This window comes from Lissotriton vulgaris, chromosome 3_2 (assembly GCF_964263255.1).
Source record: "Lissotriton vulgaris chromosome 3_2, aLisVul1.2, whole genome shotgun sequence".
Lineage (NCBI taxonomy): Eukaryota > Metazoa > Chordata > Amphibia > Caudata > Salamandridae > Lissotriton > Lissotriton vulgaris.
The window spans coordinates 198,396,854-198,685,211 of NC_141690.1; the positions used below are offsets into that span (position 1 = coordinate 198,396,854).

Consider the following 288,358-nt stretch of genomic DNA (forward strand, 5'->3'; position numbering starts at 1 on the left):
AAAATAAAAGACCACAGGGAAACATCCCCGTGAAAGGCTTGACAAGCAGCTGAATTTGAAAAAAACAGAAGGCCTAATTTCAGGGCCAAGTCTGTGTAACAATTCCAGCAAATACAAACTCACAGTGAACAAAGGGCCGTCCAGTAGCCAAAAATCCCAAGTCCCAGCTAGGAGGACTCAATGGCCAAAAAACACAGTCTACAGTAAGAGCACCCGTCTCAAGAAGGTCCAGAACCAGCTCAACTCAGCAGTCACTGAGGAGTCGAAGGAGGAGGAGGAGGATAAGGCGGAGGAGGAGGACGGAGCCCTGCCAAGAACCTTTGGATGGCGCAGTCAGCCGGGGCATGGAACAACAGGCTGCCATCAAACGGAAGATCAATGAGTCGCTCCCGAATATTCTCGGGAAATACCCCATCCCGAAGCCAAGCATGGCGACGGAGAGCTACTGAGGAAGCCATGGCCCAGCCCAGCACCTCTGAGATGTCTTGAGCGGAGCGGAGAATAAAAGCCGCTAGCTCCCGGCCATCCAACGCATGATGCCGTAAGTCCACCTGAACAGTCTCCTGGGAGGCTGTGGAACCCAGAGACTCCCACAAACAGGAGGAGGCCCTAGCCAGAACACACAAGGTGTTAAGGGCCCGCAGAGCAGCGCTGGTCAAGGCAAACATGTTGCGCCCCCAAGAGTCCAGCCAGCGGGCCTCCCAGGACTGCAGAGTCAACAGTGGCGGCAGGGAGGAAAAAGCAGTCCGCAAAAGTGGACTGGCAGCAGAGGGGTGGAGGGAAAGACACGCCGGGTCACGCTGCGCCAGAAGGTGCCGGTACAGAAGATGTTGAGGCACCAGATCCCCTGAGGCAGGACACCTCCAAGCCCTTTGAAAAGTTTTCCTGCCTCCTATCTTTGTACTTGACTGATTCTACTTATCTTTACCAGTACCAGTCCTCAATCCTGCATGCCTGTCAGAAACAATGTTCCATCTACAAGCTTGTTTATTTTACTAATTGCATAACTTAAACAATCCTCTTCCTCAACAGGGGAATGAAGGGTGCTGAAACACCACCAAAATAAACATGCTGGAGTCCAGAGGTGAATGAGCTATAAACAGGCCTTTATATTTTGTATCTGATAGAGACTACTAGCCGCAGATTCCTTCACATAGAATTATCCTCAGGCCTGAGACTGGATCCGGAAACTTTTTGCCAAAGCATCCCTACCCGCCGGTGACGGGTTGGCACCACGCGACTCCGCCCAGGCGTCATCCGCGTATGTGACATCAGCGAGGTCACATAAGCCCCGCCCCGGCGTGCCCACGTTAGTTTTTTCCTTTTCCTCGTGCAATGGCTGTAATTTCCTGGTCTCCTATTGGTTCTAGGTTTTAGGGCTAGTGTTGTGATTGGATAGGGTTAGGGCTAGAGTTCCCATTGGCTGAAGGGGTCACCTGAATACTTGGGCAATAAAAGGCCAGGGTTAGGGCGTCTCAGCCCGGGCGTTGATGCCAAGGGCAGAGAGGACAAGGGCAGTTGCCTGTTTGAGCCTGATAAGGGAGGAGAGGACAAGGGCAGTTGCCTGTTTGAGCCTGTTCAAGACTGGCCAGGGCCAGAAATGCTGCCCATTAACCCATTTAGCAATACCAAGCCCACACCATCAACATCCACAAACCTATCAAGTCAAGTCAAGTCAACATTTGTATAGCGCACTACTCACCCAGAGGGTCTCAAGGCGCTTGAGGGAGGGGGATCGCTACTTATCAAATAGCCAAGTTTTGAGTTGTTTTCTGAAGGAAAGGTGGTTCTGTGTAAGGCGGAGGTAGGTGGGGAGAGAATTCCAGGTTTTGGCCGCTAAGTAGGAGAATGATCTTCCTCCCATGGTGGTTCTTCGGATGCGTGGAATAGCGGTGAGGGCTTGATTGGATGAACGTAGTTGGCGGGTGGGGGTGTAAAAGGTCAGGCGCGTGTTGAGGTATCTGGGTCCTAGGTCGTAGAGGGCCTTGTGTGCGTGGGTGAGAAGGCGGAACGTTATTCTCTTATTGACGGGGAGCCAGTGAAGGTCTCCCAGGTGACCGGATATGTGATAGTGGCGGGGTATGTCTAGGATGAGTCGGGCGGGCTGATAAAGTCAGTGATGTCTTCGCAGAATTGTGTGCGGGGTCCTGGTGGTCTGTAGATGAGGGTGCCTCTAAGTGTGGTCTTGGGGTCGGTGTGTATCTGGAAGTGAAGGTGTTCGGCGGCTGTGAGGGGGTCGTCGGAGCTGGTCGTGATGCGGATGGTGTTCTTGTGGACGATGGCGATGCCTCCTCCTGTTTGGTTGATGCGGATCTATATATTTATCACTTTCTTCTAATTTAGAATTTCCAATGCACTACCATATTTCTCAGCCTATACTTCTCTCAATATACCTTCTAGCCCAACTTTCTGACTCATCTCAAAATTATTTCTACTACTCTTTCCAATGCACTACCCTATATCTCACCTTTTACATCTATCATTATATCCTCTACAGTCTACACCCACTCTATCATTTATCCCAAACCCCATACCCCTACTATGTTCCCCAAAATAACCCTTTCTAGACTCTCTCCAATTCTACCCCTCCTTGCATCATCTGACACCTCTTTTACTATACCGATCCCTTAAAACAAACCTTTCTAAACTCCTCCCTCTGACTCCTCTCCTCCAAAACTCCTTTTTACTCATTCAAATGCTTCCTCCTACTGTGAAAAACGAAAAAATAAAAATAAACAAAACAAAAACATCTTTCACTCTTTATCTCTCCACTATCCTTTTAAATCAAAATTAACAGACTAACATGTTCACTTCTAAAATTCCATATTAAACTATTCTAATTCACCACTCATCCTTTATGGGTTCCGGAGTGGCGTGCTACTCGCCAGAAAAGCGCTTCAACACCCATCAGGGGTAACAAGTGCTATATGAATGCAAACCTTTCTTCCCCTTTTATCCCTCCACTATCCTTCTCACTCCAAATAACTGACTAATATCCACCACTGAAATTACTTCATATTTCACCATATTAATTCACCACTAATCATTTATGGGCTTCCTGAAAAGCGTGCGTCAACACCCTATCGGGGTAACAAGCGCTATATAAATACAAACCTTTTTCTACCTCTATCCTTCTGCTATCATTCCAAATCCAAATAACTGACTAACCTATACACCAATTAAAATGTACTTGCATGTTTCACTATACTAATTCAACACTAATCCTCTATGGGTCCCGGAGTAGCGTGCTACTCGCCGAAAAAGCGCTTTGACGCCTCATCAGGGGTAGTAAGTGCTATATAAATGCAATTACAATACAATACAATCTCCTGCAACACTCCTTTGTTCTTTTCTGAAGCCTCAAAGTGTTACTCTGCTCACCGTGATAACTAGACTGCTAACCCTCTATATGAAGGGTAACTCAATCTTGGTACTATCACGTTGGCCATGTTGGATGTATAAATGGTACTTCTCTATTTTTTCCTTTAATTTCATACGTGGTAATTATTTTGTCTGATAATCAGACTTCCCCCCGCCACCAACTTTGCTACTTATACTGGTGATACTACATGTGATACTTTCTCACCTGCAGTTCTTCATGCACTTAAATGATCTCTATCCTTCTCACCCACTTAAACTTACATGTAAACCTCCTCAATCACGACTTACTGCTCGGTGCTCAGCATTCCGTTAAGGTGAGTGTTATTAACAAAAATCTCTGTCATTTTCTTCCATGGCCACAAAGTGATGGCATTTTCTTTCTCTTATTAGTAACACAACTTCTCTAGTCGACCTTTCTTTGCTCCTAACCTCCTATTGGCTCAAAAGGTTAGGACTGTATCAGTGCACTCAATTGTCTCAATTGTTTATTAAAATAGGTTTTTTATGTGTTCACAAAGTGCACATGTTAATTTAAAACAAGTGTCCTAGTTGCCGTGTTTCGCGATGTTAATTTCTTTCTCAAGGCTTCAGTACTACTGGATCAATTTTCAGAGCGTGGGTGCTGGCTATCAACAACACATTACTAAAGTCATAAAGGCTTTACTATAAAGAGGTGCTTCTTAAAACTGCCAGTGATCCAAATGACTCAAAACCATTCAGTGAGAAGGTGAAGTAGTCTAGTGGGGGTTTCTGTGACGGATTTCGGAGTACATATTACAAATATATGGGTATAATGTGGTAGGGTGATTGCCTTTTATAGGAAGCTATGGAGGCAATTCAAATGGCCTCTTTGTGCACATAAATCATCAAAAACAACTTTTGAAACACAAACTCGTTTTGATTGGGGAAGAGCAAGGTTTTAATTGCTTTACACAACTTACCTGTGTCTTTTTAAGGAAGAACATAGGACCTGTTGTGTTGACACAAATTGACACTATTCTATGACCTTTCTGTGCAAATTAACAGGCAGCTGCGGCTCCTCCCTTGGGGCACATGAGCGTCGCCCCTCTTAACCCCAAAACCCCATCCCCACCGGCAGTAAGGCACCAGTGAAGGATAAAAAATATACTGAGCCGCCTGTCTCCGTTTCCTTACTCATGTGGCCTGTGTGGGAGCTGTGTTAATATTAAGGCAGCCCATTGGCAATTCTATTTCAGGACCGGAGGCTCCAATTATTGCTTCTCTTTATTTTACTGCAAAAACACAGCAACCAATGAAAAACGTTTTAAAATAAAAAACTACATTTCCCATCGTACCCTGCTCACAACTACCAATCATGGTCCAGCAGTCCATATCGCCATTTTATGAGCCTCTTTCTTACTGCTCGCTGCCTTTCAAACATACTAGGAGAGACTGTGCAAGTAAATTGAATTTGATTGCTGACCTGCTGATGTCTGAACGTTTTTAACTTTTGAGCTACCTTTCATGTTGTTAGAGTTTTTAGATTGCAGCTTTGCACTCGTGACGGTACCGGTATGTCAGAGCTGGTCCGCCATTTCTGTTAGCATAATAGCTGTTTTGAAGGGGGGCTACAAATGAGCAGCCTGCACGACCGCATAGCTGGTGCGTGGCTGGCAAGGCACCCCTAAGGCAAGCCCGTTAGCGCCTGTATCACACCGAGGGCCAGAACCCCTGCCCATTTTTCCGGCTAACAAATTAATTCTCAAATTCGCTAATTCAAAAAAATAGAGTATAGGGAAAGATTGATACCGTAGATCTTGCCCTAACTTTACAAAACACTTTACCAGAAACACCTATCGATCTTATACAAGACTTAGACCCAACCACGCAGATGTATATAACTTGGATACAAAAAGACAATGGACATTCTAGCACCTGAAAAAGCTTTTGTTAATCATCGAGGAACCCCCCTCTGAACCAGGTTTCTCTTACTGCCTGAGAACTCAGAAACAATTGTGTAGAAAACTGGAGCGAGTTTGGAGGTCCAAATATGACCCTCATGACAGAGAGGTCTATAAAAAGTAAATTGCAGAATACAAAAAGCTCATACAAAAGTAAAAAACATTTTAATACAGTAAAAAAATTATCAAAAATGGTCGCAAACAAGTAGTAGTAACTATAACCGTACCTTATGTGACGTTCTTGCGAATTTCTTTCACAAAAAAGTAATAGATGTCTTTGATTCCTTTACATTAAATAATCAAGGAGCACAAAACCCCAGAGGATTAAATTACTACGGCCAAAAATAATTCTGAACAGGTTTCTACTTCTAAATGAAGAACAAGTTTCAAAACTGATTGACTCAATTAAATCAGGATCCCCACTTGATTCATGCCCTCCAAAAATTGTTCATTTAGCCCCTAGGATTTGTGGAACACAATTGGCCAAGATCCTAAATAAAGTTATCATCACTGGTCACATTCCTTCTGAATGGAAGTTGGCATTAATCCTACCTCTGTTAAAAAAGAATGATGTTGACCCTCAGGAGCCTAGCAGCTAAAGGCCTATATACAGACTACCCTTTCCGGATAAGCTGTTAGAAAAGGCTTTGAATATGGAACTTATGACATGCATTAATAGTAAAAATGTCTTGGATTACACTCAATATGGATTTAGGAAGGCACATAGCACAGAAACCGCTTTGCTTGCCGCATCAGAAGAACTGAGATTTATCTTGGACGGTGGAGGTCAAGCCTTACTGATACTGCTGGATTTCTCTGCAGCTTTTGATATGGTCAACCATACCATCTTAATTGACCGATTAACTGAACTAGGAATAAGAGGAGGAGCATTGAAGTTATGAACAGCTTTTTTACCCGATAGAACAAATCATGTAGCAATGAGTGAGTTTACCTTTAAGCAATTTCGTTTGCCTTGCGGGATACCTCATGGCTCCTTGTTAAGCCACACCCTTTTTAATATCTATGCTGCCCCTCTGGCTAAATTCATCAAAGCAATGGGTTTCTCAGTGGTGTCCTATGCTGATGACACCCAGATTGTGGTGTCAATATTTAAAGACCACAATGAAGTTGGACATAGGTTTGACTCCTGTATGTCCCAGATAGAACAATGGATGAGAGCAAATTGCCTAAAGCTTAATGCAGGAAAAACAGAGGTTCTTCTTTTTGGAAAAGATAAATCCTTTTGGTCTCCAAGTTGGTGGCCACAAGACATGTGGCCTTTACCTACACCAGTACGGAAGGAAAGGAATTTAGGAATCGTCTTTGATGACAAATGTAACTTTAAAGATCAAGTTAATGCCCTTGCTTCGTCTGTTTTTTACTTTGAAAATAATCAGAAAAATCTGCCTCAATATTCCTCAAGACCTTCAAAGACCAGTGGTTTCCACTTTAGTTCTAGCTAAAATAGACTATGGTATTGCCCTTTTCATTGGCATCCGGGAAAAAAATCCTTCAAAAACTTCAACTGCTGCAGAATGCTTCTGCTCGACTTTTAACAGGAACTCCAAAACATCAATCAGCGTCACATGCCTTGAATAAACTAGATTGGCTGCTAATAGCAAGACGTCTGGATTTTAAGGCTCTTTGTATTGCATTTAAAGCACTACACAATATTGGAGCTTATTATTTTCGTTCAAAATGTGTCTGGTAAAGCCCCATAGGACGCTTAGATCTTCAGTCGCAATGCTTCTAACTACCAAGGATTAAGCGAGCAACAAGGGGAGGCAGGAGTTTCATTTTTAGGACTGCTAGTTGTAGAATGTCCTTCCAGCCAACATAAGAAAATACTCAGATCTTGTTGCATTTCCGAAATTAATAAAGACTTGGCTCTTTAATCGATAGGAAGTCATCACTTAACCTCCTCTGTAATACTTCTACTTTTGAGTAGCAGGGTAGCAGCGCCAAGACGCCTCAGGGGAATTGAGCGCTATATAAAATTACAAATCAAATCATTATACTTATATAACGTTGTTTATATGTAATGCTGAAATTTTTACTCATTAATGTTTAGAGCATGTCCAGGTTACTTGTCCATGCCTCACACGCTGGAGGACAATGATCCTTCATAACTTATATCCCATGCTTTGTGCTGTGACATCCCGTGTTTGGGATTCTGTTTTGCTCCCCAGTTGCGCAATTGAAGCAGACCATATCGCGGCTCATGCCGCGTCTTTGTGCCTGTGCCTTCCCTAATCGGGCCCACCTGCAATTGAGTCTAGGGGCTATGTTTTTTTTTTGGGACTAAGCACTATCCCCTTTCTATTTTTAGCCTCCTTGCTTAGCGTTCTTTTGTAATGCAATGTTATCTGCCCCTCTGAGATGGGTGATCTAGTTTATCCAGCCTTTATAAGATGTCTTACTCATGTCCTTCCAGTTGGCAAGAACCATTTTCACAGCAGATGTTAGAAAAAGGTCAAGTAGCGCTTTATCAGAGTCAGTTCTTAAATTTGCGCTCAAAAAGGCCATAGGTAGGTTGGAGAATTATTTGACCAAAGTACAATTAAACAAACCAGTTAAAAAGGCAAAAAAGTTCCCAAAACGACTTTACTAGTGAACACTGAAAAATAAGATAGGCCAAATCCCCCGTTTCTCGGTTACTGTTCCAACATGTTGCGTCCTTACGGAGACCTAATGAGAATAATCGGGCAAGAGTCCAAAATGCTTTTTGTAGTAGCCAGTATTTGGTTTGGGAGAGGACCGGGGAGATCTTATTACGTGAGACAGAGCTCCATAGTGTGGGCCATATCTGTACATTTGGTGGAACCGAAGATTGTTGCCCCCAAAAGGCTATAGACTTATCTTTAGGTTTTGAGGTTTTCGGACGGAGGAGTTTATAAATCCGGGAGACCTGGTGGCCCAGTTTGTTAATGTTTGTCACAAACATTGAGATTGATGGTTGGACAATGGATAATTTGGATTTTGAAAGGGCCGTTCTGATTTTCAAGAAGTTGTAGAATTCAGTGTCAGCTAGGCTATATCTCGATTGGAGGTCTGAGAATGTAATTGGGTATGAAACGTTTTCTAGTTGATAAGGGAAAAGGATACCTTTTTTACTCCATGTGTCAAGGGATTGGTTTTTGCCTTTATACAATATTTTGCTATTGGACCAGAGTGATTCAATTTTAGAGCCTTTAATACTATTCTCCAGATTCTTATCAACGCTAAGGAGTGCAATTTTTGTATTTTTAAAAATGGACTTGGAGGTACGTGGGTAAAGCCTATTTGTTGTAAAGAGTACAAGAGGGCTTAGGTTATTGAGGATAGCACTCTCCACCTCTAGCCGGACCGGGGTGTAGCCGGTAGGTGGTGAGATCCAATATGAACCTTGTTTTGCAAGGAAAGCCAACTGGTATATTCTGAAATCCGCTAGATTTACACCGCCTAGAATTGTATCCAGTCTTAATTTTTTGATACTGATCTTTGTTTTCTTCCCATGCCAGAGGAATTTAGTGATAAGGATATCTAGTTTGTGGTGGAAGTCATCTGTAAGGAGGTGCGGGAGCATACTGATGAGATGATTAACCATCGAGGTGATCATCCTTTTAATAGTTTTGATTCTGCCCCCCCGACCAAGAGTTCAAAAGCTTCTTTCTTTTTTCTAATATTGTTTTCTCATTCTGGTGTAGAGTATCTATTAAATTACTACCACATTCAATACATAAGTATTTGATATAGCCTGTTTGCCATGGTAGCCCCGACTCTCCCAAGAGATCCCTTGTACAGTGGATATTTAATGGTTTGAGTTCCGATTTCTCTCCGTTAAGTTTATAACCTGAGTAGCCGGAATATTCCGTGATTGTATCGATCAAGGCTGCAATTGATGTTTTCGGTTGTTCTGTAACTATTAGTATATCGTCTGCATATGCGGCTAATTTTATTTGGACGCCATTGATATCCACCCCCTTAATGTTCAAATTTAATTTGATGTCCTGGATCAGGGGTTCTAATGCCAGTAAGAATAAGGATGGAGATAGAGGGCAACCCTGTCTAGTACCCTGTTGCAATGGGAAGGGTTCAGAGAGTGAACCATTAATGACAATAAGGGCTGATGGTTTCCCGTAAACGGCCATAACCAAACGGATATAATCCTCACCTAAATTGAAAGAATGCATACATCGTTCCAAAAAAGCCCAGGACACCCTATCAAAGGTCTTCTCGGCGTCTAACGTGATAGTTACTTCTGGCTCCGGTTTAATGGCAGCATACTCTAAAATGTGGCACAACAGACGGGTGTTATCGTTAACATACGTGTACGTAGGAAACCAACCTGGGAGGTACTTATTTGCTTTGGAAGGGCAGAGTTGAGTCTGACAGTTAAGATCTTAGCATATATTTTGCAGTCTACGTTAATAAAGGATATAGGTCTATAGTTTTTGGTGATAGGTGATCCTTCCCCTCCTTCAGAATGACTTTTAGGTTAGCTCCCGCATAGTGTTTGACGTGGTCCCTTTAAGTGTGGTTAAAAACTTGTTTCATGGTTGGTTTTAGCTGGTTTAGGAAGGTCTTGTAAAAAGAAGCTGTAAAACCATCCGGCCCAGGGGCTTTGTTGTCTTTTAATGATTTAACTGCCTTTTCAATTTCTGTGAGATTAATTTCCTGTCCTAACCTAATTGTATCTTCTCTAGTTAGTTGTGGTAAATTGAGTATGTTGAGATATTTGGTACATTCCTCTAAGTTGAGGGTCTGATCATTTTAGTAGAGTTCCTGATAGAAGTCTTTAAAAGTCCTAAGGATGTTTTTGTGTTTGGTATGGGTTTGTTTGTTAAGAGTCTTTAATGGATGAAATGACAAACTGGTTCAGTTTGTGCTTGAGATAGGAGGCAAGAAGTTTCCCTGCTTTATTAGCTTTACATAGGTTAAGGGCTTTATATCTATTAATCCACAACCCTACCCTCTCACTTAAGATTTTATTGTATTCATATTTCTTTTGTGTTAGTATTGCAAGGATCTTACTATTGTATAAAGATGTAGCATGAGACAGTTCTAAGTTTTTGATCTCCTTTTCAAACTGAGTTATTCTCAGATTTGAACTCTTGTTGATTTTTGTCTTGATTTCAATTATTGTGCCCCTAATGGTAGCTTTCAGCGCATCCCAGAGTGTATCAGTGCTGGTCTCAGGATTGTTATTGTATTTAAGGTAGTCTATAATAGCATCCTCGATCTTCTTTTTATCTACAGGACCCGAATGTACATCGTTGTTAAAGCGCCATCTCTTAGGAACGGAATCATTGTGGCACCCAGCCAATTTTAGGCTAATAGACGAGTGGTCAGACATTAGCCTTGGGGCTATGTCTGAGTGCTCAATTAGTCGTATGTGAGAGCTGGAGATGAGAATATAATCTATCCTGGTGTATGAGTTTTGAGGATTAGAGTAGAAGGTGAAGTCTCTAGTGTCTGGATGTTGGAGGCGCCACGCATCCTTAAGGTTAAATTTGGAGCAGATATTTTGGAGTACAGCATGTGAGTTCATAGAGTGGTAATGACAGGTGGATTGCCTATCTGTTATAGGGTCTAATGGGATGTTAAAATCCCCTGCTAACACAATGAGGTAATCTTGGGGGAAACCTTCCAGTGTGTTGGATCAAAAAATTGGATCATCAGCGTTGGGGCCGTATATGTTTGCTACGTTAATTAGATCCTCCAACTTTCTTAGATGTGTGACCAAAAGTCTGCCCTCGTTATCGTGATACTGGGAATCTAGCGAGATATTGAAATTTTTTTTATATCAGTGTAATTACCCCCTGTTTCTTTTTATCAGCAGGAGAGCAGGCCATTTGTTAGATCCAGTTACCTCTAATGAGTTTGGCATCGTCCAAAGACAGCTTTGTCTCTTGTAATAGAATGACATCACCTTTAGTTTTGACCAGATAATCCAGAATTTTCCGGTGTTTAATTGGGTGGTTAAGACCTTTGACATTTAGTGTTCTTTTATTGTCGAGTTCCACACTGCTGATTAGCATTGCAGCGTGGAGTTGGCACTGGCTCTGGCTGAAATAATTACAGCTGCCCGTTGAGCTGTGTGCAGGTTCTTAAAATTATATGGCTCTGGGTGCCCTATCTCCTCTGGGGCATAATAATATTCTGACTACAGCTTGTCTAAGGAGCCAGTGAATTCCTCCATGGTGTGCTTGGGGTTGGCCCCCCCTCGTTGGTCCCCATGGGATAGACATGGCACAGTGTTAAATATTAGTGATATTCATTTGCAATGGAAGCTTGGGACCACTTTGAGGAGGAGGAGTATGATTATTATTGAGAGCAACCACAGGGACCCTACCTGTAAGATAATTTAGTTGGCGTCTGGATGCCTGAGTCCAGCAGTTGGTCAATAGGGCAATTAAGACTGCTGTTCCCATTACGGCAAACCAGGCTCTAACTGCTGCCCTCAAACCTATTACAGCTAAATTGGAGAGTTTTGCTAAGCGTCATGGTTTTCAAAACTCTGCAACATTGAGCCCTATGCCCAGTTCTTTGGATGAATTCAGTAAAGCAAAAGCCAGGTCATCTGAATGGCCTCATGCTAACGCTCTGGCTAACGTCCCTCAGGGCCCGTTGGGTGATCATGGGTACTCAGCCCAAAAGGATGTTAGCAGTACTGATACCACAAATACTGACTCCACTCAAACTGATCATGGTATTCCCCATAAAAATAAAAAGGATAAGAAGTCTCCTGCAGTCAGGCCACTAGTTTCTGCTCTTACTCCCTCGAATCCCTTTACCTTTACAGCACCCCGCCCCCCCAAGTTATTCTCCACCCATGTTCATCCGATTGGGCACCTGCTGCTGAAGTGTCCGAGTATCTCCACGAGAATCTATGTAGAGAACTTGATAAGGAGGCCAGCCCCATGCTTAATATCCGTGACAAGGCTGCTGAGACCCCAGAAATCAACCCAAGCATGTTGACTTTCTTAAAGAAATTTGCAAAAAATCCAAAGAAGGGCAGCGACCGCGCCTGGTACGGACGTCGGCAAGCTGCTAGATTGAGCTAGGCCCCTAGTGTAGATTTTGGAGATGGCCTTTGTGGCCAGAGAAACTAGCTCCATGTTGACCCCGTTATATTGGCGGCCTGACCTCAACGGGCTATATGCTTATTGGGGAAAGCCAATTATGCAGGCTTGAAGGAAAGGCGCAATTCCCACCTTATGCGCATGGACTCTAACTTAACTGAACTCTCTTCAGCTGAAGCTAGCCCCTTGGCTGAGGGTCACCAATTTGGAGATACGTTTGTCAAGGATGTTTCCAAATATGTAGGTACATTTACTGCCTTGGATAAGGCTCAATACAAAGCTGGCCTTTTCAATAGGGCCCAGGCATGGCAGGGGCCACAAGCCAGTCTGTTACTATTAGCAAGGTAATTCCAGAGGTGAATAAGGTCGTAGAGGAGAGGGTCAAGACTCTACCAAGGGTGGCACTTTCTACCTCATCAGGCAACGCTTCTCCAGGCGACGCTTCAACAGAGGCGGTCACAGAGCAGGATTCCAATCCCAAAATTCCACAGGTATGACTTCTCGATACCTCAGTCTTTCATTGGGGAGTCATGTTCAATTCTTTCTCCACAATTAGAGGGATCTTACACAAGATGCATGGGTACCGCAGGGTTTTCATCTGGAGTTGTATCAGACTCATCAGCAAGTGTCACTGCTTTAGCAGTTACATTTTTCCCTACAAGAATGCGCTTTTATAGATGCAGCAATAGGAGGCCTGCTGCAGAACCGGGTGGTGCCATATTGCGACAACAGCTCCGGCTGTTTCTGCAGCCACGTCTACCTAGTTTAGAATAGGGGAGGTGGACACAGGTTGGTTCTGAATTTGAGAGACTTCAATCATTTCATCATGTACAAGCATTTCAAGATGGAGGGTATCCATCATTTAGCAGATCTGTTGCAGAAGGGGGATTGGATGGTCTGGCTGGACCTCAAGGATGCATATCTGACCATTCCCATCTTCCCTCCTCACCGGCGATTTCTTCAATTCCGGTGCAGAGGCAGGTGGTTTGAATATTTCGGGCTTTTTTCAAGCTTTCTTTGGCGCTGTGGCGTTTCACCAAGGTGTTGAAGCCAGTGATAGCCCATCCCAGAAAATAGGGAATCCGCATGATAGATTACTTGAACTACATTGTCATTATTTCAGTTCCAAACTTTGGCCACCCTTCTCTTACAGATGACAAAGTCTCTTTTACAGGATTTGGGGTTCATCATAAATGGAACCAAGTTGGTTCTCTGCCCTTCTCAGATGGTACAATTTCTGGGGTTTGTGATCGATTCTCAGTCGACACAGATGAAGCTTCCCAAAACCAAATTGCGAGACATGAAGAAGGAACTGAAATCGGTCCTGTGCCACCAGGTAGTTTCCCTGCAATCAATCACTTGCCTGGTCGGTCTGCTGGCGTCTTCAATCCAAGCCATTTTCCCAGTACACTTCATTACCCGGCTCCCAAAGGTAAAGAATTTTACATCTTCAGAAAGGTCTGTCTTACACAGATCAGATTCCCTTGACAGAGGAAGTGAGGGAAGAACTCTGCTGGTTGTTGGGACACGTGGATGTCTGCAACGGCAAGGCCATCTTCGGATCCCAACCGGAGGTGATAATAAAGTCAGATGCCAGCAAGGAAGAGCGATGCGGAGATATCTTTACCAGCGGAAGGTGGTTTCTCCAAGAGATGTTCCTTCATATCAACTGTGCAGAGCTGTTGACAAGGTAATTTACAATCCGGACCCTCTTCCCCAAGATGATATCTTGTTGCATTCTTTTCAGGATGGACAACATATCTGCAGTGAGATACATCAACAAACTGGGGGGGCACGAGATCGTCCCTCTTAGTGGAGATAGCCAAGGATGTTTGGCACTATTGCCTGAGTCATCATACTAGATAGCGGAGTAATTGAGAAATGTGCTGCAAAGTGTCCCTAGGCATTCTTTTCAAATGTTTGCAACTATGTACATCCAATGACCAGGCGCGGTCACAGGCTACACATAAAAGGGCCTTAGACCGCACGTGGTCTATGCCCACACTGCAGTAACTTGTGTGGTTTACTCTGGCTCAGTGCGAGTTTTGCAACGCAGTCTGCTCAAGCAGGTGGTTGGGACCCATGTGGCACAAGAGCCCATCTGCTGCGGTCAGAGCAGCTGCTGTGCTCTGCTGTGATCGGCCAGCTGTGAGAACAGTGGCTGCTGGTCCCGCGTGCTTGCCTGCTATCGAGGTGCAGAAGTCACTCTGTATAGAGAGCGCACTGAAGCCCGGCCTGGGAGACGATGGCGTCTGTCAGTGCCATGCTGTTGACATAGGATGTTGCACTAAAGTGAGTTCTCACCGTGGCCTGTTACGCTTCTCTGCAGCGGTAACGCCACAAGTGAAGGAATTGGCCCAGCACTGGGGAATGGTGCCCAACGGCCTGCGTTAGTGACGGTCGCACCCTATTTTTCCAGCAAAGAAGTCATTGAGGCCACTGGACGCTGGCTTGTGGAAAGGCTGATGTCACTGACGTAAAATGCGCTACTAACGCGAGATGTGTCACACTTGGCAGGGCTTGAAGTGCAATTGCCGGATCTGTCAAGGGATAGTCAATTACCAGAGGCAGTCTCCAACTTGCCAGGACTGTTTTGGCAAAAACGGGACAGTTGGCAGCTATGTCCTTTTTGAATGTGGAATGTGGGCACAACTAACTGTATGGCTGGGGTATACATAATCAATGTCTACTGACCCTAGTATGCTCCCCTCTGGCCCCCCATACTCCAGAGAGATACTCTTACAATTCGGTAAGCTACATGCTGACAGAGGTACTTTTACTTTGCTAAATACGGCTCTGCCTCGAGCTGACTTCCTGGCCAACAATCTGTTGAAATGTGGGCTTTTGAATGTAAGGTCCCTGCCCAGGCACAGTATCGAGATTCAACTACTTATTGAATCTCACGAACTTGACGTCCTTTTTATGACAGAAACTTGGACGCGTCCTGACTGCATGGTCGACCCGGGCTTTACCTGTCCTCCTGGGTTCAAATTCCTACATACCCCTAGAGCTAATGGTAGAGGAGGGGGGGTTGGTGTGATTTTTACTGCAGCCTGCAATATTAAGACATGTGCTTTAGACCCGATCAAAGGAACAGAACTTCTAGGACTATCTATACAGACTCAGTCCGGGAATATTGTTACCGGGATAGTCTGTTACTGTCCACCGGGTGCGTTCAGCCTTCAGCATCAACAGGCGCTCTTGACCATCTTAACCAATATCGCACTTTCGCATCACAAACTGTTCATCTTGGGTGACTTCAATCTTTGGCAGAACGGCGTCCTCGACTCCGGTCTCCGCAACCTACTCAACTCCTGCGAAAGCCTTGGACTTTCCCAGTTGATCACAGGAGCAGCCCACAGGGGCGGACACCTTTTAGATCTATTGTTCGCAGGCCCCCAGTTAGTAGCAATAGGAGAAACTCTACCCATGGATTGGACAGAACATTCACTCATTAAGTTCTTTTTAGACCTTAAAAGTGACTATTCCAAAGCTCTTGGGTTGACCATAAAAAAAAACAAGTGCAGAGATTGAAAAGCCCTTACTCGTCTGCATTCTTTAGGGGAAGTGTTTCAATTAGATCAATTCTTTGACGAGAAAAAACAGGTTGATGACAATTACTCCTCTCTTTGTTCAAGGATGACTACTATCCTGGATGTTCATGCCCCTCTAAAAATCGGCAACTGCAAGGGCTCCAATTCTGCGCCCTGGTTTAATGATAGCCTAAACAGAGCTGAGCAGAGCTAAACAGAGCAGAGCAGAGCTGTAAACAGGCTGAGAGAAGGTGGAGACGAAATTACACTGAAACCACCAAAGAACTCTGGAAGAATAAAGTGCGGGAATATAAGAACTTGATTAAAAAATCTAAAGCCGACTACTACTCCTCCATGATCTGCAACTCCCCTAACAGCTCTAGAAACATCTTTAATATATTGAACAGTGTCACCAACCCGGAATGTGTCAAAAACACCATTGTCCCGTCTCAAGATCTCTGTGACAATCTTGCTGCGTTTTTTAAAGATAAAATTGAACTTATCATTAAGGACCTAGATGCCTCTCCTGTCTCTATCCCTCCCCCTGATCTTAGTCCCAGACCCCCTGCGAACCAGCCAGTAGTGACTCCACTGGCCTTAAATGACCTTCTACTTGAGTTTCCATCTATCTTGTACGAGGCCTTCGTTAAACTAGCCAGTAAGATCTCCTCTGGATCTCCTTTAGACCCTGTCCCTCACAAAGTATGGAAGGAATTTGAGCTGGAACTTCTTCCTTCCCTGCACGTAATTTGCAACCAATCACTTGCAACCGGAATTGTTCCTGCTCAGTGGAAGCGGGCATTAGTATCCCCTCTGTTAAAAAAGCCCTCTCTTGATCCAGACTGCTCTATGAACTTCCGTCCCATATCTCTGTTACCCTTCCCAGCCAAAATTGTCGAAAGTTGGGTTAGTAACACCCTCTCTACCCATCTGGAATGTCACCATCTTCTTGACGCGGATCAATTTGGTTTCAGGCCCACCCACGGAACCGAGACCGCCTTAATCACCGCTACAGACGAGCTTCAGAGGCGTGCAGACAGAAGGCAGGCAGCGTTCCTTATCCTGCTTGACATGTCTGCCGCCTTTGACACTGTGAACCATGAGATTCTGTTGAAGCGGCTGTCTGAGGCAGGAATAAGAGGTTCGGCAGTACAGTGGCTCCACTCGTTCCTGCAGGATAGACAGCAAGCGGTGTCCATTCCCCCTTTTCAGTCGGCGTTCACTTTGGTCTCACATGGGGTCCCCCAGGGCTCCGCAATTAGTCCAATTCTTTTTAATCTGTACCTAAGACCGCTGATCTAGTTAATTAAAAGCTACAATATCAAAACTATCAACTACGCCGACGACATGCAGTTGATCCTCTCCCTGGAGGGAGAAGATTCTATCTCTATTGAGACTTTTCACAACTGTCTGCGTGATACCTCTTGCTGGCTAAAAAACAACTCCCTCCAATTCAACGCAGGGAAAACGGGGGTACTTTTTAGCACTGGTACTAAGATTCCTCTGCCTTTTCCAGACAACTTTTGGCCACCTGAATCCGGGACCCCAGTTCGTCCAGTAGCTACAATTCGCAACCTTGGGGTTGTGCTGAATCAGGAACTCAGTATGGAGACGCACATTCAAAAGACTACTGCTTGTTGCTTCGCTATCCTCCGCTCCCTAAGGAAGGTATTGCCTCTCCTCCCCATTCATGCACGTGCCCAAGTGGTACGCTGTACCATTCTTAGTCGTCTAGACTATTGTAACGCCCTGTTGCTGGAATCCCCTGGGTTCCTGTTAGACAGACTCCAAAGAGTCCAATCAGCAGCTGCAAAACTGGCACTGGGGCTTCCTAGAAGAGCAAGTGGAGCTTCCTCACTGAGCAAACTCCATTGGCTACCGGTGAGGCAAAGGGTACAATTTAAAGCCCTTTGTATAGTGTTTAGGGCGCTACATGCAATAGGCCCTGCCTCCCTCCAATCTAAATTTGCTTGGTACACTCCAGCTAGGCAGCTTCGCTCTTCTGAAGCCAAACTGGCAGTGGTTCCAAGATTCAAAAAGATCAGATCCGGAGGCAGATCCTTCGACGTGGCAGCTGCCAAGCTTTGGAACATGCTTCCAGCGGAAATTAGACACATCTCTGAATTTCTGCCTTTCAGGAAAAGAATTAAAACCTGGCTTTTTCCCACGTCAACTGTCCACTAATCTGTCGTCCCCGTTGCTTCTGACTTCCCCGCCCCATCAGTTTCAGTCAGCGCCAGGATGCCTGCCATGGTGACAGTTGCGCTTAACAAATGCTTAAAATAATAAATAAATAAATAAATAAATAAATAAATAAATAAATGAAACATAGGTCTTCTAAAAAGTAGATTAAGAGGTCGACAGTGGGTTAGGGAATATATATGAAAGCTCAGTGGTTCAATTACTATAGAAGGGAAACAAACATAGTTAAGTGTTTTGTTATATACGCAATACTACCCTATCCTTGTGAATCTGCGGATCGGGTTAATCTATTGCAAGGGCCGGTGACCCACTGACCAACCTGTAAAGGAATTCCTTGAGAACCCAGTAATGTTTTGGTTCAAAATATGGCCCCACGTTTTGTAAAACAAATGCCATTTAAATTCTGCAGGGGTCAAAGACTGACTGTGGTGGGATGAAGTATTTAAGTCCCAACTGAAGCTGCAAATATGAATAAAGGTACAACATCCTAAAGTTATGCTATTTTAGCTGGCAAATGAACAGAGATTATGTACAGGCTACACAGAAGGTTCAAGTATTTGTAAATACTTAATCTCTTGCCCAGTGCACATTCAGCAAAACACAGTAGATTGCATGGTGTTCCTATTTAGCCGCATCGCGTGCCTTGTGTACAGTGATGTGCTTCTACCAAGATTGTTTTACACTCTGAATAGGTTATTTAACCAAACTAAGAATTTTGGTGCCATGTGGCTAAATTGAGCGAGGGGGATTGGTGTGCAAAACCCATCTTGATGGTCAAGTAAGTTGAAATGTGGAGCCTGTTCCTTGTACCAATATTTCAATGAGATAGCCATGGTTGAGGTACTCAAACTGGTGCAATTAGAATCATTCTTGTGAGCACCTGAATCACTTCTCTAACGTATGATAGAATGAGCAATGGAGAAAAAGTGTACACAAATATCCCTGACGAATCCATTGATAGTGAATTGCTCAGGAATGGGACTGGAGATACCTGTAGTGCACATTTTGAAAATTTGCATAGAATTACGTTTTGGTGACCTTGTGTAAAACCATGTGCAATGAATTAGTCAAACAAACCTGACTCAACTGAGGATCTTTTCTCTGAGTGAACTGTCTCTGGCTCAACTGAAAAACTTCTCTTTGAGGGAACTGTCTCTTTATCTCAAACAGATGAGAGGGGCTCTTTTTCAACTAAAAGGGAATAGAGCACCAGGTTACTATATGTAAAAAAACATTTTCCCTTAGGGTTGTTCGTATACTCTAAAACACCATCAGTCATTCAAATTATTCACCCTTTCAATCATTCAACTTCAATCAGTAGTGAAACACATTGCAAAGGAAAATTATGTACCACATTACTTATATTTAAAACAGACTGTTTATTACAATGATTTAAAAAACATTCAACTGAATGTACAATAAATATACATATATTAAAAAAGGGGGGGAAGAGACCCTTTTGTAAGCAAAACAACAATATTAAATTCATACAATTGCATAGGAGAAAAGAGCAACAAACGACAATCAAATCTGTCTTCTAATAGTTAACCTAGGGTTCCTTGGTACAACATTGGGTTTGATCAAATTCCCAATGCCCTCACTGATGTTGACCGCTCCAGATTTAACTTATTTCGGGGCGTCAACGCGTTTCGGCAGTATTAAATGATTGTAACCACCTTCTTCAGGACAATACATATAAACATCTCCTTATTGACAGCATCACTTAATAAAAATAAAAACGTCTGTTATCCACTCTAAAAAACACAGCTTCTCACTGTACATATATTGGACTTTCATGAGGCTTTCATTTAAATTCTTACAAGGTTCCAGTTCTCATTGTTAACAAAAATTCCTTTCTAACAGTATTTACCCTTCTTAAATGTCATTAATCCATCTCTTCTACACAAGAAAACTCATTGATCTATCGGGTATTAATAAACATGATTATAATTCTTCATTCCTTTACAGTCCTTTTTCCAAATGGTGCACCCATCCCTTAATTACCCTTCTTTTTTAAAAAAAAAATGTATTTGCAAGTGTTTCACAGTGTTTCGCTGCTATCATACCCCCAGTCACACCACTCATGTTACTCAGTCATTCCTTTTCTATGTTTAAAAAGACGGACACTCACCTGTGCACATGCACATAGGTAAGGATCCCTTTCTTTTGGGTATTTACTCGTTGTACTATTCCGGAGTGACTGTTATACTGTAAATATTAATAATAGGCTTCTCTAAGTACATTTAGCCATTCTATTGTGTTACAGTGCACAGATGAGTGTCCGTCTGGTATATAATTTTCCTTTGCAATGTGTTTCACTACTGATTGAAGTTGAATGATTGAAAGGGTGAATAATTTGAATGACTGGTGGTGTTTTAGAGTATACGAATAACCCTAAGGGAAAATCTTTTTTTACATATAGTAAACTGTCTCTTTAGCCATATCAATGTGTATCAATGACCAATAAGTAGGACGATTTTCTACAATGGTTAGAATTGGGGTGAACAAAAAACAGATGAGCTTGTCTTAAAGGAAATATTTTACTCAAATGACTCATAGCCTTACCAAGAGTTTTTGTGGTGAACATTCTTTTAAAGGCAAGTTCAAAGGAAAGATTACCTCTACAGAGACTAGAACGGGGATTTCTGAGTCACTGACGGAGTTAAAATGGACATTCAGAAGAAAGCTAAGTCTAGAGAAAATGTGTTTTGTTTACTACAAAACGTGCTTTCTGTTGGCTAAAACTCCAAGTGTTCGGTTGCGATTAAGGAGTGGATTAAAGGAAACGCTTGATTGGCATTTATGAAGCCTTCCCCTTGTACCAGCCAATCAACCAGAAATGTAATCTGTATGACTTAATGGCGTAAGTCTGGTCACTAAAACAATTTGTGAAGGCCCTTCTGTCATCTATCTTATCTATTTTGTCCCAAAGAGATGTTCCTTGTTGAAAGGTACATTGATAACAGGCATTGGCATAGCCAAAAGATCTCGCATTTGGGACCTTATGAGTATTTAATCATGCAGCACAAAAAATATCCTCTGGTCAACATCAACTGTTGCATGGCTAAGCACTTATAATGTCCCAAAGGCGAGACCTAATGGCTATGCCAATGCTTGTTTGCATATAGGCTTAAAGAGGAATAAAAGCACTATGACTCAGTCAACAATGACTAAATCATAGCGCTTTTTAGGCCGAGCATGGGCTGCACACATGTGCTGCTCTGCAAGGCATGTAGTATAGAGTTAGGAATATGAAGCTCTGACCACTCTCCGCTATATTTTTTAATTGGCTTGTGTTGTTGTATTTCGTAAATGCTGCCTTCTGATTCCTTCATTGCCTTGTTAAGTCCCTCCCTAGTATCACCTTGTCTTCTTTGGAATCCTCCCATGGTGACTGTCAATTTGCAGCCACTATATTTAGCTTTATTGAGTTATTTTCCCATATTTAGAACCGTTTTTTTAAATGTATTTACCCCTTCCGTCCTGAGGCTGCAATTTAGAACAAAAATGGCAGAGAAAGATGGCATTTTAACATGTGTTTCTTTCTCTTTTGAATCCATTTCACAGCGGGACAATAAAGGGGAGGAAAGAGTAGGTAAGAAATGCTAGTTGAAGTCACATATTTCCTTCAGCAAGCATGAACGAGGGAGGACATTTTTTTATTTAAGAAGTTTTCTATAGCGCTGTCCAGACCCAAGGGTATCGGAGCGCCTTACAGTAGGAGCATAGCATATAATCATCGGATACATGACATAGGAGAGATGTAACAACCAACGAGTGTCAGAGTAAAGAGCAGCGTATTGTAGTGCAGAGCCTTATGTTAATGTTAATGTTAATCAGCATTTATTGAGCGCTCGTACGCCCAGAGGCTTCATGGCGCTATAGAAAGGAACAAGGCGCGTCAGTCAATTAGTAGAGAAGAAGCAGCTCAGTGATGTACCTGAGAGAAGAGCCAGGTCTTCAGGGAATGTCTGAAACTGAGGATATTGTCACTCAGTTTTAGGTGAAGGGGGAGGGAATTCCAGAAGGCAGCTGCAAGGTGGTCAAAGCAGCTGCCTCCGAGACGCTTCCTCTTATACGGAGGGACAATCAGGAGGGATTTATGAATGGACCGGAGGTTGCGGGAAGGGCTGTATCTTTTGAATAAGTCTCTAATGAATAGGGGGCCAATGTCATGTAGAGACTTGAATAGGATGCACCCGGCTTTGAAGGCCACGCGTTGCTCAACCGGCAACCAGTGTAGCTGTTTCAGGCCAAGTCTGACTGATTGCCTCCTAGGGATGTTCAAAAGAAGTCTGGCTGCTTGGTTCTGAACCAGCTGGAGGCGTCTAAGCTCTCCCGTTTGGAGCCCAAGGTAGAGACTGTTAGAGAAGTCCAATCTGGACAGGACCAGGGAAATGACGATCTGTGTGAGGGCAGTAGAGGAGAAGAAACAGGCAATCTTTTTAATTTTCTTCAACTGGAAAAAACTGGAGGACACAACTGCTCCAACCTGTTTTTTTAAGGAAAGATCCTCGCTGATGAAGATACCTAGGCTCTTGACCGAGGATGACTTGGATGGGGGGGCACCCATGCAGGAAGGCCAGAAGCTGGGATTCCAACTATGTATACTCTGTCCAGGCAAGACCAGTTCGGTCTTGCCTGGGTTGAGTTTCAAATGATTGCAGCTCATCCAACTCAAAATGTGGGACATGGTGTTTTGGAATTCTACCACAGAGTCCTTGGTGTTCAAAGGAAAGATGAGCTGCAAATCATCAGCATAGTTGAAGATGGTCACCTTTGCATTTCTGAGGGAGTGCAAAAGGGGGCGTAGGTACAAATTAAAAAGCAGGGGAGATAACGAGGAGCCTTGAGGTACTCCGCAGATGGTGGACATAGTAGGAGCCGTGAAGGAGCCCAGGCTGACCGATTGAGTTCAGTCAGTGATGAATGAACGGATCCAGCTCAGCGCAGGCTTCAAGATTCTTCTGAGTCTTAGGATTGGAGCAGAGCTCAATGATCACAAGTTATCCACTTCCTAGGGAGCGGCTGAGGAACAGGGATTTGAGTTGTCTTTTGAATTCCACAAAGGAAGGCAAGATTCTGATGTGTGGGGAGATGGAATTCCAAATTTTGGGGTCGCTCCAGTGAAAGAACATTCTGCTATTCTTTTCCTTCTGGTTTTAGGTGGGATGAGTAGGAGGGAGTTAGAGCTTCTCAGATTCCTGGATAGGCCTGCTTTTCTGAGTTTTTTCGCCAGGTACTCGGGTTTGCCGGTGTGAAGGGCTAGGCTTCTCTTAATCTTCGACCCAAGGCTATTTACATTCCATGTTAACACAGTGACCCCTGCGTCACCTATGTGTGGAGTACCTAGTGTATCTGCCATTGTCTGTCACACTCTCCTTCCCATGTAGGTCCCTGGCTTAGGGGTGGCTCAAGGTGTGGCTTGGCGTGTCACTGCTGCTTCTCAACTGACCCGCCCCTCCCCCCGCAACCCTCTTGAACCCCAACTTGAGGGAATGTAGAAACCAACCCCCCCCCCCCCCCGCACCCCCCTCCCCACCTCCCTCCCCTTCCAGTCGCGTCCCAACCTGGGACCAAACTATCCACGGGAGAAGGCCTGTCGCCCTCCCACATATCCCTCCCATCACACTCCAATTAACTGTATAAACAACTCAAACAACATTGAAGGGCGTGTCAACTTGCGTGCTCCCGGTGGCCGGGCTGCAATCTCACTGGTCCCTGAGCATCTACAGTTATGAGTGTGAGTCCTGCGTGTCCGCTGTGGGCCCCTGCCCGATGAGTCCTGCTCCAAGTGCTGTATTTCTTTGACTAACGGGTGGACCGAATCTCCAAGTCCTTCCTCCTCATCCCCGCCTGAGCCATGACCCTCTGAGTCCTCCTCCTCGTCTCCCTCAGAACGGATGCCATTCCGCAGGCAAATAAACCTGGAGCCCGCTACTGAGTCATTACCCGGGGACGTTGATCTGCCCTCCCTTCTTTCACTGGCACCACGGGTCTGATAGGGCGTTGCCAGCTTACGTTTCCTCGTCTTGCCTGATCGTCTACGCTGCGGTTTCGGTAGCTCCCAGCGTGTCCTTTCCCTCATTGACCTGTCCATGGCTTCCCGTCCGGCCGCCTCTCTACTGTTCAGGATGGGGCGTTCTTCAAGCCATTGCCAGGCGTCCTCCGGGCATGTGAAGAAAATTGATTTATCTTTATAGATCACTTTGAGTTTCGCAGGAAAAAGGAGCATGTAAGCAATGTTCAAGGATCTTAATTTCGTCTTAACTGAGTCAAAGGAGCGGCGCTGCTTCGACACCTCCTGGCTATAGTCCGGGAATATCATTATGATTGCATTCTCGAAACGGATTTCTCCCAGCTTCCTGGCTTCTCTTAGAATCAGATCCCTATCTTCATAGTTCAGGAATCTCGCAATGACTGGTCTCGGTCTTGCGCCTTCCGGTGGCTTGGCCAGGAGCGCCCTGTGTGCTCTCTCAATGACGAAGCACGCCGAGAACTGCGCCGCCGGGAAGGTGGTCTTCAGCCAGGCCTGGAGGAAGGAGGCCATATCGCTCCCTTCAATTTCCTCTCTAAAGCCTACAAAGCGGAGGTTGTTGCGCCTCGATCTGTTTTCTGCATCGTCCACCTTCCATTGCAGGTGACGGTGGGAGGCCTGGAGCTCCGCCATGTCTTTTTTCAGGGCTGTGATAGATGCCTCATTATCAGTGACTCTAGTTTCGGCCACAGCCACCCTTTCCTTTAGATTCCGGAAGTCCTGCCTCAGCAACGTTATCTCGGAGCCCACTTCTCCAATCTTCACCTCCAGGGCCGCCCGGGATTCCTGGATGTCACTCCTAGAGGCCTGGAAAGCCGCCAGCAGCATCGTCGTTTCGGATTGTGCGCCGGAGGACTCCGGTCGGTGCTCCAAGGCTGGTCGTGACGTTGCATAATTGTCCATGGGGCCCTGTTTAGTTGACTTAGGGACCGGGTCTCTCTTCCCCATGGTGATCTTCGTCTCAGGCGGATTGGCGCTATTTGCGGCCTGTCCGCACTGTGTGGAACGTACGAGCTTTGAGAGAATGCCACCCCGGAGGTCGTAGTTTCCCAGTGTGTTCTAACTCCAGCTTTCGCCGCCTGTGCAGGAATACCTCCAAGGGGGGGGGGGGTACCCTCACTGCCAAGTCCCCTCAGGCGCCCCTCCTCGGTGTTGTGGGCTCTTACCCGAATCTGGGCTCTGCACGGTCTGTCCTGGTTGTCTCCTCCCGCGCCACCAATACTTAGTCACCCAGTGCCGGTCATCCAGGTGTGCCAAGATCCGGCCCTCGCTCCACGTCCAGGAGCGCCCCCAGTCCCGGAGAGTCACCGTCCTCAACGCTCAGCGGGGACTGCCGGTGCACGGGCGGGTGTAGAAGGCGTCCCTGTTTCGATGGTTTCTACCAGTTGCTGAGTGCCGTTCCGGCCTTCTCCCGGATACCGCCGCCTCTTTCACTTCGTCCACTCCGCTCGACCGCCGCCGAGGGGACACTGCCTCCCCGCCCGTGTCCTTTCTCCCCACAGTGTCTTCGGGCTTCTTTGCCCTACGTGGGTGGGTGCACAGCTTGCTCCTCCGCAGTTCCGTGGGTGGCGGCCTGGTCCCCGCTTCACCTCGGATTCCCAGAACACTCAGATCCTGTCACTCCGGGCCGCCCAGCGGGGGGGGGCCACCCCCGGTGATGACTCCGCTAGACGCTGTCCCTCCGTCCCCCGCTATTGCCGGTTCCAGTGCACCTTGCTCGCACCCGTGTGGTGCTCCGTTTCGTGTCGGGGTGGGTGGGGGGGCGGGGGATGCGGCCCGCAGGTGGGGTTCCGAAGGATGACGCGGGGGGGCAGTGGGCAACCTGTACTGCCACGACGAGGTTCCTCCCCAGGGTGGCCCCCGCCGCCGGTGCGTGTCCCCGTGGGCTCACCTCCTCCGTTTTCGTCGTATCAGCCCCTCCTCCACAGGCACACGTCGGCGATTCCGACCCCTGCGCTCCTCCGCTTCTTTCCCTCTACAGGGACCGCCCCTCTAGCGAACCGCTCTCGTCCGCCGCCGCTTCCCTCCGCCGTGCAGCGAGGGGTACGGCTTCTCTTCTCCGCTGTTCCCCGGGAACCGGGTCAGTCACCAGTCGGCCGCCATCTTGGTAAAGGCGGCCGAACCTCAAAAGGGCGTCTCCTTCTCCGGATCAGGCACCACTGCCGCTGTCTCACCGAGGCTCAGGCTAGGGCCGGGTGAAGTTGTGCCTCCGACCCTGTCTCGTTGTTCAGGTAGGGACACAAGATCGTTCTGCTCCGTCTCTGTCGCCACCTAGACCACTGCCGCCATTTTGAACTCCGCGATCGTTCCCGGCCCAGCCTCCGGTCGTCCAGGTTTCAGGCAGCCCCGTTCGGGTGTCGATCCCTCGGTATGTTCGCTAGATGCCTGCAGCGGTCACACACCTGTATATGAAAGGATGTGCTCTCCGGGGTGTCTGTTTTCGTCGGATTATGGCGCAGCCCGGAAGGAGCGCCGGCGAGGCACGTCCTAGCCGGCCATGCTGCTGGCCACGCCGAGTGCAGGGGAGATATGATCAGATTTTTTGATGCCGGTGATCATTCTGGCTGCCGCATGTAATGTTGTTTTGATGGGGGCCAAGTGCGATTTAGGGATTCCTGTTAGGACTGCAGTCCCATAGTCCAGTCTTGACAGTACCAGAGATTGGGTGGCCAGTTTAAGATTCTTAGTTGGAATGTAGGGGTTGATTTTGTTCAGTAGTCTGAGGTTAAGGAAAGTAGTTTTGGTTGAGTTCTTATTGTGTCTCATCATGTTCAGTTTTGGGTCTAAGGTGATGCCTAGAGATTTGACAGAATCTGCTAGAGTGAGATTCCCCTTGAATGCATAGATAGCCTTTAACCATTCGGTGATTTGGGGGTTATCATCCTTGTTTGAGATGAGAAGCGTCTCTGTCTTGTCAGGATTTAGTTTCAGGTGGTTGCTTGTCAACCAGTCTTGTACATCTTTCAGGACATCATTTAGTCTTTGAATGTGTTTGAGAGGCAGTTTCCAGATGGATCTGCGTATCATCCGCATATAGGTGGAAGCGGATGTTGGCTTTCGGAGTAGTTTGGAAAGAGGTTCCATGTAGATGTTAAAGAGTTGTGGAGAGAGCACCGATCCTTGGGGGACGCCCTTGTTGACTTGCTCGATATTGGAGGTGACGTTTTTGATTTTTTTTTTTTTTTTGCGTGCGGTTGTGGATAAAGGAGGCGAACCATTTGAGAACTACCTCACCAAGACCAGCTCTTTCTTGGAGAGCCCTTATGAGGAGTTTGTGGTCAACAGTATCAAATGCTGCCGAGAGGTCAAGGAGAATGAGGAGGCAGCATTTGTCAGAGTCTGGTGATCCATGGATATAGTCCATGATGTTGAGAATCGCGGTTTCTGTGCTGCGCATCATTTGCGCGCTTTTTGGATATGTTCCTCCTTGGTTATTTACACATTTGTTTTAATTTGAGTTGCGATTCTTTTCCCTTGAGATTGTACGTCCAGGTGTGCATATGCAGTGTCATATATTTTACACATTTATGGAATTTTTAATTTTCTTCCTCTCATTTTGTCTCTTGACATGGGGATTGTGGTGGACCTATTTCCCCTTCCCTATGTACACAATTCTTTATATGGGGTTTGCACTTTGTTCTTTTATGACTTGCTCCACCCTTTCCTTGTTTGGTTTTCTGGCATCATGGGGTATGTATTTTCCCCCGTTGAGTTGCTTGAATATCATCGTGGCACCTCTTTATTCTAGTATTTCTTCCGCCCTCCGATTTGCCTTTTTTATTTTCTGCTCCCTCCACCCGTCCTAGTCTATTTTTAGTCTCTCGGCTCTTTCGTGAACGGGAGTCCTTTCTCTAACTTTGTGGACCCGTCACGTGAAAAACGGCACGCGTGATGTCATCGCGCACATAGAGTAAGTAAAGCGACGGCGTTCTCCCGCACGCACGCTATTGCGGCTTCCATGAATACCGTGTGAGGAGAAGACCCAGAGACACCCTGGATTACCCTTTTTCGAGGTTTGTAGATAGAATTGCCATATTGAGGGAGCGAGGGTGTGTATAGTCATTTTGCCTAAGGAAGAATATCTTGACCTGTTAGATACAGGTAGTGTGTTGAGGACATCCCCGTTGGCTTTGGAAAGCGGAGCGTGATCTGATATATAATTAGTCTGTGGCTTCTTTAACACACTTTCGCGCTGAGCTAGATAGGCAATCCTTCTAGGTCATATATACGTTTCATGATAACGCAGTATGTGCAGGGCGGGTGCGCCTTAGACGGAGGTTGACAGCGCACTCAGCTGACTCAAGATAGCCACTTCTGTATCTCTTCCTTTTCAGAAAGAGAAGAGTGACACGAGATCCATTTCCAGCTAGGAGCGACCATTTCTCATTACAAAGAAATTACGTAGTGGGCGCAAAAGGGATTTGTTCCGTGAGGTAGGAGCTGTGCGGTTGTTGTGTACGATTCTGGCCATTCCCTGCACTCCCCTTGAACCTGGTGTTGAGTGTAGATTTTCTTGTCACATGGGTACTAAGAACTTTGTTTGTTTTTATCTGCATAGGTACCCCTGGATTGAGTACCCAGTTTATTTGGTCCCTGTACTACTAGGGACCTGTGAGTGCGTCCGCACTTTTGGTTTAAGGTATTTAGCTATTAGTTTCCCACTGTAGTGGTGGGTGTTAGTTTGGTCTTTTTTCACATTTTTTCATTTTCCATTTTTTTGTCACACGTTGGTGCATGTTTGGTTGTGGAGTACACTTTCTCATTTTGTTTTATTTTCAGTTTGATGGGGCATTTTCCTTTGCTTTCATTTTCACGGCCATTTGTCTGGTTTCTTTATCTTGCTTCCCCTCTGGTGTTTTTCATTCCGGATTCACAATTTATATTTTTGGCACTGCATAGTCACGCTCGGGATAGCTTGTTTTTTGGCAGACCTAATTGTTGTGTTGTAAATACATACTATCATTATTGTTTTAGTGTATGCCCTTGTCCTGATGAAGCCCATAGAAACGAGTGGCTGAAACGCGACTGCGTCGACATTCTATCAAGGAGTCCGTCCTAAAGATTAAATTGGTTTATATTCCAATATAAGCGCCTTAGAAATAATTTGTTTGGAGTGATATACTTTTGGCGCTGTGTAGGACTTCCTAGAAGTGTAGCACTTTGATGTAAAAGTGCACACAGTGATAGTGTCTTATATTTGTCTTGGGGTATATATGTTTTATGTATGTTTTGTAGATATTGTAGATGTGATGTATATATATATATATATATATATATATATATATATTTTTTTTTTTTTTGGTGTTGATAAAACAAGGCATACACATAAAACGTCCACTTAGCCTATACAGGGCTATATATAATGTGTCAATCTAACAACCACGTGAAAATTAGAATAGTTTAGATCTTCTGGAAAATTGCCAAAATTAATTCAGGCTAAATAAGGTGGACACAAAGATAGAGTAAAATATTTTTTGTATATGTGTGAATGGATGCTCATTGATAACTTGCCTTAACAATCAACTAAATGTTTTTAATATTTTTAACATTATATGCACTTTTGCACGGGCACTTTTTCCAAATGTCATTATATACCCCTGTTAACATGCTAATACAATGCTACAATCGAATTGTAAAATTGCACGTTCGAATATGGCCGCCAAAAACCACCAAGGCGAGCAACAGTCCACTTTCCATGTTTGGGGAGGTGGTAGGGGATTTAATGACAGTGTACACAAAGAATGGCTGACACTGAAGAAGCCAAATCGGTGAAACGCGTATGTCAGGGGGGTCTGCCAATAAACCACTGTTGGTGAAAATAACAACTTGGTGTGCCGTCCTTTTTTGACCTTCGCAAGGATTACGGAGGTGTGTGCAAACATTGAAACGCGTCCCACCAACGCGGGATTGAGCACCCGGGTAATGAGGAGGAGCGACGGCGGTGAAGGGAGCTGTTCGAGAAATTAATTTGCCCGTCGACCCGAGATACGGGGATCATCCGAGGATTACCGGAGGCAGGACGAAGGGTGTGCTGCCGTCTCAACTGGAAGCGAGGGAAACCTGCACACGCTGAACCAACACCGAGACAGACGCGGCGGCTGCTTGGGATACGAGCGGCGGCTGGGAAGGTCCGGCGGAGGGTAAGCGGTGCACAAGTACCGACGTTTCTTGTTTATTTGCAACAGTTATTGGCAAACACGTATCTCTGACCCGCAAATAGCAAGTTACCTGTGGCGGACCCCCCGCTAACTGCCTTACTGCCCCCATAGACTGTGTACTTTAAACACGGGAACACGCGGGATTAACAGTGCTTTAAAAGTACCAGTGAATTGCAGCAACATGTCATCTACAGCAGAGAGAGAACGGGAGGCAGAAAGCATATTTAAAAGCGCAAATGCAATTACTATCACTGCCGCAGGGGCCATGAACCCCACAACATCTGCAACAAATCTACAGACACTGTTCCTACAATTGGAGAGAATGACCGAAAGGGAAGTCCGGAAATGGTGGGAGGCAACTTCACTCCAAAGCTATGTCGACTGCAATCGGGTCCCAAGAGGTCTGAGAATTTTCACCATTCCCTCTTATGAAAATCCAGACCCACAGTTACTGAAAGATTGGGCATTGTACACGGCCGAAAGTAGTAAGGGAATGCTACTAATGCTAATAAAATATGCCTGGAGTGATAGGGAGAAAGCCCTCGCCGAAATCCAGAAACTGGAGGATCTGATCAGCAAGGACAAGGATATCAAGTCAGCTGAGGATTTGCGCAACGCCATGCAGAAAAGACTCAAAGACTATGAAAATGGCATCAAAAAGAGAAAACAAACCAAATTCTTAAGAGACGAGCAGGATTATCTAACTGGCAGAATCCTAACCTTTGCAAAAAAATTTGATGCGACAAGGAAAAGACTTGCCCAGGGGGGACCAACACGCTCAGGGGCAATAACATCAGAATCTGAGGCATCCCAATCAGAGGATGAATCTGCCAAAGGGAACAAACAGAAGAAGAAGACCAATGTGAATGAGGATACAGTCCCCGAACCTTTTTTAGACGAATATCAAGTGATGCAGGAGACAAGGTATCGAGCACCATCACAAGCATCACAAAAAACAACATCCAAAAAAGGAAAAGGAAAAGGAAAACAAGGCGCGGCAGGAGAGGACGCTCAAGCCGCACCACCAATGGTGACTCGGAGCAGGGGAAGGAGAGGAAGATGGCAATAGAAGAAGAACACACGATCATCAACCTCTCAGAGAGGACACTAACAGCACACGAAGAGAGTGTCCTCAAAAAAGGACTCACATTTTGTCCCACTGCCAAATTCGATCCAGTTGAAACCAGGATTGATATCTTCAAGTTTGTTCGGAAACTTAAATTACAGAAAATCTTTGCAAATAAGAACCTCTCAGTTAACACAGAGAATATGGCGGCAACTCCAACATCAGAATCATGCCTAGCAATTAATGATCTCCCAGTCCTCAGAGTGGCCCATGAACTCGCGGACTCAGAAGACATCCCAAGTTCGCTGGAGGTTCTAAGAAGGGAGGAAGTCACACAAATTAGAGACCCAAGTCATTGCAAACGCAAATCCAGATTTTTACCCCATGCAACACATGATGCCATAGATGTGTTCAATGACGCTATCCTACAGGACATGGGGAAAAAATGACAAAGAAAATCCCGGAGCTAACCAAGAAAACTTCCAATATCTCAAGATCAGAATGGGAAGCAATTAAATCCCTCAAGGAAGATACGACCATCGAAATAAAGTCCTCAGACAAAGGGGGCAATATTGTCATCTTCACCAAGGAACAGTACAAAAGAGAGGCGTTAAGACAACTGAATGACTCTGACTGTTACAGAATCATGGATAAAAGGGACTTTGGAAATTGTGTCACAGAATACCACAAATTACTTGGGGGTTGGAAGGAGGAGGGAATGCTCAATAAACAAGAATATGACTATTTACTTTGTGAGCACCCAATCATTCCAACATTTTATCATCTTCCCAAGGTGCACAAGGACATTCACAACCCCCCAGGCAGACCAATTGTCTCTTCCATAGGAAGTTTACTCGAAAACACGTCGAGATTTATAGATGGATATTTATCTCCATTTGTAAAAGACCTCCCTTCCTATGTTAGAGACACCCAGGACTTCATAAGGCAGATTGATGGGATTGGGTGGGAGGATGATATGCTTCTCATCACCCTAGATGTCACAAGCCTATATACCTGTATCGAACACCAGAATGGGATCTCTGCCGTGAAATGGTTCCTGGGCAAGAAGAGTATGCAATACCATCAACATAACAAAATGATAGTAAAAATGACTGAATTCTGCCTCTGCAATAACATGTTCTTATTTGCAGGTAACATGTACCACCAACTGAGAGGGACCGCGATGGGCATGTGCTTTGCCCCCAGCTACGCGAACCTTTTCGTGGGCTGGTGGGAGAAGCACGTGGCCTGGGGGGGGTCCAACGAAAAATGGCTGGATAACATCATGATCTGGTCGAGATATATAGACGACTTGTTTGTCGTTTGGCGGGGTGACGTCTCCTCGGCTGAGGAGTACGTGGCAAGGCTAAACGACAACGAGTTAAATCTCAGATTCACCAGCACAATGAGCAAGACATCAATATATTATCTCGACCTAGAGGTCTTTGTCAAAGAGAAAACCCTGTGTACCAAGCTTTACCGCAAGCCTACGGCTGGCAACACCGTGCTACACGCGGCCAGCCACCACCCGAAGAGTATGGTGAGAAACATCCCCTTCGGAGAACTATTGCGCATCAAAAGGAATTGCTCAGATTCCAATGATTTTAGACAGGCGCAGGAAGGGGCGGTAATTAGATTCAGAGAAAGAGGGTACTCTAGATCACTACTCGATGAAGCAACCAAGCGAGTAGGTATTATTGACAGGAAAGACCTCTTACAAGTTACCACCAGAAAGAAAATAGATGATGGCACTACTAGGATGATCACCAGTTACAACATGAGATCGAATGAACTGGTGCAAATATTCAACAAGAACTGGCACATCCTAGGCACAGATCCAACACTTAAGGGACTGATACCAGACAGACCTCCAATAACTTACAGACGCTGCCAATCCTTAAGTGACCATTTTGTGAGAAGCCACTACACTGACCCCCCCAAGAGTATGAGAAACAAGCCCATCAATGGTTTCTTTCCTTGCATGCATTGCAAGGCTTGCAAATTTAGCAAGAAAAGAACCAAATATGAAGGGAGGATGAATGACCCAAGGCCAATGAGAGAAATCAAGAAATTTCTGAACTGCAATTCAGAATTTGTAGTTTATTGCCTGGTATGCCCATGTACTAAAAGATATATTGGCAGCACCATCAACCAAGCCAAAAAACGCATCCTGGAACATATGCGTGCCATCGCTAACAAGGATAAGAACTACCCGGTGGCACGACATTTCGAGACCCACCATGATAGCAACAGGGATCTATTATCCTTCTACCTCATAGACCAACTTGATAGAAAGGAACGTGGTGGGGACAGGATAAGACTCCTTAGGGCAATGGAGTCCAAGTACATCATTGACCTCCAAAGTATGCAGCCGAAAGGGCTCAACAATGATGAAGAACTGTGGGTGCACTTAGAATAGTTAATATCTACTCCCAAACTGGTTCAGGCAGAGTAAATCTGCATTGCAATAAGAACAAGTAACACCTGTAATTTAAAACATGTATTTTTCGAGTTAGCAGCACAGAGAAACTGGTACTATGAATTGATAAATATGGATTCTGGCCCATACAGGGCTCCATAATAGGTGTTGATAAAACAAGGCATACACATAAAACGTCCACTTAGCCCATACAGGGCTATATATAATGTGTCAATCTAACAACCACGTGAAAATTAGAATAGTTTAGATCTGGAAAATTGCCAAAATTAATTCAGGCTAAATAAGGTGGACACAAAGATAGAGTAAAATATTTTTTGTATATGTGTGAATGGATGCTCATTGATAACTTGCCTTAACAATCAACTAAATGTTTTTAATATTTTTAACATTACATGCACTTTTGCACGGGCACTTTTTCCAAATGTCATTATATACCCCTGTTAACATGCTAATACAATGCTACAATCGAATTGTAAAATTGCAAGTTCGAATATGGCCGCCAAAAACCACCAAGGCGAGCAACAGTCCACTTTCCATGTTTGGGGAGGTGGTAGGGGATTTAATGACAGTGTACACAAAGAATGGCTGACACTGAAGAAGCCAAATCGGTGAAACGCGTATGTCAGGGGGGCAGGGGGGTCTGCCAATAAACCACTGTTGGTGAAAATAACAACTTGGTGTGCCGTCCTTTTTTGACCTTCGCAAGGATTACGGAGGTGTGTGCAAACACATATATATATATATATATATTTTGAAGGGCGTTGGCCTGAAACGCGTCAGGTAGCTGCAGACGCCGGTTTGGCCTGACACCTTTCCTGACCCTATATACGCAGACTGGGAGTGCGCCTCGCCTCTGTGGGCAAACTCTGAACTTGAATATTTTGTATAATGTATGTATATAGGATGAATTCAAACTTCACTTTTTCCTAGACAAAATCAGCAAAATTAAAATTAAAATTCCTCCTCCATCCCCGACCTTCACCGACCCCCGACGTCCTCCAGCCACTGCACATCTGGATTCAATTCCCCCCCCTATCGACCGACTCATTTCTCTCCATTCTTCCGTTGGTCAAGTCCGGCTCCCCGCTGGACCCCTGCCCTGCCTACATCCTAAAGCAGATCTACACCTTCTGCCCCTCACCACCTTTAGTGCTCCTCAATAGCTCACTGGCTCAGGGCATCGTTACCCCTGCACTCAAATCGGCAGTGATCGTACCGATCCTAAAAAAACCTGGAGCGGATCCCTCCGACCCAGCCAACTTCCGCCCAATCTCCCTCTTGCCTTTCCTGGCAAAGGTATTGGAACGACACGTGGTAAAAACCCTGAGTGAGTTCGTGGAAAGTCATGGTGTTTTGGCCTCAAGACAGGCCGGCTTCCGCCCAGCCCACTCAACTGAGTCCGTTATAACATCGGTTCTGGATAACCTCCGACAAGGAATGGACACCAATCAACATCAGGCCCTGATCCTCTTAGATCTTTCCGCCGCATTCGACACAGTGGACCATACCATCTTACTCTCACGTGTCGAGGCGGCGGGAATCCGAGGAACAGCCCTACTATGGCTATCCTCCTTCTTGAGCGGCCGGACTCAGGCGGTTCGTCTGGGAGAGTTCTCTGCGGAATTTTTACCCATCCAGTGTGGTGTCCCCCAGGGTTCCTCTTTATCCCCCCTTTTATTTAATCTTTACATCGCCCCCCTTATTTTTGCTTTACAGCAACTGGAGGTCTCTGTGTACAACTATGCAGATGATCTCCAGCTCATTTTCCACCTTTCCTCTGCCCCTGAGTCTATGTCTAAGGTTCAGTCCATCATGACCTTCATCCAGGACTGGATGAATTTCAACCACCTGAAACTCAACCCCGATAAAACGGAGTTGGTGTTGACAGGTGGTTGCTCCAGTCCCTGGTCCCCCTCCTTCTGGCCCCCTCATTAGGTCCCCCACCCACTCCTGTATCCTCTGTCAAAACCCTTGGTTTCAAAATCAATAACCAACTTTCCCTACATTCCCAAGTCTCTGCTGTGGTTTCCTCAGCCTTTCTCTCACTCAGGACTATCCGCAGAGTCTCACGATTTTTCGCCCCAGACGCGCTCAAACTAATTCTTCTGGCCATGGTGACATCTCGCCTAGATTATGGCAATGTCCTCTACCATGGCATGCCCGACTACCTTATGAGGCGTCTCCAGCTGGTTCAAAATCAGGCCGCTCGGCTGGTTTTTAACCTTTCTAAATCACACCATGTAACTCCTCTCCTCTTTTCCCTGCACTGGCTCCCCGTCCGGCAGCGCGTCTTATTCAAGCTCGGCTGCACCATTTTCAAAGCCCGGACAGGTTCTGCCCCTTCCTTCATCAACTCGGCTATTCAAACCTACACTCCCTCACGAGACCTCCGATCCTCCTCCCACCACCTTCTCTTGGTTCCCCGCTTCAAACGGAAGAAGTGGGGTGGTTCCAAGTTTGCAACCACGGGCCCAGCTTTTTGGAACTCTCTCCCATTGTCCCTCAGAACCTGCACCCAGTACCCCCTCTTTCGCAGAGACCTTAAGACCTTCCTCTTCACCCAAGCCTTCCCATCCTGAATGTTCACCTTTCCCCCTTTTCCGACCCGCCGAGTAGCTGTTGCCAGTTAGCGCCAAGAAAGCGCCAGGTGTACGAGCGCTATACAAATCCCTTCAAATTCAAATTCAAATTCAAATTCAGGGTTGTTCATTGTTGTTAAGTCTTTTTTTGACATTTTTCTTTTTGTGCCCCACGCTGTCTTTGGATACATATATATGTAATTGTGATTGATGTATATAATTGTTCAAAACATTTGAAACATCAGGGTTATTAGTCTATCCCTGTATAAGAATAAATATTGAATCGATTCCTCTGTACTACTTGTTATTTTTCCCACATCCTTTGATGTATTTTGCTCATGTATAGGAGGGTAATTTGGGCATAACCCCTATTTTTTCCTAGCAGCCTTTTCTGAAGCCAGACTGGTGGGGATCCAATAGGTTGATGTTGTCCAGGTACTGTGTTAGTTGATGTAGTACACATCTTTCGAGTGTTTTTGAGAGCAAGGGGAGGTTTAACACAGGTCTGAAATTGTTCAGATCTGTCGGATCTAGGCCGGGGTTTTTCAGCAGGGGGGGTGACTTGCCCCATTTTAAGGCAATCAGGAACCACTCCGTTTTTTAGGGAGCTCTTTATGATTTTGCTCCAGAGCGGTGCAAAGGCGTGCTTAATTTTTTTGATCAGTAGGGGAGGAATGGGGTCTAGGACATGTGCTGAGGGTTTGGAGGTGGAGATCAACGTGATTATGTCCATTTCTTGAACGGGACAGAAGCTGAGCCAGGAGTTGGGAGATGAGCCAGGAGAGAGAACATGTGGCACAACTGTGATGCTCTTCGTGAGGTGTGAGTTGTTGATGTCTAATGATAGTTCGATTTTTGAGATCTTGTTGTTGAAGAATTGGGGGAAGTTGTCACAGAGTTCTTTGGACGCCTGTACAGATGCGGACACTGGCTTGGAGGTTTGTTGTCTAACGATGCTATAGAGCTCCTTAGGTCTGTTTTTGGCACTGTCTAGTGCCTCACGGAAGAAGATGGATTTCTTGTTTTTCATGTGGTTGTTGTACTTCCTACGGGCTGATTTAAGTTGATCACGGAGGATGGAGGTCGGGTTGTTTCTCCACTTTCTTTCTTTGGCTCTTAAGTTCCTCCTTTCGGAGTTGAGGTCAGATTTGAACCATGATCTGGATGGGATGGCTCTGCTCTTTTTGAACTTTAAAGGAGCTATTTTATCAAGTAATGACGCTAGCTCAGTGTTGTACCGGTCGGTGAGGTCATTGGTGGAGAGGTGGTCTTTGTTGTCGGGGAGAAGTGAGCTTATCTGATCTTCCAGGATTCCCAAGGGAACTTGGGAGACATTTCTCAGCCATTTGGGGGGATCTTGTGGGGGTGATTGGGAGAGAGTGGGGTGATTGATATGAAATAGGATCATGTGGTGGTCTGACCAGTCAACGGGGAGTATGTGGTTGACAGTGATTGTGTTTTTTTGCGCAATGATGGCATCTAGTGCGGCTCCTTTGTAGTGTGTCTCCTCTGTGCAGTATTTGATTAGATTGTTATCAAAGAGGAAACTGGACAGCGATTGGATTAGAGGGTTGTTGGTCTCTTTCCACCGTAGGTTCAGGTCACCGAGAATTAGATTATTGTTATCACCAAGTGCACCTTGAGCTATCAGGTCGGAAAGTTGTTCTCCAAATGCGGCGTTTTTACCTGGGGGGTGATAGAGCAGGTGACACAGAAAATAACCACTATCCTTGGTCTTGATGTTGGAGGAGAGACATTCAAATGAATCGTAATCGAAAGAGTTAGTTTCCGTGATGACCAAATTGTCCTTGTGGATAATGGCAACCCCTCCTCCTCGCTGGTCTATCCTGTCTTTGTTGATGAGGGAGAAGCCTGGGGGTACCAGCATGTCTAGGCATGGAGGGGATATCTTATTGAGCCAGGTCTCCGTGAGGAACGCAATGTCAATGTAATGCGAGAGGATAGCCTCAGCTAGTTCAGTTGTGTGTAGTGAGGCCGACCTGCAGTTGATCAGTAGGCAGTTGGCGAAAAGCTCTTTGTTACTGGCAGTCCTTTCTTTGGGCGCCCTAGGTATGGCGGTGAGGACGGGCCGTCTCAGGGATTTTGTGCACGGAAGGCCTTTCCGGAGGCCTGTGATCACTGGGATTTTGGAATTAGGGGAGTTTAAGGGGGGGTGTCGTAAGAGGAGGCTAGAATGGCTGCTTCGATGTCTGACATGGCTGCTTCTGTCCTAGTGGGCCTTGAGGTCAGGTGTTTTATATCGGACATTGCACGGTTCAGAACCCTAGGGGGAGGGACTGTGGTTTTTGAGGCTTTTTGTGGCCAGGGTTCCATGACCCGGATAGGGTGACTTTGACGCTGGGCTCCAAAGGTTTCTGTGGGGGCTTTTTACGTTGACGGTGGGGGGAGTCCAGGGAGGGGATTTAAGGGGTCTGCCAGCTTTACCTAGGTTGGAGAGGATTTCAGTTAGGCCCCGGGAGATTACGACTATCTGGTTTTCAAGTGACGCGAGGCGCTGCGCCAAGGAGTCATGGGAGGAGTTGAGGGCATCTAGGGCTTCGTCTTGCGTGGTGAGGATCGGGTTGAGGGAGTGTAGTCTCTTAGTAGTTGTGAATGGTGGGTTGTCCTTTTTTGAAATTAAGGGAGAGGTCAAAGGAGGAGGGTGGGTAGGGACAGGAGCAGGCTTTGAGTGTCAGAGGGCTGTGATGGAACTAGTGAGGAAAGGGGTCACTGTCGACGGGTCACGTCCGTGAGGTTGCGATGGGTGGATCCAGTAAGGAGACGAGGTAGTGCTTTCCGTAAGGAGCTGTGGGATATGCTTGGTAGGGGTAGTGGGATGGGTGGTGACCCTGGGGGGGTGTGTGGTGGGGGCATGTGATGGTGTGGTTGGAGTTTCCTGTTGTGGCTAGTTGGCAGTAGGCGGGAGTTGGGTTGCGGCGGGGCAAAGCGTGTGAGGGGGAGCGTAACGGGTCGGAGCGGATCAGAGTGGGTGGAAGAGAGAGTCGTAGGCTTCAAGGTTAGCTGTATCTGTAGGTGAGTTTGGGGTTGAGGCGGGGTGAGGCAGGGGCGGGAGAGCGGATCGTAGTGAGGGAAATAGGGAGTCAAAAGCTTCGAGGTTCTCGTTGTTTGCCTGAATGAGGACAGTGCCATTTGTGTAGATGGTCACGGATGTGATCCCTCTTCTAGCCGAACAGTTGCGGAGTATGGAAGTTAGTTTGAAACTGTGAGGAGTGGATGTGGTTTTGGCGATATAAAGTTGCGTTCTGATCGAGAAGATCCAGTCTTCAGGTCTCTCCGTGTGGAAAATTAGGTCCATCTTAATCGGACCGTTAGAAGCTGAGTGCTAGATGTCTGTGAATAGGGTTTCTTTGTGTTGTCGGATTAGTTTCTGTTTGAAGATGCGTCTCATTTTTGTAGAGAGTAGGGGGGGGGAGATGATGGTGAAGGAGTTCCGGCTATGGGGTTTCAGGTGGGTAGGTAGGAATTGTGTGAGGGGATGGCGAGTCAAGAGCCATCATGAAGGTACTGTGCGCAGAGAGGAGCAGGTCGTATAAGGGGGGTGACTATGAGGGGGAAGGGGGTGATTCGGACAAGTCGGGAGTGGGCTGGGTGATTGTGTTGATATTTCCCGTTGGGGACTGGTCGGGCCTGTTGTTAGATGTAGCCAGGACTCAGGCCGGATAGGGACCTAGGAGGGGTCGTAGTTCCTGGTAGGTTTAGTGATCTACTTCCCGGGATCTTCTTAGAGCAGGGCGTGGGATCTGTTCAGATGGAAATACTTGTCAGCTGGTAGGCTGTGGCTCATGGAGATCTAGGGTGTAGGCATCCTAAGGCCAGACAGCCTTGGCCGGGGGCGAGGAGCTTCTTGCTGGGCTGGGGGCTCTATGGAAGAGGATTCATCTTAATTACAGGGCAGAGGGAAACTTGTGCCTGAGGTGGAGGCAATGGATCTGTGGCTCCTAGAGCTCTAGAGGGTAGCCGTCCTATGGTGAGGTAGCCTTGGCGGAGGACGAGGGGTTTCTTGCTGGACAGGAGGCTCTATGGAGGAGGGTCCAACTTTCTAAGGGGGCAGAGGTCTATGCCTGGTCTAGGCTATCTGTGAAACTGAGTCTGTGTCCAAGTCCCAAATACCTAACTAGATTCCTGTGAAAAGGCAACTAAGTTGTGGGAGTACTATAGCAGCTGTGAGAGCTAAGTTAATTGCGGCAGTAGTTTAGCAATTCTATAAAACAGAAGCATTTCGGTTTTGGAGGCAGTGATTTTATGTCTCACAAGAGCATAAGGCAAAGTCCCTTGATTAAAGCATTAAGTAGTGGATGTCCAGTCTGATCGGATGTAGCGCATCGGATCAGCATATGATTTGTGAAGGGGCTCAGATGGATTAGTACGGAGGTCTTAGGTGTCGGCCATTTTGGGACCAGTCACCCCATATACAATATTGTAGCGGCCGGGTTCTTAATAAAGCCAGCGCGTTCAATGTAATAGCGCTAGTCTTGTTGTTGAGGCAGGGTGAGTGGCCTCTGTTGAGCTGGTGGGCGCACTATTGGGCGACGGGACCTATTCTTTGAGGCCAAGGTCGCACTTGGCGGCCATTTTAGAGTCAGCTACTCAAACTACCACAGTTGCTGCTGGGTCTTAATTAGGCCAGCGCGTTCAATGCAGTTGCGCTAGTCTTGTTGTTGGGACGGGAGCCCAGCCTCTGTTGGTCTGGTGGGCGCACTATTAGACGGTGGGAGCTATTTGAAGAAAAGGTCTCGCGTGGCGGCCATTTTAAAGTCAGTTGCACTTTGTGCGTCCAGACTTGCTGACGGGTCGATGGCAAGAGCGATTCGTTTTTTACAAGGTTCCCCTTTATGCTCCCAGGGATGTCTGTGCTCCGCTTAGTCAAATTGGGGGCATTGGGAGTCAGCAAGCTTCATTTGTTGTTGGGGAGGTCGCGCATGGCGGCCATTTTAGGGTCAGGCGTCCTACTTCAGGCGCTGCTCCGGGGCAGAGTCGGACGTGAATCCTTCCATAAATAAGATCAACAGTCTGTGCTCATGGTTGAGTGTTCGGTCGGACTGGGGTCTCACTTGGTGGTTTCTCGTGGGGCTCCTGAGGAGGTTCCAGGCGCTGCATGGGGGCCTGATCGGGCTGTTTTTTTTTCTGAGGAGTGGCGTAGGATGCATCCATTCGTTTTCAGCAGGCATGGTCGTTTTCCTGGGTCTCGTCTCGGCGGAGAGCGTTGCGTGGAGATTGTGGTAAGTTGCGGGACGAGTTGGGATTTTCTGGAGGTGGGCAAACACTGTTGAAGTGAGCCCGATCCCGGGAGCCAGGTTTCAGTGCTCCCTCCACCCTCCTTTTTCCCCGCTCCCTTTCACCCGAGCTGGCAGGACAGGACGTAGTGGCGAGCGCCGTGCGGACACAGCCATATTGCACACCAGCCCTTGCAGCTTTGCAACATGCCTTAAAAAATATTAAGAAAGCAATAGCTCACGCATATGCAAAACCTATTTGCTTTGACAGTGCATGTTATCTATAGTATGTTCAGTGCATTCCATGGTACATTTGGCAGCAGAGGTGGGTTTACGAAAGTGTCCATGTTGTTAGTCTTTTGATAAGACAGTATATCCTTATCGTACATAGTGAAAAAGTGCATTCTGATAAGAGGAGGTCCTATATCAAATTAAGAGAAATAAAAGAAATCCTTTTAAAGCAGCTTTCTAACACCAAGATGGAAACGTAGCAGGATATTGCTGACTTAATTTCGTTTTTACTGCACATTACTTAGCATATGCAGAATCGCTTTCATTCCGCAGGAAGGTTACTGCGCCCATACCACTTCGGCCAATTTTCTTTTGCATCAGCTCTCAGGAACAAAGTTAGAGAACACACTCTGCAGGGTCACCCATATCTGCAGCAGATCAGTACCAAGAGGGTGCTGAGGGAACCGTGAACACATTTACAAATCTAGCTTTGTTTAAACAGTTAAGTGTAAACCTTCTGAACAGTACTTGTTCCATTTCCCAACAAAACTCTAAAGGGGACACTGTCGTTGTGCCTAACCAGGGTTTTATTTATTTATAAAGGGATGTAATCATGATTCTATAGGACAAAAAACATGGAAACGACTTTGGCGACCTTCACATAAGGACAATTATACATAGCATGCCCACATTGCCTTCAGGATTCACTGCTCGCTGCCACACACTCCTTAGGAGAAAACTATCTTTTCAACTGCAACTTGCGGATTTTTTGAGTCCCAGTCAAAACAACAGTTTGCCATTTGGGTGCTCTTGCAGAATGGCTATTTTAGCGGACATTTATTGTAGTTTAACTGATTTTCGTGAATATGATGGTACCATAATGCTGCTGCCTACAAAGCTCTTGATGTACTACCGGCTTTGTATATGCGTTTATTTCAGGCAAAGCAAAGACTAGTGGTAACTGTCACAGTAACAAGCATCGGCAAGCCAATAATTTTGAAGACTACTCAATCGCTAGAGTGGTGCGAGTGCGCGGCGGCAAAAGTGAAAGCAGCTGCAGCGTCCCGCGAATGGTGCGGGTGAGAGCGAGCATCAGGCCATACATTTTGAATTATCGCACCCGTGTCTGGGCACGATAATTTGAAATATATGGCGTCCGTGCGGGTAACCGCAAGCAATAGGCTAACACACGCAGGAGCGCGTGGTGAGCTTTTTGAAGCCCCCTTACAATAAGTCTCGCAGCTCATGCGTGCTGCACAGGCGAGACCTAAAAATGTGCTTGTACCTCTGTGAGAAACTCCGACACTCTCACAGACATGTCAGCACAACAGATGGCTAATATTCAGCACTGACCTCAGTGTCTGCTACATTCAATAAGGTATGATTTCTAGCTTTCGCAATAGCTTTGCAGTTTTGCACAATATCATCTTCCTTTTACTATTAAGCTCCTCAAAGATATTAAAGTCCTACCCTTTACCCCAAATCTAGTGTTTTCACTGAGGATCCCTCCGAGTTACCTAACCTTCACAATGGCTGAACTTGTGACTACTGTGCACACCATAGTGTAAATAAATACAAATTAAAATATAAAGTGTAGGCTGTGTGTGCTACCATGAATCAGGGTTCATGTGGCCACTAATGTAAGGTTGGTCTTCGAAGGGCAGTTTTCAATATTAACAGACACTCTTCAATACTATTCTGTTAAAGAGTTTCAATTAGAAAGCTGTCATCCTCCTGCAACTGCATAGTTGATCCTGGTTGGTGAAGGATACGTGGATACTGCACGATATCCAGAAATGTCATCAGTTCCATTTATTATCCTCCTCCCCCTCACTAGATACTCCTGGACCATATGTTATTCAGCCGATATTCTTTTTCTGTGTTGATGGATATTTGTTTAGCATGCAGTGGCCAAATAACAGAGTAGAAATGTATCTCTTGATTCTCTCAGAGAAGGAGGTAAGTAGTTTTATGAACATTATTTCTCTTTTTGTGATCCAGAAATATGTGCATTTCTTCAGAAACAGCTTTATTAAATGTTATATATTTGGACATTTGGAGTAGTTTCTGTTAACCAGCATTAAATTGATGAGGTAATTGGGCTGGCATGATAGGACTAATATTTATGTAAATATATATAATTCCTCTGTGGATCTCTGTTCGAGATGGGCTAGCTTTCACTTATGCTGCTGGATTAGCTTTGAGAGTAGTATCTCAAAAAAAGGTCTCTTTCACGTTGATGACCATGCTCCTTTCTACGGTGATCCTCTTTAGGAGGTGGGTTCTCATTTTGATATTAATTTGATTCAGAGTCAACTGTTGGGTCAAGTGTGGGTATCCTTAAATTTGTGATTCTGCTTTTCAATGCTGATGGTGCCGACATAAGTAGCTGCTGAAAAATCTATATGAATGATACAGATATTGGTGTCAGTAATGTTTGAGTCCCTTTTAAGGTAAAGTCTGGTTTATAGATTTTGATGTGTGTATTCCATCGAATGGACCAGGTAACAGAAAGAGATTTCATGTTGAAAGACTCCAGTACCCTTCTTCCAGATCAATAATCCTGATTAGCTCTGCGTAAATATTTTCTTCAACCACTTCTGCATCTTCTTCAAACTCTTCTTCTAAGGTTTCTTAGGACAATTTGGTCCAGTCAATTGTATTTTAGCTTTCCCCCAAAACAATTCTTACACCAAAATGATTGGCAAAGCTGATAATTTGTCCCTTATTTTAGGCTGGACAATACAACGATCAGTAAAATCGCCAGGAGAAATAAACTTAAATGTAAGTTACCCCAGGACGATTTCACAGGACAATTTTGAGATCTGCATAATGATATGGAAGGATAATATGAGGTCTCACTCTTACTGACTGAGAAAACTGTTTTTCCTCTTTTCCAATATGTTTCGTAAACAACAAAATTCTGCAGGTTAAACCTAGAGGAAATTATATGGGAAAAACACTGTCCCAATGCACACTTTGTGCCCGATTTGACATTTAAAGATGAGTACAAACACAGTTTGCACCGGATTTGACAGGGAATTCCAGCTACAGATCACATGCAAATAATACCAGGTATTGGTCTTACAAGGCGGTCAAAATATAAAAAGCAAATTCTATCCAAATAATCACCGTCTGTGGATTAATTCTATGATCTCATTCTGTTCTATCGACGTCTGTCCTCACAAACACAAGGTTGGAATGCTGCTTTCATATTGTCTGTGCTGAAATGAACAGTTGCATGCCATATACCACTGGAGCAGACACAATGTTGGAGAAAAACCCCCCACAAATTGGAGTCAGAGTCCAGGTCCAGTTGCCACTCATTGGAGTATGTATGAATTCGAACCGGGAATCTGAAAACAACCCTTTGTGCGATTCTGTACCCAACAGCAGGTGACATGTGTGTGACTCTCCAATAGACACATCATACAAAGTGCAACCTCAAACCTTTTAGAATCCAGTAAGCATTCAATCTTAGAGAAGTGCCACACATGGACATTTAAAACAACCCTTAAAGGTCAAGGCCATACCAATGTTAAAAGGGCAGTCTACAAGGACAATTACCACTAAAAAATAACGTACAAGACTGCACAAAAAATATAAATAGAAAGAACAAACCTACACAAAATGAATTTGGTGTTTTGCCCTTAAGCACAAGTAACACCACAGTTGGTCATGAAATAAAAAAGTAGTACAATCCCACAACTCAACTGTTGATTTTATTGTTTGGTAATAGTAAGTTTGCCACGTTATCAAAATCAAAACAGATTTGCTTCAATGTCCATTTCACACTTGTTCAAAAAAACAAAAAAGGCATCATATTAAACTGAATAATTTTCTCAACAAATTCACGCCTATTGGATGCAAATCTGGAATGCAACATCCATGGTGGAAAGTGTAACAAAGTCAGAGGTTTATTTCCTTTGAAGATAACAGTTCAGGCTACAAAACTATATCTGCATGAAATAAGAAATGTTAAGTTGACAAGTCTACAACAGGTACATTGTGTAAAAACTCAATAAATTATATATATAGATTTATAATATCTAATAACATTTGAAATCATGCGCAAATTTTTACAATTTTTTCTGCATTGAAAAAAATAATGCCTTAGGTACTTGGAATGTACACAATTAGCAGATGCTTGTAAGAAAATAATCTTTTTTAGTTTCAAAAAAAGAACACTAGAAATCTACAGTCTAAAATCTTTCACTGTAATAACCTTAAACTATAAATTACTTCTTTTATTTTAGAATAAGAGCTTTGTGGTAGTGTTAGGACATAAAAGACATAAACCGTAAATAAGTCACTGTAGAGTACATTTGAACCAGTACAATAGATTATTTTTACACACACACATATAGGAGCACCATGATCATTCTAGTGATAAGGCTGTGGGGCTAACACGTTTTTGCACACTGGTCTGGATCTCCAGGTGCTGTAATCTAAAGTGAAACCCAAATTTCTCACAAACAATTCTCACATGTGCCCTGCTACAGAACTTCCTAGAATGGATGACGTGGATGCAAACATTTCATGTCCGATTTGTTGGGCTAATGAAAGCGATATACAGACATTCTGTGTGACCATCCTGCAACTGACCCGCTCCTGCTAGTAAACTTTGACTGTGCTAACAACTCCCTCTATGCACGTTTAAGGCGTGCCTTCCAATATATTTTTTTGGTGCAAAGACACATTTAAGGCAATTTTATGGATTATGTACTATCTCCATTCTTTAGAACAACAAACCTGTCTTCAGTGCGCCCACTGCAGTGTTATTCTTTTTTGTTATCCCGTCTGCAAATTACAGTTCAAGTGGCTATTGGTATTTCATAATAAAAGCTATCACTGTACCCCTCTCAGCAAACCATGTTTAGCTTGGTTGTGCACTTGACATACTGACCAAAGAAAGTACATTCATTACAAAACGGGAAATAGATTATACTAATGCAGTGAGGTTTCATTGGTTTTCATGCACCCTATGTGCAACTTAAAACTGTAAATCAATCTGTTATTTTAACGACTGTTTATTTATTGAAAAAAAACAAAAGATTCCACACTGCAATCCAATGTAAATGTTCTCAGAAAAAGTGTAACAGAACTGAATGAAAGCTGTAGTATAAGTGAAATTGCAATGAGATAGGACACAAACAAACTGCTGTTTCAGGACAGTTGGGAGCTGTGCTGAAGGACATCATACATTCATGTGCGGTGCAGTCACACTGAAAACATTCACTAAGCTTCCAGACACCTCTCTGTATCAAAAGATCAAGATATTGTTGTTCTTGGATAAGGAAGCTGCATACACTCATTAGTTAACCCACTTTTTATGTCTATTTGCCTAAAATCACACTTTTCAGAAAGAAATTTTTCTCGAATAAGAATTCTTCCAATTTTCTTTAAAGTGAAAATAAGTTGTTTTTCTGCATTGCTATATTTGTAGTGCAAAGTGGAGGCTTGCGTAAATATATCCCTTGTTCTGAATGGCAAACGACTAGTCAAAGATCCTCAGTAAAACATTTTATCTCCTAATCAAGGATTCTGTTGCAGGTTGGCGGAAAAGATGAGTGTGGGGAAAGAACACATATGTCATTCGAAGTATTTTGTTAATTTACCATATTTGGAGGTTGAATAAAGTGGCCTAGACCAGTTAAAGAGAGGAAGTATTACACATACATACATCCCTCTGCATAACCAATATCAATGCGCATAACCTTTGAAAAACCACGTTTTGCAACGGAAACATTTATTTAAGGTCCAGGTGTGAAAGGGACCAACTCCGAACATGCTCTCAATACTTCTGTAAACACAAGCGGATTAATATAGATTAACTCTCAAATGTTAATAACTTAAAACTTTAGTCTGTAACATTAATATGCTGTGTAGCCTAATGCAACAAACATAAATGTAGAAGTCTATAAATAACTTTACAAATATACAATAGTACCAAAATACAATTTTTAAAACAAAACTGTGAATATAAAAAACATTTCTTTTAAATGTTCTTGATCTGTATTATCCTAGACTGCAATGCTAGACTTGTAAGACTGCCCTCTTTCGGAGAACTGCTTTTAAGACATCCTAGTAATATTTTACAGATTTTATTTACATACATTATGTACATGCTTATTCTGGGATAAACCTTTCTTTAAAATAAATTAAAGACTTTTTGCCTGCAGGTACCCGTACTTTCGGTCTTCAATTCACTGCCACTTCTTTTGGAAAGGTTAATCTTATTTTGCACCACTTTTGCTGCATATCAATTAAGGACATAAGGGACTAGACATAGCTCCAAACCAAGGGCGTTCCTTTCATTTGAAAAGTGGAGCAAATTTGTTGTTTCTTTCTTTCACAGTAAGCAGCAAGAGCGACTAAAACAAATTTGTTGTACTTTTCTTCAGTACTAAACGTTAAGGAATATGTCAAGTTTCTCCTACTGAACCAAATTGTAATAGATTTTTACATAAGAAGACAAAGTATGTATCATGGGTACATACTGATGATGCGGTCATTGTGCTGGTAAAGGTCGAGATGGGACCTGGGTCAGAAGAGAATTTTTTACTTTTACTGGCCAATACTTTAACAGGGTCTTTTGGGAGAATTGTATGCCTAAATCTATAAAAATAGACATTTTGCAATGGAATGTGGTTGCTTGTATTTTCCAATAGCTTCAATAATAGTCTGACGATGCACACACACATACACACCATTTAATATACACACATACATACACATAAATAAACATAAACAAAGACACTCTACATGAGCCCTCTTTTGTAAAACACCTAGTGAAAGGTTTCAGGGGCACATATAGACACCTTACGTAAGTGAGGCGACAGGAGGTGCATGGTGGCAGGGATTATATTTGTTCCTAGATCCAGCCATTTACAAAAAATAAGGATAATGGGGCAGTCAGTTCTCAAAACCAGAAGAGCACCGATTCAGTAATCCTTGACTTGCTCCCATTATGCTAACATTCACATTGTTTATTAGGAAGTTGCACTATGTTATTTTGCCAGATGGGTAATTTCTGTTATTATATTCTGTTATTATATGGTCTCTGCTAACGTTTATTCCCCCAAACTGACGCAAACCTGCCATAAAAGGTTAGAGAAGATGGATAGCTGGGATTAGAAAATGATTCCTATGTACTGAACAATTGTAGGACTAAGCAGGTGTGGCCAGTGTTTCTATTTTCCTGCATAATACTGTTGGGTACCCAAACACGTTGCTGTATCTTTCATAGACAAGCGAATCATATTGAAGTTACAGGCCTTTTAGCAGCACACTCTTCAGCTCAGCCTACCTGCTTTTACTGTTAACGGTGTGACATGTAGGTAAGTCATCGACACAGTATAGTATCTTTTAAGAATTTGATTTGGAGAGCACTGTTGCGGTAGCAACAGGTTAACCACTAACTTGTAAAATAGGAGGTCTTGGGTTTACAGAGGCTACTGAGAAAACATACAAATATCCGAAAGGAGGCCTTGTTATTCCTTATGTGTCTGCTACCTCCATCAGCCTTGAAAATCTTGACTTTAACATGCCTATTAATCCACTGCAATCTTTCTCTCACAAAAGACCAAATGATAGAGGCCTCAGAAATTTTCAAGGCCATGTTTTCCATAGAAAAAGGTAACAGTTCAAGGCAACAAAAGAACGAAAATGTACCAAACTACCTCAACTGGAAAAAGCATTATAACATCCGTAGGCCACTCCCCTCTTGGCTTCTCCAAAGAGGTTAATGTACAGATTGCATAAAGTTAACAGGTTTACATTCTTCACTATAGTTTTTTTCCTTTATAGTTTCTTCTTCTTTAAACTTTGCTTCTCTTGGCGTTCTCAGGCACAGATTGGCAACTCTGGCAAACTATATTACATCACTAGAGGTCAAGCAGTCCATACCTCTAGATGGAACATTCTGCTTTCAAAAATATATATATATATATTTATATCTTGGCAAGAGATTAGGTCCTTCAGGCCAAACAGTGCTTCACGACTTCTTGTACAGCATGTAAAAAAACTATGGCTCAAAGAAAGAAAAAAAAGGTTTCTTTCACTCATGGGCTCCGTCCAGCGAAACCGCCCTTCGCGATGGTCTGTCCATGCGCCTCGAAGCCTACATGCTTGGATTGGTTTGGATCTTGATCCCTGAACACTCATGTTCGGATGCCTCCATTGTATTGCTGGTGCTTGGGAAGGCAGGGCTCCTCGGGCAGGTCGTGTGCAAAGACTGAATCGTCCCCAGAAGAGCAGCTGCTGTGGCTGTCTGGGCAGGCTGGCGAATACTGCTCAAAGGGCACCGAGAGGTCGAGGTACTCCTGCAAGAAGCATCAAAACAAGAGAAGTTTTAGTAACAGAGTTTATCAAGAAAGCACAGCAGAAAGTGGCAAGGGGAGACTGCCATTTAAGTGGTTATTCCACCATTGCGGTTCTTGAATTTACCTGCAAACCACAGACCAAATGAACATCTGAAGCTCGAACAGGGAGAGGGCAATGGGTAAAAGTCTACTCTCCTGCGACAGTTTTCCTGCGCAGGTAAGTATATTAACGGTAATGACGTGCAATTCCAATCCCCATCAGAGCAGCCGAATTCGGGTGGGATAAGCCTGCTCTTTAAGCCAAGGGTATTTTCCACTGGTGCAACTCTATAGAGTACCGATGGGTAAGAGTGGTGAAACTGTAGCCATGTAGGTGTACAGCTCTGCCCATAATGCTGAATCGTATTTCAGACATATATGCCCAGACTTTCACCACCCACTTACCCAACGAGACTTTTTCGACCTGCACCAATGGAAAAATGAAGAGTTCACAGAACAAGTTCCCCCAAGTTCCTTGGGCAACCCACTGTTGAGAGCAGAAAGCAACAGCACATGAACAAATTAGAGACCCTGGTCAGATTCACTTAATGATTACGGGGTACTCGTTCTACCGTTGGCGGCACCAAAGGTCCTTCAAACCCATGAAAATACCCCGCGAATGATACGTACATCAGTGGACGTCACCGTAAGGACCCGGTCCAAGTCTTCTACTAGTTGTTTAAAGGTTGGCCGCTGGGATGGCACTGCATGCCAACACTCTCGCATGATCATATACCTGAAACAAGGACATGCCGTTAAGAATCTGGGCAGTTGGTGTTAAAGGTCAGATCACGTGATCAAACAGTTTTCAACAGAGTACCTGAAAATGTTACATTACCAAATAAAATTCCTATTTAAAAACAGGTGTAAAATTCCGGTTAATCTAGATGATGGCTAGTCTTAGAATCTCTTCCCTTTATACAACAGGTTTAACGGGTCTCTAGGCACTGGACAGATCCAAGTCAATAACATGGCAATGGTAACATTGTTGCATGGTAAATATTTATTGTATATGCCACATTGCCAGCTAGACGACTTGCCAAGTTAAGCACTCTCTGATGGTCGATAAACAGAGCATCAATAACTTTAGTAATTGAACATCTGTTATTTATAGAACTTAAAAATAAATGTCAAAGCAGAGAAATTAGAGTTATTATACTGAACTGTGATTTTGGCAGTGGTGTAGGTTAATTCAGGCTGGTATATTTATTCTTCACCCCGGATGACCTGCTAATACAGGTGCACTGGGCTTCACTGTTGAAAGCATATTTATAATGAGCTTAAAGTTAAATAAAGGTGCATTTTACATGGAAATGTCTGAGAAATTAAAGCGAACGAGGAAGCATACTACAACTGAACCGGTTTGCGGAGGTTGAAAACTTCTACTTAGCCCTATAAGGACAAAAGTTTTAAAACTTGCCATTTTATTCGCCTTACCTACAGTCTTAAGGATGAAATTGCTTAAATCGTGTGGCATAGTTTAAAATGGTGCACATAAGTCTAGACCATGAATACCTCTACTGAGCTTTCTTCCCTTTTTTACAGCTAGAAGGAGTATACTTAAGGACAGACAGCACCGTATTCATTTGATAGCATGTCACTTCAATTAAATATAGACCCTCTCCTTAGTGTCTGATGCCAGACTACTTAATCAAAGATGAGAAGCAAAAGCTAGGTGAGATGTGGGGGTGCTCGCCAAGACAGCCACTAACCAGTTTTAACCGGTGCATCATCTATCTACGTCTAGTTTGAAAGTGCTTTGTGTCAGTACGTGGGAGGGAGCACTGTGAATGACGAGGGGAGGTGGCAGAGAATAAAGATGCTACCAGCAGATTTCACCTTCAAGAAATGTACAGATTTTCAGAATTGTCATCGGTTCCTATCAGCGTTCAGCAGACAGCGACCTTTTCTAGTTATACAGAGCAGAGATGGGTGTTAGTAGATTAATAAGGGAAGCAGTTAAAGGAATACCATCTTGTCTATTCTTGCCTACTGGTAGCAATCAGCACAGTGATTTCACTCTTCCTCTGAGATGGTGGACTCTAAGTCACAGCCACAAAAAAACACCATTAGCTAAGAAACAATGAACATCATAGCACTAAAGAGGTGAACAACCAGGTAATACGCTCCCTAGAGCGGTTTATCATGCAATTTATCAATCAATGCAGGTGGTCTTGCATTATTATATGTGGAATATTCCACAAATAACGTCTTATGGGTTATTGCACAGAACTGAGGAACACTTGTTTATGGGACGCAAGTACTGTTACACCATTTAATTACAGCACGTCATTTAATGCACTCCTAAACAGCACAACTGCGATTAAAAATATATATATATCATTAAAGAAAAAAGGGTATTATGGTGCTTCTACCTAGTAATCCAAAATCTGTCAGCAGCATTCATCAGTAAAAGTACTTGAATCTTGAAAAAAAAGAGCACATTTTATTGCTGCCTGCAATGCAGCAATAGGGTATGTTTCACATAAATAAATGTTTTTAATACTGCTATGGGTTGCATTTTACCAGGATTCCCAGTCAGATGGCGTGGGGTAAGCTGAAGCATGTAAATCTACGAAAGATCCAGTTCTGCAGAAAAAAAGAACACATTGGGGCCTATTCACAAACTGCATTTTTATATGCGGGGATCTCCACCCCAAATGGGGAGTCTCCTCACATGTAGGCATATGTTTTAGTAGTAAATCTAAGAAAAGAACAGGGGTGTGGCTCGAAAATGGGGGTTCCTTACAAATAAAGGGGAGGGTTACGTAAGGAGTAAGAAGGAGCTAAGGAGAGTCAGAGAGGGCTTTAGGGAGGAACACCAACCACCCACAAAAAGAGTAAGCCCATTGCTATTGACAAACTGTACTTCTATAGTTACTACAGCCAAAAAAGGGCACAAAATATTAGTAAAGTACCCCAGCTCACAGATGAATTCTAGCATCACAATTGGTCGCCCATTGGTATTGCAACCCCCGTCCATTGAAAATAATGGTATTAGGGATTTAAAATAAAACACCATTAGAAATAATGTTAAATTAAAGTAAATTAAATTATTTAAAATAGTTACAAATATAAATAAATACAATTTAATGGTAACAAATTGTAAAAATAGTGCATATGTTTAATTTAATTAGACAGTATTTTAATAACCTTTTTTCCATTTAAAAATGTAATGCAACCATACATTTTATTAAAATATAATTACTTGAAAGTTTATTCAACTTGAAGAAATATTTAAAATATTTTTATGGTAAATATTAATGTAATATTGTTAATTTAAATATAGAACTAAATAAAAACACTAGAGCTCTATTAACTTAATTTGAATTAAATATGTAAGCACCTTAAACATAATAAATTAAAATTCTTCTCCCACATTTAATTTTAAAAATACGTTTCCATCTAGAATAAAAATAAGTAATGAACTAGTAATTAATAAGTAATGTATATGAGCAATTTAATATAATGTAATGTTACATTAATTTTTAAATGAAAAAAAGTTCGATTTATTTTATAATTGAATAAACTATGTACTATTTTTTATAAATTACCTTTAACATTAAATGATATTTGCCTATATATTTTTGAAATTTTTGTTTATTTTAAAACAATTTCCCATTGAGTTTAATTTTGAATTCCTACCTTCATTATTTTCTGTGAGCGGATGTTGCATTACCAGGGTTTGCCCATGTGTGGTGCTAGATTTGCTCGTGATTTTTTTTGTAACTTACACTTGTAAGTAAGGCTCTAGCCCTTTTTCAAGGAATGGAGACAGGTAAGTCTACACTTCTGAGTAACGACACTGGAATTTTGGGAATAGTCAAAAGTAGTAAAGTTACGAGTAAATTTACATGTGTAAATTACTCACAAGTGTAACTTACCTTTATGAATAGTTCCAACTGTATTTCAATGAATGCACTTTATTCCCTGTATTGTACAGAATCTTTTTCTAGAGAGTCAAAGCACTTCTCACCAGGCTAAATCGAGTCATTTTCTAGCCTCCTGCAGCTCTCCCTCCCTATCTGAATTTTGTATGGTTCAACAGACAGGAGACATAACGGATTAGGGTGGTTTGCTTCGTGTAATCCAACACATTCCAAAATTAGAAGGGACAGTGAACCAAAAACGCACTCCTTTGAAGTTTCTATGCTCTCTGTTACATGACGAAGAGACAGACATTTAAGAGAAAGGTGAATGGGGAGATGTATAAATGACTCCGCGCTGTTCAAAGAAGATGGCATATTTTGAGGACCAACAGCAATGTGATTTTGAGTCTTGTGACAGAAATCAAAGCCCTCACGGTGTGGGTTCATGGGATACCGAGGATTCTTAATTCCTACAACACTGCAGGCCGATGTGTATAGTGAAAACCAAGGGTACATCGGATACTGCATTGTGCGGTCACGCGTCTTAGCAGATTCTGCAGCACTAAGGAACTCTGGTTCATATGCTTTATTAGATCCCTCTTGACATGCATTTATGTCGGTTCCTGGCATCAGCAGATTCTGGAATCCTGGAGGAGGTGCATGTGTGAGGTCAGTTTCTTGGCTCTCGCAGCACAGCAGGATGAATGTACGCTGCAAACCCAAGGTTGAAAACAATCTGAGGTGATACGGCACTGACGGTTCAGGTGATCACATTTTTTTAAAACCAGCTAGCTTATGTAACAGCATCTTCAGTAGCCCTGCACTACTGCAGGTTCTGTTAATGGCGGATTCTTAAGACGTGCACTACAGTAGGCCCACATGAAGACAGATTCTAAAGCTCTGCAGTAGAGCAGCTTCAGGTGAAAGCAGTTTGTGCAGCCATGCAGCCTAACAGGTACATGTAATAGCAGATTCTGCAGCCTGTGAAGGCAGTATCTGAGCGGCATCTTTGCAGGTTTAAGTAATGGTACATACTGAAGCCCTACAACACTGCGGGTTCATGCGACTGCAGATTCTGAAGGCCTGCAGGTTCACCAAATGGCGGATTCTAATGCACCTGGCTTCTTATAAGAAAAGAACGGGAATTCCTGTGGCACTGCGGGTTCATGTAAAAACCGATCGTGAAGCCCAGCCGGGCTGCTGCAGCTCCAACGACAGCTGATCCTGAAGCCCTGTACTGCTTCAGGTTCAGGAGTCAGCAGATCCTGAAAGGACTCTACAGCAGACAAGCAAGGTCTGCACCCTCCCATCGGATCCATGTAAGAAGCAAACACCTGAAGGATGGGGTCATTTGTTTTTTTCTTGCAAGGAGCAAAACGAAAAAAAAGCTGTAGTACATCTGTAAAAGAAAGGCAGAATCGCACTCACAGCTCATGCGTGCAGTTTGCTGGTTTGTCCATTCGGTGGCCTTCTTTCAGCAGCTTGAAGAGTTCCTCCACCGGGATTCCAGGGTATGGGGAGCCTCCCAGCGTGAAGATCTCCCAGAGAAGCACTCCGAACGACCAGCTGCAAAACCACACAAAGACTGTTAGGACTCCTGATGCTTCCTTGCCAGGCAGAACTAACACAACCATCACTAGCATGACTAATTGCCCAGGCAGGTTCTGGTCAGTACTCAGATTCCCCCCCCCCCCCCCCCCCCCCCCCCAGAGCAGCAAAGAAACACAGCCTCTGAGTTTAAAAGTGAAATGAGCATTTAATCACATAGATGGCAGTTTATCTACGGCCCCTTCCATGGACTTTGCTAATAAATCCATGTCTACTGCACAGGGAGAAAAAACAATTATTAATGGAAATCTTCAGCTGAGAGCAAGTTAAGGACTAACTAAGGTCGAGATTTATCAAACTTTGTACTTGTGCAAAGCAACACAAATCACGCATAAGGTGTCTTACACTGTAAAGTACATTTTTATCAGTTCAAAAACCCTTCCGTGCTGCTTTGCGTCATTCGTTGTGCTGGTACACACACATGCAGCCTTGTGCGACATACAACCTTGTACAACGGTGCAGAGTATGCAGTCTAACACAAGATTTATACTGGACGTGTACTCTTCCAAAACAAACTTCTACGTCTTGACAAATTCAGAAGGAACCCATGTGCTGGATGTGTGCTGCCCACTGAATGATTATGCAATACTTGTTTTTTTTTTTTTTTAAATAAAGCCATTTTCCTTTGCTACCACTTGCCTTAATGAGGTGTCCGTTTTTGATGCAAAGCCCCGAGTGACTCTCTTACTAGGATAGCCACACTGCACTCTACTTCACGAACGCTAAAAGTATTTATTAACGGAAAGGTTTCTTGGGGACTTGTACATGGCAGACATGGGCAGCAGGCATCATGCTACTGGCGCTACCAGGAGAAGTCTAAACGACACTTGCTTCAGGAAAAGACAAATCTTTGAGGGGTGGAGAAGTTTAGATGGTCTATCAGTATGAGGGTGATTTTGTGTCCATATGAAGCCCACTTTATGGGGGTTCCAAGACAGGCTCGAGGGAGACTTGGACAGCACCTTGTTATAGCGCAGGCTGGAAGGTGATTTTGGGAGTCAGCACCTCTGGTAGACAAGTATCCTTCAGAATGGGCACAGCTGTGGAGAGGCGTCTAACCTGCCACCTGTGATGGGTAATCATTGACACTCCTCGCTGGAGAGTGGCATCTTTTGTTGTGGCATGTTAGTCCACAGGCAGTGCTGGGAGACACTGATCACTCCTTGAAACTGACGAATCTCGGAAACCTGCACTCCCGGAGGTGGAAAGGGCATCACTTGATATGGGTGCAATGTATCTCAAAGCAGAGCTCTGTTCAGACCTGTAGCCTTGCTCTCTGCCAGTGCCTGCGCTGGTTGCTAGTTACCCAACCATCGCACCCCACAAGCATTCACTTGTGAAGTGATGGCGAGCTGGACTGGGTAGAGGCCGCACAGACTGCCTTTCTTAAGCCCACGGTTCCCTCAGTCCCTCACTTTAACGACCAACATATACCTTTCTTGAGTCGGTGTAGTTGGCTACACGTACAGAATATTTCACAACTTGTTTATATGAACATTTAATAAATGATCTGTTACCGATAATTGATGCGGTCCTCACAAAAGCATAAGCATGCTGCAGCAATGATTGTGCTGAACATGACAGCGTGTTTTGTTAATCACAGTTGAACATTTGCTGTTTGAGTAAAGGGTTATGCTTACACATCGCTTTGGTGAGTGTAGACCCGGTCGAACAAAGCCTCTGGAGCCATCCACTTCACAGGCAGCCGACCCTGTAATGAGGGAGACAAAGGGAGCGTCCCGTCAGCACATTCACTCAGCCGCACAGGCACCAGATCAACCCGACACCTAATCCCGTCTGAAACATGTCCATGGCACCCCCGCTTCGGAGGGCAGCGGCGGGGACAATATCCACAAACACTGCCCTCTTGCTCCCCAAATCCTCCACCCGCCAGGACAGCAGTAGCAACAGGAAGCAGCCGAATGGCTTTACAGAAACAACAAAACGACGAACAAAACCTCAGCAATTCATTTCATTATCAAAATGTAAAAACACCACATTGACTAAAGGTGAACCAGCAGTGAAAGTTCCATCTGGATGCCCCAAGCTTGTCAGATCTTTAGAAGGCACACAACAAATAGCAGGTCAATCTCACGTTTCAAATAATTTCTTGCGGTCCACATCAACAAAAAGCACTACAGTTGTAAGCCTGTCACCGTCCAGTCTCCTCTCTTTCCATCATGCACAAAAAAATCTGTAATCAAATAATCTCACTCCGTCCCCACCAATAAAGTTTTTCACTTCAGATTCGATGGAGAAATGTGGGGGCATTGGCGTTTTCTGCAGCTATATATCAAGACCAGACCAGGAGACAACCAGATGTAACCCCTTCCTTTCCTGAACCCATCTGTGGCCATGCCTCACAGCTGTCAAACTCTGCTTTCCCTAGCCAATCCATGGCCAAGCTTCCCTGCTACCCATGGCAGATCTGCGGCCATGCATCCCAGGTGACTAGTCCCGCTGCCCATGGCAGATCTGCGGCCATGCATCCCAGGTGACTAGCCCCGCTGCCCATGGCAGATCTGCGGCCATGTGTCCCAGGTGACTAGTCCCGCTGCCCATGGCAGATCTGCGGCCATGTGTCCCAGGTGACTAGTCCCGCTGCCCATGGCAGATCTGCGGCCATGTGTTCCAGGTGACTAACCCCGCTGCCCATGGCAGATCTGCGGCCATATGTCCCCGGTGACTAGTCCCGCTGCCCATGGCAGATCTGTGGCCATGTGTCCCAGGTGACTAGTCCCGCTGCCCATGGCAGATCTGCGGCCATGTGTCCCAGGTGACTAGTCCCGCTGCCCATGGCAGATCTGCAAACATGCATCCGAGGTGACTAGTCCCGCTGCCCATGGCAGATCTGTGGCCATGTGTCCCAGGTGACTAGTCCCGCTGCCCATGGCAGATCTGTGGCCATATGTCCCCGGTGACTAGTCCCGCTGCCCATGGCAGATCTGCAAACATGCATCCGAGGTGACTAGTCCCGCTGCCCATGGCAGATCTGTGGCCATGTGTCCCAGGTGACTAGTCCCGCTGCCCATGGCAGATCTGTGGCCATATGTCCCCGGTGACTAGTCCCGCTGCCCATGGCAGATCTGCGGCCATGTGTTCCAGGTGACTAACCCCGCTGCCCATGGCAGAACTGCAAACATGCATCCCCGGTGACTAGTCCCGCTGCCCATGGCAGATCTGTGGCCATGTGTCCCAGGTGACTAGTCCCGCTGCCCATGGCAGATCTGCGGCCATGCATCCCAGGTGACTAGTCCCGCTGCCCATGGCAGATCTGCGGCCATGCATCCCAGGTGACTAGTCCTGCTGCCCATGGCAGAACTGCAAACATGCATCCCAGGTGACTAGTCCCGCTGCCCATGGCAGATCTGCAAACATGCATCCCAGGCGACTAGTCCCGCTGCCCATGGCAGATCTGCAAACATGCATCCCAGGTGACTAGTCCCGCTGCCCATGGCAGATCTGCAAACATGCATCCCAGGTGACTAGTCCCGCTGCCCATGGCAGAACTGCAAACATGCATCCCAGGTGACTAGTCCCGCTGCCCATGGCAGATCTGCAAACATGCATCCCAGGTGACTAGTCCTGCTGCCCATGGCAGAACTGCAAACATGCATCCCAGGTGACTAGTCCCGCTGCCCATGGCAGATCTGCAAACATGCATCCCAGGTGACTAGTCCCGCTGCCCATGGCAGATCTGCAAACATGCATCCCAGGTGACTAGTCCCGCTGCCCATGGCAGATCTGCAAACATGCATCCCAGGTGACTAGTCCCGCTGCCCATGGCAGATCTGCAAACATGCATCCCAGGTGACTAGTCCTGCTGCCCATGGCAGAACTGCAAACATGAATCCCAGGTGACTAGTCCCGCTGCCCATGGCAGATCTGCAAACATGCATCCCAGGTGACTAGTCCCGCTGCCCATGGCAGATCTGCAAACATGCATCCCAGGTGACTAGTCCCGCTGCCCATGGCAGATCTGCAAACATGCATCCCAGGTGACTAGTCCCGCTGCCCATGGCAGATCTGCAAACATGCATCCCAGGTGACTAGTCCCGCTGCCCATGGCAGAACTGCAAACATGCATCCCAGGTGACTAGTCCTGCTGCCCATGGCAGATCTGCAAACATGCATCCCAGGTGACTAGTCCCGCTGCCCATGGCAGAACTGCAAACATGCATCCCAGGTGACTAGTCCCGCTGCCCATGGCAGATCTGCAAACATGCATCCCAGGTGACTAGTCCCGCTGCCCATGGCAGATCTGCAAACATGCATCCCAGGTGACTAGTCCCGCTGCCCATGGCAGATCTGCAAACATGCATCCCAGGTGACTAGTCCCGCTGCCCATTGCGGATCTGCTGCCATGTGTCCCAGGTGACTAACCCCGCTGCCCATGGCAGGTCTGCAGCCATGTGTCCCAGGTGACTAGTCCTGCTACCCATGCATCCCAGGTGACTAGTCCAGCTGCCCATAGCAGATCTGCGGTCTTGTTTCCCAGGTGTCTAGCCCTGCTACCCATGTGTCCCAGGTGACTAACCCCGCTGCCCATGGCAGATCTGCTGCCACGCATACCAGGTGACTAACCCCACCGCCCATAGCGGATCTGCGGTCTTGTGTCCCAGGTGTCTAGCCCTGCTACCCAGCTGTCCCAGGTGACTAACCCCGCTACCCATGGCAGATCTGCTGCCATGTGTCCCAGGTGACTAACCCCGCTGCCCATGGCAGATCTGCGGCCATGCGTCCCAGGTGACTAACCCCGCTGCCCATGGCAGATCTGCGGCCATGTGTCCCAGGTGACTAACCCCGCTGCCCATGGCAGATCTGCGGCCATGTATCCCAGGTGACTAACCCCGCTGCCCATGGCAGGTCTGCGGCCATGTGTCCCAGGTGACTAGTCCTGCTACCCATGCATCCCAGGTGACTAGTGCCGCTGCCCATGGCGGATCTGCGGTCTTGTGTCCCAGGTGTCTAGCCCTGCTACCCATGTGTCCCAGGTGACTAACCCCGCTGCCCATGGCAGATCTGCTGCCACGCATACCATGTGACTAACCCCGCTGCCCATGGCAGGTCTGCGGCCATGTGTCCCAGGTGACTAGTCCCGCTGCCCATGGCGGATCTGCGGTCTTGTGTCCCAGGTGTCTAGCCCTGCTACCCATCTGTCCCAGGTGACTAGTCCTGCTGCCCATGGCAGATCTGCGGCCATGTGTCCCAGGTGACTAACCCCGCTGCCCATGGCAGGTCTGCGACTATGTGTCCCAGGTTACTAGTCCCGCTGCCCATGGCGGATCTGCGGTCTTGTGTCCCAGGTGTCTAGCCCTGCTACCCATGTGTCCCAGGTGACTAACCCCGCTACCCATGGCAGATCTGCAAACATGCATCCCAGGTGACTAGTCCTGCTGCCCATGGCAGATCTGCGGCCATGTGTCCCAGGTGACTAACCCTGCTGCCCATGGCAGGTCTGCGGCCATGTGTCCCAGGTGACTAGTCCCGCTGCCCATGGCGGATCTGCGGTCTTGTGTCCCAGGTGTCTAGCCCTGCTACCCATGTGTCCCAGGTGACTAACCCCGCTACCCATTGCAGATCTGCAAACATGCATCCCAGGTGACTAGTCCCGCTGCCCATGGCGGATCTGCGGTCTTGTGTCCCAGGTGTCTAGCCCTGCTACCCATGTGTCCCAGGTGACTAACCCCGCTGCCCATGGCAGGTCTGCGGCCATGTGTCCCAGGTGACTAGTCCCGCTGCCCATGGCGGATCTGCGGTCTTGTGTCCCAGGTGTCTAGCCCTGCTACCCATCTGTCCCAGGTGACTAGTCCTGCTGCCCATGGCAGATCTGCGGCCATGTGTCCCAGGTGACTAACCCCGCTGCCCATGGCAGGTCTGCGACTATGTGTCCCAGGTTACTAGTCCCGCTGCCCATGGCGGATCTGCGGTCTTGTGTCCCAGGTGTCTAGCCCTGCTACCCATGTGTCCCAGGTGACTAACCCCGCTACCCATGGCAGATCTGCAAACATGCATCCCAGGTGACTAGTCCTGCTGCCCATGGCAGATCTGCGGCCATGTGTCCCAGGTGACTAACCCTGCTGCCCATGGCAGGTCTGCGGCCATGTGTCCCAGGTGACTAGTCCCGCTGCCCATGGCGGATCTGCGGTCTTGTGTCCCAGGTGTCTAGCCCTGCTACCCATGTGTCCCAGGTGACTAACCCCGCTGCCCATGGCAGATCTGCGGCCATGTGTCCCAGGTGACTAACCCCGCTACCCATGGCAGATCTGCAAACGTGCATCCCAGGTGACTAGTCCCGCTGCCCATGGCGGATCTGCGGTCTTGTGTCCCAGGTGTCTAGCCCTGCTACCCATGTGTCCCAGGTGACTAACCCCGTTGCCCATGGCAGATCTGCAAACATGCATCCCAGGTGACTAGTCCTGCTGCCCATGGCAGATCTGCGGCCATGTGTCCCAGGTGGCTAACCCCGCTGCCCATGGCAGATCTGCGGCCATGTGTCCCAGGTGACTAACCCCGCTACCCATGGCAGATCTGCAAACGTGCATCCCAGGTGACTAGTCCTGCTGCCCATGGCAGATCTGCGGCCATGTGTCCCAGGTGGCTAACCCCGCTACCCATGGCAGATCTGCAAATGTGCATCCCAGGTGACTAGTTCCGCTGCCCATTGCGGATCTGCGGTCTTGTGTCCCAGGTGTCTAGCCCTGCTACCCATGTGTCCCAGGTGACTAACCCCGCTGCCCATGGCAGATCTGCGGCCATGTGTTCCAGGTGTCCAACCCCGCTGCCCATGGCTGATCTGTGGCCATATGTCCCAGGTGTGAACCTTGGTTTCAGTCTCATCAGTAGCCATGCTGACAATACTCACGTTCGTGGTCTTCTTGTAGTAGTCGATGTTGTGCACATCCCTCGCCAGGCCAAAGTCAGCAATCTTCATAACGTTGTCATCCGTCACTAGCACGTTCCGGGCTGCCAGATCTCGGTGTATGCACTGCAAGTGACAAGTAACTGGTGAACCTCAACCCCCAAGTAGTGTTTTTCAAAAAGGCAAGCAAACAGAGCTCCGGAATATTGTGGTGTACTGGCAACAACGGCATGCACTCAAGTTAAATGTACAGCTTGCACAACAAAATAGCTGGGCAGTATGAGGGTCTGCGGCAAAGATGTGTGAATCACAGGTTAAAATGCCGGCACAACGGAATCAACTTTCAATATTTTATAAGGGGAGCACAATGATCACTCCTAAATCAAGAAGAAAATACATAACTTGAAAGTGCCTAAAGATCTTTGAATTTGTGCTCATACATGGTTAGTAGCCTCTTTACAAACCTTATGACGTTAGAAGTAACTCCCGAAACTCTTTGTGCATAATCTGTACTATTCTGTACAACCCTTCCTTATGCAGGGTAGTTCTTAATTGAAACGCACTGTATTTTCAATCGAAGATGGCTCTGCCCCACCATTCCTTAATCCTAGTCAGTAGGTTCTGATGAGGCTGGCTCCTGTTTGTTGCTCTCAGATCAGATTATCTGCTAGGGTGCCTCTCAATATGTTTATTGTGTGCTCTTCATCCTTATTCATGGAGAGGCTGCTAACCGCCTGAGCACTGAACTGGAGAGGGTTAGGGACCATTCAGCATTCACCCTTGAAGCTTGCAACCATGACTGTGTTGCCTGTTGTTTACATGTTATCAATTCTTTAGCTGCAAAAGTTCCGAGTGTATTTATTTAGAGACAAAAGCAATCCTCTGCTCTGTAAGGGACATATGATGCCTTCAGTCAGTCATCTAAATCAGTTGTTCTTAACCTTTTGACCTCAGTGGAACCCCAACTAATGATCACTGGAACGCGGATACCCCAACTAAATCACTATTGGAATTCGGGGACCCCACATAGTCATTACTGTAAGTCATGGAGCCCTGGCTAAGCAATTTTGGTGATATCTACCGCAAAAAAATACAGAAAGAAGCACTTAAAAAAAAAAAAATTCACTAATTATTAAGTATTTTCTTTTATTCACAAATATAAAAATCTACATTTTAAAGGGGAGGTTGGCGCTTTCCTAAATTCAATTGAGGCTAGTCATCGTGCATACTTTATGCTGCTTGATGCACTTGCACTGCTCCCATGAATCATTTTTTTTGCTCATTAATTAATAAAAACTTCACTAATCTATTAGTATTCTTTAATTTTTTTTCTAAGCAGTCGTGGTCCCCCTGAGTTGGTGTCGCGAACCCCCAGAGGTCCCGGAACTGACATTCTATTTTCAGCAAATACCGAAAGCACGGATGGCTGTCAGGGTCTAAGTACTGCATCTATTACACTGCCTTTTTTATTATAAGAAACATAGAAAAAACACAAGAAAAACTATATAAGGAATATGCTACTTACCAGTATGCATCTGTTCTTGGCATGTAGGGCTGTTGACATTCATATCTGTGCATAGATCGTCGCCTAGTGTTGGGTCCGGATGATTGCACATTGTTGTCCTGGAAGAAGGCTCCTCCCCTGGACTACAGTGCGCATGGGCATCCTCTCCATCTTCAGATTGTTTTTCGCCATTGTGGCAGAGATGGAGTGTAGTACAGTAAGTGATGACCATGCCTGAGAATGATTCTGAGTGCTGCAGCTGTGACAGGCACCGGGGAGGAGGGCGGGCGATATGAATGTCAGCAGCCCTACATGCCAAGAACAGATGCATACTGGTAAGTAGCATATTCCGTTCGAGGCATGTGGGCTGCTGAATTCATATCTGTGCATAGAATAAATAGCAGTTACCTCCTTAGCGGTGGTTGCCCGTGCCAGCTGCAGCAGTCTGAAAAAGAGTTTTGAGAACAGCCTGTCCTACAGCAGCTTGCTTTTTGGAGTGTACATCTACGCAGTTGTGTTTGGTAAATGTATGTATGGTGGTCCATGTGGCTGCTCTACATATATCCTCTAGAGGAATGTTACCCAGGAAAGCCATGGATGCCCCTAGCTTGCATGTGGAATGCGCTTGTGGGGGGAACTGTTAACGTGCGTTTAGCCTTTTGATAACATATCTGTATGCACTTAACAATCCATCTGGCTATACCTGATTTGGAAATGGGGTTGCCTTTGTGTTGTGGGGAGAAGGCAACAAACAGTTGCTCAGTTTTCCTGAAATCCTTTGTCCTGTCAACGTAATACAGGAGATCTCTTTTAACATCTAAAGCGTGCAGTGCTCGTTCTGCCACTCTATCGGGATTTGGGAAGAAAACGGGTAGCTCTATGGTTTGGTTAATGTGGACTGCTACACCACCGTAGGCATGAATGTAGGGTTGGTACGCAGCACTACCCTATTAGCATGAACCTGCATGAAAGGCTCTTGAATAGTTAGTGCTTGAAGCTCACTAACTCTTCTTAGCGATGTGATTGCTACTAGAAAGGCAACTTTCCATGTCAGAAACTGTATCTCACAAGAGTGAAGAGGTTCAAAGGGTGGTCCCATTAATCTAGTGAGAACCACGTTCAGATTCCAGACAGGTGAAGGAGGGTGTCTGGGAGGAATCACTCTTGAGTCCCTCCATAAAAGCTTTAATGGCTGTCACCCTGAAAAGAGAAAGATGCTGTCTGTTTTGAAGATAGCTGCCATTGCAGCCAAATGTATCCTGATGGAACTATATGCCAGATTGCATCTGTATAGATGCAGCCAATAACAGATAATGTTTTGCGTGGACGCATCCAGCGGATTTATGTCATTGTTGGAAGAGTAAATGACAAATCGCTTCCATTTGGTCGCATAGCATGCCCTGGTAGTAGGTCTTCTTGCCTCCTTGATGATGTTTATACAGTCAGGGGGTAAGTTGAGGTAGCCAAACTCTATGACCTCAGGAGCCATATTGCAAGGCTCAACTGTTGTGGATCTGGGTGCTGAATGTCTCAATGGCTCTGAGTGAGGAGACTGGGAATGAGGCGCAGTCGTTGGTGAGGCGCCACTGAAAGTTCTAGGAACGTGGTGTACCACGCCTGCCTTTCCCACGTTGGAGCAACCAGGATGAGCGTCATGGAGTGTTGTCGCAGTTTGCGTGCCACTAGCGGGATGAGCGGTGCTGGAGGAAAAGCGTACGCAAATCTGCCTGACCAGTTCATCCATATCGCATTGCCCTGAGACTGGGGGTGTGGGAACCTGGCGGCGAAGGTTTGGCATTTTGCGTTTTCCTTTGTGGAGAATAGGTCTATTTATGGATGACCCCACTGCTGGAAATATGGTTGGACCACCGAGGGGTGTATCTCCCACTCGTGCATCTGATGGCTGTGCCTGCTGAGCAGGTCCGCCATCTGGTTGTCCTTGCCTGGGAGATGTTCCGCCATGAGGAACATGTTCCTCTGAATGGCCCACTTCCACATGCTCTGGGCTAGATGACACAATTGTGGAGAGTGTGTGCCTTCCTGCTTCTGGATGTAATACATGGCAGTCATGTTGTCCGTCCGGATCAGCACGACTTTGTTGCACAAATGCAACTTGAAAGCCTTCATTGCCATTAAGATTACCATCAGCTCCAACAGGTTGATATGCATCTTTTGCTGCTGCGTCGTCTATAGTCCCTGCACGGTATAATGGAGAACATGCGCTCCCCAGCCCTGGAGAGATGCGTCCGTTGTTAGCACTATTTGTGGGACAGGCTCTTGGAACGGTCGCCCCCTGCAAAGGTTTTGTGTGTTCCACCAATGCAGAGAGTTGTATGCAGGACCGGTCACCAACACTAGGTCGTTTAGATGTCCATGAGCCTGGTTCCATTGTCGTGCTAAGCACTCTTGAAGGGGACGCATGTGTAGCCTCGCGTGCGGGACTATGAAGATGCAAGAGGCCATCATACCTATCAGCTGCATAAATACCTGCGCTGGGAGTGAGTGCTGGGGCCTGAACTTCTGAATCAGCAATTGCATGCTGTTGACTCTGGCAGAGTTCGGCTGCGCTGTTGCTGTCAGAGTGTTTATTGTCGCACCTAGGTACTGTTGCACATGTGCGGGTTGAAGGTGTGATTTTGGGTAATTTAGTGAAAATCCCAGACTTTGTAGGATGTGAATTGTGCGGGACATGTGGCTGACACACTGCTGGGCTGACTTTGCTTGGACAAGCCAGTCGTCCAGATAAGGATAGACATGGATGTGTTGTCTCCGAAGGTGCGCAGCCACTGTCGCCAAGCACTTGGTGAACACCCGGGGGGCAGTAGTGACCCCGAAAGGCAGGACCTTGAACTGGTAATGCTGGTTGTTTATGGTGAACCTGAGATATTTCCTGTGTCCTGGGTGAATGGGGATGTGGAAATATGCGTCCTTTAGGTCTAGGGCTGCTAGGAAGTCCCCCTGACTGAGCAATGGTAGAACCTGCTGCAAAGTTAGCATGTGAAAATGTTCTGACAAGATGTACTGGTTCAGGGGTCTGAGGTCTAGAATGGGCCGGATAGACCAGTCCTTTTTTGGGATTAAGAAGTACAGTGAGTACACCCCTGTGCCCTGCTGTTCTAAAGGCACAAGTTCTATGCCCCCTGTTTGCAGCATGCAGAGTACTTCTTGCTGCAATAAGTGCATGTGCTCTGCGGACATAGGACGGTGCCTTGGGAGTATGTTGGGTGGAGTGGAGGTCAATTCCAGACAATAGCCGTATTGTATAAGTTGTCTCACCCACCTGTCTGTGGTCATGCCTTCCCAGACTGGCAGGAACTGCTGAAGTCTTCCCCCGGCTGGTGTTATATGGTCCGGGGGCAGGGACAAGGCGTCACTGTTTATTGGTGGCGGAGGATCTGGCATTATTATTTCCACGTCCTCTGCCCTTGGTGCTGTTCCCACGATATCCACCCCTGTTGTTTTTTACATAGGTGGCCTGCGTGCTCCCCTTGTTGTATTGGGCTTGCTGTGATGCTTGACCTCTAGAGGCTCCTCCGTTACCGGAGCGACGAAAGGAACCGCCCCTGAACTGTTGTGACTGCAGAGCCCCATGGATTTTGCTGTCTCAGTGTCTTTTTTAATCTTTTCAAGGGTCGTGTCCACAAAAGGACCAAAAAATAAGTCAGGGTTAACCGGCTGATTGAGCAGAGTTGTTTGTATCTCTGGTTTAAAACCAGAGATGCAGAGCCAGGCATGGCGTCTTAGCATCACACTAGTGTTGATGGCCCTAGCTGCTGTGTCTGCTGCATCGAGTGCACACTTGATTGATGCATTGGAAATTAACTTCCTCTCCTGTATCAGCGTTTCTGCTCCCTCTTTATAAACATCAGGCAGGTGTTGTAGTAGCTGCTCTAACGTGTCGTAGTGAGCCCTATCATATCTGGCTAATAGGGACCGTGTATTTGAGATCCTCCAAATATTAGCCGCTTGAGCCGCTACACGTTTGCCAGAAGCTTCCAAGATTTTGGATTCTTTGTCCAGAGGAGGAGCATCACCACTTGTTTGAGAGTTTGCTCTCTTGCGAGCATTAGCCACCACTAAGGAGTCCAATGGGATTTGGCCCCTGATATACGTAGGGTCCACAGGCGCAGGCCGGTATTTCCTCTCAATCCTTGGGTTTACAACCCTTGCCCTTGTGGTCTCCTTGAAAATGTCAGTAGCATGTTTAAGGACACCCTTTAGCATAGGTAATGTCTTTACCGATCTTTCTGAAGTTGAAAAGGTATCAAACAGAAAATCTTCCTCCACTGGGTCAGCGTGCATTGCCACCTCATGGTTATTGGCTGCCCTTTCAATCAATACGTTGAACGCTGCCGTATCTTCAGTAGGCAAGGTTTTGACAGTGTAGGACTGAGTGTCAGGTGTGGTTTGAGGCTCATCAGGGTCAATCCAGGTTTGAGGTTCCTCCTGATCTGTGTCAGCCGGATAAGAAAATTCATCCTCATTGTATCCCTCCCCCACATCCTCATTGATGCGTGTGGGAGAATAGGCATAGTCTTGGGCATAGGACTCCACAGGTTCAAAAAGAACAGGTGAGGTGGCAGAATCCCTTTTCCTTTTGAGAGGGATTTTGTATGACTCTAAGGGGTGTTCTGGAGCGATCTTCCTTTTGTGGATGGTGAGCCTGCCAGAGTCTGAGTCGATGAACAGCTTTGACTGATTGTCATAGGAGGGTGCCTGGAGCACTACATCCTCTTGAATGGACGGAGACCTTGAAACTACCGACGCCTTTTTGGACGTGTCAGTGCTTTTCTGTGGCTCGAACGCTTTGGGTCTAGCGGTCGGGGTAGTCCGAATTAAGTGGTGGCGCAAGCATTGGAGACGAACCGACCTTTTTTGGGGGTGGCGCTGTCTTCGATCCGCCCGACTTCGTCTGATCAGTAGCTGGCTTGCGGCCTTGCGTCGACTCGAGCTCATGTTGCGCAGCAGGTAAGCTTTTTGGCTTCGACGCGACATGCTCTTTCGGGTCGGGTTTGCTTTTCGACTCGAAGGCCTTGCTCAACAGTGGCTTGGAGGCTGTAAGCTTTGGATCGACAGTCTTTTTAACCTTGAGTCCTTTGCCAGTGTCGCCATGTTTGGACGTCGACGGCGTCAATGCGACGTGCTTGACTGCAGGGACAGGCTTCGGCGCCCAGCTCTTCGGGTCGACGCCCCCTTGTGACCCCGAAGGGTCGATGACACTTTTAGATTTCATCAGAGCCGACGAATCCAAGGCCGTCGATCCGAGTACTGTCTTTAGTAGTTCCGGTTTCGATTTCGCCACCGAGATTGGTTGATCGACCGATGGCTCTTTAGAAGCATTCTTAGCCGGGCCTTGACGCGGGGCTATAGAATGTGGGTGAAGATCTTGGCTAAGACCTTCCGGCGATGCCGCGACCTGAGCCGTAGAGAGTGCAGTGTCACTTTTGGGCCCCGCAACTGCGGGTGGGCCTTGCTCATCACTCGAGTCGTCATCGACGGCTCCGATGGCTTCCGCGTCGTCTCCTACCTCGAAGACGTCTTCCTCATGGACGTAGTCTTCTTCCTCGTTCATATCGTAGTTGGAGTCGTGCTCCGACGCAGGGTCCGACTGCTGGTCAGGATCCTCTTCATCGATGCCCTCATCGTCTTCGGCCTCGAAGATGTTCTCCGGGTCGGGCGCCGTTTTCAGCGCCGACTGTCGTGCGGCGCGTCAAAGCCGAAGCGTCTTCTTGAACCGGAACTTGGAACAGGCCATGGTCCGTGGTCCGGAGATAGACATTTATTGCACACTGGGTGCACATCAATGTGAGGGTATTTGGAGTTGCAGACTGGGCATCTCTTCAACGGGCTCCGTTCCATTGTCGATGGGGCCTTTAGTGTCGAAAAAGGCAAACTGCCTTCGACGTCCTGTTCGAAGAACTGGATCAAGTAGGCACCGAACGAGAGACAATACCGACGCCCCGAAGGCCTTTTGGCCTTGCGAAAAGAATTTATATCGATTCCGAACTTGAGTCAAGAAAGTACATCCGAACCCAATGGTGGAAAAAAACAATCTGAAGATGGAGAGGATGCCCATGCGCACTGTAGTCCAGGGGAGGAGCCACCTATCTCGTGATACTTCGAAGACTCTTCCAGGACAACAATGTGCAATCATCCGGACCCAACACTAGGCGGCGATCTATGCACAGATATGAATTCAGCAGCCCACATGCCTCGAACACATATTTAAAGAGTGTATGGGGTCATACTATGATTTATTTACTGTTAAGAAGGATATGTGGCCAAAGCACTTAACACAATCCATTCTCACATAACACAATCCATTCACCACCTCCCCCAGCAAATGCATAGCAAACTCAGCAATTATGACTCACTCGGATCCAATGAGCTTCCGGGGCTGTCAGCTTTTTTTAACAGGTAGACATGATCTGATGACCCTTACACTGGACGGTGCCAGCACCAGCGTTTGTAGGTACAAGCACAGCAGCAACACCTGATCTTGGGACAGTCACCAAAGACTAACAAAGTAGACCAGCCCAGACGCTTTCTTCACTAGACCTATGATCCCAAGGCATTTATTTTCACTTTTTAAAAATGTATTTTTAGATCTCAGCTAGCGGTCTGTTGGCCTCAGACCTATTGGATGTAATTTACTTGGCGAGGGCTCTTGGTCATACTTTGCTCATGATTCTACGGATGGCCTATCTCAGTTCCCTGCTCCCTGATAGAAAGGCTGTGCCCCTATTTTGTCCACATAAGGGCACATTGAAGCTCACTGTGTTTAGGCTGGACGCGTGTTTCCATTCTACTGCTGACGCAGGTACTTGCATTGTAATGCATGAGGGACTATATTTTCTCTTGCTCTCAGTCTCTCTTCTTGCTCTCGCTGATCCTCTCCTTAACGTACTGCTGTCCCCAGCCCCAGCTTGCCCCCCCCCAGTGCTCCATCTGTTGCCAACAGAGCCGCAGGTAACCATCCCTTGATGCTTTTGAAACCATTTCAAGATGGCTACCTGTGTGGGCATGTATACAGAGGTGTGCTACCTCTTGCTCCAGCTATGGGAATGATTTCCGATAAAACCATTTTAAGATGGCAACCCGCCCATGCACAGCTGCCACCTTGCAATATTTTTTTATAAAGCATTTAGAGATACCCATCATGTGTGCACACTTATGCACCTTCACTGTGCCCAACTTGGAATGGTTTTATTATAAACAATGGCAAAACGAAAACAAGCTTTGGCAAAGCCAAACCGTCTGCATTCAGTATCATAATCCAGACTCGATGAACTTGCACAAATTGTTGGACGCTGGAAGAGTTTCACGTATCGTTGTGGTCTCCTTGTGAGCACCTCTACTTATTTCACTTTCTTTCAACAAAACAGACCCAATAGTACCATATCTAAGTACACGAGTTTTGCTACAGTAGCGCACAAGCACTTTGCATAGTGCATCATCCAGTCCATGATGCTATGCTGAAGCGCATCCTCCTCATTGATAAAGGTATATATGGAACCGCACCGTAACAGTCACCAGTGAGCCCTATGTCATGAGAGTGACTTGCAGCCTGCCTAGCTTTTTCTACTAACAGTCCCGAGGGCCTCGTTACAAGCCCTGTGCTAATCCTGATCGGTCCAATACAACAAGATATCAGCCCAATGGCGATTACAACATTTGCAGTAAATTTGCAGATCTGGGGGACTGATATGTCTGGGTAAAACTCCAGTGTGAAAATGGGGAATAACCGAGGGAATCTGGTGGACATTCCAGTTTTACTGGTAGTTTCTCACTTCTGAGAGTACCCCTAGGGTACAACTCAGAATCCCACTGTATTCTCCCACCGAAACAACCGATATAGGGACAGGGAACTCTAAAGGCAATCCTAAGGGGCGAGGGGCAGAAAATACCAGACCCTCTAGAGCCCACTTGTAAAGTCGCTAAAACAAGTCGTTTTGCCATCCTGCTTAAAGGTGCAGGCTCGCAAGTTCATAAATGCTTAGTGCTGTTGCTCGGAAAAAAAACCAACAACAAAAAACAGGGCTGTCCTAAAGTCACCTCCTAAACATTAGGCTAGTTGACAGGTATGAGTGCTATATACGTAACCCAAAACATATGATGTACTTAGGAAAGTAAAAAAACATATCAATAAATACGAATCCTAAATACATGTTCTAACTAGGCTGTTTTCTTTATGTAGAACTTACTTTACTTCTACATGAAATACATATGCAAGGCAACTTTAAAAATATTTTCAAATTAAAATAGCGCAAATTACGACAAAAACGCCCAGTCACATGCTTTGTTTTCAATACAATATGGATTAAACGTTTTTCAGTAACCTTTCCATGTACATTTAGGGCTGATCATGGTCACTTTCTTTCTTTTTTTTTTATTCATTCACTCATAAACCACACTTGTCCCTCAACAAGTACAGAGTTCCCATTGATTACATAGGTAAACGTCCCACCAGCTGAGAGCAACACGTGTTACTGGCTCACCTTCTGAGAGGCCAGGTACTCCATGCCGCGTGCCACCTGGTAGGCACAGGATACCAGGTCCTTGAATGTCAGCTGCTCTTCGGGAAGTTTGCAGGTATCAAAGGAGTAATCCATGCCAGGAGGGCGCCGGGCCCTCAGGTACTCCCGCAGGTTTCCTTTGGATGCATATTCCACCAGCACGTAGAGCGGGCCTACAGAGGGACATGCAACCAGAGCACCGGGTTATGGAAGCTGGGTCACGCGGGGAGGTAAATGTGATCGACACTACAACGCATGCTCAGGGAGCTCCATGCCGACCCTCCTGCAGCTCAGATACTTTAATTGCATTATACTAATGGGATCTCTTCACACACACCTCGCATGATGAAGATAGAGGTTGGTAGTATTATTGGTGCCAAAAATGCATAAAATATGGCAAGGATTAGTTATGATATGCATGAAAAAAGGCTATCAGTAGCCTGTGAAATAAGTTAAATCCCTTTCATCATATACATTTTAACATGTTTTTGGTAAAACCATTTTCGGTGAAAGCTGAGAGAGGTTCTGGGAAGGTTTGCTGGATGAGACTGTGGGTTCAGAAATGGCATCTATGAAATATTGTGGTACAGAATTTACTGAGGCACGGGAGGGACCAGGCACATGAAGGGACCAGGCACATGAAGGGACCAGACCTGCACATACTGCAGAGAAGAACCCTAAACAGGATCAGTAAAACGTGCCAGAAAGCAGGCATGGCACAATTGAGTCTGAATGCGGTTGGGATGTCAGCTGGACTGTTCAATGGGTAGAAGGGACTTAAAAAGGTCCAGGTGATTGGTTGGGCTGTGTTCTGGCTCGAGGAGTACACTCTGAATGACACAACCAGGACTGTGGGCAGAGAGGAAAGTAATTTGAATGAGTGGCTATGTAGGCACGACCGAAAAAGACACAGAGCCGAGAAGCTGGCATGGATAAGTCAGACAGGTTTGTGGGTGGTGCAGGAGGTACTCTGAATGTGGCCTCGATTTGGGCTGGAAAGGGAATATTGATGGAAGAATGGTGAGAGAGGACCAGCCTTCTCCTCTCTGGTGGTCATAGAAAACAAAAGGTAAAGGGCCACCTGTTTAACATGAAACATACTTACTACTACATACACTCAGATTGTGGAAAATGTTTAACGGAATTAAGCATTAGGTTTAATTTTAGGGTCCAATATCCAAATGTGCTTTCTAATCTTTCAGGATTTTTGTGAACTTCTTTTTCTGATATATTGTTCGTTAATTAATTCACAGGGGTGTTGGGTGAAATTAGCAGTGTTTTTGTCTATTGTATATTTTATTAACTGTCTTTCAATTTTGTATTGAAATTCAAAGAATTTAAAATAAATTATCCATGTGAAAAGTACCATCCTGCGTGCAGGCTCCCAGGAGATTAATGATGTTTTTGTGCTTCCCAATCATCTTCATCATTTCCATTTCAGAGACTAGGTCGGACAGGTCTTTATCGGTGGCATCATCTGCAAGCCAAACAAAGATAAAAGCATTAGGGAGAGGGGAAAATGGCTAATCTGGTGGAGCGCATAGAATTGCAGATGGTGTACAGTCTTGTTACAGAACTTGCAGAGGTCTCAGTAATTCCAGATTCCACTGCAAGAACGCGGCCGCCACTCTGCTGGGAGGCGACTGTGAGCATTTATCACTTTTTATGCAACGCATTTTACTGATGAGCCTCTTCTAAACATCCTTATTATATTAGATGCTCTATCTCTACATCTGTGCTGAAATTTGGTCCCACAGGAAGTACTAATAGGCTTTTTGTTGTTGTTGCTGTTTTACATAGCGTGAACTCGACCCGAAGGTATTTGAGCGCTTTACATCAGCACCAGTTACATTACACAAGGGCACATTCATTTTTGTAGGCACTAGGAGGTTAAGTGATTTGCCCAGAATGACAGGATGTTGAGGTGATGCCAAGAGTCAAACCTGGGGCCATATTATCAAGCAAGGGGGATACATTATCGCCGCTTATATCGGCAGGAAACTGCTGCTAAAGCGGCGATAATGGGCTTGATAATATGCCCTTCGGAATTCCCAAAGAAGCCCAGGTTCTGGTGTTAACCTGGGCCTCTATGGGAATTCACAAGGGCATATTATTAAGCCCATTATCGCTGCTTTAGCGGCAGTTTCCTGCCGATAAAAGCGGCGATAATGTATCGCCCTTGCTTGATAATATGGCCCCTAGTTCCCCAATTCCAAAGTCGGGAAGTGGTTGTTGGTTCTTAGACTATCATTCCACTTATGGATTTGGGCACAAACACGAGTTTGCACCGAACCAGGATTCCAAGATGTGTGATATGAAAAAAGGTCCTTACCTGCAATTGTAGCTCTCCAGCGTTGGTATCATTCACAGATTCTGTGGTATGAATCATTCCCTGATCTCGAAGGGCCTGATTCACAGAACTAACTTAGGACAAAATCCTGAACTTACTACCATTTTGGTATTCACGGAAGGCACTTACTTATTTTGGTATTCAAAGAAGGCAATTACTCATTTTGGTATTCACAGAAGGCACTTACTCATCAATGAGTAATTGCCTTCTGTGAATACCAAAATGAGTAAGTTACTAATTTTGGGATTCACAGAAGGCACTTACTCCTCAGTGAGTAATTGCCTTCTGTGAATACCAAAATGAGTAAGTGCCTTCTGTGAATACCAAAATGGTAGTAACATAGCAGTACAAGGTTCTGCCTGCCTGACTAGACCTAAACACTGCCCATTTATTAGCACAATCCTCTTGTTGTAAAAGGCACAAACTTCAGCCAATGAGGTGAGAGTGATCCTAGCCTCACCCCTCCTAGTGGTCTTAACAGCTCCAAATTTCTTAGCACAAGAGTGGAGGATAAATACAAAGAAATGTTTGAGGTGTGCCTCTATTTGATGAGGAGGGTTACTCTATGAAAGATACCAATTCTGGCAAACTACAGTTATAGGAAAAAAAAATGTCTCCTCCAGCACTGGATCTGTCATAGATTCACAGGCCTGAAACAGGATAGCAAACAGTATTAACACAATTCCATTTCGATTCTATAGGACCAGATTAGTGATTTGTTTGGGGAGCTCTTATAATGCAAGACTGCTATAAGGTGAACTTTCATAATTGCCACAACTGTCTAGAGGATTTACAACTACGGGTCTCTCTTTTGTTGATATAGAAAAAACACTTTTTTGTAGATTCTTCCAAGACAACAACCTGCAATCATCCGAGCCTAACACCAGGTGGCGATCTAATGCACAGTGTACTATCTGCAGCTCATAAGCCTCGAACACACTTTTTTGTAGAATGAAAATAACTGAAAGGGTATCAGGCCACTTACTGTCAGTCGTTTTCACCAAGAGTGCTTAACAATGAGAATATGGCATATAAGTCTAGCACAGAAAGTGAAGGAGAGAGAGCGGATTTCACATCCGGTGACACAGGAACAGGCGATACAGAAAACTCTCTCTGGTTCTTATTGAAGGCTTCCGGAATGGGAGTCACTTAGCCTTCGTACACTGATTTATCAGTGCAGCCGGCCTCGTGAGACGAAAACAGCAGACCTATTTCCTTGAACACAAAATTTTATTGTGCAAACATGTTTGCAGGTGTGTACCATCTCTGATACTGGTAATAGGTTTTACTTTCTGCTTTGCTAGAATTCTACCTGCGGTTGGAAGCAGCAGAAAGAGGGTAAGATTGCTATGTATTAATAACAGCAATCATGTTGGAGTGGTATCCATTATTCACACTTCTGGTAACTGTTGTTGCTACCACGTTATATGTCTTCATTGTGGTTACAATTCATATTGTGTACACTGGACTATGATTTTAGTTTTAAAATAAATATTTAAAATGCATTCTTTGTGTTCTAGTGATTTTGAGTGTTATTTCTTAATTAAGAGGAATTGGGGTTCCCTGATTGTTCTTGTAGCATCTCAGGTGATTGATTGTTACCTAGAACACATCTCTCTCAGATACTGCTCAGTGTGTTGTGTAATGGTTGCAGTACAACTGTTTTTCTGATTTGGGTTTGCACAATTACAAAGTGCTTAGCGTTAGGAGCGGGGAGGTCTAGAAAAGCAACCTCAACGTTTCTAGAAAAATCTACAAAACGTTGAGCAGTCTGGCTTTGGGTCGCCTAGACGACAAGCCAGTGGATTGTATGGATCCTTATATTTTTTGTTCAGTCTAGGAACCATCGCCACAACTGTGGGTGGGGTCTGCATCAGCTTAAATACCTCTTCTCAGATGTGATCCACCAAAATAAGGATGTATGTCGTTACTACGCATACTTTTACAACGCATGCCTTTACCACGCAGGTTTTACAACGCAAGTCGTTACAACGACTTGCGTTGGGGGGCGCTGGATAGGGAATGGTTTAATTTACTATTCCAACTCCAGTCCCCGTGGATAGTAGGGAAGGTTTTGGATAGTAAATTAAACTATTCCCTATCCTACAGCGCAAGTCGTTGTAACGACTTGCGTTGTAAAAGTTGCGTGGTAAAGGTACTGCGTGGTAAAAGTTGGGTTGTAAATGCTGTTCCCCCCAGAAAAGCTCCTACTTGTGTCTGCGCTCGTTCTTTAAATTCATATAAAATGCAGTCATTCTGTCCGACTGCCATAAGAAGGTCAAATCTTTGTGCAGCTCTTTCCATCAGGGTATGAAATGTGCTAATGTCATCTGGTGGTGTATCAACCGCAAATGGTATTGCAGCATTCCCCTTTAGCAGAAGGGAGTCATCACACTCATCCCCTCTTGATTCATTTGAGCTAGGTAATTCCTCCTCCTCCACATCAGTGTACTGGTTATCATCAGACATATCCACTCTAATAGGAGGCACATCCAAATATTGTTGGAATGATGAGCATAATGGTGAGGACATATCTTTTCCATGAGGAGGGACCGCCCTTGATCCTAAAGGTATTGGGGACTTTGGATCAGGATGTGGCTGATGTGGTTAGGGAGCCAACTGTGAATTTGATCCTGTTGGAAATATGGTATAGTAATCTGCCATCCTATGGCGCAGGTCTGTAATTAAGTCTAGTGGCACTCTCACTATTAGACGCAGTTCATAATTCTCACAGGAAGGTTTATACGAGTCATGATGTCTACAATTTAATTCTCTCTCTTGGTCTTCCCAAAATTGTGTTGAGTAATTAGAATGTAAGGGTTCTGACTGTCTTTAAAGAGTACATATGCTCTTTCTTTGTCCTGACGTTTGATTCTAATTTGTCCAGAACTACATCCAGATCTGAATCAATCCTCAGCTTCACTATGAAGCAGCTTGGATGATGGCAGGAACTGGATTTTGTTAGGAGTGGTTGTGCTTCAGGCACGGAGTTCTGGACCCTTAGTCAAAAACTTTAGGGAATGTCATTTTCTCAAAGGTGGTATCGATGGACCAGTCAATGATGGCTCGTCGCGGGTCAGTTGCCAATGGTCTCGTCAAAAGGTTAGGGTTTAATGACTCAGCCAACGATGGGCATGTTGGACGTGTATCATCGACAGCTTCAGTTGTCAGTTGAAGGGCCCGTCGATGGATGAGCCTTCTACAGTGGCATCAACAGACTTGTCTGTGATCTCCCTTTTTACAGATGTGGTTCTATAAGGTGTTTTTTCCTCTTGGCTTGCTTGATACCAATCTTGTATTAGACAAAAAAAATATTTTAAGTTCTCTTACATGTAAATATGCTGATTACAATGGTTTTAATTAACTGAGCAATAAAGAATTACTTACTTACTTACTCTTGGCTTGCAGCATCAACAATGGGATGTCGGCTGCAGTTGGAGGCAGTGCAGTAGACGAAGTGACTGTCAATGGCATAACTGACTGCTTTTTTTTTTGTAGATGATTGGAAAGAAGAGGAATGGACATCGGAGAAGGTCTTTTTTGTGTTGTTTCTCATGAGAAGTTGAGCTGTCAGCCTTTTCCTGTGCCTTTTTATTACGCTTTTCATGTAGCTTGACAGAAGTTAAGCCTTTATGGCGCTATCCTTGCTGTCAAATTAGGGATTGCCTCTGGCTCCTTTTTTTATGCTTCTCTTCGGATCTAAAGCAGCTGGTCTTAGATTCATTATAACAAGAAGGGGGAACGGGAAGCGGACAATATTTACCGGGGTCCAATGTACATGTCCTGTAACGTAGAGACCAACAACAAGTGTACAGAGTTCCCCACAGTGGATAGACTAAAGTAAGGAAAACCTCTCTCTCTAGGAGTGTCTGCGGTAGGGATTGGAATAATCCCTTAACGGAATTAAGGATGCCTCACACAAGTCAAAGGTTGGACGGCTATTGCTATCCCACCCGATGATCGTACAGTGTCATTATTGGCTTCCTGCTCCTGCGGCAGGCTGGCGATGCAATGCCCGTCGGGTAGCACTCAGTGCTACGCTTTAGCGGAGTTCTTTTATTCCTTAGCCAATGGGTGCATGTGTGTGAGGGGCCTAAGAAAAGGTGCAAAAGTGAGCGTGAGAGAGGTTTAAAAAAGGTCAGTAGAGTCCATAAGGACAACTTTAATAACATGGCTCACTGCCTTATTAAAAATTGGTGAAAATGAGGGGTATTGAGGCGTAACGATTAAGGTGATCAAGCCTCATTCAACCCTCATTCAAAGTATGGTCGACATGTTTCATGCCTCTAAGGCAATTCATCAGGACCAAAGTGCTCATCAACTTGCTGCAGATTCCCCAGTGGTTGAAGGAATCGAGTATACGACCTGTATTGTGTCGCGGGATTAACCCTTCATAGAGGACCTCCCCAATACCGTAGTCCCTGATTGGTGGGTCCCACAGACTGTCCTAGTGGGGCCAGAGCTGTGTGGAAGACACCTGACTCGCTTCTGGCAAAGGGCACTTCGTCACCTACCCAGCCCACATCGGAAAACTCGTAGGACAGCCGGTCGAGCCATGGTGCGACTGAGCCGCTTAAGATAACGAGTTGCGCGGGTCTTAGATTCATTGCCTGGTAAGGGGTGTCACACAGTGTTGATCTTATGGAGCCATCTGAACAGACTTTCTTCTCTATTTGCTGAAAATCTGTACATTTAGCAGTTATTGGGCTTATGGTTTGGACATAAGCAATAAATGTACACTTTGTGTGGGTCTTCTCGCCTTGTGCTATTTATAATGAGGTGAATGCGTAATAAAATGGCCCTTTTTAGAAATTGTCGAGCAGACAGTGCTTTGTACTGCTATGTTAGTTACAGAAAGACTATCACTTTGACAAGGGGAATGATTCAAGCATGTTAATCTAAGAAAGATCAAATGCTGCAGAAGTACAGCATCCTAAAGGGCCCTACGCTAGCATTCCCCCTTTTTACCCACAGCAGATTTCCAAAAAGGCAAAACTTGTGTAGCCTTAATGTGTTATCCCCTCTCTGAGGTGTGGAACTCAGATTTGTGGTAATACCCCAAATTATCAGGATTTTCTCAACACCTGGGAGTACTGACTGCTTTAGTTTTGTAACTCTAAGAAACTCTAAATAACCCAAGGTACACTGCCCGACTGACTGTCCCTTCCAATATTTCATTATTGCCAAATACCCTGAGGCAGCAACACACCTTTCAACATCTTAACAGCAACTGTAGTGGCCTTATTTGGCTTCTCCTTTTCAATGCCAACCGCATCCGCCATCACCACCTGGCCAAAGCATCCTTCCCCAAGAGGTTTGCCCAAAGTCAAGCTAAAGAAAAGCACAAAAGAGGATAATAAACATTTTGGGCGAAAAGATAGCAGAACAGATATTACATTCTAGTTTGATATTAATATTTAGATTATATCAATGCAGCAGTTGATTATTGCTTTCAACAGTAGCTCCCTAATTTGCATATCCCACAACAATGCAATGCCCCACTTAGGCCAATTTTAAAGGCACACATTTTACACTAAAATATAGAGTGAGAAACCAGCGCAATTAAGAGTTAAAAGGGTTGTGCTGCATGCTGCACAAAAATAATATGGTGGTCTAATGTAAAGAAGGTACCAAAATAAAGTGACTTCCTGGGAGACATTAAGAAATATACTAAAGAATGAAAGACATATTAAAACTGGTAAGGTTTCAAGTATTGATAAAATTATGCTGGACGCAAAAGGTTATTTTCCTCAAAAGTCAGTACGGTACCTGGGTTATTAGCCACCTCGAGTGCCACCCACAAGCCACAGTTAACTATCAGAGAACTGTGCCTAACACGTTGACTCATTTGAGGTTAATCAAAATACAAACACCTCTTATTTCCAGATCTTACAGTTAATACTAAAGAGCAATGATTATAATTTGGTCTGTCAGTATTAGATTTAAATGGACTGCCAAGCTAAGGCCTATCGAACTCACAGAGAGGCATATTTTCCCTCAAGAAGGTGAACCCTCGCTGATTGATAACCTGGAGGGAAAGAGAGTGTGGGGACAGCAGAAGTAACACTGCAAGTTTACTTCCCATAATGACTCTTCCATTAGTTTGGGTGCACACGCCCATTGATCCTGATCTAGGCTGCTCTCCTTGATCGGTCATACACACAGGGACTCCCCTGGGCTGCAGAATCCGCCTGCAACTGAGCCTGCTTATCAAGCTAGCAGGTGGCTGTTATTTATTCTAAGAGTCCGTTAGCTTACATTATACTCCAAGAGGAATTAATCAATCTGCATTTTTAAAGCGCAACAGTCACTCCTAGGGGTATCTGGGCTCCATGCCTCCATCGAAGAGACAGGTCTCGAGTCTTTTTCTGAAGTCTGCCAGCGAGGGGGCAGTACGGAGATGGAGGGGAATATCATTCCAGGTTTTAGTAGCAATGTAGAAGGAGCGGCCTCCGCGGCGACGGGTGCAGGGTGTTTGTGCGAGTGTAGAGGTGCGCAGGTGTCTGGAGGGTTTGTGGAAGTAGTCAATGGTTGAGTAAGACCAGTCCTAGGTCGTGGAGGGTTTTATAGGTGTCCGTGAGGATCTTGAACAGGCATCTCTTCTGGATGGGAGGCCAGTGGAGGTCTCTCAGGTGGGGGGTGATGTGGGTTCATTTCGGGAGGTCCAGGATGAGCCTGTCAATATGGTCTGGAGCCTTCTGAGGAGCTGGGTGGAGAAGGTCGATGTAGAGGACGTTGCCGTAGTTGAGGTGGCTGGTCACAAGGGCCTGAGTGATGGTCTTTCTGGAAATGGTTGGGATCCTTCTGAAGATTCTGCAGAGCATACAATGTGCATGGAAGCAGGAAAAGGTGACAGCGTTGACTTGTCGTTTCATGGTCAGCTGACTGTTGAGGATGATGCGTGCATGGTAGTTCCCTGTGGGTCAGAGTTCTGCAGGCCACCAGCTGTGGTTCCATGTGGCGGTGTTCTTCCTGAACATCAATATTTCAGTTTGTCGGAGTCGAGTTGGAGGCAGTTTTCTCTCATCCATTTGACTAAGTTGGTCATGGCTTTGCAGAAGTCGGTTTTGGCATTGGAGGGGTCGTTGGTGAGCGAGAGGATCAGTTAGGTGTTTTCTGCGTAAGAGATTATGTTGAGTCTGTGAGATCTGACAACATCTGCGAAGGGGGTCATGCAGATGCTGGACAGGGTTGGGCTGAGGTATGATCCTTGTGGTACACCTCATATGATGTCTTTGGGTGCAGAGGTGAAGGGAGGCAGTCGGATGCTCTGTGTGCGTCCTGTAAGGAAGGAGACGATCCACTTAAAAGCGTCTTGCCATATGCCTATGTTAAGGAGTCGGTTGATAAGGGTATTGTGGGAGACTGTGTTGAAGACCGCAGAGAGGTTGAGGAGGCTCAGGGCCCCAGTTTCTTCATGGTCGAGGAGTGTTCTGATGTCGTCTGTGGCGGCAATTAGTGCGGTCTCAGTGCTGTTGTTGTTACGGAGTCCTGATTGCGATGCGTCCAGTAGGTGGTTTTGTTCCAGGAATTTGGTGAGCTGCTGGCTGATGGTTTTCTCGAGTACTTTGGCTGGGTAGTGGAGCATGGAGATCGGAAGATGATGTTTTAGATCGTTGGGGGTCGGTGGAGGCTTTCTTTAGGAGAGATCTGATATCTGCGTGTTTTCATCTGTTTGGGAAGGTTGCTTTGGAGATGGAGATATTGAGGATGCAGCTGAGTTGCATGCTGACTGGGTTTGTTGCCAGGTTGTAGAGGTGATGGGTGCCTTGGAGTGGATGGAAGAAATGATGAGGTAGTCAGGGCGGTGACCACGTAGAAATGGTTTGGCTGGATTTTGCTAGTTAGTTGAGGTCGTTGGGATTGAGGGTTGAAATTGATGTAGGAGATCTTACTGTGGAAGTAGTTCAAGAGGGTTTCTTAGAGTCCTTGGGATGGGTGAATGGTGTTCTCTATGGCTCTCGGGTGGGAGAATTCTTTGATTACTGAAGACTGGTGGAAGACTGGGTGAAGTGATCAGGCTTCTAGTAGCAACAAAGCAGAGGAGACAAAAGCAACAATCCACGACTTTTAAAACAATATTCTTACACTTTATTTGGTTAATGATTAGACCAAGCATTGTCAAGAATCAGTCTAAATACACAAGGTGTCTCAACCACACTCTCTCCTAATATTACCTTCAGTAAAAGCGTGAACAATAAACAGAACAGTTTAACAATTCCAAACAAAAAAAGAAGGTAACTGACCGTGAACGAGACAATTCCCACTTCGGATCAGCCGGTAGCTCCAGCTCGGACACGTTGGCCAACATCGGCCCATCGCTTGAGGACAGGCGAGTGATCCGCACCAGAGGGGTGTTGGAATTCATTGAAGAGTTGGACTCCAGTGAAACCTGCTTGAATTGAGCAAACACAAACTGTTATTGCCTACTATTGAAACCAAGGTACATAATAAAATAAGCACTGGTTAAGTCAATACTTCTGGCCTTGGCTACCAACCTTTTGGCTTTGTCAATGCTTGCTCTGTTATGTTATTTGTTTGGTAAAACAATATAGATGGAGGTGCCGTCGGGCCCTCACCAAAATAAAAACAAATTGGTTAAAAGCAACAATATTTTTTTGTCTAGAAAAAACAAAAACACAGTAGACAGTGGCATTGAAGGGAACCAATGTGCATGTGGATGTGTTTCAAGTGAAAGAGCAGATTGCCATCACTTACAGTGAAATTAGAAAACCCACTGCCCTATGCTGTAGTGAGTAGAAAAAAAAAGGGAAAATACAGAAAGACATATCAATAAAAGAAAAGGGCAGACTGAAAGCCCTTATCATTAAGTATAACGTATGTGAAATGTTACTAAATATCAAACTTTCTTGGCTATTGCCTGGCCTAAAAACTGTCAAAGAAAACCACCCCAGAGACGTTACCACAAAAGCCATTTTACATGTCTAGGGCTACATTCAATAAGAATGGCAAAGACGTTCTACTCTGCAGGGGAAGCGGTGTTGGATCCTGGACCAAAGGACACATGGAGGCACAGGAGAAGCATCTAAAGGGCTATGAACTACTCATTTACTTGCTGCAATTCCCAGTCCGAGAGCATCTCAAGTGGTCTACTCCCCAGCTTTTTTTTGGGCTGGGACATAAATGAAGTGGGTGTAGCAGCAACAGGAAACAGATTTAAGAGAAGGTTAATTCTCATGGCTATCTCTCTCGGAGGAGTGCACTACAGGCATGGATGGTTAAGTTTAGATTGAAGGAATGAGATGATCTAAAAGGACTATCCAAGTTGAGTGTTTGTGAATGGAGGAGATGGGCTTTGAAGAGTAGTATGGGCCGAGACAAACATTTCTACACCACATGTTGAAAAGATTAAAGATATCCTTGGTCTAAGAAAGATAGAATTATGTTTGCTATAACATTCAGAGAATCAGCATAAAAAAATGTCAACTTGGCATAGTACATTTGCCTTTACAAACAAGGATGTCTCTTGCGGGTCCAGTTCAAGGGACCAGTGAGGTCACAAAAGCCATCATACAACGCCACTGAATAGAATTTCTGGCTGCCAAATTATGGGCACAATTTAGATCGTTAAAAGAATTTTGCAGATCTCCGAGACAGATTTATTCCGGCTCAGCGATCCAGACAGCTTGGAGTGGCACGATGTGGACTAAAACAGTAAGTAAATCAGTGCACAGCTACCAGAGATCCATTCCACTTTAGGTGATAGACAGACGGGCAGAGCAGGGCCGACAACAGAGGAACATAAGCACACATTATCCACAGTTCTATTAATGAATACAAGTAAACAAAGCACATGGATGCATTCTCCCAAACAATGACTCCTCTAACACGCAAACTTTCCCGCCAGTGGAAAGGCAGCATGAAGGGCCTGCAGATAGGTTTGTGCCCTGGTTTGGTTTCACACTGCACATATGTAACTACTGTTACTAACGTTTAACTATTTCACAGTCATTCAGCAACTCTGTAAGTGGCATCAACGCCAAGTGAGACGCCGTTGTTAGACCCTCACGCTGGGTTATCAATGCAAGACTAAAAGTTTATGAGTAGCAAAAAAACTTTTCAAAACGGAAAGGTAAATTGTGTTTGAAAGAATAACGTCTGTACATGCGCCTTAATTGAGATAAATACATTTTGAGAAGAACTATCAACTCGATGCCAACTCTGCAGTAGAAGGGGGGGGGGTGATGGAATAAACTCTCCTCTCCCCACTTGGAGTGCGGAGTTCCAGAAAAGCTCCTCCAACTGCTGCATGGAGGAGGGTTTTTCTCGTGGGCGGCTCGCCAATGTTAAATTGTTGAGCATTGAGCGCTAGAAGGTCTCCCAGCGAGATTTCTCAATGTGGGCTGGTGCAGCAGGTCATTACCGTTTGAGCTGAGAAAGCATTCGAGAAGAAAATCCACGCGAGCGGCAGAAAGAAGCAGTGTCCCCTGGCACGCCGATTTTACAGTTCAGAACAAGCTCCCAGCGTTAAAAATTAGAGCGAGCAGCGCGACCTGCCAAATTCCGCTGCTCGCTGAATTTTTATGCAACTCCGCCAGTACCACCCTCTCCTGCTCTGCAGCAGGCCTTTGTCAAGAGTTCCACATAATTATGGCACAAGAAACCAGCTGCACATCTTTACAGGCACTTTCTTGGCTTCAATGGTGTCAAGAAAAATCTTTGACTAATGAATGTCTGATTCCAAAGTTAAGTCAAGAGACTTCCTCCTGCAAAAACTGATAAATAATCACAAATGTTTTTTCCATGTAGGAGGTGAATTAGGTAGGATGTCATCACAATTTAAGCATAATGAAGCTGCGACATTGAAATAGATGCTAGAAGAAAAAAAATGACCATTGCAAAAATGCCCTTCAATACAGAACTTGATCTATGCCTAAACCTGTACAGGTGTAAATTTCTTGAGCCTGGTGTGTTGCACAACTAATCCAAGGATTTGGCTTAATCACAGAATTAACTCAATAGCAGAGAAAAGTTCGGACAAAAGCTACAGAAAGGGAGAAGACAGGCAGAGGGTAGGAACCTTGTATCTACTTTCTGTTACCTGTCTCTTGAGGGGGAACTTGGAGACTTTGTGCACAGTGGCGGTGTTCATGGTCTTGGAGGGCATCTTCATCTTGTACGTAAAGATGATGATCACTACCAGTATAACAACGGCAACGCAACCTGCAGCGACACAACCTGCAGCAAAAAGAATGCCGACAGAGGCATCGACATCTGGGACTGGCTCTGCTGTAGATTAAAGTCATTGAAAAAATAATAAGCTTCTTTCCTAACATTACCAGCACAATAAAACATAAAACAGTGTCTAAACCAGAAGTGATTTTTGTTTTCTGTCAGCATCATTATGCTGCTTTTTAAAAGACTAACAACTTTCTAACTAATAACGTTAATAGGCTAAAAACAAAAGTGAGATTTACAGAAGACTGTTCTGAGATCTTGGCAAATAAAAAACACAGTCTGGACGTATCCGCCATTCATAACGGCATGCAGAGGGTTCCAGACAGGTCAGACACACACACATGTAGACCAAGAAAAACTAGCACTCGGCATTGTACTCCAGCGCGAGAGAGACACACACACACACACACACACACACACACACACGCACACACGCACACACGCACGCACGCACGCACGCGCACACGCACACGCACACGCACACGCACACACACACACACACACACACACACACACTCATTCCATACAGTAGCACAATGGAAGAGATTGTACTGCTTGATTCCATGATTTCATCCTTGGTGACAATAAAGGAGAATTCAAAAGAAATCCATTTGTCAAAATGATTACAGTGGGAATGTATATCAATGAAATGTAACAACAGCATTTTGATATTAGACCGCGACACCAAAATATTAGTGCAGCCAAACGAAAAAGGTTGCAAAGCTGTTGTCAAATCAGTCACCTTATTTACTTAACTGCTAGGCTTTTATACAAAGAATTAATTCAAATGACGACTACTTTTTTTGTTGTTTCTAAGGTTAGAGCTACAAAATATTGGCGTTCGCAGTACTAAGCAATCAAGAAGCAGCCAGTCGTGTAAAAAATGCCACCTTGGATGGGAACAATTATAAGTTTATATTTTAGGCAGCAATCCAGCACTGTTGCTCTACTTAAAAACACCCAGGTGAGCACACCACACACATACAAATAAGGTTTGTGTACAAGTCACTGGTATAAATCCCTGACTGAAATAAACATTTGAAACAGGAATCAAACAACAATAAATGTATTTCTAAAAAATAAAACATGAATTCAGAAATGCCAGCCAGTGATGGTTTAATTAATATTTTTTTTAGAATTTTTAACTTCGAGCCTTCCATTTCTGACTCAATAGTGAAGACTTCAGGCTGTCGGAGAACTTGTGGCACTGGACTATGGACAAAAAGAATGAAGATGGACTCCCAGCCATGGGAGAGCTGTGCTACTGTTGGGCAGAGATGGACTGGCCATTGGGGAACAGAGGCACAGAGCAGTGATCCAGCTTGCAAAGGCTGCATCATAGTAAGCCACAAGTTAGTTGTGGTGTCAAGTTGGTGGTGCCCAGGGCAATTACCACTAAGCCAGACTGGTCGGATGTCCCACTGATAGCCGGTTCTGCTAGCAGAAAAAGTAATAAAAGGGCAAACAACGGGTATAGGCAGACACCGGGAAGTTGCCTAAAATTGTGTTTCTCCAATTACGTCCCCATCACCCCTCTGCTGTTGAGATGACATCTTGCAGGAATCATTATGCTGGCACAACAGTTCAACTGGATGAGCTTCTGTTGCGTAAATGTATGTCCTACTGAGCCAGAAGTTCCAACTGCATGTATCCGAGTCAGGGCACCAATTATTCCCATGCTAAAGCAACTTTGTTGGAAACCAGCGGCTTCTCAAACAGCTTGTGTTGCAACTAATCAGCTGCATAGACGCCTGAAAATGACTTCCAGGGTAGAATGCCTGGGGCAAGCGGGACACACAAAACAATCAGCATGGCATTTCTGAATTCCATTTCAGCGCACCACTGAAGGGCGATAAAAGCGAAGGTGCCAGTATCAAAGAAATACCTGGTGGCAGCACCGTGAGCCAAGCAGAATGATGGGAATAGCCAATAGAGTTCCCAGCGAGACAAGTATACTCCCCAGCATCCTCAAAAGTTACATTTCGCAAGAACAGAATTTCTAGCTCCTTATCCGAGGTATTAACACCTGCCGTCTAGAAAAGAAAAACAAACACACATACAGAAAGGCGGAAATGGAGGACAAGCAAGATTCCCAGCAAAGACACCGAAGGCACATCTGCAAATCAAGGGTCACTGTGGCCCGGCCACAGTGCATTTTTTATGTAGATATTTCTGCAACCTGCAAAGGAAACAAGCTAAAGTACCCATCACCAGACCTTTTACTCTGTCCCACTACGGAAGCATGCACATGGAAGAGGCAAAATGGAAGACGCTCCCACAAAGCTATGACGGAACGGCAGGTAGAGGAATGTGGAGAGAAAATTCAGAAAACAAGTGCTAAAAGTGCCATTAAAATTAGAAAGAGCAGAAAGCTAAAAGGGGTTACATGAACCAAAAATAAAATTGGTAATTGCACAAATAGTTGGCTGTGTTGGTTACCAACTACAGGATGTCACAGCAAATGGATTTTTTTAGCAGTGTCTTCTAAAAATGGTGGTCCCTAATTCCTGATTTAATTTAATAAATTAAAGTTTACTTTTTTTAAGATTAGAAATACAACCACCGCCATTAATCCATTTAGACCAGAATCCAAACAAGTGCCGTCGCCTTGAGACTACAATGTTTTCTCCAGCCCCAGATAAACTGAGATGTTATCAGTTGTGCCAACGACTTGTTTTTAAAAGAAGGGCGGGGTGGGGCTGCTGCCAGCTGCTTCTAATGTAGAATTGTGCATTACTTTCATGGCGACAATGCAATTTTATAACTGTTAGTGAAGAAAGTAGCACTGCTGAAAAAATTTGATCAAATGTGTTTGAGACAATACAAATTAGTGTTCTTTAGCGCTGTATGTTGCACCATTCATGTAAAATAAAAAATATTATTTAAAAATCCATCTGAAGTTTCATTAAAAGCCTAGATTCTTAAAGGAACCTGGAGTGTGTTTTTCAGGCCTGATGACATCACAGCGTAGCAGGATAGAAAGAGAAGAGAAGCAAGCAGACCTTGTCACAGTCATACGATTGGGGGAGGTCTTCCATTGCAAAGCACAGAGGAGAAGCACCCAGGGACAGCAGGACAGGTCCTCCGAGAGGTGGGGGGCTGGACAGGTGCACAGCCCTTGCGAGTGCGTGTGCCCCAGGACAGAGTCGAGCGCTTTACCTGCTGTTGGTCTGTGAAGGTTGAGCCAATAGGGGATTTCAGCTGTGCCTACGAAATTTTTGGCTCTACACAGATATTCGCCTTCGTCTTTCTCTGTCACATTTAACAGTGTTAGCTTAACATCGGCTTCAGCGTTTTTACTGATTGAGGTCTGCGGGACAGAAACCTGAACTTCAGTACAGCCAAATAACACTTGCACCGCTACCCACTCCTTGTATTGAACACACACATTCTGTCCCAGCTCAGGCTGATCCCACACATTGGTTTATGTCCCACCAGCAGCGCCTGCGTCATCAAGTTCTGCCATTAACTACAGAGCTGCAGATATGGGAAGGATGTGCAGTGTTAAGGCCAGCTCAGGGAGCCTGGCTCTTCCAACGCCTGTAAATGGGCACAAGGCAGAAGCAGGGAACACCACAGACTGCGGTGGACTTTTGTTCTTCTACAGGAGGCTGGGATTCAGTGTTCTGCTCCTGGACAACTAGGTCAGGCGAGGGATGTGCTGGGCGGTCACTCTAAGCATCAATAGAAGGCCTGGGGGTATACCTCCACTAACAATTCAGTTTAGAGTGCAAACCTCGCCTGGTGTAAACAATCATTCTAGCACGTCCATACGCACCTAGGCATCAAGTTTTACTTAGGTGATCATCAAACCCATACCCCTCTTTTATTCTCTCTGGTAACCTTCTGGAGTCCCCGAAATAGACTCTCTCAGAACCACACGGCACACTTCTGTACTACAGTTGTCATTCTATGTGGGGAGCCACTCTCTCTGGGCGCACAGTGATTGCTCTAGTAACTTCACAACCTGGTCTGTTAGCACAACTTTTCAGTGACTTCCAATTATTACAACCCTGACCCTCACAGAACCCCCAACACTAAAAGGTAGGCTGAGAGGCTGTTCATTGCAGTCATAGTCATACTGTATATGCAAGTAACAGACTTAAGACAGGCTCACTGCATGGAAAGAGAATGTGGGAGGCTGGGGAAGGGTATACACCTGTTACAACGCATTTGTTACAACGCACTACTGTTACAACGCGACTTTTACAACGCATACCATTACAACGCATTGCGCTGGGGGGCGCTCTAGGATAGGGAATAAGTATAATTTACTATCCAACACCTTCCCTAGGGTCCACGGGGACTGGAGTTAGAATAGTAAATTATACTTACCACTATCCAGCACCTCAAAGCGCTATGCGTTGTAATGAATATGCTACTTACCAGTATGCATCTGTTCTTGGCATGTAGGGCTGCTAACATTCATATCTTTGCATTAGATCGCCACCTAGTGTTGGGTCCGGATGATCGCACATTGTTGTCCTGGAAGAGTCTTCGAAGTATCCTGAGATGGGTGGCTCCTCCCCTGGACTACAGTGCGCATGGGCATCGGCTCCATCCCCAGATTGTTTTTAGCCATTGTGGCAGAGGATGGAGTGGCAAGTGTAAAGGATGTCCATGCTAGTGATTAAATACAATAGTATATCTGCAGCTGCGACAGGCACCGGGGAGGAGGGTGGGCGATATGAATGTTAGCAGCCCTACATGCCAAGAACAGATGCATACTGGTAAGTAGCATATTCAGTTCGAGGCATGTGGGCTGCTAAATTCATATCTTTGCATAGAATACATAGCAGTCCCTCCATCAGCGGCGGTTGCCCGTGCCAGCTGCAGAAACCTGAAAAAGTGTCTTGAGAACAGCCTGCCCTACAGCCGCTTGCTGTTTGGAATGTACATCAACACAGTAGTGTTTTGTAAAGGTATGTGGTGTAACCCACGTGGCTGCTCTGCAAATATCCTCTAGAGGAATGTTTCCCAGGAAAGCCATGGATGCCCCCAACTTGCGTGTGGAATGTGCCTTTGGGGGTATTGTTAAAGTGCGCTTGGCTTTATGATAACAGATTTGGATGCACTTAACAATCCATCTGGCTATTCCTGCTTTGGAAATTGGGTTGCCTTTGTGTTGTGGTGAGAAGGCAACAAAGAGTTGTTTTGTCTTCCTAAAGTGTTGTGTCCTGTCTATGTAGTACATCAATGCCCTCCGTACGTCCAAGGTATGGAGCATCCTTTCCGCCACTGTTTGTGGGTTCTGGAAGAATGCAGGCAAATCGATAGTTTGGTTGAGATGAAAATGTGACACCACCTTTGGGAGGAATTTGGGGTTAGTACGTAGTACCACCCTATTTGGATGAATCTGGATGAAAGGCTCTTGTATCGTGAGTGCTTGCAACTCACTTACGCGTCTTAGTGACGTAATGGCAATTAGGAAAGCAACTTTCCACGTTAGGAATTGCAGTTCGCACGAGTGCATTGGCTCAAACGGTGGTCCCATCAGCCTGGTGAGGACCACATTGAGGTTCCACACGGGAGCTGGCGGTGTTCTTGGGGGAATGACTCGTTTCAGTCCTTCAAGAAACGCTTTAATGGCAGGCACCCTGAAGACTGAGAGATGCTGCCTATTTTGAAGGTAAGCTGCGATGGCGGATAGATGTATCCGAATAGAAGTGTACGCTAGTTTGCACTTGTAAAGGTGTAACAGATAGCAAATGATGTTAGGGATAGATGCATCAAGCGGGTTTATGTCATTGTCTGCACAGTAAATGACAAAACGCTTCCACTTTGCGGCATAGCATGCTCTGGTTGACGGCTTCCTTGCCTCCTTGATGATGTTCATGCATTCAGGAGGTAGCTTCAGGTATCCAAACTCTAAGACTTCAGGAGCCAGATCGCTAGGTTGAGCTGTTGCGGATCTGGATGCTGAATTTCTCCATGGTTCTGCGTCAGAAGTCTGGGCGTGAGGCGCAGTCTTTGATGCGGGACCACTGAGAGCTCGAGGAACGTGGTGTACCATGCCTGGCGCGCCCACGTTGGAGCAACTAGGATGAGTGTCATGGAGTGTTGCCGTAGTTTCCTCGCCACCAGTGGTATCAGGGGTGTCGGGGGAAAAGCGTAAGCAAATTTGCCTGACCAGTTCATCCATATCGCATTGCCCTGCGATTGGGGGTGTGGGAACCTGGCGGCGAAGCTTTGGCATTTTGCGTTCTCCCTTGTGGCGAACAGGTCTATGTCTGGACGCCCCCACCTTTGGAAGTACGGCTGGAGTACTGATGGATGTATCTCCCACTCGTGCATTTGATGACTGTATCTGCTGAGCAGATCCGCCATCTGATTGTCCTTCCCCGGGAGGTGTTCTGCCATGAGGAAGATGTTCCTCTGAATGGCCCACTTCCACATGCCCTGAGCCAGGTGAGACAGCTGTGGTGAGTGGGTGCCTCCCTGTTTTTGGATGTAGTACATCGCGGTCATGTTGTCCGTCCGGACTAACACCACCTTGTTGCACAGATGTACAATGAAGGACTTGAGCGCCATGAAGATCGCCATCAGTTCTAGATAGTTGATGTGCATCTTCTGTTGCTGCGTCGTCCATAGTCCCTGCACTGTGTAAGTTAGCAGGTGTGCTCCCCATCCCTGGAGAGATGCGTCCGTTGTCAGGATAACCTGTGGCACTGGCTCCTGGAACAGTCGGCCCTTGCAAAGGTTGTGTGGAGTCCACCAATGCAGAGAGTTGTATGCCCGACTGGTAACCAACACTAGGTCTGTTAATTGTCCCTGAGCCTGTGTCCACTGATTTGCTAAGCACTCCTGGAGCGGGCGCATATGCAACCGTGCGTGAGGGACTATGAAGATGCAGGAGGCCATCATGCCTATCAACTGCATGAACACTCTTGCTGGAAGTGAGTGTCCCGGTCTGAACTTCTGGATTAAAGACTGTATGCCGTCTATCCTGACCTGGTTTGGTTGTGCCGAGGCCGTCAGGGTATTGATTGTCGCACCCAGAAACTGCCGGACGTGTGCCGGCTGAAGGTGTGACTTCGGGTAATTCAACGAGAAACCCAGGTCGTGAAGGAGGTGAATGGTAGTCGACATGTCCGCGGCGCACTGCTGTTCCGATCTGGCTTGAACGAGCCAGTCGTCGAGGTAGGGGTAGACATGGATGTTCTGCCTCCTGAGGTGCGCTGCTACAGTCGCCAGACACTTGGTAAAGACCCTTGGGGCAGTTGTGACTCCGAAGGGTAGGACTTTGAACTGATAATGCGTGCCCTGGATAGTGAACCTGAGGTACTTCCTGTGGGACGGATGTAACGGAATGTGGAAATAAGCATCCTTGAGATCCAAGGTTGCTAAGAAGTCTCCTTTGTTTAACATAGGAAGAATCTGTTGCAGTGTAAGCATGTGGAAATGCTCTGACAGTATGTACAGATTGAGGGGACGGAGATCCAGAATTGGCCGTAGAGATCCATCCTTCTTTGGAATGAGGGAGTACAGGGAATAAACCCCTGTGCCTTCTTCCCCCACTGGCACGAGCTCGATTGCCCCTTTTTGCAGCATTACCAACACTTCTTGCTGCAATAAGTGCAAGTGCTCTGCTGACATAGGTCTTTGCCTTGGTGGAATGTTGGGTGGAGTGGACTTTAACTCTAGACAATAACCGTACTGGATAAGCTGTCGCACCCACCTGTCTGTGGTGATGTTGGTCCAGACGGGCAGGAACTGCTGTATTCTCCCCCCGACAGGTGTTAAATGGTCGGGGGGCAGTGACAGAGAGTCACTGGTTGCTTGGGGCAGAGGAGCGTGAATTGTTGCCTCCTTTGCCACGTCCTTTGTTGCTGTTTCCCCTGTAGCCCCTCTTGTTCTGTTTGGGGTACGAGGACTGTGCTCCACCTCTAGGGAACTGCGACTGTTGACCCATCTGTCCTCTGGTGACTCCACGGGCACCTGAGCGACGAAAATTATTGCCCCGAAACTGCTGAGATTGTAGGGCCCCCATCGATTTAGCAGTTTCAGTGTCCTTTTTAATCTTTTCCAGGGTGGTGTCAACATCTGGACCAAACAGTCTATCCGGATTGACTGGTTGATTAAGTATGGTTGTTTGGATGTCAGGTTTGAAGCCCGATATGCGGAGCCAAGCCTGTCTTCTGAGCATGACACTGGTGTTAACGGCCCTAGCGGCTGTGTCCGCGACATCAAGTGCGCACTTTATGGCCGCGTTGGAGATCAGTTGTCCCTCTTGTATAAGCAGTTTGGTGCCCTCTTGAAACTGCGGAGGCAGGTGTTCTACAATCTGCTCTAGTGTGTCGTAATGTGAACGATCATAACGTGCCAGTAGTGCCTGTGTATTTGCAATACGCCAGAAATTGGCAGCCTGTGCAGCCACTCTTTTGCCCCCTGCCTCTAGCACTTTGGACTCCTTATCCGGGGGAGGAGCTTCACCCGTTGTTTGGGAGTTGGCCCTCTTGCGTGCGTTTGCTACCACCAAGGAGTCAAGCGGCAACTGTCCTCGAATGTATGCAGGGTCTGCAGGCGCTGGTCTGTACTTTTTTTCAATACGTGGGTTGACCACCCTCGCCCTGGTAGGCTCTTTAAAGATGTCCGCAGCGTGCTTGAGGACCCCTTTGAGCATAGGCAGTGTCTTTACATTTCTTTCCGAAACTGAAAATGTGTCGAATAGAAAGTCTTCCTCAACTGGGTCAGCATGCATGTCCACATCATGATTAGCAGCTGCCCTCTCAATTAGTGCATGAAAACCTGCAGAATCCTCCGTAGGGGATGCACGTGTACTGAAGGACTGTGGCTCTTGCCCCACATCTTGGTTGCCTTGGTCCCCAATGCCATAATAAGAATCTGGCTGTGCATCAGGTTCATTTACTGGGAACGTGTATTGTTCATCGTCACCATAGTCCCCACTGTCAGAGTGGTCTGGAGACGGTGTTGGGCTCCTTCCCTGAGGAGGTAGAATAGGTTCCATGAGGACCGGGGCGTCCTGTGGAAACTTCTTCTTCTTTAGAGGAATGACGTAGGATTCCACCGGCTGCGAAGTGATCTTTCTCTTGTAAAGGGTCAACTTCCCCGTGTCCGCATCTATAACACACTCCGAATCCTCTTCGGGGTCGATCACCTGACCTGAAGATGTCCCCGCCGTAGAAGAATCCGACTTCTTTGGCGTCGATTTAGAGGAAAAAGCCTTTGGCACCACCTTTGGAGGTAGAAGGAAGAGGAGCTTGCTTGCCGACTTGTCCGGGACATCTGCCGCCTTCTGCGTCGATGGCGTTGGCGTCGACGAGGAAAGAACCTTGTCCTTAATTCTTTGTAGCGAAGCCGCCACGAGAGATGCGTCGGTGACCGATGACTTTGGCACCGACGGAGTGGACTTGCCCTCGGATGCGACGTTCCGGAGGTCTTTTAGAGGGATGGACGGCGCCGACCCCGAGTCCTTGGAGCGATGCGCCGATGTCCCCTTTGGAGCCGGTGCTGTGTCGGTTGCTTTAGCAGGCTTCGCCGGCGCCGGCGCGCTTGTCTTGTGCGTGCCACTTTTCTTAGAGGATTTCTCCTCTGGCGCCGATTTCGACCCTGTGGAATCGCCGTGTTTCTTCGACTTCTGCGGACCGGAGGTCGACGGAGTCGATGAGGCCGTCGTCTTACTTGTTTTCGCCGTTGCGACCGCCATCTTAGGGACGTTCGAGTCCTTCACTTTCGGTTTCGGTTTCGGGTCGGCCATTTTAGGTGTAGTCGAGACCGATGCTTTCAGTTTCGGTTTCGAAACCCTAGGCGCAGCAAGTATGTCCGTGGCCGGGCCGACAGGCGGGGCCGTGGCTTGCGCTACAGGGTCTTGGGTAAGGCCGACAGGCGATCCCGCGACCCCCTCGTGATGGTCTTCAACTTCGGGGCATAGCTCGTCCTCTGAGCTATCTTCCTCGGCCCCATAAACCATGGCGTCGTCCCCTACCTCGTCGACGTATTCAAGGCCCTGACCCACGACTCCGTCGTCGTCATATTCCGGATCGGCCTCGACCTCCGTCTCAGGCGGGGAGATTTGAAGATGATGGCTCTGGTCCTCTTCTTCTTGGTCGCCGAAGATGTTATCTGGATCCGGGGCCGCTTGCTTGGCCCCAAGGCGCACCGCACGCCGAATCATGAGAGTCTTCTTCGACCTGAACTTCGCACAGGCCCGGCAACTTCCTTCGTCATGGTCTGGCGAAAGGCATTTATTACACACCGGGTGTACGTCTATATGTGGGTATTTGGACCCACAGAGCGGACAGAGTTTAAACGGACTCCGCTCCATGTTGGGAACTTAGTGTCGAGTCGCGATGAGAAGGCCTCGACGTCCGAAGAGTTGTAAGAAACTCCGGTGATTCCGGCTCCGGGAGACGGAAGAAACTCGAGACCGTACGCAAACAATACCGACGTGAAGAACCCAAAGCCTTTTGGCCGTGAAAAATGATGTTTATTCGGTTCCGACGGAGAGACGTCGAGACCGCATCCGAACCCAATGGCGGAAAAAAACAATCTGGGGATGGAGCCGATGCCCATGCGCACTGTAGTCCAGGGGAGGAGCCACCCATCTCAGGATACTTCGAAGACTCTTCCAGGACAACAATGTGCGATCATCCGGACCCAACACTAGGTGGCGATCTAATGCAAAGATATGAATTTAGCAGCCCACATGCCTCGAACTGGTATGCGTTGTAATGGTCGCGTTGTAACGGTAGGTAGTTGTAATGGTATGCGTTGTAACATGGTACATCCCTGGGGAAGGACTGTTCACACAGGGGCTAGTATTTTTTCCAACCCATTTTGAATGCATATTGCTTTCTCCTTCAGCTACATTTGAATACATCATGGTGGGTGAAGGGGAGTACAGCAGTGTAGCTTTCAGAGTCTTGCTTTAAAGAGATTTTCTTCTCTATGGTTTACATTCCACCCTCCATCCCGAATCTTCCCAAACTAACCAAAGACATCAGAGTAGATGGACTGACCTTAAGCACAGTGACATATGGGTTCCCATCAGGTCCAAACTTGCTGCCATTAACTTCCACGTGTTTCAGCCACTGGATATGCGGCTGGGCATCGCTGTATACCTTGCAATGGAACTCCACATCGCTCCCTACCACCACAGTCTTGTTGGAAGGCAATCCCGCTTGGAGGATGGGCCGGTGTGGAGACCGTTCTAAAACACAATAATTGGGCACAGTCTTTGAGTTGCTTTGACAGTCATCAGAAAATGATGTGACCAAAGGCCATTACAGCATACAAAGCAAAAACACATGGTACTGCTGCTTTTTTTTGTCTAAACTTAGGAGCGCACAACTTCTGGACACTTGAAGCACACACGCTCCATCGAAACTGTCACTCTTGTGGTTAACCAGTGAACATGTTTCCATGCCCCAGGGCTTCGGCACAATACAAATTATAAGTATAGCTGTGCTCGCAAGAGTTCTATAAGTTAATTATTTTGAAAAAGCAAAAAGTAAACAAACTAATGAATAAAAACTTACCAAGGACATCAAGCGTGTATGTGTGTCGGATGGTGCCGTACTTATTTGCCACCACACACGTGTAATTTCCCCGATCTGATGGGACTACACTCTCCATCACCAAACTCCACTGCTGGTGTCTTAGCTAAGGGGACCAAAAGTACAGACCCGTTAATAACACAAAGAAAACAGAAACAACAAAAATAATTCAAATCATGTCTTTGCTACATTCTGATCTGAGAGACACAGGCAATGCACGTAATAGCCATATTTAGAACGAATCCTCCATTGTAGTACCGCGATTGACTGCTCAATCTCCATCATATGCTTTTACCCATAAAGTCTACCTCTGAATTCTCAACCGCAAAGAAACGATTGTTGTGGGGCAGAGTCATTTGCATAGGGGTGGAGGAAGTGACAGTGCACACAACTGAACTAGCCGCATGACCTTGCAGGCAGGAGCCAAGCTAAATAGGCAGAGGACATGGCTGCAAGAACAAGGATCTATGGCACGAGGGGTCTGAAGAATTATCAGTGGGTTAGGGGTAGGGCAGAGGGTGAGAAATAGGGTCTTGTGACCAAACCCACAGGTGAGGTTTAAGGATGGAGATGCGAGACTTCAATGAGCTTAGAAATGCTAAAGCACACAACGAGGGGGTTGAGGAACAGACCAAGTTATTGCTGCATTTACTGAGAAAAGAGACTCAAGGTGGTCACAACATTGACTGAGGACTATAAAGCCTAGATGGAGTGGCTTAAGCATTGACAAAGACCATGGTTGGAGAATAACACTGAGCTCTTTCATGCAGCAGTTATGTCGCCTTGGCTTTGCACCCGAGTAGCAAATATCAGATGCACGCTCAGATAAAAATGTTCTGGGCGTGAGAACACCACAATACACGATTAGCACTGCACAAGATTTGACAACTACGCGTGACTTGGATTTGTTCATTTTTTGCCATTCTTGGCTTTCTGCAAAGACTAGCACCCACAGTCACATTCCCAAACCCAGTGAGAGCGTGCGCCTTAAGGCATGTGAGTTAAGACAGCGGTCTGGGAAGAGATAATCCTCACATATTTCTTCTCTTTTCAGGGTCACTTAATGTACCCATGCTTACAATATTATAGATTCCAGCAAGGATTTGGACACCACCATGCTTTGTGAAATTTCATGTGATATGTCATAATGAATTCCACGGAAACGAGAGCAAAGGATAAGCGCCCATTAGCTGCACTTGAAGAGTTTAAGCTTTCTATGCCTTAAAAAAAAAACTCTCCACCTCTCACCATTGCACAAATAGACAAACTTGTGAAGACTCTCTTTTCACACCCTTCGCATGAAAAGAGGCTGTAAAAGGAGGCATGTAAAGCTCAACTTCTCCACCCCAGCTCCTGTATTTGATTTGACATGTTCACCACGTACTGAGTAAGAAAGTGTACAACCTGGAAAGAAGGAGGTCTCACTTTAGAAAATAAAGTGAGCTCCTAAACCATACTGATCCAATTAGCCAGCCCGAAAAGATGATCAATAAATAAAGCAGGTTTACCATCAACCGTTTGTGATCAAGGTAAGAAACTTGATGCAGAGCTGGACGCGGAGTACTCCTCAGCAAGCTCTGTGAATGCTAATAATCAGCTTTTTATATTGTGCTTACAGCCGTGGGATTGCCCAATTCTAGTTGCTCTTAAATGAGTCAGACAGAGGCAGAGGGTCACAGTTATTTTCTTTCAATAATGTTATTGCTGATAATATAAGTTGGCTGTATCAACTGGCAGTTAGGGTGATTTGGTGAGGCTCACACTTTTTGTGTGATGACAGTTCAGTATTGGAATAAGAGTGTTTGCGTAAGCTAAACCCCTTTGTACATCAGCCATTGGATCTTCTGTTCACTGTTGATAAATCCACCACCAATCCACATCTTCCAAAGAAGGCTTTCCCATTCCTTTCAGGTGCAACTGGGGTCATAGGTCAGAAAGTGCCAGGAAAAGACTTGTGGTGACGCTCCAATAGAAGATCCGTGGATATGGGCATGCCCCAGTCCCTGTGTGCAGTCACCTCCTGATCGACAAAATGGCGGCTCGGAGAAGAGCACGCTTGTGTGCGTGTGTGTGTGAGAGACAGGCCTACCCAATACAGAAACAAGTTATCCTTTACTCAGAAGAAGTTATCCTTCAGTTGAAGGGCTTAGGTTGTCACCAGCATGTGCAACACTCCTCACACGGAAGTATCGTGAAACAAGGATTGCACTACACGCAAAGCAGTGAATGCTTGTGAAGTGACGAAGCTGCATGATCAATGAATTGCAGCACTAGGTCATGCTGATATGCAGCATTTGAAGCTTTAATTCAATCTTACTGTGCATAAACATCTCAATAAAATATATTTCAACATGAAAAGAAATTAAAAAAGGGATTGCCGATTGCTTATTGGTTTACCAGAAGGCATCACAAATGCCACAACCCGTTTGCTGCCCCAAGGGCCATTCATGTTCCACAAAATGAACACAACAGTAGTGTGCCACCTCAAAACAAGTCGATTGTTGCGGTGTTGAACCTTTCACGTTCTGCCTAGGACGGGTGCAAATCTTTTCTTGAGACTGGAACATACTGAATCGCTGACTACCCGTGAGACTCATCTCGTGTATTCCAATAATCCAGAAGAGATTATAGACTGTGCGAACGCTGAAAACGGTGATGGCGCAACAGCAGGCCTTAATTATATGCGCATATGTGTCTCCCAGGGAATGCAAAGCTCTGATCCCTTTTAAGCACTAAGAAGGGGGAAAAAACCTTCGTAATGTCTGTCACCTTGGTACCAACCACGGAAAGTGGCAGGCTCATCCGACCAGAGGTCAGTAATTAGCAAGCAAAGAATGTTAATGACTTGGCTGCCTTTTCAGAAGGGTGGCTTTCACCATTGAACATGGAGTGAGGACACAAGTCCCTTTCTTTGTAATGATAATTGGCTGTGCTGCGGTGAGCACCTTCTGCTGGGCCTCCCAAGACAATCTGCCTCTTCTCGACACTGCAACTCTGAAAAGGCGTTAGGTTTGTGTTTCTTTACAGTGGCCGCACAGCTGAGATCTACACTCTCTAGTCTAGGCTATGAGAAACTGGAGTCTAAACACATCACCCAAACATGCAAGTACCCTGTTGTCTACGAGACACAAGAAAATTAATTTAGACTTCCGCTGTGGTTATGTTTATTGGAGAAATCAGAGGAATGTCATCTTTTATCCCTAAAAACCTCATGGCTAGGAAGTTTAAGAGAAAAATAAATGTACAATTGCACGCGTTTGTCAGCAATTATAGTCCTTATGTCCGCCCACTATACAATGCACTTTATATTTTGTGTTAGGTTTACCCATCCCAGCAGCATCAATCACCTGGGTACCTTGCTATGTACATTACTCTGGTTATAAAGGTTACTCTACTCCATCTCGCATTTAATATATACATACAATTTATGCTGGTTGTTTAAATTCATATAAGAACACCTAAACAATGTTTGGGGAAGAAGGATGCTTTTTTTAGTTTCCTTTTTTGCTCGTTCCACTTACTGCTTCGTGATGTACAGGCGCGCCTGAGGTACAGCTAATGTGTGTTTTGCCCCTATTGGCACACAGCCCAGGGCTTTTGCAAGGTGTGGATCAAGATGATGTTGGTTTGGAGGTTGGTTTTATTTGGTCTCAATTCTTATTCTCTAGTCAAAATCTAGGTTTGAGGAATACAAACATTTCTGGTATCACAGTCCCGGAGGTCCTTTGAATGCCCCGCATTCGAAGGACCGCAAAACCGGAAAGGTTTGCCTCATCTAGCCTATTCCAACCCCAACCACTCCATATTTACACCTACTTATTCTACTACTGAAGCATATACATATTTTGCGTACTGGCAGGAAGTCACCAGTAGGTAGTTATACTTAGGACCTATTTTCCATAAACTATGCGTTTTCTGCTTTGCTAATAACTTTGGAGTACTAGTTTTGAAAATTCCGTGAAGATTGGTCAAACAGTGCCAATCCCTTTAGCTGCTGTCTAGAAAGTTTTGGCGTAATTCATCAAGTGGGGACTGAGAAAAAAATCACAAGCCTTACATGTTTGGGTTCCGTTAATACACAAAATGCAGTGGTATAGACATGGAGGGACCACAATTTCACAAACTGACAAAGCTCATGTTTGGGTGCTTTTATTGCATGATATGCAGTGGTTTAAAAATCCAATTTCACAGAGAACTCTGGAAAATAGTTCAATAGAGCCAGTGGTTAGTTGCTCTTTTAAGAAAAGAGGTGTTTTTCCCAGCTAACTACCCCAGAATAAACAGGTTATGTTCAAAACATACATAATGACTAATATGTGAGATATGATCCTTTGCTGACTTCTCGGGTTTCCTTCTGCCTCATGGTTTTTGTCATTAGAATTTCTCAGTGCAAAATTAAGGGTATTTCTTTGAGATATATATATATTGCTGCAACACGTTCGTTTTTTAGCGAAAGTAGACGGCACTCCAAGTTGCTTTTCCAAAAGTGATTTTATTGGCAGACCCCCTGCTCCCTCGACAGACACTGACGAAGCCGTATAGGTGAAACGCGTCTGTCGAGGGGGCAGGGGGTCTACCAATAAAATCACCTTTGGAAAAGCAACTTGGAGTGCCGTCTATTTTCGCTAAAAAACGAACGTGTTCCAGCAATTGATCGCGGCTCACCACTGCAAGACGGAGCACCCGGGACGTAGGAGGAGCGACGGCGGTGACGGAAGTGTTTGGAAAGATATATATATATATATATATATATCAAAGAAATACCCTTTTAGGCATAGAGTGACGCATACATTATGCAAAAAAGAAACAGAGAACTCTGGGTAGTTCTCAAGTTTAGGTGGAAAGCAGCTCCTGTATAGAGCACTCTCAGCACGAGTGACACTGAAGTCTTTAAGCATAGTTTTAGCACAGTACCATCCACGCCGAGATAGAAAGAAACAAAGTCTTTTACCATTTCTACAGCAAAGTCTTTAAGCATAGGACAAACGCAGTGCTGTCCATGCTGAGCTGTAAAATGACAAAAGCCATAATAATGTGCCTGGAGTGGTAAATGACTTTTGTCATTTTACAGAAGACATTTGAGGTGAGCATATCTAGAGTGTCGCTGGCGTCGAGAGTGCTTTAACCAGGAGCTGCTTTCCACCTAAACTTGAGAACTACCCAGAGTTCTCTGCTTCTTTTTGCAGATATATTTATATATATGTGTGTGTGTGAAAAAAGTCAAGTCCGATCGGACTTGACTTTGTTTCATATACACATACCCACACACATACACACACACACTTGAGAAGTGGGAAACAAAGATAACACATACATCTACATCAAATACCAAGCAAGATGATGCTGCCATAAAGAATTCCACACAGTATTTCTTCAACTTGGTTTGTCTGGGCAATAGCCTTTTCCTTTCCCATCCTGCTACATAGCAAGTACCAACTCGAACCATGTAGTACTCCCAGGTCACAAGACCACATTGGCAACATTTCTTTCTACTTCAACCTTTGCCAAGACTAAAATCTGGAATTAAAATATCATAAAGACCAAACAAATGAAAACAATAACTTTTTAACTAAGATCAGTATATATACGTCCATCCATACGTTCTTGAACCTATTCAACCACCTATCCTTCTACTCATCATAAATGTAGCCACTACTCATCCTGTTAAGCACCAATACATCTCCTTATAAATCCATCTATTCGCTAACCTAAAAAAAAAAGCCTATCCCTGCTCCGAATTCGTGTGCACTCAACCCACCCACAGATCATATCTACCAAGTCAAACACTCATCTTTACTGTTCTTTATTTTCACAATTAATGTACACATTTATACACTTTCCCTGGCCTTCCCTCGTGCACTCACCTAATCAAAGTATTGGCAACACGAAGTTGCAAGTACCTTTAGAAACGACACCTGAAATTACACCTGCTGGCTAAAGAAGTCCTCCATTTTGAATAATTAAGAGAAATCACATTTAGTAACAAGCTGTTAGAGCCCACGAAAAGCAGAAACCAATATGAGTGAGAAAAACATCTTTAAAAGGTCGCTCATCAGCATTAAGTCACTTATATAACTATATATATAATATATACAAAAACGTGTTCGAAGCAACTACACTGCTGGTAAATCCGCAACCATAACAGCTAAGATGGTGGAAAAGGAATCATGTAAGCAAAACTTACCTTTATGCCCCCAATCCGATGCTCGCCTTTGAACTCCTTGCCGTTTTTCAGCCAGATGATGGATGGCATTGGCTTTCCTACAGCTGGGCATCGGAAGCGCACCGTATTGGCTGCCGGCACTGCGAGCAGTTTCTTCTCCATCCATTCTAGTCGAGTGAATTGTGGTGCACCTAAAGAGAAACATGTTTTCAGTGTTGATATGGATCTGGCCTTTAGTCAGGCTTGGAGTATTAAAGATTGGCTTTTTTTTTTTTTAGCTTTTGCTTTCACTAAATACATTTTATGTTTGCATTGGTACGGTGTGTGAATGTAAAAATATATATTGCAAATTAGCTGTGGAGCACTAGAAAATCATTTAAGTGTACGTCGAGTGTGATTTTCCATATATGCATGAGATTTTACATTAGGTCACACAGATTTCCAATGTGATTAAGCGATTTGCCCAGCGTCAAAATTGTGGCTCAAGTGCCAGCGGCGGGCCTCGAACCCAGGTCTCCACTTTCCAAAGTTAACAACTGAGCCACTCCACCCAATCATCAATACAGGTACAAGCCTTCGGTTCTCAAAAGTGAACACGATAGGAAGCAGGATAATTCAGAAAAGGAAACAACGATTTTGAGTTGACCAAAGCCAGGCTGCATCTATTGATGAACAGTAAACCCGGGCAACTGCATCAAGCCCTTGCCATGGAGCTGTATATGCATAGGCGCCTACGAAGCTCCTCAGATAAGATGTCAGAGCAGGGTTGGAATATTTCTATGGACGAAGATACACAGATTTATAATTATTCACGCTTAATAATAATTATACAACAGTATATTCACAGAAAGGGTGACGGAGAACAAAAACCTGCAACTACTAGTGCACACAAATGCAGACAGACACAAGTGCACCCACCCCAGCAGCAGGCACTTCATCATCTGCACTGCTTAAACTGCAAGGAAGCCATGTAAACAACTGTTCCACCGGGAGGTCAATTCAAAACAGAACTTAATTTCAAAAGGACATAACTCAAAAGGAAAGCGGCCATGGGAATGGTTCAATGTGCACCGCCAGGAGTGGAAGGTTACAGCTAGTGGACCATTGCACTTTTCATACCTGCTCTGAGTTTAAAATATTTCTTGAGCGCGCGTACACCGAGCGGTTTCATGGCGCTGTGAGGTACTACAATTCCTGAGGGAAGAAAACGGGGTCACCTAAGGGTATTTAAGAAGGGAAGGCTTGGGCGAAGAGAAAGGTTTTGAGTGCCTTGCGAAAGAGTGAGTACTGGGTGCAAGATCTCAGATGGGCAGGGAGGGAATTCCAAAATGTAGGAGCGATTGTAGAAAATTTGGAACCGCCCCATTTTTTCCTTCTAAAACAGGGAACCGCGAGCAATTGTTGGGTAGATGAGCGTAGCTCCCTGGAAGGGACATAGGAATGAATTTCGGAAGTGATATAAGCAGGGGCTGACCCAGACCGGGTATTGAAAATGATGCAGCCCAGCTTAAACAGGGCTCGTTCGTGTATAGGGAGCCAGTGTAGGGACTTGAGGAGGGGCGTGACATGGTGTGATTTGGGTAGGTTGAAAACCAGGCGGGCCGCCTGGTTCTGGAGCAGCTGAAGACGTCGCATGCTGTACGCAGGCATGCCACAGTACAGGGCATTACCATAGTCCAGGCGGGAAGTAACCATCGCCAGGACTATGAGTTTGAGTGCGGAGGGGGAAAAGAACCGAGAGACTTTACGGATGGTTCGAAGGGAGAGAAACGATGAGGAAACGACAGAACTGACTTGGGAATGAAGAGAAAGTCGGTCATTGAGTTTGAATCCAAGAGTTTTTACAGAGGAAGATGGGGTGGGGGGGGGGACGTAGGGAGGGGGGCCAAAAGAGAGAAGACCAAGGACTGGAGCAACCGAAACATTGCAAGCCGAGCACCGCACTGCACAGATGCTTCTTTCAGTGCTTGCAGCACTAACTAGCCGGTCAACGAAGCTAGTGAAGCTTTTTTGTGCGGCTAGTTATTGCTACAAGCACTGAAAGAAGCATCTGTTTGTCTAGAACCCAAATGTGACCCTTTTCTCATATATGGGTTCAGTGCTATTGCACTGTCATGGAAAGGTGCGCTTCCAACTAAGTGAAATAGCAGTCAGCTCATGGCGCTCACATTGGGGGCCTAAATAGTTGTGTCGGTTTGTCGAGGGAGGGGCTATTTTAGGGGTCCTGAATGGGGCAGAAGAAGCAGAGATGGAAATAAACACAGCAGTTGCATGGCGTTGAACCTTTATACCGGTATATGTACAGATCACATAACAGGCACATTTGTAGAGCACGTGGTCACTCCCAAGGAGGTTGTCCAGAATCACAGGATATTACGCCGAAGTCGGTACTCGAACCTGGCCCCCAGTTACAATGTTGTTAGCGCCCCCCCCCCCCAACAAAATGACTCAAAGATTCAAATAAAGTACTCTATGGCCGTTGGGGACGAACAACGTAAGCATCGCTGGTTCATTCACGCAACACTGAGAAAAAATAAAAGAGGAACGAGGCGGTCACCAGCGTTGACACTACACTCGTACGGTACATATACCGAGAGGACGAGGGGAGATTAGCGCCTCTGGGGCCCACGGTGAAAGGGCCCGTCAATCCCCGCCCAGCACGAGGGCCCAGCTCGGCAGACAGAGGCCCTGGCACCGGGCGCTTTCAAAGGCTCCCCACGGGGCCGCTGCCAGCCCGGGCTCCGGGCAAAACAAACACAGCTTTCGGAGGCGAGCTTCTGCAACACTGCAAGAACCGCCGCCAAGCTATGAATTACCAGCCGGCTTCAATTAAAGAAATGCATTGGCACTGCATTTGGGGTGGAACTTTCTAGCGATAAGTGGCACAGATCTAGCAGTGCTTGGCGCGCGCACACCGCTACAGTGTATGGACTCCGCTTACGGGGGTCTTCTAAAGTTATAATCGTGCACACGCAGGGTGCGGCCAGGGGTCCCACACACAGTGGGCTTTACAGTCACGGTTTTCACAGTACTTCATCCCACTTAAAAAAATGTGTGTTTTTTACTTTGTTTTTAGCTACAGACCTGATTCGAATCCGTAACTAAAAGTAAAAGTACAAAATAAAAAAACCGCGGCCACTGCATTTTGAAGATGCGCACATGCGTAATCGCGCATGCCTTTTATTTAGCAATGCTGCATACTATAGAGGATAAACACCGTTAGCAAAGCCAATAGGTCACATGCCGGCTTTACAAATACATGTTTAGAGAGGGCCGATGTATCTACAAAGAGGCAGATTTCCATGTGTTCCAGCGCTGGATTAACTAACTGCCCTGGCAGAACGCAATTTCGATAGCACCCCTGATACGGGTTGCAAAACTGCCATTCAGTTCCCCTCACTGCCTCGATTTCTGTTCTCTATGTTGGTTACCGCTGTCACTTACGTCACGGCGATGGAACAGTATAGTCCTCTTTCTAGGTTTGTAGAAAGTCCCGGTTTGGGGGTTTTAAAATTCCGGTCACCCTAGCACAACAGGCCTGGTATCAGGAAGGACTATCCGGCAAGCAGAGCTGACATACCTAACTTGCATAATAGCTTTTCAATTGTCTTTTTGCAGACAGCCCAGAGGAACTACATGTCTGGGATTGTGCTTGAGTAAGCGTCTGCGAGGCAGCGTGCAGGGAGGTGCGAGTCTGTGTGGGTGTGAGAAAACTGGGGGTGCCTCAGGGCCCTCTGTGGCAATGCTCTATGTCCGTGCTACCGTATGCGTACACCAGTGTGCACCCACGTGCTCGCAGTACTGGTTTGTGTTGAGATTTGCTGTTTTATTCTGTATTGAAATGTGTGGGGGGGGGGGGGGGGGTGGATTTCGGGGGGGAAGTGTTGATAGGTTAAAAAACACAGATGACATTTTTTTTTAAACTGAAAACCAATACTCATTCGCCAACCTCCTCCCCAGTCATGTCCTTACCACTCGGACTCCCCCATGCACCCTCTTTGAGGCCTGTTGTACAAACATGTGAAGAACAAAACAAACGCCTGCATTGCTTAACATCGGTCTCATTCTCACAAAAAGAAAACCATGTCCTAAACACAGGAACACGTTGTAGACAGTTTATTGTGTTAGAACCTTGTAGATGTAGACCCCACTGGCAGCGTCCTCCTTTGCAAATCCTTGAGGCCACTAAAAAGGCATTCCTAAGCTGCTCTACTGCGCCCCAAATCCACTTCTAAAATGAAAATCATGACTTGAATGGGACCCACTGGGAGGAATGTGCTGCCAGAATGTTTATCTTACTTAGCAAAGAGTTAATCTTACACGGCAGATGTTAATGGTGTGGGATTTACCCTTTCTTTCAGCTTCCTGTAGGGGGCAGTGTTTGATAGCGGCTGCTTTCAAGTGATATGAACCTTTACCCACAACAGCACTGTGGAACGAAGGCCAAAAATAACGAACGAGAAAATGTGTCCCTTATCCGCAAATCCAGCTTGGAAAAATAGTAATAACTAAACGTTAGCCGACAGCCCTCGTCCCAGTCATTACTAATGAGAAGATCCCACCTCCATGAGACGCGAAACAAGACATTCTGAAAAGAAAGAAAGCCCACTCATTGAGAGCAACAAGGGATTGGTTACCTTCTCACCATCCTCCAGTTTTTTTTCTGTCTCATTCTGAGAAGAGAACTTTAGGATTAAAAACGCAGGTCCTATCTAGGTTTGGGCCAGATTGTGCATTTCTCTTTTTCCAATACCTCTCTCTTTGCCGGTCTTGGAGCCATGAGGACTTTTAAGGGCCCTTGCAACGCTTGGACCTTTAGCTACTAACATGGCAAAGTTTCTCTCTGAACTGGGCTTGGGGAGGATTCGTTTCATTGTATGACTAAAGGAATTGAACAAAATTCTAGGTGGAAGAATCCCAATGGTGATGCCGCCGGTCAGCCTGCTAAAGAAGGGACATTAGCAGCGCTGATGAATGCGCATGTGTAGTAAAGTGGATGGTTCGAGTAAATGAGGAGTTTCGTTTTCTGCGTTTAGGCAGAAGAGCGAGGCAAATCTTCCAGATATCACGCCTCGGCAGGAACAGGTAAGCATTTTCAATTTAAGCGGTGAACTTGCTATAACATTCTGTGGCTTCATTTTCTGTGCCATGGGGAAACAGGATAAGGAGAAGAGACGTAGGTCTCACACTCCCGCCTCCACTGTTTCTTGCTAGATATCCTTCTCCTCCTACAAATAAGGGAAAATCTTCAGAATTTTCAGATGAGGCCAGGATTAAAAAATTGATATTAGAAATCTTGGCTGAAATGGCGAAAAAGCAACAAGTAATAAGTCTGAAGCGGAATATCAATCATAATGTGCCGACAGTGGGGAATTGGAGATCTCCCATGAGGAACAAAGGGGCAAATATTTAGGAAAGGACTTATTACCTTGCATTCCTTCCTGTGAATATAGGAAGCTGTGACTTACTCAGAGACTCTTCTAAGGAAGTTTCTTCATAATCCTCAGATGGATCTTCAGATTCATCCACGCACTATGGATGTGGTTCTCCATGAATGGCAGGACCCAGTTACGACTGTTGCTCAAGTTCATGCAAACACTATACCCAAAGGAAATGGTCACTAAGCTTCCTGGTGCATTATCAGTGGATTCTATAGTGGGAAGTTTGGTGAGGAGAATAGCAATGACAAGAGGACACAATTTTGAAAGATGCCACAGAAAAAAAAGAATTGACTATGCCCCGAGGAAGGCCTATTTAGGTTCTCAGTTGGCTTTGATGGCAGGAGTCTGAGGAGCACACCATACACTTTCTAATCCCCTCTCTTTCAGATTTCAAGAAGCATTAGAGGAGAATACAGGATTTTCAGCTCTCCTGGAGGTTATGGAAACGCAAATTGAGTTTCTTTCTGATATATCATTTCATATTGTCAGAGCTTCTGCTCTGGCAGGTGGAGTATCCACAGGGGCTAGACTTAACCTATTCCTTAGAGATTTGTACACAGATTCAACCCAAAAATCATCATCTTTAAAGATGCCGTTAAGGGCACACATCTTTTTTGTCAACAACTCTAAGAGAAATTCAAGCAAACGGCATGGCAGAGACAAGTTTAAAAATTAGAGTACAATTTTTCAACTTGCGATGCAAGAACTTCAAGTCAAGAGGAAAAAAAAATCCCTGCACCATCCCAGGACGTGGAGGAAAGGATATTCCAAGATATATCTGGAGTCTAATAATTTAAGGGGGCACGTGATGGTGATAAATCACAAGCAGCTGTGGACAGAAGAATTTGTTTAATACCAGTGGGGGGCTTTATGAGTGTATGCATATGTCAGATCTAGAGTGACCATAAAGTCTCATCAGAAGTACCTAAGATTTTGTGTTCTGAGAGAACAATTTCGGGTACTTCCCTACGGCCTCAGCTCCGCTCCCAGGATGTTCACAACAGTGTTGGCCCCTCCGAAAGCGCATCTACGCCTTCATGGCTGGTGTCTGTTCCTTTACTTGGACTGGTTTATCCATGCTCCTACATGGGCAACAGAAGAGGAGGGTCTGAAGGTGGTATGCAATTGTTTAAAGACCAATGGGTTTCGTACTGCCTGTGATTCAAGGTGAAAGACCTGACCAGCTTTGAGAGTTACAATGCTCGAGGGGGACAACTAAACGTTAATGTCATTTCCAAGCGGAAAAACATTTTGCAAACAAATGCAACAAAATCCTTTCTTCATGCCAAGAGTTTTCAAACTGCACAGTGTTTCTGTCGCCTTTCGTGGATAATGAAAAAGAACAAATTAACTGCCTGGGCCTAGAAGGGAAGTTTTTACTAGGGCCCACAGCAAAAAGCGCACACATTTTACATTCAGCGTTGGCTCTAACAGCTACACATTTTACATTTATCTCAATCCATGTGTACACACACAAGGGCAGGGGTCATTGCTTTTGTTGGTTTATTTTTTTCAGTTTAACTTTCCCCCTTTTTTGCCTTCATGAAGAAAGTGAACTTTTTTGCAGAGCCCTACTCTACTGATGGTTATCTGCAGTAAATGTGAACACGCTCTGGCCTTGAAAGAATTGTGCAGCGGTATATTTAAGTAGGAGCTTTATATAACACAGTGCGTCTCCTTTTGGCTAATCAAGTCTTGGGTATGGCTTTGGCTAAATTCATGGGTCGCTGGAGTTCCATCCGTGAGGGGGGAACCTGTCCGATGTTTTCTGGTGAAATAAATTCTACAATACAATACACAACTGTAAAACACACAATGGCAGGGCCATCCCATACAGCTAGATGTAACACAAAAACTAAACTGAAGAAAGGAAGCTCAGACAGGACTTTTGGCATCCCTGACAATAGTCCATCTGCTCCTGAAACTATTGGCTAAGGTTTTTACTGCACCATTTAAGAACAAATGTAAAGAATGAAGAACTCTGAACTGGAAACTTTCCACTACAGAGAGATACCAATAGCATTCAACAACCCTGCGACAAGTTCAAATTTTACATCAGCAACTCATGCCCCAAACATCCGCCTCTATAGCGGCTCGAAACGATAAAATGAGACCCAAGAGGCTGAATCAGCCGGCTGTCTGGCTATGGCAATCCACAGTAGTGCCGATGAAGAAGAGCCCCCACATGCCATTACCATGTTAGTAGGGTTAACATGAAGTTATCTGGTAACATGTTGGGCAACAAACCTTTGAGCCACCAGCTTGCCAATGCATGCCTTTGAGGAGGCTTTGGACTAGAAGAGGGCTTTGCCAGGTAAGAAACGCTCTTTACTCTGGGTAGGCCATCAGCAGGCCGCCGGCACGATGGCCCAGTCACAGGCTTTGTTTTTCTGGGACAATCAAGACCATTTAGACCATGGGTGCTGCTGTGCTGTAGACACCAGGCACAGAGGCCCATTTAAAAGCAGTCTCTTTGAAGGGTACTCCGGACTAGCCAGCAGGGGCTTCACACTAACACAAGAAACATACATAATGCAGCATTCTGGTTCTGCTTCAGAGCCAGTAACAACAGAACAGCAAATAGCTGAGATGCCGGGAGGGCTGGCAGCCATTGAATTGGCCGCCTCCATCAAGGTGGTGCTTTTGATCTGAAGGTATGGTCTCTTGGGAGTCTCACCTCTGATCTCAATGTGAAAGGCTCCTATTCTGCTCAGTTTGCCTTGTGGATGGCCACTAGGCGGCAGGGCTAGGACACACTGACAGACCTTGCTGCAACGGTGGCCTCTTCAGAAGAAAGATGTAGTCGCCAGGCTGGTTATGAAAAGACATTCTGTAGGGGATTCCTCGGCTGCAGAAATGCCAGCATCGTTGGAGGTATCCAGTGTAAATTTTATGCCAATTTTTTCTGCCAAACCTCAGCACAAAATGGGCGACTGATATTCACCTTCTCGAGACGTGATCTCGAATACTAATGAATCTTTTATCAAACAGAATTGGCAACAAGTCCGACTTGTGTAAGACCTGTCAAGCCAGACTTAAAAAACCACGCACATTAATGACTGCCCACATTCCATCTGTGCTGCCGCCAGAGCAAAATGCTATAAATAATCTAGTTATCTAAGACACTTTAATAACATTACAATGGCATATGTTCGCACCTGAAAGTTGGAGCACAGGCAGCTGGACAAATAAAAAAAAGATCACAGATGTGTGGAGGGAAAGCACTTTTTTTGTGAAAGCACACAACTCCAACCCAACCTAAATATGCACTCCTGGCTCCCCACATGTGGGGGCGTAGCCAAAGTCCCTCTTCTGGTAACACATAATTGTCTGGCGACAGCTTCGCAGTCCAGCCAGACCATAAAAACAGCAAAGTCCTGAACAAAATCCACCACTATTTTTAAATATAGAGAAACCTGCCAAATCGGACTTGGGCTAATTTGTGATGCGATTATCCTGTACGATATAAATGCAATCAGAATACAATGCAATACGTCCAGGCAGGTGGTGTATGGGCCTATTGCATTTTTGGGACTTAAAGGAAGCTCACAAAGTTTACTAGCCACTGGCCGCATCCCCTGGCCAACCCTGCCACATCCTGATGACGCACATTTGGCTTCCAGCGCTCCAAACACAGATGCTATGAGGAATCTTAGAGAGCAGAGAAAGCCAGAAGAGCCACCATGTTGACTGTTCACTTTGCCACAACGAGCATCTAGTGATGTGAGAGAATTCACTCTCTTTCCTGCTTGTGAAGCCTTAAAGTAGCACTCGAGCTACACTCTTGAGGATGGAGGAGGGTCAAATGCTGTGACAATTCCTATAAGCAGAGATTACTCAAATGCAAGTGAATCCAAAGATTCAAAGCAGAAGACCCAATGACTGCCAATAACTGGACAAGAAGCGTGTAAGTCCTAAAAGTACCAGGGCCATTGTTACGGAAGTCCTGGGTGGGATTTTACAAGAGATGCAAACAGACCAAAATATCAAAGAAGCAATTGTTGGAGGAAGAATCAATGATGCAATTTAAGGATCATCTGAATACCATCAATTTTCATGTCAAACTGTATATGAACAAACTGTTGATATCTAGCAGTCTTTCACTTAAAACTCAGGTAGTAAAGGCGGTAATGATGTAAGGCATAAAACATGAGCTATAAAGAACAATGGTATCTCTAAATCGGATTGGTGTCAGTACAACGCGAAGTATTACATCGCATTCCGTTACAACTGAATTTTTACAACGCAGGATCCATTACATCGGATGCCATTACAACGCATGGCATTACATAGCAGATGGTATTACAACGCATACCATTACATCGTAAGTATAGGTAAGTATACCTTTTTAAAAAAAATGTTATTAAGTTAATTTAATTAATTTAATTTAATTAAAATACATTTTAAAATAGCCATTAATTTATTTTAATAAAATAATATCTATTTAATAAATGTAATTTTAATAAAAAAAAAGGAAATAATTTAATTTAATTAAAATAATGAAATTAATTTAATGTACATATTTGTAAAATTGAAATTAAATTAATTGAAATAATTTATTTAATTTAATTAATTTGATTTAAAAATGTAATTAATGTAATAAAATTAATTTAATTTATTAAATATATTTTAATTAATTTAAAAATGGGAAATATAATTTAATTATCCCAAAACACAAACCTACCCCTGAACCCTACAATACCCCTGTACCCCAAAACCCAAACCCTGCCCTAAAACCTAAAAACACCCCTGTACCCCAAAACCCAAACCCTGCCCTAAAACCTAAAAACACCCCTGTACCCCAAAAACCAAACCCTACCCTAAAACCTAAAAACACCCCTGTACCCCAAAACCCAAACCCTGCCCTAAAACCTAAAAACACCCCTGTACCCCAAAACACAAACCCTGCCCTAAAACATAAAAATACCCAAACACCCCAAAACATATACCTCAGTACCCCAAAACATATACTCCTATACTCATACTTTTTAAAAAATAATTAAATTAATATATTTAATTTATAATATTTAAAAACATAAATAAATATTTTTATTTATAATTAATAATAATTAAATCAATTATATAATATTAAATAAAATAAAAAAAATTATATACTTACCAATACTTACGATGTAATGGTATGCGTTGTAATACCATCTGCTATGTAATGCCATGCGTTGTAATGGCATCCGATGTAATGGATCCTGCGTTGTAATAGCTGCGTTGTAACAGCATTACGACGTAAAAGTTGCGTTGTAAGTGATACACACCCTCTAAATCTTAACAGCTTTAACCATTTAAACCTACGTGTTTCCATTAATATTATGAGTAGTAATTTTTAATACAAAAGGGCTAAATTTGAATTTCTTTTGTAAGTCTGCATGTTTTTGGGAGGTAGCAGAACAAAAGTAGATTTGGTAGATTCACCAGACAAGGAATATGCATTTTTTGTCAAAAGTGGTTTGTGAAATTCACTAAGGTGTCCCGCAATGGGGTGGGTGCAGCAAAATAGGAATTGTCTCAACATGGGGGTTTGTATGGCAATGGGGGCCGTAGGCGGGGAGAAAAGCCAATCCTTTGTTTAAGGATGCCAGCCAGTAAAAAAGTGGCTTCTGGGGAAAGTCGCTGGGTCGGACGTGTGTTTGGCTGGCCAGAAGGGTTTGTGAACAAGCCCAGACAACTTTTAAAAGGTTGGGGCCAAGAGTCAGACAGACTCTTCTGCTGCTGACTGAGAACAGCAGCCTCCTCTCTGCAGGCCCTTGCTCTTGGTGTTTTTCTGGCTGGAAGCTGCTGGTGAACTTGGATTTTCCCCCACTCACTCTGACCTGTTAACTTGGATTTTTCCCACCCACTTTGACCTTTGATTTTAAGTTCAGAGGAGGTGTTCAATTACTGTCTTGCTGTTTGCTTTGTCTGTAATGGTCTTGGTGGCACATTGCTTGGTCTTCTTGGTTGTATATTTGGGCAGGGTGGGCTGATTGTTGGCATTGAGACTTCTGGTCACCTGGACAGCTCACATAAAATATGTTCATACAATTGGCTATTTGGACATTAAGGCGGTGGTTTGGAGCCTTAATGGATTTCAGATGGCTGGGGTGGGCCCTGCCACACCAGATTCTGGTCCTCTCTGTGGATAGGTGTTCCATTCTTGGGGCCCAGAGTAAGGTGGTCAGCACCAGGGAACCGGTTGACCAGACTTCTCTCTGTCGGGTGACATTGAGTCCTCCAGGTGATGACTCTGGCATGCTAATTTTTAGGTTCGTATCCGAGAAGGCTTTGCTCTTCCTTGTGGGGGAGAGGAGTAATCAAAATTCTAGTGTACCTTCAGGCACAAGACAGGCCTAGTTTGTTGTTTTTTGAGGTGCAGGGAGTACCTGGGGAGGAGTCTGACAATGAGCTCACAAAATTGAATGGGGATGGCGGAAGGACAGGAATTATTATGTTGTGCTGACTCTCTATGGGATATTAATAATTGCATGTGTATGTAACAATTTATGTACCATTTTTTTTACAAAATAAAATATGTGTATCACAATAGTGGCGAGAGAGGTAACAAAGCCCACTAATCCTTCCTCACTAGCACAGTATATAATACACAAATGGTTAAGTGAGCTCCAAGAATTGGGAGGTATAGTACTATTCTAATTGAATGAAGATGCCCCTGTGAGGGGAAAAAATAGCCCTTTCCCACAACTCGTGGCATGCTTCAACATTGGGCTTTTCCAACAATCAAGAAGCATTCTTGTGTTTGGATGGGCTCTACCACGTTCTGGGAGCTCAGGATATAGGACACAGAGACCCTAGTCTGGACCGCACCCCCTCAGAACCAAACGAGTCAATGACAAGTACCCAGTTCGGTGTGGGTAAATGGGCCATGTTTATTACAGTACAAACCAAATACGACGTAAACCAAACAGACATCTGTGAGAAGTTGGCCTGATATGCAGTGCTCACTATTCTAGTGATCACTATGCATCAGCCCAAACGACCCTTATGGTGATTGGTTGTAAGTCAACCTTAGACCAGCTATCCTAGTAGCGTGGATACGAGCAGTCTTCGGGCTAAACTCTAGAGGGCGTGTTAAGCCCCTTGAACACCAAGTGAAAGGACACCACACAAGTGTTATGAAAATAAACAGTGTATTTATTAGAATCACAACAGCCCTGTACTCTTTATGAGGACAGGGTACTAAGCACACAACAGAAATCTTAAGAAAATACTTCAAGTGCACAATCAATAAAAGTGCCCGAGGGCACGGAAAGTTTAGTGGTCTCGGGCGGACCCGATAAGGCAAGTCGGAAGCGGTAGGGACTCGGGACCCTTAAATAAGGAGGCTATGCGGGCACCGAAATGCCGAAGTTACCTAGCCCAAGGGCTGCGGCTGCACAAGTCTTTACAGACGTCGGGAGTCCTCGCTGACGAGCCAGGAGCCGGAAGGAAGGAGTTGCTGGCCGGCGACCAGTGAAGATAGTTCGTAGAGATCCAAGCCTGGATCAGAGATGGATGACACCTAAAAGCAGAGGGGACCAAGTTCGTACTACTAGCCAGTAGTCAGAGGGTACCAGGAGGGCACCGGATGATCGTCACCTCGACTAGGTGAGTGGGCGACGCTAGGCTCTGCAGTCTCACGGACCAGGAGGCGTTGTCGGCGACCGGGATGGAGGTGCGAGCTGTCCCACGAAGGTTGATGCTGTCGGCGTCGCTGGGCCCAGGATTGGGGCAACAAGCCTTGCCAAATTCAGGGCCACGTGGTGGACCTAAAATGGCGTCTTGAGTGGACCAGGAGGGTCCGGAGTGCTCCTCTCTCAGAAGGGAGCAAAGGCCAGTCTGGAGCAACCAGACCAGCAGCGTTGGTTGTCGGATGTCGTCAAGAAGGCCACAAGCCAGCGGGCTAGTAGCCAGACAACGTGGTGAGCAGCAAAAAGCAGAAGGGCCCCACGCAGATCGTGGAGATGCTGGGAGGCTGGACTTCGGTGCTGGAGCTGCTCAGGGTCGGGGCTTCTCGGACCCCAAAGCACTCACCAGAGGATCCCTCGGCGGTCGTGCTGGATAGAAGTCGTGCAGTTCTGATGATGGCCGGTCCCTCGAGGTCTCGTCGCACCCACGGATCTCAGCTGAGCTGACGATGTGGGTAGAGGTCAGAGGTGCCAGGGAAGCCGGGTCTCGTCGAGCTGGTCGGTCGGATTCCTGAGGAAGGACGTGCAGCAAACCGCAGAGTTCTTAGATGGTGCCTGGGGATGCAGGGTGACTACTCCTTAGCCACAAGGGAGAAATCTTGAGAAGAAGTCGAGAGTTCCTTTCGTAGAAAGTAGTTCTTGATTCAAAGATGATCTAATTTGGTAGGGTCCCCGCTCCTGCCTTTATCCTAAAGAAAGGGGTGGGTACGTGACTAGGTCCTGCCCTAGGGGTGGGACCAGAAAGGGGGGTGGTTACACCCCTCTCCCATGTCGGACTTTCCCCAGGTCAGGGGCTGGGGTGCCCCTGGAACTGGTTCTAGCCAGCAGATGCGTAGTGAGCACCGGGGTGCCACTCCGCAGTCACCTTCCTGTAAAGCCCTGCCTACCCAGGATACACAAAACCCTGTCTGGGATGGTGCGAGCACCGCCCCGGACAGGAAACCCTTTGTCCAAGCTCTCCCCGCTGGAAGGTCTCCCAGCAGCAGGAGGTCAGACTCGTGTCTGTGGTGGCAGCATCCATTTTGTGGAGCTGAGGCTTCAGTTAACCTTAACTGGGGTTCACAGTTACGTACATGTCGTGTCCCTCTAGAAGGGTGGAATGCTAACCCCATCGCCAGCAATGGTGAGGGGTCAGTATCCCGATTCGTATGACACCTTACTCGACATGTCTTGATAACGCGATACCGAAGTTAGCGATATATGGTACGCGTTATCATGGAACAGCCATTGGGACTTGGTTCCGCAAGCTGCAACCAGGCTCGGCTCGTGCCAGAGCCCAATTCACACGATTCCACGCACTCTGCCTTCAGGATTGTCAAGGCCTGCCATAGGAGTGACTGATAGGAACTCGGGTGTCCATTTGAGGGTTAGATATAGGTATACTATATCTAAAGCAAAGGGCGAGTACGCCACCTTGCCCCAGCTGTCGTGCAGCCAGTTGTGTCAGATTTAGATGGCCATCCAGGGGTGGCATAATACATGCTTCAGCCCCTGGTAGGCCCTGGGTACACCGATGCCCTGAGTGACAGGGTCTGACAAGGTGGCCCAGTTCCAATTGGGTAATGCACCTAAGGTACACATGTCAATTTAGCGAGAGAACAGCTAGGCTGTGGGTCTGATTGGCAGGCCCACAGCCAGAGAAAGTCGTAAACCAGTGAAACAAAAGCAAAAAGTCCGGGTGATCATAGGATTGCAGACCCTACTCTTCTACAACATCATAAAATATTAAGTGAAATATAAATCAAACACAGACAGCAACGTTAAGCAGAGAACAGAATCTAAAATACATCAGAGTTAAGAGAATAAGTACCTGAAACTCAAAAGTAGGGAGAGCATCCAATTATTTACAATGGGGTCCTCCACGGACATCAATACCAAGACCTAGGCAACCACAGTTCATCAGTGAGCCTACACCCCAAGCCGGTGTGAACATCCTTTATCGGAATCTGGATTGCTGTCCCCACCCTCAGTGCTGCTCTACGAAGTATGAGATGAAGGCCCCCTGCTGTCGAGAAGCAATCTTTGAGGCAACTCTTTCACCCAATCTTTAAATAGAAGAGTGGTGGGTGGGTACGTCGCCCTGTCCAAGAGCACAAGAACTCAGAAGGAGCCGTAGAGGCTTGTGTGCAGGAGACTGCGCAGTCCTTGGGGGCCTGGGTCCTAGAGCCTTGCCCCTCTGGGGCGTGAAATGACAGAGCTGCACTTTGCGTAAATTTGCCCACATTTCACGTGATTTAGCGGAAGCAAATTATACAAATTTCACACAGACACAGATTAGGAGAAGCAAGGGATGAGACAGGTGCCCCCTTACCATGTTTCTATCACCTGAATATTATGAAAGAGCAATAAAGCTGCAATACTCTCATCACCATCGGTTAGCAGATAAGAGCGACAATAGTTGAATGCTGTGTTGTTAAACGTGGCGGCTTCTTTGAATGCAGACCTTAGTCACAAAGACCTTTCTTGGTAACATTCTTTGACCATTCTTAAGACAAGACAAGGATGTAAGAAAAGGTTCCCAAATGTGTGCTCGCTTCACCACCCACCTCTCTACCACAGGATAGTGAATCAATTTAAGATGCCCCATTAGGGGAAGGCGACCCTTCACTTCCTGCGAGATACAAGCTTTCCATATACTACGTTCCACAAACTTTCTACAGGGAATTATTGCTGGTCTAACAGTAAGATACAGTTATTCCAATAGCTAGTCCAATAAAAGTAATTCTACAGGCAACCATCAATTAAAAAAATGAAACAGTAATTAGCAAAGCAAAAAATATTTCTTCATTTTCAGCAAATCTTAAACAGCACACACCCAGCTCTCAACAAGTCAGTGACAGGCAAACTATTCTGTTCTGACATCCAACCGAATACACCCATAGTGTAATTTTCCAAACAGGGCGAAAATATAGAGTATTCTGGCACACTTGGCACAGGTGAAAATGAAGGCAAAGCGGAGGCAGATATTGCGAGGATAGCACAGGAATAGTATGCAATATCGCTGATAGAAGAAAGAGGAGAATGGAAAAGTGGTGCTGGCAGTTGGTGGGAGTGGGAGGGGTTACAGACAGACCTTGGAAAGAACAGAAATTAGACAGGACAGGTATGGGCCATCCAACAGAGGAAGACAAGAGAAAATAGAACGAGATCATGAAAGATGAAAGCAGGCTGGACTGGAGAGGAAAAGAAAGAGAAATTGGATGAAATTGGGGAGGATCGTAACAGGCAAGAATGAGCTGGACTGGGAAGAGAAGAAATGGAAGTTAGACCAGAATCAACAGAGGGAGCTGATTAAGAAGAGGACAGATGTCAGGTGCCACCAGAACACATATAAGGATCGGCTTGACTAAAGAGCAAAGAAAACGAGAAAAAGAAATAGATCAGGGAGTTAGGAAGAGCAGAGAGTGAGCAGGCATGACCCAGATGTGAAATATAATGGAACAAAGGGAAGGATGAGAGCAAACAGAGTGGGAAACAATGGACCAGACCGGAGAGAAAGAGAAAATAGTAAATAAAGGGATAACAAGAGAGAGAAGATCTAGGGAAAACAGAAAAAAAATAGGAGAACGAGGACTCAGAGGTGCCGTCATTTAAAAAAGCATGTAATAAGCCTGAAGCAGACCTGCCAACTCACACGGTGCCACCGTGTGTCACACTTTTTGGCTCCCTTCACACGGTCACACTGCAAGGAGTGGAAACCACACGGTGGCAGGGAAAACAAGCTGAAAACAAACATAAACCGTGGATTTTCAGCTCGTTCTCGGGGGCAGTAACCAGCCGATGTCCATTAAGAGGTGTGAAAACACCCGAAGTCATAGGTGATAGCCTCAATGACCCTTTGTTTTAATTTTTGGGCGAGGGCCTGGGTGCTGGGTGCAGGGCAGAGGGCCCTGCTCCCTACTCATACAGTGGCATTCATTTGTAAGTTGGCAGGTACGCTGAAGAAGTGCACGAATAACAAACAGTGATCCTAAAGCTGGGCCAGGCATGAGGACATCAGTGATGTCAACAAATGCTGATGTTGGACAGAAGAAACAGTGTGTTGGCGCTACACAAGCATGTCTACTCGGTTAAGAATACAGAAACAGACATCGCACAGATTAGCAGTTCATGGCTGGACACTTACTTCCACTTTCAGATTCCTCATCATCATCTTCGTCATCACCGGATGACGGAGAATCTGGAGGAGGAAACAACACAAGGTTTTTAACCGGAAAACCTTGATGCATTTCACGGTATACATCTCCATTTAAGAAAATGACACATGAAATAAAGCAGGGTAACATTCTGTTGCTTCATTTCAAGACATTATTTAATCTTCAGCAAATCTTTAAGAGCCCTAAAATCTTTCTAGAGCTAGGATGATACAAAAATGTTTACGTCTGCATTGAAAAGGACCCCCTTAAACATGCTCCACAGCTGTGTCCTAAGGATGCTGTACAAGATGGGGGAGGGCAAACTATCAGAGGATCACCCTCATTCGCAATTCTGGATTTCAAGATAAAACTCTCACTAAACTCCCACTCTAAATTAAGAGTCACTCCAAGAGACTATCAGGCTATTCAGGCGTATGTCAAGATGTTCATGAATCAGAGACGGTCTGTTGTCTATTTGGGACTGGTCTGTGTTTTGCTACTACCAGGCTTGTTATTACGAGTCTCCACCCTTTCTTCAACAGGAATAAAAACTTGGAATGGAGATTGTTCCTGCGTTTGGTGATATAGAAACTGTACTTCCCACTCAATAGGGAAAGAGAAGCACATCAGGGAGTTAGGAAGAGCATAGAGTGATCAAGCATGGTCCAGATGTGAAAAAGGGAAGAAATGGAAGGATCCGAGCGCAGATTGGGAAAGAATGTACCAGACCGGAGACAAAGAGAGAGCAGATGCAGGAAAAATAGGGAGAAGAATAGAGGAAAAAAATAAGGGGTGAGAGGCGTTGTTGTTTAAAAAAGCATGGAATAAGCTTAGAGAAATGGTGCACAGTTCACACACACGGATCCTACTTCTGGGTGAGACATGAGGACGTCAGTTTTGTGAACAGGTGCTGCAGATACCTGCATTGGGTGATATAGTAACCATACTTCCCACTCTATGCGAACGCTACTGTTGCCAGACAAACTGTAAAAATTCATGGTCTCTTTCCACGTAGAGAAGGAAAGTAAAAGAGCGACTGGTAAGGAGAAGTCTGAACAGAAGAAAAGATGGGATAAAAGGAGATATTTGGATGTGGTAACAGCATAGTGAAGGGGATATCTGAGAAGGGCCAGAGGAGTGGTGAAAGGAGCATTTCAAGAAGTAGGGAGAGAGCATGGAGAGACAGGCACCCAACCCTACTTTGAAAGAAGCCTGCAGACGACTTGAGCACAATACTGAATTCGACCACAGGTTAAGAGCCACACTGAGATCAGTTACAGGGCTGCAAAGTATAACTCATCACATTCAGGGGAACAATGCTCCCACTTCCAGTGCACGTGTGCCAGAAATACTGAGTAATGGGGCGGGAAGGTCCGATTTGTGAATGTAGGTCTCAGTCTCGAGCTCCTCTGCATACAAGGAGATGCTCCCCATGACCTCAGAGACCATGGACCCTTTCTGTTCAGTTACCTGGATGGCCATCGGCTGTTAAATTAAGCTCGTAGCTGCTCAACAATGAAACAATGACAGAATATTCACAGGTTGTATCCTGGCCTCCGGGTTTCAAGATGGAAGCAAGACGCGTCACAAGAAAGGGGCCTGTCGTGACAGAGATAGAAAGACACTGTTGAATATATGAGCAGCCTAGCGAGGCTTGTTTCGCTGCTTAAAACTGCCAGCTGTTGCCATGCACAGGTTGCACAAGGCAGCAGATATACCAGTCTTACTCGCATCACCACGATGCGTCTCGGACTTCCTCGTAACACAGCTAGGGCCCTTGGAAGCCTTCCGTTCTTAATGTCCTCTAATCTCCATTTACTATGGATTATTTTCCAATGACACCCTCAGACACAAATCGATTCCAGATTCAAACAAAAGTGTGGATCTCACTGTACTTCTCCCGCTCGAGCAATGAAGGCCATTAAGAAGCGGAGAGGCCCGAAGTACTCAAAAATGATGGTCTTCGAAAGGTGCCAGATGCAGCAAGAACAGGCCATCGCCACCACTCTCTTGGCTGAATGCGGCATTTCCATTTTCTGTGCAAAGCGCTTCTTACTTTTAGTCTTAATACTGATGTCGAGTTATTGTGGTGCAAATTACTGTTTATCTAAAATGCATGACATGTCCAAAGCCAAAGGTTCTTTCTGCTTCAAGTGGCGATGGATCTATCTGTTCAGTACTCCATGAGGATGAAATACTGAGGCAAATACAGAGAGGGTGATAACACAGATAATAAAAGAGGAAAAATGAAAGAGGGAGCAATAGAGGGAGAGAGGAAGAAGGAAGAGAGACACTTACACATAGAGGGGCAGATTACTGGAGAGTCAAGCATCACATGTAAGATTTTGATCTAAATTCTGTTTTACCCTGTAAACGTTTAACTTTAATTTCCAACACGCCTGTGTCAATAGCATATCACCAGTCAGCGGGATGAAAGAGAGTAGGCTGTGGCGATATCTAAATCTCAAGCCTATGGCTTACTCAAACGTCTCTACACGGCGTGCACGAACACGCTGAGCTATACTGCCCTCCTGCAGTCAAGCTAAAAAACAGACACCTGTTTGGACCAGTGCCGCTAGGGCTGTTTTAAAGGACTATTATTAGGAAATATTGAAACGAAGACGGTCAGGGTGTTCAATGCAGAGCTGATGGGTAACAGTTCCTAGTTTTCACCACCTCCCAGCCACACAGCTGAACTTCCGTGCGCCCAGCTGCCTATCTACTCAATATTGCCCTTCACCCCAAGAGCATTTAAATGCAATTGTACAGACAGCCAAATATAACTGGCAGGACTATTTAAATTATCCATTAGTCACAACTGACAACATAAAGTGCAAGATGGTGAAAGGGACGAAAATGACTTTAAAAGGGTCAAGTGCTTCAGTGGTTGTTAAATTCGGCTGACCTTGAAATGTCTGCGTTTACTGCATCAACGCAGACATTTGTTAATACTGTAGAAAAGAGGAGGGACCACTCGGAACCAGACGTGTTTTGCTTTATCGTCCTGGTGGACACAGCCCCCGGGGGAGGGCGGCCATTTTGCCATCACTGTTGGAGAATCTCACTTTGTTTTTGTTGATGGTGAATTTGATAAAAAAAAAAAAAAAAGTATCAGCCAAGGCACAACAAAACTGTTTTTGTAGAGCCCTCTCCAGCTGGGTTGAATAATGAGGTTCACTTAAAGCTAATTGCGTTGTAATGACCAGTCAACAAGAGAACCATTCCGCCCCTGTTGTGCAAACAGCAGGCTGCGGCGACACAGCCCAAACACGCCTAATTCTATGGAATGTGTATGAGAAAATGACTGTTTGCGCATTTGCTTTAGCTCTCGTGTGAGTAAAGCCAGGGGCAGCAGTTCACCTAGGATGCAACAGGGAAACTCTGGCCAAGCACGCGCGGCTCTGCAATAAACTGGGGGTTCAGGCATAAAGCTGGGGATAACCCTAAAAAGGCCTCGTGGCCTTAGACATGCCACTTTTAGCGTCAATGGGGCTCTTTGTCTTCCAGCTAGGCTCCTCCCAATGCCCCCTGCCAGGCCCCTCTCAATGCCCGCTGCCAGGCTCCTCTCAATGCCCCCTGCCAGGCTCCTCTCAATGCCCCCTGCCAGGCTCCTCCCAACGCCCCCTGCCAGGCTCCTCTCAACGCCCCCTGCCAGGCTCCTCCCAATGCCCCCTGCCAGGCCCCTCTAAATGCCCGCTGCCAGGCTCCTCTCAATGCCCCCTCTCAATGCCCCCTGCCAGGCTCCTCTCAATGCCCCCTGCCAGGCTCCTCTCAACGCCCCCTGCCAGGCTCCTCCCAATGCCCCCTGCCAGGCTCCTCTCAATGCCCCCTGCCAGGCTCCTCCCAATGCCCCCTGCCAGGCCCCTCTCAATGCCCGCTGCCAGGCTCCTCTCAATGCCCCCTCTCAACGCCCCCTGCCAGGCTCCTCTCAACGCCCCCTGCCAGGCTCCTCCCAATGCCCCCTGCCAGGCTCCTCCCAATGCCCCCTGCCAGGCTCCTCCCAATGCCCCCTGCCAGGCTCCTCTCAATGCCCCCTGCCAGGCTCCTCCCAATGCCCCCTGCCAGGCTCCTCTCAATGCCCTCTCTCAATGCCCCCTGCCAGGCTCCTCTAACTGCCCCCTGCCAGGCTCCTCTCAATGCCCCCTGCCAGGCTCCTCTCAATGCCCCCTGCCAGGCTCCTCCCAATGCCTCCTGCCAGGCTCCTCTCAATGCCCCCTGCCAGGCTCCTCTCAACGCCCCCTCCCGGGCCCCCACTCACCGGTCACCCTGACGGTCACGTTGCGGAGCACCTCGCTGGACTGCCAGGCCTTGCAGCTGTACACTCCCGAGTCGTCGTAGGACACATTGATGATCTTGAGCAGTTTCTGGCCGGTGTGGGTCCGGTTGGTGGGCGCGACTGAGATCCCGTCCTTGAACCAGAGCACGGACACCGAGGCGCCCGGGCTGCTGCAGGCCAGCTCGATGGTGTCCCCCGTGCCCAGCAGGAGCTCTTCCACCAGGGCGCCGGGGAGGGGGTCTGCGGGGAGAAGAGGGCAAGTTAACAGGGCAGCAGCGACACAGCACATGCAGCACAGCAATCAGGACATTACTGAATCAGCTATCGTGACATCGCTGAACTAGCTATCGCGATATCACTGAGCCAGCTACCGGGACATGACATCACTGAAACAGATACCGGGACATGACATCACTGAACCAGCTAGCGGGACATGACATCACTGAACCAGCTAGCGGGACATCGCTGAACCAGCTATCAGGACATCACTGAATCCGCTATCGGGACATCGCTGAACCAGCTATCGGGACATCGCTGAACCAGCTATCGGGATATCGCTGAGCCAGCTACCGGGACATGACATCACTGAAACAGCTATCGGGACATGACATCACTGAAACAGCTACCGGGACATGACATCACTGAACCAGCTAGCGGGACATGACATCACTGAACCAGCTAGCGGGACATCGCTGAACCAGCTATCGGGACATCACTGAATCCGCTATCGGGACATCGCTGAACCAGCTATCGCGATATCACTGAGCCAGCTACCGGGACATGACATCACTGAACCAGCTACTGGGACATGACATCGCTAAACCAGCTATCGGGACATCGCTGAACCAGCTATCGGGACATCGCTGAACCAGCTATCGGGACATCGCTGAACCAGCTATCGGGACATCGCTGAACCAGCTATCGGGACATCGCTGAACCAGCTATCGGGACATCGCTGAACCAGCTATCGGGACATCGCTGAACCAGCTATTGGGACATCGCTGAACCAGCTATCGGGACATTACTGAATCAGCTATCGGGACATTACTGAATCAGCTATCAGCTATCGGGACATTACTGAATCAGCTATCGGGACATTACTGAATCAGCTATCGGGACATCGCTGAACCAGCTATCGGGACATAGCTGAACCAGCTATCAGGACATCGCTGAACCAGCTAGCAGGAAATGAATCACATTATTGAACCAGAGTTTATCGGACACCCTTACTACTGATGGTCGTAATTATTAATTGGCCTGTACGGGACAAAGGTCCGAGTTTGCCCTGTTGTGCTTCAACCGTGAGCTGCCGAAGCTCACAAGTTACAAGACAGCAGGCTGCCCAAATGGACACAAGATTTCAGTTAAAATTCTTCGACGTTTTCGATGAGCCTTGGACCTTAAAAGCGCGCGCACTCTCACCGAGTGTTATTAAACCCATTTTTCATGTTCCATGGCAGCTCCGAGGCAGGCAGCGAGCAGCGCTCCGCCAGGCCCCGGAGCAGGCCGTGAAAAAGGCGCTGTGTGCACAAACGCGCGGTATGTACCGCTGACCTCGCAGGCTCCTCGGCCCATCCACTCAGGTTAGTACAAATAAACACGAGGTAGCCCGCTGTATCTGCACAAACACTCACAGCCTTTTATGAACTATGCACGACTCTCAGCTGCACTCAATCTGTCCAACCGAACTCTTCCCAGGCACCTCAGAAGCAACACTCCCCGTCAGCAGGTAGAAAACAGCAGAAACCGGCCTTCAAAGCTCTTGTGCATTTATGACATTCAAACGGAATGCGCAGGTTGCAGAACACATCTGTGTTAAAGCTTGGTGCAAGCACGGAGCTCACAAGCCCCTGGCCACACCGAAGTGCATAGCACCCCGTAAGCACCAAGAACTTGGTGCAAGCACGGAGGTCACAAGCCCCCGGCCACACCGAAGTGCAGAGCACCCCGTAAGCACCAGGAACTTTAAAGCTTGGTGCAAGCACGGAGCTCACAATCCCCTGGCCACACCGAAGTGCAGAGCACCCCGTAAGCACCAGGAACTTTAAAGCTTGGTGCAAGCACGGGGTTCACAAGCCCCCGGCCACACCGAAGTGCAGAGCACCCCGTAAGCACCAGGAACTTTAAAGCTTGGTGCAAGCACGGAGCTCACAAGCCCCCGGCCACACCGAAGTGCAGAGCACCCCGTAAGCACCAGGAACTTTAAAGCTTGGTGCAAGCACGGAGCTCACAATCCCCTGGCCACACCGAAGTGCAGAGCACCTCGTAAGCACCAGGAACTTTAAAGCTTGGTGCAAGCACGGGGTTCACAAGCCCCCGGCCACAACCAAGTGCAGAGCACACGGTAAGTACCAGGAACTTTAAAGCTTGGTGCAAGCACTCACAAGTCCCTGGCCACACCGAAGTGCAGAGCACCCCGTAAGTACCAGGAACTTTAAAGCTTGGTGCAAGCATGGGGTTCACAAGCCCCATGCCACACCGAAGTGCAGAGCACACGGTAAGTACCAGGAACTTTAAAGCTTGGTGCAAGCACTCACAAGTCCCTGGCCACACCGAAGTGCAGAGCACCCCGTAAGTACCAGGAACTTTAAAGCTTGGTGCAAGCACGGGGATCACAAGCCCCTGGCCACACGGAAGTGCAGAGCACCCGGTAAGCACCAGGAACTTTAACGCTTGGTGCAAGCACTCACAAGTCCCTGGCCACACCGAAGTGTAGAGCACCCCGTAAGCACCAGGAACTTTAAAGCTTGGTGCAAGCACGGGGCTCACAAGCCCCCGGCCACACCGAAGTGCAGAGCACCCCGTAAGTACCAGGAATTTTAAAGCTTGGTGCAAGCACGGGGCTCACAAGCCCCCGGCCACACCGAAGTGCAGAGCACCCCGTAAGCACCAGGAACTTTAAAGCTTGGTGCAAGCACGGGGTTCACAAGCCCCCGGCCACACCGAAGTGCAGAGCACTTCGTAAGTACCAGGAATTTTAAAGCTTGGTGCAAGCACGGGGCTCACAAGACCCTGGCCACATCGAAGTGCAGAGCTCCCAGTAAGTACTAGGAATTTTAAAGCTTGGTGCAAGCACGGAGCTCACAATCCCCTGGCCACACCGAAGTGCAGAGCACCCGTAAGTACTAGGAATTTTAAAGCTTGGTGCAAGCACGGGGCTCACAAGCCCCCGGCCACACCGAAGTGCAGAGCACCCAGTAAGTACTAGGAATTTTAAAGCTTGGTGCAAGCACGGGGCTCACAAGTCCCTGGCCACACCGAAGTGCAGAGCACCCCGTAAGTACCAGGAACTTTAAAGCTTGGTGCAAGCATGGGGCTCACAAGCCCCTGACCACACTGAAGTGCAGAGCAGACCGTAAGTACCAGGAACTTTAAAGCTTGGTGCAAGCACGGGGCTCACAAGACCCTGGCCACACCGAAGTGCAGAGCACCCAGTAAGTACCAGGAATTTTAAAGCTTGGTGCAAGCACGGGGCTCACAAGACCCTGGCCACACCGAAGTGCAGAGCACCCCGTAAGTACCAGGAACTTTAAAGCTTGGTGCAAGCATGGGGCTCACAAGCCCCTGACCACACTGAAGTGCAGAGCAGACCGTAAGTACCAGGAACTTTAAAGCTTGGAGCACTCATTGGGCTCAGAAGACCCTGGCCACACCCAAGTGCAGAGCACACAGTAAGCACCAGGAACTTTAAAGCTTGGTGCAAGCACAGAGCTCACAAGACCCTTGCCACACCGAAGTGCAGAGCACCCCGTGAGCACCAGGAACTTTAAAGCTTGGTGCAAGCATGGAGGTCACAAGCTCCTGGCCACACCGAAGTGCAGAGCTCCCCGTAAGTACCAGGAACTTTAAAGCTTGGCGCAAGCACTCACAAGTCCCCGGCCACACCGAAGTGCAGAGCACCCCGTAAGCACCAGGAACTTTAAAGCTTGGTGCAAGCACGGGGCTCACAAGTCCCCGGCCACACCGAAGTGCAGAGCACCCCGTAAGCACCAGGAACTTTAAAGCTTGGTGCAAGCACGGGGCTCACAAGTCCACGGCCACACCAAAGTGCAGAGCACCCCGTACGCACCCGGAACTTTAAAGCTTGGTGCAAGCACGGGGCTCACAAGTCCCCGGCCACACCGAAGTGCAGAGCACCCCGTAAGCACCAGGAACTTTAAAGCTTGGTGCAAGCACGGGGATCACAAGTCCCTGGCCACACCAAAGTGCAGAGCACCTCGTAAGTACGAGGAACTTTTGGAGAAAGCGTTGCTCTATACTGTGGAGCGTCCTGTTCTCGTGAAGGGGCCCTGTGTGCATTTAGTAAGTGAACAAACCACGCACTGGCGAGCATTCCCCTTCCGACCGCAGCATGCGCTCAAACACCCCTGAAAGGATCTACATAGCCTGTGGTCACCCAGTCGCCTCAGAAGCGAGCTTTGTGGGGGTATTTTTAGCCGTGGTTCATAGCCTATTCACAGAGAGGGGGGTCGCAGCGCTAGTGTGTACATTTCAGAATGAACCTCCAAAAAAGAGAGAGTTCCCCAGAATGACCAGAAAGGACTGGGTAATACAAATAGTAAACAAAAAAAATTCCTTTCTGTGTACTCAATTAGATACTACTTAATGACACTGTTAAAGATTAGACTGCAAATGTCAACATTATCGGCGCCATCTTGCCCCCTTTTCAAGCCCATTCGTGCGCGTAAGCGGCAGCCATTTTGAACACCATGGCCTCCCTGCCCCTCGCTGATAGCCAGCGCGTCTCTCTCTCTCTTAACCTCGCAAGCATCCCCCCCGCACATTGGCAACCCCCGCTCTCTCATGCCTTGGGTCATAAACCCCCCTTCAGCGCAGCTTCAACACAGAATCCCATCCTGTTCCCAGCGCGACACCTCCCCTCACTCCTTTCATGGCCACAGATCCCTTTAATGCAAACCCCCTTTTCCTGTGTCCCCGTTTGTCTTCCTCGTTCCCAGGCCGCCACCTGGCCCTGCGGATACTGTTTATTACCCCGTACAGTAGGAAGCTTCCCCTCCCCACCAAAAGACCCTCGAACCGATCAAAGCCCCCACCCTATGAGATCCGATCAACCCCATGCATTCCGTGAAACGGCGGAATGCCCTGCTGTGCGGCAACCATCCCCTGTTGTGACCGGGGTGGGGAATCCAACTGTGAATGTATGTGGGAACGGGCCTGAAGGGGAGATTCCGAGGATGTTCTTTCAACTATCAACGTGTTGCGAGAATGTGTTATGTGCAATAAAGGTCATAAACCCTAGTATAAGAGGCCAGGCCTCAGAGATGTGGTTAGAGCACCTCGTGACGATACTTGCTGTCTGAATTGATGTGTTCTCCTCCGGAGAGAATAAAATCCTCGTTTCCTGCCTTCCAGTCTCCAGCGCCTGCTTCTTCATTGATTAACATTGGTGGGTCATAGAGGCGATACCGCCGGGCAACAAAAAGGGTCTTTGGTTACTGGTTGTCTTTGGAACCCTTTTTAACAATTGGCGCCCACGTGGGGCCCATCAGCGACTCGTGGATCCAGTGGGAGAGGTCCTGACGACAGAGTGAACGACTGCAACGATCGGAAGGTACCCTGTCCGATAGACCCTCGTCTGACAGCCGATCATCCGAACTTCACTGGTTCCGAACAGACCTCGCTCGAGTGATCTGCGGTCCTGACTGGGAACCATCAGGAGTGCCACGAGAAGTACGAAGAGAAGAGGACGATCGGGCGCTGGATTCGGAAGACAAGAATCTGTCCATGCGGTCCGGGTAAGGTCGTGTAAACACGACGAATTGCGAAAGTGATTGATAATTGAAAGTGATTGATAATTGTTGAGAAAATACTAGTATTACTTTTTGTTAATTTATTTGGAGATTCACTGTCTGCAAACGGAGAAACAACAGGCTCTCCCTTTATAAACAGCGAAGGATAGGTACGCACCCGTCGGACCTATCTTTCTCCCCCATTGAACAATTGCCCCCCCCCCCATTGATTAACTGTTATAGATTGTTTTCTGGAGATTCTCTGTCTGCAAACAGGGAAGAATAGGTCCCCTCTCTGCAGATAGTGAAAGGGTAGGTGACGCGAACCTTTGCGAGCCTACTTATTCTTCCCATTGACCATATTGATTTTTTATTTTTGACCTAACATTGATTGCTCAAGATTGGTTCATGAGGTATTCACTACGTGCAAACAACGTAGAATAGAAATATTCTGTCTAGTCTTTGCACGCAGCGATAAGATAGGTAGTGCCGACTATTATCCCATTGTGATCCGTCATGCCTGTCTTCTCCCCACTGGTTAGTAGCCTGTTTAGTCCGGACCGCTTATTAGAGATGAACCATCCGGCTCCGCTGGAAGGCACCCCTAATAAGGACATGTTCATGAAGCATGGATTAATCGCTATAGCCTATAGCCAGCTGTGGCATAAATATACGAAAAAGGATCGAGAAAGTCAGTGGCCACTGGTAGGATCCTTTGAAGACGATAAAATAAACACACTAGAAACAGCCCTTGGTAAAAACAAGACAACGCCCACTATGCTTGATAGCTTCGGCATGTGGCGAAAAGAAGCCGAACAACGTAAAAAGAGAACTGAGAGTAGGTTGGGAAAAGAGCTGCGGAAAGCAGCCCACCTAGCGGCTCAGAAACTAGAGAAAGAGATAAAAGAAAGAGAGGATACCAAACAGAAGCTAGAAATAGAAACATCAAGCCAGTGTCTGGTTAGAACACCCTCCACGCTCTACCCTGAATTACACTCGAAACAGCGAACCAACGATGATCTGCTGCTAGGTCCTCCGATCATCCACATGCCCCCTCCATATGCCCCTTCCCAACCCTTAGCACAGCACCCACTATCCCCAGGTACAAGCGAGAGTAGCACCACGGCTTCAGCCCCCATGGCCTCCGTGCCGGCTGAACTCCTTGTATCGGATGCTACACAAACGACAACGCTGGGCGACCCAGAAGCCCGAAGGGTTGGTCCTGCAAGAACATATAGACTAAGCAAACATGAGCGAGCAGGGGTCGACAAGATAGCAAAGATACTGGTAGAGAAGAGGGAAGATGAGGAGTCCGTCACGGATGTGTTTAATTCTTATACTGGGAGTCACAGACGACACTTTACTGTACAACTGTGTTACCACGTCTTAAATGCGTACGAGGACCGATATCAAGAAAAAGGTCCCCAGAGCCTAACGACTCTGTACCGGAAGGTTGATATCGGGGACGAGAGTGAGAGTGATGTGACGGACCTCCTTATGCGTACGCTTGAGGTTTTCCGCCACCTCACTGAACAAAAGCCGAAAATCGAATCCACGACATCCGTAGCAACCGAACCACAAACTGAACGATCTAACACCATGATGCCGATACGAGAGGCTGCCCCTTACTGGGTTCCTCCACGAGGTGAAGGGACTCACGATGACGCAAACAACAAAGATGCAAAGGGAAGGGTAGTGTACAATTGGGTCTACCAACCATGGGACCGGCAAGAGATTCTGACCTTCCGAAAATCTCTGCCTGACCTACGTAAAAACCCCACTGCCTTCTATACTGAGTTGGGTACAGCTCTAGGATCGACGATTATGACTCTGGCTGACATCGACTTGTTTTTCGGGTTATGTCTACCAGCTGATGTGTGGAAGCAAATCCGGAAAGTCGACCACTCTGAGCTGTTTGGACATAACTGGTCACAACTCGATGGCATTGACAGACAACGAGAACCCGGACAAAAGCCTTTGAAAGCCATTTTAGACCTCCCGGATAAAATCGTACAGAAATTAAAAACCTTGATCCCAGAAAAGAAAGTGGACTGGTCGATAGTAACGGCTTGTCGCCAGAAACCTCAGGAGGATGTATCGGAATACTTCTCCCGGTTTGAAACGGTGTTCTCCGATTACAGCGGCCAGGATCTGACCACTGCAACCGGACACCATCTGTTTGTCCAGAATTACGTTAAGGGCTTATCACCGGAGGTCTCGCAGAAACTACAGGCCAGCGAAAGTAGTTGGGCAGCCTCCAAACCCACGGCTATCCTCCAGATGGCCCAATATTATGAACATCAGAAAAACGAAAACGATAGAACAACAGAGAGAAAGAAGAAAGAATTAAAGGAGAGGGTGATGATGGCTCAACTGCAAGGGGTGACTCTGGGACGAGACCAATACCGGGGAAACCATCAGATGAACGTCCCTAAAACGGCACCTCCCAAAGACCGTACTTCAACTCCCCACATTGGACGTACAGACATTAGAGAGGACCAGTGTGCCTTCTGTAAAGGATCGGGCCACTGGAAATCTCAGTGCCCAGTTCTTTTGGAACTCACCAGAAATAGAGATCCTAGAGATTCAGCAAACGAACCAAGAAATAGGGGACCACAGCGAGGACCCCCAAACAACGCAACTAATGATAGATCAAGTAGGCCAAGCACATTTGATCGACCCCGACAGAACCAATGCCAGCAATCTGACTACGATGATGTTCATGACTTTGCATAGGACTGCCTAGGGCAAGGGAGGGATCCAGTCGAGCTCCATGTTGACCAGCAAGGCCCTTATGTCACTGCTAAGGTCTTGGGTACAAAGTCACCATTCCTGGTAGACACTGGCGCAACACGTAGTGCATTATCTAAACGACTGATTCCAAGGGCACCCTTGTCTGGCTCACTAATAACATCGACAGGTTTCGATGGGACGCCCTCCACTAACCCTTTGTCCGCCCCAATCCTCTTTGACTTAGAAAACAACACCACTGACACTACGTTTTTGCTTTCCTCCAATAGCCCTGACGCAATTATGGGACTCGACTTATTGAAACACTTCCGAGCAACGATTAGATGTTCCCAAGATGGAGTCCGAGTTTTCCTTTACGACAATCCTGTTCTGCTTAGACATTGCCCCCCCAGACACATGTTTTCCATCACCGACGCTGACACTTCCCTGCTTGACACTCTGCCTCCGTATCTGTGGGCCAAAACGGATTCGGATGTAGGGCGCATGATGATCGACCCAGTGCACATTACTGTTCGACCAGATGCAGCACTCCCAAAACTTCCACAATATCGGATATCGCCCGAGGGCGAGAAGGCATTGGTAGAAATCATCCAATCACTGATAGACGCAGGAGTGGTAGAGGAAGTAGTTAGCAACGTTTGCAACAGTCCAATCTTGCCCATCATTAAGAAACAGGGAGAAGGAGACGAGAAAGCATACCGCTTCATCATTGACCTTCGAGAGATCAACAAAGTGGTGGTACCCCAGTACCCTGTGGTCTCGGACATTACCACCATCCTGACTTTGATTCCCTCCACTGCCACCACCTTCACTGTCATTGACCTCAAAAACGCATTCTTTTCCATCCCCATCCACCCAGACAGCCGATATCTCTTCGGTTTCACCCTAAAAGCCCGCTCATATAGGTTCTGCCGAGCTCCCCAGGGCTACACAGAAAGCCCTAGCATCTACAGCCAGGCCCTCAAGAGACAACTGGATCGAGTCCAGTTACCCGATGGAGTGGTGTTAGTACAATATGTCGATGACATCCTCTTGGCAGCCGACACCACTCCACTAGCTGTCACAGCCACCATTCAACTCCTGCATTTCCTTGCAGAAAATGGCCACAAGGTCTCTAAGAAGAAGTTGCAATTCTGCAAACCCCAGGTCACTTACCTAGGCCACCTTTTATCCAAAGACGGGAGGAAATTGACTCCTGACCGAATCCAAACCATTCTCGACACCCCCGTCCCTAAGACCCAGAAACAGGTCCGCTCTCTACTAGGCCTCACCTCCTTCTGCCGACAGTGGTTACCCAACTTTAGCCTTGTAGTAAAACCACTGCTTTCCTTGTTAGCAAAGGACATCCCTCTCCCACTCCCTTGGACCCCTGAGTGTCAGGCTTCTTTCATGCAACTACGAGATGCCCTCTGCTCGGCCCCTGTGTTGGGTACCCCCGATTACACAAAGCCCTTCTCCCTTTACACCCATGAAAGGGAGGGGTGTGCTTTATCTGTCCTGACCCAGACCATCGGCTCAAAGCAACGACCATGCGCTTACTTCTCAGCCACTCTCGACCCTGTAGCCAGAGCCCTGCCTGCTTGCCTTCGAGCCGTAGCTGCTGCCGCGATCTCTATCCGACAGAGTGAGGGGATTGTGCTCTCGAATTCCCTCACAGTACTGGTACCCCATGCAGTTGACACCCTCCTAAACCAAACCAAAACACAACACCTGACGAGTGCACGACTGACAGGGTACGAACTGACTCTGCTCGCACCCCACATCACTCTGAAGAGATGCACCACACTGAACCCAGCAACCCTGCTGCCCTTACCAGAAAACGATCCCAATGCACACCCTGTACACGACTGTGTGACCCTCACAGACGAACAGACCAGAAGTAGGGTTGACCTCAGAGACACGGCCTTTCCCAACCCCGACGGAGAGCTGTGGGTGGACGGTTCTTGCATCAAACTCCCCGATGGCACCACTTCAGCTGCCTATGCAGTCACCACGGCTCGAACTGTAGTCGAGACAGCCCGCATAACACAACGATCTGCCCAGGCGGCGGAACTGATTGCCCTGACACGAGCCTGTATTCTAGCAGCAGGAACCACAGCAAACATTTACACCGACAGTCAGTATGCCTTTGGGGTGGTTCACCATTTTGGGCTCCTTTGGAGGGAGAGGGGATTCTTGACCTCACACGGCACCCCCATTTTGCACGGGGATCTAGTCTCTGCCTTGATCGAAGCCGTCCTTCTCCCCAAAAAACTAGCAGTCATCAAATGTCAGGCACACAAAAAGGTGACAGACATTATTGGACAGGGGAATGCACTAGCCGACATCACTGCCCGAACGACAGCTGAAAATAGGACGACAACACGCATGTACGTGACCAGATCACAAGCAGAAAAATGGTCTGACGCTAGGGACACTATTAGAGACATTTAAATGGCTAGCACACAGCACGAACTGACTGAATGGACACGGGTGGGATTGAAAGATGACGAAGGCTGCTGGCGGACAAAAGACACAAACAAATGGTTGTTACCTGACTCATATCTGATTCCCATACTGACTATGGCACATTCCCCTGCCCACATAGGATCAGCCCCCATGATTGAACTTGTCTCCAGAGTTTGGCACAATGATAAGATCACAGAGTCCGCCAAACGCCTGGTCCAACAATGTTTGATATGCCTGCAACACAATCCTGGGAAAGGAACTGTAGTACCCCGGGGAGGGTTTGGGGTCCCGAATCACCCGTTTGAAGTCCTGCAAATGGACTACATCCAACTAGACACATGTCAAGGCCTGAAATATGTACTTGTGGTGGTATGCGCATTTAGCAAATGGGTGGAAGCATACCCAACCCGTGACAACACTGCTATGGCCACGGCAAAAGTACTATTAAAGGAGTTTTTCCCCCGTTACGGCCTTTGTAGAATTTTGTGGAGCGACAATGGCCCCCACTTCGTAGCCGAAGTTATCCAACTCATTTTGAAGGGGTTGGGTGTAAAACAAAAGTTCCATGCAGTCTTCCACCCCCAATCTGCTGGACTAGTTGAACGACATAACGCCACGCTGAAACTAAAATTGGCCAAAATAGTAGCTACCACAGGACTGAAATGGCCAGACGCACTCCCCCTGGCATTGCTCTCAATGCGTTCCACCCCTACCAAACACCACTTGACACCATACGAGGTTGTCTTCGGCCGGCCTATGAATGTCTGGTCTGCACCGAAACCACCTTCCATTCATGACGTCCCGGACGTCCTAATGTCTGATTACTTATGCCAGTTGACTAAAACTCTGTCTGTTATCCATCAACAGGTGCTGCATGCCATCCCTGACACTTCCAGGGGTCCCGGGCACACCATCCAGCCTGGGGACTTTGTCCTGATCCGGAACTTCCAGCGTGCCAAGAGTCTGGAACCCCGGTGGACGGGCCCCTGGCAAGTCCTCATCACCACCCGAACAGCACTACGGGTGGAGGGAAAACGCAACTGGCTGCATGCACACCACTGTAAGAAGATCTCTTCGATCCTGACCTCGACCGAAAACATCGACAACCAAGAAGAGCTCCTGAACAAAGACCGACCGTCACTAACCTGCTATCCTGATACCGAAACGCTTGAACTTTCAAAATTCTCTGATCCCACAGTGCCATCGAAAGAAGGGTATTTCCTGCGTCGAAAGGAGGGAGCCTCGGCTAAGTAGACCACGGACTGAGTTAAATCTCAGAACGGTGACCTAAACACTACCAAGGGTTACCCGGAGAGAAGCAAAACAAAGTCTGTGGTTCTGCCCGCTACCGAGCACCTTGAAGATGATGGAAGCGCCAGATAAGAAGATGAAGGAAGCGCCAAATAAGAAGATGATGAAGGCAACAGGAAATACCCACCGCAGAAACCCAAAAGCAGACAGACTCCATAGCCCAAAGACTATTGCACTCTTCATCACGATCCTTTTCTGCTTTCTCCTCCTGACCACACTCTGGATTGTGGAAGAAAATGCACCTGCTCACGAAACATTCCTGACCACTGTCCAGCCTACCACCATGAAGGAACATTATCTGATTTCGCTCTCTCCCCAACTCAGAGAGAGACGAAAGGAATTTTGGAATAACTCCTTCGTACAACTACTTCACCAGCACAACCTTGCCACAAATGCCACTAACTGTTGGATCTGTGGGTTGCTACCCCACGCCACTCGATACCATTCATCCCTTCACCTTTCTCAGTTCACGGCTCCTGTCTTGCTTGGCTGATGCTTCTGCAAGAAAGCTTTAAGGACAATGTCACCTCCAGCAAAACCGTAACGCATTTCTACCACGGGGTCTGGCGGAACAGAACAAAGACACACTTCTGCCCGCAGACCACCAACAACACAATCCACTTGGACATCCCTGCTAAAGAACAAGTTGAAATGCAAGTGTTCAATAATCCAACCAGAACCACCTTCTCTTACCTGCGAAAACGAACGGCTGCCACTCTGACTGTGGCCCTGTCAGTCATCAACGTCACCGGCCACATGTGCATGGAAGGGCTTGGGACTCAGCTGGTAGGCCACAGTGCTTGCCGGTTCTCCAGAACTCTGGACTCCGCCGACCCACCTTCCTTTGTGGCATCTCCAAACACGTATTTCGTCTGTGGCACGAAGGCTTACACCTGGCTCCCCAAAGGCTGGGGGGGCACTTGTTTCATTTCCTTCATCCTTCCTCCGACTTATGTGGCACCAGCAAATCATCACAGACAAAAACGAGCCAAGGACATTGAACAAGCCGACTCAACAGGAGCGCAGTTCATCGATGCTATGAAAGGACTTGTCCCCCTCTGGGGCCCGATGGCAAACAGCCGTGCCATCCGACATCTGACTCAAGCAGTTGAGACAACAATGAACATCACGGCTGGTATCCTTGCTAACAACACCGCTGAACTTCAAGCGGTCCGCTTGGTGGCCCTCCAGAACCGCCTTGTCCTAGATGTGGTTCTTGCGGATCGTGGTGGGGCATGCCGCATTATTGGGTCCAGCTGCTGTACGTACATACCGGACAACTCACCCTCAGTGTACAAAGCCATCGAACATCTTCATAGACTCTCTTCAGAAGTCCACCAAGAACAAGAAGAATGGTCGCTTGGTGGGTGGTTCTGGAGCACCGTTAAGAACTGGGGCTGGAGACTATTCACCATTATCCTGATTCCTGTGGTTGTAATATGCGGTTTATGCTTAGGAATTCAATGTCTACCACCCCTGTGTACATTATGTATAAATTGTATTTGCCCTAAGACTGTGGACTTTGGAAACGAACATATGAGAGCAATATATGATGCCGAGGTTAGGAATTTGATGAAGATTGACATTGAGTAAGCAAGTTGGCTAAGATATGTTGAAAAGGGAGGACTGTTAAAGATTAGACTGCAAATGTCAACATTATCGGCGCCATCTTGCCCCCTTTTCAAGCCCATTCGTGCGCGTAAGCGGCAGCCATTTTGAACACCATGGCCTCCCTGCCCCTCGCTGATAGCCAGCGCGTCTCTCTCTCTCTTAACCTCGCAAGCATCCCCCCCGCACATTGGCAACCCCCGCTCTCTCATGCCTTGGGTCATAAACCCCCCTTCAGCGCAGCTTCAACACAGAATCCCATCCTGTTCCCAGCGCGACACCTCCCCTCACTCCTTTCATGGCCACAGATCCCTTTAATGCAAACCCCCTTTTCCTGTGTCCCCGTTTGTCTTCCTCGTTCCCAGGCCGCCACCTGGCCCTGCGGATACTGTTTATTACCCCGTACAGTAGGAAGCTTCCCCTCCCCACCAAAAGACCCTCGAACCGATCAAAGCCCCCACCCTATGAGATCCGATCAACCCCATGCATTCCGTGAATCGGCGGAATGCCCTGCTGTGCGGCAACCATCCCCTGTTGTGACCGGGGTGGGGAATCCAACTGTGAATGTATGTGGGAACGGGCCTGAAGGGGAGATTCCGAGGATGTTCTTTCAACTATCAACGTGTTGCGAGAATGTGTTATGTGCAATAAAGGTCATAAACCCTAGTATAAGAGGCCAGGCCTCAGAGATGTGGTTAGAGCACCTCGTGACGATACTTGCTGTCTGAATTGATGTGTTCTCCTCCGGAGAGAATAAAATCCTCGTTTCCTGCCTTCCAGTCTCCAGCGCCTGCTTCTTCATTGATTAACATTGGTGGGTCATAGAGGCGATACCGCCGGGCAACAAAAAGGGTCTTTGGTTACTGGTTGTCTTTGGAACCCTTTTTAACAACAACCCAATATATCAATGACCTTCCTTGATTTTAGAAAACCAATCACAGGGGACTGCTGAGACGATCGGGACTCTCGGACGCACACCTACGAAGGTGCTGAACGGGCCACACCCCTCAAATACAAAAAGAAGGGTAATTAAAACAGATACGGAGGTCATTTGTTTAAAAAAAAAACTATCGTAATAAGAGCCCTTGGGGATTATAGGAAAGCATAATCCAGAAAAAGGACACACATAGCACCCATATTCATCAAAAACTGACGAGGCCTTGACTAAGGAGTACCTGATTAGATGAACAGAAATAATTGAAGGTCCATTATCTGAAGAGTGGAAGTTTCAAACAAACACTCGATAAAGAAGACTTGATGTTTTTAACTGTTCTGTCATGAAGAAGGTGTTTTTATACAAGAGACACCGAAACGCGTCGACGTAAGGACTTTTTTGTGTATCGTTTTTGATATTTTGTGAACTAAATCAATTATGTAAATTTGTTTGACCAATGTATGTAAAAGAATGTGATGATAGATAAAACAACTTCCTGTACTGCAAGCAACATTGGAAACTGATGTGATTTTAATTTATTTCAATGAAGAGAGTTTTTAACAGTTATGTTTTTATAAAAATAAAATCAAAGAGAAGTACATATATCTACGTGTGTTGCTATAATATGTGAATGGTTTACTAAAATCAAGGATGGTCATTGATATATTGGGTTGTCATTAAGTAGTATCTAATAGAGTACACAGAAAGGACATTTTTTTTTGTTTACTTATTTTTTGTTAACCATTTCAGAATGAAAACAGGCATCTCAGGCGATGCCACAGGAGTCCACCTATCTCGAGGGCCCTGCGGTACCAGGCCAAAGCTGCCACGATTCACGAAGACTGCACAGGTGCCTACCATTGTTTACACAGGCTGCGCACAAGGCATGGCGCAGCTTGAAGCTGGCGACACCACATGCCAAGGCCACCATAACCCGCAGCGCCAGAAGCTAGTGCCCCCACATGCCTAGGCAACCAGCACCCGTCGCGCCAGAAGCTAGTGCCACCACATGCCAAAGCCACCAGCCCCCGTCGCGCCAGAAGCTGGTGCCACCACATGCCAAGGCCACCACAACCTGCCGCGCCAGAAGCTGGTGCCACCACATGCCAAGGCCACCAGAACAAGTTGCGCCAGAAGTTGGTGCCACCACATGCCAAGGCCACCAGAACCCGCTGCAATATAAGCTGGTGCCACCAGACCTGCAGTGCGCCTCTTACTTGCTCACTATCGGGCGAACACGTTGACCATCAGCCACAGGGCCTGTGCAATGGAACCATTCACCCGGGCTTCTGCACAGAGGAGGCGAGGCGCTGCGAAGTCTGATACAGTAGCCTCGTCTGACTCCGAAGAACACAGAAGCCGTAGAACCGGTCGGAGAACGACGCGGAGGCTGGCACACACAGCACTGGAGCTCCAAAAACCCACTCTCCAACCCTGCCCATGCAATCGCACCGACGGCGCAGGAATTGTTGGTACATGTCCAGGACATTTTAATTGGTACATAAACCAACTCTTTCCACATCTAATTAGAAATTCAGCGGGGAACATCATATAAGCGTATGCGTAAAAAAAGCTGAAAAGTTTGCATTTACTGAAAATGTTGGTGTGGTTCGAGAGAAAGTAGCAAATAATGAAGACCTAAGAGCTCTTAACTCTGCCAGGCTTTTTGAAGATTAAAGCGGATCACTGTTAACAAGAGGGCAGCCCAAGGCCTCTAATGCTGTATGTATGGTTTAGACTGCTATCGAAGTATCCCTTCCTTTAACACGGGGCAGAGGCCCTCTGGTATCTGCTACGACGCCTGCTGAGTCGCCACCGTTTGGCTACAGAGCCCAGTGGCAGCAGTCTGTGTACAGAACATAGGGGCCCACTTGGAGAGCCTCCTATATTACCCTGAAGTATGGGATATTCGGCCCCCAGTGCTGTGACAGCTCAGCGGATGGCTCATATGTAAACAGATGCTTGGTACAGTCATTGCCATTGTTTGCACATTTTCCTTGTATGCTCATCAACTATTACTAGAACTCTCAAATTGTTTACATTTTACTGCCTGAATGTTATGATCGTCATGTTTGTGCGAGATCACCTTTTACCCATGGCCATGTCATTGATTTGGTCGAGTTGGAGGGGAGCGTGGGCCAAGCTGGGGGTCCCCAGTCACTATTAGCAGAAGCAGTCCTAGCCGAGGCAGTACAAACAGCCCCCTCACCCCCAACACTTTATTAACAGCCTTTTTCCTCATGTATTCCTCCACCCAAGAAATGTTTAGAGACAATGGCCTCTGCTAAGCATACCCTCTCAAGGGGGTGTCCAAACTTTGGCCACCCCCCTTGAAGACTGCGTTACAGCTGCAGTGTTCTCCTGGTTCAATAATGAAATATAGGGCAAACTCCTCACAATGGTACAGTCCCAATCGCACTTCCCCCCTTAAGTTCCTGGTATGTGTTAATAATCCTTCGAAATGGATACCAGGTTGGTGGCCTTTGACAATGGGATCATTTCCTCCTCCAGTCCTTACCATCTCGTTTGCGCCTTAGGTAAACAAGGTAACCTCTGTTGGGATGCTTAAGATCAATCATCGTGAATTCTTTTGTTTTTCATTTAGCATATCTCGGAGATAGTTCTCCATATTTTCTGATGCATTTTTCCCACCTGTGAAACTGTCAACATGTTTCCACCCAATAATCTTTTCAAATGGGCTTATCAGAACAATGACTGCCAAAAATAAGAATATCCTGTAAAGAACAGTTACAATTATTTACATGAGATCATTACCATAGTGCCACGTGGTCGCAACAAATTAGCACCACCGTGTGCCATGCAAAGGAATTTACAATGACTGCCCGGTAAATGTTCTAACACTAGAGCAACTGTTCTATAAAGAAGGAACATAAAAGAGCTAGTGCTTTGGCAAATAGACTGACCACCTTGAATGATTTAATAATGTTTGTGTACCATTTTATGAACATTATTAATACCATTATTAATTAACTGTACCTCAACACTGTATCATGACAGATATCACAAAAGGGAGGTGGCTAATACGCTGCACATTTTCAGGTTACACAGAGATTCCCTCCCTCTGACCTGAATTGAGATTACAATAACTCAGTGCTAAGAAATGAGTCTTATTGGTGCCTTTTACATTTCGAGGTCCTTGAAATTCATTGAATGTTCTAAAGCTAGAACTGATGGTAGAAGACACGTGACTGTGGCTCAGAATAACTGACTGAATACAATCGACTTTGGAGGTATTGGTCTCCATTTCTGAGTCTTTAAACAGACCAAGCACCCATCCTTTATAGCTCTGCATCTGCGGGACGCTCTCCGCAGGCGGAGAGGAGCAAGAAGCAGCCATCAGGGACGGGCACAGTTACCTATGAGGAATATGTACATTTTCAGCTTTCGCTGCAGACGGCGCGGAAGCCTTGTTTCACCTTTATTTAAGTGACTGCTTTGACTCTGAAACACACAAGTTCACAGAAGCACTTGCACGCACTCAGAAACAGCTGTTACATGAACAATGGTTAGAAGAGGGAGCTGCCTTCATGGACAAACTGCTTTGCGCCACTAGCCGTGGCCACATCCAGTACAACCGGCCCAAGCTGTCCATACACTGCAAGTCATTTATGCCTGTATTAAAAGGCTTCCTGGCACTTTACATTGCTGGATGCTTTTCTAAGGTACATTTGTTTTAATGGCAAGTTTTATGCTTGTCCTAGCTATAGATTTGTCGACCATCGTGTAACACCATCCTCCGCACTCCTAGTATATCAACTGTAGGGAGTGTCCACAGTGGGTGCAAGAGGGCTTGATCCCTGCTATACCTTCAGGCTATCCCCGGTCTCTGTAAGTTCCATTTAGACTCACTGTATGCACAGTTATGTGACTATACTAAAAACCCTGGCCTGAATACGACCTCTTAGATCTGCACTGGACACCCTTAGTTTAGCACAGGAATACAAGCAAATTTCCCATGCACCACGCAGGTTGTAGCAACCCTGGTTAGCACACAAATCAATCAAGAAAGGGCAGACTTGGGTAAAGTGCCCCTTGAACTAACCAATCCTAGCGATCCGTCAGCATTAAAAGTAAGAGAAGCCCACTAACTCTGCAGCCCTGGTGTACACTGGGGCCCACAAACGGAGCAGCACTTCTGTAGGTCTAAGGATCCGAAGTGGAGTGGTGTGGCTCACTGGTTAGAGGCGGCAGACCCGGAAGCAGAGAACGGCCCGGGACTAGGGTTCAATTTCCGACGCGGCAGGGTCGTGGACCAGGGTCAGCGGACTCGATAATTCTCGCCTCGGTGCCTACTCTAACCAGGAATCACACTCGGCAACTCTGGGCATTAGCTTGCCTCATCTCTACAACGGCCCCACATTCACCGGGGATGCCTGGTTTCACCTTGGAGATACCCAGTAGGGACCATCTCACAGGGATAGCCAGGACGGGTTCCCCAGCGGTCTACAGCGCCACGACGCCTCAGGGCAGCAGTGCGCTTTACAAGACACATTACATTACATTACAATCCTACATCAAACGAGGCTCAATTAAACGTTTGTCATCGCTGCTTTCAAAGAAAGATTGATTTAGATCCGGTCGTGAGTAGGATTAAAACCATGAGACATGGACGGACCCCTTCACAGTGTACAGACCAGCAGCGCTGGCTGCTGAAGAAAGCCAAGGCAGTTTCTTCCTTTTCACTTCAAAGCACCGTCTGGGGAAATTCTGGTGCGTAGGAAGGAGTCTCGGAGCAAGCGATTCTTTGAAAGGAAGACACAAGACAGCGAGGGACCAGCCATCGCGAAGGAGTGGGCTTCATCGGAAAAAAAACACTGCTAACGGCAAAGAAATACACCAGTGGGGTCTACAAACACTTCAGAACTAGAAACTGAACTTTTATCAGCTGATGTGAAAGCTGGAAGAATCACACTTTGAAGTTCACATCTCTGTACTCCGCAAACTAAACCACAATCGCTTAAAATGAGGGGTTTGTTCCATACCCTAACAACAGGTCACTTCCTGCATTTAAAAAGACAGTCTGCAGAGAAAGCCTTCGAGAGAAAGGGTGCTTTTCTGTTACAATAAACATTCTGCCACCCACTTCTTTCGATAACACATCATAGAACTAATTATGAGAAGCGAGATGGCTTTCGGTAGTGTACGATTCTCATACACAAATCCATCCTTTGCTTTACTTGGGGGCAGTTCTTTAAGCACAGGGCTGTTAGTACAGCACTACAGACTTGGATGGGCTTCTGGGGAGGAAAGCCAGATGCCACTTTGATGGGGGTTAATAAATCGGCCCAGTCTGCAGGAGAAAATTGTTGACTTTGTGCTGTGCAAACTCTAATTTCCATCAGCTTGAGAGGTTTCACAGATTAAATGGCATTCAAGGCGCGATATTAACTTTCCACGCTGCCTCCAGCCATCCTTTCAACAGGGCTCTCCAGTAACCAGCCTTATGCTCACCCATAACACATTTTATCCTTCCACAAAACGTATGCATCGCTTAGAAACAGAAGCCTTCCCCCAGCTCAAAGCAGTGTTTCATTGCTGGGTAAGGAGACCATGGAGATAAACCCCCCTCCAGTGAGGAGGGTGCAATGTTAGGCCCAGGGCTCCAGTGGATCCTACCCTTCCTCTGATCAAGGCACTCTTTGGGCCCGAGGCTGGGGATGAGGAGGTGGAGGTACTTCTTGCCTTCAGCTCCACAACATAAATTGGTGATGTGACCTCGGCAGCCCGCGTCACTCCTGGCCCAGGCATCACAAGAGCGCAGAAGTATTAAGGGCTAACCCACGTTGTGCTCACCCTCTATGCTCCCACTACTCCCGGACCAGACCTCTGGAGGAGGACTTCTTGCCACTCAAAGAGGTCTGTTCGAGGTGCCTGCATGACTTTGCTTGCCTTATACCCCCACGCCAACTCGCGTGGGTCAAAGGGGGAGGCCGCAGCATCAATTTTTTAAGCACAGTTGCCCTCTTCACTATTACCACTGAGGTTGCAAACAGTAATTTCCCATTCTGCAAAGACATGCGCACCAGTAGGAGGAGACAGACAGCACGGTAGGGCATGGGGCTGTAGCTCTTGTGGTGGGGTGGAGCAGGACCATTGCAGGTGTCCGGTTGTCCAGAGGTCAGGGACTGTCCCCCTGGGACGCAGGTGGTTTCAGCTGGGTGGTCGGGTAAAACGAAAATGAATGCTAGACCTGAGCGAGGCGTTGTCGTCATGCAAAGTATTGTCAATAAGTGTATATATTTTGGCTCATTTTAGGAAGAGTGTAGCTGTTGGGGATGCACCATGTGTCAAGGTTTTGAAAGGATAGTCAATTTTGACGTTTGCATGGATGTGATTTTGGCTCGCTGTTCTCTTGGTCTGCATATATCCCAAAATGTAGGCGTTGCTATAGTTATTGATTCGGTTAAGTTGGAGGGAGCAACATGTATTTCCTACTTCTCACGATGTAAAAATGAGCTTTGAGTGAGACAACAAAAGGCCTCGCCAGGATACCCCGTGTGCCCGCCGCTGCAGGGTGCTGGCTGGGCCTTCCCCTCCCCCACCAGCAGGAGCTCGGCTGGGCTCTGAATGCAGTGCTCTCGGGGCCACGCGAAACGAGAGAGGCTAACTGGGCGCCCTGGCCTGAAAAGCCCTCCATCTTTACCCTCCAGTTCACCGCCCTGCGCCCGCAACGTGCCTCGCATAATCTTCATTTAATGCCGGCAGCTGGCTCTTAGAAGCCCGGAACAATGTGCCTAATCCGAAGCATCCTGGAAGACCTCGGCTACCAAACATCTCATCACCAGGCAGAGAAATGAAGAGGCAGAGGCGGCGCAATGAGCTACATTTGCCCCAAACCGTTCATTAACAGCGGAAGCAGCAGCATTCCTGTGTTTGCACCGGGCAGGCGGCAGCCTATTCACCCCCGGAGCCCAACTGGTGCCCACGTGCAGGCGGCCAAGACTGCCATTCCGCCGGCGAGCGGCCTACACCACTGCCCAGTCAGGACAACCGACCCCAGGTCCTGCAGGCATCCAGGGGTACCCGACCCCAGCAGGCACCTCGGGACAACCGACCCCAGCTCCCGCAGGCACCCAGAGGTACCCGACCCCAGCTCCTGCAGGCACCCCGGGGTAACCGACCCCAGCTCCCGCAGGCACCCAGAGGTACCCGACCCCAGCTCCTGCAGGCACCCCGGGGTAACCGACCCCAGCTCCTGCAGGCACCCCGGGGTAACCGACCCCAGCTCCTGCGGGCACCCCGGGGTAACTAACCCCAGCTCCTGCAGGCACCCAGGGGTAACCGACCCCAGCTCCTGCAGGCACCCCGGGGTAACCGACCCCAGCTCCTGCAGGCACCCCGGGGTACCCGACCCCAGCAGGCACCTCGGGACAACCGACCCCAGCTCCTGCAGGCACCCCGGGGTAACCGACCCCAGCTCCCGCAGGCACCCAGAGGTACCCGACCCCAGCTCCTGCAGGCACCCCGGGGTAACCGACCCCAGCTCCTGCAGGCACCCCGGGGTAACCGACCCCAGCTCCTGCGGGCACCCCGGGGTAACTAACCCCAGCTCCTGCAGGCACCCAGGGGTAACCGACCCCAGCTCCTGCAGGCACCCCGGGGTAACCGACCCCAGCTCCTGCAGGCACCCCGGGGTACCCGACCCCAGCAGGCACCTCGGGACAACCGACCCCAGCTCCCGCAGGCACCCAGAGGTACCCGACCCCAGCTCCTGCAGGCACCCCGGGGTAACCGACCCCAGCTCCTGCAGGCACCCCGGGGTAACCGACCCCAGCTCCCGCAGGCACCCAGGGGTAACTAACCCCAGCTCCTGCAGGCACCCAGGGGTACCCGACCACAGCTCCTGCAGGCACCCAGGGGTAACCGACCCCAGCTCCTGCAGGCACCCCGGGGTAACCGACCCCAGCTCCTGCAGGCACCCCGGGGTAACCGACCCCAGCTCCTGCGGGCACCCCGGGGTAACTAATCCCAGCTCCTGCAGGCACCCAGGGGTAACCGACCCCAGCTCCTGCAGGCACCCCGGGGTAACCGACCCCAGCTCCTGCAGGCACCCCGGGGTAACCGACCCCAGCTCCCGCAGGCACCCAGGGGTAACTAACCCCAGCTCCTGCAGGCACCCAGGGGTACCCGACCCCAGCAGGCACCTCGGGACAACCGACCCCAGCTCCCGCAGGCACCCAGGGATACCCGACCCCAGCTCCTGCAGGCACCCCGGGGTAACCGACCCCAGCTCCTGCAGGCACCCCAGGGTAACCGACCCCAGCTCCCGCAGGCACCCAGGGGTAACTAACCCCAGCTCCTGCAGGCACCCAGGGGTACCCGACCACAGCTCCTGCAGGCACCCAGGGGTAACCGACCCCAGCTCCTGCAGGCACCCCGGGGTAACCGACCCCAGCTCCCGCAGGCACCCAGGGGTAACTAACCCCAGCTCCTGCAGGCACCCAGGGGTACCCGACCACAGCTCCTGCAGGCACCCAGGGGTACCCGACCCCAGCAGGCACCTCGGGACAACCGACCCCAGCTCCCGCAGGCACCCAGGGGTAACCGACCCCAGCTCCTGCAGGCACCCAGGGGTAACCGACCCCAGCTCCTGCAGGCACCTCGGGACAACCGCCCCCAGCTCCTGCAGGCACCCAGGGGTAACCGACCCCAGCTCCTGCAGGCACCCAGGGGTACCCGACCCCAGCAGGCACCTCGGGACAACCGACCCCAGCTCCTGCAGGCACCCAGGGGTAACTAACCCCAGCTCCTGCAGGCACCTCGGGACAACCGACCCCAGCTCCCGCAGGCACCCAGGGGTAACCGACCCCAGCTCCTGCAGGCACCCATGGGTAACCGACCCCAGCTCCTGCAGGCACCTCGGGACAACCGCCCCCAGCTCCTGCAGGCACCCAGGGGTAACCGACCCCAGCTCCTGCAGGCACCCAGGGGTAACCGACCCCAGCTCCTGCAGGCACCTCGGGACAACCGACCCCAGCAGGCACCTCGGGACAACCGCCCCCAGCTCCTGCAGGCACCCAGGGGTAACTAACCCCAGCTCCTGCAGGCACCCAGGGGTACCCGACCACAGCTCCTGCAGGCACCCAGGGGTACCCGACCCCAGCAGGCACCTCGGGACAACCGACCCCAGCTCCCGCAGGCACCCAGGGGTAACCGACCCAGCTCCTGCAGGCACCCAGGGGTAACCGACCCCAGCTCCTGCAGGCACCTCGGGACAACCGCCCCCAGCTCCTGCAGGCACCTCGGGACAACCGACCCCAGCAGGCACCTCGGGACAACCGACCTCAGCTCCGGCAGGCACCCAGGGGTAACTAACCCCAGCAGGCACCTCGGGACAACCGACCCCAGCTCGTGCAGGCACCCAGGGGTAACCGACCCCAGCAGGCACATCGGGAAAACCGACCCCAGCTCTTGCAGGCACCTCGGGACAACCGACCCCAGCTCCTGCAGGCACCCAGGGGTAACCGACCCCAGCTCCTGCAGGAACCTCGGGACAACCGACCCCAGCTCCTGCAGGCACCCAGGGGTAACCGACCCCAGCTCCTGCAGGCACCCAGGGGTACCCGACCCCAGCAGGCACCTCGGGAAATCCGACCCCAGCTCCTGCAGGCACCCAGGGGTAACCGACCCCAGCTCCCGCAGGCACCCAGGGGTAACCGACCCCAGCTCCTGCAGGCACCTCGGGACAACCGACCCCAGCTCCTGCAGACACCCAGGGGTACCCGACCCCAGCAGGCACCTCGGGATAACCGACCCCAGCTCCCGCAGGCACCCAGGGGTAACTAACCCCAGCAGGCACCTCGGGACAACCGACCCCAGCTCCTGCAGGCACCCAGGAGTAACCGACCCCAGCTCCTGCAGGCACCCAGGGGTACCCGACCCCAGCAGGCACCTCGGGACAACCGACCCCAGCTCCCGCAGGCACCCAGGGGTAACTAACCCCAGCAGGCACCTCGGGAAAACCGACCCCAGCTCCTGCAGGCACCCAGGGGTAACCGACCCCAGCTCCTGCAGGCACCCAGGGGTAACCGACCCCAGCAGGCACCTCGGGACAACCGACCCCAGCTCCTGCAGGCACCCAGGGGTAACCGACCCCAGCAGGCACATCGGAAAAACCGACCCCAGCTCCTGCAGGCACCCAGGGGTAACCGACCCCAGCTCCAGCAGGCACCCAGGGGTAACCGACCCCAGCTCCTGCAGGCACCCTGGGGCAACTGGCCGACTCCTGCAGGCGCTCCTGCAGGCACCCTGGGGCAACTGGCCGACTCCTGCAGGCTCCCCGGGACAACCAACTCAGCAGCTCCTGCAAGCACCTCGAGACCACCACCCACAGCTCCTGCAGGCACCTCAGGACAACCAACCCAGCAGCTCCTACAGGAACCTCGGGACAACCGACCCCAGCTCCTGCAGGCACCCTGGGGCAACTGGCCGACTCCTGCAGGCGCTCCTGCAGGCACCCTGGGGCAACTGGCCGACTCCTGCAGGCACGCCGGGACAACCAACCCAGCAGCTCCTGCAAGCACCTCGAGACCACCACCCACAGCTCCTGCAGGCACCTCAGGACAACCAACCCAGCAGCTCCTGCAGGCACCTCGGGACAACCGGTCAACTTCTGCAGGCACCCAGGAACAACCAACCCGGCTCCTGCCGGCACCCCGGGACAACCAACCTAGCATCTCCTGTAGGCACCTCAGGACACCAAGGTTGACTCCTGCAGGCACCTCGGGACAACCAACCCAGCAGTTCCTTCAGGCACCTCGGGAAAACCGCCCTGGCTCCTGTGAGCACCGTGAAACAACTGATGCAGCTCCTACAGGCACCTCGGGAGAACTGACACAGCTCCAGCACGCCTCTCAGTACAAGCGACCCAGCAATTGCACGCACCCTGGGACAATAGACCCAGCCCCAGCACGCACATCGGGACATGCAGCTCCTACAGGCACCTCAGGAGAACTGACACAGCTCCAGGAGTTAGCTCAGTATAACCGACACAGCACCTGCGAGCACCTCTGGACAACCGGCACAGCTCCTAGAGGCACCTCGGGACAACCCACCCAGCTCCTGCACCCTGGGAAAACTGACCCACCTCCAGCAGGCACAACTCCTACATGAATCTCGGGACAATCAGACCTACTCCTGCAGGAACCTCAGGACTACCGACCCAGCTCCTACAGGCACTTCTACAGGTATCTCGGGACAACTGGCCCAGCCCCTGCATGTACCTCGGGACAACTCGCCAAGCTCCTGCAGACACAGTCCTACAGGTACCTTGAAACAACTGGCCCAGCTCCTGCAGGCAATTCTCCAACAGGCACCTTGGGACAACCGACCCAGCTCCTGCAGGCACTTCTCCTACAGGCACCTTGGGACAACCGACCCAGCTCCTGCAGGCACTTCTCCCTACAGGCACCTTGGGACAACCGACCCCCTCCCTGGAGGCACCTCGGGACAACCAGCCAAGCTCCTGCAGGCATAAATCCTACATGCACCAAGGCAGAATTTATCAGGACGTCCTATATTTAGGGCCCACTCGCCTATTTGAGCTGATAAAGAAAAGGTGTTCTGTTCACTTAGAAAGTGAAGGAGCAATAAAGATGCCTTTAAAGCTAGTTTCGATCTTGTCACATTTGCTCTGTGTTTAGAGTCAGAAGTCAGTTTACATCTTCTTACAATTACTTTTATTTCTCCGACTGCTGTTCCAGTATTATGTAAAGTGAACTGTTGATGTGCTGTACAAACAATGTGAAATGAAAGGCTCTAGACTAGAGGGTCAGTTTTCTCTAACACACATTTAAATAGCTAATAGGTGAATTGTTCAAACATTTCAAAATATATTTCCATAGTTATGAAAGCCTACATTATGAAATTCTGTGTGATGAAAACGTATTTTAAAATGATGAAAACAAATAGGTACACTTTACTTGGTGATTTGCAAATAATAAACATGTTTGCGGAAACCCAATTTTCACAGACTATTGTTTATACACTACATAGTTTTATCAGTAAACTCGTATGTTAGTGGAAACGTTTAAGGCCATTTAAATGGGAAATTTCCTGTCTGTAAATGACAGTGAACTACCACATCATGCTCTAGTAATATAGGGCCATATGTACAAATAATTTTTTGAGGTAACAAACAGCCCAATCCGCAAAAAAGGTTTTTAAAATGTACAAAAGCTAAATTTCGATTTGGTGACCTGTTATCGAAGTCCAATTTGGGTATGCAAATCGGTATTTGGAAGAGGCGTGTTTAGGGCACCAATTCCTAATACTGATTCGCCGCGGCATTTATGAATGTTTTGCAAACAAATTATGGTTGAAAAAAACATTTTTTACCGACACCTCAAGGGTGGTGGTAACCATTCGCAAACGGGAAGGGGTCTCCAAGGGAACCCTTCCATGAATGTTAATACAAATATTTTTTAAGAGCAGGCAGTGGTCTGAATGAACACGGTCATCTATAAAAAATGAAACTTGAAAGTCTCATTTTTTCCTTTAACGAAAACAGGAAGCAATGATAAAACCCCAAAAAAGCTTCATTAAAAACCAATGACAGACATGGTGGTCTGCTCACCCCAGCAGGCCACCATCCCTATGAAGGCTGCAATTCCTAATGGGTTGAAAACTGCGACCTACCTCATTAATAGTCATGCGATAGGTCTATTGCGACCCCATTATGAATCGCTATTTCCAACTTCTAGATTTTTGTACATTAGGACTTGCGATTTCCTAATTGCAATGCACAAAGGATTGTAATTAGGTAATTGCAATCCCTAAATTCTCTTCAAATGGCCCCACATTTACTAAAAGGCAGTTTTTAAACATTAACTGAGAAACACTCCTGCCCTGATGGCAATGCTATTAGTGAACTAAGGGCAAGTCAGGGATCATGTGTACCCTATATAAGTGGGCAAAATTCTTATTATACATGGAGCAAACCTTTAGTCTATTTCTTCAAACAAAAGAGGTTTTTTCGTACAGCAGAAATTCTGAACTCCCATATTTGAAGGTGCTCCTAAATGTTATAATGAAGAGAAAGGCAGGTCTGTAAAATAAATGATTTGCCTAGGATCACACAATGAGACCAGTTTACCGGTCAAGTACATTACGTTAGGTCGAGTTGATTAATCAAGTTACTAGACCTGGGGGTCTAGTAACATTTTTATGATTTTTCAAAGCCTGTAAACTAGATACTGTATTTTGATACCTATGGTTTGAAAACAGGTAAAAAGAAATAACAGATCCAATATCCTAGTTTTGGTAAACATTATTATGCAGAGACTGAATCAAGAGTTGCATTTATGATATTTCAGAAACTCATTTCAATCTTTGCTAGCAACAATCGGGTGTTTGAAGACACGTTTTGCTCACAGTAGAATGTGCGGCCTATGGCTTTCTCAAGGCTGTGATCATGTGAGAATGTAAGTAGGATTATTTTATGGTCCGTGGGTATTATGAAATCAGTCTTATGCTGTCGATCTGTTAGGAAATATCTGTGTGCAGTATTTATTCATGTGAAAGGACAGACAATTCTCCAACAATAGTGTGCTGACATAAGCACCTATTGGCTAAGAATAAGAATCAAAACGAATTTCCAAGGACTCCTGAGCAGGGATTGCGATTCACCAAAACTAGGATCAATTACTTCAGGTGCTTCCTCCATCAAACTCTCTGGGTTCTAGTTTTAAGGACACCCCCGGAGAAAGCTATAATAGATACTAGAAAAAGTATCCCCAAAAAGCCATTAAAAGGAATACCGTCTGGTTTTACTCTCCAGACAGGGGGAGTTGCAGTTACCTTCCTGGCACGCGTCCCACGGCATGCCATAAACAATTAACACCCTTCCTTGCCTCCACAAGTTGTCCACTTGAAGTAAAATAAAGCCCCGCCCTGGCTCAAGAGCCCCTTGGGTTGTTACTAAGAGGAGAAAGGAGCCCCGGCCTCAACTGTCCTGCGTTATCACTGGCAGCAACAGCTTCGTGTAACCTTATCTGGCAGAGTGGGTTCAACCCGCGAAAGATAAATGAAAGGAACAATCGCCTTCATGGGCAAGTCCCCACCCAGCCCCCTCCTTCACTGAGACCGCAAGTCCATGCTATCCGGGCGCAGCAGACCCGGGGGAGGCCCAGATGGCAAGTACTTCGCAACGCAAGGCTCCTGCGAATCGTCACGCTAGGCCCTGAATCGGAGGCCGGGAACAGGGACTTGGCTGAGCAAGGTGAGAAAAGGCCTGCTTTTTTAGCCTTAACACTGTTAAGCAAGACAGAGGTTACACAGGAAAGCAAGGCAGAGGCCTGACACAACTAGGCACCACACAAGGCAGAGGTCTGTCGCACCTAGGCCTCACACAGGAAAGCAAGGCAGAGGCCTGACACAACTAGGCACCACACAAGGCAGAGGTCTGTCGCACCTGGGCCTCACACAGGAAAGCAAGGCAGAGGCCTGCCACACCTGGGCCTCACACAGGAAAGCAAGGCAGAGGTCTGCAACACCTGGGCCTCACACAGGAAAGCAAGGCAGAGGCCTGCCACAACTAGGCCTCACACAGGAAAGCAAGGCAGAGGCCTGACATAACTAGGCACCACACAAGGCAGAGGCCTGTCGCACCTGGGCCTCACACAGGAAAGCAATGCAGAGGCCTGCCACACCTGGGCCTCACACAGGAAAGCAAGGCAGAGGCCTGCAACACCTGGGCCTCACACAGGAAAGCAAGGCAGAGGCCTGCCACAACTAGGCCTCACACAGGAAAGCAAGGCAGAGGCCTGACACAACTAGGCACCACACAAGGCAGAGGTCTGTCGCACATGGGCCTCACACAGGAAAGCAAGGCAGAGGCCTGCCACACCTGGGCCTCACACAGGAAAGCAAGGCAGAGGTCTGCAACACCTGGGCCTCACACAGGAAAGCAATGCAGAGGCCTGCCACAACTAGGCCTCACACAGGAAAGCAAGGCAGAGGCCTGACATAACTAGGCACCACACAAGGCAGAGGCCTGTCGCACCTGGGCCTCACACAGGAAAGCAATGCAGAGGCCTGCCACACCTGGGCCTCACACAGGAAAGCAAGGCAGAGGCCTGCAACACCTGGGCCTCACACAGGAAAGCAAGGCAGAGGCCTGCCACAACTAGGCCTCACACAGGAAAGCAATCCAGAGGCCTGCCACACCTGGGCCTCACACAGGAAAGCAAGGCAGAGGCCTGCAACACCTGGGCCTCACACAGGAAAGCAAGGCAGAGGCCTGCCACAACTAGGCCTCACACAGGAAAGCAAGGCAGAGGCCTGCCACGCCTGGGCCTCACACAAGAAAGCAAGGCAGAGGCCTGCCACAACTAGGCCTCACACAGGAAAGCAAGGCCGAGGCCTGCCACGCCTGGGCCTCACACAAGAAAGCAAGGCAGAGCCTGTCGCACCTAGGCCTCACACAGGAAAGCAAGGCAGAGGCCTGCCGCACCTGAGCCTCACACAGGAAAGCAAGGCAGAGGCCTGCCACACCTGAGCCTCACACAGGAAAGCAAGGCAGAGGCCTGCCGCACCTGAGCCTCACACAAGAAAGCAAAGCAGAGGTCTGCCCCACCTGGGCCTCACACATACTGTCAAGCAAAGCAGCCACCAGTTCTGCCTTAGCCATACACCATTGTAAGAGCAACATCACCCAATATTATAAAGTAAAGGCCTGCTGCACCTGGGGCTCAGACTCCGCAAGTCAGAGGCCACAGTAAGCTCACAACATGAAGTTATAAGAAACAGGCCAGTTGTGCAAGGGTCTTAATAGTCTATAGCAATCTGCTAGGACACGGCCTATTTTTAGAAGATGGAAGGTGCACCAGGAATGGAGTCAAAATCATATAAATTAGTCCATCACGTTTTTTTATTTTTCATAGTAGTAAAAACGGGCATCAGTCAATGCGTTTCATTCCTATGAAGGAACTTCATCAGGGCTTTGTATAACAAAAGGAATATCCAACACTTTCCTTAGTATAGCAGAGTCAACTGGTAGCAATTCGAAAAGGAACCCCACAATAAGGGTCCAAGTATATTAGATCCAGCCTTGTAATCTGGATGCTCTCCTCCCCAGTATACGACAAGTATAAAAGGACAGGGCCTGCCTCGAACAAAGCATAGTAAGGCAAGGGCCTGTTGACCCATACACTAGAGTAGGCATAAGTAATGTATCTCCCAGAGGGCCTGATCCATGCCTCATTTTCAGGATATTTACTGATTACGTAAAAAGTTCAGTGTACATTCAGTACACAGAAACTTTTATAGAGCTAATGGATTCTGCTCTGTATAGAACAGACTTATTGTAGTCACGTTTTACAGTCTATAGAGAAAGACGCTTAATGTACCGGGCCATAACAGCTTGTTAAAGTCTAAATGGGCTCCAACACTTTTAACACTATATATACACATTCAAAAAGTGTTCTTTTATGTTGTGGTCCCTTGAAAAACGCTAGTTCACCACCCATTTCTTGGAACTAAGGTACTACATGAGTATTCTTTGAACCCTGTGTTCAATTTTCACTTTTTAAAAGCAGGTGCTTTGTTGTCACAGAGAAGGAACTTTGCAGGACACAATATGCTGCAGGTCCAAATGATGAAATCAAAGCACTCTCCCTAATGACAGAGACGAGGATCGGCCTGGAAATCAAATGGTTTAAAGGTTTGCATCCGCATTGGTGTGGTGAACTGCAGCCGGCAGAGTTGCTGCAAAATGACTACCTCACACATTATGGAGTCTTTCCATGCATTACAGTGAAAGTTTTTGGATCTAATGTAAATACTTTTACATTTTATTCCAGTACTTACAAAAAAGAAATGCATACAGGAATAACTTGTCCAGTCAAAGGTGTGTTGCATGAAATTAACCACAAGTCATCAGATTTGGTTGGCTCAGGAAATTAGAAGGAGGTTCATCTAAACGTTACTGGTGAATATTACAAAAGAAAAAAATATATAAAAGTAAAATAAAAAAAATTGGCCTAAAAAAATATACATTAATATAGAAGTCCCTTGCACTGAAGGGAACTACTTTGTGTGAAGATGTGTTCCTTGTGAAGAGACAGGATTTACTCGCTCACAGTGAAATCAGCCAATGGCTGGAGTGGGTAGACCCACTTTCCCATACGGTATACTGAAGTAGGCGGAAGAAAATTGTGAACACCACAACTGCCCAATGGATGAAGAGGGCTTCAAGCTTTTGTTTCTGCTCTCGCCGTTCGGGAGCAAACCAATATTCCTACCCAGGAGAGCCCAGGCAGAGAGTCAGACTTCTTACTGAGGTCCCCAGCGGCAATGCCGGACATCAGACCCTGGGGAATTGAGGATGGGGGTGGGCAACTCTATGCCCTTCTCTACAAATTAATAATATATCGGGCCACAGGGCAAAGATACAGCTCAGGATGGGGGTCCCACACCTCTTGTCCTAATAATATATATAGATATATTGGGCCCCGGGAAAGGGGTCTCAGAGGTTATTATATTGCATAGGGAGCGGGCCCCACGTCCCCATCCTAATTAAATATCAGGCCACGGGGATGACCCCTCTCCTAAAAAGAATGATGCACCGACCCCTAGGGCCTGGCCCACCTAGGGGGATTTTAATTGAAAAGGGCGGCCCTGTTCTGTTTGTTATTTTTACTGCAACACTACTACAGCACGGCCATCCTAATAACAATGATGCACCAACCTCGGTTCCCTGGACTTTTTTTCTTTTCGCCGACTTGACAGATCACCTAATAATTTTCCGAGAACGGGCTGAGGTATATGATCTTTTTGTAAAAAGTTGTGTGAAGGTTTGTCAAACGGTGCCAAGGCTATTAAAAATCAACAAGATCTATTGCCAATGGAAACCTAGTCCTTACTATAACTACACTGACACTTTGTAATATATAAGTTTAGGAAAATGAAAAGGCGTTAGCTAACTTAACGCCAGACCTAAAAATGGCTTGGTATGAACGACACAGGAGAGCCGGTCTAGGGCGAGCGGATGCACACTTCGAGGCGCGCAGTGTTACAGCCGACAGATATGCGAGTCAGCTTCAATGAATGTCACTGGCTGTTTCGTCCATCTACTCAACAAAGTAGTCCTTGTAAAAACTTTATGAGTGTCAAGTGGTCATATTATTCAAACCGGACACAAACACACAGCACTGCACTAAACAGGGATAAACACATTTGATAACACCAATACTGCATGGAGTCAACAAGGAAAACACATCAATACTTTATATACGAAGTAGGATGCTGCTGTGTTTAGAAAGGGCCCCCTCCAATGTCCTCATCCAGCGATAAAATGCAGCAAAGCTGATCTGGGACTTGTCCAGAGGCACAGATTTCAAGACGCCATGGAGGTGAAATCCAATTTGGCAGAGGCAGCCTTCCCAGAAAGCAGTGGAGGGCCCGAAGCTTCCCCGATAAGACCCCATTAATCATACAGATAGTGCCTGCCTGGCGGATGTATCCTTCACTGCATATGTGGCTTCTCAGCACACACGCTGGTGATTGCAGCTTATGCATTTAGGCGAGGGAGCTAATGGGCTGTGCTGCTCCGTGTGAACTCGCCTCTTTGTCCCCAAAACAGAGGTCTAGAGAGTCCTCAGTGCTCCCTTTAAGATAACTGGGTGCAATGCCCGGTATATAATGTATTAAACTTAACCTACACATACGGTCTAGTGGTCTGTTTCCTATAGAGCAGAAAACCTCAATGTCCAGAGAACCCCATCTGGGTCAATTCGAAGATCCTGCCAAAATCCTTCTATTTCTCTATGCTTTTATCTCCAATTAATGGGATATGGGGATAGCCGATGAACAGACCAACCCCCAATATTATACACCACATTATACATTGGCAGTTTTCATCCATGTAAAAATTTATAAACCTTAGTCCACATCTCCAAACCACCATCCACTTCCTTGCTGTCCCACCAGGGGCTTCATGCTACATGTATTGTGACAGAATAGGATCAGGAGGCAGAAAGCCCCAGCTAAGAGGGCACCATGAAACCATGACCGTCAGCAAAGACACAGATCCCTATACTTTTAGGAGTGGGCTGGCTTTAACAGAGCTATGATGTTTTAGAACTTACTTAAGGGCTCCCACCTGTAGCCCGTGATCCTTTTCAAAGCAAGTAAATATAGCAGTTCCAACATTTTCCATTCCAAAATTCAAAATATTCATTTTTCTTGAGTAGCAGTTTGGGTATACTATGAATGAAACACCGAATGTGCAGCACTCACGTTCTGCAGCTGTGCCCCCCTGATTGCAACGACCTGCATCATTGAGAGATGCCCAAGCGGCCTGCAGCTTCCTGCAGCAGTGAGCGGTGCCCTCATGCCCTTACAGCACCTGCAACAGTGCGATGTGCCCTACCTACAACACTCAGTGGTGCCCACATGTTTTGCAGATACCTACAGCATTGAGCAGTTCACTTCTGCCTCCCGTTTTTTGCACTTCCTGCAGTAGGGAGGTGCATCCCACTGGGGATTCAATTTAGGGTGCATGGACAGAGCAGCAAGGTGGAGAATGGGGCCTCAATCACTTCAAGGGGGGAGGAGTGAAGAGAACAGAAGGTACTCAGTGCTTTAAGAAGAGTATGGTTTCTATCACTTCTATGTCATTCTCAATAGCAACCAGTGAATCTCGAAGCAGAGCAGTAGTAGACCAATCAGGAGGCAGCTCACTTTCAAATAGATTTATAATCCACTCTGGAGTCTATGTTAAGTAGTTCAGCACTTCGTCCAGCTGACAAAGGCACTCAAGATTCATTTAAAGCACACCTTTTGTTGTACGACTGCCCATGACATCATGTACCACATGACGTCTACAACAGAAAAATGGGGTACGCCTGAGGGTACTCAATCAGCTTCGACCACATGCCAAGTGTACATTTTCAGAAAGAGACATAGGACCCAAAAACAGCAACCTGAAAAGTGTAGCAGGCCACTTCTAACTGGCTCGCAAAGGACAACAGAAAGGGGGTGATAAGCTACCACTGACCAACTTAACTTGTGAATGAAGGCTAGTCAGTGATGAGCACAATATATCACATGGCACTTACAAAACGTAATGGAGAAAGAATCTCCGACAATGCCCTGTCGAGCCAACCTTTTCTTTTGAGACACAGAAAATGAGCTCAGACCACCCACAGACAAGGTCTTCTGCTACAACATGCTGTCAAATGGTACTCTTTCATACTGCTTTCAAATTAAAGTGACAGAAAACAGTTACATTGCAGCGTCAGTGTGTGTGGTACATCACTAGGTTACGAAGACGGCTAAATACAAATCTGACGTTTATGAATACTCACACATCCAATGCAGAGACCGGAATGTGGCACCCAGATTTCTAGAAGGTAGGTGAATACATATATTCAGATGCGCCCCCCCCCCCCCCACACAGACTGGGCATACAGAATGCTGACACAAAAGTCTGAAAACTTCTCTCACGTGCGGTTAGAGCCTCGTGAAAGGGCACCTTCAACAAGATGTTAACGAGACGCAATAAATGTAGGCTAACATAGCTATTAACAACAAAAATGTCAGTTTAGGACCGTGGCCCTTTGCAGCACCTCCTAATAGCCTTTCAAACAATGGAAACAGTCATCTTTCTAAATATCACATATGTGTATGCACAAGCAACCTGTGTCTAATTAAACATAAGCAGAACGGCTATAATGTCACACTTACCATTCCTCCAATCACAAATGGTGATGGAAGGAATGCTTTTAATAAGTCTAACCATTTGAAATCACATGGGAATCCTAATTTTAATTAAACATAAGCAGAACGGCAAGAATGCCACACTTACCACAAAAGCAGAAATGTGCTTATGAAGGGTCTATTGCCAAGATAGGTAAACATTTTTTTAAAGACAATTGCTCAACCGAACCAGTTCACAGCCAGAAGCACACCATCACCATAGACCCAGGCACCAGGTTTTACATGATGAAGAAGAGAACTTTAATTTTCTTGGGACAGGTATGGCTCACATGCCAGATAGTAAAGCACGACTATGTGGCATGGAATTGCAGATCCATTGTTATGAGAGCATATAGCATCTATGACTTATTGACGTGTGGGGCTCTGTTTCCAGCACCAGTTCCGAAGACCTGCTTTCTCTCAGTGAACAAACTTCTGAGAGAGCAATACACACCCTTGCCAGTGTTCGACCAGCTTGAAACGCTGGGCTTTGTGACACAGGGTTGCCTGAACGCTTGCAAGATTGTACGGTTGTACGTAAAGTACAGAACATTTTTTAAAAAGTGGCGGACAGTTGTGCAACAAGCATTGCTGGAGATTTTGAAAGGCAAGATGCCATTTGCATTCTTCGTTTCTTCCTTGTAAAAATAGAGGTATGTTGCATCTTCCTATGCTGAACCACACTGTAGTTTTCCTTATCAAGTGGGTTAAAAAGTTCTTCTACAACCAAAGAAGCTTCAAAGCTCAGGCAGGGTGTATCTGTGTCTGAAGAAAAACCGTGTACTAAGTGTAAAGGGTTCCTCCATTGTATGTCTACAGACTATGGCTGTGCAGTTCTGCAACAATATGAAAGGCGCCCTGAAGACTGGACCTTCGAGCTGGGCGTGCGCCGTGAACTGATATTGTAGCAGAGATAGCAGCTCTCAAGTTCCACGCTTGAACATCTTTGCGCGCAGTGCTTGAACTGGGCTAGCACATGGTGTCAAAGGGCTGGCGCGCAGTTGCTTCGATGCATACTTGAGAATATTTCTGACTGCCACCTCTGTTTTAAAGCTGCTATTTTTGGTTTACTGTGGGCTTTTTTAGAATGACACCCACCTCCTTCTGCAGAGGGTCTCAACTGAAACGTCTCACAACCGCGAGCTCTATTTTTAGGACCGACAGAGCAGAGTTCACATATACTTCATGCTTTGTTTTGTTTTACAGCAGAGTGCACTTCACTGACAGCGCCACAAGGTGGAGGCGGAGAGCAGGCTGATAGAGGCTTGATGCAAACACTGGAGGCGCAGAGGACAGCATACTACGCGGCAGCCAAGCTTGACAGAGTTACACAGGCCGGTCCTATAGTCCCAGAGAAGACATGCGTGTGTTTGACAAACAGGAATGGGCTGTTTTCAATACGCCATACTTCAAGAACCCGCAAGTTTAACTCAATTGGAGCACGACTCTCGTTTCTGCTCTCCCGGGCGGGTGTACACGTCTGCATGCACACACACGCGCGTGCTGTCGCCGAGACCCCCGAGGTCCGCGTTACTTCGAGTCTCAGCAGCTCCCAGCAACAGACGAGAGGCTGCTGCTACCCACGCCCTGCCGCTTCGTGATTCAGAGGAACGAGCGGGCCCCGACCTGCACACTGCACTCGGCGCTGCCACTGCAGGGTGTGCAACACGTCCATGTGTGGACACACACATCGGGTGCAAAGCAAGCCGCCAAGAGCGGTGTATGGACGTTTATGGGATAGACCAGGGAGGAGAGGCATGGATGTTTATGGCATAGGGTGAAGGTCTGACAGCAGCTGACACTGTGCATCATCAGCACTATACACCACAACAGCACTCTGACACACAGTGGGGCCCAGGGAGAAGGGGTATGGAAGTTTATGGTATAGACGTACAGGTCTGGCTGCTGCAGCCACTGTGCACAAGAACGAGACACCACAGCACAGCACTGTGGCACAGTGGGGCCCAGGGAGAAGAGGGGTGGGAGTTTATGGTATAGGAATAAGGTTTACCAACAGATACCCCCACAGTAAACACCACAGCCACTAGGTGTTGAGTACACACATCAGACGTGGGGATTTGGGAACGACCCTGCTTTTCGGGCAGAAACCAGTCTGACGCGATATGGAGATCCGTCGTTCTCAATACAGCACATTCAAAACAACCAAATGTATTTAAAATGCCATTTTGATAAGTAATACTAACTGACTGAAGGGCACTCATTTTGCATACCCCCTCAATGATGCAATAAGCCCCTCCAGAAACTGAACACGCATCATATTAGCTGCACACATTATCTGCAGCAGATCTCAAGCAAGCTACCTTAACTTCCAAAAAGAGCTACCGTGAACAAAACAATTTAATTTCCTTGCCAATATTTACTTAAGCTTCCACTCCGACGTGGGAGAGACTTCGGAACACTTTCACTTTCCTCCCAACTGCAGCAAAACCCTCTAAGGTAGGAAAGAAGAGACTTTCGCAGCCCCCAAATTATGCCATCAACAAACAAAAGCAAAACTATTGTACTACGAGGACTGCCTATTTGGCATTTCAAATGTCTGCCAATGTTTTGGCATCATCCTTGTATACTTCCAATGCAGAGATTTACCAGATTATGTAGGTTCAACATTAAGAGAACGTGAAAGACAGCGCCATCTCTGAACAGAATTCCTTCGCCATAAACATTCATTTGCTAATTCTGACAGTTCCCTTAATATTCAAGCGACGCCACTGAATACTAAGAGGACAACATGAGCCAAGCTTGGTGGAGAATTGAAAGGCCGCTGGAGATTAGCCGTCCATCAGGAGAGTGAATAAATTACACCATACGTGCCCAACAGGCACACATTCACTGGTGCGCCTTCCACCCATCCCCGCCATCGAGGGACGTGACATTCCCAAATTGTATGCTGGGATATCTTCATCAGAATACTAATGCTGGTCGGAAGGCCTATTCTCTTGCCGCTGAATGGAGTGACCGCATGCTCGAAGCAGAAAAAGTGTTCGCTGACCCCCTTAATCATCTCTGCCATCGCCTGTGAATGACACACACATTCACAGGCCCTGCCTGCGCCTTCCCACTTCCATTCATGAAAAACTTGACATTGTTCCCCCCCCTCAGGCACAGCCGAGGAGGGACCACGTCGTGGAGGAGGCCTACAGCGTACTCCAGCCTTGGCTCCCATTCAAGCAGCGGCCGCACCATCTGCCTCCTTCCTGCCAGCAGCATGGAGCGCAGCTCCCCGCGGAGACATGGAAACCTGCAGCCCCTCCAATGGGTCACATTCATATTAGCAAACACACACATACCTCCAGAAAGGCTCCCCTCAAAGTGTGTTTTATGCAGCCTGGCCTGGGCACAAAGGCTGAGCTGTTGCAGGCTTCACGAGCCCCGTGTGGAGCATTAGATCACAGGGGGAAAGCCTTCCAAGGCCTTTTCTGGAAAATGAGGCCTTCCACTGTACGCGCGAGCTGGCCAACAACCACCCTCAGTAATGAGAAGATGCCTTTGTACATGCCAACGTCGAGCCAGGAGAGGGATCCCTCGGCCTTTGCAGATTATGGATCCTCTCCTGCATGTGGCTACCCAACGACAGGGAGGCACTGCCATACGTTTGCCAACAAAGCTCAGCTCTGCAGTGCCACAGAATACAGGTAAGATAAACAGATAGAGGCAATGCTCACGCCAAATTAACCCGGCTGCCACAAACCACCACAAGCTACATCTAATTAACAAAAACAAAATTATTATAATACCATCCACCAATTAAAACTCACAAACTATGTTATGTTATGTTAATATATATTTATTAAGCGCTCGTACGCCGGGGGCTTCATGGTGCTATTGGAAGGGAACACAACACAACAGTTAAAAGTGAAATACAGCTCAGCAATAGGCCTGCAAGACCAGCCAGGTTTTAAGAGAATGGCTGAAGCTAAGAAGGTCTCCACTCAATTTCAATTGTAAGGGAAGCGAGTTCCAAAAGGTGGCTGCAAGATGGTCGAAGCAGATGCCACCAAGTCGCTTCCTTTTGTAAGATGGAACAATCAGTAAAGATTTTTGAGCAGAGCGGAGATTTAAAGATGGGTTATATCTAGAGACCAGATCTTTTATAAACTTTGGGCCTGAGTTTTGTTTGCATTAAAAATAATACACCCGGTTTTAAATACAATTTGCTGCGCAACAGGTAGCCAGTGTATTTGTTTCAAACCAGGTCTAATAGACTTCAGTCTGTGATAAAATCATCAAAAGCAGGGCACAAGAGTACCAAATGCAGCTGGTGATGTGTTATCATCATAAAGGTACAATGCCTACAATATGAATACAACTAACATAATGACAAATCTATCAATTAACCACATGCTCAAGGCTGGGGCACCCATCTGGAGCTGGGAATATCTGGGTGGCGGACTTATGGGGTAACACATATGTCCTGAGCAGGTAGGTCTCGTGAGGGCTGGTGGGATGTGAGCGAGGGTGGCATAGCATGCGCTACCTTCTCCTATGCCATGTTACACCTTACAAGTACCACGCCATGAGTGAGGGGCTATGAAGTTGATGTCACCAACATTTCACCATCGTACTGCAGTTAAGGTTTCTCCCCGGGTCTTCTTTTAAAATATGACTTCCCTAGTTCTGCTGTACCAACAAACTTATGTTGAAAGACTTACAAAGATAGTGTCTAGACCTGTAATTAACTTGACCAACCTGACCTGCAAGCCTTTAAAACTCAATTTCCTGGCATATATTTAGTGCCAACAGCACCACGCCCATTCAACCCAACCTCTTATTTTTGTGAAGCACGAATATTTCTTTTAAAAATACAGGCCATGGAAATGCAAACTATAATCATGCGAATGTTTGTAAAGCACACAACAATCAATAACAGCTGTCAAAGAAAGAGAACAACCACCTTTACATTTGCTCTGTCCCTGTCTTGGGCTTTTAGGCACAACGAGGCACACGCTGCTATACTTATGTCTCAGCCTCACAAAAACAATCAAAGGATGGACGCGCTCCCAGAACAGCACGGAAGTGTGGAGTGTGTACACTGCATTTAGCAGAACATTGTGTCTGCAAACATGACAATTGTAAATGCAAGACAGTACTTCCTTCAATTTAGCACTGTGCCAAGTAGCATCATGTACAGAGAAGGCATGAGCTACAGACCATGGCAGGATCAAGGCAAGAAACCTCAGCACAAACCCACCGTATACCCCCATGACGCGCAGAGAATACATAATCTGTAGAGCATGGATGGAACAGGGCAAGAAACCTCAGCACAAACTCCCTTCATGAGCAGAGAATGTGTCATGTCACGAGCAATAAAGCTGAGCCGGTTAATATGCCAGCTGCAGCGGTCTAATTTCAAACTCGAGGCTTCAGGGTTGAATTCCCACAACACAGATTTGACATTTCATCCTTTAAAAGTCAATGCAAAATTATCGCTAAGTTCACTAACAGCTCCACCTATTATTTTGGGAGTTTTCATTCATCTATGGACCTGTAAAGTTAGCTATTATAGTATTAGATATACGAACTAGTATAGATCTGTCAATGAACAGTGAGAACAGAGGCCTAATCGTGCATTTTATTCTCGAGCTTCAGCATCATCGAGGCCAGGCGACCTTCCAGTAAGGATTTGGCCTGATGTCAGATGAAGAGTCTGATGCATGGCAAAAGATAATACATTGGGTTCGTGCACAGGCCCACCGGCCCACCCCCATTGTCACAAAGAACTAATTTTGTGACCCCTTGACAAGTCTCTTGGACATTAGAAAGTTTTGACTGGTTCTATTAGCCTTAAAAATACAAAACCTTCCATTACAGGGAATCGAAAATTAAATAGGCCGAGCAGCAGATGAGGCCTAAGGTTCGAGCCCCAGAATAAACAAGGAAGTATTCCAAAAGTTAAGTGGTTGTGCTGAAGATACCTCCAACTCATTTCTTAGACACTGAACCCAGCTTGCATTTAAATCTGCATGAAGAAGAATAGCTTATCGATCACCATCTGATTCTGCCTAAAGCATTAGCACTGTATTAAATGGGCTCTGGTGTGAGGGGAGTCACTAATTAGAAATAATAACAAACCCAGCCAAGAACAAACCAAAGGGCAGCCCTTCTGCCTCTGTAAGACAGCTACGGCACTGACACCTTACAGCACAAAATCAAGTAATGACACGTGTTAGCAAAACTGATAGCTAACAAACATGATCGAGGACTGTGATCAATAACATCCCAGGACTCATTTCGAGCAGTTTGATGTCTGCTCGCTCCTCGGCCGCAGTACAGCATTGGCTCCATTTGTGAGAGTAGTGGTCAATGAAGTCTCCGCCCTCGTTGTCATGGCTGGCACTGCTACCAGTCACTACTGGCACACTCAGTGCAATGTCACTGAAACACACTGAACACAACGGCACCTATAAACTGCAAGCAATGAAGCACTATCAATCCACAAGACGAATACGAAGTGACAAATAACGTGACCGAGGCAGGTGTAGTAGATAGGCCCTTCATGTATTGCGAAGGTGTAACTAACCCTGGTGATATTTTAGGCCACATAAAGGCACTTTCAATGTGGTTGAGGCATCTCACAACCAAGGACAGTGGCCGTGCCAAAAAAAACGAATCACAGAGGCCTCTAGTTCACTGTAACAAACACAAACATAGCTGCTGAGCCGACAGACACTATTCATGCATTCTGACATCACAAAGCCAAAAGAAGTCGCTCTACTAAAAAAACATGGACGCACTGTGACCGCGCACAATCAAGGACGGGTGCGCACCAAAGGAACCTCTACTGCATTATGGGCAGCTGCGTACCACAGGAACATTTAATGCACTGTGACATCCTACAACCATGAGCAACTTCTGTACCAAATGAACCTGTAAATCACGATGCCGCCAGCAGTGCTACCAAAGGAACCTCTAATGCCGGATGCCGTCACACAATCATGGCCAGCAGTGCTACTAATGAACTGTGACATCGCAATACCACTCCTACCTTTGGTGCTGTACGACAGCACACAATCAAGGACAAAAGGTACACCATGTTATGTGCATTTGTAAAGTGCACAATCACAAGCGCTGGCATCCAGGTCCAGCGCATGTGTGCGCGTCTAGCACTGCCTATGGTAGCTTGGTTAACTTGCAAAGCCAGGACTTCAGCTTCTGGTGAAAGACAAGAGAACATGAACCAGGATGTACACAAGCCATGCGCAACACTTTTTGCACCAGTCTGCAACACACATCAGCACTTAGCCTGAAGCCCCTTTGTGGCACCAGGCCTGGACCTGTGCATGCATCACACATCAGCACTGTGCCTGAAGCCCCTTTGCGCCTGGCCTGGACCTGTGCATGCATCACACAGCAGCACTGTGCCTGAAGCCCCTTTGCACCAGACCTGGACCTGTGCATGCATCACACAGCAGCACTGTGCCTGAAGCCCCTTTGCACCAGACCTGGACCTGTGCATGCATCACACAGCAGCACTGTGCGTGAAGCCCCTTTGCACCAGACCTGGACCTGTGCATGAAACACACAGCAGCACTGTGCCTGAAGCCCCTTTGCACCAGACCTGGACCTGTGCATGCATCACACAGCAGCACTGTGCCTGAAGCCCCTTTGTGGCACCAGGCCTGGACCTGTGCATGCATCACACATCAGCACTGTGCCTGAAGCCCCTTTGCGCCTGGCCTGGACCTGTGCATGCATCACACAGCAGCACTGTGCCTGAAGCCCCTTTGCACCAGACCTGGACCTGTGCATGCATCACACAGCAGCACTGTGCCTGAAGCCCCTTTGCACCAGACCTGGACCTGTGCATGCATCACACAGCAGCACTGTGCCTGAAGCCCCTTTGTACCAGACCTGGACCTGTGCATGCATCACACAGCAGCACTGTGCCTAAAGCCCCTTTGCACCAGACCTGGACCTGTGCATGAAACACACAGCAGAACTGTGCCTGAAGCCCCTTTGCACCAGACCTGGACCTGTGCATGCATCACACAGCAGCACTGTGCCTGAAGCCCCTTTGCACCAGACCTGGACCTGTGCATGCATCACACAGCAGCACTGTGCCTGAAGCCCCCTTGCGCCTGGCCTGGACCTGTGCATGCATCACACAGCAGCACTGTGCCTGAAGCCCCTTTGTACCAGACCTGGACCTGTGCATGCATCACACAGCAGCACTGTGCCTAAAGCCCCTTTGCACCAGACCTGGACCTGTGCATGAAACACACAGCAGAACTGTGCCTGAAGCCCCTTTGCACCAGACCTGGACCTGTGCATGCATCACACAGCAGCACTGTGCCTGAAGCCCCTTTGCACCAGACCTGGACCTGTGCATGCATCACACAGCAGCACTGTGCCTGAAGCCCCCTTGCGCCTGGCCTGGACCTGTGCATGCATCACACAGCAGCACTGTGCCTGAAGCCCCTTTGCGCCAGACCTGGACCTGTGCATGCATCACACAGCAGCACTGTGCCTGAAGCCCCTTTGTGGCACCAGGCCTGGACCTGTGCATGCATCACACATCAGCACTGTGCCTGAAGCCCCTTTGCGCCTGGCCTGGACCTGTGCATGCATCACACAGCAGCACTGTGCCTGAAGCCCAATTTGCACCAGACCTGGACCTGTGCATGCATCACACAGCAGCACTGTGCCTGAAGCCCCTTTGCACCTGGCCTGGACCTGTGCATGCATCACACAGCAGCACTGTGCCTGAAGCCCCTTTGCACCTGGCCTGGACCTGTGCATGCATCACACAGCAGCACTGTGCCTGAAGCCCCTTTGCACCTGGCCTGGATCTGTGCATGCATCACACAGCAGCACTGTGCCTGAAGCCCCTTTGCGCCTGGCCTGGACCTGTGCATGCATCACACAGCAGCACTGTGCCTGAAGCCCCTTTGCACCAGACCTGGACCTGTGCATGCATCACACAGCAGCACTGTGCCTGAAGCCCCTTTGCACCAGACCTGGACCTGTGCATGAAACACACAGCAGAACTGTGCCTGAAGCCCCTTTGCACCAGGCCTGGACCTGTGCATGCATCACACAGCAGCACTGTGCCTGAAGCCCCCTTGCACCAGACCTGGACCTGTGCATGCATCACACAGCAGCACTGTGCCTGAAGCCCCTTTGCACCGGACCTGGACCTGTGCATGCATCACACAGCAGCACTGTGCGTGAAGCCCCTTTGCACCAGACCTGGACCTGTGCATGAAACACACAGCAGAACTGTGCCTGAAGCCCCTTTGCACCAGACCTGGACCTGTGCATGCATCACACAGCAGCACTGTGCCTGAAGCCCCTTTGCACCAGACCTGGACCTGTGCATGCATCACACAGCAGCACTGTGCCTGAAGCCCCCTTGCGCCTGGCCTGGACCTGTGCATGCATCACACAGCAGCACTGTGCCTGAAGCCCCTTTGCGCCTGGCCTGGACCTGTGCATGCATCACACAGCAGCACTGTGCCTGAAGCCCCTTTGCACCAGGGCTGGCCCTGTGCATGCATCACACAGCAGCACTGTGCCTGAAGCCCCTATGCACCTGGGCTGGCCCTGTGCATGCATCACGCAGCAGCACTGTGCCTGAAGCCCCTTTGCACCAGGGCTGGCCCTGTGCATGCATCACACAGCAGCACTGTGCCTGAAGCCCCTATGCACCTGGGCTGGCCCTGTGCATGCATCACGCAGCAGCACTGTGCCTGAAGCCCCTTTGCACCAGGGCTGGCCCTGTACATGTAGTATAGAATTCTGCAGTCCCATGCACAGTAGAGTAACAAATATACCAAAAAGTGACCATTTACGTGCTGCCAATTCATAAACACAGGCACCTGGCGATTGTATTGTAGCATTTTTAGAGTGCGTATTAACTTATTCATCGAATGCGCAACCGAGTAGCATCCTATAATCATCAACTCATGCACACATATTCACATAATGCGCTATATGAACTGAACAGTACGTACGGACGTCACGATGCATTGCTACAATGGAGTCGGGGCCCCTTCTTACCTGCTGAGGTCCGGCCGTCGGTGAGGGGCAGCCTGGCCGCCGGAGCTCCGCCCGCCAGAGTCACCAGACACAAGCCGCAGAGCCAGGCGAGCATCCCCGCGCCGAGCCTGTGAGGTCGGGCACCGTCCTCAGGCATGCTGTGCCCCCCGCATGCTGCTCCCGCTGCCAGCTCCGATCCCCGGGCACTGCTGCTCAGCCACTGCAAGGGAAAGAGGGGAGAGTCAGACACTGCGGGGCTGCGCATCGAAGCCCCCGCGGCCCGCCCGAGCTGCACGCCGATGGATGCGACACTGGGACAGGCCGCTCCTCTCGGGTCCCCGCACAAGTAGAGTGAACAGCGACTTACAGTACCCACGTCAGGGCGACACCTCAATCCACACGGGCAAGCCAAGCCCGAGGACGCAAACGCTAGCCAAGCACAAGGCCACCGTTTAGTATCGCTAGTGCACTGTTCACGACTTTCACCAGGTTACACAGAGCAGTGAACGCTACACAGAATACTCACGCTTCACACAGGCCACGTCCTTCACTCACTATGTCATACCCGCGCTGACCACAGACAGTTATCCTCATGTCTTTAAACTACTGTACTACATTTGCAGAACATCTCAGCGCTTCTACTGGTCAACTTGTTAACACACCGGCAACTTTAATCATTCTTTCCCCGCCAAATCCACATGCACCCAATTACAAAGAAGACAAGAGAATCCATTACAAGCCCGGAGCACCATCGCGTAGCATGAACTGGCATGTCACCCACCACGGTGCGTGAACTGATTGCTTTAAACAGGCACGTCACCCACTACGGTGCATAAACTGCCTGCTTTAAACAGGCATGTCACCCATCACGTTACATGAACTGCCAGCTATTACCATGCCTGTCACTCGCCTGGTGGCATGGACTGCCAGCTTTTACCATGCATGTCACCAGCTACGGTTCATGAACTGCCAGCTTTTAACATGTCACCAGCTACGGCGAATGAACTGCCAGCTTTTAACATGTCACCAGCTACGGTGCATGAACTGCCAGCTTTTAACATGTCACCAGCTACGGTGCATGAACTGCCAGCTTTTAACATGTCACCAGCTACGGTGCATGAACTGCCAGCTTTTACCATGTCACTAGCTAAGGCGAATAAACTGCCAGCTCTTAACATGTCACCAGCTACGGTGCATGAACTACCAGCTTTTACCATGTCACCAGCTAAGGCGAATGAACTGCCAGCTTTTAACATGTCACCAGCTACGGCGAATGAACTGCCAGCTTCTAACATGTCACAGCTACGGTGCATGAACTGCCAGCTTTTGCCATGTCACTAGCTACGGCGAATGAACTGCCAGCTTTTAACATGTCACAGCTACGTGCATGAACTACCAGCTTTTACCATGTCACTAGCTACGGCGAATGAACTGCCAGCTTTTAACATGTCACCAGCTACGGTGCATGAACTACCAGCTTTTACCATGTCACTAGCTACGGCGAATGAACTGCTAGCTTTTACCATGTCACCAGCTACGGTGCATGAACTGCCAGCTTTTGCCATGTCACTAGCTACGGCAAATGAATTGCCAGCTTTTAACATGTCACAGCTACGGTGCATGAACTACCAGCTTTTACCATGTCACTAGCTACGGCGAATGAACTGCCAGCTTTTAACATGTCACCAGCTACGGTGCATGAACTACCAGCTTTTACCATGTCACTAGCTACGGCGAATGAACTGCCAGCTTTTACCATGTCACCAGCTACGGCGAATGAACTGCCAGCTTTTAACATGTCACCAGCTACGGTGCATGAACTACCATCTTTTACCATGTCACTAGCTACGGCAAATGAACTGCCAGCTTTTAACATGTCACAGCTACGGTGCATGAACTACCAGCTTTTACCATGTCACTAGCTACGGCGAATGAACTGCCAGCTTTTAACATGTCACCAGCTACGGCGAATGAACTGCCAGCTTTTAACATGTCACCAGCTACGGTGCATGAACTGCCAGCTTTTACCATGCATGTCACTAGCTTGGTTGCATGGACTGCCAGCTTTTGCCATTAATGTCACCAGCTACGGTGCATGAACTACCAGCTTTTACCATGTCACCAGCTACGGCGAATGAACTGCCAGCTCTTAACATGTCACCAGCTACGGTGCATGAACTACCAGCTTTTACCATGTCACCAGCTAAGGCGAATGAACTGCCAGCTTTTAACATGTCACCAGCTACGGTGCATGAACTACCAGCTTTTACCATGTCACTAGCTACGGCGAATGAACTGCCAGCTTTTAACATGTCACCAGCTACGGTGCATGAACTACCAGCTTTTACCATGTCACCAGCTACGGTGCATGAACTGCCAGCTTTTAACATGTCACCAGCTACGGTGCATGAACTGCCAGCTTTTACCATGCATGTCACTAGCCTGGTTGCCATGGACTGCCAGCTTTTGTCGTGCCCTTTATCCAATGCTGCATACACTGCCTGCTTTTACCAGGGTTTTCACACTCCATGTTGCACGAATTGCCACCATGAGCCATTCATTGCGTACTTGCCCCCCCACCATGTATCTTCCCTTAAGCTCCCGACGTTACTTACTCTGGCAGTTACATACATTTTCATCTAATATGCTACCTTAAATACCAGCTTTCGCCTTTTACCCACATTCTTACATATGCAACACCCCGGCAGTTTTACCTTGCCTGTAACTCAATATGCTGTAACCACACTCACCGAGGCACGCGACTTCACACGCACGGAGCACTGGCTGACGCCCTCAACATATTACGCTGGCAGATACTCCACGTGCACGCACACGGTATACGCACAGAACATTGAACTTCGCCCACTACACTGCATGAGCGACACTAGAATCCTTTCACGAACCGTACCTACAGACCGCTGGCAGCTTGGATTTCACACCAAAACTAAGTCCACTACACTGCATGAGCGACACTTGAACCCTTTCACGAACCGTACCGAATACGTACGGCCCGTGGGGACCACTGGTAACTTGAAATCCACACATCGCTGCGCCCACTACACTAAACGTGTCACGCACCGTACCGCACACAGCCCATGCAAACCACCGGCAACTCGGATTTCACCCATTATATGCCATGTATCGAGCTTGCCCCCCACATACACCGATCCACACATTTCACTGGCTGGAGGCGTCCACCGTCACATTCCACATCTCACCCACAGCACCGCACCGGCATCGTTGCACCCAGTGAAACGCATGAACACAGCACCTGCAGCTGCAGACCATCGAGCTACACAGAATATATGCATACCACGGGCCAGGCAAGATCAGACTTTCCCACAGCACTGCGCTACCTTCCTAAGATCTTTCATCCAGTGGGAACCTAATGCTTTGCCAACTGACAATGCAAACTTTACGGGAGAGTGCCGCAAGTGCGTCACGGTCTGCACTCATGGGTTGTTCTCGGTGCGGAGGAATGGCCGGGTGCGAAGCCATGCACCCAGGTAACACCCTGTGTGTGCGCACTGAACCCGGCCTGTCGCCCGGTGCACAGCAGGCGCCGTGTGCACGAGCCCCGCAGGTGGTGGGGGGCTGCACGAAACTCGTGTCCCGCTCCAGAGACAGTAGGGGCAGCTCGCACCGGTCCCACCGCATAGACCATCACATCACACCGGAGTAACTGCAGTGCACGTGCACCTCCAGCTCTTCCAAATTGTGCCACATCCGAAGAGGTGCACGCATCAACAATCCATTCCAAGGCGCGAGCTTGCAGCCAGGGGTGCTCCTGCACGCAGACGACTGCCCTCACCAGATCTGCAAGGGTCCCAGCAGAGCACGGAGGAAGGATCCCACAGTCCAAGAGGTGCACGTGAACAATCCCGGTTATTGCGCGTGCAAGGTCCAGCTAGGTAGGTACCTGGGCGTGCTGCGCATCCTGCTGCTGCTCCCGCTGCAAGCGGCTCATGGAAGGCGCTCTCTGCCCGACCTCCGCTCGCCGCCTCGCTCCTCACGTCCCTTACGAGTGTGTTGAGCTCCGAATCTGGCCCGTGACTCAGAAAGGCAAGGAGGACTCCGCCCACTACCCGCAAACTCCGCCCACCTACCCTGGGCACACAAGCGCCGCCCACCTGCGCAAAGTTTCCGGAGCTCAGCGAATCATTACCAGGAACGTCTGAGAGGGGCGTATTAGAAGGCGGAGCTTGCGGTGCGCAAGCTCCGCCTTCTAACACGCCCCTCTCAGAGCACGTCGCGGGCATCCATCCGCGAGGAAGCTCCTCCCTAAAGAAAGGGTCCCACCCCGAGATTAGGAAAACGGACCAGGCCCCGCCCTAGAAAGATGAATCAACTGACAGGAACGTAGTTCCAAATCACACAGGTTCCCACCTACTGTTTCTTCATCATCTACCAGACACCAACACGCCTTCTCCCCGCCCACTCTCATAACCGCTAGCCAAGACACGCCCCCTTCAGTGTATTGTAATTGCGTTTATATAGCGCTTATTACCTCTGAGGAGACGACGAAGTATTCACGCCTGGTAAACACTGGTCCGCTTCACGGCCACAGACTACCCTGTTCCAGTCCCTACTTTCACACCTACGGAGCTAGTCAATAAACACTATAGGTTTACTGAACCTCTGGACAGCGACCCCCACGGAACGGTCTATATATGCTAGACCCGATTCAGGCAGGAATCTCCCAATTTTAGCATACAAAATGTCTTTATGTTGGCTGCTTTCCACCTGAAATGATCTCTCCCTCAACAGAAGTCACTGGGGAAAGTACATTCTTCCGATTTTTTAAAATGTTATGTATTTCCTACTTCCCTCTTCTAAAATCTTGGCATGGATGCTAGTGGCGAAAGTATAATTCCGTTACTTCGGGGCGTGGCGCCAGCCTGCCGGTCCCGCCCACGACCCGCCTCCTTTTGCTGGCGGGAGCTGCGTATGAAGGCACGTCCAGAAATACAACCAATCGCAAGTGACTCCAGGTGTTGACAAAAGGCGGTTACTACGCAAGAGGCGGGCACTACTTTGTGGTAATGTGCGCCACACGCCGTGACTGGCTCAGTGTCCACGCAGTTGTGGTCTGCGTTCCTTGCTTGAATATACGTAGCATGCTCGTCGGAATGACGCTCTGTGTCGGACCTTCACTTTTCGTTCTTAATACCTAGTATGTAATAAAATATGTTTCAGACTGGATAATTAACTGAACGAGAACATTATTAGTGTACCAATTTTACTTAATACATTTGTTTCCTTAGTAACGTTAAGGTTTTGCATTTGTTTTATTTTTTTTTCTACATATTAAATGCGTCGACTTTCGTTCCGAAAAGTTATTTGCATTTGAATTTTTGGTCTACTGTTAAACGAAAGCATAAACATCAGTTTACTCACAGCCATGCTTTTCCTATAATTAATTATTGCAGATGTCGGGCGTAAAGTCGTGCACGAAGATATCATTTTATAGAATGCACACATTCCAAGTGTTTATGAGCATATAAATGTATGGACTTCTGCCTCGTAAGTAAACGGCTTTCATAATACACCCGCAGCCGACATAAAATTAAGAAACAATTACCAATTTTCAAATTTCGGGTTCGAACCAAACTGCCAGTTTAGTATTAAGTATTTTGTGCATGATTCCTTAACCGCTGGACGTTTTTTTTTTACTAAATATAATATGCTCACGCTGGCTGCATATTCATCCAACAGGATATATGTTCCTGACCCTCAAAAGAATGTGAAACCTTAATTTTGCCCCTCCCTTTTAACCAAATTCTTTTTGAGAAAATTCAGTTTAGATTCTCGCTTTAAAATTTGCATAAGCAGAAACAATACTAAATTATTGTTTGAAATGTTGTTTAGTGTGTACATTCGTAAATGCTCTTAAATGCTACTCATATGTAATTCTGGAAGAACATATACATAAAAAATGTGGAAGCAAAGAAAACATATACATTCTGATGCACCGTGACAAGATTTATTTCTCTTCAAAATACTTTTTATTTCCAACCAATGCAATTAATTTAAACATTTCTGTGAGCATGTTAATGTATGTCTCTGGATTTTGGATAAAAATGTATATTACTGTTTTGTTTGGTGTCCAGGATTTGTTTCCTTCTTGACCATACACTTGTGTATTAAATATTTTGCTCAAAATAGCCAATTTTTCTTCTTAGATCTCACACAATTGCTCTCGAATATTGACAATGTTTTTTTGGAAAAACTAATCGATAACAAATTTGGAAAACTGAAGGCTTATTGTTTATGTTGTTTAAAATGTTAATTTTCAAAGATCAATAACATGCTTTCAGAACACCCAGTGATCGGAATGCACATTTCTACACTATATTGCAACAACAGTCCCAAGTACAAGCTATACATGTCATCATCTAAAAATGGTGCCACTTTTAAAATATTTTTTCAACCAATGTTTGAAGTATATTCAACAATCCTGGATTCATTAACCCTGTTTGGTGCTCTTTAGGATGATGCAGTTGACACATTTTTGTGGCAATTACAATTTACACATTATTACGGAGCAGTGGTTCGCTAAAGACATCCCTTTATAAGTGATTTTATTTAATTTACAACTTGCATGTTTTTCTGTGCTCCGGTGTTATGAAGGAGTGAGTCTCTGTAAACATTTGCAATTTTTTTTTATTTCCAAATTTTCTCCTTTCACTGTGATAAAAATGATGTTGTCCCAATGTATGTCAACAGGTGGGTGTCTTCTTAAATCAAACTCTGTTTGGAGTTCTTAAATGGTATCAAAGAATGTAAGTATCCATATGTTCATAGTGCCAATAGGGCTGCTCAGAGTTTGGACAGAGAATTTGGAAAAATGCCAGTTAATGTATCAAGCTCACTTTGGTGGTGTCAGCCTTATAACATCATTAGAAAGCTACCATCAATGTGGGTCCATGAATATTACAAAGTATTCTCAAAACTATCCAACAAAAGAACTATTATCAGGCTGACCTACAATAACCAGCCTTTTACGTTAATGGGGCATGCCATTTTACATGTCATCCTATAAAAAAATCAATCCATTTGATGCCAACTCAATTCCGAACAAATGAAAACATTACTAAATATCGATTTTATACACAAAACAAATATCTGAATGCTCACAGTTCATCAAAAAAACCTCAAGAATTTGTGCAGAGAATTTGGAAGTGTGCAAGGTGCTATTTAAGGGCCAGAGGGGCATTAGTGTCCTGCCTGAAAGCAGGATTGGAAATATCAGTGTTCATGGAGCTCAATGAATAATAGTACCTGCACTGGAAACTAACCAAATATAAAAGTACAAGCTGACCAAAAGTGTCTATCCTTTTCCTGTAACTGATGCCTACCTTTGCTTGTTGTTTTATTGTAAGCTGGTACCGTCCCTCATTACAAATACTGGCTGTTGGTTCAATTACATTGAATTTAATTTCACATTAATCAAAGCATTGCTAAATATACTTGAACAAAAGCAACTTTCAACTAGTTTATGCTACACAAAGGAGCAGGCTAAATAAATTGCTGCCAATGCTCCGCTTCACATCAGTACTTAACACATGGCAAATAACTAGATATACAACTCTTAAGAAATGATCGACGTGAAAGAAACAATCCGTACATAGGAACTATAAGTCACTCCAATATTGCTAACCGCTATTCTAGTTATCCACCACTTTACTACTCACCAAATCGAACAAAAGTAGATATAGATCTAAATAATTTCACTGAAGTGAAAAAAAACCGTATAGATATAGGTGCTCAAACTCACTCCACGTTTGCCTTGCACATCCTGCTCATAAGGAATGTTATTTATTTACTTAATAATTTAGCATCTTTATATAGCACACACACGGCACAGGAGCATCAGAACACTTCACATAGACAACATGTGGACCAGTAGCATATTGGAATATAAAATGTAGCGATAACAGGATAGGTACAATATAATCTGCAATAGGTAGTATTAGAACAACTATAAAACATTAATTGAACCTATCATATGCACGTACATGCCCAATTCAGAGATGACAAAGAAGAATGCAGATCATTTTGTCAGGTGAGGGGTTCAGTCTGGATATCTTGTGCCCATGAACTCTAACTGATGTGGACATTTGTTTAATAACTATACCCCTCCCTGACAGAATTATCCACTTCCTTCTTTACTATCTCTGAATTAGACATGTACATACATGTAATGGGATCAATTAATGTTTATATGTCTTATGGTTGATCAAATATTTCCCATTTGGCCAGGAAGCTGGGGTTGTTCCCGGATTTTCCAGTTTCACATTGTGGCGCTCAGCCAAAAGACAATTGGCTCTTTTTGACATCAAATGTTAATGCTTTGTCCTTAAAACGTGGATGGTAAGATTAGAGTGTGGGTGATAAGCATAATCCACATTTTATTTTGGCAGTTTCACATAGCGCAAATGTTGCCCAAGGTTCATAGTGCTTCCTAACAGGCAGAGACAACATTGCACTTTTGTTTTTCATCATAAGGAGATTTGTCTGGGACTCACAGGATGCTGACCCAAGACCGGGATTCAAACCTGGTTCCCCATGTTTGGCAGCCGTAGCCACTAGGCCACATCATCGCCTGTGGAAGTTTGGCTCATTTTGGGCTCGAGGTTCTAAAAGGACAGCTAGCTGAGCCACAGCCTGGCCTCTAGCTCGATCCTGGCTCGAATATTAAGTAGCTCGCCCACCTCTGTGTAGAGCTGAGTGTCATCCGTGTATTGATGGTAAGAGATTGCAAGTTGTCTGATGTTTGAGACACACCTTCAGATAATGTCATGGACCAGGAAAAAGAGTTGTCAATTGTAATCAGTTTGTTAAGTAAGAAGTAAACTAGTCAATAACTTTAGTACTAAGCATTAAAGTGAAGATGAAGATATCATGATTAAGTGTCACATCTGTCGAGAGTTCAACTAATATTAGGAGGTAATATTCCCCTTTGTCAATGATGCGCTAAGCATTGTCAATAATTTGCAGTACAGCAATACTACAACCAGACGAGATTCAGATTGGTATATTCCAAGAGCTTGTTCACACTAACAAAGTGATTCATTGGATAGTTCACACAACTTTTAAAATATAAAATACATTTAATATATATTTGAACAAATATAACAAATTAACTCAATATTAAAATAGTTAAACACATATAATAATTAATAAATATATTTACATATATCTACTTGTAAACTATTCATTTTAATTATAATTTCAAAATTGTTAAACAATGTAATAATATTAAAAAATACATATTCACATATACTAATAAAATATATATTTTTTAAAACAAACCATTCTAAATAAATAAAAAACCGAAACAACTCAAAATTCTAAAAAATTAGTTAAAAATATTCCACCCATGAAAAACATCAATAATTAAAAATATTATATTTTTAAATAAACAATAATATAAATTATAACAATAAAAACATATTATAAATGCTGATACATATAATATCCCCACTGCAATTTATTTAAAAACAGCGCAAACTGTAATGATAAATATATGAAAAAACGTACAATTCCCACTTCACGCAAGGCAAAAATAAAAAAACTTGCAAAATGTAGAAAATCTCTCTCCAATGAATACAATAGTAGTAAAAATATTTAATTACAGAAAGGTTTTATTTACTGTAACCTTTTGAGCCACTACAACAAAAGGAAAACTGTTGCAGTACAAAAGGCTAAAATTGACTATTCCCCCTCCACTTAAACTAACATTTGGGAAAGGGTTGGATTTTGGAGGAGTAAAATATAATATTCCCACTCCACTAAGTACAACAGTAGGAAGGGGTAACATTTAATTTGCCATTCCAGCCACTACAACAGTAGGGAAAGTGTTGGATAACCTAGGAGTAATATTTTCTATACCCACTCTAGCAAGTACAACAGTAGGGAAAGTGTTGGATTGCGAAGCAGTAAAATGTACTATTCCCACACTAATAAATGCAACAGTAGGCAAATTGCTGGATAGCAGAGGGGTAAAATTTACTATTCCCACTCCAGCAAGTACAACAGTAGGGAAAGTGTTGGATTGCTGAGGAATAACATTTACTATCCCCACTCCATTCAGTACAACAGTAGGGAAAGTGTTGGAGAGTGGAGGGGTTAAATGTATAATTCCTACTCCAGTCAGTACAACAGTAGCAACATTGTTGGATTGCGGAGGAGTAAAATCTACTATTTCGTATGAAAAACCATTGGATCGTGGTGAACCTGTCTCCAGCAGAGGCCAGTAGGAGCTGCAGCGGAGAGCGAGAGCGAGAGGTCCGTGCGGAGCCCCAACGGTCAGAGGACACCAACGCCAACCGGCAATTGCAAAACTTTGCCGCAACTTTCGCCGCGCCGGCAAGGATCAATCGGCCCGCTCACGGCACCACGGCCGTCCAGGGCCCCCGACAGGTAGGAGATCGGCGGAGGGGAACCTACGGGAAACAACGCACCACCTCTACTTTCGGCTGCTGGCTGCCGCTCCTCGGCCGCATGTTTGCACTCGGACTCAGACTCAGCCTCGGGCTCAGGACTTAGGGTTCAGGTTGGGGAGAGAGCGGGTGCAGCTGGGTGTGGCGTGGTGCGAGTGAGGACCTGGCTTCCCAGCCTCTAAGTCTGCCCCTAAGTCTGCCCAGTCTGCTCAGTTGGGGAGTGCGGCTGCACAATCCAGCGGCATAATTCAGCGACACCCCGTGCAGTGGTCAGGCAGGGGCCAGTAACTTGGGGGTGAGGCCCCAGGGGCAGTGTGCCACTGGGAGTTTGCGCCCAAATTGCGCCCCAGTTGCTGCCAAGAGGATAAGCAGATAAGTGGGCCACCAACTGTCCAGCAGAGCATCAACAGCGGCCCATAATCGCAGGACACTTAACATCAACAACAAGCTCAACTGTGATTCCTGCAATCATCTATCTACGCACCTAGTCAACCACCGAACCATCATAGGCAACCTATCCATCTTATCTATCCGCGACCCGGAGTGTGACCCAAAGAGTCAGTGGGCCAGCGGCAAGCGACCGCAAGAAGTGTGAGCGCTGAACGCCCACGGATGCGAAAGGATAGCGCTGTGACAACAACACTTCCACATACTCCCTTGCATACATTCCAACTGCTGTTCTTTCAGTCGCCGCGGCTGCAGGCTGCAGGTAGTGTGAGCGCTGGACACAACAGGAAGCGCTGTGATATCAACACTCCTGTATGCGACTAACTGCTGTTTCATCAGTCGCTGTGGCTCCAGGCTGCAGGTAGTGTGAGCGCTGGATCCAACAGGAAGCGCTGTGATAACAACACCCCTGCATGCGATCTGAACGCCGCCCCTGCTGCCAAAGTCACCACCACTCTCAGCGGGGAGAGAGTACGAAAACACGAACAACAGCCCTAACCTATAAGAACGACAAAGTTATCCACCCGGGTCCACCCGTGGGGTAAAATGAGATCAGGGAGGCCGAGAGTAAACTCTCCCAGGAAAATTAGGAAGAAGACCAAGGCCAAGACAAATTTGCCTGCGCAGATCCTGCCATCCGACCAACCCCCTAGTCTAATACCTCCCATCTATTCGATCTTTGGAGCAGCAAAACCCTTGGGGAAGTTCACTTTTATGAAAGATTCGATGTCAGTAATTTACTCAACGCCGGCGAGCCTAACCGGCCTACAGAAGTCGATGACTCCGAATATCTGTAGCACAACAACGGAGACAAAGGAATTATCAGGAGATCGATTAACCCAATCACTCACATCCACAACGTCAAACGGAATTGAGATGAATTACAACTATACAGAAGAAGCTCACAATCCAACAAAACACACCATGCAATGTCAAGCCCAAGTTCACAGGGACAGCAATACGCATAAACTCCCAGTACGAGTTGACGCAGAGGAACATCCATCAGCAATACGAGCTCTAAGCCCAGTCCCAGACATTACGCCTGATGGCCTAATAAACAACGTACTACTAAACGCTAGCGAACCGAACTCAATTACGCCTAGAAACCAGCGATCAGGCAGTAAAAGTGACAGTCCCATTAATAACAACCAACGTGACTCATTGGACAAAGCTCACCTAAATAATCACTCAACTCCTAGACCGGTTTTACGTTCAAATAAAGGCCTAGATTTGAAAACCGCCAAATCAAAAGACTCACACCTGGTTCGGAAAACGGAAACTGTCACAACAATTACCAACGACAAGTTCATAAGATACAGGGAACGCCTATCCATTAACACAACTTAAAGTACTACGGATCAACCGAATACAAGTGACAAATTATTGCTTGCAGCGCTGGAGGACCTAGTCATAACAATCCATGACTCACAACCTGATATCCTTCCCATTTCGCCAATCATAGGCCCTGTGACCAACAGTTCGGCGAAGATCCTCAGCACAACAAAACCTGGACAAGGGAACGAACCCTTCACTCATTCAAGTAACTGTGGTAAGGATAAGGGGAATGCAAAGGAAGTGTCCATATTAGAGATCTCAAGCTCTCTGACACCTGATAAAGTAACCACCGAAAGAAATTCCAACATCAAACAAAAATCATTTCAAGAACAGATTGACAGCATATTATGCAGCGACCAGTTCACACTGGAGCCGGCAACCGCTCCTAACAACAACAATGGACAAAGTACGCAATTAGACGTCGAGCCGGACACCAAAATCAACTTAGAATCAATAATCACGTTACACAAAGCACTGGGATGCATACTGGAGACATCGATAAAAACTTTAAACATGCAGTCGGACAAGCTTGACGTACAAATATATTTAATGGGATCAATGGCCGAACATATAGCCGGCATAAATAAAAAACTTGACAAAATGGCTGGCTCCTTTAACATCTTAACGGAACAAATTGGCTCAAGTCTGCCAGTACACTCCTGCACCTGCCATCCAATACTGGAAAAACTCCAGGATTTGCCACTCATCTTGAAAGACATTCTGCAGGAATGTAAGCAGACCAATTCAACTACCACTAGCATTCAACTGAACGACGATTTGATTTCCTTTGACGACAATGCTATTCAAACAAGCAACACCCGCAAATCTATGACTCTAGAGGCAGTAAACATAACCGTTCCCCACCAACAGCCGGCAGAAGGTAACGATATACACACCAACCTGAGCATTATTTCAAAATCTGATATAGCCTTGACCACTCAACAGAACAGTGCTAAACCTGTTACCACAATCCAACCACCAGAAGCAGAGAACGGAACAAAATTAACCAAACGCCAGAAAAAAAGGGCCAGAAAAAATAGAAATCAACGCCCAAGTAGTGAACTTGAGCACAAGCAGACGTCATCACTTTTCCCTATCTTCACACAAGTCAAAGCTAAAATAAGAGTGTCACAACGACCGACTCAACCCAGATGGCGACACCCAAAGACAGAAAAACCAAGGACCCGACGACACTCGCAAAAACAAAGGCTCGAACAGTGAGAACAGATCCATCCAATAAGCAACAGCGTAAAATCTCGCCAAATAAATCACTCAACCTACAGGAGGTCACTCCTGCAAAAGCCCTGTGCAAAGGGCTCCCAGTGGGTGCAGAACTCCGCGACCAAACGGAACCAAGCATTTCCATCGATCAAGATGACTTTATTGACGGCTATTCAAACAAGCCGCTAGTAATCAGTCAACCCACATTGGGAAAACTCAATCTTTCCCCTAAACAGATATTAAGCATACAGAACCGGAGCAAGCATCCCACAACAACTGGGAAAGAACTAATAAAAGAAAACCATGGAAAAAAAGGAGTCAACAGCCAGGTTGTGGAAATGACAATCATTAAAGACACAGCACCCCCATCCTCAATCACCATCCCCAGTCTGGTCACTGACCCCGATAGACGCTCGGCAACAGTCGCGACTAGGGAAAACCTTGACCTCATTAGAATAACCTTCCAAACTGACTACAAGGGCTCCAACCCAGAAACCAGTAGGAAAGCAGGGGGTAGTCGCCGCCCGGAGAACTCGTTAGATGCAAAAGAGTCCCCGCCAGTAATGAGGCAAATAACAAGTAAAGTACGAAAAGAGAATCTACCAATCGTACCACACAAGGGTCCCTTGCATAGTGTGCAACCTCCCCCTGGAAAGCGCAACTCTAGCAACATGAAAGTTTTAGGGTCTTGGAACCAAACGCACCTTCGCCAAATTGTAAAATTTGGTGACAATTTTCCAATGGCAAAGGAGGGTGCCCCCAATACAGGGAAACTTCTTTTTGTTCCCGAATTTGAACAACAAGGTCCGCAAGATCACCTAAACCGTGGGAACATACTCCGTCTAACCTCAGCCATCCCTAGTCTTGGTTACCTCACCTCAGCAGACCTCCTGTCGGTTGAGTTCACAACATGTATGTGTAAATGTATTTGAGCTTATATAGCGCACAGCTACCCACAAAGGGTTTCCCGGCGCTTGCTTAGGGAACCCGTCCTGGTATTCCCCTTTGAGATAACCCCGGCAGGGTATCCACAAGGTGAAAGCCAGGCATCCCGCCGCGAGGGGCCGTTGTGGAGATTAAGCAAGCTATTGCCCAGAGTCGCAGAGTGTTAACCCATGAGTTGAGAAGGCACCGGAGCGAGAATTATCGAGTCCGTGGAATTTTTTGAGCCCAAGACCCGCCGAGGCGGGGAATTGAACCCTGGTCCAGGGCCGATCTCAGCTTCCGGGTCTGCCGCCTCTAACCCCTGGATGATCCAAAAAAAGAATGTACAGTTACGACATGGAGGGAGGCTGGAATGGTAACCCACATCCTCTCTGAAATGACTAAATTTAACGAATGGGGAATCCTCTTGAAGGAAATAGTTAAGGCAGCGTACCCATCTCCTCTCCTGAAAAGGCAGACCAAGAGCGTAAACTTACCATCAAGGAGTGTACCAACGCACTCGGTCCTACAAGGAGCAAGGGGAGCTGGAACAGCAGATCACGAGCATCCTCAGTCGCAATTGCTACTTCCAAATTGAAAGCCCAGCAAGTCAACTAATACTGCAAGCCACGTCATAAACATTCTGTCTTGGAATATTGCGGGTGCTAAAGACATCATGAACAAAAATGGCAAAGCTGCCAATTGGGATTCCTACGCAATTATAGCCTTACAGGAAACGTGGCAAATCGACCCAATTGACATACCTGGCCGCTTGGGCTATCATGTAAGCGCGACCCGCCTCCAGCGCTTTGGGCGTGCCCGCGGGGACCTCTCTGTCTACATATCAACATCTTTAAATGTCAGAGCAACCCAATCCCCAGACTCAACTGCGGACATGCAAATCTTAAAAATAGAGTGTATAACAACGGCCATAACCAGAACCCTAATTCTAATGAACATATATGCAAACCCAAAAAAATCTTCCAAAAAATTACTATTCCAACGTATTACCCTGGTAATCACCAACATGCGTTTAGAACACCCAGACTGGGAGATAATCCTCACGGGCGACTTCAACGCAAACCTCCTACAAGCACCGGAGGACGAAGTTAACATCAATGCCGCAAATGAAGTCTGGAACGTCCTGCCGCAAGCAATTCCTCAAGTAGTGAAAAAGGACAAGGAGGGTAAACAACTCATGTGGGACCTCGAAAACCTCGGTCTCCGAGCACTAAATGGAAGAACCAATCAAGATAACCCCCCTTCAATGACCTACATCGGCCACAAATCCTGTTCGGTACTGGATTATACATTCGTTACCTTACCCCTGCTCAGCCAAATGCAAAGCTTCCACATCATCTGTTCTCTGGATAGCGATCACTCCAAACAACATCTTGAGATCGCAACGGAAATACCCGAACTCCAACTAGCTCCTACGCTACCAGGCAACCTTACGACGACTAACTTGTAGCGACTCAAGTGGACAAGTGAATCCCTCCCACAAGTAGCTAATGACGCTAAAAAACTATTAGAAGACCTTCTGACTGAGAATGTCCTGAGCCCTATCATCTGGAATAAATACTTGATTCTGCTCCCCAGGGCCAACTTAAGCAACGTAACAAGATCCACTGCTAAGTTTAGGAACCAATTCAACAGATCAGCACTACCTTTAAAGAGGTAGTGCTGTATATGTATGAGTGACTATATAGAACTGTTGGTGAATGAGTGGATGTGTATATAGACGGCGGAATTATTGAATTGGTTGTTGTAACTGGTATGTGTATCTCCATTTTTTGGAAAATGTTAATTTCTATTTTTGAATATGTGTTTCATGGGTTACATTACACTGAAAGGAGGTCTGTCACTCTGTCACAAGGATGATGTCATCAGTGATGTCATGAGTGATGTCACTGACCATGTCATGAGTGATGTAATATGTGACGTCATCAGCAGTGCATTGCACGCGCAAGTTATAGTGAGTCCATCTAACTATAACGTGGGAATTTCAATGGTTTTATGCGAGTAAAACTTCCAGCTAACTATAACTGGTGAGAAACCTATGTTTTTTTCAGTGAATTTAATAGGTTTTTTAAATGGTAATTCCTAACTATAACTGGTGTGAAACCTATGTTTTTTTCACTGAATTTCATGGGTTTTTAAAATGCTAATTCCTAACTATAATTGGTGTGAAACCTATGGTTTTTTCAGTGAATTTCATAGTTTTTTTTAATGCTAATTCCTAACTATAAGTCTCACTTTATAAGTAAGACTGTTAGCGCTCTAGTTGCTCTTTAGAACACTCTGGTACATTCTATCATTGGGCTACAGTTGGGCTACATCTAGCTGATATTTGGGCTACATTTGCTTTTTTTGTCTCTGGTGGCCATCTTTGGGCTACATTGGGCTACATTTGGGCTACATTTGGGCTCTAACATATATATAGCCCAATGTAGCACAATATATATTTTTTTCAAAGTTAATTTTCGTAAAAACCACTCGAGAATAGCAAAGGCACATTGGGATACCAATCCCTACTATTTTTCCCAATTTCTTTTTTTTAAATGTATTTTTTTTGCTATGGAGCGCTCCCGGTGCGTGCCCGGGGAGCGCCCCGAAAAGCGTACTTTTATAAAGCGCCCCGGGGCGCGCTCCGGGGAGCGTCGCGTAAGCGCCAAAATCGCGAACGAAAACATGATTGTGACGTATCGCGTAGCCGCGTCCGCGTCATACGCACGGCGTAAGCGCACCCGGAAGCACTCGAGCGAATACGATCGCGCAACGTAGACGTCCGACGCGCTTACGCGACGCGCCCCTGGGCGCGTAGCGTAAGCGCGTCGGGTCATGTGACCAGAAAATAACACTTTTCATTGGTTCATAACAGTTTTGAAGCCCCTGCTCATGTGACCTGAAAATAACACTTTTCATTGGTTCAATAATTTTTTTTTCTAAATTTTGAGAAACCCACCCATTTCTCTCACTATTGATTTGCACTTGGAGAGAGCAAGAGGTGTTTTGTGAATTATCTACTCATTAATTTCCTGATCTACAGCAATGGCTGCAAGGGAGTCATCCAGCAGTGATTCAGATGGATTTGTGCAAGAGGACCCTCCTCACCAGAAAACAAAGAACCACTTCATCTGGAAATTTTATGACATCCCCGAAGTACAAAAAAAAGTTAATGCAAGTAAAGTAACTTGTAAAATATGTGGCAGTATTTTATCCAGAGGCAATCCTCTAAAAAAATATAGCTTTGGAAATGCCAATTTAATTAGACATGTCAAAAGAAGACACCCAAAAAATTATTCCAGGGAGAGTGTCAGGGAGCTGGCAGAGAATGCACGAAGAGATGGCGGCAGCACTTCCACTGGTGGAGCAACACCTTCAGGAAGAACACGTGCAAGAATGGTCCCTAACGTGCAGCCGGTCTTTGCAGGCATAACATTTTTATGCGTGGACTGTGATGAACTACTCTGTTATGGGGAGCAGAGCGTTGAACTCATTGCAATGAAGAGACAGGAATGCCGATGCTCTCCCCGTCCCTAAATTTTCTCATTTTTTTGCTCCTGTTGAGCAGTTTTTGAATCTCTGTTTTTGTTTTTCCCCTGTAAAAAATCCCAAAAAAATATAAAATCGTTTTAAAAAGTATAAAAAAATATAAAACAACAAAAACAAAAAAAAAGTTCTTTTCAGAACTACCTCCAATTTATAAAAAAATTCTATTTTTTTTAAAAAAAAGTGTCATTCTTTTTTCTCCATGGTACGCTCCCCGGTCCGCTCCCCGGTGCGCGTACCGGGCGCTCCCCCCGCGCAAATCAAAAAAAAATTATTTTTTTTGCCCCGTGGGGCCCTTTTATGACCCCCCACAACAAACCTAGGGTGTCAGGGGGGTGTACCCTGCCCCCTTTTGCTCATTTCCCCCGTTGATTTTTTCCACCTCAATCCTACAGAGGTACAAGATGGCGGCCGCTGCGGACTGTTTCGAATGTTTACAGACACCCGAGAGCCAATCAGCTTTCCGTACGCAAGTCGCGTGGCACGCTTTGAGCGCTCCCCGGTGCGCGTACCGGGGCGCGGCTCTAGATATATATATTTTTTTGAACGTAAATTACTAAAAATCCACTGGAGCACATATCTTAAGACATAGCAAAGGCACATCGGGCTACCAGTCCCTACAATTTTGCCAACTTTGGTGGAAATCCATTCAGCCGCTCGGGCTAAAAGTGAAATCGACCGCCCTATGGAAATTAACATGGGGAAAACGCATTTTGGGACCCCCCTTTTATCTCGGCCCCCGCTTGACGCATTCCCCTCAAACTTTCAGGGAAGGACCGGAGCGCCGCGAGGCCATTTTGAGGAAACTTTCAGGCAAATTCGTCAACCGGCGCCAAAGTTATTCCAAATAGAATTTTGAGATTTAACATTGAAAAAAATCCTAACTATAACTACCTACTGGCGACTGCCAGTAGGTAATATATATATATATGTGTATATATATATATATATATATATATATATATATATAGATCATTTATTTTCTTCTTTAGTAGAGGTATTGCCAAGAAAGCATCTTGGCAATACATACATATATATATATATATATATATATATATATATATATATATATATATATATATATATATATATATATATATATATATATATATATATATATACATACATACATACATACATACATACATATATATATATATATATATATATATATATATATATATATATATATATATATATATATATATATATATATATATATATATATGTATGTATGTATGTATGTTTCTCTCCCTAAGATGTTTCCAATAATTAGTCATCCATTTATGGAATATGTCAATACGTTCTGATGGTACGTTTGGGGTTGTGTGGGATCTCAGTCTCAACCCACTTTGACTACTAGCACTATTCTTAAATCCCTTTTCTTTTAGAACACGCACCACAGATCCTGTCTCATATTCCGCTGGTAGATAATAAGGGCCTTATTATGATGCTTCCGGAAAGGCTCCGACCATGGGTCAGAGCCTTTCTGGGCCACATCTCGGTTTAATTTTCGACCATTGCATCACAATGCTGGCACTCGGAAATTAAACCGGCCGGTTCTTAATGCTGGCTTCCGACAGGCTCAAGGAGCTCGTCGACCAGTCGAAGGCTGGCCCATGATCCCAAAGGGCGGCCTTCCCACCCTTGGGATTACGATACTCGGTCTCTGGCAGGCTTTCCTGTTGGCGAGCGAGTATGGGGGCCACTACCAGGGCCCCCTTGCCTCTGAGGCCTCCGGTTAGGGGGCTGGGGGTACCTATGGTGCCCCCTGTTCATCCCTGCTCCATGTGGCAGACTCCCTGAGGTGCCCTCCACATGACAGACTCACAGACTCTCCTTCCTCTATGGGATCTTGTGTTACCTCCGGTTTACGGCTGTAACAGAAGCTGCCATAGAGGAACGGGAGCATGCGACCTAACAGTATTCCGTCACTTTGTGATTAGGCGGTCGGGAGTGCCAACCTGAGGTCGGTCGGTGCCCCACATCGTAATCACCCACTAAGTATCTAGTGTACCACCCATTTCGTTCAAATCACAGGCATTACATAACCCTTAAACCTATTGTCTAGACCTCATTTCTATTGCTGGTTGAAGCTATAGTAATCTATTACGCCCGTTTACTGCTATATATTTTAAAGTTTCAATCTACAAATTGGAAGAGCTCTATTCTTGAGTCAACATAAATGAAATTGTTACTGGGGCAACAGGATAATCCTAAGCATAGTTCTTCTTCCTAACTGGTCAGTCCTCTATTGGATAAATGTATTACTCTTATATCTATTGCTTAAACCTATTGATTACATTTTATATCCTTGTTTCGCCTTCTTTTTTTCCTTTCCCTCTTCATCCTCTTGTGTCTGGTTTTTTGTTGTCTCTTTGTGTTTTCCTTTCCCTGCCTCAAAAGTATGTATCCCTATAAAATATGACTTGTTCTGTTAGTGGTACTGGAGCGTGACAAGTACGCAATCTCAGAGATAGTTTTATCTTTGATTTTCATGATGTTATCCTTTCTGATGGAGTACATGATGGGATCAAAGCGTTTGGCGAATGCTAGCATTCCTCCAATTTCACTGTGCTTTTTATCTCAGGAATTTTTTGTTCTTTGCATACTTTTATCTCAGTCTCCAGCTTCTCTATTGATGTCCCATCTTTGTTTTAAATGCTTTAATTATGTCTTGTTGTGGGGAGGAGCTACGCGGGCATCCAAGATGGTCGCGTGAGCAGAGAGCTCCCGAGACCCGCGCCGCCCTTATTGATTTATCCTTCTGCTATCCTGGTCACTTTGACGGGCTTTTGAAGTGCTGCTCTTTCTGATGCTGCGGAACTTTTTTGGGCCGAAATCGGACTTCGGGGACCATTTTTACGTTGTCTCAAGCTTTCTGGCCTAGCCCCGGACGGGACCGGGGACTCTGCTGCCTTGAATGGCCGAGCAGTAATGCAACAACAACGGCTGCCTGGCATCTGCTTCACCGATGGTGTGCCACTTTCACTTTCGGTTTCTTGTCCACCCCTGTATTGACTGCCTGAGACCTGCTCTACAATCCTGTTTTGATGTTTTCATTGGCAGCACGTTTCTATCGCAGTGCCGGCTCAGTGGTCTGTGACATTTTCTTGCAAAACCAGACTTTCGAGGTCCGGAGGGTCGCTGCCATTCTATCGCACCCGGGAGGCCCAGTGGGGTGCTGAATCCAATATGGCGATGAAACCTGAGATGGAGAAGCTCAGGAAGGCCACCACTCGTGGGGGATCGGTCCAGTCTAATGTGATCGATCGCTATACACAGCCGAGAGGTTCTCCCAGTGCTCCCAGCCGTGGTTTGGAGGACCCAAAGACCGACATGGCGACCTCATCGGAAGTGTCGCTTCAAGACCTACTGGCTGCCATTGCGGGGCTCAAGGCTGATATGGGCCAGCAGTATGAGGCCATCGTGTCCAAGATAGACACGGTGGCGATTGATGTTGCCCTTATTCGAGCCGATTTAGCCAAGACGAACGAGAGGGTCAAGGCACTGGACCTAAAAGCTTCCAGTCTGGTGACGGACATGGCGGAAGCGCAGTCAGAGATTGGGAATCCGCGATCGTCACAGGACCTGCTAACCAAACGTATGGAGGAATACGACAACAGGGCCCGACGGAACAACATCCGCCTAGTCGGGGTGCCGGAGGACAGTGGTGCTGCCTCGATCGATTTACTGGTTGAGGAGCTAATTGTTGCTAAACTCGCTCCCGCAGGCCTTAGTAAGTTTTTTGCGGTTGAGCGCGCCTAACGCTTCCCAGGTGGGCAGGTTAAGCCGGGGGGACCCCCGAGGCCTATAATTGCTAGGCTGTTTCACTTTCGAGACAGGGACGCCATTCTTCAGGCCGCCCGCAAACACGGCCCGTTGAAGTTCGACAACAACTCTGTCTCGATCTACCCTGACTTCACTCATCAGGTGCAGCGGCAACGTTCTGGGTTCCTCGGAGTGAAGCGTCGCCTGATAGATTTGGGACTAAAATATGCGATGCTGTTTCCCGCTTGCCTACGTATCGAATACAGGGACCGTGCTTACTTCTTCGATCAGCCAGACAGTGCCAGTGACTGGTTAGACTCGTTGCCAAAGGATGACGCCGAGAGCGGAGGACCCGGAGGTGCGGACGGAGGCACAACGGCGCAGGACTGAATTTGGGCCCTGGGGTCCGGTTTTGGATCGTAATCTTTACAGAGTAACTTATGTCATGTGCTTTATTTCTATGCCCGGGGTGGGGCGGGTTGGGGTAGTTTCTCCCTTCCTCCTCAGGGTTTTCTTTGTGTAGATCAGATGAGGCGACAGGCACACTGCAGTTTGGGGTGGCTTTTTAGTCAGCAGGGGTGCAGGGTGGGGGGTGTTGTAACGGGTTCATGGTTGGGGGGTGGGTGGTGGGGACTTGGTTATGTTGCATGTTTTCTGTTTCTCTTTTCACATGGTACTCTATTGCTTGCGTACATCCTTGATTTGAGGTTCCGGGAGGGGGTCGGGCTGGGACACACTTTTTGGGATGGGGGGGGGGTGATGTGAAGGTTCTTTCTTGGAACGTTAATGGCTTGGGAGATAGGATCAAACGTGGTATTGTGTTGCAATTTATAAGACGTCATGCCCCTGATGTAGTTTTACTCCAAGAAACCCATTTGATTGGTAATGCCTGTAAAGCTCTTGATCGCCGAGGCTACCGGCTTGTCGCTCACGCTGGTTTTACATCCGGCTCCCGAGGGGTGGGTATAATGGTAAAATCCTCCTTAGCCCTTGAAATTGATGATGTCACCCTTGATGGTCGGGGTCGCTATGCTGCTGTCTCTGGGAGATGGGAGGGGAAGCTAATTGTAATTGTTGCTGTCTATGTTCCCCCGGGGCTGCAGGCTACCACTTATGCTGATCTCGGCAAGACTCTCCTGGGGCTCCCTGATGGACTGCTGATCATGAGTGGGGATTTTAACTCGGTGATGTCGGGTGAGTGTGATCGGCTGCCCCCTAGAGTTCTGCCGTTGTCACAGATGTGGCTGACTGACATGACGGAAACCTTTGGTCTGGTGGATGTCTGGCGATCGCTACACCCCTCACAGACTCAATATACTTTCCACTCTGGTGCCCATGGCAGCCTCTCAAGGATTGATTACTTTTTTATGCTGACTTCTAACTTATCCTTGGTCCGGGAAGTTCGACATCTCCCCAGGGGTATCTTGGATCATTCCCCCTTGCTGCTCGAGGTTTCGGTGGGAGGTCTTTCTGGAAGCAGAGTTCCCCCTGTCCCGCCCTGGCACTTTCGGAACCCTCTGCTCCGCTCGGATTTGATTAAGGCGATCGATTGCTACTTCGATGAGAATGTAGGTTCGGTAGCTTCCCCTACGGTTCTTTGGGAGGCCTTCAAAACTGTTATACGGGGTTCCGCACTGTCTCTTATTGCAGCTGAAAGGAAAGCTAGGAGGGAGGCTGTGCTGGCCCTTGAGACCGAAATAACCACACTCGAAAGTGAGTTGGGTGGGGATGATACGCCTGCACTTCTACACTCCTTGGAACTGAAGCAGGCGGATTATAGAGCCTGTGTGACTGATGCTGCTAAGGTGATGCGTGTGAACCAGCTGGGCCGTTTGTATGATGTGGGTGACAAGGCTAGCAAACTCCTGGCATGGCTGGATAAGGCTGAAAGGATGAATCGTGTTGTGCCCGTCATTACCCGTGAGACTGGTGAATGTGTGTCTGATCCCGGTGAGATTGTTGACTGTTTCGTGAACCATTTTCGGAAGGTTTACAGCCCAGTGAGTGACCGTGATGAGGCCGACTCCCGTTTACTGTTGCGTGATATCGCACTTCCCTGTGTCTCAGAGGAGGATAGATTGGCCCTGGAAGCTCCTTTTACGGTAGATGAGATCGCTCTTGCCATCAGATCCCTGCGATCGGGTAAAGCGATGGGGCCCAATGGTTTGCCTATCGAGCTCTATAAACTTCGACCAGACAAAATGGCTGTTCACTTGCGGACCATGTTTCTAGATGCATTTGAGGCTGGAGTCCTTCCGTCTGAACAGCGCCTGGCTACCATAGTGGTCATTCATAAAGAAGGCAAGCCTCGTGATCGCTGCACCTCCTACCGCCCCATCTCATTGTTAAATGCTGAGCCCAAAATTCTTGCCAAAGTCCTGGCTAATCGGCTGTTGTCTGTAATCTGTGACTTGATCCATCCGGATCAATCCGGTTTTATACCCCATCGAAAAACAGCCCTTAATCTGCGGAGACTCCACGGCGTTCTCGCGAGAGCTGGAACTCTCGCTGGGCCTGCGGTGGTGGCCTCCTTAGACGCTACAATGGCCTTTGATACCATAGAATGGCCATATCTGTGGGCGGCCCTCTCCAAGTTCGGCTTAGGCCCTAGTTTCATTGCATGGGTGAGGCTCCTGTACGAGCAACCGTTGGCTCAAGTTGTGGTGAACGGCAGAAGCTCCGATTCATTTCCATTGGGGCGTGGCACCCGTCAGGGGTGCCCGCTTTCCCCACTTCTTTTTGCACTGGCGCTAGAGCCCCTTGCAGCGTGGCTTCGATGGGAACCCTCGATTAAAGGGATCCGGTGGGCACCGGATCTGGAGGATCGCGTCTCGCTTTACGCCGATGATATCCTTCTCTATTTCACCTCTCCCCAGAAGTCTTTGAACGTACTCTTCGACGTTCTCACTTCCTTTGGTAAGAACTCCGGGCTGGCTATTAACTGGACCAAGTCATGTGTTTATGTCATAGCGGGGGTATTGCCTCCGCTGCCCCGCAGGTTTCCTATCCAGGTGGCGGAAGATGGTTTTAAATATCTGGGGGTCTTTGTCTCCATGGATTCCTCTGTGCGATACGATCGGAACCTCTACGCTCCCCTCCGTCGCCTCAAGCAGGATGTGCGGTGGTGGCGAGAATTGCCCTTGTCCCCATTGGGACGAGCGGCACTTTTTAAAATGATGTCGCTCCCCAGGTTCCTTTATGCCTTGCAGAACTTTTTCGACCCAGTCCCCGCTCGCTATTTCCGTGAGATCGAAGGCCTACAGAGGCAATTGATTTGGGATGGACGTGCCCGTATCGCTTTATCTAAACTTACACTCCCCTGGTACGATGGCGGTATTGCTTTGCCCGACATTAAACCGTACTACTGGGCCTCACATTTAAGTGCAATCAATCATGTGACGTATTCTCTGGAGCCCGCTCCCGCTTTTGCCCTAGATAAACTCCTGTTGCCAGGGGGCAACTTCAATAGAGCTTTATACTCGAAGTCACCAGTCCGTCTCCTGACTGGTCCTACGAAATGTGCCATGCGTGCCTGGAAGGATGCTACTGTGGCTACAGGTTGGGGCGGCAGATTGACGCGTATGACCCCGTTGTATGATTCTGAACGGTTGGGCAACCTGTGGCGGACGAAAGGGTTTAATAGATGGGATATGATCGAGATTAGTAAGGTGGAGGATCTCTGGGCCAGGGGTAATGTGAAATCCTTTGAGGCCCTAAAGGTGGAATATCAACTGGATGATAAGGAGTATTTTCGGTATCTTCAGGTACGACATGCCTTATCCTCCGCTTTTCCCCCCGGGACTGACGTCCCCCAGTCATCCCCATTGGAGGATCGTATTCTTGATGGCCACGTCCCTGACAGTACGATTTCCTTAATTTATAAAAAACTTATTAACAACAGGGCTGACCTGCTGGAGAAGCTTCGTGCCTCCTGGGTGGCAGATGGGCTCGAACTAGATGACGAGGACTGGCAAATGGCTATTTCTTCCCCTAAAGAGGTGGCTATTCCGGCTCGGCTTCGTTTTGTCCAACTAAAGATCCTCCACCGTGTATATGTGACTGGTATGCGTCTGGTAGAATGGGGCTTGCGACGGACGGACTGTGTAGACGTGGCTGTGGTATGGATGGTACCTTTCTTCATGTCTTATGGGAAGGCCCGGTTATCTCAGCTTTCTGGTCTAGGGTCCATGATGTGATGGGACGTGTTACTGGGGTCCCCCTCCTTCCCGAGGCACGACGCTGTTTGCTTAATGTGTGGGAGCCTACGGACTGTACGGCTGCTCAGACCTTCTGGATCACTCTGGGCAACAAGACATAGCTCAGCTCTGGGGCTCCAATAGACCGCCCGGGCTCAGTGCCTGGAAAGAAAACATGGACTGGTGCATGTTTCGGGAGAAGACGGTGTACGAGGAACGGGGTCGTCCTAGGAAGTGGAACAGGATCTGGGCGCAATGGAATGCTTACCGGGGTGACATCTGTACCCCACCACTTGATTACGCCGAAGCCATTCCCTCCTCCCCATAGATTACGTTCCTTTCATTAATTCTCATTCTACATTCCCTTCATCGTTCCCCTCCCATAGTAGACTTGCTTCCATTCTTGTATACTGTTTCCCGTTTCCCCCCCCTCCTGTGAGCCTTGCTATTGATTTACCATGTGTTTGTTTCTTTGTTTGTTTTACTTCAACAAAATTACAAAATTGAACCTTCGATATCCTTTTGATTGTTGTTTTATGCACTACTCCATAATGAAACGCGAAGTGGCCTCCCCCGCTACATACTGTGTTTTACTTTTCGACTGTTTGTCATAGCGGCCGGCCCAAAGGGGTTGTAGGCAGACGCTGTGTACTGTGCATTTGATAAATAAAGGTTTTCAAAACAAAAAAAAAATTATGTCTTGTTCCTGAGGATTCTCTTTATCCAATTCAAATTATGTTGATTTTGTCTCCTTGGTAATCATTCATGTTATTCTCAAACATATTTTATTAAATCCTTTATAAAAATCCTTAACATCCCTTAGGCGCATTCATTGGAATTCACAGACCATTTATCCAACATTCTGAGACTAGGATGGATCATGGATGGAAGGCACAGCATGTATGCGGTTTCCCCTTGGGATTCTGACAACAGCCAGATATTTCTGAAGCGTGGTTGCTACCCACCATTTATTGAGTTTTATTTGATGTACTTTCCCCAGTCGGTTTAATTTATGATTTAGGGTTGTTTTTAGGTTTGTGTCCTCCCCCTGCATAGCATTCTCAAGTTCTTCCATCTCAAATGCTTGGAATAATGTTACTACATCGGCAATCCTTCGACTGCTTTTATCCGCAGCCTTTTTCATTATTATTATAGTTTCAAATTCAATGTCAGAAGTAACAATGCTGTCTTTTATCCAGCTTGCAAAAGATAACTGATGTCAGTCTGGTACCTCTGTGTCAAGGAATTTAGCTCCTATACGTAACCAGTCTAAAAATATCTGAACATTAGCCCGCAAATCAACATTTGCGTTTTTTGTAAAAATGCCCCTGTTGTGCAAATGGTCCAGAATTGAACCACAGGCTGTGTATCTGTCACAGATATTTGTTCCCGCCAGCCCTTACAAGGGCTTAAAACCTGTTGCTTATTGGGGTGACACTTCCTTGCACACTGTGAAATTTAGAATACATTTCTAAGATGTCTCTGAGAGATGAGAAAAAGGAGCTTTGGATCTGCGTCTGGTGGGGCGGAAAAAAAGGAACTGATAGTGTGCAGGAGTGGTGCCTATAAAAGCCCCGCACAACATTTCTGGAGCCGTACGATGTCAGTTCCGAGGTACTACTGAAAACTTTCTGGATCCAGTCTGACGCCTGGGGAATGTTAAGGGATGAGGAATCTGCAGCTAGAAGTCTCTCTCAGAAGCTCTATTATAAACTACTATATTTTAGTAAACAACATTTTTAATGACATTATTGTCAAACACAAAAAAATATATGCTTACTTCTGATATTGTGTCCAATGATATTTTGGCACTCATAATATTTTGACTACAATATTATTGTCCAATTATCTTTTGGAATAAATATTCAGGGACCATATAGCACCTTATGCATCCAGAGGGACCAGAATCCTAACATAGCTGATTAGACAGATCTCGCAAAAAGCTGAGTTTTGAAAACTCAGTGAGAGATCATAAGGAAAGGGACCATTCTGAGAGTTTTGGGATGGAATTTCAGAGTTGAGTAATCAGTCAACTTAGCGTGCATGAGCTGGTCAGGCAGGAAACAATGGTCAACGGTGTCGAGTAGTGTTGACAGAATTAACTAAATAAGGGCAGAATCCACCACCTTTCTAAGGCTGTCCACAGCAGCCAGTTTTCAGTGTTCAGTTACCACTTTAAATTGGGGACTAAAGTGGTTACTGAGAATCCAAAAAATCAACATCATCCTCATCAGTGATGGACGAAATATGGTAGCTTATTAAAACCTTGTCTCCCAGAAAAAAGATAATTTTCATTGAGTACAATGTATATTAGGCTCCCCTGTGGTGGACTGAAACGCAGTTGAAAAAGAATACCTGGAACTACCAAAATCTCTTAGCTGGTAGTATCAGTTCCCCAGCTGATACATTCAATGTCAAGCGAACAGACCTAAATGCTCAAAGTCAGCATAGCAAAAAGATGCATCCTAGAAAGACAGAGAACATGCTATTCAACTGAGTTTAGTGACTGAGCAAAGTCATGAGATCCCACACCCATCCAAATGTAGCAAGGAATGCAGTCTCTGGTGATTGTCATTACAGAGATTGTGTCACGGTCGTCTTGGGCTTCTCCAAGTTCTGAATGTGGGATGCCCTTTGGGTAGTGCAACATGCACTTTGGTTCACATTCTCTCTAATCCATTGGAATGTATGTAGATTTGTATGTGGGTTCAATACAGTGTCCACAAGGAGTGACCTCAAAAGGTAAGGGTCTGTGGGGAATACAATTTCCATATGTCTATTTCTCCTGCTTGTTTGTAATTAACGTCTTTTGCCTCATTTGTCAGAACATCTGCCTAGCACTGTGCTTGGCAAAGCTGGGAGCTACAGTATTTGGTAAAGATTCTTACTGTACTATACTGCACTATACTGTACTATACTGTACTATAAATACTGTAGTATACAGGTCATTCTGTTTTGCAATAGAGTGTATTCTGCAGCATAGGGTGTGCTCCATGATGCGGGCTGCCTTTTCTTTTCCACTGTGTATTTCGTTAAGTGATTTAAGTGAGGAATTTACATTATTGTATAAACAACTGAACTGAGTTCCCCTGGTATTACAGCACACAGCATCCTCTAAGCGGTTCATCCGTAAAGGAGGGGCTCCCAAAACGAACTTGGAAGATTTCACTGAACCTTTTTTAAAATGCACATTTTATTGGCTAACCTACAGTTAGTGCAAATCTTCAGAAATTACTCTCATTTATTTAGCTTTGTGTCTCAACCTTTATTTTTGGAATTCTCCTTCAATTATCTCTTTACTTTTTGGAGATCGAAGAATACAGCGACTGTTTTATCCCAGAATAGTGTATTCACATGCTGCCCCCAGTTCGTTTTCTCAGCACCCGCCTTAATTAGCAGATTATTCTTAAAATAACATTGTTTTAAGGTCAGCAAAATTACAATCTTTAACACCAAGGCTGTTGGTAGTGGACGAGTTGTTATGATGACTTGACCGGCTTATCTTCTGTCCCAGGAGGACTTTTCCCAAGCTTTAATAATGGGCCATGGGTCGGGAGTGACGAAAGACAAATATTTGTGCTGCCTCATTATCAGAATTAAAAGAAAATACAAATTGAACCAGAAGTTAGCCGCGCATTGTCTCATCTTGAACGCTTGTGGCGCCATGTGTGCCGCCTCGGACGCTAGTGCGCTGCAGCTGGGTACTTCACATTCTGTTTCTGCCGATTGTCTACATGTATGTGCGGAAGACTTCGACTGGTTGTATTTAGGGCAGATGTGGACACTTTCACCTCTGTGCGTGCTTCTGCTGGCTTGGGTGTGCTCACCAACCTTGCTGAATTATTCAATCTCCTTGAGCAGACTCCTTACTGGGACTCATCTTATTTATTAGCTATGTATCTATCCTCTTACATCGGATTCCTGCCTCTCGTTAAGCTCTCGGGCTTTTGCCTGTGAACCCTTCTGAGGGGCCTGATTCTGTGGATTCATGGAGGTATGGCGGAGTTGCTGCGTGGGGTTATGGTACAATTTAGGAATTCAAGCTTCCTTTTCCATCTGCAGAACTCTCCAAAACAAGTGTGTGATTCTCGACTGGGCCTCTCTGTCCCTTCATCTGTCTCTCCTTGGTGTATGTACATCCTTACCTTGCCGGGGGTGCTTGTCTTCGGTGCAGTGCACCACCCGGTAGCCCGCTTGGTGCTCATTGAGGGCCAGTACTGCAACACTGTCCATTTGGCAGAACTACACCTATTTGCTGATGCTTCTATTTAAATAGGGCTCTCCAAATTTTTGACTGACATCTTTTGTGTTGCTTTCTTCTGTCCCTCCCCTCTATCTCAGGGTGTCCCTCCCCTCTATCTCAGGGGTTCACTCTTGGCTTTGTGGTTAATGTGGCTAGGATGACAATCTTACTCCACATCATTACGGACATTGTCTCCAGTTATGAGCTTTTCGCCAACAAATCATTGTTTTTTAGGTGTGGGGGTCTACTTAGTTCAGTGGAAGCAAAACAAAACTACAACACCAAGAATGTCTTAGCTGATCACATGAAACTTCAGGATTGGAAACAGTATCCCATGACCTGGAAGGAGGTGGTCACCCTAAGTGTCAAGTCAAGTCAAGTCAAGAGTTTTATATAGCGCGCTACATACCCATAGGGTCTCAAGGCGCTTGAGGAAGGGGGGGGGGGTATTACTTGTCGAATATCCAAGTTTTAAGTTGCTTTCTGAATGCTAGGTGGTTCTGAGTAAGGCGAAGGTGAGTGGGAAGAGAGTTCCAAGTTTTAGCTGCCAGGTAGGAGAAGGATCTACCACCCATGGTGGTTTTGTTGATGCGAGGAACAGTGGCGAGGGCTTGGTTGGAGGATCGTAGCTGGCGGGAGGGGGTGTAGAAGGACAGTCGTGTGTTGAGGCATTCGGGTCCAAGTTCGTAAAGTGCTTTGTGTGCGTGGGTTAGGAGGCGGAAAGTAATCCTCTTATTTACGGGGAGCCAGTGGAGGTTTTTCAGGTGACCGGAGATGTGTTCTTTACGCGGGATGTCTAGTATGAGCCTGGCTGAAGCGTTCTGGATGCGTTGGAGTTTTTTCTGGAGTTTTTTGCGGTGGTACCGGCGTATAGGGTGTTTCCGTAGTCCAGGCGGCTCGTGACCAGTGCGTGGGTGACCGTTTTGCGAGTTTCGGTGGGGATCCAGCGAAATGTTTTTTTGAGCATGCGAAGAATGTTGAAGCAAGATGATAAAACGGCGTTGACTTGTCTGGTCATCGAGAGTGAGGAGTCCAGGATGACGCTCAGGTTCCGTGCGTGTTCTGTCGGGATGGGTGCTTTTCCAAGGGCCTCTGGCCACCAAGAGTCCTCCCAGGCGGAGGGGGAGGCGCCCAAGATGAGGACTTCTGTTTTGTCCGAGTTCAGCTTCAGACGGCTGTGCCTCATCCACTCGGCTACTTCTCTCATTCCTTCGTGTAAGTTGGTTTTGGCGGTGTTGGGGTCTTTGGTGAGTGAGAGGATCAGTTGAGTGTCGTCAGCGTAGGAGATGATGTTGAGGTTGTGTTGGCGAGCGATGGCCGCAAGTGGGCTCATGTATACGTTGAAGAGGGTGGGGCTGAGAGAAGATCCTTGTGGTACGCCACAGATGACTTCAGTGGCCTCTGACTTGAATGGTGGGAGGCGGACTCTCTGGGTTCTTCCGGTGAGGAACGAGGTGATCCATTCCAGTGCTTTTCCTTGGATTCCGACGTTTCTGAGGCGCTGTAGAAGGGTGCTATGGCAGACTGTATCGAAGGCAGCGGAGAGGTCGAGGAGGATGAGGGCGACTGTGTCTCCGTTGTCCAGTAGAGTTCGAATGTCATCTGTTGCAGCGATGAGTGCGGTCTCAGTGCTGTGCTTGGCTCGGAATCCGGACTGTGAGGAGTCGAGGGATTTGTTGGTTTCGAGGAAGGCGGCGAGCTGGTTGTTGACAGCTTTCTCGATGACTTTGGCCGGGAATGGAAGGAGCGAGATGGGGCGGTAGTTTTTGAGTTCGGTGGGGTCAGCTGTGGGTTTTTTCAGAAGGGCGCTGAGTTCTGCGTGTTTCCAGCTTTCCGGGAAGGTGGCGGAGTTGAGGGAGCAGTTGATGACATCTCAGAGGTGTGGTGCTATGATGGAGTCTGCTTTGTTGAAGATGTGGTGAGGGCATGGGTCTGTGGGGGATCCTGAGTGGATGGAGTTCATCAGGCGGATGGTGTCCTCAGTGGAGATTGGGTTCCAGTCATTAAGGATGTTCAAGGGGGGTGAAGGTCCTGCAGAAGGTTGGGTGGGTTGGTCTCCGGGTCGGTTGTCGAAGCTGTTGTGGATGTCTGCGATTTTGTTGTGGAAGAAGGAAGCTAGGGAGTCGCAGAGGGCTTGGGAGGGGGTGATGTCGTTGGAGTTGGCTGATGGGTTGGTAAATTCTTTGACGATGTTGAATAATTCCTTGCTGTTGTGGGCGTTGTTGTCTAGTCGGTCTTTGAATGCGGCTTTCTTGGCAGACCGGATTAGTTGGTGGTGTATGCGGGTGGCGTTTTTGAAGGCGTCCCTGGTGCTGGTGTTTGGGTCTTTTTTCCAGGTCTTCTCGAGGGAGCGACAGAGTTTCTTCGATTTCTTAAGATCGTCGTTGAACCAGGAGGCGTTTTTGCTGCCTAGTTTGATTTGACGTTTTTTCAACGGTGCTAGGATGTCGGCGCTGTTAGATAGCCATTGAGTGAGGTTAATGGCTGCTTGGTCGGGGTTTGAGGAGTGGGCGGGGGGGTTTAGAAGAAGCGATGAGGAGATCTGGTCGATGGTGATTTTGTTCCAGTTTCTTCGCAGGGTGGGTTGAGGATGGTTGTGGATTGTGGTCTTATTGTAGATGAAGTGAACTCAGCTGTGGTCCGTCCAATGAAGAACTGTGGTGTGACTGAATGAGACATGTTTGCTGGAGGTGAAGATAGGGTCGAGTGTGTGACCTGCAATGTGGGTGGGGTTAGTGACAAGTTGTTTGAGTCCGAGGTCGGCGAGATTGTCCAGAAGGGTGGTGGCGCTGCTGTCATTGCTCTTTTCCAGGTGAAAATTGAGGTCTCCCAATAGAATGTAGTCCTCGGAGGGGAGGACGTGTGGGGTGATAAAGTCAATGATGTCGTCACTGAATTGTGCACGGGGTCCTGGGGGCCGGTAGAGGAGGGTGCCTCTGAGTGTGGTCTTGGGGTCAGTGTGGATCTGGAAGTGGAGGTGTTCGGCGCTGGCAAGGTTGACGTCTGAGCTGGTTTGTTAAAGATTAGACTGCAAATGTCAACATTATCGGCGCCATCTTGCCCCCTTTTCAAGCCCATTCGTGCGCGTAAGCGGCAGCCATTTTGAACACCATGGCCTCCCTGCCCCTCGCTGATAGCCAGCGCGTCTCTCTCTCTCTTAACCTCGCAAGCATCCCCCCTCGCACATTGGCAACCCCCGCTCTCTCATGCCTTGGGTCATAAACCCCTCTTCAGCGCAGCTTCAACACAGAATCCCATCCTGTTCCCAGCGCGACACCTCCCCTCATTCCTTTCATGGCCACAGATCCTTTTGATGCAAACCCCCTTTTCCTGTGTCCCCGTTTGTCTTCCTTGTTCCCAGGCCGCCACCTGGCCCTGCGGATACTGTTTATTACCCCGTACAGTAGGAAGCTTCCCCTCCCCATCAAAAGACCCTCGAGCCGATCAAAGCCCCCACCCTATGAGATCCGATCAACCCCATGCATTCCGTGAATCGGCGGAATGCCCTGCTGTGCGGCAACCATCACCTGTTGTGACCGGGGTGGGGAATCCAACTGTAAATGTATGTGGGAACGGGCCTGAAGGGGAGATTCCGAGGATGTTCTTTCAACTATCAACGTGTTGCGAGAATGTGTTATGTGCAATAAAGGTCATAAACCCTAGTATAAGAGGCCAGGCCTCAGAGATGTGGTTAGAGCACCTCGTGACGATACTTGCTGTCTGAATTGACGTGTTCTCCTCCGGAGAGAATAAAATCCTCGTTTCCTGCCTTCCAGTCTCCAGCGCCTGCTTCTTCATTGATTAACATTGGTGGGTCATAGAGGCGATACCGCCGGGCAACAAAAAGGGTCTTTGGTTACTGGTTGTCTTTGGAACCCTTTTTAACAATTGGCGCCCAACGTGGGGCCCATCAGCGACTCGTGGATCCAGTGGGAGAGGTCCTGACGACAGAGTGAACGACTGCAACGATCGGAAGGTACCCTGTCCGATAGACCCTCGTCTGACAGCCGATCATCCAAACTTCACTGGTTCCGAACAGACCTCTCTCGAGTGATCTGCGGTCCTGACTGGGAACCATCAGGAGTGCCACGAGAAGTACGAAGAGAAGAGGACGATCGGGCGCTGGATTCGGAAGACAAGAAACTGTCCATGCGGTCCGGGTAAGGTCGTGTAAACACGACGAATTGCGAAAGTGATAGATAATTGAAAGTGATTGATAATTGTTGAGAAAATACTAGTATTACTTTTTGTTAATTTATTTGGAGATTCACTGTTTGCAAACGGAGAAACAACAGGCTCTCCCTTTATAAACAGCGAAGGATAGGTACGCACCCGTCGGACCTATCTTTCTCCCCCATTGAACAATTGCCCCCTCCCCCCATTGATTAACTGTTATAGATTGTTTTCTGGAGATTCTCTGTCTGCAAACAGGGAAGAATAGGTCCCCTCTTTGCAGATAGTGAAAGGGTAGGTGACGCGAACCTTTGCGAGCCTACTTATTCTTCCCATTGACCATATTGATTTTTTATTTTTGACCTAACATTGATTGCTCAAGATTGGTTCATGAGGTATTCACTACGTGCAAACAACGTAGAATAGAAATATTCTGTCTAGTCTTTGCACGCAGCGATAAGATAGGTAGTGCTGACTATTATCCCATTGTGATCCGTCATGCCTGTCTTCTCCCCACTGGTTAGTAGCCTGTTTAGCCCGGACTGCTTATTAGAGATGAACCATCCGGCTCCGCTGGAAGGCACCCCTAATAAGGACATGTTCATGAAGCATGGATTAATCGCTATAGCCTATAGCCAGCTGTGGCATAAATATACGAAAAAGGATCGAGAAAGTCAGTGGCCACTGGTAGGATCCTTTGAAGACGATAAAATAAACACACTAGAAACAGCCCTTGGTAAAAACAAGACGACGCCCACTATGCTTGATAGCTTCGGCATGTGGCGAAAAGAAGCCGAACAACGTAAAAAGAGAACTGAGAGTAGGTTGGGAAAAGAGCTGCGGAAAGCAGCCCACCTAGCGGCTCAGAAACTAGAGAAAGAGATAAAAGAAAGAGAGGATACCAAACAGAAGCTAGAAATAGAAACATCAAGCCAGTGTCTGGTTAGAACACCCTCCACGCTCTACCCTGAATTACACTCGAAACAGCGAACCAACGATGATCTGCTGCTAGGTCCTCCGATCATCCACATGCCCCCTCCATATGCACCTTCCCAACCCTTAGCACAGCACCCACTACCCCCAGGTACAAGCGAGAGTAGCACCACGGCTTCAGCCCCCATGGCCTCTGTGCCGGCTGAACTCCTTGTATTAGATGCTACGCAAACGACAACGTTGGGCGACCCAGAGGCCCGAAGGGTTGGTCCTGCAAGAACATATAGACTAAGCAAACATGAGCGAGCAGGGGTCGACAAGATAGCGAAGATACTGGTAGAGAAGAGGGAAGATGAGGAGTCCGTCACGGATGTGTTTAATTCTTATACTGGGAGTCACAGACGACACTTTACTGTACAACTGTGTTACCACGTCTTAAATGCGTACGAGGACCGATATCAAGAAAAAGGTCCCCAGAGCCTAACGACTCTGTTCCGGAAGGTTGATATCGGGGACGAGAGTGAGAGTGATGTGACGGACCTCCTTACGCGTACGCTTGAGGTTTTCCGCCACCTCACTGAACAAAAGCCGAAAATCGAATCCACAACATCCGTAGCAACCGAACCACAAACTGAACGATCTAACACCATGATGCCGATACGAGAGGCTGCCCCTTACTGGGTTCCTCCACGAGGTGAAGGGACTCACGATGACGCAAACAACAAAGATGCAAAGGGAAGGGTAGTGTACAATTGGGTCTACCAACCATGGGACCGGCAAGAGATTCTGACCTTCCGGAAATCTCTGCCTGACCTACGTAAAAACCCCACTGCCTTCTATACTGAGTTGGGTACAGCTCTAGGATCAACGATTATGACTCTGGCTGACATCGACTTGTTTTTCGGGTTATGTCTACCAGCTGATGTGTGGAAGCAAATCCGGAAAGTCGACCACTCTGAGCTGTTTGGACATAACTGGTCACAACTCGATGGCATTGACAGACAACGAGAACCCGGACAAAAGCCTTTGAAAGCCATTTTAGACCTCCCGGATAAAATCGTACAGAAATTAAAAACCCTGATCCCAGAAAAGAAAGTGGACTGGTCGATAGTAACGGCTTGTCGCCAGAAACCTCAGGAGGATGTATCGGAATACTTCTCCCGGTTTGAAACGGTGTTCTCCGATTACAGCGGCCAGGATCTGACCACTGCAACCGGACACCATCTGTTTGTCCAGAATTACGTTAAGGGCTTATCACCGGAGGTCTCGCAGAAACTACAGGCCAGCGAAAGTAGTTGGGCAGCCTCCAAACCCACGGCTATCCTCCAGATGGCCCAATATTATGAACATCAGAAAAACGAAAACGATAGAACAACAGAGAGAAAGAAGAAAGAATTAAAGGAGAGGGTGATGATGGCTCAACTGCAAGGGGTGACTCTGGGACGAGACCAATACCGGGGAAACCATCAGATGAACGTCCCTAAAACGGCACCTCCCAAAGACCGTACTTCAACTCCCCACATTGGACGTACAGACATTAGAGAGGACCAGTGTGCCTTCTGTAAAGGATCGGGCCACTGGAAATCTCAGTGCCCAGTTCTTTTGGAACTCACCAGAAATAGAGATCCTAGAGATTCAGCAAACGAACCAAGAAATAGGGGACCACAGCGAGGACCCCCAAACAACGCAACTAATGATAGATCAAGTAGGCCAAACACATTTGATCGACCCCGACAGAACCAATGCCAGCAATCTGACTACGATGATGTTCATGACTTTGCATAGGACTGCCTAGGGCAAGGGAGGGATCCAGTCGAGCTCCATGTTGACCAGCAAGGCCCTTATGTCACTGCTAAGGTCTTGGGTACAAAGTCACCATTCCTGGTAGACACTGGCGCAACACGTAGTGCATTATCTAAACGACTGATTCCAAGGGCACCCTTGTCTGGCTCACTAATAACATCGACAGGTTTCGATGGGACGCCCTCCACTAACCCTTTGTCCGCCCCAATCCTCTTTGACTTAGAAAACAACACCACTGACACTACGTTTTTGCTTTCCTCCAATAGCCCTGACGCAATTATGGGACTCGACTTATTGAAACACTTCCGAGCAACGATTAGATGTTCCCAAGATGGAGTCCGAGTTTTCCTTTACGACAATCCTGTTCTGCTTAGACATTGCCCCCCCAGACACATGTTTTCCATCACCGACGCTGACACTTCCCTGCTTGACACTCTGCCTCCGTATCTGTGGGCCAAAACGGATTCGGATGTAGGGCGCATGATGATCGACCCAGTGCACATTACTGTTCGACCAGATGCAGCACTCCCAAAACTTCCACAATATCGGATATCGCCCGAGGGCGAGAAGGCATTGGTAGAAATCATCCAATCACTGATAGACGCAGGAGTGGTAGAGGAAGTAGTTAGCAACGTTTGCAACAGCCCAATCTTGCCCATCATTAAGAAACAGGGAGAAGGAGACGAGAAAGCATACCGCTTCATCATTGACCTTCGAGAGATCAACAAAGTGGTGGTACCCCAGTACCCTGTGGTCTCGGACATTACCACCATCCTGACTTTGATTCCCTCCACTGCCACCACCTTCACTGTCATTGACCTCAAAAACGCATTCTTTTCCATCCCCATCCACCCAGACAGCCGATATCTCTTCGGTTTCACCCTAAAAGCCCGCTCATATAGGTTCTGCCGAGCACCCCAGGGCTACACAGAAAGCCCTAGCATCTACAGCCAGGCCCTCAAGAGACAACTGGATCAAGTCCAGTTACCCGATGGAGTGGTGTTAGTACAATATGTCGATGACATCCTCTTGGCAGCCGACACCACTCCACTAGCTGTCACAGCCACCATTCAACTCCTGCATTTCCTTGCAGAAAATGGCCACAAGGTCTCTAAGAAGAAGTTGCAATTCTGCCAACCCCAGGTCACTTACCTAGGCCACCTTTTGTCCAAAGACGGGAGGAAATTGACTCCTGACCGAATCCAAACCATTCTCGACACCCCCGTCCCTAGGACCCAGAAACAGGTCCGCTCTCTACTAGGCCTCACCTCCTTCTGCCGACAGTGGTTACCCAACTTTAGCCTTGTAGTAAAACCACTGCTTTCCTTGTTAGCAAAGGACATCCCTCTCCCACTCCCTTGGACCCCTGAGTGTCAGGCTTCTTTCATGCAACTATGAGATGCCCTCTGCTCGGCCCCTGTGTTGGGTACCCCCGATTACACAAAGCCCTTCTCCCTTTACACCCATGAAAGGGAGGGGTGTGCTTTATCTGTCCTGACCCAGTCCATCGGCTCAAAGCAACGACCATGCGCTTACTTCTCAGCCACTCTCGACCCTGTAGCCAGAGCCCTGCCTGCTTGCCTTCGAGCCGTAGCTGCTGCCGCGATCTCTATCCGACAGAGTGAGGGGATCGTGCTCTCGAATTCCCTCACAGTACTGGTACCCCATGCAGTTGACACCCTCCTAAACCAAACCAAAACACAACACCTGACGAGTGCACGACTGACAGGGTACGAACTGACTCTGCTCGCACCCCACATCACTCTGAAGAGATGCACCACACTGAACCCAGCAACCCTGCTACCCTTACCAGAAAACGATCCCAATGCACTCCCTGTACACGACTGTGTGACCCTCACAGACGAACAGACCAGAAGTAGGGTTGACCTCAGGGACACGGCCTTTCCCAACCCCGACGGAGAGCTGTGGGTGGACGGTTCTTGCATCAAACTCCCCGATGGCACCACTTCAGCTGCCTATGCAGTCACCACGGCTCGAACTGTAGTCGAGACAGCCCGCATAACACAACGATCTGCCCAGGCGGCGGAACTGATTGCCCTGACACGAGCCTGTATTCTAGCAGCAGGAACCACAGCAAACATTTACACCGACAGTCAGTATGCCTTTGGGGTGGTTCACCATTTTGGGCTCCTTTGGAGGGAGAGGGGATTCTTGACCTCACACGGCACCCCCATTTTGCACGGGGATCTAGTCTCCGCCTTGATCGAAGCCGTCCTTCTCCCCAAAAAACTAGCAGTCATCAAATGTCAGGCACACAAAAAGGTGACAGACATTATTGGACAGGGGAATGCACTAGCCGACATCACTGCCCGAACGACAGCTGAAAATAGGACGACAACACGCATGTACGTGACCAGGTCACAAGCAGAAAAATGGTCTGACGCTAGGGACACTATTAGAAACATTCAAATGGCTAGCACACAACACGAACTGACTGAATGGACACGGGTGGGATTGAAAGATGACGAAGGCTGCTGGCGGACAAAAGACACGAACAAATGGTTGTTACCTGACTCATATCTGATTCCCATACTGACTATGGCACATTCCCCTGCCCACATAGGATCAGCCCCCATGATTGAACTTGTCTCCAGAGTTTGGCACAATGATAAGATCACAGAATCCGCCAAACGCCTGGTCCAACAATGTTTGATATGCCTGCAACACAATCCTGGGAAAGGAACTGTAGTACCCCGGGGAGGGTTTGGGGTCCCGAATCACCCGTTTGAAGTCCTGCAAATGGACTACATCCAACTAGACAGATGTCAAGGCCTGAAATATGTACTTGTGGTGGTATGCGCATTTAGCAAATGGGTGGAAGCATACCCAACCCGTGACAACACTGCTATGGCCACGGCAAAGGTACTATTAAAGGAGTTTTTCCCCCGTTACGGCCTTTGTAGGATTTTGTGGAGCGACAATGGCCCCCACTTCGTAGCCGAAGTTATCCAACTCATTTTGAAGGGGTTGGGTGTAAAACAAAAGTTCCATGCAGTCTTCCACCCCCAATCTGCTGGACTAGTTGAACGACATAACGCCACACTGAAACTAAAATTGGCCAAAATAGTAGCTACCACAGGACTGAAATGGCCAGACGCACTCCCCCTGGCATTGCTCTCAATGCGTTCCACCCCTACCAAACACCACTTGACACCATACGAGGTTGTCTTTGGCCGACCTATGAATGTCTGGTCTGCACCGAAACCAACTTCCATTCATGACGTCCCGGACGTCCTAATGTCTGATTACTTATGCCAGTTGACTAAAACTCTGTCTGTTATCCATCAACAGGTGCTGCATGCCATCCCTGACACTTCCAGGGGTCCCGGGCACACCATCCAACCTGGGGACTTTGTCCTGATCCGGAACTTCCAGCGTGCCAAGAGTCTGGAACCCCGGTGGACGGGCCCCTGGCAAGTCCTCATCACCACCCGAACAGCACTACGGGTGGAGGGAAAACGCAACTGGCTGCATGCACACCACTGTAAGAAGATCTCTTCGACCCTGACCTCGACCGAAAACATCGACAACCAAGAAGAGCTCCTGAACAAAGACCGACCGTCACTAACCTGTTATCCTGATACCGAAACACTTGAACTTTCAAAATTCTCTGATCCCACAGTACCATCGAGAGAAGGGTATTTCCTGCGTCGAAAGGAGGGAGCCTCGGCTAAGTAGACCACGGACTGAGTTAAATCTCAGAACGGTGACCTAAACACTACCAAGGGTTACCCGGAGAGAAGCAAAACAAAGTCTGTGGTTCTGCCCGCTACCGAGCACCTTGAAGATGATGGAAGCGCCAGATAAGAAGATGATGGAAGCGCCAAATAAGAAGATGATGAAGGCAACAGGAAATACCCACCGCAGAAACCCAAAAGCAGACAGACTCCATAGCCCAAAGACTATTGCACTCTTCATCACGATCCTTTTCTGTTTTCTCCTCATGACCACACTCTGGATTGTGGAAGAAAATGCACCTGCTCACGAAACATTCCTGACCACTGTCCAGCCTACCACCATGAAGGAACATTATCTGATTTCGCTCTCTCCCCAACTCAGAGAGAGACGAAAGGAATTTTGGAATAACTCCTTCGTGCAACTACTTCACCAGCACAACCTTGCCACAAATGCCACCAACTGTTGGATCTGTGGGTTGCTACCCCACGCCACTGGACACTCGATACCATTCATCCCTTCACCTTTCTCAGTTCACGGCTCCTGTCTTGCTTGGCTGATGCTTCTGCAAGAAAGCTTTAAGGACAATGTCACCTCCAGCAAAACCGTAACGCATTTCTACCACGGGGTCTGGCGGAACAGAACAAAGACACACTTCTGCCCGCAGACCACCAACAACACAATCCACTTGGACATCCCTGCTAAAGAACAAGTTGAAATGCAAGTGTTCAATAATCCAACCAGAACCACCTTCTCTTACCTGCGAAAACGAACGGCTGCCACTCTGACTGTGGCCCTGTCAGTCATCAACGTCACCGGCCACATGTGCATGGAAGGGCTTGGGACTCAGCTGGTAGGCCACAGTGCTTGCCGGTTTTCCAGAACTCTGGACTCCGCCGACCCACCTTCCTTTGTGGCATCTCCAAACACGTATTTCGTCTGTGGCACGAAGGCTTACACCTGGCTCCCCAAAGGCTGGGGGGGCACTTGTTTCATTTCCTTCATCCTTCCTCCGACTTATGTGGCACCAGCAAATCATCACAGACAAAAACGAGCCAAGGACATTGAACAAGCCGACTCAACAGGAGCGCAGTTCATCGATGCTATGAAAGGACTTGTCCCCCTCTGGGGCCCGATGGCAAACAGCCGTGCCATCCGACATCTGACTCAAGCAGTTGAGACAACAATGAACATCACGGCTGGTATCCTTGCTAACAACACCGCTGAACTTCAAGCGGTCCGCTTGGTGGCCCTCCAGAACCGCCTTGTCCTGGATGTGGTTCTTGCGGACCGTGGTGGAGCATGCCGCATCATTGGGTCCAGCTGCTGTACATACATACCGGACAACTCACCCTCAGTGTACAAAGCCATCGAACATCTTCATAGACTCTCTTCAGAAGTCCACCAAGAACAAGAAGAATGGTCGCTTGGTGGGTGGTTCTGGAGCACCGTCAAGAACTGGGGCTGGAGACTATTCACCATTATCCTGATTCCTGTGGTTGTAATATGCGGTTTATGCTTAGGAATTCAATGTCTACCACCCCTGTGTACATTATGTATAAATTGTATTTGCCCTAAGACTGTGGACTTTGGAAACGAACATATGAGAGCAATATATGATGCCGAGGTTAGGAATTTGATGAAGATTGACATTGAGTAAGCAAGTTGGCTAAGATATGTTGAAAAGGGAGGACTGTTAAAGATTAGACTGCAAATGTCAACATTATCGGCGCCATCTTGCCCCCTTTTCAAGCCCATTCGTGCGCGTAAGCGGCAGCCATTTTGAACACCATGGCCTCCCTGCCCCTCGCTGATAGCCAGCGCGTCTCTCTCTCTCTTAACCTCGCAAGCATCCCCCCTCGCACATTGGCAACCCCCGCTCTCTCATGCCTTGGGTCATAAACCCCTCTTCAGCGCAGCTTCAACACAGAATCCCATCCTGTTCCCAGCGCGACACCTCCCCTCATTCCTTTCATGGCCACAGATCCTTTTGATGCAAACCCCCTTTTCCTGTGTCCCCGTTTGTCTTCCTTGTTCCCAGGCCGCCACCTGGCCCTGCGGATACTGTTTATTACCCCGTACAGTAGGAAGCTTCCCCTCCCCATCAAAAGACCCTCGAGCCGATCAAAGCCCCCACCCTATGAGATCCGATCAACCCCATGCATTCCGTGAATCGGCGGAATGCCCTGCTGTGCGGCAACCATCACCTGTTGTGACCGGGGTGGGGAATCCAACTGTAAATGTATGTGGGAACGGGCCTGAAGGGGAGATTCCGAGGATGTTCTTTCAACTATCAACGTGTTGCGAGAATGTGTTATGTGCAATAAAGGTCATAAACCCTAGTATAAGAGGCCAGGCCTCAGAGATGTGGTTAGAGCACCTCGTGACGATACTTGCTGTCTGAATTGACGTGTTCTCCTCCGGAGAGAATAAAATCCTCGTTTCCTGCCTTCCAGTCTCCAGCGCCTGCTTCTTCATTGATTAACATTGGTGGGTCATAGAGGCGATACCGCCGGGCAACAAAAAGGGTCTTTGGTTACTGGTTGTCTTTGGAACCCTTTTTAACAGGTTGAGATGCGGATGGAATTCTTATGGACGATAGCGATGCCTCCTCCTGTCTGGTCGATGCGGTCCTTACGGATGATTTTGTATCCTTCCGGGATGGCAATGGTGATGTCTGGGGCTGAAGAGGCATTCATCCATGTTTCTGTTAGGAAAGCGACGTCGGGAGAGATGGTGTCTAGTAGGTTCCAGAGGTCGATGGCGTGTCTGTGGAACGAGCGGGTGTTGAGCAGGATGCATTTAAGGTGGTTGGTGTCAGGTCTCTGTTTGGTGTTGGTGGATGAGGAGTTGGTTTTGGTGCCGTCGTACTTGCAGGAGTTGCAAGAGAAGGGTCCATGGGTGTGTCCAGGAGCGGCCTGGACGCAGTTGGGGGAACGGCCGGGGTTAAGGGCTAGGAGGGTGGTGGCATCGAAAGTGATGCGAGTGGGCTGGGCATTGCGGGAACCAGGGGGTCTGGCGCTGGGCGCGGTCTTGGCGCGGACGGGCGTAGACGGGCTTACCTTTGGCGCACCTTCGGCGCGGCCGCAGCGCGTGGACGCTGCGCGTTGGGGCGTCAGTCATAAATGGAGAGAGGAGGGGGCGGAGCGAGGGAGGGGCTGCAGGGAGGTGTGATCGTGGTGGAGGGGCGGGCTGGCAGGCACAACAACAAACAAAATGGCCGGAAGTATTTCCCAACGAATATTTCAAGATCGGCAGCCAGGGAAAATAAACGTGCAAATGGGCAGAGGCACAGTTAAACTTCAAAGCGTGCTGACACAACAATAGGCACAAGCGCAGCAGGCAAATTGCAATTAGCTTTAAAAAATCGCGCAGCTTAAATGAAAATGAGCATGAAAGAATGAAAATCACTCGCGTGATGTGGGCACGAGAATGCTACTAAGCGTCACCAGAATGCGGAGCGAAAATGCTAAGGGTGCAATCAAGAAGCTAGCGCTACGATACCCAGAGTGCAGGCAGCCTGGGGGAGCGACCGGAGCTGCACGAGGCAGAAGAGTCACAGAGGAGGGCCAGGCGGGTCAGCACTCTACAGTCCGTGGGAGGGAGGGGCTGCAGGGAGGTGTGATCGTGGTGGAGTGTGGGTGACTCCCACTCTGACGGTTCAGTTGTGTCACTGTGATGGTCTTTTCTCTTTTTCTCCCTGCTGCGCATTCCCATGGGCAGACTGAGGTCTATTTATGACCCCATTTCGGGGCCGAACTCCTTAGAGCTGCGCAGCCCCCTTTCCTGAGCCTAAATAAGTTCTGGGGACCATATCCCCAGGGTCTCTCTTAAATTAAAGGGAAGGGGGCTCACTCCTGTCACAACATCAACAAAGAATTGGCGGCAGATGTGAAATGTGTTGGCGCCACGGATCCTCCGTGGTGCCATCTGTATAAAGTTTATGAGCATTAATTGCTTAAAAACTACTGAACTGTATACACCACATCACAAAAGCACCCTTTCTGGACTAAGATCTAGCTTTCTGCCAAATTTGGTTTCAATCTATAAAGCGGTTTGGGATGTAGTTGTGTCTAAAGCTTATGGAAAAATGAATGGGAAAAAAGCGTTTTGGGACCCCCTTTTTCCAAGCCATGCTTGACGGATCCACCCCAAAACTTTCCAGTTAGGAGCCGAGGTGGCAAACTGCACCAAAAATATAAGCAAAACAAACACTGCTTTTCCAATGGAAACATTATACTAACTATAACGTCCAGCGGCAACCAGGATGAGATTAACCCTCAAATTGTAAGAACTGTGACATGAAAGAACAGGACTTGGAGTAAAGAACTGTGAGTAATTTGCTTTCTTATAGGTTTCTGTGTTCTACATTCAAATATTTTTTGGCTCTGTAAATGAGCAACTGAAAGAAAAAGATTAAGAAGTGCCCTCTTACTGGTGTTTCTGTACTTCTACTCGGCACCAGGTAAACATTTCTGTATTTCACAACAGTAAACTCTAACACACAGGACGCGGTATTGCACCCCCACATCATATCATGTACACTGTGTAGCACCTCCACTTCCTCGCCTACTTTGTAAGGGGTTTGAGGAGCAACAGATCAATGCAAATAATTGTAAATTTGTCATGTTTCAGCAAAATGCAAAGGATACAGAGAGCGAACAATGCTGCTTAGTAATCCCTGTGTATTACTATGAGCAGGCTTAAAAGTTAGGAGAGTCTGTAAGATCCTGCGTGGGACATGGCATGGTCTGGATGTAATTTACTGTGCTGTATGTAATTCACATATTTTCCCACTGGCCTTAGAAAGTGGCCAAATATAAGAATAAAAAAGAAGATATCATGGTGCATTTAACCACCAGTAGCGTAACATGGTGATAGAATTACATATAAGTGTCAATTGAGAATGAAGCTCCAAATATAAGCACCGTTGTTGGACTATTCAGAGAATTGATTTCCCTCAAATATATATGGTTTCGCAGCCTCACCCATTATTAATTTTCTGTGACACGTCTATGTGAAAGTGGATGTTATGATTGGCCCACTACTGCTCTGGAATTAAGATATCTGCCCTCCCCATATTTTCAATGGATTTTCAATGGCGTATTATTTTTTCAGTACACTTAGACCAGAACATACAGACACACCCAATACATGCCAAATATGACTTAAATGGGCGTCGTAGTGCATCAATAGCAGCCCAGACTTAAGATGGCGGCAGCCCGTGAAATCTGAGCACGGATACAAATCACGCACTAACGGGGCCAAATCAGGTGACGGAGGAGGGCAACAGCATACGCTAATGGGACCTCGAGATTGGGGCGGCAATATGTGAGGAGCGGAGGCCGGAGGGTAACCTGAGGACGAGACGAGGCGCCCGGCTCCGAGACCGAGGACAGCTATGTCATCCGCCTAGAGGGGTGCGCCGGTTGGCGATTGTGGATCCCCATTGACGCTGAGTCACCCCTTGATATTGAGAGTGTGTGCCCCTTGAGATACCCTTATTATGGGAGAGGCAGAATGGGCCGACTTGATCCTAGCTGCCTGATCTTAAAATGGCGGCCGTCGCGATCAGGCAGTGCATGGGAAATAAGCATGGAAGAGGGGAGCACAACAGGAAACAGGAGACTCGTCGCCCTGCTAGGGATGCACAGGAGGGAATGAAGCAAGGACCCTGAAACACAGAAAGACATGGCCCAGAGTAGTGGCTGCGCAAAAGCCCTCACTGCGCCTGAAGACCTGTGCAGGACCTGGGACTTAAACATTGCGCCCGCCGCTTACTATCCCTACACCCGGTTTTGGCACGCTGGGCCTGCCGGGGCCTCACAGCGGGTGCTTGAGCCAGGCGGGAGACCTGACTTTGTGGCACAGTTCTGCCTGCCCTTGAGCGCCCTCCTCTATCCACAAGAGCTCAGCATGATCTCAAGATCAGCCCGGGGATCCAGCATGCTACTTCCCCCACCACCATCTGGCCTTCAACCCCTATGGACATCTCCAAGTTGGGGATCCCTCCAGACCCAGACCACCACCCTTGAGTGCAACACCACCTGAACACCTGGCTGAAGGATGGTAAGAATTTACATTTGCAATTTTTTCTGTTTGTATCTCTTTTGTAACTCATGTAATCCAAAATCCTTATGTAATGCAACTGGTTCTTTTGTAAAGCGCTCTGACACCTTTGGGTAATGTTCGCGCTATATAAAATCGCATTAGATAAAATAAATTGAACAAAAACAGTACACAACAATACCACACCATCCTCCAGAACACATTAGATAGCGCTAACTTTGTACAAATAGCACAAACCTGCTGGCGGCGACCCCCACCGAGGGAATCCTCCCAGCGCCTGCCTGACTCCAAGATGGCGGCCGGTGGCGACCTTCAGATGGCGATCGCTGCTTCCACTGGCTCGCCCCAACTTCTCTCCGGCCTCCTGTTAATCCTGCGGCCCTCTCTCGGATTTTCTGGCCTGCCTCCCGACCTGCTGCCGGTTTGGGGCCACTGCCATTACCGGAATGCCCTGCGGTCCTGCAACACGGGCCGGATCTACGGATCACTCCCCCCTCCCCCCCGCATGGCACCAGTGTTGTGAATGTGCCGTGCAAGGCTGCATTGCTCCCGGAGTCCACACTGCTTGCCCCCCTGCCGGCCCGCCGCCGATTCCCACACATCTTCCAGGGCGGTTGAATCCACACTCAACCCACTGGCTGCCGTGCCAGCGCCTCACGGACAACGCGTGAGCGCACCAACAGCATCAACACGGCCTTCACCACCTTGCGCACCCTCACCCCCACCGAGCCGGCTGACCGCAAGCTCTCCAAGATGGTGACGCGCCTGCGGCTGGCCTCTAGCTTCATCTCCCACCTGGGCTCCCACCTTCTTTCCTGGACTTCTTTACTTTTTGTTCTGTCCTGGCTGTCATTTTGCTGGTGATTTCGGACAGTTTTCTCTGGACTCTGACCCTCCATCCATTCCCTCGTCCTTTAACCCTTTTCCCCGTTGATGATCCTCAAATGTTTCTTCCCTTTTCTGCTTTGCCTTCTCTCCAGACCCTTGCTTCCCTCCCACCCTCCCTTTGTGCTGTGACTGCATCCACACTTATGGAACTCTGCTTTTTTGCATTTTGAAATAACTCTAATCACTAGTATATGCAGTATCTACCATTCCTATGTGACTCTTAGAGTATATCCAGTCATATCCCTTCCCTATGTATATAGAGATAACTGTGATCACTAGTATTTGCAGTAGACCTTTGGACTCTCTACCATTCCTATGTGACCCTTAGAGTATATCCAGTCATATCCCTTCCCTACGTATATAGAGATAACTCTAACGCCTAGTCTCCTATGTGACTTTTAGAGTATATCCATGTGTATCCCATCCCTATGTATATAGAGAAAACTCTAATCACTAGTATATGTAGTAAACCTTTGTAATATCTACCATTCCTATGTGACTCTTACCCCCACATGCATCATCCCGGGTGTTTGCGAATTCTAAATTGCGAAAAATAGCGATTCGCAATTTAGAATTCGCAAAACGGGATGCATGAATATTTTCGGTAAATTTATGCGATTCGGTAAAAATCGCAATTTTTACCGAATCGCATAAATTACCGAAATACAATTTGCGAATTCGCTATTCCCATTGGTTCCTATGGGCCAAAAGGCCCATAGGAAGCAATGGGAAGGCATTAGCAAATTGCGATTTTCACTTTGAAAATCGCAATTTGTTAATGCATTTCATGGGTGCAGGGGGGTCCAAAGGACCCCCCCATGCACCACTGAAATGTATTTTTCGCATCATGTTTCACACACACATGTCCTAAGGACATGTGTGTCCGTAACATGAATGTTGAAAAAAATGCATTTTCAGCATTTTAAACACTTTTTGCAAATTTACCGAGTGGTTCAACCACTCGGTAAATTTGACCCCCTAATTGCGATTTCGCAATTTTAAAAGAAATCATGCATTGCTTTTAAGAAATCGCAAATTTGCGATTTCTTAAAAGCAATCGCATTTTTAGAAATCGCAAAAATGTTGCGATTTCTAAAAATGCTTGATGCATTCCAAAAAGCATTTTTGGAATCGCAAACGGCCGATTTTAAGGAATCGCACCGTTTGCGACTCAAAAAATGCTTGATGCATGTGGGGGCAAGAGTATATCCAGTCATATCCCCTCCCTATGTATATAGAGACAACTCTAATCACTAGAATATGCAGTAGTCCGCTATGCTCTCTACCATTCCTATGTGACTCTTAGAGTATATCCAGTCTTATCCCTTCCCTATGTATATAGAGATAACTCTAATAACTAGTATATGCAGTAGTCTGCTGTGCTCTCTACCATTCCTATGTGACTCTTAGAGTATATCCATGTGTATCCCTTCCCTATGTAGATAGAGATAACTCTAATCACTAGTATATGCAGCAGGCCTTTGTACTATCTACCATTCCTATGTGACTCCTAGAGTATATCCATTTGTATCTCCTCCTTGTGTGACTTTACCTCTTGTACATTTGCAATTTTTTCTGTTTGTATCCTTTATGTAACGCATGTAATCCTAAGTCCTTATGTTTTTAACTGGTTCTTATCTAAAGCGCTCTGACACCTTCGGGTAAAGTTCGTGCTATATAAAATCGCACAAATAAAAATAAATAAATATGTGGTCCGGCACCACTGTGCTCACTAAGACCCCTACGCAGCACCATACAACATTACACGTTAAGACCATACACCAACCATAGCCACAATACGTAATGAACTGTCTATTTGGTCATCAGACTGCTATGATCATCTGCTTACTTAGTAGACATATACCTTTGCTGGACGATGAGCGTCTATACCAAGAGGAAATACTTCAGCAACTTGGTACAACCCCCGGGTCTCAACCACCATAAACACCTATTAATAGAGATACGCACGCTGCTGACTTCACACATCTACAACACTGAATGAGATCCAGGTCTGTGATGGAAACATTAGGTACGCCCTGCCCCACATTACTGAAAGCTGCTGTGATGCCACAATAATGAGGCTGCACAATGCACGTGATAATTAACAATAACTTTAAGAACCGCCTGGAAGTCTACAGACTTCTGGTTCAATGAACTTTTCTCATTTGTTGTGCAGTTCAAACATGCAAACCCCACGAGTGATAACATTATTTATTTCTTCACTTTCCCTTTACTTATTAGCAATGACAAAAAGTAAAGCATGCAGCGGCTTTGTTTTCAAAATGGCCGATTCGATTAGCTGTTTAAAAACCTGGTTTCTGTTACCTCAAAGAATTTCTGTTCTGTTTGCAGTCATGTCTTCTGCCTAGTGTCCTGACTTGTGTTGTTTCAGCAAATGTGGGAGAGAACAGGGACGTGCAGGGGGTGGCAATTCGCTCAAATCTGGCCATTTGCTTAAAGTTAACATGAGGGCCAGTCAGAGTTGAATAGTGTGTCCTTCCAAGATATCAGGCGCGGGTATGTTCCCACTATCTAAACAGACAGCAGACGCTGATATTGTATTTAGTAATTGATTAATGTTTTGTCACTTTGGTAAACAACGTACAATCAGTGAAGAATGGCCCAGCAGTTAAAGGAATTAACCCTAAAGACCGAAAGTACTGCCTGTTTTTGAAAAATAAAACAAAGTAGCTGAGAAAAGTTTTAGAAGGCTTTACAGAAGTACTTATTCAACAGCTGAAAAAGTTGAAGCAATGTTAACGTTTTCCTAACAAAATCAGGAAAATATAGATGTTGTTTCATGTGATCTTATTATTTTGATGTTATAGGTACTGAGAATACAACACATTGTTTCATACGGTCATAAAATATTACAGAGGTGTGGACTATAACACATACAGATAGAGAATATGCATGAGCATCTTGTTTTTAGCACTGATTAGTTTTTTCCAAAGCAATATTGACAAATATCAGACTTGCATGTTTATAGTTTTAATGGCAGCTAATTTCAAAGATATGCGAGGAGCCAGCAAACTACAAGTTCTATATCTCAACTGAAGATATGCAGACCATTCGCTTGGAACCTATGCAAAGTACAATTTTGGGGCCTATAGTCTAATTTCTGTAACATTTTGCGTTTCAAATAAAGCATATGTTCCAAAACAGAAAAAAAAAATGAATTGTGAAAGGAATGACCCCGTTTGGCAATTTGTGCATATCCCCCTCATTCATCTGCTACTAACTTAAGTTATAAGAAAGTCAACCTGCTTCGGACATAGTTATAACACTTATTCAACTATTGAAAAAATGTTTGTTGTCCAGTGAGTTCTCTCTCTCCTGCTCCAATGGCTGTGATTAATTAAGAGTGATAGTCAAAGTTCCAAAAATAATGCCCTTATAAGGATTATAGAATGAAGACATGAATTCAAAAGCACACAAAGGTCCTCATTATGATGGCTGTTGGACTTGCTTCTGACTGTCATCACATATCAGACGGGACCACCCGAATTGCTGTTGGCGGTCCCGCCAATGAACTTACAATGTGACTGCGGTTGCAATGTCTATGTTTTGTATTGGGGTCCGGGAGGTGGGCTGAAGTACATGGCGCAGTACAAAAAATAGACATAACATATATCACTACACTACATGGCTGGCACAATGCGGTGCCTGCCATATGGTGCACAGATATGTAGGGGTGCACCATAAGTGCCCCCCAACACCCATAACTAAGGGCCATGGGGTAGAGGGGCCCACTACTGCCCCTCAATGTCCCTTTCTGCCTGCCTTTTCATGACAGGATACCCTCTCCCTATTTATATGCTGTCACATTAAGGAGTATCCTCAACCCTAAAGATACCACTGAAAGTCTGGTGTTCAGGACAAAAAAATGCTCCAGATTCTGTTTTATGTCTATCTTTCTATCTAGAAGGGACAAAAATAACAGGCAACAAAAAGTTTACATGCACCTATAGAGTGTCATCTTGATTGCTGTTTTAGGATATGCACTCCCCTTGATCCGGAATATGCAGCTTTTCTTCCGACACGTTCGCTCTCCAGTCCAATCAGTGCATTGACTGGACTGGAGAGCGAACGTGTCGGAAGAAAAGTAGAAATGGGAGTGCATATCTTCTGCAGTAATCTGACTAGATCTACGCTGGAAATTGACTGTAAAGAAACTTGATATAGGCAATCGCTTGCTATTCTATGGAAACTAAACAATGAATACCATGAAAAGCAAATGGTAGGTGCAGATTAAGAATATACGAAGAATAAAGTGGAGAAGGGCAGAGGAAACCACTGTCTTGAAAGAAGGATGAAATAAAGGGAGATTTATTGGAATTGGAAACTGAGATTTATATAAAAAATAAGGACCACAATGCTTAAGCCCTGAAGAAGTGCGAGTGTGCGCCAAACAGACGATGGCTGTAGGCTGTAATGCTGTATAAATATGACACTTTGAGAGAATATGAATAAAGAATGACAAAAGAAACCATCGCAAGAATGTTTAACCCCTTCCATGCTCATGACGAGCTCAGCTCGTTATGCAGCACAGTGCTCCTGTGCTCATGACGAGCTCAGCTCGTCATGACCACACCCGCTTCCGTTAAAGCCCCTGAAGAGAAGCAGATGGAGCTTCGAAACGCGCCGGGCAGATCCATTATGTTATGTTATGTTATGTTATGTTAGTGCTATTTGTATTGCGCACGGCTGCTCCAGCGAAGGAGCGTCCCGGCGCACCGACAAGGTGGCGAACACAACACAACTGGGGAACAGAAATAATTATTAAGAAATTGGGGAGTGAGGGATTTAACAAAGCTCAGAAAATAAATGAGTTTTAGCGGCCTTGCGGAAGGAGAGCAGGTCACCAAAGGTCCGGAGTTTCAAAGGGAGAGCGTTCCAGAGTGCGGCTGCCCGCACCTTAAAAGAGCGGCATCTACAAGCGGATCCCCGTCCTCACCTACACATAAACCAAGCTGCTGCTCGTGTGCTACTCAAAGGTGGACAACCTGGAGTGACATTTTACACGCGGCAGTTCAGCCGCGGAGTATGCACCACTCCGTTATCCTTGGGGGTCACGGAAGAGAAATAGCAGCCGTACATGGGATCGAGGACGGGCCCACTTGCGGGGTCCATACAGGACTTGATTATGTGCTTTCCGCACCACACTTCCCATAATACACAGTCTCATTTGAGCCTCCCATCGGTGGGTGTGTCATATGGAAAATGGAGAAGTGGGTTAGCGGTTGCGCACTCAGCTTCCGTTAAAGCCCCTGAAGAGAAGCAGATGGAGCTTCGACACGCGTCGGGCAGATCCATTACGGAGCGGCATCTACAAGCGGATCCCCGTCCTCACCTACACATAAATCAAGCTGCTGCTCGTGTGCTACTCGGAGGTGGACAACCTGGAGCGACAATTTACATGCGGCAGTCCAGCCGCGGAGTATGCACCATCCCGTTATCCTTGGGGGTCACGGAAGTGAAACAGCAGCCGTACATGGGATCGAGGACGGGCCCACTTGCTGGGTCCATACAGGACTTGATTATGTGCTTTCCGCACCACACTTCCCATAATACACAGTCTCATTTGAGCCTCCCATTGGTGGGTGCGTCATATGGAAAATGGAGAAGTGGGTTAGCGGTTGCGCACACCGCTTCCGTTAAAACCCCTGAAGAGAAGCAGATGGAGCTTCGAAACGCGTCGGGCAGATCCATTACGGAGCGGCATCTACAAGCGGATTCCTGTCCTCACCTACACATAAATCAAGCTGCTGCTCGTGTGCTACTCAAAGGTGGACAACCTGGAGCGACAATTTACACGCAGCAGTCCAGCCGCGGGGTATGCACCACCCTGTTATCCTTGGGGGTCACGGAAGTGAAACAGTAGCCGTACATGGGATCGAGGACGGGCCCACTTGCGGGGTCCATACAGGACTTGATTATGTGCTTTCCGCACCACGCTTCCCATAATACACAGTCTCATTTGAGCCTCCCATCGGTGGGTGTGTCATATGGAAAATGGAGAAGTGGGTTAGCGGTTGCGCACACCGCTTCCGTTAAAGCCCCTGAAGAGAAGCAGATGGAGCTTCAAAATGCGACGGGCAGATCCATTACGGAGCAGCATCTACAAGCGGATCCCCGTCCTCACCTACACATAAATCAAGCTGCTGCTCGTGTGCTACTCAAAGGTGGACAACCTGGAGCGACAATATATATATATAGCACTGTGCTAATCCTATGCTTAAAAACTTTGATAGAAAAGTAGACATTTGAGGCGAGCAGATCTAGAGTGTCGCTGGTGTTGAGAGTGCTCTAACAGGAGCTGCTTTCCACCTAAACTGAGAATTACCTAGAGTTCTCTTCTTATTTTTTGCATAATTTATGCGTCACTCTATGCCTGAAAGGGTTTTGTTTGGACTTATACTGGGTGCTCCCTTGTGTCTGGACAAAGCTATACCTCTCTGAAGAGCTCTAATTAGAGCGAAACACTGTGTCAGGGGTTGCTTTTATTCATTTCAGGTTGGCTTGGTTGGTATTTTACCAAATCAATGCCGTTAATACTGTGCCTGGAGTGATAAATGGCTTTTGTCATTGTACAGCTCGGCAAGGACAGCACTGAGCTAGTCCTATGCTTAAAAACTTTGCTGTAGGAATGGCAAAAGACTTTGTCCATTTCTATCTCGGCGTGGATAGCACTGTGCTAATCCTATGCTTAAAAACTTTGATAGAAAAGCAGACATTTGAGGCGAGCAGATCTAGAGTGTCGCTGGTGTTAAAAGTGCTCTAACAGGAGCTGCTTTCCACCTAAACTGAGAACTACCCAGAGTTCTCTTCTTCTTTTTTGCATAATTTATGCGTCAATCTATGCCTGAAAGTGTTTTGTTTGGATTTATACTGGGTGCTCCCTTGTGTCTGGACAAAGCTATACCTCTCTGAAGAGCTCTAATTAGAGCGAAACACTGTGTCAGGGGTTGCTTTTATTCATTTCATGTTAGCTTGGTTGGTATTTACCAAATCAATGCTGTAATACTGTGCCTGGAGTGATAAATGGCTTTTGTCATTGTACAGCTCGGCAAGGACAGCACTGAGCTAGTCCTATGCTTAAAAACTTTGCTGTAGGAATGGCAAAAGACTTTGTCCATTTCTATCTCGGCATGGATAGCACTGTGCTAATCCTATGCTTAAAAACTTTGATAGAAAAGCAGACATTTGAGGCGAGCAGATCTAGAGTGTCACTGGTGTTAAAAGTGCTCTAACAGAAGCTGCTTTCCACCTAAACTGAGAACTACCCAGAGTTCTCTTCTTCTTTTTTGCATAATTTATGCGTCAATCTATGCCTGAAAGGGTTTTGTTTGGATTTATACTGGGTGCTCCCTTGTGTCTGGAATCAATCAATCAATCAATCAATTAATCAGTGACACTTATAGAGCGCGCTACATACCCGTAGGGTCTCAAGGCGCTGGGGGGGGGGGGGGGGGGGGGGGGGGTGCCGCTACTGCTCGAACAGCCAGGTCTTCAGCTTCTTCCTGAAGGAGAGGTGGTCTTGGGTCAGGCGCAGGTCGGGAGGGAGGGAGTTCCAGGTCTTGGCGGCCAGGTAGGAGAAGGACCTTCCTCCTGTAGTCGCTCTTCGGATGCGGGGGACGGCGGCGAGGGCGTGGTTGGCTGATCGGAGGTGGCGTTTGGGAGCGTAGAAGTTGATCCGGCTGTTGAGGTAGCTCGGGCCTTGGTCGTGTAGGGCTTTGTGTGCGTGGGTGAGGAGGCGGAAGGTGATTCTTTTGTTGACGGGGAGCCAGTGAAGGTCTCTCAGATGTCCGGTGATGTGGCTGGTTCGTGGGATGTCGAGGATGAGTCTGGCTGAGGCGTTCTGGATCCGCTGGAGTCTCTTCTGGAGCTTGGCGGTGGTACCGGCGTAGAGGGCGTTGCCGTAGTCCAGTCGGCTGGTGACGAGGGCCTGGGTGACGGTCTTCCTGGTCTCGGTGGGGATCCACCGGAAGATCTTCCGTAGCATGCGTAGGATGTTGAAGCACGCCGAGGAGACGTTGTTGACTTGCCTGGTCATGGAGAGGGAGGAGTCCAGGATGAAGCCCAGGTTGCGTGCATGGTCTGTCGGTTTGGGTGCGGTGCCCAGGGCGGGGGGCCACCAGGAGTCGTCCCAGGCGGAGGGGGAAGAGCCCAGGATGAGGACCTCCGTCTTGTCAGAGTTCAGTTTCAGGCGGCTGGTCGTCATCCACTCGGCTACCTCTTTCATCCCTTCGTGCAGGTTGGCTCTGGCGGAGGCGGGGTCGTTGGTCAGGGAGAGGATCAGCTGGGTGTCGTCGGCGTAGGAGATTATGCTGAGGTTGTGTTTGCGTACGATGGCCGCGAGGGGGCTCATGTAGACGTTGAAGAGGGTGGGGCTCAGAGATGATCCTTGAGGGACGCCGCAGATGACTTCGGAGGCCTCTGACTTGTACGGTGGTAGGCGGACTCTCTGTGTTCTTCCGTCGAGGAAGGAGATGATCCATTCCAGCGCCTTGTCCTGGATTCCGATGTTGCTGAGGCGCTGTACTAGGGTGCGGTGGCAGACCGTGTCGAATGCCGCGGAGAGGTCTAGGAGGATGAGGGCCGCTGTTTCTCCATTGTCCATCAGGGCTCGGATGTCATCGGTGGCGGCGATGAGGGCGGTCTCGGTGCTGTGATTGGCTCGGAAGCCGGACTGTGAGGGGTCGAGGGATCCGTTCGTCTCGAGGAAGGCGGCCATCTGCTTGTTGACGGTCTTCTCAATGACTTTGGCTGGAAACGGGAGGAGCGAGATGGGGCGGTAGTTCTTGAGTTCGGTGGGGTCTGCTGTTGGTTTCTTGAGTAGAGCGCTGAGTTCGGCGTGTTTCCAGCTCTCAGGGAAGGTGGCGGTGTCGAAGGATGTGTTGATGATGTCTCGCAGGTGGGGTGCGATGACAGCGTCGGCCTTGTTGAAGACGTGGTGAGGGCAGGGGTCGGTCGGTGATCCGGAGTGGATGGAGTTCATCGTGCGGATGGTGTCTTCGGTGCTGATCGGGGTCCAGGCGTGGAGGGTGGTGGTGGGGGGTGATTGTTCGGTCATGGTGTGCGTTGGTTGGTTGTTGAAGCTGTTGTGTATGTCCGCGATCTTGTTGTGGAAGTATGAAGCGAGGGAGTTGCAGAGGTCTTGCGATGGGGTGATGTCGTTGTTTCCTGCGCTGGGGTTGGAAAGCTCTTTCACGATGTTGAAGAGTTCCTTGCAGTTGTGTGCGTTGTTGTCCAACCGTTCCTTGAATGCTGTTTTCTTGGCGGCGCGGATCAGCTGGTGGTGCTTCCGGGTGGCAAGCTTGAAGGAGGTCCTGTTGTCCGGTGTGGGTTCCCTTCTCCAGACTTTCTCGAGGGCTCGGCAGTTCTTCTTGGAGCTCTTGAGTTCGTCGGTGAACCACGGGGCTTTCTTGCTTCCGGGTCTGCTGGGCGGGGTCCTCAGCGGGGCGAGCTCGTCCGCGCAGATGCTGATCCACTTCGTGAGGTTGTCGGCGGCCTGGCTGGGGTTCGCTGAGCTGGCAGGAGGGTGCTGGCTCAGGGAGGTGGCGAGCTGGTCTGCTGTGATCTTGTTCCAGCTTCTGCGGGCGGCCTGTTGCTGGTGGTGGTGGGTCGTCGTTCTCTTGAAGGTGAAGTGGACGCAGCTGTGGTCCGTCCATTGAAGCTCTGTGGCGTGGCTGAAGTCGATGTCTGTGCTGGAAGAGAAGACTGCGTCGAGTGTGTGTCCGGCGAGGTGGGTGGGGGTGGACACCAGTTGCTTGAGTCCCAGGTTGGCGAGGTTGTCCAGCAGGGTGGTGGTGTTGCGGTCGTTGTTGTTCTCCAGGTGGAAGTTGAGGTCCCCCAGGAGGATGTAGTCAGCGGAGGGGAGGGCATGCGGGCTGACGAAGTCGGCGATGTCCTCGCTGAATTGTGTGCGTGGTCCAGGGGGTCGGTAGATCAGGGTGCCTCTGAGGGTGGTGTTCGGGTTGGTGTGGATCTGGAAATGCAGGTGTTCGGCGGTGGTCAGGGTGTTGTCGGTGCTGGTCGTGAGACGGATGGTGTTCTTGTGGATGATGGCGATGCCTCCTCCCATCTGGTTGGCGTTGCGGTCCCTCCGGACGATCTTGTAGCCCTCTGGGATAGCGATGGCGATGTCGGGAGCTGAAGAGGCGTTCATCCAGGTCTCCGTGAGGAAGGCAACGTCAGGGGCTGTGGCGTCTAGGAGGTTCCAGAGTTCGATGGCGTGTCTGTGGACGGAGCGGGTGTTGAGCAGGATGCACTTGAGGTGGGTGCTGCTGGTGTTCGACTTGGCGGGTGCTGGTGTGAGGCAGGTCCGGATGCAGGTGAATTTGCAGGCGTGGCAGCTGAAAGGTCCGTGGGTGCGTCGTGGTGTGGCTTGATGGCATTCTGGGAGTCGGCCGGAGTTGAGAGCGATGAGGGTGGCGGCGGAGTACGTCAGGCGGGTCGGTCGGGGTCTTCGGGGGCCAGGGGTCCTGGCGCTGGTCGCGATCCGGTCGCGGACAAAGCTATACCTCTCTGAAGAGCTCTAATTAGAGCGAAACACTGTGTCAGGGGTTGCTTTTATTCATTCCAGGTTGGCTTGGTTGGTATTTTACCAAATCAATGCTGTAATACTGTGCCTGGAGTGATAAATGGCTTTTGTCATTGTACAGCTCGGCAAGGACAGCACTGAGCTAGTCCTATGCTTAAAAACTTTGCTGTAGGAATGGCAAAAGACTTTGTACATTTCTATCTCCACGTGGATAGCACTGTGCTAATCCTATGCTTAAAAACGTTGATAGATCTAGAGTGTCGCTGGTGTTGAGAGTGCTCTAACAGGAGCTGCTTTCCACCTAAACTTTGAACTACCCAGAGTTCTCTTCTTCTTTTTTGCATAATTTATGCGTCACGCTATACCTGAAAGGGTTTTGTTTGGATATATATATATATATACGGTTCACAATCCTGCTCCGCTGCATCAGCAAATGGACAGAAATCCAATCCGCATCAACGAAACCCACAGGTACAGACCACTCCACAGCGCAAAAAGTGAATTTAAAGTGGTTTATTCACACGCAATCGCCAGCATGACGCGTTTCGGTCACTACACGGTGACCTTGATCACATGCCAGACAAAACCAATGAAAATGCTTATAAAGGGTGACCAATTAACACTAAAGCTGGGCGTACAAAATGATGGAAACTGAAAAAACACTGAAATGTAGTTCATCCACAGTGAAAAACAGACCCTTATTTACAACGGTTAAAAAGTAAGTATATACAATTAGAAAATGGCCTAAGTGTACATATAATACATTAACAAAATATTATACAATTTCTCAATGCTTTCTTTGACCTTTTCCTGTACATTATTTACAAGCTGCAGATCTATTAAATTCATGTCCGTTTAAATACATTATATACAATGTTGATTCGATATTAGAATCCCCGGTCCACAGGATGATAGTGCAAAATAGTTTTTACCATCAAATTTGCCCGCTCAAGTGCTAGTGTTAATTAATATAAACCCAAAAGTGCCAAAACCCTAGTGCAAAATATAAAGTGCCAAGGTGCAAATACAGCCAGCTTAAGAGTCAGGTCCGTGACCCTTGAGTACCTCATATGCGGCTGGCCGAAATATTACAAAAAAGAAAATCGGGAAAGTGCAAGGGAAAACTCAGGCCCAACCATGTTACACCATATTAGGAGGTTTACATGTTATGGACTAATATTAAAGACTACCCAAAGACCCTATATAGACAACGTGACTACAATGATTAACAAACAAGTATCCCAAATTCATATTGCACATTTTAAGTGTTTTTGAGGGAACACATATTAGGACATAGTGCCTTAATAATCACCCCATAAGGATACTGCATGTAAACTGGATATCAAAGCCCAGAGTGGATCAATCATACCCTATTATAACAATAATATTCATATATCAATCAGTATGAAACTATAGGTGATCTTATGATAGGGGAAATGAATCACAGACAGTGATAGTGTACAGTAATCATTATTGCACTTGGGATAGATACAAGGAAAATGAAACCAATTAGATTAGATTTCAAAACTTCTGAATACTACTCTAAGAGTCAAATCAGGCTGATGGCTGGATTCGGGGGGGCTTATTGCAGCTGGAAGGCTGGCCCATGAAGTTATATGGCCAGATTCAATGACTAGATCTTATAAAAAACAATGAAGATCCTCTCCCGTATTTAATCCATTAGGAATCCTCGTATCTAACAGCAGGATGTACTTGCTCTCTAACTGTCTGAGGGATTTTTCTCTATTTCCACCTCTGATACTTTTAGGGACTCCGTCAACAATGAAATAGCTTAATATATATATATATATATATATATATATATATATATATATATATATATATATATATATATATATATATATATATATATATATATATATATATATATATATATATATACATATATATATACATATATTACCTACTGGCAGTCGCCAGTAGGTAGTTATAATTAGGACCTATTTTCCATAGGAAATCCGCAACATTCTAATTGGAATAACTTTGGCACCGGTTGACGAATCTTCGCGAAAATGTCAAAACTGGTGGAGCGCTCTGGTCCGCTCCTATCTTTAAAGTCTCGGGGTGATTCGTCAAGCAGGGGCCAAGAAAAAAGGGGGGTCCCAAAATGTGATTTCCCCATGCAGTTTTCCATAGGGACCTTTAGCTACAGCTGAACGGAATTACACCAAATTTGGCAAAGAGGTAGTCCTCAGTTCAGACCCGTGCCTTTTGCTTAAATGGTGTAAATCCATTCAGTAGTTCCTGAGAAAATCACATTTAAAAGTACATACATATCTTTGGCCGCGCAGGATCCGCGCATCCTAAGCGCACTCTGCCGTGTAAAGCTGTATTCTAATTGGCTGTCAACACTCCAAATCAGGAAGTGTTGGCAGCCATCTTGTGCCTCTGTAGAACCGAGGCAAAAGAAACCTATAAACAAAACTGAGAAAAAGCAAAAAGGGGGCAGGGTAGAAACACCCTGACCCCCTAGGCCTGATCAGGGTGTCCCACAAGGACCCCCAGGGCCAAAAATTTATCTTTTTAAAAAAAACAAATTGGCAAAATCCGGGCAGGATGCGCGGGTCTTGCTGATGGGATAAAAAAGAAGAAACACGGGCTCCCCCACTTTATTAGATATTAGCCCCCGGGGGGGCAAAATCCCAGGGGCAATTACTTACTTTAGGTGGGAGGCCCTAAGGGGTCCCCCAGCCCCGGGGATCGCCACCCCCGGGGCTTTATTATAAATTGTGCAGATCTGTGGCGCTTACTGGAAGTACCTAGTGGGTTAGTTTGACTTTAGGGACCCTCAGGATTCAAGGGGACTTAATCTCCCAACTTAAAAAGCGCCATGGGGCTCGTTTACACCAGGTGAAGGGAGGGCACGGGGCCTGAGGTGACGTGTGCAAACACGCCCTGTGGAGCGTTTTAAGTTGGGGAAAAAATTCCTCTTCAATCCTGAAGGACCCAGGGGGCCGAGTAGCCCACCAGGTGCTTCCAGGAAGCGCCACTGTGCTGCGTTGCTGAGAGGTGGTGCAGGCCATGCCCCTTTTTACATCTTTCTGCTACGCAGCTCTGTGGCGCTTACTTAATATACCTAGTGGGCTAGTTGGACTCTACGGACCCTCAAGATTGAAGGGGAATTATTTCCCCAAATTAAAACGCGCCACAGGGCGTGTTTGCACAGTGGTGGAGGGAGGGGATGGTGTAGGAAAGTGGCTCTATATATACTGGACCGAAGTAAAATCAGCCGAAGTACGAATTCCGATTTACTCACCTGTTATCAGGAGAGACCTCAGTGCTGCATCTTTGAGCCCAGTACTGATCCTGAAAAGTAATTCTAACCGTACTTACCAGTAACTTGAATTTACATTCATAGGCTAACATTGACTGGTTTCACTTTGAAATTCTTTTAAGTGTGGAGTTTTGGAACTTTAAAATATTCACCTAAAATCATCTGAACAACGAATTCCAATTTACTCACCTGTTATCAGGAGAGAACCCAGTGCTGCATCTTTTAGCTCAGCACTGACCCTGAAAAGTAATTCTAACTGTACTTACCAGTAGCTTGTATTTCCTTCCATAGGAAACCATTGTCTGGTTTTGACCAGAAAAGTGTCTATTTTCACAAACTACAAATATTCCTTAAAAATCGCCTGTTTGACTTAAACACATTCTTTCAATTGTTTACAGGAAATGCACCAGTACTGGATTCAGGATCCACCACTGAGTAAGAAAAAGTAACTATAACACTTCTTACCTGCTAAGTGAATTTAGTCCCATAGGATAACATTAGTGATTCTATGTGAAAACATTTAAAATACAATAATTTTCCTTAAAAATCACTTCTGTAACCAAAACGCTTTCACTCAACTGTTTACAGGAGATGTCCCAGGACTGAATCTAGGATCCATTACTGTGGTTAGAAAAGTAATCCATAAAGTAACTAATTGCATTTAACTAGAAATTCCTATTTAGCTCAATGTTGCATTGTGTTTGAAATTGGGTTGCCCATTGCAACAACTGTAACTACTGTACTTAAAAGTCTATTGCCTATTTCCAAAGTATTTAAACTAAAGTAATTAATTCTGAGAAAGTATATTTTGTAATGTAATGTATAATGTAATTATAATGTAATTTAAAAAATAAAATATCTAAAAATAAATAGTTTAAAAAAATGTAGTAAAATAGTGTTAAAAAAATAAATATAAAAATTAATACATTTAAAAATTGTCATTTAAAAAACCTTTGAAATTCACTGAAAAAACCATAGGTTTCAGACGTCTTATAGTTAGGAATTAACATTTAAAAAAACTTAGAAATTCACTGAAAAAACATAGGTTTCGGGGTGTTATAGTCAGCTAGACATTTCACTAATACAAAACCCAGAAATTCCTCCGTTATAGTTATAATAACTATAACTCGCGCGCCCGCAATCCACTGCTGATGATGTCACATATTACATCATTAAGTACACAGATTGCCAGCCACACACTTACTTAAATCCTCTATTTTTGAGGGAACAAACCATAAGAGACTTCCTGGTTCGTACGGGTATATCACTCTAACCCTTTTATTATTTATATATTTTTTGTCTTTTTTAGTATCGATGTATGAAAGGGACACCTTATCGTTTTGTACACCTTATATACAATTATTTACAAGTGAGCAAGAACAGGTCATGATACCTGTATTTGTTTTTAGATCCCGAAAAGAAAAGAAAGTCAGTCAGAACTAATACTCTACCCTTGACCGGCGGCTGCTGGTTCAACAGGTAATAAGAGGAATACAAGTTAAATGTAGTTGGAAGCTAAACAACTGTCAGAAATGTAGCTAAAACAAGTTTTATTTTATACACTTGCAGATATCCCGTATTAAGACAGAGCCCTGATGAGAATCCGTAGAGTTGACATACCGGATTCGAAACGCGTTGGCGTAAAAAGATTAGCCATTTATTGGTCGAATGGACTGAATGAATTAATTTGAAGTCTATTTTTCCTTTTTTGAACTGCCTACATTTAACTGTAGTTCATTGATTTATGATTGTCATCAAGTTTATACTTTTGAATCTGGTCTTTATGGAATTACGGATGATTTTTTCTTCGTAGTATGAATATTTGAGTGTATATATATCAGAGCAATTCACTTTGTATAATACAACTAGTTATGTGTATGTGCTTGTGTTGTAAATAATCACGAATTGTAAATAATTGTATATAAAGTGTACAAAACGATAAGGTGTCCCTTTCATACATCGATACTAAAAAAGACAAAAAATAAATAAATAATAAAAGGGTTAGAGTGATATACCCGTACGAACCAGGAAGTCTCTTATGGTTTGTTCCCTCAAAAATAGAGGATTTAAGTAAGTGTGTGGCTGGCAATCTGTGTACTTAGTTATATTAATGGTCCAGCTAGCCCCACGTCCCAGGACCTGACTCCCCCATTCTTCAAACATATTAGATCATGACATGGTCAGTGACATCACTGATGACATCACTGATGACATCTCAAATGACATCACTGATGACTGTGCTTTAAACTGCAAACGCGTCGCCCCCCCTTCGGTTCTAGTGTACTACGGACTGATGGGAGAGAGTAGGCAACACTGATTGCCTGATAAGGGGACAAAAGAGAAGGCTGAACATTTCCAAGCAATGGTGGCTGCTTTTGGGAACTGTAACCAATGCAAATTGGGGCACCACATGGTGTCAGGAATGCCTATCACTGTATATGGCCTCCTTAACAGACTCACTCAACCAGCATGCACCGGCAAGACGGGCGAGCGCACGGCATATTACAATCGTTAAGTGGAGGAGTGGCGAGAGACCACCTGACTGGGAGAGGTCCAGTTATCAATAAAACATCGCTCTACTCTCAGGAAGATCAAGAAGCCCATGGAACCGGCACTGATGAAGCCGATTGGACGGCTGAAACGCGTCTGCCCAAGCGTTTCGTAGACTTCACTTTCCTTGCACTTTTAGTGAAATAAAGCCTTGTTTGTCTCCGGAGCTGTGTCGTTCTTTTTTCCGTCTTGGGGGAGAGCATTGGACTGTATATATATATATATATATATGTATATATATATGCTTGCAATCTTCAATCCAGCTACTGGAACCCTCGTCACGGTATCCCAATCGTAGAAAAGAGCGGAAGATCCAATTTGCAGGTGAGCATTCAATTTTATTGTTTAGTGGAAGCGCACCTCGCCAGCACAACGTTTCGGCCTGCCCAGAGGCCTTGGTCACATGACGCCATGGGGAAGGAGAGCAATATTTAAAGTGCACGTGCTAAATTTACAATGAATGTGATTGGTTGAATCAAACGTGAGGCCCAAGTTGTCAAACAAACATAGAAGACATACTTGTCGACTGGAAATGGCGGGATAATCCCGGGGAATTCATCACCAATGTAATACAAATACATAGTTTGAAATTTATCCGGATAAAAATCATTCTGGCTATGTACAAGATTAAATTCTAGTAAAATTCAGCTAAAACAAATGATTTCTACTGTTTACAAGATTAAATACATGTAAAAAAAACAAAAACCCTGGATAAAAATACCAATAATTTAAAACATTTCATAAATTATTAGTGTAAACATTATGTATTAAAAATATATTGCCTCATATCGGGATGACTGCCCAACACGAATTGTGCAGACTTAGGTTAAGTTGATACATGTATGAATACATATTGTAAGCATCCCTGATTGAGTATGTACTTTCGTTTGCAAAGCCCCTTTTTTGCCAGCCTTCACATATGACCCATGTGGGTAAATGCCCCTAGTTGTGGATTCAACCAACTACGTGTGTGAGTGTGAATTGTGTGAAGAGTAATAACTAAAATTTAACAAAATTTGTGTAGGCTACTCCTAGACTACATTAATTAATAGAATGACCACACTTATCAGAACCGGGCTATACACTCATAACACTGGCTGTTCTACCTGAGAGTACATTTTTTGCAAGTAAGGCATAATGGATCAGTTTTTATAGCTGTTCACCAAGATGTAATCAGTAGGTGAGCTATACAGGTGTAAAATATAACACTGAGGGATTACTGGCATTCAGAGGCAGGTGTAGAAATCCTCAGTTGAGTTAAGACCCCTCGGGGTCTTACTGTCCATCTCTAGGATATATCTAGTCTCCAGCGCCCTCAGAATGCCCTCCCTATCTCCTCCTCTTCTCAGGGGGCCTACGGCATCTATGGCATAATACCTCAGAAGTGCACTTTTGTTGTCATGGCACTCCTTGAAGTGCCGAGCAACCGGGCATGTGGCGTCGTTAGTGTTGATGGCCCTTATGTGCTGGAGTATCCTTTTGTGGACCTGCAATTTGGTACTGCCAATATATTGCAGGCCACAAGGACACTCCAGCACATATACCACGTATTCACTCTTGCATGTCAGTTGTTTGTTGATCTTCTGGGGCACTACCGAGAACGGTGTAGTGAACTCAGTTTTGTTAACCCCATGTAGGCAAGCCTTACAACTAGAGCATTTCCTGAAACCTTTGCTCGTATCAAGCCAAGTTTTGAGGGGGACCACTTCAGGACTAGGTTTCACAAGGGCGTCTTGCATGGAAAATGTCTTCCTGAAAGTAATTGCGGGTTTGCAATTGAACATTGATTGTGAGAATATTGTAGCGCTGGCGCTTGGTAGCAAGTAGGACTGCTACAAGCGTTTTCTTGTATTCCTGCTTTAGCTCTTGTTTTTAGCTTATTTTAAAAACTGCACAAATTGTATAAAGGACTTGTATTGGGCTCGCTCACTCCCCGGTCCACCGCAGCAACCAGTGCTGTTTGTTGTGGAGGGAGGCAAGCGGCACCACTTCCTGGTTGCTCCATCGGAGGTGGCCATCTTCGGTGGGTTGACGCGCTAGTCTCCCACTCCGCCTAACCTATTTAGCCCGCACTTGTCCGCGCAGCGGTAGCGCCGTAGACGCGCCGAAGAGGCGCCAAAGAGAAGCCAGTCCGCGTCCAGACGCTTCCTGCTGACTGGTGTCTAGGTTTCGTTTCATCATGGTAGACCCTCCGCTGTCTTATGATTTTTTATCGCTTCTTGCTCTTCGTCCCCCCATTAGTCTGACATGTGATCACACGTTCCTACCATTCCACACTGATTATGTCTGTAAAATTTGTAACTGGAGCCCATCTCCCCTTCACACCCGCCCTTTACCTCCTACCCAGGAATGGAGAATGTTTCTTTTAAATTGTAGGTCCGTCTGTAAACACCACACCGAACTACACTCACTGATCGAAGAGCTTAATCCTCACGCTCTCTTCCTAACGGAAACATGGCTTCATACAGACAATGATCCAGCTATCGTCTGGGCCATTCCACAAGGATTTACGTTAAAGAGACTGGATCGCCAGACTGGGAGAGGTGGGGGAGTGGCCATTGTTTATCGTGACAGCTACAAATGCCGAATCACCCCCACCACTTCACCAACCTGCGAAAGTCTACACTTTTCGCTAGAATTCTCCCCCACTACCACCTTCTCTGGCATCCTAGCCTACCGCCCTCCTGGTGCTCTTAACAATTTCATTACTAAAATTACGGATCTTGCGGCAAGCATCGTGTTATCCTCACCCAATTTCACCTTGCTGGGGGACCTCAACCTGCATCTAGATGATCCTCACGATACTGCAGCCAATACTCTTTGTTCCAACCTTCAAGCGCTGGATCTACATCAAAAGGGGTTTCATGTAACTCACAATAGAGGCCACTTGCTTGACCACATTTACAGCAATATTGATGATCTCATGGCTGAGCCCCCTATTCCATTACCTTGGACGGATCACTTCTTGATACCCTTTACCTGGCGTACAAACCCCCCTCCCCCCACCCACGGCCTCGTTAAACACCGAGGTAGGAAATGGTCCTCACTCCCCCTCCCTGCTTGGGAAGCTGCCCTGGTTAGAGATAAACCTAGGATGGCACTGAATGCCAACACAGCAGCTAACAACTTTGATGATTGGATCTCTTCCACACTTGACATAGTCCTCCCTGTACAGGCTAGTAACCTCACGAAAAGACCTAAAGCGGCCCCATGGTTTACTCCCACTCTCAAGACCATGAAATTAGCCTGTCGTAAATACGAAAGAGCCTGGAGACAGGACTACTCCAAACCTAGGAAGGAGGAATATAGAGCGGCCATTAGGCTCTATAAACATGAGATAAAGACGGCACAAGCCTCTTTTTACAGTAGCAAAATTAATACAGCCGCCAATGCCCCAAGGGAAATTTTTAAAATTGTTAAATCTCTCATCTCACCCCCTGTGGAATGTCCCTCTGCTGATGGTGCCCAAAACCGCTGCAATGATTTGGCTGCTTTCTTTTCTGAAAAAATTCAGACTATATACTCCTCTTTTGGGAATGCGAACAACGATGTTGAACCCCCCGTCCCCACAGCCTCTGATGCCTCTGTCTCTTGTAGGCTTGATATAATTCCACTCCTAGACATTCCGGTCCTAGACAGACTTATTTCCAAAACTACCTCTGGCTCCCCCAATGACCCAGCACCCCCTCAGACCTTCATTAAAGCTATGGACGTGATCCGCCCGGTCATATTGGACGTGCTCAACACCTCCATCTCCTCTAAAGCCGTACCTCCTTCATGGAAGTGTGCGATGGTGAGGGCCTTGTTGAAGAAGCCCAACCTTGACCAGTCCAACTTGGCGAATTACCGTCCTGTCTCCCTGCTCCCCTGGTTGAGCAAACTGCTTGAGAGGCACGTAAATAACATCTTGATGAACTATTTGGAGTCAAATAGCCTTCTGCGTGCCTCTCAGACAGGGTTTCGCCCTTTACATGGGACTGAAACCGCCCTCCTAGCGGTAACAGAGGAAGCAAGAACAGTGTTAGACCGGGGTGGAAAAGTCGCCATCATCCTATTAGACCTCAGCGCCGCGTTCGACACGGTAAACCATGTCACGCTATTACAACGACTGGCGGACATGGGCGTGTCGGGCTCGGCCCTGGAATGGCTGACATCCTTCCTGGCTGACCGCTTCTTCCAGGTCTTTGAGGGTGAGGCGGTGTCACCTAAACATCCACTCAGGTGTGGGGTTCCTCAGGGTTCCTCCCTGAGCCCCACCCTGTTTAATGCCTACATGGAACCCCTAGACAGGATAGTCCATCCCTTCGGTGTGCGTATTGTCACCTACGCGGACGATACCCAACTGGTGGTCTCTTTAGACCACTCGGAGGGATCGTCCAACACCTTAGGCCCCTGTCTGGAGGCTGTTGCCAGATGGATGCAATCTTCCTGTTTAAAACTTAACGGGGAGAAGACAGATGTCATCTTATTGGGTAATCCTTCTCCCTCTGTCTTTGCATCCATCTGGCCACCATGTCTGGGCCCGCCCCCCGTCCCCAAGTCCCAAATAAAAAGCTTGGGGATTTGGTTCGACACAGCCTTGAACTTCTCGGCCCAAGCCACAAAAACCGCAGCTACCTGTTTTGGATTGATGAGGATGCTGCGGAAGGTGCTCCCTCTGCTTCCATTTCAGGCAAGGAGGATCCTGGTCCAGGCCCTTATACTATCTCGCCTGGACTACGGGAATGCCCTCTATATGGGAGCCCCCTCCTTTGTCACTCAGAAGCTCCAAGTCACCCAAAACAGTGCGGCCCGGCTACTCTACAATCTTCCTCGCTGGCAGTCAGCAAGGAATGCCCTAAGGGAGCTTCACTGGCTCCCCATAGCGGCTAGAGTACAATTCAAGGCCATGTGTATTTTACACAAAGCCTTCTATCGCCTGGGCCCTGCAATTTTACAGCCCTTGGTCACTCCCTATGTCCCGTCCCGCTCCCTTCGATCCGGTACCCTCCAGCTGGCTACCTCCATCAGAGTCAGGAAAGCCCGCTGGGGAGGCCGCTCTTTTTCACACACCGCGGCTAAGCTCTGGAACACCCTTCCTTTATCCCTGCGAGGAACTACTAATCATCTTTCCTTCAGGAAAGCCCTGAAAACCCATTTGTATGTTAAATCCTGCTGATCTGCCCCGAGCCCGCGCTAAGTAAGCTTTCAGTCATAAGCGCTACGAGGCCTCCGGGTAGATAGCGCTATACAAGTGCAGTTTCATTCATTCATTCATTCAAGGCATATGTCCCCCAATTATTGGGTCAAACCTAACCAGGTTTAAGTGCTTGTTTACTATCTTTCTTAGTGCTCCATGTTGCTTGTTGTAAGACCAGATCAATCTGATAGGTTGCTTACCCTGAGCTTCTGTAGGTTTCAGAGCCTTTTTGCGCACTAGGGCATCGTCTCGGGACAGTGCATTCGCCTTGCGCATAGCTTTGTCAATTTCAACTCCATTGTACCCTCTGGACAGGAACCTCTGTTTGCTTGCCTCCTGTGCCAGACTACACTGTAAGTTGGTACTGCAGACGCGCCTAATTCGGAGCATCTCCCCATAGGTGATGCTTTGAATCAAGTGCATTGGGTGATGGCTGCTAGCGCGAAGCACTGTGTTGCCCGCAGTGGGCTTCCTGTATAGTTTTGTTTCCAACTTGCCATTATTGATCTTAATAGTGATGTCTAAAAAATGTACCTGGTTTGGCTAATGTCTGACGTAAAGGCTAGATTGTAGGTGTTGCAGTTGAGAGTATCAACAAATTGATTCGCCTATGCAGATGACCCTCGCCAAATCATAAAAACATCATCGATATACCTATACCAATGAACAATGTTCTTGTTGCAGATGTCAAGGTGGTCGCCATAGAGGACCTGCCTCTCCCAGTAGCCCATATGCAAACAGGCATAACTGGGAGAGAAGCAGGCCCCCATAGAGACCCCCCCCTGACCTGCTGGTAATACTGGTTATTAAACATGAAATAGTTGTGATTCAGGCAAAAAGTCATCATGGATATTAACATCCTGTTATATTCCAACATCTCAATTGGTCTCTGACCCAGATAGTATTGGATGGCTCTAATCCCGTCAAGATGAACAATACTAGTGTAGAGTGATGTCACATCGAGGGTTATGAGCCAACAGTCAGGGTCCCACACTACATCCTTGATCTTTCTAAGGAAGTCACTCGAGTCTTGTATGTATGACGGGAGTCTACATACATATTCCTGCAGAAAGGAGTCAACATATATCGTATGTTCTCCAATAGTCCCCCGCATGCAGAAATAATAGGTCTTCCTGGGGGATTTTCTGCATTTTTGTGGACTTTGGGGATGAGATACATAACAGGGGTGATGGGATGATCATTTTTTAAGAACTTATATTCGTCCATGCTGATCAGTCCAGATGACCGCCATCCCATCAGGATAGAATAGAAATCAGACTGTGCTTTTCTTACAGTTCCTACATCACAATGTTTGTAGCAATTAGAGTCATTCAATTGAAGGAGGGCTTCCTGCATATAGAGTTTTCTAGGCTACAGCACGATATTGCCCCCCTTGTCTGATTGCCTGACTATCATGTTTTTGTCTTGCTGGATTTTCTTAACCAGTTTGGTATAATGGTCGTTTTGCATGTATTTGTTTTGTCTAGTCTTTAGCATCTTGACATATAGCGCCTTGACCTCCTTAATGGTTGCATCATGGAAAATGTCAATATTGTCATATAACATCAGTGGAGTGAAGGTGGAACGAGGTTTGAATTTGGTTAAACCACCTGGATTGGTGTGTGACTGATCCGGTGTGCCCTGAGAAAGAGATTGTTCTGCTCTTAAAGCCTCCATGTCTTGCAGTAATGGTACATAATGCACTGCCAGGCCTTGGTTCTCTGTCGTGGCCACTGGCATCACCCCTGTTACTTGAGTTTTACTGCCAGAAAAATGTTTCTGCAACTTTAACTTGCGAGTGAATTTGAACAAGTCTATTCTTGTCTTGGCATAATTAAAGTTGCTCGATGGACATATATATATATGTAAAGAGCGCCAGAATCACCCGAATTAAGGACCAGTGCGAGTTGGAAGTGGAAACACAAGGGTGATTGGTGCCGCCCAGGAACAAACCTTGGTTTTAAACGCCCGAATAAATGTTAAAAGTGCATCAATTTGGGGATTCCTGGCGTGGTATAATGGAGCATGAAAATTTCACAGCACCCACTGGAGGGTTTAAAGGACAGGAGGTGAGAGCACACTACACGAACCAGCATGCTTAGTAATTTGCCTAGGAGTCGCCCACCAGGGGGCAGAACATTGTAACTATAAGAAGCAATCGTCGTGAAAATGTGTGCTTTCCATCTCGTTTTTGCTGTGGCTCTCTCAGATGAAGGTCGAGGCAAGACCGAAATGCATTAGAACTCAAATGCCACTTTGGTAAATAAAACCTGACACCAACCGGAATGTGTGCGGCTCCGTTACCTTTTTCCTTGTGAAGAGGCTTGTTGGATATATATATATATATCAATCAGCACGGCGTTCTCGAGCGAGGGGAAAAAAAGACTCATCTGCCAAACCCCGTCCTACTAAGGAAAGACTTGGTTTTATATGGTCAATTGACACTGCACCTACCAAGGATATTAATTGCATTCACCATTTAGGACTACGTGTCCCAACATTCTATCTGGCCCAGGAGGCCATGCCCACTAATGGTTTTTTCACAAAATAAATGAAATCAAATGGTGAAACTCGCAGTGTGTTCTTGACAGCCCAGGAAGAAGAGGCGGAAAGCCTCGAAACGTGTCGGCTTCTATTAAAACTGGTGGGGAATGACAGACGAGTTCCAGCGAGGTTGCTACCACAGAGAGTGTCGTCGTGTGCCCTCCCAATGCTTTAGGGCACTTTGTGGAAAACTAATGTACGCGGCAGCCCTTGCCGCGGGGATTGAGCACCATTTTCCGAGAGATGAAAAGGCTGTGATGCGGAACTTTGCCAAATCAATCAGCACGGCGTTCTCGAGCGAGGGGAAAAAAAGACTCATCTGCCAAACCCCGTCCTACTAAGGAAAGACTTGGTTTTATATGGTCAATTGACACTGCACCTACCAAGGATATTAATTGCATTCACCATTTAGGACTACGTGTCCCAACATTCTATCTGGCCCAGGAGGCCATGCCCACTAATGGTTTTTTCACAAAATAAATTAAATCAAATGGTGAAACTCGCAGTGTGTTCTTGACAGCCCAGGAAGAAGAGGCGGAAAGCCTCGAAACGCGTCGGCTTCTATTAAAACTGGTGGGGAATTCCAGCGAGGTTGCTACCACAGAGAGTGTCGTCGTGTGCCCTCCCAATGCTTTAGGGCACTTTGTGGAAAAATATATATATATATATATTCACTGAAAAAACCATAGGTTATAGACCATATATAGTTAGGAATTCGCATTTACAAAACCTTATTTTACTCACACAAAACCATTGAAATTCCTTATATAGTTAGTTGCACTAACTATATATCGCGCACCCGCAATCCACTGCTGATGATGTCACATATTACATCATTCATGACATGTTCAGTGACATCACTGATGACATCACTGATGACATCGCAAATGACATCACTGATGACATCTCAAATGACATCACTGATGACATCTCATTTGACATTACTGATCACATCACTGATGATATCATTCATGTGATAATACGATGAACCTCTTCAGACTCTAATATAACCTTAGATACAATCAGTGTAACCAGACACTCACAGACTGTCACTCATCCATGGAGTTACTCACACACCTAGTCAGTCATGCAAAGAATCAATCACACCTCCATTTCCTCAACTATACAGTTATACAAACTTTACTTATTCAAACATATACTAACACATATTTACTCTCTTATACAATCCCTGATACAAGTTCACAATGATCCATACAGCCACTCACACATTCACTGGCTCTTATGCACAGTTATTTATATATGTCAACTCTCACATGTACTGTGTTTTACATATGTACTTACTTTGACATGTAGCACTGAGATATCCATTCACTCACCAATACACTCATGCACACAGTCAACCGCCCATACAGCTGTTTCCACATGCACTTTTGAAACCATACATCTAGTGAATCAACTGCTCACACATCTATGCACAGAGTCATACACCTCCCAGCCACCCACACACACACTCAGTCTCCCATACAAATACTTGGGCAACCAATCAATAACCCATATAGTTACGCATATAGCTACTTATCAACACATGCAACAGTTTACAGAACAACAGACATAATGATGCACAAATTAAGACAGTTTAGTCACTAACCCATGCACTCAGTGAGACACATTTAATCACTCACTCATACAGTCAGTCATGCACCTACTAAATCCTTCATCCAGACACTTATACATCCACTCATTCTTCAATATGTAAGACATATTTTAACTTTACAGAAACATACAGTTACTGGATGTTGTCATCAGTGATGTCATTTGAGATGTCATCAGTGATGTCATCAGTGATGTCACTGACCATGTCATGAATGATGTAATATGTGACATCATCAGCAGTGGATTGCGGGTGCGCGATATATAGTTAGTGCAACTAACTATATAAGGAATTTCAATGGTTTTGTGTGAGTAAAATAAGGTTTTGTAAATGCGAATTCCTAACTATATATGGTCTATAACCTATGGTTTTTTCAGTGAATTTTCAAGGTTTTGTAAATGCTAATTCCTAACTATATATGGTCTATAACCTATGGTTTTTTCAGTGAATTTTCAAGGTTTTGTAAATGCTAATTCCTAACTATATATGGTCTATAACCTATGGTTTTTTCAGTGAATATATATATATATACATACATATATAAACATATATCATCTGTATATCTATATAAATACAAACATAAATGCATGCATACATATACTTATATGCATACAGATGCATGTTATTTACATGAAAGTTGAAAAAACACTAATAAAAGCAAAGCTAAAAAGCCACCTCATTACAAACAGAATGGCTTTAACTTAAACGAGGGCGAGATCTATTGCATTTTCAATGCTTGTTTACTTTGGTTCCATCAAGAAGGCATTCAGATGTGTCACACATTTGCCATAAATTCTGAATGTTAGCACTCTAGTTGCACATTAGATCACTGTAGTAAAGCTACTGCTCACCAGGGACGTCTGCTGCTGGTATTCAAAGTGCATGTTTCAGTCTGCATGTCAGAATTTTTTTAATGAAATAGAAGACGATTTGAGAAGTCACTCAAAATGATCCCTAATTTTTCTTTCTGAAGCACTAATCATACTTTCTATGGCAAAATTAACCCCCTCATGTTGTTCCTTTTTAAATTGAGTGTTTTCAGACTTACCACTTCATTCCAATCAAGATGGCTTCTGGTGTGCCATACTTTTGTCATAAGTAAGACTGTTAGCGCTCTAGTTGTTCTTTAGAACACTCTGGGACATTCTGTCATTGGGCTATACTTGGGGTACATCTGGGTGATATTTGGGCTACATTTAGGCTCTTTTGTCTCTGGTGTCCATCTTGGGAGACTGTATGTCAGAATTTTTTAATGAAATTGAAGAGGGTTTGAGAAGTCACTCAAAATGTGCCCTAATTTTTCTTTCTGCAGCACTAATCATAATTCATATGGCAAAATATACCCCCTCATTTTGTTCCTTTTTAAATTAAATGTTTTAAGAGTTACCACTTTATTCCAATCAAGATGGCTTCAGGTGTGCCATACCTTTGTAATAAGTAGGACTGTTAGCGCTCTAGTTGTTCTTTAGAACACTCTGGGACATTCTGTCATTGGGCTATACTTAGGCTACATCTGGGTGATATTTGGGCTACATTTGGGCTCTTTTGTCTCTGGTGGCCATTTTGGGAGACTGCATGTCAGAATTTTTTAATGAAATAGAAGAGGATTTGAAAAGTCACTCAAAATGTGCCCTAATTTTTCTTTCTGCAGCACTAATAATACCTTCTATTGCATAATATACCCCCTCATTTTGTTCCTTTTTAAATTAAATGTTTTAAGAGTTACCACTTTATTCCCATCACAATGGCTCCAGGTGTGCTATACCTTTGTAATAAGTAGGACTGTTAGCGCTCTAGTTGTTCTTTAGAACACTCTGGGACATTCTGTCATTTGGCTATACTTGGGCTACATCTGGGTGATATTTGGGCTACATTTGGGCTCTTTTGTCTCTGGTGGCCTTTTTGGGAGACTGCATGTCAGAATGTTTTAATGAAATAGAAAAGGATTTGAGAAGTCACTCAAAATGTGCCCTAATTTTTCATTCTGCAGCACTAATCATATTTTCTATGGCAAAATATACCCCCTCATGTTGTTTCTTTTTAAATTAAATGTTTTAAGAGTTACCACTTTATTCCAATCAAGATGGCTTCAGGTGTGCCATACCTTTGTAATAAGTAGGACTGTTAGCGCTCTAGTTGTTCTTTAGAACACTCTGGGACATTCTGTCATTGGGCTATACTTGGGCTACATCTGGGTGATATTTGGGCTACATTTGGGCTCTTTTGTCTCTGGTGGCCATTTTGGGAGACTGCATGTCAGAATGTTTTAATGAAATAGAAAAGGATTTGAGAAGTCACTCAAAATGTGCCCTAATTTTTCATTCTGCAGCACTAATCATACTTTCTATGGCAAAATATACCCCCTCATGTTGTTTCTTTTTAAATTAAATGTTTTAAGAGTTACCACTATATTCCAATCAAGATGGCTTCAGGTGTGCCATACCTTTGTAATAAGTAGGACTGTTAGCGCTCTAGTTGTTCTTTAGAACACTCTAGGAGGCTGCAGTAGAACACAAAGGAATCAACTGACAGTCTCTGTCCTTGTTGGATGTACATGTTTTACTGAGAATGTCAGACTTCATTTTCACATGACTGAGAAAGATAATGTGAATTTACAGAAAATATGCTTTCAGTTTAGCTTATAGATCCCCTTCCAAACCACTGTGGGAAAATCATGAGATATTAGTTTTCTTTCAAACAATATTCATGATATCACAGCAGAAGGTTTTTTCACATGGTAAAACCACCTTAGAACCCACCACAATTCCTAAAACGAGTATGGTACCATCAACAAATGATTTATAATGTAACTAAAGTCCTAAAACCCTCTATTACCTACAATGCTTTTTAATGAGGTGCTATCATGTATATTGGTCCCAAGATGGCTGCCAACACTTCTTGGATGAAGTGCTGACAGCCAATCAGATCAGATGTGTGGTTAGGCTCCGCCCAGATATATATCTTTTTTTGAACCTAAATTACTCAAAATCCACTGGAGCACATATATTGAGACCTAGCAAAGGCACATCGGGCTAACAGTCCCTACAATTTTGCCAAGTTTCGTGCAAATCCATTCAGCCGTTCGAGCTAAAAGTGAGGCCAACCGCCCTATGGAAATTAACATGGGAAAAACGCGTTTTGGGACCCCCCTTTTTTCTCGGCCCCCCCTTGATGAAACCCCCCCAAATTGTCAGGGGCTGCTCAGAAACAAAATGTTCCATTTTCCTGAAAATTTCAGCCAATTCCGTCCACAAACGCCAAAGTTATTAGACATAGAATTTTCAAAAATCCCATAGAGAAAAAATCCTAACTATATATACCTACTGGCGACCGCCAGTAGGTAATATATATATATATATATATATATATATATATATATATATATATATATATATATATATATATATATATATTACCTACTGGCTGTCGCCAGTAGGTAGTTATAGTTAGGATCTACTTTCCATAGGAAATCCACAACATTCTATTGGGAATAACTGTGGCACCGGTGGACGAATCTTCGCAAATTTCTCCAAGAAAATGGCCCGCTACTCTATGCTCCTTCCCTGAAAGTTTGGGGGGGATTCGTCAAGTGGGAGCCGAGATAAAAGAGGGGCCCCAAAACGTGTTTTCCCCATGTTAATTTCCATAGGGCGGTCGTTTTCACTTTTAGCCCGAACGGCTGAATGGATTTCCACGAAACTTGGCAAAATTGTAGGGACTGGTAGCCCGATGTGCCTTTGCTATGTCTCAAGATATGTGCTCCAGTGGATTTTGAGTCATTTAGGTTCAAAAAAATATATATATCTATGGCAGCGCCCCGGTACGCGCTCCGGGGAGCGCTCCGGGCGCGCCACGCGACTTGCGCACAGAAAGCTGATTGGCTCTCGGGTGTCTGTAAACATTCGAAACAGTCCGGAGCGGCCGCCATCTTGTGTCTCGGTAAAATCGAGACATAAGAGGTGGAAAAATCAGAGGGGGAAATGACCATAAGGGGGCAGGGATAGACCCCCCCTGACACCCTAGGTTTGATGTGGGGGCCATAAAAGGGCCCAGCGGGGCAAAAAAAATATTTTATTTTTGATTTGCGCGGGGGGAGCGCCCGGTATGCGCACCGGGGAGCGGACCGGGGAGCGTCCCATGGGGAAAAATGAATAATAGAGTTTTTTTATAATGTAGCTTTTTTTATAAATTGGAGGTCGTTCTAAAAATAACAGTTTTTTTCTTCTTTTTGTTGTTTTATATTTTTTTATTGTTTTTTTAAACATTTTGTACTTTTTTGGGGTTTTCTGAACAGTTTTATATTTTTTTTGTATTTTTCATGGGGAGAAACGAAAAAACAGGGAATTGAAAATGGCTCAACTGGAGCAAAAAAAAAAGAAAAGAAATAATTAGGGTTTATTGGGGCATTTGTGGTTGTCCCCAGCAAGGACGATGAGCTTTACGCTCTGTTCTCCGTAGGAGATGGTTTCCCACCATATTTACAGATAATTCGGAAATCTGCAAATCGTAGCTGAATGCACTGCATCGTCTCACTTTCCTCTGGTGCCTACGGAGTGGGTTGCTTCCTTTTTGAGGTGGTGCTTGTGGATTGGGGAGGGTTACTGGCCAGTTCCCTCATCTCTGCAGCAGAATAATTTATTGGATGCTTGCGCTGCATGTGGCGTATCATCGTGTTGTTTCCAAATGAATATTTCTTGTTCGGGTTTCCCCAGGAAAGTTCCACGCCACAGATTTTGCAAGTCACCTTGGCTGCATTTACTTTTTTCTTCCCCTGTGGGATGGAAAAAAACTCCCATGTAATGTGTGGTCTTGGATGGTATGGGGTATTTTGTTCATCAAGCCATCTTCTCCCTTCTTCCTCCTCCTCCTCCTCTTCCTCCTCTTGTTGACCACCAATGATATCTTGTGGTGGTCCTCTTGGTGGTTGTGGTGGTGGTGATGGTGCAGATGCACCAGCTGCTGCTGCTACCGAAGCCATTATAAAGATCAAAAAGGCACAGAGAGGTACAAACAGGTCTTCCTAAGTCAAAGGACAATGTCAGAATAAGGAAAAAAGGTGGGGTTTTTCATCCTTTTGAAAAACAAACTTTATTGAACCAATGAAAAGTGTTATTTTCAGGTCACATGACCAGGGACTTCATCATTATGAAACCAAAACTGTTATGAACCAATAAAAAGTGTTATTTTCAGGTCACATGACCCGACGCGCTTACGCTACGCGCGCCCAGGGGGGCGTCGCGTAAGCGTGTCGGACGCCTACATTGCGCGATCGTATTCGCTCGAGTGCTTCCAGGTGCGTTTACGCCCTGCGTATCACGCGGTCGCGGCTACGCGATACGGCACGATCATGTTTTCGTTCGCGATATTGGCGCTTACGGGACGCTCCCCGGTGCGCACCCGGGGCGCTTCATAAAACTACGCTTTCCTGGGCGCTCACCGGGGCGCGCACTGGGAGCGCACCAAGGCAAAAAAAAAACAATATAAAAAAAAAAATTGGCAAAATTGTAGGGACTGGTAGCCCGATGTGCCTTTGCTATGTCTCAAGATATATGCTCAAGTGGTTTTTACGAAAATTAACTTTGAAAAAATATATATTGGGCTACATTGGGCTATATATATGTTAGAGCCCAAATGTAGCCCAATGTAGCCCAATGTAGCCCAATGCAGCCCAAAGATGGCCACCAGAGACAAAAAAAACAAATGTAGCCCAAATATCAGCCAGATGTAGCCCAAATATAGCCCAATGACAGAATGTCACAGAGTGTTCTAAAGAACAACTAGAGCGCTAACAGTCTTACTTATAAACTGAGACTTATAGTTAGGAATTAACGTTTAAAAATCCTTTGAAATTCACTGAAAAAAACATAGGTTTCACACCAGTTATAGTTCGGAATTAGCATTTAAAAAACCTATTAAATTCACTGAAAAAACCATAGGTTTCACACCAGTTATAGTTAGCTGGAAATTTTACTGACATAAAACCATTGAAATTCCCACGTTATAGTTAGTTGGACTCACTATAACTTGCGCACCTGCAATGCACTGCTGATGACGTCACATATTACATCACTCATGACATGGTCAGTGACATCACTCATGACATCACTGATGAAATAAACACAAGAGGTGGCAAAAACAAAGGGGGAATTGACCATAAGGGGGCAGAGTAGACCCCCCGATCCCCTATGTTTGATGTGGGGGCTATAAAAGGGCTTTTTGCGGGGGGAGCGCCCGGTATGCGCACCGGGGAGCGCACCAGGTAGCGTACCATGGGGAAAAAAGAATGACAGTCTTTTCAAAAATTGTAGGTTTATTAATTGTTCTTTTTGTTGTTTTTATTTTTTTATTTAAGTACCAACATGTAAGTACCAATGCAGAGTCTAAAATTTAATATACACTGTCTCCTTTGTAGATATCTTGCATGTTGTTACAGAATTTATTGTGGTATATGGAATTCATACCATAGTCTGTCAGGAAAGCAGAAACAACATGGAGATATAAAAAATAAATATATCAGTAGAGATAGGGCACTGTTGGGTATAAGTTCAGACAGGTACTTGGGAGTTTTTAACAGTGAAGTTATCTTTGGGCAGTGTATGGTATGAGGTAGGAAGTAGAAATATAAAAAAGTGTATGTGAAGAAGCCTAATATAATTCATAATTATACCAGAGAAGCCTAATTCAATCTATAACTATAACAGAGAAGCCTATCTCAATCTGTATTTATAACAAAGGGACAGTAAATAACTGTCAGAAAACGTTTTTACAAATGAACTTAAAGTGCCCCTTCACAAATTTATAACTTACCTTATAGTAAGGTGATGAAGATCAATGAGTACATCTTTTAAAGATGTATCTCAGGTAGTTGTAGTCAAAATGGCCGTGTTTCCCTCTCATTTTTCATTTATATTCATGTACATAACCAATCAAATGTCAGGAAAAAAAAGTAGGAAATGAAAGTAACATTTTAATTGGTTGTAAATTCCAACACTTTCATATGTGTTTTTGTCATGTAATTTACCTCAGGATATTTAGACAGGGCTACAGCCCAAATGGCTGAATGAAATACTATCAAATGTGGGATAATGGTAGGGAGTGGTATAAAGTAGGGTCTATGCTATATTTGGTGAAAGTCTGTCCAGTAGTTTTTATGTAATTTCGTTTCCCACATTTTTTTGGGGAGCGCTCACCGGTGCGCACCCCGGTACGTGTACCGGGAGCGCTACGGGAGACCGCCATTTTGTGTTTCGGTCGAATTGAGACACAAGATGGAGGACAAACAACGTTGGGAATGGGTAAAAAGGAGCACAGTAGACACCCCTTGACCCTCTTGGTTTGCTGAGGGGAGTTTCGGAGGGGCATATATGCCCCAAAAAAAATAACAATTTAAAATTTCGCGGGGGGAGCGCCCGGTACGCGCACCGGGGCGCGCACCGGGAGCGCTCCAGGGTGAAACATAAAAAAAAAATGAATATACTTTAAAAAACAAGCATTGGAAATGCAATAGGTCTCGGATTTATTTGAGTTAGAGCTAATGGCATTGTAAATGGCAATGTCTTTTAGCCATGTGTTATGGAGTGTATGCATGTGGTGTGTAATGGAATTATGTGGTATGGATTGGAATTGTTCACCCTGCGCACTCACTGCTCTGCACTCACTGCTCTGCACTCACTGCTCTGCACTCACTGCTCTGCACTCACTGCTCTGCACTCACTACTCTGCACTCACTACTCTGCACTCACTACTCACTACTCTGCACTCACTACTCACTACTCTGCACTCACTACTCACTACTCTATACTCACTACTCTATACTCACTACTGTGCACTCACTACTGTGCACTCACTACTGTGCACTCACTACTGTGCACTCACTACTGTGCACTCACTACTCACTACTCTGCACTCACTACTCACTACTCTGCACTCACTACTCACTACTCTATACTCACTACTGTGCACTCACTACTGTGCACTCACTACTGTGCACTCACTACTGTGCACTCACTACTCACTACTGTGCACTCACTACTGTGCACTCACTACTCACTACTGTGCACTCACTACTCACTGCACTCACTACTCTGCACTCACTACTCACTACTCTGCACTCACTAGTCTGCACTCACTACTCACTACTGTGCACTCACTACTGTGCACTCACTACTCACTACTCTGCACTCACTACTCTGGACTCAGGACTCACTACTCTGGACTCAGGACTCACTACTCTGTACTCACTACTCTGCACTCACTACTCACTACTCTGCACTCACTACTCTGCACTCACTACTCTGCACTCACTACTCTGCACTCACTACTCTGCACTCACTACTCACTACTCTGCACTCACTACTCTGCACTCACTACTCTGCACTCACTACTCACTACTCTGCACTCACTACTCACTACTCTGCACTCACTAACTACTCTGCACTCACTACTCTGCACTCACTACTCTGCACTCACTACTCTGCACTCACTACTCACTACTCTGCACTCACTACTCACTACTCTGCACTCACTACTCACTACTCTGCACTCACTACTCTGCACTCACCACTCACTACTCTGCACTCACTACTCACTACTCTGTACTCACAACTCACTACTCTGCACTCACTACTCTGCACTCACTACTCTGCACTCACTACTCACTACTCTGCACTCACTACTCTGCACTCACCACTCACTACTCTGCACTCACTACTCACTACTCTGCACTCACTACTCTGCACTCTGCACTCACTACTCTGCACTCACTACTCTGCACTCACTACTCTGCACTCACTACTCTGCACTCACCACTCACTACTGTGCACTCACTACTCTGCACTCACTAGTCTGCACTCACTACTCACTACTGTGCACTCACTACTGTGCACTCACTACTCTGCACTCACTACTCTGCACTCACTACTCACTACTCTGCACTCACTACTCTGGACTCACTACTCACTACTCTGCACTCACTACTCTGCACTCACTACTCTGCACTCACTACTCTGCACTCACTACTCACTACTCTGCACTCACTACTCACTACTCTGCACTCACTACTCTGCACTCACTACTCTGCACTCACTACTCACTACTCTGCACTCACTACTCTGCACTCACTACTCTGCACTCACTACTCTGCACTCACTACTCTGCACTCACTACTCTGCACTCACTACTCACTACTCTGCACTCACTACTCACTACTCTGCACTCACTACTCTGCACTCACTACTCTGCACTCCCTACTCACTACTCTGCACTCACTACTCTGCACTCACTACTCTGCACTCACTACTCTGCACTCACTACTCTGCACTCACTACTCTGCACTCACTACTCACTACTCTGCACTCACTACTCTGCACTCACTACTCTGCACTCACTACTCTGCACTCACTACTCTGCACTCACTACTCTGCACTCACTACTCTGGACTCACTACTCACTACTCTGCACTCACTACTCTGCACTAACTACTCACTACTCTGCACTCACTACTCTGGACTCACTACTCACTACTCTGCACTCACTACTCTGCACTCACTACTCTGCACTCACTACTCTGGACTCACTACTCACTACTCTGCACTCACTACTCTGCACTCACTACTCTGCACTCACTACTCTGCACTCACCACTCACTACTCTGCACTCACTACTCTGCACTCACGACTCTGCACTCACTACTCACTACTCACTACTCTGCACTCACTACTCTGCACTCACCACTACCTACTCTGCACTCACTACTCTGCACTCACCACTCACTACTCTGCACTCACTACTCACTACTCTGCACTCACTACTCACTGCTCTGCACTCACTACTCTGGACTCACTACTCACTACTCTGCACTCACTACTCTGCACTCACTACTCACTACTCTGCACTCACTACTCACTACTCTGCACTCACTACTCTGCACTCACCACTCACTACTCACTACTCTGCACTCACTACTCTGCACTCACTACTCTGCACTCACTACTCTGCACTCACTACTCCCTACTCTGCACTCACTACTCACTACTCTGCACTCACTACTCACTACTCTGCACTCACTACTCACTACTCTGCACTCACTACTCTGCACTCACTACTCACTACTCTGCACTCACTACTCACTAGTCTGCACTCACTACTCACTAGTCTGCACTCACTACTCACTACTGTGCACTCACTACTCTGCACTCACTACTCTGCACTCACTACTCTGCACTCACTACTCTGCACTCACTACTCAGCACTCTGCACTCACTACTCACTACTGTGCACTCACTACTCTGCACTCACTACTCTGCACTCACTACTCTGCACTCACTACTCTGCACTCACTACTCACTACTGTGCACTCACTACTCTGCACTCACTACTGTGCACTCACTACTCTGCACTCACTACTGTGCACTCATTACTCACTACTCTGCACTCACTACTGTGCACTCACTACTCTGCACTCACTACTCACTACTCTGCACTCACTACTCACTACTGTGCACTCACTACTCTGCACTCACTACTCACTACTCTGCACTCACTACTCTGCACTCACTACTCTGCACTCACTACTCTGCACTCACTACTCTGCACTCACTACTCACTACTGTGCACTCACTACTCTGCACTCACTACTGTGCACTCACTACTCTGCACTCACTACTCTGCACTCATTACTCACTACTCTGCACTCACTACTGTGCACTCACTACTCTGCACTCACTACTGTGCACTCACTACTCACTACTCTGCACTCACTACTCACTACTCTGCACTCACTACTATGCACTCACTACTCTGCACTCACTACTCACTACTATGCACTCACTACTCTGCACTCACTACTCTGCACTCACTACTCACTACTCTGCACTCACTACTGTGCACTCACTACTCACTACTGTGCACTCACTACTCACTACTCTGCACTCACTACTCTGCACTCACTACTCTGCACTCACTACTCACTACTCTGCACTCACCACTCACTACTCACTACTCTGCACTCACTACTCTGCACTCACTACTCTGCACTCACTACTCTGCACTCACTACTCACTACTCTGTACTCACTACTCTGCACTCACTACTCACTACTCTGTACTCACTACTCTGTACTCACTACTCTGTACTCACTACTCTGCACTCACTACTCACTACTCTGCACTCACTACGCACTACTCTGCACTCACTACTCTGCACTCACTACTCTGCACTCACTACTTTGCACTCACTACTCTGCACTCACTACTGTGCACTCACTACTCACTACTCTGCACTCACTACTCACTACTCTGCACTCACTACTGTGCACTCACTACTCACTACTGTGCACTCACTACTCACTACTCTGCACTCACTACTGTGCACTCACTACTCACTACTGTGCACTCACTACTCACTACTCTGCACTCACTACTCTGCACTCACTACTCTGCACTCACTACTCACTACTGTGCACTCACTACTCTGCACTCACTACTGTGCACTCACTACTCTGCACTCACTACTGTGCACTCATTACTCACTACTCTGCACTCACTACTGTGCACTCACTACTCTGCACTCACTACTGTGCACTCACTGCTCACTACTCTGCACTCACTACTCACTACTCTGCACTCACTACTCTGCACTCACTACTCTGCACTCACTACTCACTACTATGCACTCACTACTCTGCACTCACTACTCTGCACTCACTACTCACTACTGTGCACTCACTACTCACTACTCTGCACTCACTACTCTGCACTCACTACTCTGCACTCACTACTCTGCACTCACTACTCACTACTCTGCACTCACTACTCACTACTCTGCACTCACTACTGTGCACTCACTACTCTGCGCTCACTACTCACTACTCTGCACTCACTACTCACTACTCTGCACTCACTACTCTGCACTCACTACTCTGTGCTCACTACTCTGCACTCACTACTCACTACTCTGCACTCACTACTCACTACTGTGCACTCACTACTCTGCACTCACTACTCACTACTCTGCACTCACTACTCTGCACTCACTACTCTGCACTCACTACTCTGCACTCACTACTCTGCACTCTGGAAACACACTACTCACTACTGTGCACTCACTACTCTGCACTCACTACTCACTACTCTGCACTCACTACTCTGCACTCACTACTCTGCACTCTGGAAACTCACTACTCACTACTCAGCACTCTGCACTCAGCTGGTGGTGTCTGTGTGTGCATGGCAGTGGTGGTGTGCGTGTGTGCATGGCAGTGGTGGTGTCTGTGTGTGCATGGCAGTGGTGGTGTGCGTGTGTGCATGGCAGTGGTGGTGTGCGTGTGTGCATGGCAGTGGTGGTGTCTGTGTGTGCATGGCAGTGGTGGTGTCCGTGTGTGCATGGCAGTTGTGGTGTGCGTGTGTGCATGGCAGTGGTGGTGTGCGTGTGTGCATGGCAGTGGTGGTGTACGTGTGCATGGAACCTACTTGCAATCAGACGTGTTGGTTGTCACCAGAATGCTTCGTTACTGCTGCCGGTAATGCTGCTGGATGCTAGGACGTGAAGAGCACACCACTCACTTGAGTCGGGTCCAGCAACTTTTTGAATATCCGACCTCACTTCCTTCCAGAGGAGGATGCGAGGTCACAGCCACGACACACATAACCACTGCCCGGGTCTCCATACTATTAGGCAGTGAGTCAGTGTTCATCTTTCTTTTCCCGCTCGCCAGCAGTTAAGTCACCCATTCTTTCAGCTCAGTTTGATTCTGGTGGTTAAGTGACACCGCGGGAGCATTTCTTCATCGCTCCAGCGGTACTTAGTAATCGTCTCGGGCGGCATCAATGCTGTAGCGGCTGGGAGCCGACAGAGGGCGCACTAACAGCAACAGTCAGTGAGGTAATAAATAGCATGTGAATAAATGTGACATGCAGTAGACACGGCCCTGATAGGTAAGTGCCGGTGCTAAGCACCAGAAAGCACCGGCACAATTAGCAAAGCAACCCGCTTCTCCCTATGTACTGGCGACCTTAGGCCTGCTGCTTCAGCTGCGGGGGGCGTGCGCAGCCGTGAACGGCGGCTGCGCGCGAGCACTAGCACGCAATCTGAGAGGCAGGGACGGCACGCGACTGGGGCAAGCCGTGTGTCCTGTTGAAAGAGGGTACCCCTCCTTAGGTGCTCGGTGACTTGTTGGGGGCCTGTTGACGACTGTGCACCTGCCCGTCCTTGTGCAAGACAGTCTGTCCAGTGCTCACCCTCATTTGGCGAACGTCACCATGGAGCGCAAAGACACGCCGAGACGAGGTAGGAAGGGGGGGGGGGGGGGGGGGGTGTCTCTGTGTGTGCTTGCGCATGCGCTGCGGCGAGGGGGGGATGTTCTGTATGTGTGTGTGTGTGAGTGTGTGTGGGTGAGTGTGTGTGTGTATGTGCGGCGAGGGGGGGGGGGGGTCTGTATGTGTGTGCGTGCGTGTGAGTCTGCTTCCAAGGAGCCATGGGAGACAGGAAGCGCGCGCGACCTGATCCCAGTTCCAAGGTTGCACGTGCACCTCGCTTGTCTGTCTCCCTTGACTCCTCGAAAGCCAGAATGATTACAAAAGAGTCTCCGAACGACAGATTGCTTCGCAATCTGTTCGCAGTTCCGAGACCTAAAAAGTATTATATTAATATACATATATATATATATTCACTGAAAAAAACATAGGTTTCACACCAGTTATAGTTAGGAATTAGCATTTAAAAAACCTATGAAATTCACTGAAAAACCATAGGTTTCACACCAGTTATAGTTAGGGATTAGCATTTAAAAAACCTATTAAATTCACTGTATTGCATTGTATTGTAATTGCATTTATATAGCGCTTACTACCCCTGATGAGGTGTCAAAGCACTTTTTCGGCAGGTAGCACGCTACTCCGGGACCCATAGAGGATTAGTGTTGAATTGGTATAGTGAAACATGCAAGTACATTTTAAGTGGAGGATAGGTTAGTCAGTTATTTGGATTTGGAATGATAGCAGAAGGATAGAGAAGGAAAAAAGGTTTGTATTTATATAGGGCTAGTTACCCCTGATGGGGTGTTGAAACATGCTATTCAGGAAGCCCATAAAGGATTAGTGGTGAATTAATATGGTGAAATATGAAAGTAATTTCAGTGGTGGATATTAGTCAGTTATTTGGAGTGAGAAGGATAGCGGAGGGATAAAAGGGGAAGAAAGGTTTGCATTCATATAGCACTTGTTACCCCTGATGGATGTTGAAGCGCTTTTCTGGCGAGTAGCACGCCACTCCGGAACTCATAAATAATTAGTGTTGAAAATGAGTATAGTAAAATATGAAGTAATTTGAGTAGTGGATATGTTATTCAATTATTTGGGTAGAGAAGGGTAGGTGGCGGGATAGTGAAGGGAAAGAGGTTTGTATTTATATAGCGCTTGCTACCTCTGATGGGGTTTTGAAGTGCAAGTAGCATGCCACTATGGAACCCATCAGGATTAGTGTTGAATTAGTATGATGAAACATGAAAGTAATTTTAGTGGTGGATATGTTAGTCAGTTATTTGGATTGAGAAGGGTTGGGGAGGGGTAGAAAAGAGGAAAGAGTTTAGAAAAGTTTGTTTTGGGGGATCGGTATAGTGAAAGAGGTGTAAGATGATACAAGGAGGGGTAGAGTAGGAGAGAGTCTAGAACGGGTTATTTTGGGGATCATAGTATTGGTTGTAGAGGATATATTGAGTGAAGTATAGGCTGAGAAATAGGGAAGTGCACTGAAAATGCTAAATTAGAAGAAAGTGATAAATATAAAAATCCATAAGTACATTGAAAGTATATAGATGCATAAAGAAGGTATGTAAATTTGACAGCATTTCTGGCCCTGGCCCTGGTCAGTCTCAAACAGGCTCGAACAGGCAACTACCCTTGTCCTCTCCGCCCTTAACAGGCTCAAACAGGAAACTGCCCATGTCCTCTCCGCCCTTAACAGGCTGAAATAGGCAACTGCCCTTGTCCTCTCCGCCCTTAGCCTCTCCGCCCGGGCTGAGACGCCCTAAGCCTGGCCTTTTATAGCCCTAGTAATCAGGTGACCCCGTCAGCCAATGGGAACCCTAGCCCTAACACTATCTAATCGCAACACTAGCCCTAAAAATCTAGAACCAATAGGAGACCAGGACCTTACAGCCAATCTTAGCCCTAGTCCAAGCACCCAATCAGTTCAAAAACCCTAATCTCTACGTACAATAGAGGTCCTAGCCTTACCAATAGTCCCACCCCAAGTCCAAGCAACCTATGGCACAGAAAGCCCATGTCCCTACTTCCAATAGAAAGCCTGTCTCCGTAGAGCAATTCTGAGGCAATACCTGTGGGCTGCCAGAAGTGAAGTATCCACTGCAGCACTGATGCACCATCAGGCCCTCATTTACTATCTCCTGAAAATCTTCATGTTTGTCTCTGGGTAGGAGATCCACAAATTGTTGATGGGACTCCCATAGGGATCTGTCATAACGGCCCAGCAAGGCAGTAGAGCTGGCAGCCTTCATGGATGTAGCCGCGGTGTTGCAAGCTTTTCTCCCCACTGAATCCAGCTTATGGCTTTCTTTATCCGGTGGCACAGTGGAAGTCGGAGCCGTAGCATGCTGTATGACTGAGTCCGGGGTGGGGTCCAGTCGGAGGAAGGCAGGATCCGACTCAGGTCGGCGATATTTCTATGTAACCTGGAAGGCGCAGATTTAATAGAAGATGGCGTCAAGAACAGCTCCATAGCCGGTTCCTCCAAATTTGGCACCAATGGGAGCAATGGTCGTGATGTTTGCCCCTGCTGGAAAGTTTCAAATGTCATCGATGTCGACGGAACAGGAGTAGATAGGGAAATGTTCAGCTTTGAAGCCCCTCTGACCAGAACCTCCTGGACGGTGGAGATATCGTCAACAGGATACACCCTCTGAGGGGGAGAATCCGTTAGAGTAGGCGAGTACCTCCCTGTACTCATGGAAGATGTATCCCTGGTATGACGGGAGCAAGATCTCTCATATCAGTGACAACGGGATCATGTGGAAGACCGGTGGTGTCTATGGGAACGATATCTCGAGCGAGACCGTGTTCTTGGTCTTCGAGGTACTACTACTACAGGACGTGTGGGCTGAAGAGCCGCGGGCCCAGGCAGAGAAGGAGGAGGTGGTGGAGGAGGAGGCGGAGGAGGAGGACCTGGCAGTTATGGAGGTGTCACTGGCAGGGCCACCGGTTGACGAGGAGCAGGAGGCTTCCTGGATGGTAAATAGGTACACAAGCACTCCGAACCTGAAGAAGAGACCAACCTCCGTTTTCGGGCTGACCGCGAAAAAGGGGCTCTGAACTCAACATCAGGCCTCCCTCTCGACGGCGATCCATGGCTCGTCAGCGAGCGTCAGTGTCGTCTGGAATGGGAACTTCCTGTCGACGACGATAGGCTCACTATGGAGCGAGTCCCAGACGGTATCTCGACATCGAAGGTCGGTGTTCACTCCTCGACGTCGACCTTCTCATCGACTTCGATTTTCTCATCAACGTCGACCTTCTCGTAGACTTTGATGGCAATCGGTGGTGACGCATCCACAGTTACCGGCGTTGCCTGTGTGACACCAATTTACGACGATGATGATGTCTCGACGACTATCTTGGTTGAGTCGACTTAGAATGTGGGGAAACCTGTGACTGCGATCTCGTCCGAGACCTCGCCATTCTTCTCCTTTATGTTGATAGTCGGCCCGCTTCGACCCAGAACCCTGAGTCGACAGAGCATATAGTCGTCATACCTGCTCTCGATGTCGTTGTTGCTGTGCTCTACGGCAATCGAGACCGGCGTCGGTTTTTTGCCGTTTTTCGACTGGGGAGCCCCCAGAGGTCGAAGCATGTGTTTTGGTAGAGGACTTACCCTCTCCTTGCCCAGAGTCTTCTCTGCTCCAACCCTTGGAGCCGAATCTTCTCCCTGTCACGCAGGGTGTGCCTGGAAAAGGTCTTACACACATACATATCTATATATATATACATATATATATACATATATATATCACCAACAGTCCTGAGCCACAGAGTATATCCGGTAGACAAATCAGGTACAGACCACAGAAGTGCGATGATTTGAATTATTGGTGCTTTATTTCTCCGACAATCAGCATGACGGGCTTCGGCTGCTTCACTGCAGCCTTGATCACATGACCCCCCCGGATACAAGTTAGTGCTTAAATAGTGACTTCCTGGCTGAACAGATTGCGCGACGTGTAATGTAGAGCTAAACAAAATACTTCAGATGTCAGTAAACTTTGAAGGATTATTCAAAACTCAGTAAATTATATATAAAAAATATAAATCTTATAAATATACATACAGTACATAAAAACTGTAAATATATATATGATTTGCAAAGCAGCAGAAAAAATAGGAGTTGTTAAAACTGTTTAAAATACAGGATCAACCAAATACTTCCTAATATACATGTTGGCCAAGTGGCCCAATGCCTTGCTTATCCATCATATAACAGATCCTAAGCTCTCATAAGTACATTCAAAACCGCCTTGTAATCTGAACAGAATCATAAAGCGCTTGTGCAAAAAAATAACCTAATGTGCAAAATAGTGAAAAGTGCTTGATATTAAAATTTCATATAAAAAATTCTAGGATAAAATAGTCAATAAAACTTTAAATAGCGGAAGCTTTGCTATATTAGACTGAAAGTGCTTGAATCATAACTCAACCCCAACATTTAAGTGCAAGTGCATAAAAACATTGAGCCTCTTTTCTTTCTAAATCACAGAGGTGGTCACTACAAAAAGTATATATTTTATATTATTCAAGATACAGCTCTGAAATAACCTCTTACTGTTATATATCATAATTAATTTGCATAAATGATTGAGGGCAATTTTTACAGATACCCAAAATGCAATGTGAGGAAATTAATCATGGTGGTAGGATAGCTAAAAAGGTGATTTCTAATCACAAAGGTTACAGAGAAATACATCCATGATTGTGCAAATTACTGACTGAACTCATACATTATTTGATACAACTATGACAAGTAGATTAATTTAGTTTCCTACTGCTGTTTAAAGGAAATTGTGAAGATCTTCCCCTGTGTTAAGCCCCTTAGGAATCCTAGTGTCTAATAATAGAATGTACTTGGTTTCTAATTGTCTTAGTTGTTTTTCCCTGTTGCCTCCCCTCACACTTTTGGGCACTAAATCAATTACAAAATAGCTGAAGTCCTTCAAATTTTTGTTATGTACCAATTTGAAGTGACGGGTTACCGGATAACTATCATCTGAGTTAACAATTGCCCTTAAATGCTGCAAAATGCGGTTGAAAGCTTGCAATTTGGTGCTACCAATATATTTCAATTTACATGTACACTCTAATACGCAAACCGCATAGTCTTGAATTTTGATAGGGCTCGGATAAAACGCACTCCAATATTTACTGATGTTAACACCAAACTTGCAGGCTCTGCATGAGATGCCCTTGTGGAACCCTGTATTGTTGGATAACCAATTCTTAGAGCTAACCACCTCCAGACTGGATTTCACTAGGGCGTCCCTCATGGAGGGGCCCCTTCTAAAGGTGATTGATGGTTCTTCAGGTAGTAGCTGGGCTAGAGTAATATCTGTGTTTAATAATGGCCAATGCTTTTTTATGATCCCCCTGACTTTTCTTTCTTCCGTACTGAAAGTAGTAATGTTTAATCTGTTCTTGATTAGTACTGGGATCTGAATTTTCTCTTGTCACACCTTTCTTCTTTGATTTTGTGGTGACATTCAAACACTCATCTCTAGTGTGACTGTTGGCTTTAATTCTAGCTAGCTCTAATTCCTTAGGACAGTACCCACGATCAAGGAATCTTTTATGGGCTTTAGTCTGGCATATCTCTAGGTCAATATCAGAACTGCAAATTCTCTGCATTCTCAAGAACTCCCCATACGGTATGCTTTTAATCAAATGACCGGGGTGTGCACTAGTAGCATGCAGGATTGCATTCCCTGAAGTTTTCTTTCTATGCAATTTAGTTTGGATTTCATTATTGCTTACATAGATCTCAATATCTAGGAATTGAACATTGCATTTACTTATGTCCGCTGTGAATTGCAAATTACGTTCATTGTTATTGATGACACTCACAAAATTCCTGGTTGACTCTTCTTTACCCCTCCATATCATGCAGTTGTCATCAATGTACCTCCAGAATTGGACTACACTAGAGTCAAACAACAGTTTGTGTGTCCCCCTGAGGACATGTTCCTCCCACCACCCAACATGTAAATATGCATAGGTTGGGGAGAAACATGCCCCATAGACACACTCCTCTGCTGTTGATAAAATTCTTTGTTAAAGAGAAAGAAATTATTTTCTAAACACAACTGTATCATTTTTAAAATCATAGCATTATGCTGTCTATAATTAATGTTACGCTGGTCCAAAAAATACTTAACTGCATTTAGTCCATCAGCATGATGAATACTAGTACAGAGGGTACAGATATCCATGGCTATTAGAACATAGTCCTCTTCCCATTTGATGTTTTTCAGTTTGGACAGGAAATGGGCAGTATCCTTTATATAAGATGGTAAGCTTTCTACTGATAGACAAGACAGGAGTATAACCCATAGACCAAGTCAGGACTGGGTAGGTAAGATACAACTGGAAAACAGTGTCCTGAAAGGTAAAAGTCAGGAGACAATTATGGATAGCATGCTCATAGCATTACTTGGGTGGGCAAGAAGGAGATTACTCATTTTTTAGGTCAAAAGGTAATTATTCATCTTTATGTGGTAACATTCGTTTCAAGGTCGGATATATACAGTTAAGAACAGCACTGCATAGAATGTAATGACAACCACATGGAACTGAAGCCACTAAGGTGGAGTGCGCCTATTGGTCAGGCTGTTAGACGTAACAGCCTGACCAATAGGCACACTCCACCTTAGTGGCTTCAGATTAAAATCAAATCAATTGTGCCCACTGTGATATCACAATGTCACATGCGCCGTTTTAGCCACTCACTGTAAATAGTCTGCACCTTATGCACAGTGCGCCAACTACGCTGTTCTCCTTTCACTTACGTCGCCACCTGCACTATTTATTCACGTTTGTTGCACCAAGTTCCATGTGGTTGTCATATAATTGTCTACTGACTTTTACCTTTCAGGACACTGTGTTCTAGTTGTAAGCTTTCTACTGAGTCATGAAGGAAATGGTCCACATATTTAGAAACAGCTTCAAGGAGACTTTTTTGGGCAGAAATGATGGGTCGCCCTGGTACTGGGGTGATTTGTTTATGAATCTTTGGAATGAAGTAAAGGGTAGGGGTCACTGGGAAATCATTCCTAAGAAAATTGTATTCCTGCTTACTGATTAACCCCTCCCTTTTCCATTGGTTCAATTCTTTGTGCACAGTTTCTTTGAGGCATTTGATGTCGTTAAAAGTACCTTTTCTGTAACACATATTATCGTTTCGATGTCGTTCTGCTTCTCCCATATACAATGTACATGGCCAGATCACAATATTTCCACCCTTGTCTGCTTTATTAATGATTAAGTTGGAGTTATTCCTGAGTTTTTTCATGAGGGTCGCATACTGTTTTTCCATATATCTGTGATGTTTCATTTTCCTGGATGTGACACATTGCAACTCTTAAAACTCTTCAACTACGATGTCATTGAATGCATCTATTGCGTCTTTAGGCATGAGTGGTATAAATGTGGACGGTAGTTTAAAGTGACTATATATATAATTATAGGGATCTCATTTGCTTTCCACCCCTGGGCACCTCAGACTCCAAGCGGTGGTGCTTAGCAAAGGTGTGCCACGAAGCTCACGTTGCCCGTTTGCAGATTTCTGCAATAGGGGCCCCTCTGGCAACTGCTGATGGCGTAGACAAAGCCTTTGTGGAATGGGCTCTGCTCCGTTCAGGAGGTTTCTGTTTTACTAAGCCTTAACAAATTTTAATGTAACAGATGATCCAAAGCAGACAGTCCTCTTATGCACCCCTTTACTTTTTTTTTGGCCCCAGAGGACCTGAAGAGCTGGATGTCTGATCGGAAATACTAGGAGCGGTCCAGGTAGTAATTACCTTCCCCCCGTAGGATTCAATCAATGCAACTGTTTCTCCTCTTTTGTTGGATGGGGGGTGGATAGAAGGTTGGAAGTGTGATGGATTGACCAAGATGGAAGGGAAGTATCCCTGGTTTGTAACACCAACTTATCTGGAAAGAGATGTGAAGGGAGGGTGACAGCTAAGGGACTGAAGCTCACTAATCCTTCTAAAAGAAGTGATAGCAGAGGGTACAATTGTGAAGGGGCTCTAACAAAGTCCCCATCAAAAAGGTAGGAACTAGTTTCAAATCTCACTGGGTACACACAAAGGGTGTTGGAAGAAACATTTGTTAAACCTTTGAGGCAGCGCATAACAATAGGTGACTTAAAAAATGGCAACTGGTCTGGCAGATAGAGGAATGCAGACAAGACAGCTAAATACCCCTTCAAAGTGCCAATAGCACAACCCCTCTGAGCAAGGGAAATTGCAAATTTTAGCACCTGCAAAAACCTGGGCTGAAAAGAGTCCACATCATTGTCTGCACACTATCTAACAAAGTTGCCACATCTGCTGGAGTACGCTGACTTAGTGAAGGGGTGACATGCTGACAAGATTATATCCGGTGTCATCTGAAAGGATCTCAGTTATCTCTCTCTAGTTAATCTCCAAGTATGAAGATGAAGGTTTCAGAGACTGGTGTGCAGAACTGCGCCCTCCGACTGAGAGAGAAGGTCAGACCAGAGCAGGAGACATGTGGAGAGACACAGAAGGTCCACATACCATACCCTTCTCAGTTAATCTGGGGCAATGAGAATGACTTAGGTCCAGTCTTGGCGAATCTTCTTTATAACTCGAAGAATCATGGGTATGTGGGAAACACGTAATGCAGCTGAAAGTTCCAGCTCAACTGAAAATGCACCCAAACAACGGATACTGTAGGGTTCAGAACTGCAACATTGAGCTCTTTCCAAGGAGGCTAATAAGTCCACTAAGGAGTGCCCCACGGTGTGAAGATTTCTTGGACTACCTCCAGAAGAAGACAGCACTGGTGATTGGCAAGGTGACGTCAGCTCAGGCTGTCAGCTCAGTAGTTAAGAAACCCAGCTATGTGATTGGCGGTGAGCCAGATCCCTTGGCTGCATGCCCAAGACCACAGTCTCAATGCTTGTAGGCAACGGAGGTGAGACCATCCCCTTGCTTGTTCAGATACCACATTGCATTCGGGTTGTCCATCAAGATCTGGAAGGATTGACCTATGATGGATTGGAGGAAGACCTTAAGTGCCAGGCAAATTGCCTGCCGTTCCAACAGGTTAATGTAAAGAACTTACTTCTGGACACTAGAGACCTTTAATCTCCAGATCCTCCATATAAGATTCCCAACCTAGGGTGAAGGCATCCTTCACTACTGTAATCACGGTCGGAGGGGGAGTGAAGATGATCCAGCAAGTCAGGGTTGCCTTGTTCCCCCACCAAACCACTTCCACCGCAGCTTTGGGGGAGACTATAATGGAACCGAAAAGGTCTCACCTGTACTGGAGCCATTGCCTGCAGAGGCACCACGGCGGGGACCTCATGTGCCAACGTCTGTGCATGGCTAGGAGAATGCAGGAAGCCAGCAGACGTATGAATCATAGGACCATCAGCCCTTGCCGGAAAGATAGAACAATTTCCTGGATGTCTATAATCCTTTGCATAGAAGGAAAGGCACGGAGAAGGGTGGTGTTCAGTACCGACCCTATGAAATGTAGTCGTTGGGAGGGTCTCAGGTGAGATCTCGGCTCGTTGATCGAAAAGCCCAGGTCAAACAGTATGGATGCTGTGAACTGTAGATGGCACGGTATCACCTCTGACGTCCAACACCACCTCCTCCATCCAGGAAGTTATGTGCGTAACATCCCTGGAACCTTTCATGCTCTGGCACTAACTCCACTTCTGCATGGAGTAGAACAGCTGCCACCTCCTGCTGAAGAATGACTAAATATTCTGAGGGTGGGGAGGAGGGAGCAGATGGGATGGGGCGGAGCTTTAAAGAAGGCAAGGATGTAGCCCTTTTCTATGATTTGAACGACCCACTGGTCTGAAGTAATGGCTTTCTAGGCCAGAAAAAAACTAGACAAATGCTTCGCACAAGCTCCGTGTGGGGTTGGGGAAGCAAACTTTTCTGGCATTGCAGATGAGGAGGGGAGTTGCAAGGTGGATCCTCTGTCTTTTCCTTTGCTTTTTCCTCTGTATTGCCTGACTAAGGGATTAGGCTTCTGTTGGAGTGTCCCCCTGATATTGTCGCGAATGAAAGGTAGATCCCCTTTTGGTGCCGCAAAAGTAACAAAACGGATGGTAGTCCTTGGTCAGAGACGGGAGATGCAGTCTGGGGAACGTGCAGTGGCTTTGCAGGTCTTAAATCGCTCTAGGGCTGAGTCAGCCTTGTCACCAAAAAGCCAACCCCTATCAAAGGTAAAGTCTATAAGGTTAGCCTCACCATCCAATTAGAAGTTGGAAGTGCAAAGCTAAGCATGACCCCGGATGGTGATAGAAGAATCCATGGATCTGGCCACCCAATCTGCTGTTTCAAGTCCTGATTTGGCTATATTGTGGGAGGCGTTCTGACCATCTGCAATGAGCTGCTGAAAATGGTCTTTCATGTCGGCTTGCGGATGTGGCAAGAAGATTTGGGCCATGTCTCACAAGGCATGGTAATAACTGGCTAAAAGGCCATGTGCATTAAGAGACTTCAGGGCTATATTACCCGCAGAATAGGTCCCAGGCCTTGAGTCGCCATAGACAGGAACAAGAGGTCCCTTATCAGAGAAATGGGCACGTTATTATCGGTAGGAAACAAAATCATTTCTATAGCAACCTAGAATGGGGTCACATACATAGTAATTCTAATAAATGTTTCGTAAGAAGACAGCTGATAAAATAGGAACAGGAAGAATTGTACAAATTATATGCATATAAAACTCAGACATTTGCAGGAAGGTGCCATAAATATTAAATTAGCACCAAATAATGCTCAATAATGCCCATCCTATTTGTATCTCAATAAAACATTTGTTATAGTCATCATAGAGTAAGGAGCTGGACTGTGTTCCTAATTTGGGCAATCTCATAGCCCTCGCACAGTCACCTCTCTCATATGTATATTCCTTCACCTTCTAGGTTGTGCCTATTTACCCCTTCCGTACCTGTGACAGTGCGCCGGAAGTAATTCTTGGATGCATCCCAAACATACCACGATATCATGGCTATTGTTTTTGTTTTTTGAACTACCGACTAGACTACTACGCATGCAGTTAAGCACTCACCTAGGGCATGGCTCATGCTGTCAGTTACTTCATTTTTACTATCATCCGCTGCATGTTCGCTATTCACGCATGTGCATGGTTTGCAAGACAATCGTTATAGCCAGCAATTTATTGACTCTATTTTTCATTTTTCTGTCATCCATTTTTTCCTACTCCCTTTCCTCTCCTACATTTCTTCTCCTTTTTTCCCTCCTGCTTTTTTCTTTACCCTTCTCCCACTTCCCTTGTTGCTCTCTCTCCCTTGTGACAGGCATTTATTTCCTCAGGCATATATTCTAAGTCCTTATGATGATCCCGATATTTCAATGAGGGATCGAAACATCGTCAACCGCAAAGCACCATGACTATAACAAATCTTTAAATGAGATATAAATAGCATGGGCATTATTGAACATTATTTGGTGCTAATTTAATAATTAGGGCACCTTCCTGCAAATGTCTGAGTATTATATGCATATAATGTGTACAGTTCTTCCTGTGCGTTCTGTTTACAGCTGTCTTCTTTCGAAATATTTATTAAAATTACTAGGTATGTGACCCCATACTAGGTTGCTATAGAAATTATTTTGTTTTCTATAGATAATAACGTGTCCATTTCTCTCGTATTAGACCTCCTGTTACTTAATAACTTAACTTCACCAATGGTCCCTGGCATAGCCTTGGTTTCCCTTGTTTGCTACTGACAACGAGGATGTGAAAAGCCCGGTGACCTGCTCCTTCTTAGAGGCTAACTTTGCTTCCCTACGAGACGACCTCCAAACAGCCAAGAGAGACTTGGCAAATGACCTAAGAGAGGTCCACTGGTATCTCGATTTTCTGGACAATAAGGACTCCACTGTAGTAGTCCACGAAATAAGCTGGGATGAAGAAATTGTGCAGCTCCAACAGGAGATTATTAGGCTCAGGGATCAACAGCTCCACTTGCAGGGTCATGCCGAAGATTTGGAAAACAGGCATTATAACATATGCATCAAAGGCGTGCCCACAAGCACAGTGGGCTAAAACATGAGAACATTCGTAAAGGACTTTTTTACATCCATCTTAGAATTATCACCAGATCAGAACATTCTGATTGACAGAGCACACAGAGTGGGTGGGCCCTACAAGATCAATTCCTGCGCCCCCAGCAGACATAATAGTGTGCGTAGATGACTTTCAAATTAAAGAGCCCATACTTAGGTTACATACTGATGCTATACCAGGATCTAGCAGCCTCTACGCTACAGAATCGCAGAGACTTCCACCTATCACTGCTCACCTTCAGAGTAAGGGCATCCTGTATTCCTGGGGACACCCATTCCGGGTAATCATCCGCCTGATTGTCAAACTTCATCAGTACGTTCGTTCAAGGATGCCTGCCAACTACTTGACATCCACGATTTCTCTTTTTGCTGGGTCCCAGGCTGATCAGCACAAATGAGGGACTTGCAGATGCTGCGACAGCATAGTGCCAGGGCTTCGCCCACAAGGCTTTGACCAGACCTAGAGACCACGGCCATAGACAGGAGGCCGGTGCTGGAGATGCTTTTTCCGTGATTCCGGGGGACCAGACCACATGTGAAGTTAGCTGTGACTCCTGGCCTTGACTTTGCTGCTTGAGTCAGGAGGGTCAGATGGGTGGGACGGGGGACGGGCCACCACAGACATCCTATCACCTTATTCCCTTTGAACTTTCTCCTTTATGGGGGTTACTCCCTTACAGACTATGTTGTTCTTGTTATTTCCATTTTTCTGGTAATTTTTTGAGGGAAATCACAGATGGTAGCGTTACACTGTTTATCTCATCTGCCTTTATGCTGGCCCTCAACTGGCATTGGCCACTGTGAAGAATGCCCTGGATCCTCACCCATAGGACACTCCACAGCATGGCCACCACACCCTTGCTATGCATAACACCATAAAAATTATCTCCCTTAATGTGAAGGGACTGATAATCCCACCAAGCACTGTGCCTTATTGTCATATTTGAAGCATCCCGGGGCAGGCATGTCTCCTTCAGTAAACACATTTACTCGCCTACGACTGTAAGAGAATGCACTCATGTGTCTTTCTGCACCAATTCTTTTAATCAACCCCCCTCCAAAACCACAGGAGTGGCTATACTAGCATCCCACTCCTTCCCATGCAAGACAGGCCCCAAACTGACAGAAATCATAGGCCGACTGTTGGCCCTTTCAGCGACCTTTGGTGCTCACACCTTCACCATAGGGTCCATATCCTCCCCTAACAAGGCCCAGGAGCACTTCTTATGCCGTGCAGTGGCGCAAGTGATGTCCACACAGGACATCTGGGGGCTGATCTCAATTTAGTGTTTAACAATGACCTAGAGAGATCCGTGCAGCGATACGGACACAAAGGTCCCTTCACCCTGCAGGGAGCACTGTGACTACGGGAGATAGGTCCGGAGTACCTCTGACGTGGACTGCATCTGCACACCCAGGACTACACATTTTATTCACACACACACAAAACATACACCCACATAGATCATTTCCTGGGTATGAGGGAACTCCAGTATTACAGCGTCTGAGATAGAACCTCATGCCCTATCTAACCATGTGGCTAGCTCTCTCACCAGAACCCTGCCAGTGATGAGACGCCCCCCCCTCCAGACCTTGGCAGATGTGGGAAAGACTCCTGCATAGGCCTGTAGTAGTAAAGCAGATCACCAAGGCACTCGTAGACTTCCTGGCACTGAAGGATACAGATGACTTTTCTATCTCCACAATCTGGAACACTCTGAAAGCAGAAATCAGGAGGGAGCTGATCGCTGTCTCGGCAGCAGATAACAAACACTGCCAGGGGAAAAGTGAGAGACTGACCCTACAGGTGTGGGAACTTGAAAGCCTACATAAGCGCACTGGAGCCCCGAGAATTTGGCAGCGATTAGAAGCGGCACACTAGCAAGTAGTGAGTCTTGATTTAGGGCAGAATACACTGCCCTTAGCCTCCAGCATTCCTTTTATGTGGGGGGTAACAAATATGGCCGCCTCATGGACAATAGACTACGGGCACAACAACAAGCATCTGGTGTGCACTCCCTTCTAGCCGCAGATGGCACCAAACTTACTGGGGACTGCCCCATTGCCTCTGCATTTTGGCTATTCTATAGCTGGTTATACACAGAGCAGATTCTGTCTTCGGGTGGAACAGGTCTCTACCTTCAAGAGGCTCACACTCTAAGACTATCACCGGAACAGGTGACCACCATGAATCGGCTGATCTGGATAGAAGAAGTCATAACAGCCACCGCTCGACCAAAACTCCTCCAATCCCTGGGGCCAGATGGCTTTCCAGTGCTTTTCAATAAAAACATTCTACACCTCGCTTGTCCACATTTTGACCAGACGTTTCAACTCCATCAATGGCCCAGACACAGAGCCGCCCTTCATGTTTGAAGCCTCTATAGTGATTTTCCCAAAACCTGAGAAAGAGAAAATGCACTGCGCCTCATATCACTCAATGCTCCTTCTTAATGTGAATATTAAATTATTCATGCGCATTTTAGCTGCCCGCCTTGGCCTCCTCATGCAAGGTCTCATTGCCCACGACCAGGCAGGTTTTGTCCTGCACCGTCAATGCAGCGATAACACGAAACATATCATGCATCTGATCAACAAAGCTCAGTACACTAATTGGGAACAAATGCTCTTGGGAATAGATGCCGAAAAGGCATTCAACCTGGTTCATCGGCCCTACTTAGAGACTACACTGAAGCATTTTGGTTTTAGCAAGCGCTTTTGTACATGGGTTAACTATAGCCATCCTACTGCAACTGTGCAGGTGAACGGGTAGACATCCGTCCCATTCTCAATACGCAGAAATACACGCCTGGGGTGCCCCCTTTCACCCCTACTTTTTGCGTTGTACATGGAACCTATGGAGCAGCAGAAATAAGACAACCCCACTATTAAGGTAATCCCATTTGGGGGAGAAGTACACGATTATCCTCTATGCTGATGATGTAATAGTGCCCCTGGACGAACCAATCACATCCTTCCTGGCATTTTGGGCTGTATTAGAGATCTTTGGGCAAGTGGCAGGGTTCTGTGTCAATGTTCATAAATCTCAGCCACTCAGTCTTTCGCTTTCACCAGATACGGATGCTGCGCTTGTCCACCAATATTCCCTACAATGCGCAACTACCTCAATTTGTTATTTGGACATTCAACTGGCCCCTACGGCCAAGGCGATCGCAACCCTAAATTACAAGTCTCTACAGCAACAAATCAAAACCGCTCTGACTAGATGGAAATCATACTCTCTCTCTTGGCTGGGTCGAGTGGCCGAACTGAAGATGTTGGTTCTACCAAAGATATTGTTCTTGTTCCAGGCTCTACCACTGGAACCTCCTGCCAGTTTCATTCAACCCTGCAATGTAATCTTATCGCTTTCTTTGGGCGGAGGGTCGATCTTGGGTGAGAAGAAAACAACGCTATACACCTGCAAATGAGGGAGGCCTGGGCATACTGAACCTCTTACAATATTACAAGGCGACGCAACTTCGGTTCCTGGTCTAATAGTCTTTGCAAGAATCCGAGAAGAACTGGGACGCCCGAATAGAAGTCTCTATATTCCCTGCCACCAAACTACCTTGGATGTCTGGGACCGGGTGAGTGAGCGGAGAGTCTTGACCTTGTTCCTCTCCCCACCACACTGATCATAGCCAACGCAGACTTTACACCAGACCTTGATCAAGCAGTGTTTTAACACTGGCAAAGAGTCAGGTGCAGATCCGTAGGCCACATGTTTCACGAGAAAGGCCTCCTGGCTTTGACCGACTCTGTGCTGACTACACATTGCCCAAAACGGAAAGGTTGCACTACCTTCAAATCTGACACTGGATGTCACAAACAATGGTCCGCCTGGGAGTGCAACACTTTCTCACTGCTTTTGAATAGTGTTTGGTGGTAGCAAAGATTTGTAATAGACGACTAGTAATGAAAATGTATGGCCTTTTATGCCTATCTCCCATGGAGGTTAAATTAGCTGGTCATCGATGCTGGGAACAAGAAGGATAAGTTACTTCCTGTAATCCTAGTTCTCTTACAGGGGTATCCTCATCAAAGTCATAAGCACCTGAATATTCCCACCCATGCGCGGGGACCCCGAAATCATATAAAACAAATATGTGGAAAATATATATGTAGCTCCGGGAGGAGGAGATGTTTGGATATTTTTCACGCTCGTCAGCAACGTGACACGGAGGTTCCCGCTTTGCAAGTTAGCCACGGACTCTGCTGGCAGCTGCCTTGGCAGGTTCTGTTGTTTCTCCGAGGTATCGGAATTTCCGTGGCCCGACACTTCAATCCAGGATACCCACAGGCAGTGAAACGTGGGGCGGGATGTATTTACACTCCTGCCTCTGACTTTTGTGGTGCCTGGAGCAAGCAGCTGAAGCTGTGTTTGGGGACTCAAGGAGACGCTGGGAGTCCATTCAACGCAGGCTACTGGCAATTTGAAACACTATTGTGTGACCAGCTTTCCGCATTTCCACTGGGACAGAATATCCCCCCTGCAGCACCTACTCAACCACAGGTGCATTCAGGGACCTGGAGTTCCGACGTACTTTTGGTTGGTGAGCAAATATTTGGGAGAGGGGGCGGAGCGGATTCCCACCTATGGGAAAATAGCTGGACAGTTATATTCAGGTGTTTCAAGTGCCTCCTGAAATCTACAGGCATTCGAAGAAGGCCGACAGAGGCCGAAATGCATTGTGCCGTTTCCATTTAATAAAGCGTCTCCAACTTGTCCCCCGTGTGGCCTCCGCTCTTTCCTTGGGAGGAGGTGATTGTATATATATATATATATATATATATATATATATATATATATATATATATATATATGGTGTACAACCTTTACAACGCAACTTTTGCAACGACCTACCATTACAACGAAACTTTTACAACGCATGTATTTACAACGCATGTTTTTACAACGCAGGCACCTTTACAACGCATACCATTACAACGTAAGTATTGGTAAGTATATAATTATATTTAAAATGTTATATGTTTGGGGTAAAGGGGTATTTTTAGGGTTTAGGGTCAGTTTTGGGTTTTTGGGTAAAGGGGTATTTTTAGGGTTCAGGGTCAGGTTTAAGTTTTTGGGTAAAGGGGTATTTTTAGGGTTCAGGGTCAGTTTTAGGTTTTTGGGTAAAGGGGTATTTTTAGGGTTCAGGGTCAGTTTTCAGTTTTTGGGTAAAAGGGTATTTTTAGGGTTCAGGGTCAGTTTCCAGTTTTTGGGTAAAGGGGTATTTTTAGGGTTCAGGGTCAGTTTTCAGTTTTTGGGTAAAAGGGTATTTTTAGGGTACAGGGTCAGTTTTCAGTTTTTGGGTAAAGGGGTATTTTTAGGGTTCAGGGTCAGTTTTCAGTTTTTGGGTAAAGGGGTATTTTTAGGGTTCAGGGTCAGTTTTCAGTTTTTGGGTAAAAGGGTATTTTTAGGGTTCAGGGTCAGTTTTCAGTTTTTGGGTAAAGGGGTATTTTTAGGGTTCAGGGTCAGTTTTCAGTTTTTGGGTAAAAGGGTATTTTTAGGGTTCAGGGTCAGTTTTCAGTTTTTGGGTAAAGGGGTATTTTTAGGGTTCAGGGTCAGTTTTCAGTTTTTGGGTAAAGGGGTATTTTTAGGGTTCAGGGTCAGTTTTCAGTTTTTGGGTAAAGGGGTATTTTTAGGGTTAAGGGTCAGTTTTAGGTTTTTGGGTAAAGGGGTATTTTTAGGGTTCAGGGTCAGTTTTGGGTTTTTGGGGTACAGGGGTACAGGGTAAAAATAAATTTAAATTTAATTTAAATTAAATTAGTTAAATGAAATTAAATGAAATTAAATTACATTACATTAAATTATATTAATTTCAATTAATTTACAATTAAAAAATTAATATATACTTACAAATACTTACGTTGTAATGGTATGCGTTGTAAAGGTACCTGCGTTGTAAAAACATGCGTTGTAAATACATGCGTTGTAATAGTTTTTGCGTTGTAAAAGTTTCGTTGTAATGGTAGGTCGTTGTAAATGTATGCGTTGTAACGTCATACATCCATATATATATATATATATATATATATATATATATATATATATATATACACTAGCAGCCCGTCCCGTAGTTGTCCGGGTATGAATTGCTGCCGGCCAGTAGTATATTGTTTTGTAGGATTTCGTTTTGATAGCATTTCTTATCTGTGACAGGCCTGTGAAACGCTCCGATTCACAGTGCACTGCTGATGCACTTAAGAGTGCGCGTTCAGTAGTGTGTGAACTCGAGTTTCCCGACTTTATTTTTTCTTGCAATATTATATAGCGCGAACTCGACAACATGGCATGAGCACAATTTACATTACAGAAGAACACATTCATTTGTGGTAGGCACGGGGAGACAAAGCGATTTGCCTGGCATCACAGGATGTTGAGCTGATGCCGAGATTCGAACGTAGCTCCCCAGCTCTAAAGTTCGCAATTCTAGAACTTGTGGCGGGAGGTGTGTCTAAAAGTGTATGTCGGTGCTGGCCATCAATGAGAGAGATCTGTGCATTTTTCAAATCGGTGGTGAAAAAATATGAGTATGTTGCTTCAGATGTGGGCCGCCGTGCCACCAGTGTAATTAACGGGGAGGGTAAACCCACATTATTCCGCAACTTTCTTTCCGCATACCATCACTCCGCATACTTTCATTAGGAAAGTACCATGACTCCGCAATGCCATTATAGCGCATGGCATTACATTTTATATGCTTTTCCCATGCATACATTTTCAACAAAATTCGTTGTAAATGCATGAATGGTAAAAGCATGTTTTTTTAATGTTTGGATAAGGTAAGTATGGTTATAGGGGTATATGTTTTGGGGTACTGAGGTATATGTTTTGAGGTGTTTTGGTATTTTAAGGGTTCAGATATAGTTTTGGGTTATGGAGTACAGGGGTAGTATTAGGGTTTAGGGATAGGTATGGGTTTTGGGGTATAGAGGTATTTTTAGGGTTCAGGGGTAGGTTTGGGTTTTGGGGTCCAGGGGTAGTTTAAGGGTTCAGGGGGCTGGGTTTGGGTTTTGGGGTACAGGGGTATTTTTAGCGTTCAGGGCTAGGTTTGGGTTTTGGGGTACAGGGGTATTTTAGGGTTCAGGGGTAGGTTTGGGTTTTGGGGTACAGGGTTATTTTTATGGTTCAGGGTTAGGTTTGGGTTTTGGGGTACAGGGGTATTTTTAGGGTTCAGGGGTAGGTTTGGGTTTTGGGGTACAGGGGTATTTTAAGGGTTCAGGGCTAGGTTTGGGTTTTGGGGTACAAGGGTATTTTAGGGTTCAGGGGTAGGTTTGGGTTTTGGGGTACAGGGGTATTTTAAGGGTTCAGGGCTAGGTTTGGGTTTTAAATGTAACACTAAATGTATAGATCTTAGCATTACATGCTCCATCTGGCTGGAGGCTGAGAATTTGAACTTTGATATGGCAATTGTCTTACTTGTGAATGCCTGCTTACTATTTTTGCATTAAACATTTTAGACTTCTGTGAGCTACTCCAAGTGTGTCTATTTTCTTTTACAGTTTTCACTGAATATGTTGCTCAGATATGATTTTTTTTTGATAATCAATTTTATGGTTTTTCAATGAATACATATTCATCAATGAAAACATTACCATCTTTTCACACAGTAAGCAGTACACTTAGATATGATTTTACCTTAAATAAATGAAAAGACAAGAGGCGTTTGGTAAAACAGGAACAAGTTGGTTTAATTAAGTGCAGTGGCTGGGAGAGTCTCGACAGAGTGCGTCTGAAAAATGTCTCACTTTGTACAAGTTTCAGCTGACAATATATACATCTTGTGAGGTAAAACAAAATAATTCTGAATTCATGAAAAACCATCTCAGTCGTAAATGAACAAGTTTGGGCATCTGATAAGGTAAGGACACAGATGGCTCTCGACCTCGCGGAGAGCTAGTGTGGGCCAGTGTGTCTGTGTCCACAAGTCCGGTGTAGGAGCGCGTGATCACTACATACGGTGTGCATGTCATGTCCAGATTGGCTGAGTTCCTACCTACATGTGGCATCAAGCTTTGTGTTTTTTTGGGGAACACGCGCCATTGGCTAAACATGTTTTATTGCCAATTTCCTTGGACCTGTTTGTGGAGCAACTATCAGTGGGATCGATCAGGGTTTTTCCTGGGTGCGCGGTTGTCTCTAGGCTAAGTAAGACCCCGTCTGTAACCTGTCACTCGATAGGCGTGGGTTGGGGTCACATGACCTGTCTGATCACACATCTCTGACTCGGGGTTGATAGGGAGGTCACCTTGGGTGAATCTGACAGCAATGGTACGAGTTCATTAGAACTTCCGAAAAAATGGCAGTCATTGAAACCAATTTTACCGACATTCTCAGCATTGTGCATACAGTTATCACAGCGTACATCGTCATTGTCTTTACTGATATTGACATAGTTATGCTTGCCTAGATCATGGCGTACATCGACATTTTTTCTACTGGTAACAACATTGGCATATATTGATATTGCATTTATGGGTATTGACATTGTTATGTGGGCACAGCTTATACCATACGTTGACATTGCATTTATTGGTATTGCCAGTGTCATAGTATTCATTGACATCATATTCACCTATTCCAACAAATATGTGTTGGTTCCTTGATACTTATGAGCAGAGATTACAACAGGTCATACATGGGTCATCAGTTTGTTCTGCAGTCTTTTAGTCCTCTCAGGCCTTGCCAATCCTTCTTCTGGGTATTATAGTAGATCTGGATGTGTTTTTCACACCTGATGGGAACAACATAAGATCTATGTGATTTGCATTTACTGCAATAGGTTTACGCTTTACTTTTGCAAGTTTGTAGTCTGAGGGTGTAAGAATGCTTGATAAGTGTTTAATTGCTTTAAGGGTCACAGAATGGCAGTGTTTAACTATTAGACGAGAGTGGTTAACCTAGAGCCAAGCTTATATGAATATAGGAGATCAGAATGGATTCATGAGGGAATTCCGAATCAAACACAAAAGGGATCAGGATTATACAGTTCTCAGTGTTGGCACCTTTTACTCCCACACAAATTTCGCCAAGTAAAACTGTGTGGAATTTTTGCACGAAAAGAACCACACAATCCGAGGTTTGCAGCTGGGAACAGGGGAAAACATGCGGAGTTACCACTTAATACCACCTTCCAAGTCACTTGGAGGGATGTTTTGTCACTGCACCTGTTACATAAGGCCCCTCGCAATCTTCATATTTACCGGGTGCGGAATGATTCCATCAAATAATAGGGCACTGTAACGAGTAACTGGCCTTGCAGACTGGACTTCTTCCGTGGGGCTCTGCTCCTGAGCGCCCAGTGAAGCGGGCACCCCCCCCCCCCCCCCCCCAGGCCCTGGCAGCAGGTTAAGAGGCTTCTTCTGCGTCACTCATTGGCCTTTCTGCTCGCGCCCATCTTTTGTGTGTGTGAACTCTGAAGGTCAGCCCTTCTGCTCGGCCACTGACGAGCCCGAGAGAACTCTCCCTGGACACAGAGGCCTTTCATGCAGTGCGAGGGGGTGCTTGTAGCACAGATGTTTTCACAGCAAATAAAAACACCCTGAAGGGCAGGCCCTTGTAGCAAAAGGCGCCATCAATCTTTCAGACGCTGCGGTGGATCCCGAAGCACTTGCTTTCGGGTCGGGCACTGTGCGCTCTCTCGCAGGTTACAAGCGGCTGTAAAGCATATTTGTTCATTTCTCAACCATGTTTATGAAAAGAGTGCTTTATTTGCATCTTGGGAATGCAGATCAGATCGCCAAAATCAAAGACACTTTTTGTTAAACGACAAACCCAGATGTTCACAAATCTGTGTCTGGTATGGCATGGCAGCTTTAGAAACAAACATTTGAAATGCAAAAGGTCTCGAATTGCTGAACGTTGGAGCTATTGGTGTTGCTAATAATAATGCAACACCAAAAGCTCAAACGTTCAGCAGTGCGAGAGCTATTGCGTTGCAAATGCTTTTTTTTTAAAGGTGGACGTGGGCAGTGGAAGCACCCGGGGAAGGATGGGGGGAGGGGAGCAACCCCAGCAAAACAACACAGGAGGAGATATGAAAACAACAGGGGCTGGAGGGGATGCAAAAGCAACAGGAGAGGGGCAGAGCGAAGTGATCCTGGTGGGAATGGTAGAGGCCATGTACCCCTTTTACAGCCGGTCAACAGATCCCTTCAAACCTATGTCCTGTAGTGGCATGTGCTTATTAAGAAAGCACAAGCACGCCACACTAGCTCCACTGCCTGAGTTTAAGTGCCCTGAAACGAAAGTAGAGCGTAGAGGCAACTGCGTAATTTTTTTGCAATGCCATATTGTGCTAACTCTACCCTGAAGGTATTGGAACGCTTTACACAGGTACCAGTTACATTAAAGTAAGACATTGTTCATACTTTTTTGGGTAAAACCAGGGATTAGTGACATGCTCTAGAACAAATTCTTGTAAGAGCTACAGCTCAAAACTCAGCAAGAAAATCTCAAAAGTGCTGTAAGACAGTCTGGAACCCAATTTTCATTAGGACTTGCAGAGCACACAGGCTACCATTAGAAACGTCTAGTACCTTGAAAACGCTACAAGAACAGCTGGCCTATAGAGCTACCTTCCAATATGTTGTGCAAAGAGTGAAAATAGAAAGCACAAACAGTCTCTAGAACATTGTGTTTGAACATGTAGAACTTAGAGAATAAGAATGGTTCTAGGACATATTGTCTAAAGTTGTAAAATTACCGCCCGGGAAGCGTCTATTGAAACTCGTAGGAAGAAATGTTCCAGACCCCCGGAGCAGGCCCTGCAATGTGTTGCACCATTAACTAGAACCCAGTGGTTAGACACCGGTGGTGGAACGCATTGGATGAAGAATAGAAAGGCTTTGATCGATAGGAAGCTGTGGAAAGTGGTGTTCAAAGATATAGTGCCACAGTCTACGAAGAAGGCGCTATAGAGATTCGTGCTAAGAGGTGCAGTAGAACCACACAGCACTATCTATAAAGTGCTGTGCAAACTGTTGGAATCCGTAGCGTTGGTGCAAATTCTAAGCCATTTAAGATGGAGAACAGGAACTTATAACTGTGGTTCAGACTCTAATGTGCTTTACAGAGAGGTGAAACTGACATCTCAGGAGCTCAGTCTAGAACTCCATTCAAGTCACGGAACTCAGAGACCTGGAGGGGAATCTAGAACGTGCTGGACAGACCGCAGGATTTACAGCTCCGGCCCAGACTGCAAAGTCAGCTGGACTCCCATCTGGCACCCAAAGCTGAGGCTCAGACGGGTTCACCATCAGCATCTGGAGCCCAGATCCCTGGAGCCATCTTCACAGGAAGGCACTTTCACAAGAACTACATAGCCTTAGCATTAGGGGCACCCATCGCCCAGCCCCCGGAGGTTCTTACTGCCAGCACACACTGCCTGCTCGCACCCGGCTCCCCGTCTTCCTTCAAGGGGTTTACTGCGTTAGATCATCAGGCGCTACTCTACAGAGGTTCGAATCTGGCCCAGAACAGCAGGATAATGATAATAAAAAAGCATCCAAGACTAGAAAAAGCTTGCGCAGGAACTAATATATATAAAAGTGCTGCATGTGTGCGAGGTGGATGCGCAAGAGTTTAGCAGCTCAGTGATGAGTGATGTGCTAGGGCTGGAGTTTAGAGTGTGAAGGGACGAATAATGGAAAAGTGACGTTGTAAAATACCTCAGCACAAGTATGTCTGGAAATAACCTGGATTCAAGATGCGATGCGTGTGAGGCGCGCAGTGGGAACACTCACGCAGTAACATTAGCACGATTTTAAAACAAGTAGGTGCTTGTAATGGTAATTGAGAAAGCGTGCATAGTAAATGTATGCGCATGACACCCGGTGAACCAGGCGCCATGGCTAAAAACAACAGTCCCTACATTCAAAGATACCGCCCTGCAGCATAATTGAACTGTAGTTGGTCGATGCTGCTTCCTCCTAAAACAGAAGAAAACAGAAGTGACGTATCGGAACACCAGCCAACAATGAGAGAGATAAAAAGAGCAATGCCAGATTTAACCAATGGCAAGTGAGAAAACAAATAAAAACACAATAAGTGAGGTTTCATCACTAATCCTATTTACTTGATGCCTCGGAGATGCAGCGCATGCGCTGCTTATTCGAGACCTAAAAAAGTATGCAGTATCCACTACCATTTTCAGTAGAGTTTGAACAGAAACTTACCTGCCAGAAAGATGTTTGGGACTGTCACATGGAGCGACAGGCTGTAGTGGATGCTGGTGTGATTCCTGTGTGCCTCTTCAGTGGGGGTGCGCATGGGATGCCAGGACAGCAAAAGGGAGCACACATTGTAAAATTGCTGGGTGTCCCTTTGTTGTACGCATGCAGCCACAATGTGTAAAGTGACTGGTAGACTGTTTTCATGGACCGTGGGTGCTAACGGAGGCATATGCTATACCTTGTGCTGCATGAAGTAGTAGCCTGTAGCTGTTTTTTTGTGTGGGAGAGTTGGTGCAAGGAGATAAGAGCCCCACTATGGTGCTGTGACACCCAGTGCTTAATTTTGTAAAGAACAAGTGCCAGTGCCTAACATTTTGCTCAGAAGCCAATGGCTAGCACTACTGAAGGTCGGGGAGCTGAATATTAAAATTGTGTAGTCTTGATTCCATCTTAAGCGCCTTTAATCCTCCACCGGTCGATCCGTGTCTCTTTATCTCATTCATGCAGGTTCTTTTGGCCCCTGTTTTTTACCTTTTTAACTGGTTTCCCACCTTTTGCTTCTCCTTTTCTATCTTTCTCTTTCATGTTCTGGATCAAAAGTTTGTTGAGGAAAATAAGAGTGGATCTCCAAAAATGAGTGCTGGTGGGTCACCCTACATGCAGCCACTACCTCATTTGGAAGGTCAGCCATAAATAAGTTAAACAGGGTTGGTGCAAGCACACAACCCTGCTTCAGTCCTTTTGTGGTTGGTTCTTTCGAGGAAAGATGAGTGCCTCCGCCTAATTTCACCTGCACCCAGGTGTCCGTATGTTGAAGCATCAGCATGTTTAAGATGGTCTGTGGGATGCCCCATCGTGCCAGTTTCCCCTATAGTCTGCCTCTCTCAATATTGTCAAAAGCAGCACTAAAATCAATATAACATAGGTGGAAGGGTAACTTGGAGGCTTTTGCTGCATCAATTATTAGAGAAAATGCAAGGATATTTGTAGCTGTGCTAGTCATTTTGCGTAAACCGGTCTGATTCAGCGGTATCATCTGATTTGTCTTGGCCCAGTGTGAGCTCCTCTAGTATAATGCCTGCAAAGTATTTCGCTTTGTTGTCAATTAGCTCAAATCAAGCACTGGTGATACCACAAAAGATATCACAATAGAAGGCCCATGCTATACAGCCTTACGGCATGTACCTGCTGCCCATATAGGAGCATTACAGGAGCAGCATTGAAGGAACTGGTGTGAGGAGGAAGAAGATTTGGAGCACTTCCGCATTTGCCAAGCAACTCTGTATCTCAGACTTACCTCAAATTGACCAAATATCCTAAACGTATAGTGACATGACAATGGACATGTGAGTGTCTCACGTTGGACAGAGTTTGGGTACTTCCTCTTTACTGTATCTAGAGAAAAAGGAGTGTGATGACCAACTACGAAGTGTGACAGTGGAGATGCACAGTAACATTTTGATTGACACAGCACGAAGCAGCTCAGAAAAAGCATAAGGTATACACAGAAGGTATTAACTAACTTCTTTTAGTTGTCTGGAGAGAAGGGATGTTCAGACACCTAAATCCCATGCAATTTTTTTTATCTACCACACTTCTTGGTTATTCAGGTGGAAGTCCTGGTTGCATGACAGCATTGTTGGTATGTCTTTATAGAGTATCTAGTAAATGCAGGAGGTGACTAATTTTAAGCCAGGAACAAGCAATCCACAAAGTTAAGCCCTTTGTAGGAAGAGTTATGGATGGTGTTTCATCATCATCCGGATGCACGAAGAAGGGAAGCATTATAGGTCAACAAGGAAGCTGGAGAGTCACTTGGTCCCGTAGATTAATATTGTTTTGCAGAAGTAAAATATCTTTAGCACGAGGACCAGTAGGATAAGAAACAACAATAGGGCTACATTGAGATTGTTGCTAGCAATATTTACGTTTACAGGATTGATCAGGAGTTCATCACAAACTATTTAATAGTGAAAGCAAGTACTCTTAAAATTCACAAACAATTGTGGGAACCAAAGAATCTTAGCTTACTTTACCTACAGAAAGGGAAACTGAATTAACTACTATAGTCATGAAGACAGTGACTGTCGAGGAGTTGGATGAACAAAATGGTGTTCTAAATACGGTAGGTAAAACCAATGTGGGTGCTAGACGAGCTGGTGCGATTGAGAATATTTAAGGATGTAGTAGGACAGAATGTAGTGTAGTTGCTACTGTCTGTCATAAATTAGCGAGGAAGTACTCTTGTTGGTCATAAATGTATTTATGTATGTAAATGTAGAGGCACGACTACCCGGAGGCATCTCTGCGCTTGTACAAATACCGCTGAGTAACCCTTCCTGGCCTTTCCCTGTGAAGTACCCACTCCTGGGCACCCCTAAGGTGAAGCCAAGCATCCTAGCGTTGTTGGGACTGTTGTGGAGATTAAGCAAGCTATTGCCCAGAGTTGCAGAGTGGGAGCCATGATTAGAATAGGCACTGAGGAGAGAATTAACAGGTCCGAGGAAATTGAGCCCAAGACTCGCTGAGGCGGGAATTGAACCCTGGTCACGGGCCAGACTTCTGCATCAGGGTCTGCCGCTCTAACCATTGAGCCACACTTCTCCACAAAGTGTAAGAGTCTTATAAAGCACTGGCCGGACCCTATGGGGCCGATTCACAGAACTAACTTAAGACAAAATCCTAAACTTACTACTTTTGGTATTCACCGAAGTTAGGATTTTGTCTTAACTTTGTCTTAAGACAAACTTAAGACAGACTTAAGACAAACTTAAGACAAAATCTTAACTTAAGTCTGTCTTAAGCCGGTCTTAAGACAAACTTAAGACAAAATCCTAACTTCTGTGAATACCAAAAGTAGTAAGTTTAGGATTTTGTCTTAAGTTAGTTCTGTGAATCGGGCCCTAAGATATCAGAGCGTTTTACACATTTATCATGATGCTCACGGGCACACATTGTTTCAGTAAAAAGCATTGTATGGTTTTGAATCTGGTTAAGGCTTGGAGGGGATCAAAGAAGCGGATCAAAAGACAGGCGATGTAGAAGTTCTCTTGTTAAGGTAGTTAGTTTATCCGCTGGACGAGATTCCTGTAGCAGAGGTACTCTGTCTCGCTGGGTGGTTGCTATCTAGCTTGTAGAGTTCGGTTGAGGAAGAGGTCTTTGAGCTGTCTTTTGAAGTTCATGAAGGAAGGGTTGGTCCTGATATGGGCTGGGATAGAGTTCCAAATTTTAGGATCATTTCTAGAGAAGGAGTGTGATAAGGTTTTTTGTTTGCGAGTTTTGGGAGGAATGAGAAGTAAAATGTAAATGTAAAATGTAAATGTAGTATACTTGTAAAGCGCACAGCTGCCACAGTAACGGGGCATCCCGGCACTGTATAACGCTGTGGAACCCTTCCTGGCTCTCCCTGTGAGATGCCCCTCCTGGGCACCCCCAATGTGAAGCCAGGCAACCCAGCGTTGTAGGGGCCGTTGTGAAGATTAAGCAAGCTATTGCCCAGAGTTGCAACGTGGGACCCATGATTAGAGTAGGCGCCGAGGCGAGAGAATTATCGAGTCCGCAGACATTAAGCCCAAGACCCTGCTGCGTCAGGAATTGAACACTGGTCCCGGGCCTTATCTCTGCTTCAGGGTCTGCCGCTTCTAACCAGTGAGCCACACTCACTGGTGCTCCTAAGATTTTTTGTCTGGCCTGCCATTTTGAGTTTGGATGCCAGGTAGGCAGGTTTACCAGTGTGGAGAGCTCTGTGAGACATGCAGTTCTGAAGATCGAAAACAATTCAATTGGGTGCCATTTTAGTTCTCTTATAGAGGGAGAGATGTGATCATATTTCTTTACTCCAGTGACCCTCCTAGCAGCTGCATTTAGCATTGTTCGGAAGGGGGCTAAGTGAGATTTTGCTGTGCCTGTGAGGCTTGCATTCCCGTAGTCTAATCTGGACAGAACTAAAGATTATGTGGCCTGTTTAAGATCATTGGGAGGGGTGAAGGGTTGGATTTTGTTGAGTAGTTTTATGTTGTAGAATGTGCTCTTCGCAGTCCTCTTTATTTGTTTGCTCATGTTCAAACGTGGGTCCAGAGTGATTCCCAGGGATTTTACAGAGTCGGCTAGGGTAAGATTGTAGTTAAGAGCATCAAGGATTTTAGCCGTTCTGTGACTTGGGTGATCTGCTCATTTTTGGATATGAGAAGGTTTTCCCGTATCTTTGGGTTGAGTTTTAGGTGATTGTGTGATAGCCAATGCTGGCGAAAGCTAGTACCTATGCGGCGTCCTCTGGTACCTTTGTGATTATGTGATGGAAAACCACAGTGGGAAAGTTTGGAAAAAAGACAGTGAACATTAAAGGGTAACTAAGACGGGTGATAACATATTGGGCTGGCCAACATTAAGGGGTTTGTTTATGGTATTCGTGCTAAGGCAGATGTTCAGCTGTTGAATACGGAGGTGTATCATAAATGACAACCAAGAAGTGTTGTTCCCTACTGGTTTTTTTCTCATCCAAACTGGAACATTTTTTAGGATTTACATGGAGTCAATGGAAATTAGTTTTGTGTATTACTATGTTTACAACCACCCCGCAAAGATCATCAACAGAAAGTTAAATATATCACTGGAATACCATCCGCATGCTGAAAGTGCAGAAGGGGTAACTGAACCGCTGCGAGGTGAAGCAATGTTCTTCTGTGTCCGCATTCGTCGTTTGGACTTTATAAGCTTGCCATACATTATATGACAACATGTATGAGGTGTATGTTCTCAGAATGTCAAACTTAATAGAATCTGTTTAAAAAAATAAAATAAAAAAATCACTGGAATACCATCCACCGCTTTCCAGTTCGACTCGATAAAGACCCGTCTTTTGCTGCTGCTTTAGAAAACGTTGGTACTTTTCAGGTGCACATTTTTAATTTACTGTGATGTGTGCCACTAATTTCATTTGTGGTTACTAGTGCTTCCCTATCGTGTTCCATTTTGGCAACATTGATTAAGGGAACTCTTTTGACATGTTTAATCTTGCAAGTCCATATGGTCGCATCTGGACAATGAATGCTGGTCCCCCAGGGAGCCCCGGGAGTGATAGGTGAGCAGAGCTTTTCTGCTGCTACCAGCACATTTTTTTTTCCATCCTATTTCTTTGACATTTCATTATTTGCAAGTGGACAGTCCGCATATTCTTTCTGCTAACTGGCTCATTTTGAGCTAATGTGTTTATCGCATGCACCCACTCTGCTGGCCTTTCCATAATCGCAGATGCATATTATGTTTTGGACATTATGTCTTCTGAGGACCATGGTAAAAAGGAAGCAGTGAACCCTATATGACACATTCCCAGAAAGTTTTATATTAATTTAGTTGAGGAATATTATTAGATACTCTTCTATTATAAAGGCTACCATCTTGGAGGCATTTTTTGCATTTTAAAAAAAAACTTCTACCTTTAGCGTGGTCTCTCAGTGTTGTATCCTATCTTGTCTACATTGGTTACTGAATGAAGCAGGCATGCATGGTTTTGGGGGAGTGTGTGGGTGATGGGGCACCTCGTTTGGAATGTGTGATGTTGTGTATTTTGGATTTTTGTGTTTTCATGGACTTACAGAGTGCAGTGTTTGGCTCAGGCATGATGGGCCGACGAGCTGGAGAGGCTGTACATATGTGAACTCTTTGGTAGGTAATGATTTCACGGCTCATCGGAATTTCAGCAGGTTTGACTCTAAATTAATTGGGGCTGGAAGGCACAACGTTGCTGCTGCCGCTTCTGAGAAGACTCATCTACCAATCTGTGACTTCTTGCAGGCTGGTACAACTAAATATGCCAGACCCACAGCGAGTGGTTGACAGGTCTGGAAATAGAGCTTATAGAGTGTTGACAGGAGCATCACTCTAAAGTCATAGCTATACCTATATACCAATCGCAACCAGCATCAATGCATGAAATCCCAAGGCAATAGAGATGTGACCAGTTCCAGCAGGATACAGACGGCACCATTCTTTACTACTTGTATTGTATTGTAATTTAATTTATATAGCACTTACTACACCTGATGGCGGCTTTGATAATTAAATTGCCTCATTGTACTGATGGGGGTGGAATCTGTCATGTAGGCAAGAGTTTGCACGAGTTCCTTAATGATCCCACAAAGACCTTTAGATGAAAATAACCAGTTTCTATGGCAATCTAATTTATCCTTCCTAATGTCGTTTGTAAGCCCTAGAAGGTGTAACCCAAATTTACTTAATTTATATCCTCGCCACATTCTTTCTAGAGTGCTCTACTGGTATTTTTATTTCTCTGAACACTCTGGCGTTACATTTATTAAGTTTACTTTCTCTGTGTAGTGGTTAGTGAGAGGCGCTATCACATCAAGAGCAGACTCTACTTAGATAGATATGTCATTTAAAAGGGCTCCAGGTTTGGCACTGATAAACTCCCAGAATGAGCTGATTTTTTTTGCAATTCCTTATGGGTGCACACACTCTAGTTCTTGGTTTATAATCCACCACCCTAGTAAAGTCTTCGTATCCAGAGAAAAAATGTCCAAAGAGTCTGTCCATGC

The 288,358-nt window shown here is 46.5% G+C and overlaps 1 protein-coding gene across 11 annotated transcripts; it reads right to left on the reverse strand.

Annotated features, from left to right (window-relative positions):
* Positions 1–45,550: 45,550 nt before the first annotated feature.
* Positions 45,551–174,898, reverse strand: FGFR3 (fibroblast growth factor receptor 3). 11 transcript variants are annotated; one of them, XM_086964217.1, is made up of 18 exons: positions 174,762–174,898; positions 170,864–171,062; positions 125,309–125,566; positions 121,041–121,094; positions 103,819–103,988; positions 97,617–97,740; positions 97,098–97,288; positions 88,004–88,151; positions 85,982–86,169; positions 83,166–83,311; positions 80,129–80,250; positions 73,936–74,046; positions 72,552–72,742; positions 62,553–62,675; positions 57,328–57,398; positions 55,508–55,645; positions 50,841–50,946; positions 45,551–50,171 (listed from the first exon to the last, which is right to left on the reverse strand). In XM_086964217.1, exons 1-18 carry the CDS (start codon positions 174,807–174,809, stop codon positions 50,010–50,012), a joined length of 2,550 nt encoding a protein of 849 aa, XP_086820343.1. In that variant the 5' UTR covers positions 174,810–174,898; the 3' UTR covers positions 45,551–50,009. The 11 variants fall into 11 exon arrangements, with proteins under 11 accessions (XP_086820343.1, XP_086820340.1, XP_086820344.1 ...); XM_086964214.1 differs by having other exon boundaries at positions 83,166–83,314; positions 174,762–174,896; XM_086964218.1 differs by lacking the exon at positions 88,004–88,151 and adding an exon at positions 89,278–89,428 and having other exon boundaries at positions 85,982–86,166; positions 174,762–174,896.
* Positions 174,899–288,358: the final 113,460 nt, after the last annotated feature.

Bases quoted from the DNA above. Each gene is read 5' to 3' on its own strand.
- FGFR3 (XM_086964212.1), bottom strand. From the start codon at position 174,809: ATGAGCCGCTTGCAGCGGGAGCAGCAGCAGGATGCGCAGCACGCCCAG. The intron at 97,741-103,818 runs GTAAGTTTTGCT...TGGTCCCCTTAG, and splicing joins ATCGGATTGGGGGCATAAAG to CTAAGACACCAGCAGTGGAG. The intron at 50,172-50,840 runs GTACGTATCATT...TGCTTCTTGCAG, and splicing joins TTACGGTGACGTCCACTGAT to GAGTACCTCGACCTCTCGGT.